The sequence below is a fragment of the Schistocerca serialis genome, chromosome 9, assembly GCF_023864345.2.
Source record: "Schistocerca serialis cubense isolate TAMUIC-IGC-003099 chromosome 9, iqSchSeri2.2, whole genome shotgun sequence".
NCBI lineage: Eukaryota > Metazoa > Arthropoda > Insecta > Orthoptera > Acrididae > Schistocerca > Schistocerca serialis.
The window spans coordinates 114,147,869-114,436,226 of NC_064646.1; the positions used below are offsets into that span (position 1 = coordinate 114,147,869).

Consider the following 288,358-nt stretch of genomic DNA (forward strand, 5'->3'; position numbering starts at 1 on the left):
CTGCATTTCCTGTCAAAAAAACAAAATAGGACGTCACACCTCCCCACCACTCGGCAACTTTGACATCCCTAAGGGACGTTTCCGCCATGTACATATCGACTTTATCGGTCCCCTGCCTCTGTCGGAGGGCCACAGGTATATTCTGTCCACAATAGACAGAATGTCTTGTTGGGTGGAAGTCGTCCCCATACCCAACATCACAGCGGAAACTGTGGCCAAAGGATTCAATTCTTCTTGGATCACTAGGTTCAGTTGTCCATATACCACCACAACCAACTTCGGTTGACAGTTCGAATCTGCACTTTTTGTGGTATTAAAAATATCCATATGACAGCCTACCACCCGCAAAGCGACGGGTTGGTGGAATGATGGGACCGCACTCTTAAAACTGCACTCAGGTGCCACGACTGTCTCTGGTCCAAGGCACTTCCTTGCATGTTGCTAGGCCTACATTCTACATTTAAACCAGATTTACATGGGACGACTTCCGAATTCGTTTTCGGGGAAAACACAGTTTTGCCTGGGGAATTAATTCTCCCCCAAGATCCCAGGGGTTCCCTCTCGTTCCCAGACTTTATCAGAAGGATGTGTGCACACTTTAGAAACACCCAGTTACACCCACCTTTGAGCCATTCCCTACTTGACACTTACGTGCCGACTGTACTCAGCTCTTGCTCACACGTCATGCTCAGGGACGACTCTGTCAGACAACCCATATAACCCCCTTACCTTGCCCCTTTTGAAGTACTCCGGAGGGGCGAGACGACGTTCGACATAATGATAAAAGATCGCCTGCAAACTGTTTCTCTACACAGGCTCGAGCCTGCCTTTGTAGACTCCGACACCCCTCTGCCATCCCAGTCGGACTGCCCGAGTACATGTTCTTTTGATGAACCCGCAAATGAGTCCATTCAACGTACAGTTGGGTTTTCTCCGTCCAACAGTTCACCACCACAGTTCGTGGGTTCCTCAGGCATGTCATCATCATCTCCATTTACAGGTTTTGAAGACATTTCAGCTACTAGAGACGCTGGCGCCCCGTCCTTTGTTTTGCACTGCAGTGTACCAACTGACCACATCAACTACGTGTCAATTATGGTGTTAGATAATCGTGTGCTTATACTGCTCACTGACAGCACAGACCCGACCCTCACTGAGGAACTCAATGTCTAGCTATCTTGACTTGCACAGCTTGTCCCTCCCACAAGAGTGCGACCCGTCATTTGTACAAGCTTTCATTTCTTCAGACGGCTCAGTCTGCATTCGGGGAAGGCATGCTCACACGCCGCTTCCTCTCCCATACCGTTACTCCCGTGTTGGCCGACGCACCATTCCCTCCCACTGGATTTCAGATTACGAGTTGGACGGGCGGCCGCCCTCTGCGCCTCTGCACGCCGACCCGATGGAGATGGAGCTTCCAGTTCTGCGCCTGCTGCCTCGCCCCACTCACGCCAATGCTGACATCCACACAAACCCCCCCTCAGGTCTCATAGACCCTACTGCGGGGAGGGGGTTCTGTGTGGCGTCGATAGGTCACATCGACCACACAAATTACAATCTTTGGAATATTAACTGCTCTGACGAACCGCCATGTTTAATTCAGTCTGCCTTATACTTCGGGTAGCATTCATTTCACGCTAGGTGAGGAGAGCATACGTCATAGTGACGTAGTTTCGCGTCATCGTGACGTTAGAACCTAAATCGACTACATGAGTACATATATCGATCTTTGCAATTGTACCGATAAAGGCCCGCCCACACGCAACGATCTGTCTGCGCACATCACATCTGTGCAGACAGATCGTTGCGTGTGGACAGAAGATTTGCACCAACCTGAGGTGTGTGCAGATCTGGAAGTTGGAGTTGGAGGTTTGAGCGAAACCTCTCAAATCTGTGGGTTCAAACCACAGCTGCGCAGACAAGTTGGAGCGTGTGGACAGGAGATCGCCGCAAATCTGGCGCGAAACAGCTGTTTGCTCAGTCTAGTCTTTGTATTTGTGCGCACAGGGCATTAAAATGGCTAATACCCGCCAGTGTTCTCGAGAGTTTGTAAGTGAATTCATTGAAATAAACAGAAACCACCCATGTTTGTGGAAGATTAAAAGTAAAGAATATAGTTACCGAGACAAAAAGACAGCAGCATACAATGTTCTAATTGAAAAATTGCGGGCAGTTGACGCCTCGGCAAACAGAGAAACAGTAATTTAAAAAATTCGTTGCGAACTGTTTACCGAAAAGAGTTATCTAAGGTTCAGAAATCTAGAAGATCTGATGTAGGAGTAGATCAAGTATACCAGCGACCGTTATGGTATTTTGATCTACTTGGCTTTCTTAGTGATCAAGAAACGCCAAGACCAAGCAGGAGTACAATTGAAGATGAAATTGGAATGTCAATGTGCGAGGAAATGGAACATGAGGTAATGAAAAACAATTTATTTCACATACATTTATCGAAAGTTTATTCAAAAGAATATATTTGTGTGCAAACATAATAGAAAATAAACTGCTGTTATAAAAAGAAACATGAATATACTTGTCCATGTTAGGTTCGCTCTGCAACTCTCGCAGTAAATTTACGTGAGAAAACTGCTTTCGCTTTAGCAGCCACTGTCTACACCATTTCGACCAGTTTCTCTGTTTCCTGTGGTTGGTCTGAATGTTTCTTGCAACAAAAGTTGCGAACACAGACCACAACAGATCTTCCTCCATTTCTATATTTCAAAATAACTTAATTAAATTTTTGGCGTTTACGGGGAGCGTAATCGCTTGCCACTGATATTTCTTTTCTACACCGACAGATGGCGGGCGAGTAGTAGATTGGGGTTTGTGTCGTGTAAACACACCACATTGCAGCAATCTTTTGCATGTACATATATTTCTGCGCCGATGTCTGCGCAGACAGATCGTTGCCTGTGGACCGGGCTTAACGTCAAAGGTAAATGTAAATACATGTGTGATGTGTACAATCGAAGTGACAGGTGTTGTGTGGTATGCTTATCCTAGTTGAATGAATGTCTGAACGAAGAAACCATAACGAAAGTATGAAAATCGTGTGTACAGAAACGTGTGTGTTTCATGAACATAACAAATGTCTCAAGGAAGGTACCATAACGTAAAAAAAACTTTTTTTTTATCCAATGAATCGTGTGGACAGAAACGTGAAATAATTAAATATTAAGCTGCAATCCAAAGAAACTGGAATTTTATTGTGTTTCATGAACACAATGAATATCTGAATGAAGGAATCATAACCATAACGAAAGTTCAGAAAATTGTCTAGTCTTTTTTTTAAAATCCGATTAATCGTGAGTAAATTATGTGGATAAAAACGTGAAATAGGGAGAAATTAAAATGTTTCGTATTTTTAGAAAAGCCAATGAATTGTACACAATTCATGTGGGCAGAAATGTTAAACTGAAAAATTGTGGTGGTTCCGATGTTGGTGGAAATATTATACCATCTAGTTCCAATTAATTTTGCCTTCATGTTGTAAATCAACCAAGAAAATTTTGCTCTCCAGAAATAAATGTTTGCTGCTGATCATAATGTACTGACCTTTTACAACATGCGTCATTATTTTCTTTATAAGCTGTATATTGTGAAAAACAACGACAAGTAAGTCACATTTACCAGTGTTTTAAGCATCTGAAAGCAGTGAATACTGTGCCATTTTTAGCTACTTTTTGTATGACTTTCACTCAGTTTGGAAATAGCTACAGTAATCATGTCATACACCCACAAAATGTATGCCATGTCTATTGAGAGAATAAACACAGTATGCCACCATCACATATGAAACATCACATAGTACAAGAATCATTCACAAGTACTCTTTGGTCACAAACTTTCTTTAAAAGGAACTTCATCCTTTGTGTATTGATAAACAAAACGTGCAGTTACTCATAAATTTTCCTATTAGGTGTATGGCTGACATTCATATGCTTCTAAGAAAATTCTTAATGCCTCGGAACATTATAACATTCGTCCATATTACAAACAATCGGAAGTTTTTTAATGGGAAAAGTGTGACTGAAGCTGAGAAGGTTCAAGGAAACTTTGGGTGTTGTGCCAGTTATTTGGTTAAAGATGCAGTGGGTACCTGGTGCTTAAAGGTGACAGACATCTCAGTATTTGGATCTAGCAAGCGGATCTATCCTCTAGGTGATTCTCAGGCAAATCAACAATGGTACTTTGATACTTTTGTTTTTGGCTTTCAGATACTGTGATAAAAATGGCATTTCAACAGAAACGTAACCTTATCTCTGACATCCTGAGGAAGTTTGTAATAAAATGATAATATATCTGCTTGCTCTTTTTACACCATGTGAATTGCTTTAAATTTTAGTCTGGATTTTGTACTTCAGGGAAACATACCGAAAACAATGGAAAATTTAACAGTGAGTAAGAAAAGTGTGAGTGGCACACTCATAAATGTTAATTCAGAGCCTCGCTTCCCAGAATGCTATCTCAATAAATTATATCCCATGATATACCTTTTCAAGATCACATACAGATCACCACTCATAAAACCTATCAAAATTAGGCACTAGAATACAGGGAAACGTGTTTGGCAAAATCTGTTATGTCAAACATACAAACTCTGACCTCAGCCAATTGGGAAATAAGACACCTAAGTGGAATTTTCATACTTTCGGCGTTATGATTGGCGCTCTCGCACCTTGTTTGTGTTTATGGGACAATATTTATACAGTAGACACCCAATATGATATAATGTGTAGGCCTATACAATTACGAAACACAAACTGTTTCACTGTTTCGAAACAGCTTTTGCAAACATTATATCGTACAGTCTCATTTGTTTCGAAACAGTTGTGTGTTTCAATTTGCCAATGTCTAACACAAACAAATAGCAATGCATATCGAAGAGGCACACAAAAGTCGATGTATACATCATACACACGACAGTCGATCGGATATCTCGTGAAAAATCATAACGCGTGGCTACGTCACTATGACGTAGGGCCCTCCTCACTTATCGTGAAATGAATGCTACCCTTATACTTCATGCAGTGTTCATGTTTATAAGCCTTTAAGGAAAAATATATGTGTGTATAGAAAACTTGGGAACTGTTTATTACGTATATTATGATGTGTATCCAGAATCCCATATACTCCCCGGTTGTGGAAATTCGTGAATATAATGAGATAAATTGTTGCAATAAAACAATTTTTCTATGAATATATGCAGCGAAACATTGTCACAAGCAATGTCTGCCATCTTATCAAACTTTCCGTCAATCAAAATTTCTGGCAAGCACACCAAACACGTTCTATGTTTGACAAACATGTCAAACAGCAGCATACACGATCAAATATTTGACGAGCATAGTTAAGTTTGGCAAAATATTTGATCGTTTGCAGGATGCTTTAAAGACACAAACATGTAATTGTTTATTTTATGCTATTAAAATTCACAAAAGTGTTAGGTAAATTTACACAAACGTCGATTTTGCAATTTGTAAGTGCTCGACTAAGCCAGTGGCTAAAATGGTCAGTCAGTCAAGACTAGTATAAGTCGAATGCGGGGAATAATTCGTGCAGTCGCAAATTTTTGTGCAGTGGTATGAGGAAGTACCATGAACGACATACTAGAAATCCTGTGTGATGGGGGCTGAGTGTGGGAGTGGTGGTGCTTCTGAAGGTCACTTTTGCACTTTTTTTTGTATAACTCGAAAATTCAGGCTTCTACCGTAAACATATGCCAGTACAAAACTTAATTACGTTAAATTTCCTACAAAAATTCCCCATTCATTTTTCCTGTAGGACTAAAGACTTGTGTGTAGCGAGCAGAATATAAGAAACTTCTCTTTCATGGTTTTCTAAGGCCAGATATAAAATTGTAGATTGCATAAATTGACATTAGTAGGGGCAGCTGAATCACCATGTCGGCCTGTAAACTGAAAAACTGCTATTTTTAATGGTGTTACTTCCTTATTTCCCAGGCAGTAAATGTAGCAGCAACTTTTCCAATAAGAATAGGTAAACGTAATTAGAGTAGCCTAATGTATTGTCTGCTATTAATGTCAACACATGAAGGGTTGGAGGAAAAGCCAGGCAAGTAAATTTTTATGAAACTCGAGAAAAAGTCGATTTCAATGTATGGACTGTGATTACATCAATACTTAAGTACATATAATAGGTTCTATTTCATAGATTAAACATCCTCGGTGCACTGAACGTGGGAGCAGCCTTCCTGGCATCCAGTGTGTTCCCAGAGTGAAGTTATTTCCCAAAATTCTGTCAAATGTCACGCTGTAAGAGGAAAGAAACAAGGAAGTCAAGTGAAAGAATGCAACAATTAATAGTTACGAATAAATGAATTTCTGACTGTGATAATACAGTAATAGTACTCACATCACGAATTTGTATATTTAGCTATGTGTGACTACCTGAAGAACTTTACAGCACCAAGATGACAAATTTCGTCAGCCTTTTCAAATATTTATACTGTATTTCAGCCTGGAAATTCGAAGGTAATCTAGAATAAAAACCGGAATTGTTCAAGTCTGATTACAGTGAACAAAAGATAACTGCAAAGCTATTGTATACTAGACAGGAAAGGAATTCTGAAGTTAAATATACTGTTGCACAGCAGAACAGTTCAGTTTGGGAAGACAGAAAAATTCTAAGTTCACCAGCTGAGTTTTGTGTCCACAGCGGGGCCAGTGTGCCAACAGCTACAGCAAGTGTTATAAGCGAGTACTCTTGGCAAACAGGCTGGCAGAAATAGCAACCTCAACAAAGCAGTGTGTGACTGCGAGCAATTCAGTAGGGAGTGTGCGACTGAGAGAGAGCAAGGCATGCCTCACTGCGCCTCCTTAACGTTATGTAAGAAGCTTGATTCACTTCACAAGTTCACTCATTTTGGGTTTACCAACATGGCTAAAGCGCCAAAATGAATTGTTAAGCAAATGTGCAGTGGGAGTGACTGTTGACAGCTAGGAATAAAAGAGGACACTTCAGTCATTACAAATGACATCTAATAGCAAAACCCCTCCCAAACCATAATAAATACGCCTCTTGACCGGCAAGTAGTCACTTGATCAGAAGGCTTGATGGCATTCACTTAGTTCTCTAATTACTGTTACATACTCGTAACAATTTGTACAAGATCAATTGTTAAGCAAAGGTGCGGTGGGGGTGACTTTTGATAGCGAGGAAGAAAAGAGGACACTTCAGTCATTAAAAATGACATCTAATAGCAAAACTCCTCCCCAACCATAATAAATACGCCTCCTTGCAAGCAAGTAGTCACTTGATCAGAAGGCTTGATGGCATTCACTTAGTTCTCTGATTACTGTTACGTAACAATTTGTACAAGATCATTTCAGTTCTCTGGTACATCTCAGCTACACTATTATGTGAGGATGACTGCATCTACATGAGCTGCCAGGAACCATCATTAGACCAGAGCGACGTCTACGGTTGATGAGCCACTCATGAGACACCAAGCTGTGCTAAGAGCTGCTCTAACATCATAGCCTCTGATCCACCACCGACTTGCTGAAGGCTGAGTCAGGACTGGAGGAAGGGAATGACAGCACAGTCATCTGGTGGGTAGTAGTGTTGACCATCATGGCAGCATGCAGTGCCTGGTAGGGCAATAGCAGTGTCAGGTATCATGGCACCTGACAACTCCACAATGCAGTGTGGGAAGATGAAGAGGAGATGCAAGAGGGACTGAGTACTCCTGCATCATCTGAGATGTCCAGTCAGAGGACCGCAGCAGCAGATAGAAGTGAGGGTCTGTCCCCATGACCTAACAGAGGGTGGAAGATGACATCGGGATTGTAAGATTACTGAATGAACATACCTTACAGTTGATTCTTCTCTTACTACTTTTGCTGCATGTCCACGAACCTACCAGGACCATCCCGAACACAATATGGGCACCAGCTGGGCGTGCTGGCCTCTACAGTTTGGCATAAGAAGTGCTGATATTGGCTGTCGACACCATTGAAGAGTCTCGTCTGTAGTAGTGCTCCACCAGCCAACACCTGCAGTAGTTTTTGGGTGAGAGGGCAATAAAAACTAGTACTAATTGGGGGTGTGTTGTTATACCATGTCCAGAATAAAGCTTAGGGACTGGAAAGTTCCGTTTGGGAACCAACTAAAGCAGTAGACCTATCTCAGTTTAGTGGAAAATGTTCTCATGATTATTTGGTACCAATTAGATGTGTGGTTTGTAATTTGACAGGTCACTCCTCTCCTTGTGATAAATTCGTACCTTCTACATGTACCACCTGCAGAAGATGTGGTTATGTAGCAGAAGACTGTTCAGAGTATCACTGGGCTGTGATCAGCCTGCCATAATTAAATTAGAGTCTATCTGTTAATTGATAACTGCTTGGGAAAAATACCAGAAACACAGAACACTGGAACTAGCTACACAGTGACTGTTCTTGACAGATGAAATGAATAAACTGATAGCAGAAAATGAGCAGCAGAAAGCAATTATGTCACTTATCGAGCAGTTGTTGCAGCAATTGAGGTCAAGGGTTGACAAAGTGAAATCTGAGGTAACTTCCTTCTGTTCCTCTGGATCCTTATGCCGTGAACATAAGAACTTCTTGCTGTGGTGAAACGTCAGAGGACGTGAATTTGTTTATAAGTGATGTCTGGCCAATAGCCAGATTTCATAATTGGTTGGAGAAGGTGTGTTTGCAGTCGACAAAGGTACACTCATGGGTGATGGGAAAATTTATGTTTTGTATCATATGGGTTTAAGCAAAGTGTCCACATTTTCAGGATTAGCTGGGGGGCTACAGCATTTTGGGAGACGAAATAGTGTTTAATTCTTTAGGGAGTAGTTGAAAAGGTTGGTGCAGAAAGCTAATGACGCAGTAGAGGAGTTTTCTGACAGAATTTGGAGCACAAACATATAGCCATACAAGTTAACTCAAAATCCTTAGGTGCATAGAGTGCTTCTTACAGAGGCAGTGAGTAGGGCTTTGGATGTATTTATGCAGGTAATTCCAACTGATTTTTCGCGACAGGTGCAAATGTAGAACCCTGTGGATCTATTCGCAGCACTGTGGGTTGTGACATACTTACAAGAAATATGCAGTGTGACTAGGACACGTGGGGCTCAGTAAATATTCATATCAGATAAGGAGTGTTACTGATGTGGGAAAGAGGGCCATCTAAACCCACAGTGTCGCCAGCCACAATGTTTTAACTGCAGGCATTTTGGACATAAGTTTCAGGAGTGTAGGGCCATAAGTCAGGAAAAATGGATAAACTGGAAGAAACTGTTAAATGGAAAAAGACATGTTCCTATTGTCAGGAGGCATTCCCAGTAATAATAGTGCTGAGGTAATGCATGCAGTGGCGGGATGTTGCTTGAGAGTCTGGTTGAAAAATAAGAAGTGCAGATTACTTGTAGACACTGGTGTGTATGTATCAGTTGCCAGTCTGAATGTATTGGACATGAGGGGACTGGAAACTCTGAGGTATAGATTGTGCACAATAGAGGACAACAGGTTTGATTCAGTAGGAACAACACAGCTCGAGTTTAAATAGAAAATGTATGGTTTCACGAGCAGATGGAAGTGTTGCCAACTGTGAGGCAAGGATTTTCTGCAATACTTGGGTTAGTCTTTCTGGATGAGCATCACGCTAAGAGTGACTTTCCACAACACACACTTTGACTCAATGGGAACTTGTTCATAATGGGTACAACAGTTGCAAATGTTTCTAAGACACAAGGCACACCCATTGCTAAGGTATTGCCAATTAAACTGCATATAAGTACGTTAAAGCTGATTTAATATGATAGAGTACTGGCGGGTACAGGAAAGCTGATCAGGGTACTGACATACCACAATGTGGTTTATGCTTAATAGAGCCATTGTGAAGTTATCAAATGTTAGATGAGAAGCATTGCTTTATGTGAAGAAGTACAACAAATATGAGGGATGCAAATGGGCAAGCTGTGATATTGATAAACTTAGACAACTTAGGGCAAGAGGAAATAGATCTCCCAGAAGGATTGGTATTTGCCATAGTAGAGGTCATGGATGAAGAGGACATCAATAATTCGAGGTTAGATTACAATGTCATACAAACCATCAGTGGGTGTGCATTGCAGGATAAGGAATTAGGTTGGTCATTTGAAAGGAGATGATTGAGTTAAGATGGAGACATTATTTTTGAAGCACAAATATTTGTTTGAAGTGGAAGGTCCTCTATGGACTACACATATAATGTGCCATCAGATTCCGAGATAGAACTATGTGTCAGTATACTGCTAGCCATACAGATTGGATCAACTAACAGATCAGTAGTTGGCAGATGGATTAATTGAGCACAGCAGTAGTCCATGGTCTGCCAGTACAGTGTTTGTTCTGAAGAACAATGATGCTGGTGGTCAATTCTCGCACTGGGTCTGCCTATGAGGACAGATTGGAGACAATGGCAGACTGTAGGAAAGTCCATTAAATAGCATATTACTTCACACATTGCTATTTCTTAAATATTTCACATAGATCGCACGTTTTTCCTAAATAGTTGTACATAAGTTCTGTAAATCATCCAAGTTATTAAAATTACAACAACGTGACTTCCAGGGCAATCGAAGGAGTACCATTTGTGTTGTGATTACAAGTACTGGAATGAAGGAACTGTAATAGATGCATACCCTATTCTGAATATATGGAAACGTTGGATGACTTGGGCAGTGTAGTTTTTTATCAACAATGGATCTGAAGAGTGGGTACCACAAGATCGAGGTACATCCAGAAGATAGATAGAAGACAGTACTTGCCACCCACTCTTGTCACTACAAGTATAGCAGAATGTCTTTTGGATTAAAAAACGGGCATGCTTCTTTACCAATTGTTATTGGATGAAGTTCTGCATTGTGTAAAATAAAAAAATGCGTAATGTTTATTTCGACGCTATTACAGGGTCTTTTAAAGATTTGGTCAGCACACTGAACGACTGGAAGAAGTGTTTAACATGTTAAGATCTGCATGTCTCACACTTAACATCGACAAGTTGAAAGCCTCCTACTACGTCTTTGTTGCCTTTCTATTAATTCAAGTATGCTTGGTTTGTGTAACTTAACGATCTTGTAGATCATTCCAAGACTGTGTAATAATCCTTTGTCTTCTCTCGCCAACTTCCTCAGTTCAGTACCAGGATAAAAAAGTAAGAGGTAGTCCAGAATAACTAATTATTTAACAAATAAGATTCATTTTAGCACAACAGATAATGCAAGTAAGGGCTCCGGTAACCAAGGAAGTTAGCCATCTAAACCTCTCACTCTGACATGATCCATACTTTCATCTCGTTAAATTTTTGTACTACTTGGATTATGCTCAATATAATGTTTACATTCATTGCAGGATGGTTAAAATGGTGTAGAGTGTGGTCCAAATCATCACATGTAATGTGGGAGGTTTTTCTCTTTGGTAACATTATTTTTTGTTACAGCTTTCATGCAAATGAGATTAAGAAAATTATTCATTAACAATATCCTTGCGCTCTTGGCATGTATTTCTTAGCTAACTGGTCTCTTAGGTACAACATGCATGTGGATATTGGTGGGCGCTATGTTGCTATACTGGGAGACAGTAAAATCTCTATAAAAAATTAATTTCAGTATGCAGTTCAAGCATGAATACTAGACCCCCCCCCCCCCCCCGCCCCCACTAACCTACAAGACTGGCCATGCAATGCTATTGAGAATGAAATTTATTGGGGCAGGAAATCAAAATTCTGTTCATGTAAACACCAAGTAATTTGGTCAGGAAAAGGGACAAGCAGACATGAACATTAAGAGTAACGCTGACACATTATACAGTAATATATCCTATTGAATGCTTCACATGCACACGTTATTTCTTACTCTGAATTTCAACAAGAGCGTTTAACATCTTGCGGTTATATGTGGCCATCGCCAGTTTCGTAGATGACAGTCATTCTTATCAACATTACTCACCATTTTAATGAGACATTCTTGGATTGTGGCAAAATCGTCTATCGCAAATGCCTCAACTGAAATACCTCAAGGATAATCCATTTCTTCCATGCTTGCCTCACCCTCAGTAATGATTCTTGGGTTATATTAAATATAAAATTTCACACGATTTACCTATTCTTACTAAAGTTATGATGCTGGCAGTCAATTTTCCCACTGGGTCTGTCGATGACCAACTGTAGAAAAGTCCATTAAATAAAAAATTACTTCACACACTAATATTTCTTAAATTATCACACGTTTTTCCTAAATACCTGTACATAAGTTCTGTGAATCATCTAAGTTATTCAAGTTACAATGAAATGGCTCCTTCCGACAAAGGAAAAGTCCCAGTTTACTGATAAAAATCTCAAATATTTATCAAAACTGCAGACATTAATCGTAAAAAGAAAGTAAATTGAAGATAGAGCTCATCTAAGATCAGTTGTGCTTAAGGAACAAAAAAATTGACTTCGTTCAAATGGATGGGGTGGGGGGGAGGGGCGGGACTCCATGCTTGCACCTGAAACCGAAAATCCTAATTGCTGAGTTTAATATTAAAAATTACTACAGATGGGTGCCTGTAAAGAAAATTCAATTATCAGTCGCCTGTAAGGGAATGGATCAGATATACAAATGATATATCTCAGCCCTATTGTTTTAAGATCTTCATATGGTGAAGACTATCACTGGCTCCATGTTCACATTCTGCAGTCCCGGAAATGAGTAACCAAAAGATGGCGACTATCTCCAAAAGTTGCTCTGGTTTTCCTGAAGGGGTGCGCCGACCGCTGTGGGCGAGCGGTTCTCGGCACTTCAGTCCGGAACCGCACTGCTACTACGGTCGCAGGTTCGAATCCTGCCTCAGGCATGGATGTGTGTGTTGTCCTTAGGTTAGTTAGGTTTAAGTAGTTCTAAGCATAGGGGACTGATGACCTCAGATGTTAAGTCCCATAGTGCATTGAGCCATTTGGACCTGAAGGGGTGAGGGAACCACTACCAGTCCCTGAAGCCTAGATGGAAACATGTGTATCTTTGACTCAAGTCACACAAGCATTTATGTTGGCACGAGAAACTAGAATCTCAACAGCTAATCTATCTTTGATACTCCATCACCCAGCAGACAAACTTTCCCTCGCGAAAACTCAACATTTAATAACACATACTAACATAGAGAGAGAAGGATAGGATGTAAATAATTTGTTTTAAAATATACACAGTGATAATGTCCCTTCTTCATCAGAGGTTCACAGAATAATATGAAATAAGAGAGAATGACAATTTATGTCATTGAGGCAATAAAACTACTAACAATAAGTCCACATGATAAGGCAACGAGATGGAATAATTGGTTCCATCTCAAAGTGTCGTTATACTCGAACACTGGTGAACTACCTGGGGCATATTATCTGCCAGGATACAATGAGGATACATCCCGACCTCACTTCTGCTATATGTGGCTTTGGACAGTTAAAGAATTGCAGTCATTTATTGGGTTGGCTAATTACTATCGAAAATTCGTCAGAATAAAGGTGTGGCTTTTCTTCGGACAGCAGAGTACAAGAAAGCGTTTAAGAATGTGAAGGAAGCATTGCCATCCAATCCTGCGTTAATTTTTCTGGATTTTACAAAGGAGCTAATATTATCATTGATGCAAGCAGCAGTGCTCTGGGAGTTGTTTCGAGTCAGGAGGCAGATGGGAATGAACATCTGGCAGCATTTGCATCTCGTAAGCTCAATAAAGCTGAGAGAAATTATTCGAGAACTGAGAAGGAATTACTAGCTACCATATATGTTTTTGTTGCTTCGTCTAAGTGTGTCAGTTCAAGGCAGTTTCGGATCAAGCATCCTGTAAGTGGTTACTGGGGTAAAAGGCACATTCATATTGGCTTGCGAGATGGGGTTTAAAAAAGAGCGAATTCAGAAGTGAAGTATGCAAATGTTAATTATGGAAGTCAGGCTATTACAGGTGTTGGGACTAAGTCAAGATGACTGGAAGCAGGCACAAGCAGCTGAAGAGGAATACCAGCTGTATGGCAAGCAGCAACAGTTTGTAAGACAGGATGGGTTCCTCTGCAGCTCGACAAAGCGCTGTCTGTGCACCGTCGTTCCTGGTGCACTTCCAACTAAAGTTTTGTGCCAAGCACATGATCATGCACTCCTGCGTCATGGAGGCAGGGGAGCAACAGACAGTCGAGTTGCAGAAAAATTTTGGTGGAGAGCATGACAACAAGATGTGGACCAATAAGTCCAGAACTGTGTTCTATGTGCACAAAGGGCAAACTTGAGTCATCAAAAAATTCAGCTTCAGTGGTTATCTGAATCAGACAAACAGTTTCCAATGGCAGAGGTTGAAGTCTTAGGACACTTTAACAGAAATTTGATGGGAAAGAAATATGTGTTGACGATGATCGATCATTTTTCGAGATATTTGGTAGTTGTGGCAATACTGGATAATAAGCAAGTACAGTGGCACAAGCTATGGTCAATAACTGGTAGCTCAAATTTGGAATGCCAGAGACTATAATCACAGATCAAGGAACAAATTTTATGTCTGATCTGATGAAGCAATTATGTCAATTGTTAAGAGTCAAGAAATTTCGTACCAATTCGTTTCATCCTTACACAAATCAGCGTACAGACGAGTCCATCGTATGATATGGAAGAAGTTGAATTACTATGTAAACAGCAAACACTTGGAATGTGACTTGTATTTAAGTTAAGTCACATGTGCCTATAATTCTAAAGTCCACACAGTGACAGGACTGTTACTGTATGAGCTGGTGCATGATCATAAAATGCTGTCACCTTTTGATGTGTTACCGCCAAAGTTAAGTGCTGAATGCGAGCATGTGAAACAATTCTACATCTACATCTATATACTGAAAACCACCATCAGGTGCATGGCAGAGGCTACGTCCCATTGTACCACTTGTTAGGGTCTCTTCCTGTTCCATTCACATAAGGAGCGTGGGAAGAATGATTGTTTGATTGCTTCTGTGCGTGCAGTAATTATTCTGACCTTATCCTCAAGATCCCTGTATGAGCAATAGATGGGGGGTTGTAGTGTATCCCTAGTGTAATCGTTTAAAGACGTTTCTTGAAACTTTCTTAATAGGCTTTCTCAGGATAGTTTACATCTGTCTTCAAGAGTCTGTCATTCCAGTTCCTTCAGTATCTCTGTGACACTCTCCCATGGATTAAACAAACCTGTGGCTATTCGTGCTGCCCTTCTCTGTTAGTCGAATCTGGTACGGGTCCACACACTTGAGCAAAATTCGAAGATGGGTCACACAAATGATCTGTAAGCAATCTCTTTATTAGACTGATTGAACTTACCCAGTATTCTACCAATTAACCGAAGTCTACCACCAGCTTTACCCATGACTGAACCTATGTGATCATTCATTTCATACCCCTACGAAGTGTTACACCCAGGTATTAGTACAAGTTGGCTGATTCAGACAGTGACTCATTGATATTATAGCACTGGATTCATGAGAACATTTAAGGAAGTTGGTCGGTAGGCGAAACATGTAAATACAAAAGCATCAGACAGTCAGAAGCATTTAGCGTTATCAAGGTGCAAGCTACTTCAGTATAGCGTAGGACAATGGGTTGTGCTAGCGAAACCATATACTCACAGAAGGGTAAGACTAAGAAATGCCTAACTAAGTTTCATGGACCATACCAAGTGGTAGAAAAGACGTTTCCAGTGAATGTCAAGTTGCAATTGCCTACTTGTAAAACTTCTGTGCTCTATAGCAGTTGCGAAAAACTTTTTCAGGGTGTTACTGATGCATTTACACAAGCATCTTCTTTTATGCAACGGGAGAAGGGAGCTGCCACATAAAGCCAGAGCAACGTGTAATGTGCCAAATAATCTTAGGTCTAACAATGAATAGGATAGATGTATGTATAACAGATTCTCTTGGCTAGTGTGATGTTACTTTCCTTTGTTGTTCAGAGAGGAGGAGGGGGCTTCATTGGCAATTCCTTTCTCCTAGGTGGTGCTACTAATGATGCTCAGTGTGGTTACCATGAGAATCGTCCTCTTACAAGAATATAGGGCTAGTGGAATCAGAGTCTACTGCTGGAAACCAGTGTCTTGTTCATGATGCAACTGAATGTAACCCTCACAAGCCTTAAGTGGTCGCTGAGGCCTACACTCAACATATGGGAGGTAAGAAATCAAGTACGTTGGCTGCAAGATGTGTTTTTAAATTTGATAACTGAAATGACAGAGAATCAGATGTTCACAGATTTATGGGGAAATACCAACAGCTGGAATTTTCTTATAAGGGGATAAGATCTGAGTTGCAGCAACTCATGGGAGTCATTCCAAAGAGAGTCATTCCAAAGGGTGAAGAGAGGTTGGTTGAATGCACGGGGTTAACTGCTCTAGACTGTGTTTGAATCAGCTGACAACGATTATGTCGCAAATTTTAATAACACCATAGGGAAGGTACAGGAAATGACGAGTAACACAGAAAAATTAGTTGATTTGCATTTTTTTTTTTTGAGTCAACAGTCTTCTGATTGGTTTGCTGTGGCCTGCCACGAATTCCTTTGCTGTGCCAACCTCTTCATCTCAGAGTACCAACTGAAACCTACATCCTCAATTACTTGCTGGATGTATTGGAAATTTGTGGTAAGTTCATATAGGACCAAACTGCTGAGGTCATCGGTCCCTAGGCTTACACACTACTTAATGTAACTTAACTAACTTACAGTAAGGACAACACACACACCTATGCCTGGGGGAGGACTCGAACCTTTGATGTGGGGAGCCGCGCGAAACGTGGCAAGGCGCCCCAGACCACGCGGCTTCCCAGTGCGGCTGCTGGATGTATTCCAATCTCTACTTCCTCTGCCCTTTTTACCATGTATAGCTCCCTCTAGTACTTTGAAAGTTATTCCCTGATGTATCAACAGATGTTCCATCATCCAGTCCCTTCTTCTTGTCAATATTTAACCATCTATACCTACATTTATACTCCGCAAGCCACCCAACGGTGTGTGGCAGAGGGCACTTTACGTGCCACTGTCATTACCTCCCTTTTCTGTTCCAGTCGCGTATGGTTCGCGGGAAGAACGACTGTCTGAAAGCCCCCGTGCGCGCTCGAATCTCTCTAATTTTACATTCGTGATCTCCTCGGGAGGTATAAGTAGGGGGAAGTAATATATTCGATACCTCATCCAGAAACGCATCCTCTCGAAATCTGGCGAGCAAGCTACACCGCGATGCAGAGCGCCTCTCTTGCAGTCTGCCACTTGAGTTTGCTAAACAACTCCGTAACGCTATCACGGTTACCAAATAACCCTGTGACGAAACGCGCCGCTCTTCTTTGGATCTTCTCTATCTCCTCCGTCAACCTGATCTGGTACGGATCCCACACTGATGAGCAATACTCAAGTATAAGTCGAACGAATGTTTTGTAAGCCACCTCCTCTGTTGATGGACTACATTTTCTAAGGACTCTCCCAATGAATCTCACCCTGGTACCCGCCTTATCAACAATTAATTTTATATGATCATTCCACTTCAAATCGTTCCGCACGCATACTCCCAGATATTTTACAGAAGTAACTGCTACCAGTGTTTGTTCCGTCATCATATAATCATACAATAAAGGATCCTTCTTTCTATGTATTCGCAATACATTACATTTGTCTGTGTTAAGGGTCAGTTGTCACTCCCTGCACCAAGTGCCTATCCGCTGCAGATCTTCCTGCACTTCGCTACAATTTTCTAATGCTGCAACTTCTCTGTATACTACAGCATCATCCGCGAAATGCCGCATGGAACTTCCGACACTATCTACTAGGTCATTTATATATATTATGGAAAGCAATGGTCCCAATAACACTCCCCTGTGGCACGCCAGAGGCTACTTTAACGTCTGTAGACGTCTCTCGATTGATAACAACATGCTGTGTTCTGTTTGCTAAAAACTCTTCAATCCAGCCTCACAGCTGGTCTGATATTCGGTAGGCTCTTACTTTGTTTATCAGGCGACAGTGCGGAACTGTATCGAACGCCTTCCGGAAGTCAAGGAAAATGGCATCTACCTGGGAGCCTGTATCCAAACTTTTCTGGGTCTCATGAACAAATAAAGCGAGTTGGGTCTCACACGATCGCTGTTTCCGGAATCCATGTTGATTCCTACAGAGTAGACTCTGGGTTTCCAGAAATGACATGATACGCGAGCAAAAAACATGTTCTAAAATTTTACAACAGATCGACGTCAGAGATATAGGTCTATAGTTTTGCGCATCTGCTCGACGACCCTTCTTGAAGACTGGGACTACCTGTGCTCTTTTCCAATCATTTGGAACCTTCTGTTCATCTAGAGACTTGCGGTACACGGCTGTTAGAAGGGGGGCAAGTTCTTTCGCGTACTCTGTGTAGAATCGAATTGGTATCCCGTCAAGTCCAGTGGACTTCCCTCTGTTGAGTGATTCCAGTTGCTTTTCTATTCCTTGGACACTTATTTCGATGTCAGCCATTTTTTCGTTTGTGCGAGGATTTAGAGAAGGAACTGCAGTGCGGTCTTCCTCTGTGAAACAGCTTTGGAGAAAGGTGTTTAGTATTTCAGCTTTACGCGTGTCATCCGCTGTTTCAATGCCATCATCATCCCGGAGTGTCTGGATATGCTGTTTCGAGCCACTTACTGATTTAACGTAAGACCAGAACTTCCTAGGATTTTCTGTCAAGTCGGTACATAGGATTTTACTTTCGAATTCACTGAACGCTTCACGCATAGCCCTCCTTACGCTAACTTTGACATCGTTTAGCTTCTGTTTGTCTGAGAAGTTTTGGCTGCGTTTAAAGTTGCAGTGAAGCTCTCTTTGCTTTCGCAGTGGTTTCCTAACTTTGTTGTTGAACCACGGTGGGTTTTTCCCGTACCTCACAGTTTTACTCGGCACATACCTGTCTAAAACGCATTTTACGATTGCCTTAAACTTCTTCCATAAACACTCAACATTGTCAGTGTCGGAACAGAAATTTTCGTTTTGATCTGTTAGGTAGTCTGAAATCTGCCTCGTATTACTCTTGCTAAACAGATAAACCTTCCTCCCTTTTTTTTATATTCCTATTAACTTCCATATCCAGGGATGCTGCAACGGCCTTATGATCACTGATTCCCTGTTCTGCACTTACAGAGTCGAAGAGTTCGGGTCTGTTTGTTATCAGTAGGTCCAAGATGTTATCTCCACGAGTCGGTTGTCTGTTTAATTTTCGGATAGTGCACTCAGTATAATATCACTCGATGCTCTGTCCCTACCACCCGTCCTAAACATCTGAGTGTTGGATTGGGGTTGGGTTGTTTGGGGAAGGAGACCAGACATCGAGGTCATCGGTCTCATCGGATTAGGGAAGGACGGGGAAGGAAGTCGGCCGTGCCCTTTGAAAGGAACCATCCCGGCATTTGCCTGGAGCGATTTAGGGAAATCACGGAAAACCTAAATCAGGATGGCCGGACGCGGGATTGAACCGTCGTCCTCCCGAATGCGAGTCCAGTGTCTAACCACTGCGCCACCTCGCTCGGTAAACATCTGAGTGTCCCAGTCTGTATCTGGTAAATTGAAATCATCACCTAAGACTATAACATGCTGAGAAAATTTATGTGAAATGTATTCCAAATTTTCTCAGTTGTTCTGCCACTAATGCTGCTGAGTCGGGAGGTCGGTAAAAGGAGCCAATTATTAATGTTTCTTTCTTCGCCGATTCTGTGGAGAACCTCTTCATTTCTTATTTTATCAGTCCACCTAATTTTCGACATTCTTCTGTAGCACCACATCTCAAATGCTTCATTTGTCTTCTGTTCGAGTTTTCCAGCAATCCATATCTCAATACTGTACAATGCTGTATTCCAAACATACATTCACAGAAATGTCTTCTTCAGATTAATACCTATGTTTGATACTAGCAGATTTTTCTTAGTCAGAAATCCCCTTTTTGCCAGTGCTAGTCTGCTTTTGACGTCCTCCTTTCTCTGTCCATCATTAGTTATTTTGATGCCCAGTTAACAGAATTCCTTAATTTCATCTACCTCGTGATCCCCAAATCTAATTTTAAGTTCTTGCTGTTCTCATTTCCGCTACTTCTCATTACTTCCATCTTTATTCCATTTACTCTCAATCCATATTCTGTACTCATCAGACTGTTCATTCCATTAAACACTTCCTGTAATTCTTCTTCGCTTTCACTGAGGATGTCATCAGCAAATCTTATCATTATTGTATTTGCACCCTTAATTTTAATTGTATTCTTGAATCTTTCTTTTATTTCCTTCACTGCTTCTTCGATATATATAGTGAACAGTGGGGTGAAAGAGTTCATCCCGACCTTACATCCTTCTTAATCCAGGAACTTTATTCTTGGTCTTCCACTTTTATTGTTCCCTCTTGGTCCTTGTACATATTGTATATTAATCCGCTTTCCATATAGATTACTGCTATTTTTCTCAGAATTTCTAACATCTTTCACCATGTTACACTGTGAAACATTCTTTCCAGTTCGATAAATCCAATTAAAGTGCCTCGATTGTTCTTTATTCTTACTTCCGTTGTCAACCACAATGTCAGAACAGCCTCCTTCGCGCCTTTATCTTTCCTGAAGCCAAACTGATCGTCATATAACACATCCTCAATTTTCTTTTTCATTCTTTGGTATGTTATTCTTGTCAACAACTTGGGTGCATGAGCTGTTAACCTGATTGTGCCATAATTCTCGCAATTGTCAGTTCTTGACATCGAAATTGTGTGGATGTTGTTTCTACAGGAGTCTAATGGTATATCTATGTTCTCGTACATTCGACACGCCGACTTGAATAGCCGTTTGGTTGCCACTTACCCCAATAATCCTGGCAGTATCTATAGCCTCAGAAAACTTCGAACAGCTCTCTTCATTCCTTAGTACTTCCTTATCCCACTTCTTCGCACACTGATTCCTCCTGAGTAGTCTCTTAAATTTCAACCTAGTCTTCATCATTACTAATTGTAATCCAGGTCTATATCTGCCCCTGGGTATGCATTAGAAACCAATAACTGATTTCGGAATTTCTGCATAATTATGACATAATCTACCTGAAATCTTCCCATATTTCCCACCCTTCCCCAAGTATACCCCCTCCTCTTGTGATTCTTGAAAAGAGTAATCGCTATTTCTAACCGATATTTGTTGTAGAACACCATTAGTCTCTATCCTCTCTCTTTCGTACTACCAAGCATTTATTATCCCATAACCCTTTCTTCTACTCCCTCCACTACAACTGCATTCCAATTCCCCAGACTTTCAGATTTTCGTCGCCCTTTACACACTGAATCACCCATTTAGTATCCTCATACACTATGTGATCAAAAGTAGCTGAACACCTGGCTGAAAATGACTTACAAGTTCGCGGTGCCCACCATCGGTAATGCTGGTGTTCAATAAGGTGTTGGCCCACCCTTAGCCTTGATGACAGCTACCACTCTCCGAGGCATACGTTCTGTCAGGTGCTGGAAGGTTTCTTGGGGAATGGCAGCCCACACTTCACGAAGTGCTGCACTGAGGAGAGGTATCGATGTCGGTCGGTGAGCCCTGACACCAAGATGGCGTTCCAAAACATCCCTAAGGTGTTCTATAGGACTCAGGTCAGGACTCTGTGCAGGCCAGTCCATTACAGAGATGTTATTGTCGTGTAACCACTCCGCCACAGACAGTGCATTATGAACAGGTGCTTGATCGTGTTGAAAGATGCAATTGTCATCCCCGAATTGCTCTTCAACAGTGGGAAGCAAGAATGTGCTTAAAACATCAATGTAGGCCTGTGCTGTGATAGTGCCACGCAAAAAAACAAGGGGTGCAAGCCCCCTCCATGAAAAACACGACCACACCATAACACCACCGCCTCCGAATTTACTGTTGGCACTGCACACGCTGGCAGATGACGTTCACTGGGAATTTGTCATACCCTCACCCTGCCATCGGATCGCCGCATTGTGTACCGTGATACTGTTCAGTCGTCCAATGTTTACGCTCCTTACACCAAGCGAGGCGTTGTTTGGCATTTACCGGCGTCATGTGTGGCTTAGGAGCAGATGCTCGACCATGAACTCCAAGTTTTATCAACTCCCGCCTAACTGCCATAGTACTTGCAGTGGATCCTGATGCAGTTTGGAACTCCTGTGTGATGGTTTGGATAGATGTCTACCTATTACACATTATGGCCATCTTCAAATGTTGGCCTGTACGCTTTTGTGCTGTGCGTGTCCCTTCATGTTTCCACTTCCCTATTATTTCGGAAACAGTTGACCTAGGGATGTTTAAGAGTGTGGAAATCTCGCGCTCAGATGTATGACACAAGTGATACCCAATCACCTGACCACGTTCAAAGTCTGTGAGTTCTGTGAGCGCCCCATTCTGCTCAAATGTTCAAATGTGTGTGAAATCCTATGGGACTTAACTGCTAAGGTCATCAGTCCCTAAGGTTACACACTACTTACCCTAAATTATCCTAAGGACAAACACACACACCCATGCCCGAAGGAGGACTCGAACCTCCGCCATTGTGCTCTCTCACGATGTCTAATGACTATTGAGGTCGTTGATATGGATTACCCGACAGCAGGTGGCAGCAAAATGCACCTAATATGAAAAACTATGTTTTTGGGGGTGTCCGGGTACTTTTGATCACATAGTGTATAATTTCTCTATCTCATCATTCTCTGCTTGTGACATTGGCATGTGTACCTGAACTATTTTTGTAGTTGTTGGGTTTCTGTTGTTTCTTATGAGAACAACCCTATTACTGAACTGTTCAGAGTAACTCACTATCTGCCACACCCTTCTATTCATAACGAATCCTACTCCCATTACACTATTTTCTGCTGCTGTGATATTACGCTATACTTGTCTGACCAGAAGCTCTTGTTTTCTTTCCATTCCACTTCACTGACCCCTACTACATCTCGGTTGAGCCTTAGCATTACCCTTTTCAAATTTTCTAGCTTCCCTACCACTTTCAAGCACGCCCCTACTCCTATAGCGTTACTTTTTTGTTGGCTATTAAGTCACTACGGTGCCATTATAAGAAGGTATGGGAAGTTCAAACAGCCCATCCATTGGTTGACAGTGTTGTGGTGTCCTTATAATCCCAGATCCCTTTTCTCTGTAATAAGTTGTTTGATATTTCAGCATAAGGCATGAGCTGCACTCAGATGATATTATCTTAATATGCTGAGTTTTTAAAGGGAATTTTGTCTTGTAGGTTGAGTCCAATACTGCTTTTCATTCTAACACCTTTTCTTGATTAACACTGACCACAGTGAAAGGGGATGCCTTACATCTGGATGCTTCAATCATTTCCTTTAAATCCTCAGGTGTTTTCATGAGTATCTCTGTTTTCCATAATCGAACACTTTTTTGCACTCTTAAGTAGGAATGGCCATTCACAGCGACTGTAATTTTCATCTTCCTCAGGCCATTAGTTTAAGATTTACATAAAGATTGAAGTGGAGGATGGTGAAGTTTTTAGTTTGACCACCAGCAAAAAAAATGTTCAAATGTGTGTGAATTCCTAAGGCACCAAACTGCTGAGGTCATCGGTCCCTTGACTAACACACTACTTAAATTAACTTATGCTACGGACAACACACACACACCCATGCACGAAGGAGGACTCGAACCTCCAGCGGGAGGGGTGGCACAGTTCGTGAGATAGTGCCTCAAACTACGCGGCCACTCCGCGTGGCTAACCACCAGCAGAATCACAAAATATATAGAGCTGCTCTTCAGTGTCCTCATCCAAGGCATGAGTGATGAACCGGAAAAGAATGACGTCATTTCATTTGCGCCCTTTCCAACGTATTCAGAATAACCATAAAAAAAAGGGTTCGCCTGTTGGAAGGCCATAGACACTGAAAGAGTGCATCGAAAGTTGCCGCTTAAAGTAAATGTCATTGGTTAGTACATTTGGTAGGAATACATTTTTTTGCAAAATCGACGCAAATTCCCACATTTTTCCCCTGTCTCCAATTTGAGGCTCCTTTTGAAATAGTAAAACTATGGAGCCTCTTTCTTATGAAAAATGTTCATTGTCGTAGCTCATCAATCTGCGTCTTATATTTCTCTATTGTTAAAAATTTTCATTTTTTCTGTGCATGCACTGCACTTATCACTAGTGACTACAACCAACCGAAATATTGAATTTTGTGTTGAAAATCATTTGGTATGTTTCATAATACACAGACATGACAGGAAGAATTTCATTAAAAAGACTGCACGTTTTTATATTTAAATATTCAGGAAAGTAGGTTTTCTTCGAGTCTCTGAGGCTGTAGTGGCTCTGGCGACCCCTGAAACTTACATGATTCTCAACTGTAGTGACAGTGGTATTGCTGAGTTGGCTGTGTTTTGTAGTACGCATACTCCTTTTATCCAAAGCACACATTCACTTGTTTTCAGACTATTCTACTGATAATAAAACTTGTTTTTGGTCATTCGAAGCATTGTACGAAATACTTTTGCACAAACATCAAGTCTTAAGCCCCCCACACACGCTACTGCATGCTTGACAAGCGTGCTTGCTCAAGCGCGCACAAATTCCTCGCGACTCCACACGACTCAAGCACGCAGGTACAAGCATCAGTTTGTTTACATTGGAAAATGTCGAGAACAGACGACGATGCGCTTGCTGTTGCAGCCTTTTTGCTTGTTTTACGGATAAAACAAAAGAGGAAACGTAATATGTAGAGTAAAGAGTGGCTATCATACAATTTTACTGAGGGAATCTTTTGTCCCTGTGTTTTCACTACAGGCACTAAGTGTCATAGTGCCTGAAACCTGCCATGCTGTCTATGAGGTGTTCAAAAGTTTATTTATTTATTTAGCAGCTTATGATGTACATCTATAGAGTAAGACCAAGTACATATTTGCTTTGTCAGTTTTCCAATAAAATACATCACTTTTACTGATTCTAACTATTGTTTTGCTGAGATAAATTTTAGCCACAACATTTCTGGAAATCAACATCATAGTTACAAAATTTTAGATACTGTAAACTGAAAGGATTTAATGAGGCATACATAATCTATGTACCTAAATTACAGAACATTTACTTGCAAAAATTCTATGCTATGGGTCCATCATTTTATATATACGGTATAATACAGTCACTTAGCACATACATATTCTAGATCCCATTTTGTTTACATTTATAAAAAAATTATCAGCAATAAAACTGTAGAAAAACAAAATCTTTAGATAAAACAATGCTGTTAAGAAGTTAACACACTTTACTTTTTCTTTTTCTCTATACCTGTGTACATTTTTCTTTTAGTGTACCATGTCTGTTTGCTTCAGTTACTTTCGTTTGAAAGAAATTCTCTGATTGAATATAAAAGGGGTTTCTAATAGAAGTTGTTTGATTGACTGTTTCAACTTATCCTTTGTTTTGGCATTAGTGATATGTTGTGGTAAAGAGTTGTACAACTTTACTGCCATGTAACCGGTGCTTTTCTCATATTGAGTTGTGTTATGCTGCGGAATTCTTAATTTCTTGGTGTTTCTGGTGTGGTGGTGGTGTACATCTTCATTCTAGTTAGATTTATCTTTATGATCCCAAGGAAGGAGCAGAATTTTATATATATACAAGCTGTAGACGGTTAGAATCTAATATTTTTTGAAAAGAGGTTTGCAACTATGTGTTTTTCTTTTGTTGCCTATTATTCTAATTGCTCTCTTTTGTAATTTGAATATTTTAATTGCCTCAGTCGAGTGGCCCCAGATTTCTATACCATAGCTCATTATAACATTGAAGTATGAAAAATACACCATGTGCACATCATCTTCAGTTATTAGTGGCTTAATTTGTCTCAGAGCAAAAACAGCACTGCTAAGTTTATTGCTTATATTGGAAATATGATCTGATATTGGAAATATGACGTGATTAATTTCTTAAAGGTAAGTGAAACACTGTTTTCTCATTATGAAGTTTTGCTCTGGCCACTGAATGTATTTTTGGTTATAAATATTGTAATACTTATTCACGCCAAACTACTGTACATTTTTTGGACTTGAAATGAAAACATTTCATATGCTGGCAAAGTATTTTTCATCAGGACATGCATGGCAACATTTTATCAGTCAGCTATCTGTGTTCATCTTGCTTTTGTTTCAAATGGTTGTTGCCGTACCATACAGCGTGATTTTATTTTACGGGCATTTGATCACAGCTGTCTGTGTACCTTTTGCTTTAGTTTGAAATGGTTGTTGTAGTAACCAACAGCATTACTTTATTTGGTAGGCCTCTGATGACAGTGAATTCAACTGGAAAGCTGCAGGTCATTCATTGCAAATATCTTGACATTTCAAAGCGAATCTTGAATACTGAACGAATACTGTAGTCTTTACTTATTATAACACTCGTTTTTCTTTTGGCGCTGCCTGCAGTTGCCCAAATCATTACGTATACGAAAAATAATGTTTTAAGACTAGGTTAAAGTTAATCATAAAGATAATGTAACTTTCTAAAATTGTTAAAAATTAAATTTTAGTCTAACAGCAAAAACGAACTTGTGTTCAATGAAAAATGGTATTTCATTTTAATTTTTTAATTAAAAAATTAATAACTTTACATATTAATTACGTATTAATTGCTACTGGTATTACTGACAAATGATGCAAGTGACTCTGAACTGCTTCTGCCCACTGTTGCACAGTAATTGCTGTACAGCAGAGTGGAGACTGCACTCACATCGTAAATTGTGTGGGTGGGTTTCAACTGGCCCATTTCAGCCATGTTTAGCGTGTCATTTATAATTTTTTCTGCCGCCAGTCTTTGTTTGTGGTCCGGTATGTCTCTCAATTTTGCAGCACCTGATTTCCCAAAAACTTCATGGTAGTCCTCATCTTTCTTTTGTTTTGTCTTCGGAAATGTTCGCTAATAACTCCCAGAAGAGAGTCCATTTCAGTACCCCTTCTTTTACTATTTGGCCTATTCTGTTTATCACTAGTAGATGGGACAGTGTAAATTTCATATTGCTGTGAATGGGGTAGAAGCACTACTTCCACCTCCAACTCTTCCTCCATATGCTGTGATATGGGGAGTGGCACTGTGATAATTTCATTCTGCAAATAATATTGAACACTCATGAATACTGAACAATGAAAATGCAAAAAATAGCTATATTACACAAAACAATCTTTTTTATAAAACAGTAAATAGCAATGCATGCAGTGTTGGAAATCAAATGAGATTATAATTACAATGTAAGTATAGTAATAGGGACAAATATTACCTTCATGTAGATAAACATGTTTTATGCGGGGGAGGGTGCGTGTGTGGGGAGAGGTCACGTAGATGTGTTTGTAGTCTCAAAAAATTTAATAGATTTAAGAATTCTATAAAGTTCTTTTTATAATAATATATTTTTAAGCTAACATGTTTAAAATTGTGGTTTTTCATTTTTCAGGTTCCTGAAACAGTGGATGAATGGGCCAGCATTGCAAAGGATTTTGAAAGTAGGTGGAATTTTCTACACTGTCTTGGAAGTATAGTTGGGAAGCATGTAGAGATTGTACCTCAAGCTGGAAGTGGATAATTTTATTTCAGTTACAAACATACACAAATGGCAGAATATCTGATGGCGGTGTTCTTCGCAATATTGGATTTTTTAGGAGACTACAAAGTAACACCCTCAACATTCCAAAAGAGAAAAAAGTAGCTAACAGTTCACGAAAACTACCATATGTATTTATAGGAGATGATACATTTCCTTTGAGGACTGATATGCCGAAACCATTCCAACAGAGTGACTTGAACTCCATGGAAAAGAAAGTTTACAACTACAGATTATGCAGAGCTTGGCGCATTGTTGTGAATGTATTTGGTATCTTGGCAGCACGCTTGAGGATTTTCCACACAGCTGTTAATTTGGAAGTAGGCCGTATCGATAATGTGGTAAAAGCAACAGTTGCTTTACATAATTATTTAATGTCTACTGTGAATCAAATTTATGCCTCCACGTGATTCTCTTGGTTTGGAGGACATAGAACATGGCTTGTTCCATAATGACTTAACAACAGAAGAAGATTCTAATATGCTACCATTGCAAAGATCTACTGCAGGAAACATTCCACTTGAGGCCAAACATGTGAGACAAGAATTTATGAACTACTTTGTGAATGAAGGACAAGTTCCTTACTTACTTACTTACTGATCATACCGGACTCGAGAGTCCATTACCGCAGCAACGTATTTTCGCCATCTGTCTCTGTCTTGGGCTATTTCCTTCCATTCACCTTCAATACCTAGGATCCTCAAATCAGCCTTCACATTGTCCTCCCATCTACGCCCCAGTCTCCCCACAGGACGTTTTCCTTTTAGGTGCCCTACCAGTACTCTGCACGCTGCCCTGCCCTCATCCATTCGTTCTACGTGACCCGCCCATTGCAACCTATGGGATTTAATAATACTGATTATGTCAGGGCTTAAATAGAGTTCGTGAACCTCTTCGTTATGCAGTTTTCGCCACTCTCCGCTAATGTCATCCCATTTGCTCCGAAAATTTTCCTCAAAATTTTGTTTTCAAATACTAGAAACGGCTCTTCATTTTGCACAGTTAGAGGCCAAGTCTCACACCCATACAGCGTAACTGGTAGAATAATAGTTTTGTATATTTTAATCTTTAAAGTCCTAGACAATATCCATGATAAAAGTAATCTATTCAGTGAGAAGTAGCACGCATTTCCCGCCCGTAATCTCTTCTTCAGTCCAGATTCAATATCATTTCTCGAAGTGATGTCCACGCCTAGATACTTAAATGTGTTCACTTTTTCAAACTGCATGTCTCCAACTCTTAACATTCCCTGATCTGCTGCTGTTGGCATTCTAGTAGTAACCAGGTATTTAGTTTATCTTCACTTATCCTTAGACCTACATCTTCACTAGCCTTGATTAACGCATTTGCATTTGCTGTTACAGATTCTTTCCTATCGCTAATGATGTTTAGATCATCTGCATACCCTAATATCTGAATATTTCCATTTAACTCCACACCCTCTGAATTATCTGCTGCCATTCGTAAAATATATTCTAAGAATAAATGAAAAAGTGGTGGAGACAGGGCATCTACCTGCTTAAGTCCGTTCTTTATTACAAATTCTTCTGACTCCAATTTCCCCACGTGTACTCTAACTTTTGTGTTTTTCAAACTCGCTTCTATAAGTCTAACATACTTCTTTGGTATTCCAAGTTGCAAATGAATTCTGTACAATTTTGATTGAATACTGAATCATATGCTTTTGTAAAATCTATGAAACGATTATGAACTGGTTTATTGTATTCCCATTTCTTTTCCAAAATTTGATGCAGGGTGAATATTTGGTCTATAGTTCATGTATTCCTCCGAAAGCCAGCTTGGTAATCCTCCAGAATTTCATCTGCATGAGGTGTAAGCCTGCTTAGCAGAATGTTCGAGAAAATTTTGGAACATACTGGTAATAGTGATATCCTTCTATAATTACTACGATCCATTTCGTCGCCTTTCTTAAAAACTGGGATCAGAATCGATTCCTTCCACTCTTCAGGTATCATCTCTGAGTTCCATACTTTAGTTATCACTTTGTGAACTACATCCACCAATTTCTGTCCCCCATTTTTTACTAATTCTGCAGTTATGCAAGCTGATCCTGGTGCTTTATGGTTTTTCAATTTCTTGATTGCATCTCTTTCTTCCTTTAACGCTGGCTCAGGTATCTGGGGTTCTACTGTATGTATTTCGTACTCCTACTCATTCCCTGATTCCTGGTGTACATTTAATAGATGCTCAAAATACGCCCTCCATTTACTTAATATTGCACTGGGGACTGTCAGTACTCTCCCAGCATCCCCTTGAAGTGCATTTGTCCTAGCCTTGAACCCCTTCCTATACCCATTTATGTCTAGATAAAGTTCCCTAATGTTTATTTTTTTTACTGTTTGTTTCCATTTTTTTAAAATTTGATTGTTCAAATAATGCCTCTTCTTTGTCCATAGTCTATGACCAACATCCCTTCTCATGTTCAAGAACTCCTCTCGTTTTCTGTCTCTCATTCTGTCCCAATCTAATCGCGCTTTTCTCCTTTCCTCTACCAATTTCTTTCATTCCTCATCAAACCACGGTTTCCTCCTGTACCTATTGTGAACTTCGCTGCCTCTTTGATATTATTTCTCACAGTGATCCATTGTTTATTTGCATCCTCATCTTGATCTTCGTGTGTCCTGAGAGCATCAAAACTATTTGAAATTTCTATCATGTATCTTCTTCTAAAGTTTTTATTATTTAGCTTGTCAGTGTCGAACCTAACAAGTTCTGCATTGTGACACCTTGATGTTGCTATAGATAGCCGTTGGTGAACTTTGACAACTACAAGAAAATGATAAGAATTGCAGTCTGCTCTCCTGAAAGTCCTAACATTTTCTATACTAGTGTGCCATCTCCGATCTTCGAGAATATGATCAATTTGGTTTTGGGTGTGTCCATCCAGAGAGACCAAAGTTGCTTTATGAATGTCCTTCCTTTTGAAATATGTGCTCTCAACAACCATGTCTTTTGAAACAGCAAAATTAACCACCCTTCGAAATGTTATGCAAACTTTATTTCCCAGTTGTAGGCCAGAATGCTTCCTCCTTCCCTATCTTTGCATTAAAATCACCTATGATTAATTTTGTATCGTACGAGGAGAACTCATCCCACAGTTGATCTAGTTCTTCATAAAAGCCGTCTTTAACAACCTCTTCAGTGTCCTCAGTTGGTGCATGTACATTAATTACTACTAGTCTATTCCACCTGCCGGACAACACTATAACTGATAGTCGGTCACTAATGAACTGACTGCATGAAGCACTTTTCTCTGTACTGCGAAACCTGTTCCAAAACTGTAAGCTTCCGCACCTCCATAGGAAAATGTATAGTTACTCCTCTTTATGCTACCCTCCCCCTACCTCCGAGTTTCTTGAATAGCTGTAATGTCTACATTATATCTATCTAATTCGTCTAATAACGTCTGGAACGTTCCTGGCCTGTTCAAACTTTTAATGTTCCATGTTCCCAACCTGAAAGTTCCTTTCAGCCTGAATCTCTTCGAAGTAGGTTCCGCCCGGAGATCGGAATGGGAACCTAGCTTACCTCCAGAATATTTTACTTCAAAAGGACCCATGCCCATTAATGTTGCTGATCCTTGATGAATGGATTTGATAGTAAGAGAAGAAGAAACAGGGATGGTTCATCACGCCATCGCCTGCTCCCCACTGGCTGTCCATGACTGCTTATTTTTTGTATTCGCAGCTACCCTTCATATCTGAAGGCCGAATCCCCTATCTGCAACCTGGGACATGCTGTCCCGTGGTGGTAGGGGCCCACAAGACAGGACAGGTTCCTTGGCAACATAATTTTGTGCATTAGCAGTAAAGAAAACAGTAAAAGAAAACAATGTGTATTGTAGTATAGTATAAACAAATAAAAGCATAGGCATCTATCTTAATTGTAACAGTCCTGCTGTAACTAAATACCAGTACCAACCTATCTCACTTACCTCTATTCCTTGTAAATTACTCGAAGAGCATTTTGGTGTCTCCTGTTCATTTAAAAAGCTGAAAAGATGAAAGTACTATAGAACAGGTCTGTAAACTTTGTCTACTGCAGCAGCCCCTGATTTGTAAGTGCTGTCACGTTTCATTTTTTCTCGTCTGTAATTCGTTCGTAATGTATTAATGTTCGTAATAACAGTATCTTTAATTGCTGATGGCTCTATTTCTTAGTACTTTGTGAGAAGCACCTCATATGCCACGTCTCTTTTCATTTTATCATGATATTCTTTCCTTTTAATATTCCATAAACATGGGTGTCTTTCGTAGCACCTAATAAATTCCTCCAACACTTCCCGGTCCGACACCAGAACAAAGAAGGAAACGACACAAAATCTAAATAAACGCGTGCTCTTCACAGTCTGTGTCTGAGTGACAAATGTGTGCTTGATCAAGCCTCCCTACTCTAGGCACATACGAGCAAGCATGGACACGCCTGTTGAAGGCTTGCACAAGTACGCATTATCAAAATTTGGTCAAGTGTCAAGCTGCTTGTGCAAGCCTGATGCTTGCACTAATTTACCCTACATACGGTCAAGCAAGCTTGCACAAGCACTCTTGCGCAAGCGTGATTGTCAAGCATGCAGTAGCGTGTGTGGGGGCCTTTACACTACCTCTGCTATTCGACCAATCTAAACTCTGTAAGTGTGACATTTGCTTCCTTCCATGGCCTTCTATTTACCAGAGGCAAAGAAATAATAAGCCCTGACAAATATGAAATCTTTTCGTCATGTGATTTTAGGTCGTTAAACTGGTGTAATATATCTTTGCTGTCACACTGAGTAGTGATGTTGTAGCAGTCAGATCACTTATACCATTGCAAGGGAGGCCAAAAAGTTTAGTTTCATCTTAACCTCTGACATCTACCCAGTCTTCTTCCGTTTTCTGCTTCATTGTGAACATTAACACAAACATTTCCATATGAAGCCATAATTTCACTTGTGGCACACAACTTACAATACAACAAAAACACGGAAACGGACACAAACAACACGTTAATACTGCATTATTGCTCTGCTGTCTTGTAGCCAAATGTGTCACCACTTGTAATCTCCCCACGGAAAATTACCCTCTACCACGCAATAATTAATAATGGTCAACCAAATCATCCACATGTATTTACGTTTGAAAGTATCTGATCAGATTTTCTTGTAATATATGCGCCGACGGCTCGTCGACGCCAAGGTATTTTTCTAGTACGTTTATTCTTTGGAACAACAGAGGTACAGAAATGTATGCTCCATGGTTATTATAGAGAGAGAGAGGAACAGCTTCGGAAGTATCGGTTGGAAGATTGTCGGATTGCTAAAGGAGATTTATTTACTCTTCTTCGCGCTAAAGCGAGCTAGGAAAGTTTGTGCCGCTAGCGTGATAGATAAAGAGAAAGAAAAACCTGTAAAAGAAAATTACATGAGACTTGGACCAACAGAAAACGGAACATGTACGGAAATGGATTCAATATACAATTTTCCTCAGAAATAAGGTTTGTGACCATTTTATTCTAGAATGAATGACGAATGAGTTCTCTGTCTGAACCATTGATGATTGTCTGGGCCCTGTAATTAATTGGGAAGTTTCAGCTGTGACGAAGAGAGCCTGCAATCTCTGAGTTTTTTTGAAATCGTCCAAAAAGGCTTCGTCCACATCTGAAATTTTAGATCTGTCGTAAACTGAACGAATTGTTCAAACGATCGATTTTCCCAACTGAATGCAGCGCTTAATAATAATAACAAATGTAAAGATCTTTTCTAGCAAGCCAGCCGCTGAATATTAAGACGAAGGGCTCCACCAGAGATTCTACTAGGCTGATTTCACGTAAATAATATATTTAAACTGTACACAGATAAAGGACAGAGAGAGAGAGAGAGAGAGAGAGAGAGAGAGAGAGAGAGAGAGATCCTCCATTAGCATAATTGTTTCTCTGTCTTTTCACGGATCAGCCTAACTAGAAAACACGAAGCCCTGACTTTATTGTACCGATTTATGTGTGAGAGGGAAAGAGCGATAAAGGCGACAGATACACTTCTGAACAGACAAAACATTACACCAAGTTAGCGGCAAGCTGCATTCACATAGACTTTCATCATTTACGAAAGCAGAGTAGAATTCATTATACACTGACTTGCCCACTTTTTTCCTTAGCGTGAATAATAGTAGCGAACGAAGGAAACAGGTAAGGAATCTCCCATGCTTCAACAAACGATCATCTTCTAGAGCGTCATCAACTTCTCATTTATACTCATCATTCGCTACACCAGTCCACCCTTCACTTTTTTTTATAAAAAAAGCCTGGTGTCCCAGCCATATTGAGGTACTGGTGGTTGATACAACAGCCCGCCTTGGTGACGAAAGCCTGCAGTTGCTACGTCGTGATGTCCCTTTTTGTTGCCGGGTTGAATGAGTGTCTCTTCCACTTAACGCTGTCGGCCTGTCGCAGTCGGTAGGTGTGCCTACCTGTTCACGTCATACTGCTCCCACCTTGTACTTGTAACATGGTTTGAATCGTTCAGTATTTCTTGCTTCCCATTTACGTATAATGTAATGGCTGCTTATCTTTGTTAAAGTTTTGTAAGAAGTCAAATAAGGCGGTTTTAGCGGGGTCGCATGGTGTCATCAAGAAGCCAGACGAAGGGGCATGTTTGTAAGTCTTTATGTAGAAAACCTTTCCATCCCCCTGTCTGACTGGTGGCACTGCCTGTAAATGTCGCATGTCATTGGTTGAGCTGCGTAACAACTTCTACTGACGGTTTTTGTGCAGCTGAAAGCGTCGTTGGCGTTATTAGTTCTCGAAGAACTCGCAATCCTCCATACACAAGTTATGCTGGTGAAGTTAGTATATCTTCCTTCCCTGCTGTCTACAGCCCAGTAAATGCGGTGTAGCCAGCCGGTGTAGCCGAGCGGTACTATGCGCTTCAGTCTGGAACCGCACGAACGTCTCGGTCGCAGATTCAAATCCTGCCTCGGGCATGGATGTGTGTGATGTCCTTAGGTTAGTTAGGTTTAAGTAGTTCTAAGTTCTAGGGGACTGATGACCTCAGATGTTTAGTCCCATAGTTGCTCAGAGCCATTTGAACCATTTGAAATGCGATGTAACGCCTTGGTCCATGTCGACTTGTAGCACATTGGCACTGTCTTTGACGTCTGGTGAATCGTTTCCACCACCCCATTACTTACTGGATGGTAAATGGTTGTACATAGATGGTTGCAGTCACAGATATTTATTACTTCCGTGAACAGTTGTGATTCGGATTAACGACCTCTATCCGTTGTGTTCGAATGTGGAATTCCGAAACATGCGAACCACTGTTGTACTAATACCTTCACCACAGTTTCTGCTGAGACGCCTGCTACTGGTGTTGCTTCTGGGCACCTTGTGAAAAGATCCACTACTGTCACTATGTACCGTTGTTTATTAGAAGAGGATAGCGGCCGTACTACTTCCACATGGGTGTGTGCGAATCTTCTAGTCAGTTTTGGAAGCTGTGAAGTTGGTGGAACAGAGTGTTGGCTGATTATAATATGTTGGCATTCTAAGTATGGTTGTGTCCAGTTTCTGCAATCTTTTTGAATGTCTTGCAGTACACCTTTGTTTGGCAATAGCTTTGAAGTTGCTCTAATACCTGCTCTAATCCATGCAAGTTCTTAAAAATACTCCATCTAAACCTTGTCAGAATACTTCCCAGTATTGACCTCTTGACATATCACACCAAATTCTGATATCGCCGAAAGGCCCCAGTGACCACCGTAGCGACAACGCCATGTTTTTACTTCTTCACAGGTCTTGCAGTTCCCTATTCTCTTTTTGTTTATCCACTATTTCTTACCACAGAATTCTACTTAAGGTGGCACTGTTTTGTGATATACAATCTGCCCATTTTTCTGTGCCCCTGAGATATTATGTATGTCGGCCATAAATTGATTAAAGACTTCCGCCTGTCTGGAGTGTCTTAGAGACTTGTGGTCTGTTATGCAATGCTGGCCTTGTGGCCGAGCGGTTCTAGGCACTTCAGTCTGGAACCGCGCTGCTGCTACGGTCGCAGATTCGAATCCTGCCTCGGGCATGGATGTGTGTGATGTCGTTAGGTTTAAGTAGTTCTAAGTCTAGGGGACTGATGACCTCAGATGTTAAGTCCCACAGTGCTTAGAGCCATTTGAAGAATTTGTTATGCATTGAAAAACACATGTCTGATACTGCGCGGTGCAGAATTTGAACTCGAGCCAGACGGCATGGAAGTCGAAGACCCCTAGAGGTGTCTGCACCATAGCGCCGTAAGCTGTGGTGGCGGGCACCTCCTGGCCCACATTTAGTGTGAGGGTACCACAGTGGAACACATGGTCCCATCAGCCAATAGCGGCGCCCCCAATCATTTATTTAAGTGCCTGCCTCTCGCTCAGCCCAGTCCCCCATGCAAATCCTCTATGGCTTAATTCCTTTCCCGCATCTGCTCCTATTCCTGTAACATATCCGCATACTCTACACCTCCCGCCACCTTGATCCCCCTCACCCCCTGGTTGCTCCTCTCCTCTCCCATCCCCACCCCTGCCACATCTTCACTGTTGTTTCCCCCCTACCCTCCATCTCTACACCCTTCATCTCCTTTCCCAAGGTGGCTACCATCAACTCCCCCTCCCAGATGATGCCCTCTCTCCATCCATTTATCCCTCCTATCAGCTGTGATCCTCACCTCCCCTCCTTTCCTCCGTCCTTTTCCTGGGCTCCCTCTCCCCCCCTTCCATCCCCTTTTTTCCCCGCCTACCCTCTCTCTGCCCCCTTTCTCTCCCCCTAGTCCTTTTGCATTTCCATCCTCTGCCTTTTCCCATTCCCTCTCGCGTCTACCCTGCCCCTCCCCCCCTTATGAGTCTTCTACCTCCTTCGTTCCCCCCCCCCCCCTTTCGTTTTTCCTCTCCTTGTTTTCCCCCTCATCTGTCCAGTGTTCGATGTTGTGTGTCTTTTCTGAAGTGTTGCGAACGGACATCATACTGTCGCTGGGTGTGATTTTTATATCTCTTGCGAACAGAAACCAGACTGTCGCCATGTTTTTTTAATTGTCTGTCTACTATTTTACCTGTCTACTTGCTGTGGCTTTTATTAGCATTGCCAACCCTTTGTTTTATGTTTTAACTTCCCACAATTTTCCGCCGTTTTACAATTTAAGTCACCGTTTTATCGCCTTTTGTTATTGTTTCTTATCTTCTTCTTACGTTTTAAAAAGTCTGCAGGCTGCAGAGCAGCGTACTAAGCTGCTGCCAGCAAATTCAATAAAGGAAAAAAAAGAAAGGTCAGCCCGTCAGTCTAATCATGAGTGCGGCTCTTGACATATCGCCTCATCTTAGATAGCGTATTTACTTTCTTGTTCTGTGTACGAGTAGATGTGGTTGTCTAGTTAGGTTTCCTTGTCACTCGGTTGTTTCGACCTTGTTGTTGTTCTTAAAAAAAATGGTTCAAATGGCTCTGAGCATATGGGACTTAACATATGAGGTCATCAGACCCCTAGAAGTTAGAACTACTTAAACCTAGCTAACCTAAGGGCATCACACACATCCATGCCCGAGGCAGGATTCGAACCTGCGACTGTAGCGGTCGCGCGGTTCCAGACTGTAGCGCCTAGAACCGCTCGGCCACACCAGCTGGCTGTTGTGCTTAGGGTCTTTTGTTATCATGTCCGTCGTCTACTGTTGTGTTGTTGTTCGCGGGCCACTCGTTGGGTCCCACCATGCTTTCCATCACGTCAACCCCACCACCATTCTAGTCGCAGTTAAAACAACATGTAAGTGGCTTATGTTCAGGGAAAATTATGAAATGTCTGCCTTGCACTGTTGGACAGAAATATTTAAATGTCGCAAAAATTGCCCATAGTTCACGATCGGTTTGTGCTCTATTTTCTTTGTTGTCATGAGAGATTTTGCGAACAAAAAATGCCAACAGTGCCATTGTACGTCTACACTTTGTTGCAGCACTGTGCCATTTGCTTTCTGGTTCGCATCTACAATGAGAACTATTTGAGCCTCGCTGCAAGGCTGGCCAGCCGTTGTGCCCGAGCAGTTCTTAGCGCTTCAGTCCAGAACCACGCGTCTGCTAGGGTCGCAGATTCGAATCCTGCCTCGGATGGATGTGTGTGTTGTCCTTAGGTTAGTTATGTTTAAGTAGTTCTAAGTCTAGGGGACTGATGACATCAGATGTTAAGTCCCATAGTGCTTAGAGCCATCTGAACCTACAAGGGTGTTCTAGATTTGTGCCCTGTGCTAAACACAACTTGATCAAGTTAAAGGCATTTTCGCCTGATGGCGTCCGCGGAATTTAACGGTTCTCTGAGGACTGTTTGCCAGAGAGTAATGCATTAAGCGGTTCTTGTTGTGCCAGATGTTGAAGATGACATCATTAGTAATTGTCCAAACCAAGGAATCTGTGTAATCCTTTGAAACTTGCTGGTATCTGCATAATTCATATTGCCTCTGCTCGGTTCGGAAGTGGCGTCAACCCTTCCTCAGATACCATGTATCCTAGGAACTGCACTTCACACCTACCTAGTATGCATTTGGCGACACTGACCACTGCTCCATACTGCTGCAGCCATTGAAAGCGTAGACATAAATGTGTCCTATCTTTTTCCTTCGACTCCGAGAAAGCGGGTAAGTCATCCATGTGTTGTTGTGGTCTTCAGTCCTGACTCTGGTTTGATGCAGCTCTGCATGCTACTTTATCCTGTGCAAGCTTCTTCATCTCCCAGTACCTACTGCAACCTACATCCTTCTGAATCTGCTTAGTGTATTCATCTCTTGGTCTCCCTCTACGATTTTTACCCTCCACGCTGCCATCCAATACTAAATTGGTGATTCCTCGATGTCTCAGAACATGTCCTACCAACCGATTCCTTCTTCTAGTCAAGTTGTGCCACAAACTCCTCTTCTCCCCAATTCTATTCAATACCTCCTCATTAGTTACGTGATCTACCCATCTAATCTTCAGCATTCTTCTGTAGCACCACATTTCGAAGGCTTCTATTCTCTTCTCGTCTAAACTATTTATCGTCCACGTTTCACTTCCATACATGGCTACACTCCATACAAATACTTTCAGAAACGACTTCCTGGCATTTAAATCTATACTCGATGTTAACAAATTTCTCTTCTTCAGAAACGCTTTCCTTGCCATTGCCAGTATACATTTTATATCTTCTCTATTTCGACCAGCATCAGTTATTTTGCTCCCCAAATAGCAAAACTCCTTTACTACTTTAAGTGTCTCATTTCCTAATCTAATTCCCTCTGCTTAATTCGACTACATTCCACTATCCTCGTTTTGCTTTTGTTGATGTTCATTTTATATCCTCCTTTCAAGACACTGTCCATTCCGTTCAGCTGCTCTTCCAAGTCCTTTGCTGTCTCTGACAGAATTACAATGTCATCGGCGAACCTCAACGTTTTTATTTCTTCTCCATGGACTTTAATACCTATTCCGAATTTTTCTTTCGTTTCTTTTATTTATTTATTTATTTATCCATATAAATCTTTTTTTAAGTACATATATTGTACACAGGATATTGGACAGAAAACATTTTTTGGCTATTGGATTTTCAAATATCAAACATAAATTTTATAAATTTTTATGACAAATTGGATCTATACAGTTAATAATTACAAATTTTTGAAATACTGTATATTTATAACTTATTTCTACAATTAAAGATACAAATTACATTTTTTCTTGCATAAGATACTGTGAGACTGAATAGTAGCAGTTTTTCAGAAGTTACTGCTTGCTCAATACACAGATTGAATAGCATCGGGGAGAGGCTACAGCCCTGTCTCACTCCATTCCCAACCTCTGCTTCCCTTTCATGTCCCTCGACTCTTATAACTGCCATCTGATTTCTGTACAAATTGTAAATAGCCTTTCGCTCCCTGTATTTTACCCCTGCCACCTTCAGAATTTGATAGAGAGTATTCCAGTCAACATTGTCAAAAGCTTTCTCTAAGTCTACAAATGCTAGAAACTTTGGTTTGCCTTTCCTTAATCTTTCTTCTAAGATAAGTCGTAGGGTCAGTATTGTCTCACGAGTTCCAACATTTCTGCGGAATCAAAACTGATCTTCCCCAAGATCAGCTTCTATCAGTTTTTCCATTCGTCTGTAAAGAATTCGCGTTAGTATTTTGCAGCTGTGACTTATTAAACTGATAGTTTGGTAATTTTCACATCTGTCAACACCTGTTTTCTTTGGGATTGGAATTATTATATTCTTCTTGAAGTCTGAGGGTATTTCGCCTGTCTCATACATCTCGCTCGTCAGATGGTAGAGTTTTGTCAGGACTGGCTCTCCCAAGGCCTAGTTCTAATGGAATGTTGTTTAGTCCGGGGGCCTTGTTTAGAAAACCCACGCAATACCTCATGCACGAATCTGTGCCTCGTTTGTGTTGCATTTCTTAACCCAAACAGCACGAAATTATAGTGGAACAAGCCAAAGCGTGTAATTTCTGCGGTTTTCTGTATGCCCTCTTTGGCTACTGGTATCTGTAAACATGCTTTTGCAAAATCTATTACGCTAAATACTTTTGCCTGTGCAATAGCGCAATTAAAGTCTGTGGCATTAGGTGTGGGGTATCTGTCAGGAGTCGCATGTATGTTAAGTGTCCTGTAGTAACCACATAACTGCCAAGACGTGTCTTTGTTACATACCATATGTAATGGTGAAGCCTAAGAACTATTGGAACAATTATGATGTCTTTTATGGTTACTTTTCAAACCTGGCTTGTGCCACTCCTAGTTTGTCCGGTGGCCTTCTCCTCAGTCTGGCTGCTACTGCTCGCATGAGTGCTCTGTTCGTGCGGTGCACCGTCGAGTTGCTGCATCTTCTTTCTGCTCTAAAGGGCTGTGTGATCTCTGAGTATTCGTGCCAGAGATCATAGAATGCTTTGTCGTTTTAATTTGTGTATTCATTTGCTAAACCTTTCGCACTGTCCCCTTGATGGTTGTATTGCCCTGCTCAGAGGTCGCACCAATTGCGAACAATTTTCTATTGCCCAGGTCTGGTGTCAACCAAAAATGCGATAAAAAATTGGCCCCAATTAATAGATCTGTGACATTAGTGATGGTGAAGTTCCACTTCAGTTCATGCCAAAGTACAAGATCTATAATCAATTACTGCTCTCTGAATGTGGCCACTCTTCATTCATTTGCTGCAGTCAGAACGTGTTGTGTTGGCGCGATCGGATTGTTCGTCATACTTTTAGAGCACTCGCTCACTTCTGACCTTCAGTAAATCACGAAATTCTTACTTGAGTAGTGGTCATACACAAAAAGTCTGAATGCTTTGTGTATCACTCATAGCGTCATGTTAGAATATGCTTTTATTTCTTTCTTCTTTGAGCATACTCAGAGTTGTTCACGTTAGTCATTGTTCTTTAACGCCCACTGGTAGCATTTTGGACTGGCAATGTAGCATGCATCATCACATGCCAGCTCCGCATCTTTGGTGACATCATCACCATTGTTCTTCATTTTCTCCTCAGGACCAATTCCTGCCTCTCAGAATGCGCTCCTCTTTTCGTCTGTATCCCTTCTGTGACGGTGAAAACTCCAACTTCATTCATGCTACTTGTTGTTCCAGCTGCTCTGTCCTTTGGTCCTCTTTGTGTGTTACTCACCACTGTAGTCCACCTAATGAGCTACCTTTGTGATCTCTGAGTTCTCTAACAATGCGCAAACTGATGTTCCTGCCACACTGCTAGCCACTTTTTCAGTCTTATCTGACAACTCATGAAGTGTCAAGTCTCGATATGCAGCAACCGCTGCATGAATGTTTGCTGGTAATTTTCGTAGCCATAATAGCTGTAGAGACTGCCCTGGTATAAGGCTAGATTCTCCTAAACCACGCAGGGACTGCATCAGTTGCTACAATGATCTATCGCCCAATGGTTCATAATCGAAAACTTTCTGAAGCCAAAGTATTGGTCATGAAAGATGTAACACCCTGGTGGTATTTTCTTGGTCTTTGCAAGAATTTGTCAGATCTGCAAAATGCATATCTTACATGACAAAACATGAAGGAAAAACTAATAGAAGGGAACCATGTGCCGCTCACATCTTACTGTTTGGTAGAAGACAATGTATTGTACTAATGGAAACAGCCACTGAAAAACTAATCTGGCACAAATAACGGATGGCATGTTAAAGTGTGCAAACAAAGTCAATGAAAATTGCTATTTTCCCAGCACGCAATGCAGAACTCAACAGATGACCAAGACTTGCTTGATTTGGCAGAAAAGAGTAGTTCCCAACTTCTGCCACAAGAAAACATTGTGCAGTATTGTTCCAAACAAACCAATACAACTTGTCACCATAGATATCTATTGACCTCGCCCACAAATGAATAATGGTGTCTGCTATGTGGTAGAATTGTATGATGTGTTTAAGTATTTACGGCTGTATGGTCAGGAATGCTACAAGTACACTGCTCATTAGACCCATACAAGCTGATTATTTTCTGAGAGTTAACAAGCCTGAGGCACTTCTCTCAAACAATGGCACGCAATTTACAAGTGACAAATGGAGGTATTTTCTTTGGAAAAATGGGATAAGACAAATATTTATCACAAGATACTATCCTGAAGGGAATCCCATGGGACTGTCTCAGTTGATGTGCATGTATGTAGTATGGGACCATCAACAGACTAAATGGTTAGAATATTTTGAACCATTTGAAATAATAGTAAATGATTTACCAAGTACAACAACTAGTTACACATAATGTGAGTTGCTGCCTGACTACCCAGAGTTATGAATGGCGCAAATTCATTCAAAAATTACTATAAGATAGACAGTCTCATGCCGATAAAGTTCTTTGAGTGTAACACCAATCAGCTGCAGCTGTGGTCTGTTTCAAAATGGTTTACTATGTTGTTCTTTTCAGATGTGATTCTGCCCCGTCTTTCTTCTTATTAATAAACTTAATCAAAGGTAATCCTATTTTGATAAGAAAGTCATTCAGACCTGTGACTTTAAAGTCAGTGGCTTAGACCTGGTTCACAGTTCTCATAAGTCTTCCCTATTAGCTAAGGAACCATAGAAATGGGAATTTCCATGGACTGAAATATTTGAGATATACATATCCAACATACAGTATTGCCTTTACTCAGCTTTCCCAGTTCAGGGTAAATAAAAGGTTTGTATCTGTGTGAGAATATGAACCTGTATCATAAATAAAGAAGGGCGTTCTGACATGAATTGATATTGTGATTTATTGTTTAGCATAACCTTATTTTTCATGGCTGTGTTTGCAGGTAAGATTTCCTTTTACTATTTTGTCCTGATCGGACGAGATTGTGCCCCATCTTTCTTCTTGCAATTTCGAGGATAAACTCTGTGAAGAGTTTGTCTCAGAAGGACTGATAGCCTTATCAATACAAAAATTACGATTGTCTTTGTCAACTTGTAGCAGTGTGACAAAATATTAAAGTGAATTTTCCGACTGACAAAGAACTCTATGTACCAAGAGGTGCGACTTTATAGGAAGTTTGGTTTTGTTCGAATTAACCATTCCAGTTCAATCTGATTTGCTATGATACAGTTAGGCAGATTGGCATGTAACTCATTATGATTTTCGCTACAGACGAAACGTTTCTACTAACAAGGATGTGTAGGGGGCTATGATGTTTACATTACAAGTGTCATTGTGTCCCAAGTTGTACTGCTGTGCTTGTGTTTATTTTGCTGCCAATACCGAGTTCTTGAAGCTTAACTTATTTAGGATGACCTGGTTCGCCATGTGAGGTTTGTAGATTGAAGACTCACTGGAAGTGCATGGTTGGTAATGAACTCGTGAACGTTCTCAAATGCAACGTAACGAATCACTTGCCACATAACTTGCACACACGTCCCTTCCAGGCTGCAGAGATGGTTAAGTTCCAAAAATCTGTCTGGAAATACTGTGTATGTGTTGACTGTTTTGATGGAGTGGTCGTGTTGTGTTTATTCAGCTGCTTTCAAAGTTTAGGAGAAAATAAGTGCGAGAAGCGAGCTGTAAATTCACATCTCAGTGATGAACAAATAGATGACGTGGAAATACGCTGAACTGTCTGTCTTTCTCGCAGCAATCAATTTTACCTACAGTTTCAATGATTGGAAAGCAATATACAAACAAATCTGTTTGATAAACTGTACACACCTTATCGAGATGTTTCCATTCTCTACCAACGTTTAGTAGTATAAATTGCACCTTTGCGTTATTTATGTTGATTGCGTTTGTTTTTTATTTTGTTTTGCCAACTCTTGTGCCTGTTTTATGTAAAATGTGGTAGATGATAAGTATATGCCTCTGTAAGGTCATTGAGACCAGTATATTACCTCTTTAAACTAATGGTTGTTGTATTATTTGATTCATGTACACTAGAGTGATATGCAAAACTTGAAATCCAACCTACACTTAAAAAAATCTTTATTGGTTTAATATCTTATGGTAACCATGTATACTGTACTTAAGTATGTTCGAAGTGGTACAATAATATTTTCATATATTGTCTTTCCTTTTTAAAAAATTAATCATGAAAGTGTCTCACTGTACCCATGAATTTTTAATGGTGGGTACTGTGAGACAGTGCATCAAATTCTAACGAACATCATAAGAAGCAAAGTTGATCTCAAATGAAACAGCAGATTGTTGTCTTTTTGTCTTGCTATGTGTTGTAGTAGGGTTAGGCAATAACATTTTTATGCATTTTGTGTCAATGAACGAAATATCTGGAACTACAGGCATCACAAATTTGTTCCCTGGTTTCAAACTTTTCCTAAGAAATGTAACTTCGCATTCAGATGACTCTCCGACAATTGAAAGAATTTTTTCTATATAATATATTTTCTTTTTTGCGTCAAACTCTACTAAACCACAGCGCTGTAAGTTATCAAATCAGGTGTGTCTGATCAAAGGTCTCATCATCTGAAGAACCTTGCAAAATTAGTTCACTTTCGTCAGCATCAGTTTCATCAACTAGGAATAAAGCTCACTTTGCTTTAGGTCGCTTAATGTCTTTTCGTTTCCTTTTCATTTGTAGTTCATTCCTTTCTGGTGTGTTCTTCCTTTAGGCCGTCGGCGACTGCAACTTTTTCTTGGTTCTGCCTTTGGGAAACCTTGTATGTCGTCTGGAGAGAGATAACAAATTGGTGCAGAATTTCCATGTGATTGTGAAGGACTGGATGCTATAGACTGTGCTTCACTTTCATCATGTGATGGATGTCACACATCAGTTTCAGGTTTAAGGTCTTTTTCGGGTGATATGTGTGTTTCCAGGATTTCATTTAGAGGTCTGTCAGTAACAGAGGATTAAAGAAAATGATCCTCATTGAACACATCGCGATCTAAAGGAAATATTTCTGTCTTCTTAAATCCGGCAATGATATTGACAGGCGTCATTCCTCAGGGATATGCTATCCCCACATAGTGAGTAACATTGTAAATTGAAAATGTTTCACCTGGATGAGACATAATACATGTATCTACAGCAGCATCATAAAATGTATGGAAAGGTTTCATGACACTGACATCAAGAGCCTGCAGTTTATTGGTGCAATGAGGTGGAATTGTCAGAATCGTTATCCCATTCACTTTCCACAGATCTATTGCCTTTATTGAGAGGTGGCTCTCATGATTATCCATCAGTAACGAAGATAGATTTGCTTTTGAGCTGGCAGAGAACTTGATGAAGTGATGAATGACCTTTACAAAACATTCTGAGTTCATCCAGCCTCCTTTAATGGCAAGCCCTAATGTGCCATCTTTAAAATTCATATGTGGAAATATCATGACAGGGGGTAGGCTGTTACCGAGACCATTTATAATACATGCCGTAACCAGTGTTCCATGGTCTGCACTGGTTGCCTTATTAACTTGTTTTATACCCTTTAAGGCCAAAATCTTAAGTGACTTTTCCACTGTTGTTCCAGTTTCATCAAGACTGAAAATACACGATCCATCAGCAAAATTTTGATGACATTTGATTACTTCTTCCAGTTGACACATTAAATTTATTGTAGCCTGTAGCTCTAGATAAATAAGCTGTATCCTTCCAGGGTTCAAAGAGACAGTTGAGGGAATCTCTGTCAAAAACCTTTCATCCAGTCGATAGATGCTTTCTCACTTTCAGTCCAGGTTTTGGGCAAAACAATGTTATTTTTAATAACTAATTCATAAGCTAAGGTACAGCAGTCGTTCATAGTAAGTCCATAAAATATTTTAGAACACACAACTGGATATTCACACAAACTAAGCTCCAATTCTGGTGGAAGAACATGGTTCACTGAATAGTTGGGACACATGTTTGAAGAGTTATCCTCACGATATTTCATAATGTATCGACTAAGTGTTTGAAAGGATAACCCTTTCAGCTTAGATTAGATTAGATTAATACTTGTTCCATAGATCATGAATACGATACTTCCTAATGATGTGGAACGTGTCACGTTAATAAAAGATGTCTGTACAAGATATTACATTACACAAAATATTGCATGACACTAATGTTTAAGTTTTTTTCACTTAATTTATATCTAAAAATTCAGCCAATGAGTAGAAGGAGTTGTCATCTAGAAATTTTTTTAATTTATTTTTAAATGTTAGTTGGCCATCTATCAGGCTTTTGATGCTGTTTGGTAGGTGACCAAAGACTTTTGTGGCAGCATAATTTACCCCTTTCTGTGCCAAAGTCAGATTTAACCCTGCATAGTGAAGGTCATCCTTTCTCCTGGTGTTATAGCTATACACACTGCTATTACTTTTGAACTGGGTTGGATTATTAACAACAAATTTCATAAGTGAATATATATACTGTGAGGTTACTGTGAGGATCCCTAGATCCTTAAATAGATGTCTGCAGGATGACCGTGGGTGGGCTCCAGCAATTATTCTGATTACACGTTTTTGAGCAATGAATACTTTTCTACTCAATGATGAATTACGCCAGAATATGATGCCATACGAAAGCAGTGAATTAAAGTAGGCATAGTAAGCTAATTTACTGAGATTCTTATCACCAAAATTTGCAATAACCCTAATAGCATACGTAGCTGAACTCAGCAGACCATCAATGTGTTGCTTCCAGTTTAACCTCTCATCAATGGACACACCTAAAAATTTTGAAAAATCTACCTTAGCTACAGACTTCTGTTCAAAGTCTATATTTATTACTGGAGTTGTGCCATTTACTGTACAGAACTGTATATACTGTGTTTTATCAAAATTTAAAGAGAGTCTGTTTGCTGAGAACGACTTAATAATTTTGTGAAAAACATCATTTACAATTACTTCACTTAGTTCTTGGTTTTTGGATGTTATTACTATACTTGTATCATCAGCAAAAAGAACTAACTTTGCATCTTCATCAATGTGGAATGGTAAGTCATTAATGTACACTCCTGGAAACTGAAATAAGAACACCGTGAATTCATTGTCCCAGGAAGGGGAAACTTTATTGACACATTCCTGGGGTCAGATACATCACATGATCACACTGACAGAACCACAGGCACATAGACACAGGCAACAGATCATGCACAATGTCGGCACTAGTACAGTGTATATCCACCTTTCGCAGCAATGCAGGCTGCTATTCTCCCATGGAGACGATCGTAGAGATGCTGGATGTAGTCCTGTGGAACGGCTTGCCATGCCATTTCCACCTGGCGCCTCAGTTGGACCAGCGTTCGTGCTGGACGTGCAGACCGCGTGAGACGACACTTCATCCAGTCCCAAACATGCTCAATGGGGGACAGATCCGGAGATCTTGCTGGCCAGGGTAGTTGACTTACACCTTCTAGAGCACGTTGGGTGGCACGGGATACATGCGGACGTGCATTGTCCTGTTGGAACAGCAAGTTCCCTTGCCGGTCTAGGAATGGTAGAACGATGGGTTCGATGACGGTTTGGATGTACCGTGCACTATTCAGTGTCCCCTCGACGATCACCAGTGGTGTACGGCCAGTGTAGGAGATCGCTCCCCACACCATGATGCCGGGTGTTGGCCCTGTGTGCCTCGGTCGTATGCAGTCCTGATTGTGGCGCTCACCTGCACGGCGCCAAACACGCATACGACCATCATTGGCACCAAGGCAGAAGCGACTCTCATCGCTGAAGACGACACGTCTCCATTCGTTCCTCCATTCACGCCTGTCGCGACACCACTGGAGGCGGGCTGCACGATGTTGGGGCGTGAGCGGAAGACGGCCTAACGGTGTGCGGGACCGTAGCCCAGCTTCATGGAGACGGTTGCGAATGGTCCTCGCCGATACCCCAGGAGCAACAGTGTCCCTAATTTGCTGGGAAGTGGCGGTGCGGTTCCCTACGGCACTGCGTAGGATCCTACGGTCTTGGCGTGCATCCATGCGTCGCTGCGGTCCGGTCCCAGGTCGACGGGCACGTGCACCTTCCGCCGACCACTGGCGACAACATCGATGTACTGTGGAGACCTCACGCCCCACGTGTTGAGCAATTCGGCGGTACGTCCACCCGGCCTCCCGCATGCCCACTATACGCCCTCGCTCAAAGTCCGTCAGCTGCACATACGGTTCACGTCCACGCTGTCGCGGCATGCTACCAGTGTTAAAGACTGCGATGGAGCTCCGTATGCCACGGCAAACTGGCTGACACTGACGGCGGCGGTGCACAAATGCTGCGCAGCTAGCGCCATTCGACGGCCAACACCGCGGTTCCTGGTGTGTCCACTGTGCCGTGCGTGTGATCATTGCTTGTACAGCCCTCTCGCAGTGTCCGGAGCAAGTGTGGTGGGTCTGACACACCGGTGTCAATGTGTTCTTTTTTCCATTTCCAGGAGTGTATATCAAGAACAGTAAAGGACCTAAGACCGAACCCTATGGGACCCCGTACTTGATATCCCCCCCCCCCCCAGTTTGGGGAATCAGCTGTTGTTTTAACATTACATGAACCACTTATTTCAACTTTCTGCATTCTTCCAGTTAAATATGAATTGAACCATTTGTGCATTGCCCCACTCAAACCATAATGATTTAGCTTATCTAAAAGAATTCCATGATTTACACAATCAAAGGCCTTTGAGAGATCACAAAAAATACCAATGGGTGATGTCCAGTTATTCAGAGCATTTAATATTTGATCAGTGAAAGCGGATATAGCATTTTCTGTTGAAAAGCCTTTCTGAAAACCAAACTGACATTTTGTTAGTGCTTTATTTTTACAAATATGGGAGGCTACTCTTGAATACATTACCTTCTCAAAAATTTTTGATAGAGCTGTCAGAAGAGAGATTGCGCGGTAGTTGTTGGCATCCGACGTATCCCCCTTTTTATGCAATGGTTTTACAATGGCATATTTCAGTCTATTGGGGAAAACAGCCTGCTCCAAAGAGCTGTTACATACATGGCTGAGAATCCTACTTATCTGTGGGGAACAAGCTTTAAGTACCTTGCTGGAAATGCCATCAATTCCGTAAGAGCTTTTACTTTTCAGTAAGTTTATTATTTTACTGATTTCGGAGGGAGACGTTGGTGGAATTACAGTTGTTTCAAACTTCACAGGTTGGCCTCTTCTATTAGTAGCCTTGCCTCTTCTAGTGAAGATCTAGGTCCTATTTTCTCCACAACATTTACAAAATGATTATTGAAAATATTTGCAATTTATGATTGTTTGTTAGTACACTTGTCATTCAGTTTTATGGCACTAAAGTCTTCCTGTGCTCTTGGATGCCCTGTTTCCCTTTCAATAATATTCCAAATTGCTTTAATTTTATTAACAGACTTACTGATCTCAGACATGATACACATGCTTCTGGAATTTTTAATAACTTTTCTTAGTACCGCACAATAGTTTTTATAATATTGAACAATTTCGGGGTCAGTACTCCATCTTGCTGTTAGATACAGTTCTCTTTTACGGTTGCAAGATATTCTTATTCCTTTAGTTAGCCAAGGTTTTTTATATGTTTTCTTGGAATTATGTTTAACTATTTTCTTGGGAAATGCACTCTCGATGCTCATTTTATTTTCGAGCACCAGCATGACAGCTTCTGTCACTGAAGACTCTGAAAACCTTCCTATTTCCTTATCAGTCTTCTTTCTCCTGGGCATTTTATAACCTTGCACAATAAAATCTACAGAAATCACTGTTTTATACAGCAAGCACGCATTGTCAGACACTATGAACAAGCACTGGGAACAGTGAGACATGTCTCACTGTACCGTCAATATTCATGTCTTACTGTTCCAAGTTGCAAACTTTTTTCAAAATGGTTCAAAACACATTCAGCTTAAAGCAACATTTCAATGAAGGGGATTTATACATCTTGGAAAAACCATACTTTTGAGTGACTCATGAAATGATTTGAAAATACCAAAGGTCTGCTCAGAAACTAGCTACGTAAATTTAGTAAAAAGATACTTTTCTTACCTCTGAACACAAATATACCAACAACGAAATCACAACAAGAATGTCAAGTACGAAACATGGAAATCTATAAACTAAATAATGATGGTTACCACATTCTCAGTAGGTACCAACAACTGAAACCAAAATTCCAGAGATTAAACTTATGTCTCACTGTTTCTACTGTCTTACTGTTCCCACTCTTCCTGTATACTACCCAAAAGCAGACCCACCTTCCTGATGACACCGCATCCTGTCACACCATTTTGGTGTTATCATGACATCCTACCTGACTGCTCTCAAAGCTGTACGAAGACAGTGTAACCTGATGAAACAGTTGTACCAGATGCCGCTCTGCTGTTGGTTTTTCTGATGGTTTTCCACCGGGTAGAAGAAGGAGCTGTCATCCATAAGCAAATCGACCTTACTAAAACCTGGCATGAATAAAAACAAAATTGTAATATTGTTAAAATATTGTACAAAAGAATACTCTTATAAAAACTTGTAACCGCAATATCTGAAACAGATGTAACAGAATGTTAGTGAAAACCAAGAACCAGTATGCCATCTAGGGCCAACAGGCCCTGTGTATAATACGTATCTTCCTGTGTATTTACGTATCCTGTCCATTGCCCTGTATGTTATTTTTGAATAACCCATTTCCAAACAAGCTATACGCTGCACAAGCAATATTCTTATAATAGTGTATGCAGTGAAGTGCATAGAGAAACATTCTCATTTGTGTATTAATTGCAGTTACGACGTCCATTTTCAACAAGAGAAAACGCCAGCAAACATTTTTTATAATGTTTCTTCACATATTTCTAGAAATTTGTGTACATTAACTTTGATCGTGCAAACTCTTTCACATTAGTAATACGTAGCTTTGCAAGACCATTCAAAGTAAACCGAATCCTGTCGGTACCTAACTACGGGAACTAGATGATCGTTCGATTTCGTTATGAATGTTGCAATTTCTGTCGGACTAAACATAGCAGAAACACGATTATCGGGATAGAACTCATGAAGTATATTTTATCTACTCTTTGACTACATATTTTACAGTTCATTGAGGTATTTGTGTTCACTCCGCTTTGTTCGCATACCGCAAATTAGGAAGGTTCTTTGGCGGAAGTGTGAAAGGAATGTTTCATTTTCATAGAGTCACAGGCAGTGGGTGAGTGCGGGTATTAAGGTGGTTGTTTCCTGTGAATACCATATCTATTGTGGAATTCTGCCAGTTTGGTTTACGCTGCGACTTTCAGCATACCACGGTGCATCTTCACATTGTGTCTGAAGAACGTAAGCAGTCTTTCTTTTCTTTCTTCGAAGAACATTGGACGAGTCATGGACGATGTTAGCTTTGCGGTTTCTTTATGTTGAATGGAAGACGTAACTGCAGCTACAATCCAGTTTCTCTGTATAATATAAAAGTGATAATTTTACTGCAGCCACGAGAATAAGTGAATTGTGGAGTATTTCTTTTTAAACACTGCAAACAGCTTATTCCTAGAAAACGATCATGTTTGATGTATTCGGCTCCGTGAAAGGGCTTCTAAAGCTCGATTCTATTTGTATTGACAATAACCTTTTCCGCTTGCATTATAAAGCCACGGTTATCATTCTAATTGCATTTTCTTTGCTGGTAACTTCACGCCAATATATTGGCGACCCGATTGACTGTATTGTAGACGAAATTCCACTTCATGTAATGGACACCTATTGCTGGATTTATTCAACATTTACCATTCCTAATCGTTTGAATGGAAAGATAGGCAAGGAAGTAGCACACCCAGGAGTGAGCTCACACGTGAGTGGCCAAGATGAAGTGAAATATCATAAATACTATCAGTGGGTGTGCTTTGTGCTGTTTTTTCAAGCAATTTTGTTCTATATCCCAAGATACTTGTGGAAGACGTGGGAAGGTGGGCGTCTGAAGATGCTTGCCTTCGAACTGCATAGTCCAGTTGTATCTGAGCAGCATAAAAACGAACAAAAGAAGCTGTTGGTGGAATATTTTTCTACCACTTTGCATACCCACAATTTCTATGCCTACCGGTATTTTCTGTGTGAAGGCTTGAACTTTATCAATGTTCTTGGGCAGATTTATTTTATGGACTTTTTTCTGGATGGCGAATTTACAACATATGGTGCAGATGTTGTCAAGTTCACAGAGATGGAGCCTGAACATAGGACAGATGCAATGAGTAGAGTATTTCCTAAGGTAACCAAATGTACGTTCCACAAGTATGGTCCTTCTGGATCTGTCCAGACCTTTGATGGGCTCTGTGTCTTGCCTTTAAATATTGTCAATGAGAAAATATATGTGTTTTTGTGGTTCTGGTTCATAATATTGTCTGTTCTGTCTGGCATTGGTGTTGCTTATAGATTTGCTGTTATGTTTGGCTCTCGTATGCGTATGTATCTTCTTCGTGCCCGTTCTCGCCTTGCCCTGCAAAGCCAAATAGAAATAATAGCTAAGAATTGTGAAATTGGTGACTGGCTGCTTTTATACCAACTTGGGAAAAATATAGAACCTCTTTGTTATAAAGAATTCATTGCGGAACTTGCTGGAAAGTTGAGTACCATGAAGCAACCTGCTTGAGACTAAAGCTCCCATTTTACACTTGTGCCTCGGCTTTTATCAGAGCAAAAATTTTTTTAAAGGTTTAGAATCTGAAAGCGTGTTAAATTTTTGAATCTTGTTAAATTAGGTTGAAAATGCTGAGATGTGAACATACAATTTTCTTTAGTACATTACAATACAGAAAACTTTGAAAGCTCAGCATTATGGCAAATGTGCAAAAGACCTGCTTAAGTTCTTAATTTTGCTTTTTTGAGAACCATTCAGTTCAAATTTATTGTTTTACAGTTTTAGATGTCTCAATCCAAAATTCTTTTTCTAGTCACCGTGAATATTGCTGACTTAAATGTGTGCACAGATGGAATGTGAAAGTGTAAATCATTTTAAGTGGTCGCTTGGTTATATGCAGTTGGAATTTCCTACTTACCTGTTTTGTTTTATTCTTGTGGGCCACTGGTGTGTATGGTGAAGGAAAATTAGTGCTGTGATGAACTAAAGACTGTTGTATGCAATTTATTAATTTTTGCATAGATGTTGAAGTCATTATTGACACAAGGATCTGATGTCCTGGAATATTTTTTTCTTTTATTTTTATGTTTTTTTCTGAGTCACTTTTCATTTTTCCCTAATGCAGGGATATCATTAGAATATTAATCAGAATTTTAGCGCTTAATCTTGCTTCTATTGTATGTTCTTGCCAAAGTGTTAAGGGGCATATAATTGCTATTGGTCTACTATTGTTTTAGTTTAAATTTGTTAAAACTTTGATTCCTTACAATTACTTATCATTGCATAAAGAACATTAACACATTCCTGCTTTTTAAGAAGTGGACTTACATGTCATTGTAATTATTTTGCTTATAGCTTTTATCCGTTTGTGGTATACATGTAATACAAGGAATGAACTGTGCCGAATATGGTAAGACTGTTTTACGTGAAGCGTTTTACAAGGCAGTTGTTGATGCATTTTACAAGGCAGCTGTGTAATTCCAAAGTAGATTCAGTGGACTGTGTAACATTCTTAAGAATTTATTTTTGTAGATCTTGCCACTGATTTGGTTGTTGGTATTTCATTTTTGAAAATGACTGTGTATTTTTGCCAAGATAAAAATTTTGTTGAGTAACCAATCATGAAAGTTTTATGTTGGTGATGAAATGTTTTTGAAGATCTGCTCATGTTTGTGTTCATCTGTTCCTGATTAAAGATGTACATGTAATCAGTATGTTTACATCTTAATGTCTTCCAAGCAATATCTTTACTTGTTAATCCATGTTTTACATGTAGGAAGAAAATTTTCTATAAATTTATTGAGGCAGTATTTACTTTTTGTACTTTTATATAATAAATTGTGTAGAAATAAATTTAATTGCTCATTTAAGGTGTTTACATTACTGCCCTTCCCATTTAACAGGTTAGTGCAGATATGAGTACACTTGAAATATTCTGCTCATTGCAGACTCCAAAAAGGAGTACTATTGCAAGATTAATGAGATTAAACAGTTGGTCCTATATGTTTGATATATGTATTCTTGCAATACACGTGAAATGAAATGTTTGTGAAGATAATTATTTGGGTAAGACAGTTATTTCTGAAATGTTACTTCTGTGTTGCACTGATTATGTCTGTGATAACTTCTTACAAAGTGGAATGTTAGTTTGTCCACAAACGAGTTTATTCTCTTTGCATACGTATGTATGCTATAATGAAACTGACAAATTAAAGATGCGTGTGGGGCAGTTAGACAAACCTAGATTCTTGCTCTTCTAGGAACTGAGTTGTCAAAATGTGCTCTTTGGCTTGATGCTTGATGCAAAATTTCAGTCTAATGGCTGTCTTGTACTTTATAAATTCCACGTGGTATTGTACAGCCCTTGCTGCACGAGAATACTGTGAAAAAGTATACAGTAGAAAATGGTGTAACCACAGGGTAGGCATTATTTTCCAAATGAGGTATTCAGACTGAGGAGCTATGGTGCATGTGCAGTTGCTAATAGTGTTGAAGTTCAGGATTTTAATTCCAGAAAATCGTTTTGTTAAACAAAACTGCAGTAGGGTCGGTGCCCCCAACAGCTGACAGTGCAGTTGACAGCTGTCATCTTTAAAGCACAAACTGCTGTATGTGAAACATTACAGAGTTCTGGCAACACTAGGGGTGTTGTCACATACACGTTTACAAAATCATGTAATGTGGTCGGTGGAGGTCCGCACAAAGCTCACTGCAATTATCAGGTGTTTTCTATGCCAAGTTGATTATAGCTGTAAGTCATAAATCACTTTTGCTGTCCATTATGTCTCTAATTTTGTGGTTGGATTTTAGAAAATCCTAAGAGTACTCAATCGTTTCGCAGGTGCCAGGACTAAGGGTGTTGATAAGTTATCAGTATTAATGGAACTGTTTTAAAAAGTAATTGCTGATTTTCATTGTGATCATTTCATTTGGAAGGAAATATATATCAAATATTGTCCTTTATCATGTTTTCTCACTTTGAGTGATTGTGGATTTTTTCGTGATTTAACAGGCTGTTGACTTCATTTTTATCAACATTTTTAAAACCATTCTTGACACTCTGAAGACGACAATGCCATTCATTAAAATACTGTGTGCATCCTTGTGCACAATTATGTTGTAATTGATACGCTAAGTAGAAAACCCTTCTAAAAGATCATTTAGTGTCACACATTCAATGAAAATCTGACACTGTTATTTTCAAAAGCCAGAGAAATTTGAGCGGTAAGTGTAAACCTATGCAATTTCAAAAATTTGGAACATTTTATTAGACACTTTTCTGCAACTCGAACTGTATGCAAAATAGCATACCATTCATGTTGTTTCCATTGTAGTAGGACTTGGTGGTGACCTACATATGAGTTTACATGTGGTGTCTGTGATGCATTTTGTATATGCTATAGTGTGCAAAGTATTTAAGAAAATTGCATATCTGTGGAATGTATTTTGATACAAGAGTGAAGCACAAAAACCTCATAAATGCACAATGTTTAAAAAATGAGACTGAGTAGTAGTAGTAGTAGTAGTAGTAGTAGTAGGGGGGGGGTCATGTGGAAATTAGGGGACAATGTAGGGTGGATACCATTTTCCATTTCATTCTGTACATTTATCTCATATCCACAAGGTAACAATCTTGGATATATAGTGGATGCAGATAATGCGGTGCATAAAGTTCTGCTGCCGATTGGGCTAAACACATTGCAAGTAGCACAAAGACTGACTCTTAAATGAGGATATGGACTGGAAGCTTGAGGTCTCTTTAGATTCCTGTGATTTCATCTCTGATGGGACTGAGTGACTGTACTTACTGATGTCCAAGTAGTGTTTGTCCCCCAGAGTAATATAATAAACTAGAAAAGGATACAGTAAAACAGTGACTGCCAGTTTCTTTCTAAATTCAACTATCTTTTTGTGAAATAGATGTGAGCCCATTAATAAATGGTTTACCTGACCGTGATGGTCAGTGGCAGTAAAAAAGCATACGCATAAATCAGATTTAGCTAAGAAGGGCAAAGTAAAGTTTCACAGAACTTTTAATATTAACTTTACTACGTTATTCAAACAGAATTTACAGGATGAACAATAGGAAGTAGTTTACCAAAGATGCACAGTAGATGAGAAATTTAAATCTGAAAAAAAAATATTCTTGCATCATGAAACATAGTTTTCTTTTATAATGGGTCAGGGACATTAACAGAAACTGAGAGAAAGGGTAGATCACATTTTGCACCATGAAGCTAGGATTCTATTTTACACTGAGGACTTATGACCACTAGAAGCACTGTTCAAATCATTTGCCAATGAAGTCGGTGAATTCTTAATAACAGTAGCTGCAAACACAAGAACAAAAGTGGGCCATCAAAACAGATCTGCTAGACTTATTTGTGTAAGCATTGCACACTCCACCACCAGACTTCAGTTTTGCCAACTGAATTGTTAGAGATTGCAAAAATCTTTAGTTCACTAAAAAGCACTTCTGGCAGTACCAGTATTTCAATCACATTACTAAAATTTTGTGATTGTTTTGTAATGCTCTCCACCTCATGCTTCCTTCTTAACCATACAATAATTTACCAGGTGTATCTCCTGAAAGACTGCAGTGCGCAACACTAACACAAATATACAAAAATTGAGATAAGCAGCTGACCTGAAATTATAGACTGAATTCCAACCTTCCTATGTTCTCAAAATATATTGTGAAAGTATCTTAAAACAAATACTGAATCACTTTTCTGACAATGTCTTAACAGCAGCTCCGTTTGGATTCGGTAAAGACATTTCAATTGAGAAAGTGATATAGATGATGTCGTGAACTCAGTTGTGGTAGAAGTAACCAGAAAAATTACCCTGCTTGCCGTATGAAGGTCTTCGGCTGTGTAAATTATAAGTGTCTCCTGCAAACCTAAATTTTTGGACACTAAATACATCCCGCCTTTCATAGATGGAGTTACATATGAACAGTAGAAAACAAAAGGCCAAATTAATTAATGCTGCAGTGGGAATAAGGATTCGTTTAGAATGGGGAATCATTAAATAAAATGCCCTGCAAGTTTTGGTTATTGGGGCAAACCTGTTGTTGACCTACATAAATGATTTCCTCTGAACACTGGAGTCCTTATCAAAAACTGCCGTGTTTGCTGATGACACAGGTATATTATTCATAAAGGGACAAAACACATCCATAACAGACAAAATGGGATACTAATGGAACAGTCTTACAACTGGCTCACAGTAAGCTGATTAAACTCTAATTTTATATTCATACTACACAATTACAAAAAATTACGATGCAACAGTAGAAATTAATGACATACATTGGATAAGGCCTGCACTTACGAATCTCTCTTACTGTATTAACCCACATGTGGGATCACTATGACCCTTTGTGCACTTTTACACAATGTTCTATTGCATTTAATAAATGCAATAAATGTAAAAAAGAAAAAAAAAACATTTATTCCACAGAAGTGTGCAGTAGGTACTTTGTGTTGAGTTGATTACCAGTCATCTTGTGGGAATAGCTTTAGAAAGAAGAGATTCGGACACTTACGTGACAGGTATTTCCTAAAATTATTTGTGGTTAAAAACACAGATGCATTCATGGCAACACTATTTTACAGAGGTAGCCTGCAGTGGATTCTGCTGCCAGTTGACTCACTCCAAATACTTTGTGATGGAATCTGAGTAATACAAAGTGTCAATAAATGAACTAGAAGTACTCTGGTCTGGGTTGATACTGCTGAGAGAATAGCTCTGACAAGGTGTAGTACTGGTTGGATCAAGATAAATGTTTAAGGGTCATCGGCTTTGGCCAGTAACATAATCTTAAAGGCTGTTGTCACATCATCTTTTTGTGCATATATTCACAGTTTTGTTCTTAGTTGGCAAAGCCAATGAATTTGAAAACATAAAAGACTGGTTGTGGTGACAAATTGATGTATAGCTTGGCCCGAGATATAGGTTAGGTTGGAAGGTGACAGTTCAGCTGTGAACTGGTGAAGGCAATAAATGTGATACTAAAAAAATATCTGGTTGTGGTGTCAGACACATCCGTTGCTTAACCCATTTGAAAAAATTTCCAGCAACATCACATTAGTCACCATATTGTATATGGTGTTTGTCGCATGTTTCCTATGTCACTGATCAGAAGCCGATGGCTTGTATCAAACATTCCTCTATATCCAACTGATCAATAGCCTTGCAAAACTCTTCATGCTCTGGTAGACTAGTATATTGCAGGTAGGATTCTTTGAGCCCTACTACCATGTGTGAGTTCTTGGTATGTTAGTATTCATCCTCAAAACAGAACAGAAATAGTACTGAAAGGGAACTCGGGCAATACTATTTTTTTTAATTTAGGTATCAAAAAGTATAACTTTCATGAGCCAAAGAGAGGCAAGTGGAGTTGAAGAAATGCAATCACATCAAATGGAAATATTGTAGAACAGAATTGTGGTGAAATAAGAGGTACCAAGTATAATTAGAATCGGGACATGCTTTATTGTAGATGGCTAAAGTGAGGCTTTATCGAGTGCAAGAAAATTAAGAACATTACAAATATTGATGGAATAGTAGACAGAATGGGAAGGTTTATTTTAAAAATAAGATATTCCATGAGAATCATTGAAGTCTACGCCTCAAGACATACTAATGAGGAGGTAGCAAACTGCTACAAAGGGTTACATTAACTGTTAAATGGAGAGAAAAAAAAACAAAAAAAAAAACACACTGCAAGATAATAGTGGTGAACTTTAATGTGAGCGTAAGATGAAAATAACCAGTGAGGAACTTTCGATGTGATGTTGGAAATGACAAAAGTCACTGGGGAGAGAAATTTTCTGAGTGTGTCACTTTTGTCCTCCTCTTCCTAAAAGAAAACAGGCAGTAAATTGAATTTCCAATGACCAAATGTAACAAAAAATAAGCTAACAGTAAACTGTCAAACAGTAAGAAAACAGTAGATGATGTGATGGCCTTAAAGAAATTGAGAACTTTGAATGATCATACAGAAGCAAAATAACTGATGGAAGTAGGGAGGATATAAATGCAGACTGCCAAAAGCAAGTAAAGTGTTTCTGGAAAAGAGAGAGATCTGTTAACCTAAAACATAAATTTAAGTGTTACAAACACATTTCTGATAGTATTTGTAGGAAGCGCAGTTTCGTATGGAAGTGAAGTGTAGATGATAAGCAGATCGGACAAGAAGAGAATAGTAACTTCTGAGGTATGATGCTATGGAAGAAAGCTGAAGATTAGGTAACTAAATCAAATAACTAATGAGGAGGCACTTGACAGAACAGGGGAAAAAATTGTGGCACAGCTTGACTAAAGGACACATCAAAGTACTTTCAATTTGATAATGGATGGAAGTGTGTGGAGTAAAGATTATAGAGGTAGACCAAGGGTGGAACACTGGTATCCTGGCCTGATGACTTTGAAAGCTCATTGGAGAACACAGATTTACCGTGCCAGGCATAGCACTCCATCACTGATGACAATCTCTAATGAATGTTCTTCCTTTCTTGGGCCTCCCTGGAGATGATTTCCTCACATGTGAATTTGGCACCCCTCTGAAATTCCGTTGCCCTCACATTTGCGAATGTGCACATTACTTTCAAATTATTATTCACACAGATTGCATATTGTTGTATTATGACTCAAATTTCATCAGTAATGCAAAAAACGTAGCCATTTGTATTGCTTCTAGGTGATTGATTTACGGGGTTAAGCTGCTAATGTGATTTCATTTGTGCAGGCTAAACATGCAAAACTTTATAGGCAGACCCCTTAACCCTTTAAGTGGGCATAACGGGTATGTCAGCCATTGCCTGCCTGTTTTCAGTCAAATCAATGGATATGTTCGTTCACAGCATTCTGTGGCTTGTTGCTAGGTTGGCAGGTGTTGTAGCACTATTAGTTAATGCTTTCTCTACTAGATTATTCCCCTCATTAGTCAAGGTAATGCACTCTTGGCCAGATATGATGTTTTTCATTGTTTATACTGGTAACTCACTGTTTGTTCAGTAAGGCTTATTGTATTTATGACGATGCCTGGGGCACTATCCAGATTTGATTGCCAAACACACCATTGTTGTCAACACAGCGTAACAAAACAGGAGTAGTTCCTCGACGTCTCAAAAAAATGAAAAACCGAAGAGGTAGAATAAGTTACAATGTGCAGAAACAAACATATGCTGGTGCAATGGAAGGAAGAGAGATGTGTGATGGTCAGCATGTTCCACAACGATACATTTATAGAAGTAACTTCAAAGGATGGTATTGTGTGAAGGCCTAGCGTCGTCGTGGATTAAAACAAGAATTGGTAGACGTGGACAGGAGCAGTTCCTTGTTACAAAGCTACCAAATGGACAGGAGCAAAATAGTAAAATTTATCAGAAGGTTTTTCACAATTTACTAGACTTTTAGGTTTGAATGTTCCATATAAAAGCATTACAACAAATAATGAATGAACAGTTGCCTGTATCCTATCCGCAACAAAAACCATCAGCTAGATGACCATCTTGAACACCAAAAGCAACTTGTCTTATAGCCACAAATTTTCCAGAATTTTAGCCAAGCACAATGAAGAAAAGAACAACTAGGAGGTGTAGAGTATGCATGAGTAGACATCAAAAAGAGACATCTCATTAATGTTAAGAATGTGAAGTTCCTCTATGCATCACTGTTTTTTAAAATATTTCACACAGAAATGTTGTAATGAGTGAATGGGGCACACACTGTGACTACACCAGCCAATGCTAGGGGGAATTGCCTACTGAGGCAGAGAAGTGTGCATGAAAAGTACCCACTTAGGGGGTTAATTAGAGAGATATTGGTCTATTTGGCTCCTAAACCAGACGTACGCATGTCAGCCCTCAAACTAGGCAGCCCATCATTGGAAAATATTTTGACTATCGCGCACACTTTCAAAATCATACAGGCAGCAAACAAGTGCCACATTGTCTGACCACGAGTAGTATCAAGGATCTATGAACAGCTGGTCGTGCTCCACATCACGCCACAGGAACCGAAGTATCCGTGTCCCACTTCCAAGATGGTGGTGTCATGTTTCATCAGTATCAGCTGTGTCAGTGACCTCTGAGTAGCTGGTCGTATGCCTGCCTCTCTCTCTCTCTCTCTCTCTCTCTCTCTCTCTCTCTCTCTCTCTCTAGCTCTAGCGTTTTGAATTTTCACTTAAGAAGTTCCATGTTCACCTCTTCCAGACAAAGTTCTCTTTAATCAAGGACCCCAAACTGCTGGTAACACTATTAAGGCCATATTCATCTCTCTAAATGATTAACATAGTGCTCCAACTTTTGGTATTTTTCCCAAAATCTCGCAATTATACAATTAAATACAGCACAAAACGCAAATGCAGACAATCTACCTTACATTCCTGTGGGTCCAGACCCAGACTTTCACCAGCAGGAAATCTTATGTTTTCACACAGCGGAATGGAGACAGACCTTGGAAAGATTTTCCTTAATAGCTTTATGAATCACTCCAGACACGCATTGCAGCCCAATATAACAAGTAGCGCAGTATGTGCTACATGGGTGGCCCACATAAATTTCAAAAATCAAGAGCACCAGACCTGCTCTAATACCTACAGGCATCTGTCAGTCATCAAAGATGTCCTCATAATAGATGCTGAAGCAGATACATGCATTGTTGTCATCCTAGCCACCCTATGGCCAAAGGTTTTTGAACTTCTTCATTGAGGTCACTGGATGACAGCCCTAGCAAAGCAACATGCTTACTGTCCAGACTTAAACAGGCCATTCAGCTTGTTCATGGCATGAGGCAACACCACTCCAATCTTTCACCCCCCCCCCCTCTCCCCCCCTCTACTGGCAACCTTGACTGCATTCATTTGGTCCCTGTGTATCCGTTGTTTCTGGGTTCCATGTGGCTAATAGTCATGGATGCCTACTTCAAATATCCATATGTGATAAGCATGGTGCATCCATCACTTCAGAAGCCACAATAAACATGTTAGCCCAGATTCTAGCCACTGAAGAGCTTCCCAGTTCACAGCATTGGCTTTCAAACAACTCTGCACATGAAATGGTGTAAAACATCTTTTTAGTCCACCATTTCCCCCATCCACCAGTGGGTGTGCAGAGCATATGGTGGAGACATTTAAGAAGCAAATGCTGAAAGCTGTCGGAATCATCATCACAATAGCAGTGCTTACACTGTTCCTGAGCGTGTACAGAACCGGTGCCATTCAAGGTCATAGTCCAGCGGAGCTTCCTTAGGAGACAACTGCAAACACTCCTCCGCCCCATAGCTCCAGAAAACCCAGACCCAGCTTTCAGGCTGATACAGTAGAGTGGGTATGCACGTATCGAGTGAATGACAAGTGAACATCAGCAACAGTGGTTAACACCCATGGAAGGTGCATTACGTCAGTTGACATACCAAAATGTTTGGAGAGCTGTCATATAAACCAACCCTTTCCAGACCTGCCAACTGCTCCACCACCAGTGACACACTCTGAACTAGAAAGTGCGCCATTACCAGTCCCACAACCTCACAGACATAACTCCGACCCAAGAAAACCAGGGCCTGTCCATGTACAGCCAAAAATGCTTACATCACCACATCCCAGAATAACGCCATATGTTCTCAGTTTCTCACACTAGCTGGTGGGCTTGAGTGCTGTGACACCAATCATACCACCATTTCACATTCGGACCATATGTACATTTCATGGGGGAGGGATATGATATTCTGTCTGTAGACATCGAAAGTTCACCAGAGAGTGTGGAACTGGATCTGGCTGTTGCAGCTGCAAGCAGTAGCATCATTTTGCTGCAGCATGACACAGCATTCCACCAGCCAGTTCGAGCTCCTGGCTAACCAGTAGGTCCACACGCACAGTGAAATGTGACTCAATGGCTTCTTGTTGTAACACATCATCGATTCTTGCCCTCCACTTCCACTTAATCTCAGGTTTTCCCTCTCAGGATTACTCACTGGACTTGTTTATCTGTAACGCCATCTCCACTTGTCCATTTACTTATTGTTTGTCTTTCTGTTCACACTTGGTGATCCGCCGTTAGTGGCCCCAGACCAGTTGGTCCAGCTTTCATCTGTTTTCTTTTGAGTCCTTCCCAACATTTGGTAGAATTTTGATCACAATAAATAAAGTGCACAGGTATAAATAGGAGTAGATTGCATTCATTCATTCATTCATGTGTGTTTTGAGTATCCTGTCAGGAAGAACAACCTGTATGGATGTGGACCAGGTCAAGGTATTCATTAACATAAAACAAAGACATCTTAGAAACTTAATATTTATATTGCATTATCAGTTCACTATAAGTATTCTACTTAATGCTGTTCACACTTATGCCATCTAAATTTAAATGAGTAAATTAGTAAAGAAGTAGCTACTTTAAAAAGAAAGTTGCTACCGCCTCAGTTTTACTATACAGCTGCTGTTTAACTGATGTTGGCAACTTAATATTTACTAAATTGGAATGGTATTTTTGCAAAGCTATATAACAAACATCACTACTTGTTTTGTTGCTTGCACAACTTTTCAATCCCTGAATCTAGATATTCAGATAATTTACAGAAAGAGTGGTTAAAGAGGTATTTTTATTTTCTTTTCAATTGGTAGGGATTCTCAGTTTCTAGCTTGATGTTAGATGGAAGCTTGTTGAATATCTTACTGTCAGAGTGCATAGCTCCATCCGGAACCTTGTACAAAGAGGCAAAGTCTACATAAAAATTATTTTTTGTGTGTTGTTTGTGACTGTGAATGTCACAGCTCAGTTGAAGCTGATTTTTTCGTCAGGTACAAAAATCACTAAGGGGTAAATGTATTGGGAAGTGAATATAAGGATCCCAAGATCATTAAGATGGCTTCTGTGAGATATACAGTTCTTTACTTTACATAACATTCTCACTGCTCTCTTCAGCTGATCAAACAATTTATTGACTTTACTTGCACTGTCCCAGAAGATAATTTCGTAAGACAAAAGGAAGTGAAAAGCAAAATAAGCCAATGCTCTTGTCTTTAGATTGATAAAATGGGAGATGCTTCCAAGGACATAGCTTCTCAATTAGTTTATCCATGTGTTGGCTCCTTTTTAACGTGATATTCAGCTGGACCCAAGGAATTTACACATTGTGCTTCATTCTATGTATGATCACTAATGCCTACTTTTGATGCTGAAATACCATTATTGCATATTTGAAAATGCGTAACATGAGTCTTTGTGGGATTAAGATGTAAACTGTTAGCTGTGAACCATTTGTAAGCCTGTTCAGGTACCACCTGAACTGTGTGTGCTAGGATTGAGTTTCGAACCATGATGAAAATGCTTTATTTATTTATTTCATCTTTGAATATTTTGCATGTTATTGATACTAGTAGCTTGTACAAATTGAATAATAAATAATGGTACATACAATAATAAAGAAAACAGTTAAATCATATAGATTAGCATACAAATATACAATGAGTATAAGCTAAAATTTTAAATCTTCCTTTGCACAGTCAAAAAATACCTCTGTGACACAGAAAGCCTTCTTTTCAAGCCAATTTTGTAGAATAATTTGAAAGATTTTTTAATGATGTAGTGTGTACTTCTGGTGGCACTGCACTACACAGTTTTACTCGAAGGTATGTGCGGCTGTTGTGAGTCTCGCTTATTCTTGTAAATATATGAAGGTGCTATCTGTTCTTTCGGGCATGTCTGAAAGAACAGATACCATCGGTGTTTTCAAAAAGCTTGTTCACAGACACTCTGTAATAATCATCTGCCCTCTGTCAAAGTTGTTTATCTCAACGGATTTCCCCATTTTCTGCTCATATTTTTGCTAGGATGATAAATTTCGCTAATCAGTGTAAATAATAACGGGACTATCATGACACACAGTCAATTTTAAAGTGACCTAAAAGATATATTATTTACTGAAAATACCCACTGAACATCTGATAGCCTTTTCCTGCTACATAAACTTGTTTTCCCCAGTGGAGCTCCCACAAAGCAGTATGCAGTATGTTAAGTGGCTATGAAAAAATGCCTAATAGGAGCTGACCACTCACACATGCTCTAAGTTTATGTAAAAGATATATGACTCTTGATAATTTAGTACATACAGAATCTGTGTGGAGGTTCCAAGTTAATTTGGAGTCCAAGTGTACACCAAGAAGTTTACTAACATAAATCATTGTTGGTATAGCATAAACTAAAAATTACACTTTTGGTTTTATTTTGATTTGCAGTTAATTCATTGTCCTTAAACCAGTTACTAGATATTCGTACATTGGCTCTGCTTTGTTCATTTAGATCCTCTATACCATTTCCAGTTGCAGTGAAAGTGCTTTCATCAGCATACAGAACAGATTTACACGGCATAATATTGGATAGGTCATTAGTATAGATCACAAACTTAATGAGTCCCAGTGCAGGACTTTGAGGCACACCTCTTGCAATATCTAGGAATCTAGAACTCATGCCATTAAAAGTGTGCCATCTGCTTCCTATTCTATAAAGATGAGTTCTGTATCTCGAATTCCATGCCATCTCAGTTTGTCTATTAGATTCCAATGAGTCACAAAGTCAAATACCTTGCTTAGATCAATCAGTAGGGCATCAACAGTTGATTTTGCTTGTGTCATCAGTAAACATTGCAGTTTCTGTTTGCTCTTTACAGTGATTGGAAGATCATTTATGTAAATCAGAATGGGCCCAATACCAATCCCTGTGGTATTCCACAAGTTACATTCCCCCATTATGAGGTTATTACCTTGCCTGAGGTATAGTCTGTCAATGAGACCACTTGCTTTCTGTTTTGGAGGTAAGATTCCATCCATGCAAGAGGAATGCCATAATACTTTACTTTGCTAAGTAGAATTTTGTGAGCCACACAAAGTTTTCACAAGTTTACAGAATTTACCAACAGTATTATTTTTGTTGTTTAGCTCTGGTGGCACTTCATTTGTGAGATCTTGTATTATCCTTGAAGAAAGCCAAACTGAGAGGCATTAACAAGTTCTGATCAGTTAAATGAGTCAGTATTCTGTCATATGCCACTTTCTCAAACACTTTTAAATGACCAGTGTGATCTAGGTCCGTAATTAGAGATGGTTTGCTCGCCTCCAGTTTTGTAGATGAATATTATTACATTATATTTACATTGTCAGGAAATATGTCCAAGAGTCATTGATAGATTACAAATATAGCTTAAGAGTAATCCTATCAAGTCAGCACAAGATCGCAATATTCTGCTAGGAACACCATTTTAGACCGTAGAGCTACTGCTTTTTAGTGCGTTATAATCTCCTTAGGTGTTTTATTTTTGAAACTAATGTCTGTTGGTGGTGCATCCAATCTGCATAAATAAGCTGTATTTGTTTTATTTTTAATGAGTGAAATGTTTGCAGCCTCTATGAAGATGTAATCATTGAATTTGGTGGCCAATTATTTGAAAGTATCATTAGCTGTGGAGAGATGATGAGGCTTACACAGAATAGACTAGCATCGAGCGCTGCATCAAACCGATCTTCAGGTTGAAGACCTCAGCAACAAGAACAGAACAGTAGGACATAGAACAAAAATATACCAAAAGCTAAAAATACATAAAAGAATTATTTAGGAACAAAGGAGACCACTCACCAAAAGATAGAAGTGCTGTGTCATTGATAGGTACACAAACAGAAGTTTCTGTACCTATCAACAACACAAAGCTTCTGCCTTTCGATGAGTCATCTCCTTTATTTATAAATAATTCATAATTCTCAACTAGAACTTTCCTACATTATTGTAAATGAATAAAAGAGGCAAAAATACAGAAATTGATTGCATGTTTATGCTCAGCGATGGATAAAAATAAATAAATAAATAAAATATAGATCCTGAGAATTTAAAATGGGAAATGTACCAGATTAAATTGACATGTTCAGCATCTTAGAAAGTGAAGATTATACCAACATATCCGAGAGGTGCAATTATTTAACCATAGTATAAGTCAACAGGAAAATATGTTGCCAGTGCAAAGGGGAGGAAAAGCAAATCTCAAATGGAGGAAATGTCTTTGAGACAATGTGAAAAAGTATAGTGGAAATTTAGTGGAGAAAAAGAATAAAATAAAAAGATAGTTTAGAAAACAGACTACGAACTTACGTTGGGTAGACACCGCATTTCGTCTATGAAAATGACCCAATCACTAACAACTTGTACAGAAATAGTTCAAGAAATGGTTCAGGTACACAGATATTTAACAGTGGCAATAATGTGATTCCAGAAGATATGCCAGATTAGCTGTTTAAAAGTCATTTAAGGTATAAGAAAGAAAAGGCATCTGGAGATTATCATGTTTCATTGGAAATGATTATAACTTGAGGAAATTAGTACAAAACAACCCTGCAAAATTATCTATTGGTTGTATGCAGAGGAAGACTATTTCTGAGTAACCAACAACAGTAGTGTAATTGTTCTGTTTTGCAGGACAGGACACACACACAATAAGAAAACTCTAGACTTATCACCTCCAATCTGTAATGAACAAGGTATTTGTTAAAATCATTACCAAGAGCATATAAAAACATTGGATTTTAATTAAGCAAAGGAACAACCACACTATAGAAGTGAACATAGTGTCTGATGTTATTAGCGTGAATTTCTCTTTGCCTGGAATTCATAAATTTTGTTGAAGCTTTCTATGTAGTTTCAACATTACAATATGTATTAACAACACATGAGGAACAAGGCTTTGTATTAGTGCACTGAAGATAATATACATCAATGCTACATACACTGATGAGAGGAAACATTATGGCCACGTGTTTAAAAGTTGGCCCACGTTTGGAATGTGGTATGGTAGTGATTCTGTGCAGTACGGACTGAACAAGTCCTTAGGTTTCCAGAGGTATGTGGCAGCAGATGTCTAGGCACAGGTCACACAACTCCTGTAAATTACCAGCCAGTGGTTTGTGTGCATGGAGCTGGTACCTGATAAGTGTCCTAGATGCGTTCCATCAGGTTCAAATCAGGCAAATGTGATGGGCAAGACATCAGCATCAGTTCACTATCATTCTTCTCAAACCACTGCAGTACAGTTCTGGTCTTGTGTCACTGACAGTTATCAGCATAAGGATGCAATCGCCATATCACTATCAGGGAAGACATCAAGCACAAAGAGATGCAGATAGTCCACAATAACACAGCTGTCATGGCACCTTCAGTTACTACTAAAGATCCTATGGAAGCCTATGTTCCCAATAGCATGGTACTGGCTCCACAAGCTTGTGTCCATGTTATGGTGCATGTTTAAAGCAATTTTTCGCCTAGATGACAGTGTATCTTGAAACAACCATCGACCAGGTGTAACAAGAAATGTGATTCATCTGATCAGGCAACGTGTTTCCATTGATCAACAATCCAATCTCAATGATCTTGTGCCCACTGCAACTGTAATTGATGATGTCATTGGGTCAGCTTGGGAACAAGTAGCAGTCATCTGCTGCAGAGCCCCATGTTCAATAATTTTTACTGAACAGTGTGCTCCAATACACTTGTGCCTGCACCGACATTGTACTCTGTCATAAATCTGCTACAGATTGTTGTTTGCCCTGCTGTACAGAGGGGGCAAGCCTTTGACCTCGTCATTCTGTAATGAGGTGTGGACTATCTCACAGCTTGTGGGACACCTTGTCACCTACTTATGGTTTCACTGTCCTTCAGGCATTTTTTTTAATTTTTTTTATTTATAGTAGCTCATGACAGTAGATTGCAAACAGCCGACCAGCTTTGCCATTTCTGAGATGTTCATTCCAAGAGCTGAGCTGTAAAAGTGTGCCCTATGTTAGATTTGCTTATGTCAGTGGATTTCCTCATTTACACCCTGTATCATCACTAGAATGATTCTCCATTTATCTCTCTTCACTTACATGCATACTTTGTTTACCACATCGCGTGTCTGCAATGCTCCTAGGCAGCATTCAGTCTCGTGGTGGGCTGTGGTAAAAATGTTTTGGTTCAGCAGCTTATAAACATATGATTTCAAGATGTTAATCCATTCTAGTCAGATTTTCTGGCTGTGGGACCAAGTCATAATATGGTAGCTTTATGATATTGTGACATGGCCGACACTTAGAAGAACCTTATTGAAATTAGTGCTACGACTTCATGAAGGTAGTAGGAAATTCAGAACTGAAAGAGGGGTTGGTAAAATAGCAAAACAGTTCTCAGAGGCCTTATAAAAAGTTTTCAGAATCCTAAACTGGGAAAACAGAGAAGGGATGTGTGTTAATGGTGTATTGCTGAACCTTGCATTTTGCTGATGATACTGTGTTGTTCACTTCTAATGCAGATAGAAATCAAAAATGTTGATCTGAACAACAATAATAATAATAATAGTAGTAATAATAATAATAATAATAATAATAATAATAATATGAAAATAATGCATAATCAGCACATGAGAAGAAAGTCCATAAATATTTATTGCAAATATGTTATTATAGTATAGATGAATATCTCAAAACATAAAAATTTATTTCCATGGTCAAATACAATGTATGGAAGCTGAACCTCCAGTTGTGATAATATTAAACCTAAATCAATGTAAATATTCTTGTATGATTTAAAAACATGTATTGTAAATCACAATGACTTATCCAATATCATATTGTACACCTTGTACAACAAATGATCAAAAGGACCAATGAAAATGTAATGTAATGTAATGAACAGAACCAGCTGCACAGTTTTTGAGGAAGCTGAAGATGGTTGGATGAATGGGCAGCAAAAGAAATCAACAGGAGAGTAGAAACAGTATAAAGTGATTTTGGTACACTAAATAGCTTCCCCGGGCCCACCTGGATATCTGACTATGTTAAAGCACCCACTTCTGGGCCCAGGGAGATGCACCGGCCTGGATCAAAGCGGCCTTGTGGATTAACAATGGAGGCTGGCGTGCTCGCTAGGATGGATATTGTTTATGTGCTATTTTTTACATCCACTTAGGTGGTTACCGGGCTGGTTTCCAGATATGCCTCAGTTGCGTATTGTGCAAACATTTTGAAAAAAAAAAAAAAAAAAAAAAAAAAAAACACATTTGAGCAAGCAGTTTCACCGGATGCAGACAGGAGGGGTGCACTGTTTCCTCCCCGCATTAAAACGCCTTTGGCAATAGCATCATAATAATAGCTTATACAGAAGTATTGCTTTCTGCAAGTATCGTACTAGTCCTGATCCAGCATTGGCTGGAAATGGGGCACCAGAATAAATGGGTGGAAATAGTTTCCCTTAAATGGAATATTCATCATCCCTGTGTGAATACACATGAAGTGAGACATAGACTTTTAATGTCAAAACCATTCAGAACTAAGGGTACTCGCTGAGCAGTGGAGAGATGGATGTTGGGTCTTCTAGGAGAAACATGAGAACAAAGAAATGGATTTGGAAACCAAGTGACATAAGTGATTATGACTGTAGGTTGGTGGAGCATGTAATCAACTGAATACATGATAGATGGACTGAAGAAGTATGTCGCTGAATTTTAAGAGAAAAGAAAAGACCACGGTATCTCATGAACAGTGGATATATGATGTTAGAAAATACTGTACGCAGTAGCAACATGGGTGTATATGGTGTGCAACATAATGCTTGGAGAAGTCACAAACTGAAAATGACATACTTGGATCTTTAATTTGTTGGCTTCATCACAGAATAATTCATTTATGCAGCAAAGCAGGAGGTTGCTGAGAGAAGGTGAGAACATACAAGAGACCATTAGGATGCAAAATGCACAACAGATGTGCATCCCAGCAGAAGATGGTAGTGATTTCAGTGGTGCTTTATCTTGGTAAAAACAGTGATCTACATTGTATTTCCAAGATTTGCAGCTAAAGGATTCTCTGTTTGTGTCCTTTCGATAATAATGCGAACTGAATGTGGCAAAATGTGCACAAATTCCAGGTTACAATACACACATGGACAGGTCAAATTGTTGACTGTGACTTATTCTCATGAAGTTTCCGATTATGAAACAACAAAACTTTGCTAGTTTAATTTGAATCTGTCCAATAATAATATGTCAAATGATCTCTGTTAAAGATAATGTAGCTGACATATCCAATTTTGTTTTTCAAATGGTTGATATTACCATTATTTGAAACAAGAAATGACGATCTAAATATAGTATTGCTCCATCAGTGCATTTTTTTGTTCCCCTTCCCAACCCCTCACCTCAAACAGGTGCACGAACTGTGCTTCTCATCTATAATGTCAAAGAAGTCTTAAGAATATCTGCTACATTTGTAATAATATGACTTGTATCTTTTTTAAAATATAAATATCGTCATCTTCAGTGCTTCTTTCTCTTTTGTCACTATTCAATAAATATTTTACTTCATAACTAAATCTGTTAGTATAATATGTGATCCAGATACTAAAGAAGTATGATTGACAAGGCATTTAGAGTGCAGAGAGAATGAATCTCTCAGATTTAATATATTATCAGGAAAATAACTGAATGCATACATTTATAAGCAAAAAGTAATAATAAAATAAAATAATTTTAATAAGAAGATAATAAATCTGTTACCCTGATCATTTCATCTCGTCTCCATTGACACGTGAGGTACCGAAATAACATCTAACAGAAATACTTGCACCAGATGGCAGAACAAACTCCAATGGGGTCTTCCAGCCAATAATGTCATATTATCATTTCATTTTAATAAGTTCATATGCACACTGTCAAATTTCAGATGTAGAGTAAGCAAAAGTAACACAGAATTAAGAGGAAGGCAGACTTGAATTTGTATTAAAATTAAACAAGGCTCTAGAACCCAATGGAATCCCTTTCAGATTCTATACAAAATGTGCAACTGAATTAGCTTCCATTTTAACTATCGAAATATATTGTAGATCCATGGAACAAAAAATTGTGCCCAGTGATTGAAGGAAAACACGTATCTCAATCACTAAGAAGAAGGGTTGCAAATGTGATCCACAGAACAATCGTCCAATCTAATAGATGCCCATCTGCTGTAGAATCTTTGAACATAATAATAACTCAAACATAATGTGTTATCTCAGTCTGAATGTTCTCCTCCATGCCAACCTGTATGGATTCTGGGAATATCAATCATACACAGATCTTGACGGCCGAACTTCCTCGAATAGGGGCCTCCCAGCCAACGATGCCATACGCTCATTTCATTTTATTTCATACACAGATATCCCAAAAGCCATGTATTAAGGCAATCAGCTGAATGCAGCATTTCATGACTTACAAAAAGCATTTTACTCGGTATCACATAAATGTTTATTTTTGAGATGAGCACACACATGTGGTGTTAAATCAAATTTTTGAATGGATTTTAGGATTCATTTGTAGGGTGATGCAGCGTGTTATCATGGATGGAGAGCCATTAACAGAAGTAGAAGTAACTTCTGATGTGCTCCAGGGAAGTGTATTGGGATACTTTCTGTTCATGTGCAGTCCGTTCCACAAGAAAGTGTACTGTTTCTATTCAGTACAATAATTCCTGGAAATGAAAAATTATAAAGTTCCTTTGTAAAATACTGTGATTAGAGTAAAACATTCTGTAGGCAAAATAATAACCTAAATTCTACTATACACAACTATGTTTCAGTTTCACTTCCCAAAATTTTTTAACTCGCTTTTTGAATGTACAAGTACACATTCTATTAGTATTAAAACTTAATTGTCTGTGAAATCTCAATGTTAATTTCATGTTTAATGTAGTTTTTAAATGACATTGTCCTTCTGTTGTGTTTCCAGTTGGCATTTTCACTATTCTGTAATCTCAGTGATTATTTGTGTAAATTTAAAGTAACGCTACATTGCCTACATGTTTCTTAGTTCCCCATGTAAATTGTTTGTATTCTCTGTATGTGAAGTTACTATATTCATCAATGAACAATTTTGTGTACATTTTTTAAATGGCAGTCCATTGCCTATTTTTTTTTTTTTTTTTTTTTTTTTTTTTTCCAAACTACATATTTGTTAAGAAAAATGACTTGTCCTATATCATGTGTACTTTGTACAATATGTGATCCACAGGATAAATAAATAAATACAAATACAAATACAAAGTAACCTGTATGAAATAAAAGACACTATTATAAATATATGTTTACATGAAAAACACATGTTATTAATAATTGCACAATTACCAAATAGTTAATCCACTCGTCACCATTATCAATGATAGCTTGCCACCTTAACTCTTTCTCCAGTAAATCATCCACATTTTCAACCTCTAAATAGTCCTATAATTTGACCACTTCACAATGAATGTCTTTGACTTTCTAGGAATTTTAGCAGCAGTTTCTTATGAAAGATTTGGTCCCTTTGGATGATTTACAAGGAACACTGCCTCGTGACACTTCAGATGTTTTGAACTCAGCTTAAACTACAATCAACAAAATCAAACATTCAACTCTCACACTGTTTATCTGTACACTGTGCAAAAGCACATGGATTACAGATTTGAGACCACTACCAAAGGTGTTTTTTGTGGACATTCCATTTAAAATTATTGTGTACACTTTTTTGTGGAACTGACTGTAGTATATTAAGGACGTGGCAGACAATATTCATAGTAATGTCAGTCTTTTTGCAGATGATAAAGTTATTTGTAATGAAGCACTATCTGAAAGAACACTGCACAAATATTCTCTCAAATCCCAATAAGATTTCAAAGTGATAAATAGATTGGCAACTTGCTTTAAATGCCTTTGTCAAGAATAGACAACATACACACACTCCTCCATCCAACTATGATTACCCTCACTGTCCCCAAATGAACCTCTGTTAACTTTCCATAATTTCTTAACCTTGAACCTTGTCTCACCACCCTTCCTCAAATCTCTCAACATGCAAACTAACATTACATCCACAAAAAGATCCACAATCCACCACCTAAAAGCTGATCCCGACCTTATAATCCAACCTGCTGACAAAGGCTCCACCACTTGTTCTGAACCGCAAGGATTACCTGGCAGAAGGAATCCACCATCGGTCCGATTCATCCACCTACAAACCCTACCACAGTGACTCTATTCCAGAAATCCAGCAGGATCTCCAGTCTCTCCTCAAATCCTTAGGTGCATCCCAGAACCTCTCCCCAAAGTCCACCTTCAGCCTATTACTCTCAAAGTACATTCTTATATAAAACATACCAACCATTTCCTCCGCCAGCTCACCACCGTTCCTGTTCCTTTACCACAATGCCCTGCTCATCACCATTGATGCCACCTCCCTTTACACTAACATCCCCATGGCCTTACCACTATTGAACACTACTTTTTCCAGCACCCAATGGATTCCAAACCAACCACCTCCTTCCTAGTCGCCATGACCAACTATATCCTGACCCACAATTACTTCTCCTTTGAAGGCATTACCTACAAACAAATCTGGAGTACGGCTATGGGCACCCGCATGGCACCATCCTGTGCCAACATATTCGTTGGCCATCTAGAGGAATCCTTTCTAAACACCCAGAATCCCAAACACCTCATCTGGTTCAGATTCACTGATGACACCTTCATGATCTGGATCAAGGGTGAGGACACTATCCACATTCCTTCAGAATGTCAACCCATTCACTTCACCTGTCCTCCTCAAGCCGTCTTCCTCAATGTTGACCTCTACCTCAAAGATGGCTATATCAGTATCTCTGTCCACACAAATCCTACCAACAACCAGCAATACCTCCACTTCAACAGCTGCCATCACTCCATACCAGGAAGTCCATTCTACAGAGCCTAGCCACCCATGGCCATCACATCCATACTGACAAGCACTGCAGGGCTACCTGTGAAACCAGTCATGAGATCTACAAGCTAAGTTGCAACCACTGTGCTGCATTCTACATGGGCATGGCATTCAACAAGCTGGTCCCCGACAAACTGTGGCCAAGAAACAACTGGGCCGCTCTGTTGCTGAGCACACAGCTGAAAACAATGTTCATCATTTAAATGACTGCTTCACAGCCTCTGCCAATTGGATTCTTCCCATCAATATCAGCTTTTCTGAATTGTGCTGGTGGGAACTCTCCCTGCAATACATCCTAAGTTCCCATAACCCTCCTGCCCTCAACCTTCATTACTCATTGTCCTTACCCATCTATCCCCTTCCCTGTTCCCATTCCAGCACTACACAGCCCTCTATTCCGCCAACACACCCAGTCTTTTTACCTCTCTCCTTTTCTGCTACTCCCTTCTCTCCCCTGCCCTCTGTCTAACCTCGCGACTACACCTAGCTGCCCTACTCTCCAACTCATCCCTGCATGCTCCCAGCAGCACTTGACCATCCCCCACCTTACATCCCTCTCCCTCCCTGCCCCCCGGTTGCCTCTCCCATAATGTGCTGCTACTCACGGTCTGGCTCTGGCTGCCAGAGACTGTGGTCACGTGTGTATAAGTTGCATTTGTATGTGTGTGTGTGTGTGTGTGTGTGTGTGTGTGTGTGTGTGTGTGTTTTGTCTATTTTTGGAGTTGGCCAAAAGGTGATGTTCCAACAGTCTTTTTGTTGTACCTTTCTGCAACTCAGCATCTCCGCTGTACAGTGAGCAGCAACTATGCTTTCCATTATATTGTAACATTCCATCCTGGATTTTCCATTGTTTGATTTTGGCAAAAATGTAAAATTGTGCACTTCACAGAAAGGAAAAAGAAGAAGAAACAAAAGTATCCTCTGCCTACTGTATCAGTGAGTCACAAATGAAATCATTCAATTCATACAAATATAATGGTCTGGCAATTTGTATCATGTAGGTAAAGCAGTTGGGAGACTTCCCACCAGTTGTGCAAAGTGTGTATACAGATGTAGATAATATGGCGATGAGCCTCTATGCAAAGAGGCATTGGGTGTGGGAACAAAATGAGATATGTATCTAAAGGAGGTTTTATTTATAATTTAGAAGTAATATAACAACTCACTGGATAGTGGAGGCATTGAGTTGCGAGCAGGCACAAAAACAAGACAGGAAACTTTATTATGAAAAGGATAGAGTGTTACTCATCATATAGTGAAGATGCTGAGTCGCTGACAGGCACAAGAAAAAGGCTGCTAAACAAGTAAACTTTTGGCCAAAAGGCCTTCTTTTGAATTGGACAACATGCACACAATACATATTCATGCAAAAGCAACTCCCACATACATGACCATATCTCTGGCTGCCGGAGCCAGACCACGAGCAACAGCGCATGGTGGGAGAAGCAATTTGGGTAGGGGGCGTAAGGAGGCTGGGGCAGGGAGGGCAATGGGGGAGGGGGGAAGGAGAGAAGTTGAAAGACTGTGTTGGTGGGATAAAAGGCTGTGCAGAGCTGGAGTGGGAACAGGGAAAGGGATAGGTTGATGAAGGACAGTGACTAATGAAGATTGAGGCCAGGAGGATTACGGGAACATAGGATGTATCCTATTTTGCTCTAACCCTCCTGGCCTCAACCTTCACTACCAGTAGTCACTGTCCTTCACCCACCTGTCTCCTTCCCTGTTCCCAATGTAGCACTACACACCCTTCTATTCCACCAACACTTCCACAGTCTTTTTAATTCTCTCTCTTTCTGCTCCCCCTCCCTCCATCTAACCTCCTGACTGCACCTAGCTGTCCTACCCTCTCCCTACCTCATCCCATTATGTTCCCACAAGCAGCATTATGGCATAATTTTTTGGGGAAACTCAGGAAATGTTACACGAATTTTAAAGTTGCAAAAAAGAATCATTCACAACATGTGCTCTGCACAGCCGAGAGCATCATGTTGACCATTATTTAAAGACCTAAAAATGTTAACTGTCCGCTCTTTATACATCTTTGAGGTGGTTTTTTTCCGACACAGCAGATCTGATCTATTCAAAAAAATCATTTTGAACACTCTTATGACACAAGATCTAAAGAGAACTTTATGCTCACCCCTCATCACTTAAAACTGTGTGCTCAGACTCCTCAGTATATAGCCATGAAAATTCACAACACAATAAAAGGGTGTGACATAATGAATATGAAGATAAATATTTTAAAAAGCAAGTTACATTATTTTCTAATAGAATGATGCTACTACTCTGTGGAAGATTTCATGAAGGACGAAGTGATACTTTGAGCTGGATACCTAAAATGGAATAAAAGTTTATGATAGTTATAGCTGATGTAAATACTGTAAATTTGACAAATTTCAAGTAAGTAAACTCTCCACAAAGTATTACTGTAAGTGTGACAAAATTATAAATAAGCAAATTGTAACCTTGATATGTCTCCTGTACATCAGACATATGTTCTGAAACTGTGGATGTTATGAAATTAATAAAACACATTTCACATTTACCACCCCTCATCCCTAACCTGCTATCCCTCTTCTTCCATGCTCCAACCTCCCCTCCTTATCTCCACCACCAGATTGCTTCTTCCATAATGCGCTGTAGCTTGCAGACTTGCTTTGGCAGCCAGAGACAGTGGTCACGTGTGTGAGTTGCATTTGCATGAATATGTTTGTGTAAGTTGCCTAACTTAAAAGAAGGCCTTTTGGCCAAAAGCTTTCTTTGTAACAGTATTTTCATTTTGCCTGTCTATGACTCAGCATCTCCTCTATATGGTGAGAAACAATCTATCCTTTTCATAATATTGTCATTGTTTCACACTGGAATTGTTCAATTTAGACAGAAAACTTAGCTAGCTTTTGGACAAATCCTTTTTCAAGCTAGAGTAAACACACACACCAGTAATGTTACATTGTGCTGAATACAGTGTGCTAGGACTGCAGTTCTGCAACTTGACTGGGGTAATAGATTGGGTGCAGGGTTGTTACAATTTAATGTGACCAAAAAATATGAGTATTATTAAACAATATTTAATTATGAAAATTTAATTAATATATAAAATGTTACATAGTTAGCATTACAAAAATTAAGAAGAGCTACCCTACTTATTGAAGACAACTATTTACAGTCAAAGGAATTTATTTTATTAATATTGTGTTTTAACTTTTCTTGCCATGTAAGAAACATAATTAAATAACATTTAATTTCCAGAAAAGACTGTAACTTGATGTAGAATCATGATGGCTGTAAAGTACAGTTTAGTCCTTTTTGGAAGCAGGTAGAAATTTATAGACTTTTTCTAATTCCTCAGGCCTTTTCTCTCCTAAATTATTCTTTAATTTTGACCAAATGAGCCCATAGATGGAGAATATTCCCTCAATAGATGCAGCACTGGAAGGGGAGGAAATGAGGTTTTTCACAAAATTAATAAATTCTGTAGGCAAGTTTCCTTTTTTTTCCAGGTCCATTGTCTTGCACCTTTTGTTTGGCTAGAACTGTGCTATGACTGGATCAGAATACATTGTGGCAGGAAAAATATCTGAATCAGCAATCCTAAAGACATAACACTTGCAATCCACTCTGGCTGCATCTCTACGAGTCAGTTTTCTGCGCTTCCTTCTTGTTCAGGGATTTTTCTAGAGTATAATGAATACTATCCGATGATATCTGGTCTAACAACAACCACATGATTTTGTTACCTGAGCCTTATACATGAAGCAGAATTGATAAATTACTTTTGTGAAAATTTAAATCTGTGTTAATATGTTATAGAAGACAAAAAATTAATTGTGATGTGGAACTAGAAGTCAGTAGTAGGAAAAGAAGTAACAATAGCTGGAGAACATGGACTGGGGGAAGGAAATGAAAGGGAGAGCCAGATGCTGGATTTTTGTACGGAGCACAACTTGTGAAAGAAGGTTTTGTGCATAGAAGAGACCTGGGGTTTCTGGAGGATTTCAGATTGGTTGTACAGTGGTAAGGCAGGGAGTTAGAAAACAGATTGTTAACTGCAAAACATTTTTGGGAGCAGGTGTTAACTTGATCATAATTTATTAATTATGAAATACAGATTAAAGCTGAAGAAATTCTAGAAAGGTAGGAAATCAAGGACAGGAGTTGAAACAACCTGAGATTGCTGAAAGTTTCAAAGGGAGCATTAGGCAGTGACTTGATGGAAGCACAAAAAAGAAATACAATAGAAGATGAATGGATAGCTTTGAGAGATGAAATTGTGAAGAGAGCAGAACAACACCTAGATGAAAAGACATGGTCCACCGGAAAGGAGATAACACAAAAATGCATCAAATTAAGCATAACTAAAAAAATGAGATTGACAGAAAGAGCAAAGTGGAAATGGCTAGAGAATAAATGTAATGCTGTAGATGCATGCATGACAATGGGAAATATAAGAGTAGCGATCAAAAAGTAATACAAAACTTTTTTTTTTCTGAAAGCAGGTTGGTTTTTTTCAGGATTCCATTACACCATATACTAGGTCTACAACTTTGCTTCCAACGTTTTTTTCTCAAAGTTCAGGGCTTTATTGTGAAAAACTTACAAAAAAAATTATGATTCATAGTATTGCCTATCACTGGCCACTACATTCCCCCATCTTTTGGATAGCATACTAATCCTGTGGCGGAAGAACTGGGCGTCTTTTGTGGGACTCCAGGAATCAATTCAATTTTGCACTTGTTCATACGATTGGAAGTGCTGGTCAGCCAGACCGTATGCCACTGATTGAAAAAGGTGGTATTCAGAGAGAGAGCAACGTATGGAGAATACAGCGGGAGGGATAGGACTTCTCATTTCAATGTTTACACGTATATTTTGACGGGTTTTGCGACATGGGGTCGAGCACTGACCTGCTACAAAATTACCTGTACGTGTCTATCGCTGTATTGTGACCGTTTGTGTTTCAGTGCTGGGCTCGAACACATCAATTGCTTTCGATAATGATGTCCTGTGATCGTCTTCATATGTTACAGTAGCTACGAAAATGTTCTGCCTTCCACCACCATGCCGGTCTTTGACATCAAAATCACTGTTCATAAGGCATTGAAAACATTCTCTGCACGTTCTTCCACTAATAGTTTCCTCACCATAGATCTTACCCAGCATTTTAAGAGCCACAGCTGCAGATTTCTTCATGTTAAAGCAGAAAATTAAAACTTCCCACAAATGGTGAGAAATGGGTACGTAAGTTGACGTATTTAATCAAGAATAACCTTATGATGCAATCACAAATCGACTAATATTTTTATGGCATTATGTTTACAGATGCGTAAGCTTATTGTATTACACCTATGTCCAACCACCAGAACCCCACTTACCGTTACTGCCGTCTATTACAAAACAGCAGAAGCAAAGTTGTAGACCTAATATTATTCCTCACTCTTTTGGCCACAAAACACTATTCAATATAAACTCCATTCAATGTGATGGCCTTACACCACCTTATTGGGAGGGCCTTTTTGCCTCCATGGTACCACTCTACTGGTCAACATGAGATCTTGCTGCATCAATAACCTCCCCATCACCCACATACTGCTTTCTTTGGGGTGCATTCATCATTGAGCCAAACACATGCTTCGTTGCTAATTGTAGTCTTCTGTTAGCAGTGAGGAACCCGGCAGGCGCACACTTTTGAGTGCCCCAACTGTTGAATGAGTGCAGCAGCACTATAAACTGAGGTGTCCAGTTATTCAGTGAGGAGGCTGATTGTGATTCCTTGATAACCTCAAATGAGATGAGATGTCCGCATGTTCCAACATTGCAAGAGTCACAGTTGTGTCGGCTGGCCAGCACAAGGAAGATCAGACAGGTTTGCGTCACCTTGTTGCGATGATGCTTTCCTCAGTGACTCATCCATGCTTTTGTTTAGTGTCGGGTCTCTGCAGACATTCTACAAGCACTTATGAATATCTGTGATGCCCTGGTTGTCCAGCAAAATAAACTCAATATCTCTCTGCTTGCACCTGTGTTGCAGAGGCCATTTTGAAAGCTAAGTATAGTGCAGCCACCTGTCTGAACTTCAAGAAACCATAGAGGCTGAAGTGGGGATATTCCAGAATGCCCCACAACAAATACTGCATTTTTTCAATTGAAATTGGTTGAGAAAAAAAGTGTTGCATTACTCGCTGAATACCCTTCATAGACACCATATAAATGAAAACTAAAGAAATCTTTGAGAAAAGAGAAGCAACTATTGAATATTCAAATTTCTACTGGATGACCAAGGCACAACTATGGTAAGCATATTTTAGTGGATGTAGGTTGCAGCTGTTATTCACAGATAGACTAATGTATGCAGCTGCATCAAACCAGTCTTCATGTTCTTCAGTGTCCATCCCTCACTGCCTAGCATCTCCTTCAACATGACTGTTAAAGTGGATTTTATGAAGGCATCTCTTCTATTACTTTCCCCAAATTAGGATAACACACATGACAAGCACAAGGTCTGATGACATCTCAATCATGAGATATGCTGAACTATTCCATGCACCATGGTAACAAGGGTGCTCACTCCAACAAAGCACCTACGTCTTTTTCAACTGCTCATGACTGTAGCTCCACATGTTTTATCCAGTGATGCTCGTAGTTACACAGATTTACGCATGCAAACATCTTCCTGAGCACAGCAGATATCTTTGTAATCTCTGTTTTCATTGTTAATGGTTCAAAGAAACTTCACTTTTGTTTCAATGCCCTCCAACAGCTGCACTAATTCAGAGTAAAATGTTCTACAACTGTGTTGATTGGTTGGCAGAATTGGGGTGGGGGATATCAAACAACGAGGTCATCGGTCCCATTTGGGAAGGATGGGGAAGGAAGTCAGATATGTCCTTTCAAAGGAACCATTCCTGCATTTGCCTGAAGTGATTTAGGGAAACCACAGAAAACATACATCAGGATGGTCAGACGTGGGTTTTAACTGTCGTCCTCTCGATTGTGAGTCCAGTGTGCTAACCACTACAATCAGTGTGATATAGGCAGCAGATGCATGTGATGGAAATGTGGAAAGAAGAGGAAGTTGTTGCATGGCACAAGAATGTGTAGCTTTCTTCCTCTCTCCTACTCCACTTGACACAAGCAGGGTTGAGAACAGTTATTTAAAAATACCTCTGTGGTTTAAATTGGTTTTTAGGGGACTTTTTCAGGTAGACAAGTAGTTTAACTTAAGTTCTAGTGATTAATTTATTCATAACATAAACCCAATCTAGCAATTACCCAGAAATTGTAACAGAGTATTCTGAAGAAGTCCTTAGTAGCATTAGCAAAATCTTGGACAATGTCATAATTTATAAAGATACCATTCATGTTCTCTGACAACCATCAGAGATTTGTAGAGTCCTGTGAATGCGTGGTGTCTGTTCTTTTGGACATGTCTTAAAGAACATAAACCATATGGAATCTGCAGCTGTGATACTTTATATGTACACCCAGTATCTTCTGCTTACTAGGCAGTTGCGTTAACACTCTGCGCCAATCGGACACAGTGTTTATCGCAAGTATGTGGACTGTCTTGGAATGGCTCTCGGCCAACCCACACGACCACCTAGCATGCCGAGACAGTCTGCGCAGTTGTGATAAACACTGTATTCAGGTGACACAGTGGTTAATGCAACTGCCTAGTATGCAGGAAATCCCGAATTCGAATCCCAGTCCAGCACACGGTTTCACTTGTTGCTGCTGTTTCTGTGTAAACTCCCGATGCACCTGACATCAGTAGCCCCTTCCCTTTCATTTCCTTTCTCCTCCATCCACATTCAATTTACACATAGACAAAGTTTACAGTATGGTGCCTAGTGTAAGTTGTATTTTTATAGCCCCCAGTGTTTTAGCTAATCAAAACGAGAAAAAGTGTTCAACATGTGGAAATCTCAATGTTTATAATGTAAGAACATGAATAGCGTGTGATGTAGTCTCAAATTTTAGTGAATTAAGGGATAAGAAACTCAACAAATGCAAAAACAGTACACCCTGTGAAGCATCAACATTATTTCACAAGATAATGGAATAAATGATGATTACAAAACAGTGCTACTGCAAAAAATGTCCTACTAAAGGTGTAATGTTCACAACATGTAAAACAGTTGTGTGATTGTGAAGCCTGGATTTGCTCTGTATGCTTAAACTTCACAACATAGAAGTAAATCAGAAATTACATCGGTGTTAATTCAAGAGAGTCATGCTTTACAGCATAGATGTGGGTTGTTATTGCAACAGAACTAACAAAACATAGCTGAAGTACAAGATGAGTGCATCAATTAGCAAAATGCATTAGTTAATCAACGCAAACAAATCACAGAACTACTCATGAAAAAAAGGTAAATATCAGAAGCAAAATAACAATGTTGGCGAACAGCCATGTTGTTGTGGACTAGCGGAAATTTTCAATAAGTCAGTTTAGCTAAAAGCAACAAGTGTTAATACACCAAACACCTCATTCTCAAAAGTAGGGAAGTTAGTGCAATCTGCTGATTGTACCAGTCTTAATCAAAATGATTTTGTTGTATTATTAGGAGGATCGAACAATGGGCATAAAAATGAAACTCAAAAGGCCATACAAAATTTGAAAAGATGCTTAAGCCACCTTACTCATATAAACATACCACATAGATATGACTTACCACAATGGTCGTGTGTGAACAAAGAAACTGAAATGGCAGATAAACATCAGAAATTTGCAGATTATAGACATTAACAGTATTGGGCAAATATTTCATACTTTGCATGGCCTACATCTTAACGATTATGGGAAACAGATGATAGCCAAACGAATAGCCAATATTGTGTCAGAAAGGCAGAACAAATCCTGTGATAAAAAGCTGACACTCTGTTGTTGCAATTCAGGTACACAGCAACATTTAGCAATCGCTAAACCACAACTACAAAATCATTCTCCACTGGAGAAAACAAAAGAACCAGAACAGAATACAGAAGTGCAAACTGATCAAATACCTCCAAAGAAGTGAACCTGGCATCAGAAACATCAACTAACCTTCTGCACAACAGAAAGAAGACAACAGTAAAATCACCATCTAATGAAGACAAGCAGAAGCAGAGAAAGACACAGTTTCAGCACAGAGAGTGAAGATACAGCCTCACCAGAAGTGAAGTTCTCAACATAAAAAGAAGAGTAACTCCAGTTCACTTAAGAGATTTCTTCTGATGGGAGCTATAAAAATGACAAAAAGTTAAGTACAGGAGAAGTAAATACGTCACTTAATCAGATAATAACTACACATCAAAACATAAAGTCCATTAAAAATAAGCTTGTAAACTTCCAATTAGCTATAGAAAGCAGTGATATAGAATTAAGATTAAATTAGATTAGATTAGTACTTGTTCCATATATCATGAATAGGACACTTCGTAATGATGTGGAACATGTCAGGTTAATAAAAGGTGCTTATACAAGATATTACATTAGACAAAATATTAAATGACACCCCTGTTTTTTTTTTTTTTTTTTTTTTTTTTTTTTTTTTTTTTTTTGAAGTTGGGAAATTATCGACTTACTATATCCAAAAATTCATCTAATGAGTAGAAGGAGTTGCCATTAAGAAATTCTTTTAATATTTCCTTTTAAATGCTTTTGATGCTATTAGGTAAATGACCAAAGACTTTTGTGGCAGTATAATTTACCCCCTTCTGAGCGAAAGTTAGATTTAACCTTGAGTAGTGAAGGTCATCCTTTCTCCTAGTGTTGTAGCCATGTACACTGCTATTACTTTTGAATTCATTTGGATTGTTAATAAGAAATTTTATAAGTGTGTGTGTGTGTGTGTGTGTGTGTGTGTGTGTGTGTGTGTGTGTGTATATATATATATATATATATATATATATATATTTTGTGAGGCTACAGTGAAGATTTCTAGCTCTTTAAATAAGTGTCTGCAGGATGATCTTGGATGAGCTCCAGCTATTATTCTGATTACACACTTTTGTGCAATGAACACTCTTTTACTCAATGATGAGTTACCCCAGAATATGATGCAATACGAAAGCAGAGAATGAAAATAGGCGTGGTAAGCTAATTTACTCAGATGTATATCACCAAAATTTGCAATGACCCTAATAGCATAAGTAGCTGAACTCAAACACTTCAGCAGATCCTCAGTGTGTTTTTTCCAGTTCAACCCCTCATCAATGCATACACCTAGAAATTTTGAATATTCTGCCTTAGCTACCGATTTCTGATCGAAGTCTATATTTATTAGTGGGGTCTTACTGTGTGGAACTGTATATACTGTGTTTTGTCAAAGTTTAATGAGAGACCATTTGCAGAGAACCACTTAATGATTTTCTGAAAAACATCGTTTGCAATTTCACCAGTTAATTCTTGTCTGTCGGATGTGATAGCTATACTTGCATCATCGGCAAAAAGTACCAGCTTTGCATCTTCATGAATATATATTAATATATATTAAGAACAGCAGAGGACCCAAGACCGAACCTTGCGGCACCCCATTCTTGATTGTTCCACAGTTTGAGAAATCACCAGTTTTTTGCATATTATGTGAACTGTTTTTTTCAACTTTCTGCACTCTTCCAGTTAGGTATCATTTAAACCATTTGAGCACTGTCCCATTCATACCACAATACTTGAGCTTATCTAGAAGTATTCCATGATTTACACATCAAATGCCTTTGATAGATCACAAAAAATCCCAACGGGTGACTCCCGGTTACTCAGAGCATTTAATATTTCATTAGTGAAAGTATATATAGCATTTTCCGTTGAAAAACCCTTCTGGAAACCAAACTGACATTTTCTTAAAACTTTATTTTTACAAAAGTGTGAAGCTGCTCTACAATGCATTACTTTTTCAAGAATTTTGGATAAGGCAGTCAGAAGAGAGATTGGGCGGTAGTTGTTGACATCAGACGTATCCCCTTTTTTATGCAGTGGTATAACAATGGCATACTTCAGTCTATCTGGGAAAATACCCTGCTTCAGAGAGCTATTACATATGTGGCTAAGAATCTCACTTATTTCTTGGGAACAAGCTTTTATTTTCATGCTGGAAATGCCATCAATCCAATGTGAGTTTTTATTCTTGAGAGAGTTTATTATCCTCCTAATTTCAGATGGAGAGGTGGGTGGAATTCCAATTGTATCAAATGGTGTGGCTAAGGCCTCTTCCATGAACTGCCTTGCTTCTTCTAATGAACATTTAGATCCTATTTTCTCTACAACATTTAAAAAATGATTATTCAAAATGTTTTCGACTTCTGGCTTGTCGTTTATCAAGTTTCCAAATTGTGCTGTTGCTTGTGTAACTGAGCACTGGCTCAAAGATAATGAAGTAATTTGTACACTGAAGCACCAAAGAAGTGCTGTCACAGGTTTATCCTATCCCATCAGGGGCTGGACCACCTGTGAAGGGAGCCATGTAATTTACCAGCTCTGCTGCAATCATTGCACAGCTTATTATATTGATGTGACTACCAACAGTTGCCCACTAGGATGCATGGCCACCACCAAACTACGGCCAAGAGCAAAGTAAACCCTCCTGTGGCTCAACATGCAGCTGAACGTAACATGTTGGATTTAAATGGCCACTTCACTACCCGAGCCATGTGGATCATCCCCTCTACCGCCAGATTTTCTGAACTGCTTAGATGGTAGTTATCCTTACAACATATTTTCCACTTGTGTAATTATCCCATCCTAAACCTATAGTAATATACTGTCCCCACACCTTCCAACCAACAGTTTCCATCCCCCTCTGTTCTATCCCCTCTTTCCCATTCTTATCTCCCATCTTCTTTGTTTGCTGCCCTCCACAAGTGCACTCGCCCAACTTCTCCCGCTCCTCTCCTTTTTCACTCCGTTTTCACCACCTCCCTGCCCTACAATCTATTGACACTGCACGTGTTACCATTCTAGTCCCTGCACACTCCACCAAACACTGCTCCTCTCTCCCCCCACCTGTACACTGCTATCCCTTCCCCTTCACCACCCCCTTTAGATTGCTGCTTCCATCCCATGTGATAGTTGCTGTCCGAGTTGGTTGTCATGTGTGCGCAAGGTGTGCTTGCTTGTGTGAATGAAAATCATATGGTTCTCTCTTTCTGACAAAGGCTGCAGCTGAAAACTTATGTGTGTCTTTTAATTGTGCTGCCTGCCTGCAAATTAATGTGTCATCTTTATGGTAAGTAGTAATCTATGTTTTTCTACGTTGTTGACATTCCTACCTGGAGTTTCCATTGTTCAAACCTGCAATTTGAGTCAGTAAAAGCAATGTTTTTAACGTAAAACTGACAAAGCAAATATGTACTTAGACATTCTCCATAGATGTATATCGTAAGCTGTTTAGTAAATAAATAAATAAAAGTGCAGCGATTTTTGCATTGATAATGAGTTCAAAAGTACAATGCTCAATTTCATATTTCCACTGTTTCTTTTTTTGTTGTGGGTATGTATAGATTCCCCAAAGAAAATTTCTGAAATCACTTGACAGGTTTTTTGACTCAGTTAATGTCAGGTCATAAATGTGTAAATCTCATCATACTCAGACAAATGAACATTGACACTTCAAGTGAGTGTCACAAAGCAAATACTTTACAGATCATATCCTATCTTCTGGGGACAAGGATCTACATGGACTGATACACATTAGAATAGTGATCACACGGTAGTTCAATAACTTATGTTACAACAAATTATGACTAGATCGTCTCAGCAGAAATTACAAATGCTCATCTCTAAGATCACTAGGTCAGACTTTAGTGCTATAATGTAATACCAAACTGAAACCAACAAAATGTACGAGCACAAGTGTGTAATATCTGCAGGCAACATTGGTATAGTAAGATACAGTCAAAATCAGGAATCTTTGGAATGAGTAATTACTACCATTGTGGATCAATAATAAATTAAACATGTTCTTAAAGTACTAGCTGGGCACATAAGCATTAAAAAAAGTGAATATAAAAAAATCCACCTTTAAAATGAAAATCTATACCCTTTGATTTAAAACAAGAAATCAAACATGGATAGCTTGCACAGACAAACTGCAAGTTATATAAAGAACTCTGTGAGCATTGCAAATATCAGCTCTGCAAAGAAATCAAGAAATTAAAAGCAGGAAGAATTAACCAGCAGAGACGAAGCTCAGATAACATTTCAAAGTCTTGCTGGTCAGTAGTAAATAAAATCTGAAATGATGCAAGAGAGAATAAAATTAATAAAGGAACATGACCTGTGAATAATTAAGACATTTCTGAACGTCTAACAATTAGAATATTTTTAATGATTACTTTACATAGACTGCTAAAAGTGATGTCTGCATGAACAGAATGCACAGCAATCATATGAGACAATTAAAAAATTGAACTGCAGTACACTATCTGTAGTATACACTGACAACATCCTGCAGCTTATCAATAGCCTCAGAAGCAAAAAATCAGCAGGATTAAATAAAATTTCTCTGTTTCTACTGAAGAAATGTCAACATGAGTTAGAGAAACCATTAGTAAATATAAGAAACTGTATTTTTGAAGACAATGTGTTACCTGACTGGTTAAAAGTTGTTTTAGTCAGTGTCTTCATAAAAAAGGGTAAAAAGCATGTTCAGTACTTCATTAGGTTTGAAAATCTATGGTTCATCATTCAAAATTTTCAAATCTACTAAAAGCCTACAGAAAATGCAACCTGCTGAATAATGGATTATGCAAATGTTAGTTAAATGCAATAATTTTTTTGGTGAGTGTTTGTTGAATGAATGTCGCAGTTCCCTTTGACGAGTCCTTGTTACTAGCCACAAATGCTGTGAGAGTGCATTTTCAAGGTGCAGAGGTATCTGGAGGAAATACCCGGTTGAGTGTGTACAGCATGCGTCACTAAATAAAGGAATATTCTTCAAAGAATCCCAGGTATGACACTATTAAGAAAGTGACCAGCACTGTAGAAAGATCCTTCTCAGCCTACAAAAATGTACTGAGAGAAAGCACAAGAAGTTTCACTTTACAAAACTTCTTGTTGTTGTTGTGGTCTTCAGTCCAGAGACTGGTTTGATGCAGCTCTCCATGCTACTCTATCCTGTGCAAGCTTCATCTCCCAGTACCTACCACAACCTACATTCTTCTGAATCTGTTTAGTGTATTCATCTCTTGGTCTCCCTCTACAATTTTTACCCTCCACACTGCCCTCCAATACTAAATTGGTGATTCCTTGATGCCTCAGAACATGTCCTACCAACCAATCCCTTCTTCTACTCAAGTTGTGCTACAAATTTCTCTTCTCTCCAATTCTATTCAATACCTCCTCATTAGTTATATGATCTACTCATCTAATCTTCAGCATTCTTCTGTAGCACTATTCTCTACTTGTCTAAACTATTTATCGTCCAAGTTTCACTTCCATACATGGCTACACTTGATACAAATACTTTCAGAAACGACTTCCTGACACTTAAATTTGTACTCGATGTTAACAAATTTCTCTTCTTCAGAAACGCTTTCTTTGCCATTGCCAGTCTACATTTTATATCCCTCTACTTTGATGATCATCAGTTATTTTGCTCCCCAAATAGCAGAACTCATTTACTACTTTAAGCGTCTCATTTCCTAATCTAATTGTGGCTGCATCACCCAACTTAATTCAGCTACATTCTATTATCCTCGTTTTGCTTTTGTTGATGTTCATCTTATACCCTCCTTTCATGACACTGTCCATTCCATTCAGCCGCTCTTTCAGGTCCTTTGCTGTCTCTGACAGAATTAAAATGGAATTACAATGTCTTCGGCAAACCTCAACATTTTTATTTCTTCTCCATGGATTTTAATACCTACTCCAAATTTTTCTTTGGTTTCCTTTACTGCTTGCTCGATATACAGATCGAATAACATCGGGGATAAGCTACAACCCTGTCTCACTCCCTTCCCAACCACTGCTTCCCTTTCATGCCCCTCGACTCTTATAACGGCCATCTGCTTTCTGTACAAATTGTAAATAGCCTTTTGCTCCCTGTATTTTACCCCTGCCACCTTCAGAATTTGAAAGAGAGTATTCCACTCAACATTGTCAAAAGCTTTCTCTAAGTCTACAAATGCTAGAAACGTAGGTTTGCCTTTCCTTAATCTATTCCAACATTTCTACGGAATCCAAACTGATCTTCCCCGAGGTCGGCTTCTACCAGTTTTTCCATTTGTCTGTAAAGATTTGCATTAGTATTTTGCAGCTGTGGCTTATTGAACTGATAGTTCGGTAATTTTCGCATCTGTCAACACCTGCTTTCTTTGGGATTGGAATTCTTTTTGAAGTCTGAGGGTATTTCACCTGTCTCATACATCTTGCTCAACAGATGGTAGAGTTTTGTCAGGACTGGCTCTCCCAAGGCTGTCAGTAGTTCTAATGGAATGTTGTCTACTCCCGGGGCCATGTTTCGACTCAGGTCTTTCAGTGCTCTGTCAAACTCTTCACGCAGTATCATAACTCCCATTTCACCTCATCTACATCCTCTTCAATTTCCATAATATTGTCCTCAAGTACATTGCCCTTGTATAGACCCTCTATATACTCCTACCACCTTTCTGCTTTCCCTTCTTTGCTTAGTACTGGGTTTCCATCTGAGCTCTTGATATTCATGCAAGTCATTCTCTTTTCTTCAAAGGTATCTTTAATTTTCCTGTAGGCAGTATCTATCTTACCCGTAGTGATATGCTCCTCTACATCCTTACATTGGCCTCTAGCCATCCCTGCTTAGCCATTTTGCACTTCCTGTCGATCTCATTTTTGAGATGTTTGTATTCCTTTTTGCCTGCTTTATTTACTGCATTTTTGTGTTTTCTCCTTTCATCAATTAAATTCAATATCTCTTCTGTTATCCAAGGATTTCTATTAGCTCTCATCTTTTTACCTACTTGATCGTCTGCTATCTTCGCTATTTCATCTCTCTAAGCTACCCATCCTTCTTCTACTGTATTTCATTCCCCTATTCTTGTCAATCGTTCCCTAATGCTCTCCCTGAAGCTCTCTACAACCTCTGGTTCTTTCAGTTTATCCAGGTACCATCTCCTCAATTTCCCACCTTTTTGCAGTTTCTTCAGTTTTAATCTACAGTTCATAACCAATAGATTGTGGTCAGAGTCCACATCTACCCCTGGAAATGTCTTATAATTTAAAACCTGGTTCCTGAATCTGTGTCTTACCATTATATAATCTATCTGAGACCTTCTAGTATATCCAGGGTTCTTCCATGTATACAACCTTTTTTCGTGATTCTTGAACCAAGTGTTAGCTATGATTAAGTTATGCTCTGTGCAAAATTCTACCAGGCGGCTTCCTCTTTCATTCCTTACTCCCATTCCATATTCACCTACTACGTTTCCCTCTCTTCCTTTTCCTACTGTCGAGTTCCAGTCACCCATGACTATTAAATTTTCGTCTTCCTTCACTATCTGAATAATTTCTTTTATCTCATCATACATTTCATCAATCTCTTCCTCATCTGCAGAGCTAGTTGGCATATAAACTTATACTACTGTGGTAGGCGTGGGCTTCGTATCTATCTTGGCCACAATATTGCGTTCACTATGCTGTTTGTAGTAGCTTACCCGCATTCCTATTTTCCTATTCATTATTAAACCTACTCCTGCATTACCCCTATTTGATTTTGTATTTATAACCCTGTATTCACCTGACCAAAAGTCTTGTTCCTCCTACCACCGAACTTCACTAATTCCCACTATATCTAACTTAAACCTATCCATTTCCCGTTTTAAATTTTCTAACCTACCTGCCCGATTAAGGGAGCTGACATTCCACACTCCGATCCGTAGAATGCCAGTTTTCTTTCCCCTGATAACAGCGTCCTCCTGAGCAGCCGCCCGGAGATCCGAATGGGGGCTATTCTACCTCCGGAGTATTTTACCCAAGAGGACACCATCATCATTATCCATACAGTAAAGCTGCATGCCCTCAGGAAAAATTACGGCTGTAGTTTCCCCTTGCTTTCAGCCGTTCACATTACCAGCACAGAAAGGCCATTTTGGTTAGTGTTACAAGGCCAGATCAGTCAGTCATCCAGACTGTTACCCCCGCAACTACTGAAAAGGCTGCTGCCCCTTATAAATGTGATTATGTACTGCAACACCAAAATGTAATATAAAATTCCATGGAGCATGGAGAGATGCACCAAACCTGTCTTCGGACTGAAGACAACAACAACAATATGAAATTCCTTCTTAAGTGTAGCATTAGGCCATTAATTGTGGTCATATATAGGTACACATATGAAGTGTGTGTTTTTATGTGAGTGACACATGAAAAGAATTTTTCAGTAAAAGAGTTTTCATTAAAATATTATTTAAAAAGAAAATAACTGTAAACTAGATAAACATCCCAATTATTTATGCTTTTTTTTAGTTCCAGTATAAGGAATTGTTAATTGTTTATTTTTCACAAAGGCCTGGAATAAATGTGTCAAAATCATACATTTTTCTATGCTAATCTTAGTGTTCATTATATTTTTCATTAAAGGACCCCAGAAAGGTTAAAATAATTTGTTTGAATCTAAAAAGGTCTATTCCAAGAAAATAAAGGGGCTAAAATCCATTTTATAAAAACCTAAAAATCCGAGCACTAGTTATCAGCTATTATGTACTTTGCACATCTTTACATTTTTTTTAAGTATCAGCTTTACTGTCTATGTATTAAAATGCTGGCTGAAAGTATATACGCCTACCACCAATAAACAAATCAAAATATATAAAAAAATCCTCTCTCATACATTGCTGTGTTCAAAACATTGGAAAATACAGGAAGTGAGAACAGGTTGTGGTTGTTTACATTATCCCTTTCACATTTTTTATTAATCTAATCTATTAATGAGGATTTTAATCTATATGGAAACTAACTGAAATGGAAAGATGCTTTCCACAGGTTACTAAGAACAAAGGTGCTAATGTATGGGGCAGAGATCCTTCATCAGCATACTGAATGTTTCATCACATCAATATTGAGTTTTGACTTTTCAGTGGTTTAAGGGATTAAATTTGCTTCTTGCTGCCAGCAGGTGACATAATTATCTTGGGACATCAGCTTTTAAGGGTGTTGCATATTTTCTTGTATCAATAAAATTTTGCTTTAATTTGTCAACCAATGACAGGAAATGGCTGTTCAATATTTTGCACAACTCTGATCAATCGCTGACAGTACTTGCATAGAACAGATGTATTATCTTTAAATGGCCACCATTTTCCCTTACACTTCTTCCACAACTAACCATATTATTTTAGTATTGTTTGGGTAGCTCTCTATTCTCTTAGTAAGACTAATGATTTCTTTAAGTCTGTCACATCATGTTCTTCAGCATTTCTCATTATTGTCTAGTAAATTCTCTGCTTAGTTTGTCTCTGGCCTTCAGACTATGATGCAGCTCCCATTCTCCCTACATGTCATTATTATATCCAAACTGATTGCTGATTAGTGTTACATACTTGCTGCATTTCTCAAATAGAAACAAGTTGTCATAGAAATTGACGAAGATTTTAGAAATGCACTATATTGTCATTTAAGCTGTCTGAGTTACAGACTTCTTTCAAGTGTACCCTTTGGACTTTTAAGAGGTCTTCATCACAAGTGAACCTCAACATCTGTAGCTGGTGCCAAGATTTTTTCTGCCTCTTAGACAGAGCTTCACTTAAGATGAACCAGGTTGTTTTATGTTTTATAAAATGCAGAATTGTATTTGATGAGGGCATGACTATATAACTGATATAAATAATTGTTAATTCAAAAATTACTGACAATATTTCTGGCACAGACAGCTACTACTGATAATACTATTATAAATGTGCTAAACTAAATCCAGGGCAGTTTATCAAGAAAGATAATTGTCATGAACAATACTGGCATTACTGTTGTAAGTAACAGTGTCTGCATACAAGATAAGTCTGTAATATACTGTATATTTAAAACAACATGATAGAAATAGAATGAAAACACCTCCATCAATGACATAAGATTTTATTTACTCTTCCTTAATAAATTCATTTTTAATAACAAAATATTATACAAATATACTGAGCAATGACAATGAAATTCTAATCTTACACTGTAAAAGATTTCATTGTTTACAATAAAGCTTTACGGTGACAAAATCTGTGTTTATGAGATTTTAAGCTTTGATATCAACTGGAAAACTGTCTTTATTTAAGTATTCTAAATATACATTTTAGCTTTTTTGTAGTTTGAAGACAAAACTACTGCAGAGCTTGAATTAGTAACGTCCTCTCCGAAGTAAGAAATCTGATGATCAGTGGTTCCAGTGGCTCAATGCTTCTGGCTGCTTGTCGCCTCATTGCTTGCTTAAAGTCTTCTTTCACACCCTTATCCGCTCCTCGTGTAGAGATGCGCCGCTGACTGTAGAGAGAATATAATTGCATCATTTTGATGAATTTGATATTTTATGAGAAATATGAACTACCTCAGGAGTATTTGTTATTGTGTCTGGCTCACTAATTACCTAGAGCACGACACTGCAATAAAGACTGTGGCGTGATGAGCAGCCTCTACGTTCTTTTTACAAGTCTTTCTTGAGTGATGTTATTTGGCATTATTGCTGCATTTTTCCAACCACAATCTCATTATTGCAAGTTCTCCACCCTATATTACAAAAAATACCAACACAATTAGATCCGAACAATCTAGCTCTGATATTTTTCTTCTCAAGTTTTATTCTTCCAGGTCATTGGAGCATAATAGGAACTGCTCCACATATTATAAAGTCTATTGAGGTGGTTAAGAAGGCCAAGCTTGTACAATGCATGGTAAACTTACTTCTCTTTTTGTTCTCTCTCTCTCTCTCTCTCTCTCTCTCTCTCTCTCAAAACATCTAATGTGGAACAATCCCCTTAACAATTTCTTGATGTTGTATTATCTAACAGCTTGTTGGTATTCCATTAGTTCAGTTTCTACATATTACACCATTCTTACCTTGTTTAGAAAGTTTTAATAGAAGTCAGGAGTACTGAAGAACTATGCATTGGCCATGGTAAATGACACCCCAAAAAGCTTGTTTCTTCGGTGTTCAGTTCTCATAAGGAACTGAATATAGTTAAAAACAATGAGACAACAGAATTAAATTTCAAGAAGAGTGTAAATCATCCCTTAAAAATGTGTGCAAAATATTACTCCAGTTTCTGTTCAGATATGTTGGCAAAAATTGCAATTAGTCTTGACCCCAGCCCAACTGGAACCAACCCTGATCTTAACTAGAAATAGTGGATTAACACTTTAACACGTGTGATAAAGAACTGAATTTATAGCTTCACACTAATGCTGTAACAGTGACTTCCATGAAGTTACAACGTGCTCACAAATAATTAAAATATTAAGAACTTCTGTTCTGTGTCTGTCTGAAAAAAGAAAGAAAAATCAGCCAACATACATAACCAACTTATGATGGTATCATATGCAGCCTGAATTTTCCCAGTGGAAATAATATTTATAACAAAACATTTTTTTTATTTTTACAAAGTTTTATAAATGAATATTACTTGTTATTGTAATTGTGGTGGTGGGTCTTCAATCCAAAAACTGGTTTGATGCGGCTCACCACCCTAGTCTATACTTTGCAAGCCTCTTCTGCATAACAGCTGAAAAGTACAACATCCATTTGATCCTGGTTACTTTATTGAAGCTCTGGTCTCATTCTACAAGTTTTATCCTCCAAGCTTCCCACCATTACTAAACTGACAATTTCTCGATGCCACAGCTTGTGTCCTTTCAACTGGTCCCTTCTTTTTGTCAAATTGTGCCAGAAATTTAAACCTCCTCATTAGCATTGTGACTTACCTTTCTAATCTTCAGCATTCTTCTGTACCACCACACTTCAGAAGCTACTATTCTTTTCTAGTCTGAACTACTTGTGTGTTACAGTGCCCTGCAAGGTGTCACTTTAGACAAATAGTTTCAGAAAAGATTTCCTAGTACTCAAATTTATTTTGGATTAAATAGTTTTGCATATTGGGGCATGACACTGTAAACTACTAAAACAACTAAAAACTACTTAAACAACTAAATTGGCGACATTTCGACTGACTTGCTGTGGTCTGGATGACTGACTAATCTGGCCTTGTAACACTAACCAAAACGGCCTAGCTGTGCTGGTACTGCGAACGGCTGAAAGCAAGGGGAAACTACAGCCGTAATTTTTCCTGAGGGCATGCAGCTTCACTGTATGGTTGAATGATGATGGCGTCCTCTTGGGTAAAATATTCCGGAGGTAAAATAGTCCCCCATTCGGATCTCCGGGCGGGGACTACTCAAGAGGACGTCGTTATCAGGAGAAAGAAAACTGGTGTTCTACAGAACGGAGCGTGGAATGTCAGATCCCTTAATCGGGCAGGTAGGTTAGAAAATTTAAAACGGGAAATGGATAGGTTTAAGTTAGATATAGTGGGAATTAGTGAAGTTCGGTGGCAGGAGGAACAAGACTTTTGGTCAGGTGAATACAGGGTTATAAATACAAAAATCAAATAGGGGTAATGCAGGAGTAGGTTTAATAATGAATAAAAAAATAGGAGTGCAGGTAAGCTACTACAAACAGCATACTGAACGCATTATTGTGGCCAAGATAGACACGAAGCCCATGCCTACTACAGTAGTACAAGTTTATATGCCAACTGGGTCTGCAGATGATGAAGAAATTGATGAAATGTATGACGAGATAAAAGAAATTATTCAGGTAGTGAAGGGAGACGAAAATTTAATAGTCATGGGTGACTATAATTCGAGAGTAGGAAAAGAGAAGGAAACATAGTGGGTGATTATGGATTGGGGGAGAGAAATGAAAGAGGAAGCCGTCTGGTAGAATTTTGCACAGAGCATAACTTAACCATAGCTAACACTTGGTTCATGAATCATAAAAGAAGGTTGTATGCACGGAGGAATCCTGGATGTACTAGAAGGTATCACATAGATTATATAATGGTAGGACAGAGATTTAGGAACCAGGTTTTAAATTGTAAGACATTTCCAGGGGCAGATGTGGACTCTGACCACAATCTATTGGTTATGAACTGTAGATTAAAACTGAAGAAACTGCAAAAAGGTGGGAATTAAGGGAGATGGGACTTGGATAAACTGAAAGAACCAGAGGTTGTACAAAGTTTCAGGGAGAGGATAAGGGAACAATTCACAGGAATGGGGGAAATAAATACAGTAGAAGAAGAATGGGTAGCTCTGAGGGATGAAGTAGTGAAGGCAGCAGAGGATCAAGTAGGTAAAAAGACGAGGACTAGTAGAAATCTTTGGGTAACAGAAGAAATTTTGAATTTAATTGACGAAAGGAGAAAATATAAAAACGCAGTAAATGAAGCAGGCGAAAAGGAATACAAACGTCTCAAAACGAGATTGACAGGAAGTGCAAAATGGCTAAGCAGGGATGGCTAGAGGACAAATGTAAGGATGTAGAGGCTTATCTCACTAGGGGTAAGATAGATACTGCCTACAGGAAAATTAAAGAGACCTTTGGAGAAAAGAGAGCCACTTGTACGAATATCAAGAGCTCAGATGGAAACCCAGTTCTAAGCAAAGAAGGGAAAGCAGAAAGGTGGAAGGGGTATATAGAGGGTCTATACAAGGGCGATGTACTTGAGGACAATATTATGGAAATGCAAGAGGATATAGATGAAGATGAAATGGGAGATACGATACTGCGTGAAGAGTTTCACAGAGCACTGAAAGACCTGAGTCGAAACAGGGCCCCGGGAGTAAACAACATTCCATTGGAACTACTGACGGCCTTGGGAGAGCCAGTCCTGACAAAATTCTACCATCTGGTGAGCAAGATTTATGAGACAGATGAAAATCCCTCAGACTTCCAGAAGAATACAATAATTCCAATCCCAAAGAAAGCAGGTGTTGACAGATGTGAAAATTACCGAACTATCAGTTTAATAAGTCACAGCTGCATTGCGGGGGTAAAATACAGGGAGTGAAAGGCTATTTACAATTTGCACAGAAACCAGATGGCATGAAAGGGAAGCAGCAGTTGGGAAGGGAGTTAGACAGGGTTGTAGCCTGTCCCCGATGTTATTCAATCTGTATATTGAGCAAGCAGTAAAGGAAACAAATGAAAAATTCGGAGCAGGTATTAAAATCCATGGAGAAGAAATAAAAATGTTGAGGTTCGCCACTGACATTGTAATTCTGTCAGAGACAGCAAAGGACTTGGAAGAGCAGTTGAACAGAATGGACAGTGTCTTGAAAGGAGGATATAAGATGAACATCAACAAAAGCAAAACAAGGATAATGGAATGTAGTCTAATTAAGTCGGGTGATGCTGAGGGAATTAGATTAGGAAATGAGACACTTAAATTAGTAAAGGAGTTTTGCTATTTGGGGAGCAAAATAACTGATGATGGTCAAATTAGAGAAGATATAAAATGTAGACTGGGAATGGCAAGGAAAGAGTTTCTGAAGAAGAGAAATTTGTTAACATAGAGTATAGATTTAAGTGTCAGGAAGTCATTTCTGAAAGTATTTGTATGGAGTGTAGCCATGTATGGAAGTGAAACATGGACGATAAATAGTTTGGAGAACAAGAGAATAGAGGCTTTTGAAATGTGGTGCTACAGAAGAATGCGGAAGATTAGATGGGTAGATCACATAACTAATGAGGAGGAATTGAATAGAATTGGGGAGAAGAGGAGTTTGTGGCACAACTTGACAAGAAGAAGGGATCGGTTGGTAGGACATGTTCTGAGGCATCAAGGGATCACAAATTTAGCATTGGAGGGCAGTGTGGAGGGTAAAAATCGTAGAGGGAGACCAAGAGATTAATACACTAAGCAGATTCAGAAGGATGTGGGTTGCAGTAAGTACTGGGAGATGAAGAAGCTTGCACAGGATAGAGTAGCATGGAGAGCTGCATCAAACCAGTCTCAGGACCGAAGACAACAACAACAACAACAACAACAACAACAACAACATGCTGTGGTCCTCTTTAGGGCTATTCACTGTTGTGTGCTGCTGAATGCCTTTCTTTATATATTGATGAAATTTCTTTATATACTGTCATTTTTGGTTATCTGCTGGATACCAATGTCACATATTTAAAATGTCACTGGACAATTTGAAGAGGTTGTTATGGAGGGGTGACTGTACAGTACACTGTTGCTTCTGCTACCCTCGTGGCTGACTGGAAGGAGGCAGTGTATCAGTTGTTTGTTGCCTGTAACACTATGATAAGAGATCGGTGGGCAAACTCTTGTTGACGATGTGAAGGCAATAAAAAATCAGCAGCTTGCATCTGGTGGTAGCATTTTCTTGTGGCGAGGCGTTAAAACCGCACAGTATTTCTCTCACAGCCGCTTTTTATATTATTAAACTGGGTCAAATGGTGCTGCTGGCTGGAAAACACACACTGTCCACTGGCCTGGAATTGCTGGCAGCCAGGCCATAGGTAACTTCTAGCCATTCTCTCTGTTAATTCTGTTAGGGGGTTTAATTATTTCCATAGCCTCTCTTATTTTCTGTTTCTGCGTCCATAGCTGGGGAGCAAGCACACAAGGTTCTTGAAAATTTGTAGGACAGCTATATTCCTGATAGTGTTCTGCTACAGCTGACTTGTTATTCTGTCCCAGTTGTACATAATGTTCATGCTCTGAAACTAAGGATCCAGTGAATGCTCGCCACACTGCAAGTGTCTACAAGCTTCAGTGTGAATGCAGTGAAGTCTATGTTGGTGAAAGGGAGAGACCTATTAGCACTTACATTTAGAACATGAACTTTACATATGACTGGTACAGAACAACATGTCAGCTGTAGCAGGACACCACCAGGAATATGGCTGGCCTATCAATTTTCAAGAAACTCGCGTGCTTGCTTATCAGCTGTGGATGTAGCAATGGAAAATAGGAGAGGCTATTGAAACAATTAAAGGCCCTCATAACATGAACAGGGAGGATGGCTACAAGTTACCTACGACCTGCCTGCCAGCAATTCCAGCTGGCAGACTGCGTGTGTTCGCCAGCCTTCAGCACCACTTGACCTGGGTTTAATAGTATAAACAGTGGCCGCAAGAGAATTGCTGTGCAGCCTTAATGCTTTGCTGCAGGAAAACACTACCCCCTGGATACAAGCTGCTGATTAGCTATTGCTTTCCAGTCACCAATGGGAGTTTGCCTACCAATCAGTTACCATAATGGCAAAGACAACAGACAGCCAATATCCTACCTTTTGCCAATCATCTACTAGAGTTGCCTTAAAATCAGCCACCGGGGTAGCACAGGCAACAGCATACCATACAGCTACCCTGTAATAACAACCTATTCTAATGACAACTCAGATATGTGAAGTTGGTAGCCAGCAGACAAATAACATGACAGTACATAAAGAAAGACACGGTCCTGAACTGCTCCGGAGAGGACCACAGCAAGTTGGTCAAAATGTCAGCATTTTAGTTGGTTTAGTAGTTAACAATGACACACCCCAATAACCAAAATTATTTTATCCAAAATGACACTGGCTGTGGAAACCTATGTACTCAAATTTATATACAATGTCAACAAATTTCTCTTTTTCAGAAACACTTTTCTTGATATTGCCAATCTGCATTTTATCTCCTCTCTATTTTGGCAGTGGTCAGTTACTTTACTGCCCATATAACAAAACTCATGAACTTCTTTTAGTGTCTCATTTCCTAATATAATTTCCCCAGCATTGTCTAACTGAACTGCACTGCTTTGTTTTAGCTTTTGTTGGTGTTTATCTTGTAACCTCTTTTCAAGAAACTATTCATTCCATTCAGCTGTTCCTGCAAGTCCATTGCTCTCTCTGACAGAATTACAATGTTACTGGCAAACCTAAAGTTTTTACTTTTTTCCTTGCACTTAATTCCCTTTACTAGTTTCTTCTGTGTTTTCTTTACTGCTTGCTCAATAAATAGATTCAACAACACTGGGGATAGATTACAATCCTGTCCCACTTCCTTCTTGACTGCTAGTTCCCTTTCACATTCTTCAACTCTTATAACTGCAGTCTGGTTTCTGCACGAGCTGTAAATAAACTATACCTCCCTGTATTTTATCTCTGCTATCTTCAGAATTTTAATGTTGGTATTCCAGCCAACACTGTCAAAAGCTTTCTCTAAAACTATAAATGCTTTAAACGTATGTGTACCTTTCTTCAGCCTGTCTTCTAACATAAGTCATAATGTCAGTGTGCCTCACATTTAACTACATTTCTCTGGGACCCAAACTGATCTTCCCTGAGGTCGGCTTCCACTTGTGTTTCCATTCTTCTGTAAATAATTCATGCTGTTATTTTGCAATCAAGACTTATTAAACTAACAGTTTGGTAATATTATTAAATGTCAGCACTTGCCTTCTTTGGAATTGAAATTATTTAATTATACTTGAAGTCTGCAGGTATTTTGCCAGATTCATATACCTTGCACACTGGGTGGAATGGTTTCATTATGTCATGTTTTCTCTAGATTTTCAATAATTCTAAGGGAATGTTATCTACTACTGGAGGCTTTTTTCAACTCAGGTCTTTCATTGCTCTGTCAAATTCTTATTGTAATATCAAATCTCCCAGCCCATATTCATCTACTTCCTCTCTCTTTCTATAATATTGCCTTAAAGTTAATTTCCCTTGCATAACTTTTATACATATTCTTTCCACCATCCTGCTCCCCTTTTTTTTGCATAGTACTGGCTTGCCATATAAGCATGGCTGGTTGGCTGATTTGCGGGAGGGAACCAAATAGTGAGATCATCAGTCCCATGATCTGGGATGGCAGAAGTGAAGGGAGGAACAACACAAACAGCACAGTCCAGTCAAGGGGAACGGAGAAAGTGCAAAGAGGGAAAAGGAATGTTAGGGAAGCAGGAAGAGGGCAGAACAAGAGGAGGTGGGTGTGAACGGGGAAAGCTGGGATGTTCCGAAATGCCACACGCAGTGGAGCACCAGCACTGCCACTGACCCATCCCAACACCAACACCATACCGTACCTTTATCACGATACAAAGAGGCAACATGAGGGGAAGAACACAAAAGAAAAGAGGAAACAAAACAGCACGTCAGATCAGACAAAACATAGGGAAAAGGTGGGGAGAACCTGTCCAGTATAGAGGCAAAGCCAAAGACTCTATGACCACCATCTACACTACTGAGAAACTCAAATGCTAGAGGAAAAGTCAAGGACTTATATCTGCAAGTACAAACCACTTTTGTGAAGAAAGCCAAGGCCGGACATAACCACACAAGGATCGTCCCCTAACACACGAGACAAGGAAGATGGGAGGACATATTCAGTACGCTGGGCTGAAAAGCAGCATAGTCCAGCAAAATATGGATAATTGTGAGTGGGGGGGTGGTAGGGTGGCTCACTCATTGCAGAGTAAAACACAACGGGTGAACCTAGTACGGCCAATATGATGATGACAGAGGACGGTAGATTCCTGCCGGGAGAGGCAGAGGGAAGAACAGCACATGGTGGAAATATCTTTGGTGGTACGAAGTTCATTAGACAGAGGGTAGCTTCCCAAGAGTCACCCCATGATTGAGCGAAAAGAGAACTGACGTAAAGCAGCAAATCTGCTCCTGGAGGGGTCACAGAGAATGGGGGTAGTTGGCTGTGGTCACCCTCCAGTCAGATTATCAGCAAGTTCATTACCCAGGATATCCGGCAGTTACCAGTGGCTAAATGGATACCATGATGGTGAACTGAGTCCAAGAACAGCAATGTGGAAGGAGCAGCCAATCTATAAACTTGACAACCACAGTCTGGGTACAACAGAACTAATGCCCAGTAAAGACAGAGAAGAGTCAAATGATTTGTGCCCCATGAGGTGGTGTGGGCAATAAAGTGAAGAACATTGAGTTTACAAAAACTGCCAACCTTCAGATGACGAATCTGAGGGAACCAAGTAAGCTGTTCTCAAAAAGAAGACCCAAGAAATGGAACTGGGGGACCACGGTCAGGTGTTGGGCATTGAGATAAGAGCCCTGGATAGGATGGACCTTAGTCTGGTGGCAGAAATGCACCAACCTCAACTTAAGGCAAGAGAATTGGAAAATCATGAGTGTGTCCACAGGGAAGCGCACTGGATGTCACCCTGGAGCTGTCGTTCCACAGAGGCCACTGAGCAGGAGCTAGCACAAATATAGAAATCATCCATATACAGAGCAGAGTTGACCGCTGGTCCAGCAGAGGCCCCAAGTCCATTAATGGCTATTAGAAAAAGAAGGACACTTCATATTGATTCCCATGGGGTGCCATTTTCCTGAATCTGCAGAGAGCTGAGAACAGTGCCAACCCAGACTCTGAACAACTGGTGGGACAGGAACTGGTGAATAAAAATCGGGACGGCGGCCCGAAGACCTCACTCATGAAGCATATGGAGGATGTGACAGTACCAAGCTGTGTCATAGGCCTTACAGAAATCAAAGAAAACTGCGACAAGATGTGTTGCTGAGAAAAGGCCTGCCAAACTGTGGATTCCACTCAAAGCAGATGATCGATCGGAGACTGTCTCTTTCGAAAGCCGCACTGGTAGGAGATAAAAGGTCCTGAGCCACCCTCTGTTCTAGTAACTTGCAGGGGACATTTGTCGGGCTGATGGGCCAGTAACCACAAAGAGATGACGGGTTCTTGCCAGGCTTGCGGACAGGAACCATGATACTGTCTCTGCATTGAGAGGGGAAAATATCTTGGAGCCAAATACAGTTAAACACCTGGAGGAGATACTGACATTTTGGAGGGCTGACGTGTTGAAGCAATCGGTTGTGGATGGAGTCAGGACCAGGGTCTGAACTGTGAGAAGAAGAGGGGGCCAAAAGCAGCTCACTTTCAGTAAAAGCTTCATTGTAGGATTCCACCTGACAAGCAGTAAAACAAAAGCGGGAAGCTTCAGGCAACTATTTCAGATGGAGGAAGGCAGCCGGAAAGGAGGCTGTCGCCAATGTCATTGCAAAATGGGTCAGAAAGTGTTCCGCAAGAATGGATGGATCTGTACAAAGGCCACTTGGAAGGGCAAGGCCCAGAATGTAAGACTGCCACTGACAATCTTGGAGGGTGCAGACTGTAGCTTACACCCATGACAAAGGGACAAATGAACCGAGACAGGAGACAAAGCATTCACAACACACTAGTTTGCTCTATTTGATCAAGTAACGGACTTTGGCATGAAGCCAAGTAAAGGTAATAAAACCGGCTGAGGATGGGTGCCACGTAAGATGTTGCAAGGTGCAACAACAATCACGGACAGCAGTGGCAATAGCCATGCTTCACTGTGGAACTGGCTAACAGTGAATGGGGCCTGTCACGCGGAGAAAGGCAATGCCAGCAGCAAGGATTATCTTATCAGACAGATCACAGACAACTTCATCAATACAACCTGACGAAGAAGGCAGATACATGACCTGGGAGGCATATGGAGGCCAGTCAGCACATTGGAAAGCTCGGCAGAGAAACCTGGTCATTGGGGGGAGGGATGGGGGGGGGGACGAGAGAATCAATGGGGAGTGATCACTATCACAGAGTTTATCGTATGGTGATCAGTGTAAGGTAGGGAGAAGGGGAGAGGAAGAGAGTGAAAGCTCAAAGGCAAAGAAAGTGCCATATGCAGCACTAAAATTAGTACGGGAACCATCATTAAGAAGGCACAGGTTTTGGTCAATGAGGAGCCTCCCCCCAACTAGATGAAGAAGCAGTGCCCCAGAAAGGCTGATGGGCACTAAAATCCCCAAGGAGGAGGAGGGGAGGGGCAGTTAGGGTAGCATACGCAGGTGGCCTGTCAGGAGGGAGATAGAGATTGCAAAGATTTCAAACTGTGATGGCAAAGTCCAAGTGGACCAGATCAGCAACTGTTTCTAACATGGTACAAAGTGGGATCACTGTACTAACAATATCCATATGGACCAATGTCCAGGCGCCACCGGAAGTTCTCACAGGGCCAACCTGGTACCATTAGAAAGTACAGTACCCACAAAGGGTCGGCTAGAGACCATCAGTAGAATGAGATTCCTGGAGAATGACACTGACAGTAGTATCCGTTAAAGTTTCATTGAATAATCACAACAGCTGGGTACCTCTCAATGCCTGTGTGCCTGAGTGATCTGCCCTTCCTTCTTCTTAAACTTCCCTGACCTACCTCCCTCCTTCCTTGAGGGAGGAATTAAGAGCTCTGAGAGCTAGGATACTGCCTATCGTCAATACTAAATATTATGCTTATTGAAGGTAAGTACTTGCCAGTATTTATGTCTTTTAAATTTCATAGTTTTCTTAAGTGATATAACATAATTAATTATTTCAAAAACAAACTGGCAGTGAGGAAAAAAGCTGTATCCATCATCATGACCACGATTACATTCCTAGATGCCATTGAAATATTAATTATTTAGCATTTTTTGCTGTGACAATAAACAGAACAATCATGAGAAGCATCAGAATTCACATATGAAAGAAGAACAGAAATTTTGAGGGAGCTATGACCGCCACAGAACGCTGCAGAAGCAGAATGCTGGCTCGGAGTACAAATGTTTCAAGTTCCCATTTTTTGGATAATTCCCATGCTACTATACACCAGCAGTGCACTTACTCACAAGCAACACCCATACATATTTAAAATTTTCTACATATTCTATGTTCTTTTTCAGTTTCACTATCTGGCTACCCTGATTGGGGTTTTTGTAGTGTTTTTACATCATTACAGACAAATGCTGGGATGGTTCCAAAATTCACCAAAACTGGCCAACTGCTTTCTCTATCCTCCATCAGCTAGTTTTCACCTCTAATGATCTTGTCATCAATGGGAAACTTAATTGTAACATATCTTTCTTCTAGCCACACATGTGAAACTGAGGAAAGGCCATCTTGTGAGCCATACATGTAACCTGTCTTGGAAGACTCATTCAGCACAATATTTACATGATCATTACTTCGCTATGAGAGTGAACTGCCACACTAGTTATTTTGCTGCAGAGTTTTGCCTTTTTCCTCTTTTACATAATTCATAATATTCTGTGGATCCTATCAAAATGGATAAGCTTCAGGGGTCTGGTGTGAGTCTAATGCACATTAAGAAAGAGAAGTAACTGTAACAAATTGCATTAATAGTTAACTACCGTTAAAATACTTTATTTGTGTTTACTCAGGCTAAATTCAGCATAATACAGTCAGCAGAAAAACTGCCATTTTGGGAGCAAAAAGAAAAGAAAGGAAGAAAAAATGCTCCTACTGTTCTATTGTTAGCTTAATATCTACATAGTCTCATTGCTATTTATCATAAAACCACATTTAGCTATTTGCCGCAAGAAGAGAGGCTTGTTTACCATGAGTATTGCTGCTAGTCACCTATCTAACAAAAATAACAAATCCTTAATTAAATTCTTTGTAGATTTACAAGTAGGCTATGTTTTTAATCATTTAGTCGAACAATAGAAACTCCAGATAGGAATATGAGCAATGTAGGAAAAGACAGATTGCTATTTACCGTAAAAAAGACACGTTGAGCTGCAGGCAAGCACAATTAAGACTCACATAAAGCTTTCAGCCACGGCCTTTGTCAGTACAAGACGCGGGCGCATACGCGCGCGCGCGCCCACACACACACACACACACACACACACACACACACACACACACACACACACACACACACACACACCACAAAAAGGAAGCACACCTTACACACACAAGCACCAACTCCAGCATCTTGGGCCAGAATGCAGCGTCACGTGGGATGCAAGCAGAAATCTGGAGGGGGCTGGCGAGGAGAAGAGATAAGAGATATTAGTGTATGAGTGGAGAGGGAGAAAGAGAGAGAGACACTTCCTGGTGGAGAGTACAGGGACTAAATTGCCAACAGGCACAGTGTCAGGAGGTTGTGGGACAAGCAGGTGGGGAAAAAAAGAAGCAATCAAGGAGAGGAGTGGGGAAGAACAGGCAGATGCATTGGCAGAGGGCCACAAATAAACAGGGTGGGAGATGAATAGGGAGGAGATGATAGGACATCCCGATGCTGCACCCGTTGGCAATCTAGTCCCTGCACACTCCACAAGACAGCATTCCTCTTTCTCCCCACCCGTACACTACCATCCCATCCCCTTCCCTGCCCCGACCAGATTGCTGCTTGCATCCCACGTGATGTTGCCTTTGGCCCAAGATGCTGGAGTTGGCGGTCGTGTGTGCATGAGGTATGTTTGTTTGTTTGTTTGTGTGTGTGTGTGTGTGTGTGTGTGTGTGTGTGTGTGTGTGTGTGTGTGTGTGTGTGTGTGTTTACTGACGAAGGCTGTAGCCGAAAGCTTTATTAGAGTGTATTTTGATTGTGACTGTGTGCAACTTGACGTGTCTTCTTTAGAGTAAGAAAAAAATCTTTTTTCTTACATTGTTGTTTTTAATTATTTATATATGTGGACTGAGGTGACAAATGAAAATTCGTACCAAGGCTGGGATTCAAACTGAGGTCTACTGCCCATTAGGCAGATGTGCTTACCACTACATCAACCCGGCACAGTGGCTTCGCACAACTGCATGGACTACCCTAGCGTGTCTCCCTCCTCAATACAAATTCCCATTCATACTTCAGTCTGATTCTTACACAGTTGGAGAACCTTTGCAATACTGCTCTAGTTAAGGGAGAATACTCAGTGGACTGAAGTGTGAATGGGAATTTGGACTGAGAAGGGAGGCATGCTAGGGTGGTCCGTGCAGCTGTGCAAAGCCTCTGTGCCAGGGTGGCGTAGCGGGTAGCACATCTGATTAGTGAGCAGGAGGCCCGGGTTCTAATCCTGGCCTCAGTACAAATTTTCATTTGTTGCTTCAGTCTGCGTGTATACATCACAGATGTTTGAGACTTTAAAAATTCTCTGGAACCATATAGTTCCACTTGGTTTTTAATTATTGTTTAATTTCTAAGGCTTCCCATTTTCCTGTTGTATGACTGGATAAATAAGAAAACAGCAAGGGCACTACAGCACTTGCTTTCTGCTGTCCACATCATTGCTAAGCTTTCAACATAATGTTCTTTTAAACCTGAATACTGGAAGTTTCTTTCTGGCATACCATTCACAGATTCAAAAAAACTTTTTAGATGTGCTTTTTGGGTGGGGTCCGCCTTTAGCAAAACACAATTTTGTTTTCTGTCCCAGACATGTTTCACTGTAGTTGCAGTATTGTCAGGTTTTTTAAATTATTATTATTATTATTATTATTATTATTATTATTACAGATTCTTACCACATGGTGTGGTTTTCCTGCTGTATTACGTTTTTACAGTGTCTGTTTTTCTTTACAGTTTGTCATCTGCAAGCTTTCTTTTTATGTCATCTTCTTCACTGTCAACTTCTGTGTATTGAGAAGTTCTGTGTATTGGTAAGAAGCCATAATAATAATAAAAAAAAACATTGATGAAGCTGCAACTGCAGTGAAACATGTCTGGGACAAAAAACAAAATTGTGTTTTGCTAAAGGCGGACCCCACCCAAAAAATCTGTTACTGTTAAAGCAAACACAGACAAAAGAGCTTCATCCTCAAGATGATTTTTAGATGTGTGTGTTTATAAGTCAGTTATTCTTGTTTCACAGGCTTCTAAATAAATAGTCGCATTTTAGTACATGATATCTAAAAAGAGGTTAAACACCACTTTCCATGAGAATATTTAGATTTATTACCTTGATGGTTGTGTGCTGGGCACAATTTCAAGTGGAATAGCTCCACCTTGTTCAGTAGTGAGGTACACAAATTCTTCAAGGAGATCAATGGAAATAACATAGTGCTGGAATGGAGAGTAAGTAAAGCTGCCCTTGTGATGAATCCGTTGCACCAGTTGATCCATAAGCTCTTCTTCCAGAGGCCAGTCTAACTGAACAAGAACTGTCATGTGCCCAATTATTAAATCCGTGTCACAGTCAGGTCTTTGGAGACATTTCTGTAAACAAATAAGCTGTCACAGTTAAAAGGGAAAAAAGTGTGAATTAGAAAAATCAACGATCAGTTATAATCTTACAACATATTTCACTTAGCATACCTGCCCACTTGTGTTACAGTTCCCTCATTATCAATCTTAGACCCACAAAGTAAAAAGTAAATTATTATTTCATGAAAACCACTTTGGGACTCCCATTTCCAACATCAGAAAAGTAAGATAATGCATATGTTGTGTGTCTTTTTCATGTGATTCATCTTATGTAAGAAAAAATGTGCAAATCATCACTGGCAATATGATAGTTGAAACTATTACTGAAAAGGATCATATAGTCCTAAAACTTCAATTCTATACCTAAAAACAAAGATAATGTGACTTACCAAACAAAAGCGCTGGCATGTCGATAGACACACAAATATACACACAAAATTCTAGCTTTCACAACCAACGGTTGCTTTGTCAGGAAAGAGGGAAGGAGAGGGAAAGACGAAAGGATGTGGGTTTTAAAGGAGAGGGTAAGGAGTCATTCCAATCCCGAGAGTGGAAAGACTTATCTTAGGGGGAAAAAAGGACGGGTATACACTCGCACACGCACACATATCCATCCACACATATACAGACACAAGCAGACATATTAAAAGGCAAAGAGTTTGGACAGAGATGTCAGTCGAGGCGGAAGTGCAGCGGCAAAGATGTTGTTGAATGACAGGTGAGGTATGAGTGGCGGCAACTTGAAATTAGCGGAGATTGAGGCCTGGTGGATAACGGGAAGAGAGGATATATTGAAGAGCAAGTTCCCATCTCCGGAGTTCAGAAGGGTTGGTGTTAGTGGGAAGTATCCAGATAACCCGGACGGTGTAACACTGTGCTGGCCGTGCACCAAGGCATGTTTAGCCACAGGGTGATCCTCATTGCCAACAAACACTGTCTGCCTGTGTCCATTCATGCGAATGGACAGTTTGTTGCTGGTCATTCCCACATAGAATGCGTCACAGTGTAGGCAGGTCAGTTGGTAAATCACATGGGTGCTTTCACACGTGGCTCTGCCTTTGATCGTGTACACCTTCCGGGTTACAGGACTGGGGTAGGTGGTGGTGGGAGAGTGCATGGGACAGGTTTTACACCGGGGGCGGTTACAAGGGCAGGAGCCAGAGGGTAGGGAAGAAGGTTTGGGGATTTCATAGGGATGAACTAAGAGGTTACGAAGGTTAGATGGACGGCGGAAAGACACTCTTGGTGGAGTGGGGAGGATTTCATGAAGGATGGATCTCATTTCAGGGCAGGATTTGAGGAAGTCGTATCCCTGCTGGAGAGCCACATTCAGAGTCTGATCCAGTCCCGGAAAGTATCCTGTCACAAGTGGGGCACTTTTGTGGCTCTTCTGTGGGAGTTTCTGGGTTTGAGAGGATGAGGAAGTGGCTCTGGTTATTTGCTTCTGTACCAGGTCGGGAGGGTAGTTGCGGGATGCGAAAGCTGTTGTCAGGTTGTTGGTGTAATGGTTCAGGGATTCCGGACTGGAGCAGATTCGTTTGCCACGAAGAGCTAGGCTGTAGGGAAGGGACCGTTTGATGTGGAATGGGTGGCAGCTGTCATAATGGAGGTACTGGTGCTTCTTGGTGGGTTTGATGTGGACGGACGTGTGAAGCTGGCCATTGGACAGGTGGAGGTCAACGTCAAGGAAAGTGGCATGGGATTTGGAGTAGGACCAGATGAATCTGATGGAACCAAAGGAGTTGAGGTTGGAGAGGAAATTTTGGAGTTCTTCTTCACTATGAGTCCATATCATGAAGATGTCATCAATAAATCTGTACCAAACTTTAGGTTGGCAGGCCTGGGTAACCAAGAAGGCTTCCTCTAAGCGACCCATGAATAGGTTGGCGTACGAGGGGGCCATTCTGGTACCCATGGCTGTTCCCTTTAATTGTTGGTATGTCTGGCCTTCAAAAGTGAAGAAGTTGTGGGTCAGGATGAAGTTGGCTAAGGTAATGAGGAAAGAGGTTTTAGGTAGGGTGGCAGGTGATCGGCGTGAAAGGAAGTGCTCCATCGCAGCGAGGCCCTGGACGTGCGGGATATTTGTGCATAAGGAAGTGGCATCAATGGTTACAAGGATGGTTTCCGGGGGTAACAGATTGGGTAAGGATTCCAGGCCTTCGAGAAAGTGGTTGGTGTCTTTGATGAAGGATGGGAGACTGCATGTAATGGGTTGAAGGTGTTGATCTACGTAGGCAGAGATACGTTCTGTGGGGGCTTGGTAACCAGCTACAATGGGGCGGCCGGGATGATTGGGTTTGTGAATTTTAGGAAGAAGGTAGGGGTGCGGGGTGTCGGTGGGGTCAGGAGGTTGATGGAGTCAGGTGAAAGGTTTTGTAGGGGGCCTAAGGTTCTGAGGATTCCTTGAAGCTCCGCCTGGACATCAGGAATGGGATTACCTTGGCAAACTTTGTATGTGGTGTTGTCTGAAAGCTGACGCAGTCCCTCAGCCACATACTCCCGACGATCTAGTACCACGGTCGTGGAACCCTTGTCCGCCGGAAGAATGACGATGGATCGGTCAGCCTTCAGATCACGGATAGCATGGGCTTCAGCAGTGGTGATGTTGGAAGTAGGATTAAGGTTTTTTAAGAAGGATTGAGAGGCAAGGCTGGAAGTCAGAAATTCCTGGAAGGTTTGGAGAGGGTGATTTTGAGGAAGAGGAGGTGGGTCCCGCTGTGACGGTGGACGGAACTGTTCCAGGCAGGGTTCAATTTGGATAGTGTCTTGGGGAGTTGGATCATTAGGAGTAGGATTAGGATCATTTTTCTTTGTGGCAAAGTGATATTTCCAGCAGAGAGTACGAGTGTAGAACAGTAAATCTTTGACCAGCCCTCCATTATGACAGCTGCCACCCATTCCACATCAAACGGCCCCTTCCCTACAGCCTAGGTCTTCGTGGCAAACGAATCTGCTCCAGTCCGGAATCCCTGAACCATTACACCAACAACCTGACAACAGCTTTCGCATCCCGCAACTACCCTCCCGACCTGCTACAGAAGCAAATAACCAGAGCCACTTCCTCATCCTCTCAAACCCAGAAACTCCCACAGAAGAACCACAAAAGTGCCCCACTTGTGACAGGATACTTTCCGGGACTGGATCAGACTCTGAATGTGGCTCTCCAGCAGGGATACGACTTCCTCAAATCCTGCCCTGAAATGAGATCCATCCTTCATGAAATCCTCCCCACTCCACCAAGAGTGTCTTTCCGCCGTCCATCTAACCTTCGTAACCTCTTAGTTCATCCCTATGAAATCCCCAAACCTTCTTCCCTACCCTCTGGCTCCTACCCTTGTAACTGCCCCCGGTGTAAAACCTGTCCCATGCACCCTCCCACCACCACCTACTCCAGTCCTGTAACCCAGAAGGTGTACACGATCAAAGGCAGAGCCACGTGTGAAAGTACCCACGTGATTTACCAACTGACCTGCCTACACTGTGACGTATTCTATGTGGGAATGATCAGCAACAAACTGTCCATTCGCATGAATGGACACAGGCAGACAGTGTTTGTTGGCAATGAGGATCACCCTGTGGCTAAACATGCCTTGGTGCACGGCCAGCACAGTGTTACACCGTCCGGGTTATCTGGATACTTCCCACTAACACCAACCCTTCTGAACTCCGGAGACGGGAACTTGCTCTTCAATATATCCTCTCTTCCCGTTATCCACCAGGCCTCAATCTCCGCTAATTTCAAGTTGCTGCCACTCATACCTTACCTGTCATTCAACAACATCTTTGCCTCTGCACTTCCGCCTCGACTGACATCTCTGCCCAAACTCTTTGCCTTTTAATATGTCTGCTTGTGTCTGTATATATATGTGTGTGTGTGTGTGTGTGTGTGTGTGTGTGTGTGTGTGTGTGTATACCCGTCCTTTTTTCCCCCTAAGGTAAGTCTTTCCGCTCCCGGGATTGGAATGACTCCTTACCCTCTCCTTTAAAACCCACTTCCTTTCGTCTTTCCCTCTCCTTCCCTCTTTCCTGACGAAGCAACCGTTGGTTGCGAAAGCTAGAATTTTGTGTGTATATTTGTGTTTGTTTGTGTGTCTATCGACGTGCCAGCATTTTCATTTGGCAAGTCACATCATCTTTGTTTTTAGATATATTTTTCCCATGTGGAATGTTTCCCTCTATTATAAAACTTCAATTCTGTTAGATAGTAGCACAGGAAGAATGAGAACATGTTTCCAACAATAATGTTAGTGACTGATGACATAACAGTGCAAAAGGGGGTGGGGGGAGGGGGAGGGAGGAGTAAATCAATGTTAGACCTTAAAATACAATGACTACAAAGAAAGTTCTTTTACTCCACTTTCATCTAGGAATTCAGAAATAAACCAGCTACTGGATACCACACAACATGTAATTTTAAGAAAAGTACCGAGTGATGTCAGCAGTGTACAACTTCTCTAAGGAAATAATTTAATAATGAAGACTTGCTATCATTATTTGAGCAGAAGTCAATGTGGCCTGGTACCTCAATTATTCAATGAGGACAAACATCGTTAGTCAAGGTCATTTCACATTCCAGATTACATGGCATCATTTGTTTTGTATGTAGCTTACCAAAGTCTAAAATATACAGAAAAGGGATATATTGCTACTCACCATAAGGATTACATGCTGCATAGCAGACACAAAAAAGCACATGTCATGCATGCATGAGTGCCATCTCCGGCAGCTCAGAGTGGAATGCAATTTCACTAGAATGAAAGCAGCAATCTGGAGTTGGCAGGAAAGGGAAAGGGATAGCAGGGTACAGGTGAAGGGAGAGGAGAGCCCCATCTGGCAGAGCGTGCAGGGACTAGATGGGAGGCACAACGAGACTGCCACCAGGTGCAGTATGCAGAGGCAGTGGGGGAGGGAGGTGGGGAGGAAACAGGGAATGGAGAAGGAGAAGAGCAGGGAAGAGGAAAGACGGGTGCACTGGCAGAGGGTGGCACACAATGAGGGTGAGTTGATGTGAACAGGGAGGAGATGCTAGGACAGACGGGATGGAAACTGTTGGGTGGAGGGTACAGGGATAGTAGATTACTGTAGGTTGAGGTCAGGATGATTTTGGGGGCGGAGAATGTGATGTCAGGATAACACCCATCTGCACAATTAAGAAAAGCTGCTGGTGGAGGGGATGGTCAAGATGGTCCAGGTTGTGAAGCAGCCACTGAAAACAAGTACATTATATTCACTGCATATTATGCCACACGGTGGTCTACTTTGCTCTGGCTCACAGTTTTGTGGTACTTGTTCATCCTGGTGGACAGCTCGTTGGTTGCTGTTGTAGTGGTCTTCAGTCCTGAGACTGGTTTGATGCAGCTTTCCATGCTACTCTATCCTGTGCAAGCTTCATCATCTCCCAGTACCTACTGCAACCTACATCCTTCTGAATCTGCTTAGTGTATTCATCTCTTGGTCTCCCTCTACGATTTTTACCCTCCACGCTGCCCTCCAATACTAAATTGGTGATTCCTCGATGTCTCAGAACATGTACTACCAACCGATCCCTTCGTCTAGTCAAGTTGTGCCACAAGCTCCTCTTCTCCCCAATTCTATTCAATACCTCCTCATTAGTTATGTGATCTACCCATCTAATCTTCAGCATTCTTCTGTAGCACCACATTTCAAAAAGCTTCTATTCTCTTCTTGTCTAAACTATTTATCGTCCATGTTTCACTTCCATACATGACTACACTCCATACAAATACTTTCAGAAACGACTTCCCGACATTTAAATCTATACTCAATGTTAACAAATTTTTCTTCTTCAGAAATGCTTTCCTTGCCATTGGCAGTCTACACTTTATATCCTCTCTACTTCGACCATCATCAGTTACTTTGCTCCCCAAATAGCAAAACTCCTTTACTAATTTAAGTGTCTCATTTCCTAATCTAATTCCCTCAGCATCACCCGACTTAATTCGACTACATTCAATTATCGTTGTTTTGCTTTTGTTGATGTTCATCTTATACCCTCTTTTCAAGACACTGTCCATTCCGTTCAATTGCTCTTCCAAGTCTCTTGCTGTCTTTGACAGAATTACAATGTCATCAGTGAACCTCAAAGTATTTATTTCTTCTCCATGGATTTTAATATCTACTCCAAACTTTTCTTTTGTTTCCTTTATTGCTTGCTCAATATACAGATTGAATAACATCAGGGATAGGCTACAACCCTGTCTCACTCCCTTCCCAACCACTGCTTGTAAATAGCCTTTCGCTCGCTTCCTGTATTTTCCCCTGCCACCTTCAGAATTTGAAAGAGAGTATTCCAATCAACATTGTCAAAAGCTTTCTCCAAGTCTACAAATGCTAGAAATGTAGGTTTGCCTTTCCTTAATTTTCTTCTAATATAAGTCATAGGGTCAGTATAGCCTCACGTGTTCCAGCATTTCTACGGAATCCAAACTGATCTTCCCCGAGGTTGGCTTCTACCAATTTTTCCATTCGTCTGTTAGTATTTTGCAGCTGTGACTTATTAAACTGATAGTTTGGTAAATTTCACATCTGTCAACACCTGCTTTCTTTGGGATTGGAATTATTATATTCTTCTTGAAGTCTGAGGGTATTTCGCCTGTCTCATACATCTTGCTCACCAGACGGTAGAGTTTTGTCAGGACTGGCTCTCCCAAGGCTGTCAGTAGTTCTAATGGAATGTTGTCTACTCCGGGGGCCTTATTTCGACTCAGGTCTTTCAGTGCTCTGTCAAACTCTTCACGCAGTATCATAACTTTCATTTCATCTTCATCTACATCCTCTTCAATTTCCATAATATTGTCCTCAAGTAAATCACCCTTGTATAGACCCTCTATATACTCCTTCCACCTTTCTGCTTTCCCTTCTTTGCTTAGAACTGGGTTTCCATCTGAACTCTTGATATTTATACAAGTGGTTCTCTTCTCTCCAAAGGTCTCTTTAATTTTCCTGTAGGCAGTATCTATCTTACCCCTAGTGAAATAAGCTTCTACATCCTTACATTTGTCCTCTAGCCATCCCTGCTTAGCCATTTTGCACTTCCTGTCGATATTATTTTTGAGACGTTTGTATTCCTTTTTGCCTGCTTCATTTATTGAATTTTTATATTTTCTCCTTTTATCAATTAAATTCAATATTTATTCTGTTACTCAAGGGCTTCTACTAGCCCTAGACTTTTTACCTATTTGATCCTCTGCTGCGTTCACTATTTCATCCCTCAAAACTTCCCATTCTTCTTCTACTGTATTTCTTTCCCCCATTCCTGTGAAAATTGTTCCCTTATGGTCTCCCTGAAACTCTTCTTGTCAATCGTTCCCTAATGCTCTCCATGAAGCTCTCTACAACCTCTGGTTCTCTCAGTTTATCCAGGTACCATCTCCTCAATTTGCAGTTTCTTCAGTTTTAATCTACAGTTCATATCCAATAGATTGTGGTCAGAGTCCACATTTACCCCTGGAAATGTCTTACAATTTAAAACCTGGTTCCTGAATCTCTGTCTTACCATTATATAATCTATCTGAGACCTTCTAGTATCTCCAGGCTTCTTCCATGTATACAACCTTCTTTCATGATTCTTGAACCCAGTATTAGCTATGATTAAGATATGTTCTGTGCAAAATTCCACCAGGTGGCTTCCTCTTTCATTCCTTACTCCCATTCCATATTCACCTACTACGTTTCCCTCTCTTCCTTTTCCTACTGTCGAGTTCCAGTCACCCATGACTATTAAATTTTCGTCTCCCTTCACTACCTGAATAATTTATTTTAGCTCATCATACATTTCATCAATTTCTTCATCATCTGCAGAGCTAGTTGGCATATAAACTTGTACTACTGTAGTACATGTGGGCTTCCTGTCTACCTTGGCCACAATATTGCGTTCACTATGCTGTTTGTAGTAGCTTACCCATACTCCTATTTTTTTATTCATTATTAAACCTACTCTTGCGTTTGATTTTGTATTTATAACCCTGTATTCACCTGACCAAAAGTCTTGTTCCTCCTGACACCGAACTTCACTAATTCCCACTATATCTAACTTTAACCTATCCATTTCCCTTTTTAAATTTTCTAACCTACCTGCCCGATTAAGGGATCTGACATTCCACGCTCCGATCCGTAGAACGCCTGTTTTCTTTCTCCTGATAACGACGTCCTCTTGAGTAGTCCCTGCCTGGAGATCCGAATGGGGGACTATTTTACCTCCGGAATATTTTACCCAAAAGGACGCCATCATTATTTAATCGTACAGTAAAGCTGCATGCCCTCGGGAAAAATTACGGCTGTAGTTTCCCCTTGCTTTCAGCCATTCACAGTTACCAGAACAGCAAGGTCATTTTGGTTAGTGTTACAAGGCAAGATCAGTCAATCATCCAGACTGTTGCCCCTGCAACTACTGAAAAGGCTGCTGCCCCTCTTCAGGAACCACATGTTTGTCTGGCCTGTCAACAGATACCCCTCCGTTGTGGTTGCACCTATGGTACAGCTATCTGTATCGTTGAGGCACGCAAGCCTCCCCACCAACGGCAAGGTCCATGGTTCTTGGGGGAAAGAGCTCATTGGTAGTCCATCGGAGCCCGGGCCACATGTGAAAGCAGCCTTGTGATATACCAGCTCTGTTGCAATCATCTAGCTCTGTTGCAACCATTGCACAGCTTTTTATATTGGTATAGCTAGTTGGTAGTCATACCAGTATTAAAAGCTGTGCAATGATTGCAACAGAGCTGGTATATCACATGGCTGCTTTCATATGTGGCCCGGACTCCGATGAAGTAGGGTAAGCTCGTGACAGGACTATAGTAGGAAGTGCTCAGAGGTGGATTGGGCAGATCTTGCAATGGGCTCTTCTACAGGGAGTGGCTGGGGGTTGGGACTGGGAGTGGCATAGGGACAGACTAGGATTCTATGGAGACTGGTCACTTTAGGAGGGCTGGGAAGGACCTCGGTTATCCCTCATTTCAGGGCATGATATGCAGTTAATCAAAGCCCTGATGAAGGGTCTGGGACAGTATCGGGTGAAGAAGAGGGCACTCTTTAGTAGCTGTTTCTTGTGGATGGTGGGAGGATTGGGAGTATGTGGGGAAATGACATGGGAGAGCTGTTGACTAGGTCTGAGGGGTAGTGCCTGTCTGTGAAAAGGTGTTGGTGAAACCTTCAGCATACTGGGCAAAGGAGTACTTATCAGTGCAGATATGCCTCACCCAGGTGGCCAGGCTGGTGTAAAAGGGGTAACAGCTGTTGAAATGCAGGTACAGCTGGGAGGTTGATGGGTTTAATGTGAATAGAGGTGTGGATGGAGCCAGCAGAGGAGGAGGCCAACATGCAGGAAGGTGGCACATTGAGTTGAGGAGGATCGGGTGAAGTGGATAGGAGAGTCTACATCTGAAGAACACGGTTTTAATAATTACTTGCATCTTAATTCGTTAGATATAAGGCTTGTAGGTACCTAAATTATGGAAAGCGTTCAGTGTTTTCTTAGCACTAATTTCTAGTATTTCCACACTGCTAAGCGTATAGTACTGTCAGCAGATTTATTTATTTAACCTGGTCTCATTAGGTCCTGCTACTGAGGACTTACGTCAGACCATGGTTTCTCACACAAAGTACTTCTTTTTATTCACTTTGGGAATAACAATTTTAATATGACAAATAGCATTAAAATGATTTGAATGTTTACAGAGACACTGTCAGTAAATAGTGCTGACTATGAACTAATAAAGTTAATACTGGTAGTACGTGTACTACTACTGAAGCTGCTGCCACTAATGGTGGTAATAGTAACAGTTATAATGACTACAATAACAATAGCGATAGTAGCAGATATAAAAAGAATTTAAAGGTGTACAAAATAGACGTTTTCTGATATAGCGTGTTCTGAGGAAAGGAAATTTAAGGAGACTGCACCACCTAAGAATATTGGGAAATGAGGAGGATATGATTGGAAAGAAGGGTGTACATGGCCAATGACAATCATTACTGGTGCTTCAGCAGATATGTCATTAACTGTCTTCTGATGCTGGAGATGTTATTCAGTTCTCTAATATACTGCGGGAGGTTATTCCAGAATCAGGTTCCTGCTACTGAGGACTTTGAGAAAGTGGCTAACAACAGAGTGGGACACAGACGATTTTACTCTGATGGGAAGGGGTTTTTCTGCCAGAGCATTAAGATCAAGGAGAGATATGGGAGATCTCTGCATATTTGAGGTCTTTTAAACAAGACCACAACAGAACTCATCATCAATAAAATATGACAAGATAAATAAAATATTTCCAGTATTATTGTCTTTGCAGTTACCTGGAAATTGAAGCATTCAACACAAGGGATTCAAGATATTTCCATATGATTATACAGGTGTCTCATGAAAGACAACCGGGAGGAGTCTGCAGGTCTTGCAGCATGTTTGCCGGCTGCTGATGCTGCATCTGCCAGTTGTCGCTATGCATAGTTCTCGGACACCAATACTTTGCGCATGCTCCCTACACTGCCCGTCTGGTATACTGGTGTTTTCTTTTGAGTTCTTTTGTTGTCAATTTTAATCTCTTCAAATATTGTTGCTAGATGTAATTATTATAACTACGCCAAATCTGTGGTGCTCGCATGCCGCTGGGCCCAGCCCTCAGACAGATACCTTGTGCGCGTCTTCTACACTGAGTGTTAAGGTATTTTGTTTTGGGTTTCCTGTCGAGTTTCCATTCGGTACGGTATACATGAAGGATCAATGAGCATTTCTTGTGTTGAACTATGCAAAAACAGAATTGTATGTGGAATGTCAGCTTGAATTCATACAAAAATTTCCCAGTGTACATGTTCCCAATGATTCGATGATATGCAGATTAATGAAGAAATTTCATGAGACTGGACCTGAGTTACACAAACAAAAGGCCTATAGAACCTAATCTTTTAACCAAAAACAAATTAGATAAGATACTGGAGGCCTTGAAAAAAACCAAGTAGATCTCTGCACCATTTGGCACTTCAGACTGGTGTGTCACGAGCATCTGCTCACAGAGCTGTGCACAAACTGAAATTGAAACTATACAAAATAACGATAGTGCATTAATCGAGGAAATCAGATACTGTTGCGTGACATCGTTATTGCAACTGGCTGTTACTGTCTGTGCACAATGGGGAAGTTGATCCTGAGAAGCTTTTTTTTTTTTTCCGATCAAGCGTGGTTGCATTTGTCACGGTATATAAATTCTCAAAACAATCTATGTTGGAGTTCCAAAAATCCTTACGAATTACATCAACAGCCTGTGCATGATGCGAAAACAGGAGTGTGGTGTGCAGTTTATTTCATGCACGACAACGCAAGACCACACATCACCAATGCTTCTATGACAGCAATACAAAGTTTGTTGATGATAGGACAATTGACTGGCGTCCTCATTCTCCAGATCTAAATTGGTGTGATTTTTATCCTTGGGGAATGTTAAAAGAGAAGGTGTATGCAACCAATCCCACCACTTTTGAAGAGTTGGAAGGCAGGGTTTGGCTAGTTATTTCCCATATTTTGGCAGCTGAAATTCGTTGAGTGTTTGCTAAAGTGTTCAGGAGATGTCAGGCTGCTTTTACCACATAGGGACATGATTTTGAGCACCTACTGTATATAAATGTAAGCTTAAGTTAATCAGATGGCAACATTGTTTATGCTTAAATCAGGAGAAGTGTGCATGCAGCTGACTACTGGCAGATTAGTGCCAAAGAGTTGGGCACAGTGGCAGCCGGAGGATGTGGTGGTGGTGGCTGTGGCCTTGCGACGAAACCTGTAGACCTCTCCTAGGCGTCTTCCGTGACACACCCTTAAGAACTAGTACAAGGAAGGAGGAAGTTCTGAGAGCAAAACAAGGCATCTAAATTTTTGATACATGGGGAATTAGCTGGAAAGAACATTAGTAAAACACCATGACAGCAAATTACATGAAGGGACTCTATTGCTTTTTTTACGACATACATTACTGATCATTGGCACCTGGAGTGACTGATGTCTATTTTGAGTTATTCACTCCAATATTTCCATGCAAGAGTATCTTGACACAGCCACATTCCATTTACCCTTGTTTAGTCACAATGGTCAAACATTAACAGTAAAATACCCGTTCACTTTGGTGCAATGCACAACAAAAACAACATAACATAACAGAATAATTAATGGTCCTAACTAATTAACTAAATAAAATGTGTTGTACATATTTCATGAAAAAAACCCACTGAGGATGCCACAGTTGTGGTGAAACATGTTTGGGTTTTACGGAAAAACATTAACTCTGTACTTGCAAAAGGGTGGACCCATCTTTAATTCATTATTATTTTTCTGCAAGCATGGAAACAGAGTTAAAAATCACAGTACGATAGTTTCCATGCCATTCCAGACATTTTTCTCGAAGCTCTACAACAAATACAGCAATGCAGTTCCAGCAAACCAAAATAAGCATAAGGTTTAACAAAGTATGTTTATCTAAAAATGTTAAATCTATGCCAAAGTTAATGTAAACACGTCATATGCAGAAAAAAAGAAAGAAGAACAGAATTTGCATGGCTAGAAAAGGAGATCCAAGAACTGTAATTGAAGAAAAACTTCTTAAAACCACACTACACAAAAACATTTAGAATTAATCAGTCACATCAAACAATCTTCAGTACTTAATGACATTACTGAACAGGTGAAATCTCACATAGAGACAACAATGTAAAAGAAGCTAGAGAAACAAGATCAGAAAACACACAATAGGAATAATGCACACCAACACACATTCTATGAACAAGTTGGCAATTTAACAGAAATAAAGTTCTCAACACAGGAAGAAGAACTGCCTCAAAAGAGATTTAAATACAATCTAAAAACACAAATCACACAAAGAAAAATAGAAAACATTATTATAGAAAATAAATATACAATAAAACAGGAAGAAAGAAAAAGTATCGGAAAATTCAATGTAGAGCTCACCAGAGAACTGGCAGCAGAAGAAACCAGACATTGTTAGGAAGAACAAAAATACTATCAATGGTTCAAGTTAACCACAGAGGGGAAAACTGCCAAAGACATGCACAAAAAACTGAAAAAAACAATGCAATGCTCACAAGGGCAGACAAGGACAGAAGAATGGAAGAATGGTTGTCATATATGAAAGGGACTACACTAAGGAAACACTGATGTTCATAACAGAAAGCAAAATAACAAAATTTAAAAAGTGAATTCATCCAAGGATTCCAAAGAGACATGCAAACATCACATCCACCCTGTCACAAAGCCAAATAAAAAGAACAATACAAAATAACCCCAAAGCACTCACACTCAATGGTATACAGAAAATTCACAAGCCCAATGTTCCGATCAGACCTATGTTAGATTTCAGAACTGTACCAGCGTATCATTTAGCCAGACAAATGCACACTTTTCTGTGAAGTCACTACACATATACAAACAACAGAAGCTTAGAAAACACCAATGATACCAAGTGGTTGTTGTGGTCTTCAGTCCTGAGACTGGTTTGATGCAGCTCTCCATGCTACTCTATCCTGTGCAAGCTTCATCATCTCCCAGTACCTACTGCAACCTACATCCTTCTGAATCTGCTTAGTGTATTCATCTCTTGGTCTCCCTCTACGATTTTTACCCTCCATGCTGCCCTCCAATACTAAAATTGGTGATCCCTTGATGCCTCAGAACATGTCCTACCAACCGATCCCTTCTTCTGGTCAAGTTGTGCCACAAACTTCTCTTCTCCCCAATCCTATTCAATACTTCCTCATCAGTTACGTGATCTACCCATCTAATCTTCAGCATTCATCTGTAGCACCACATTTCGAAAGCTTCTATTCTCTTCTTGTCCAAACTATTTATCGTCCATGTTTCACGTCCATACATGGCTACACTCCATACAAATACTTTCAGAAATGACTTCCTGACACTTAAATCTATACTCGATGTTAACAAATTTCTCTTCTTCAGAAACGCTTTCCTTGCCATTGCCAGTCTACATTTTATATCCTCTCTACTTCAACCATCATCAGTTATTTTGCTCCCCAAATAGCAAAACTCCTTTACTACTTTAAGTGTCTCATTTCCTAATCTAATTCCCTCAGCATCACCCGACTTAATTAGACTACATTCCATTATCCTTGTTTTGCTTTTGTTGATGTTCATCTTATATCCTCCTTTCAAGACACTGTTCATTCCATTCAACTGCTCTTCCAAGTCCTTTGCTGTCTCTGACAGAATTACAATGTCATCGGCGAACCTCAAAGTTTTCTCCATGAATTTTAATACCTACTCCGAATTTTTCTTTTGTTTCCTTTACTGCTTGCTCAATATACAGGTTGAACAACATCGGGGATAGGCTAAAACCCTGTCATACTCCCTTCCCAACCACTGCTTCTCTTTCATGTCCCTCGACTCTTATAACTGCCATCTGGTTTCTGTACAAATTGTAAATAGCCTTTCGCTCCCTGTATTTTACCCCTGCCACCTTTAGAATTTGAAATAGAGTATTCCAGTCAACATTGTCAAAAGCTTTCTCTAAGTCTACAAATCTAGAAGCGTAGGTTTGCCTTTCCTTAATCTTTCTTCTAAGATAAGTCGTAAGGTCAGTACTGCCTCACGTGTTCCAGTGTTTCTACGGAATCCAAACTGATCTTCCCCGAGGTTGGCTTCTACTAGTTTTTCCATTCGTCTGTAAAGAATTCGTGTTAGTATTTTGCAGCTGTGACTTATTAAACCGATAGTTCGGTAATTTTCACATGTCAACACCTGCTTTCTTTGGGATTGGAATTATTATATTCTTCTTGAAGTCTGAGGGTATTACGCCTGTCTCATACATCTTGCTCACCAGATGGTAGAGTTTTGTCAGGACTGGCTCTCCCAAGACCGTCAGTAGTTCCAATGGAATGTTGTCTACTCCGGGGGCCTTGTTTCGACTCAGGTCTTTCAGTGCTCTGTGAAACTCTTCACACAGTATCGTATCTCCCATTTCATCTTCATCTACATCCTCTTCCATTTCCATAATATTGTCCTCAAGTAAATCACCCTTGTATAGACCCTCTATATACTCCTTCCACCTTTCTGCTTTCCCTTCTTTGCTTAGAACTGGGTTTCCATCTGAGCTCTTGATATTCATACAAGTGGTTCTCTTTTCTCCAAAGGTCTCTTTAATTTTCCTGTAGGCAGTATCTATCTTACCCCTAGTGAGATAGGCCTCTACATCCTTACATTTGTCCTCTAGCCATCCCTGCTTAGCCATTTTGCACTTCCTGTCGATATTATTTTTGAGACGTTTATATTCCTTTTTGCCTGCTTCATTTACTGCATTTTTATATTTTCTCCTTTCATCAATTAAATTCAATATTTCTTCTGTTACCCAAGGATTTCTACTAGCCCTCGTCTTTTTACCTATTTGATACTCTGCTGCATTTGCTACTTCATCCCTCAAAGCTACCCATTCTTCTTCTACTGTATTTCTTTCCCCCATTCCTGTGAATTGTTCCCTTATGGTCTCCTTGAAACTCTGTACAACCTCTGGTTCTTTCAATTTATCCAGGTCCCATCTCCTTAAATTCCCACCTTTTTGCAGTTTCTTCAGTTTTAATCTACAGGTCATAACCAATAGATTGTGGTCAGAGTCCACATCTGCCCCTGGAAATGTCTTAAAATTTAAAACCTGGTTCCTAAATCTCTGTCTTACCATTATATAATCTATCTGATACCTTTTAGTATCTCCAGGGTTCTTCCATGTATACAACCTTCTTTCATGATTCTTAAACCAAGTGTTAGCTATGATTATGTTGTGCTCTGTGCAAAATTCTACCAGGCGGCTTCCTCTTTCATTTCTTAGCCCCAATCCATATTCACCTACTATGTTTCCTTCTCTCCCTTTTCCTACACTCGAATTCCAGTCACCCATATATATATATATTACAATCAAAATAATTGACGCACGATTAAGACAGATAAACATTATCCCGGGGGGGGGGGGGGGGGGGGGGGGGGGGGGGGGGAATAAAATAAAATCTTGACCATTTTGAAAGTAATCACAGGACAAAATTATTTCATATCCCAGAAACAAAGACACATGAAATCCTGACCATTTTGAAAGTAATCACAGGACACCATTATTTCATATTTAAAGATGAGTTGTTCATCCAACAGGAGCGACTAGCTATAGGGATCACCCATAAGTGGCTTGCTCGCCATCATCTTCCATAATAAACGTGAAAACAAAATCTTTGAAGTAATAATAAAAGCAAAAACAATAAAAAAAGTATTCTGGTACTGGTACCAATATGCTGATGACATAATTTGCTTGGTAGAGGAAACACATGATCAGATACTACAGTTACACAGACACATCAATACTGTAAAAATCCATTTCACCCTTGAAACCAAAACAGACAAAAAAAATAACTTTCCTAGACATCACAATAGAAAAAAAAAATCATCCACTGATTCTCAATACATGGAAAAATCTACATCCACCTGTACGATTATTCACAAACTACACAGACTGAACAGAATTCCAATGGAAAGAGAGATACACAGAATAACAAAACATAATTTAAGAGGTTGACAAAGAAAATTGTTACAAAACAAACATTGTAGATACTCTGAAACACAACATAAGAACACAACTAACATGGAACACACACAACATATTACAGCACAACACACCAGTAACAACCACATAGAAGAGAACACACACAGAATACAAGATGAAAAAACCACCATCAACAAGAATACAAAGCATGCACCATGATCTGATAACAAAATAACACAGAATTGGAAACATTAAAAGAAATATGGTATAAATGTGACAAATAGAACAAACAATACTCTGCAGAAAAAATTAAAAATACCCAACATCACCATAGATAAATATAACACAGTAGGTATATACTAATTAACCTGCAAAGACGATGCTTCAGTATACATCAGACAGATAAGTAGAAATTTCAGGGCAAGACACACAGAACATTTAAGAACACTTTCTTAATTTTTTTCTGTAGAATACTGATTGTTCTATATGTCACATTTATACCTTGTTTTCTCATAATGTTTCTGGTACTGCATTATCTTGTTGTCAAACCACCTCATTAAAATAGCCACTTCTCCAGTGGTATAGAAACAGACATACAGATTCTAAAACAGCAATCATTTGTACCATTTTTTTTTACAATAGAATGAAATTATGACATCCACAGAGCTATCACACAGGGTTCAACACTCTAAATGAACTACGTCCCCCTAATCCCCCCCAGCCCCCCCACACACAATACACAAAGAAAACAAATGAAACAAATCAAATTTTGCAGCTTTCAATCGAAAACAAAAGAGTGAACCACAGGCCGTCAAAAGCATATCAAAAAACTGTGCAGAAAAATTTGTGCACAAGCCCAGTAATACAACAAGACACAGAACACAACAATGAACAAGACAAAACATGAGTAAACTTTGTTAAAAATGAAAAATAATCCATGAATAACAATCATATCAAACAGTTCTCCATACCAACAGCTCTCAAAATTTTTTTACCAATGTCCAGAGGTAATTCTAAACACACAAACAACAACAAGAACATGTTTGGCGTGCAAATAAAAACCAGTCACAGAGCAGGAAAGCCAAACACAGCAATTGTAAAGCTAAAAAAAAGCGAACAATCTATGTTTTTACTGGAACATATATTTTAGATGTGTTTCTAAATAAAGATTTTGTGCAATCAATGCCCTAACATCCTTTATGTTTGCAGGTGATGCAGTGTATTACTTTAAACCTGTGGCTGACTTTGGTTTGCAGCTACAGGAGACACACAATGTAAATCAAAGGTAACGTGCATAATAAGATTTAAATAACAACAAAATCCAGTGTAACATATTTCTTACCCTAAATAAAATCTGTATGTATCTCAGGAAAAAATAAAAGAAAAAACACACTGAGGATGTCACAATTGTGGAAAAACATGTTTGGATATTAAAGAAAAACACTAGTGGACCCTCTGTAATTCATGATTAACTAACTAAAGCTAATGAAGTACCTTAAGTGTGGCTAATACTAGCTTCACACAGTAGTAAAGCAGATGAGACCTCCCTATGGGAAGGAAGTGCAGGTGACGACCAGAGCGGGATACTTGCTGTAAACTTCCGGGTACGAAAGGAGAGGAAGCAGGCACTGCTGACAAAATAGTGACCACTTGCATCACCTGTTCCACTGCTGCCTGGAACAGAAATGGGGAACACATTCTGTCAATGCATACCATAGAGAAAATACATGCCTGACAACAAGCTGTGTTGATTAAATGAAATATTCTGCAACATTTCAATAAATGCACAATTAACAGAGATATATTAGTTCTTAATTGGTTCACAGTTAACCAAAGTTTATTCTTCCACATAAAAACATTGAAGTTGATACAAGTAAACGGTAAGAACAAAATCTGAGAGCAACTGCCTGCTGCACTGTACTTATATGGAGGAGGGCTCCAATAGATGGAGTGGTGAAAGTCAAGCCATGCACGAGACATGTGGACCACTGCAGACAGCCTCTGGTGGCTGGTCCACACAGTTTCCATTGGTGGACTATTGGTGGTTTAGTGCACCGGAGGCCTAGTTTTATGGTGCGTATCCAGGTATCATGCACAGATATATAACATCCACCCATCTTTGGGGAAAGGGCACTCCTACAATAAGGGCATCAGGGCGACTGTGGAAACAGGCACAGCCTCTGTAGCGGGTGATGACGATGGCAGAGGCGGCATGAGATTCCTGGTCAGAACTGGTGAACAGGAGTGGACATTGCGTGTCCAAGGACATGTGACGTGGCCAGTCCCCCTTGAAGACATGTAACAAAGGGAGTAGTAGTATCCTGAGGTCCAGGTCCTTTATGTGGTGGAACTGCACTGACAGAGAAGGTGTCAGCCACTTTGGTGGGGCTGCCAGGGATGCCAGAGTTGGAGGACTTGACAGCACCAGTCCTGCCATTGGTGGAATAGCAGGACGGGCTGGCAACAGGTACATGAGGGCCAGACTCATAAGGAGAGACAGGAGGTGGTGACATCCACAAGGAGGGCAGGTCTGCCCCCACAGCAGGGATGCCTCGTGAGGCCTGGATAGGTGCTGAGGGAGAATGTGATGGTGGCAAAAGACGATCCGCAGCCCTCGCGATGGTGCGAGGATGCAACTGGCCATGGTGGCATGCCACCAGCCCCTCACTGTTGCACACCATACAGAGTGACACCTGTGGCAGCTCTGGACTTTGACCAGAATCCACTTGGATTGGTGGCCAAACCTTTTAAACCCAGACTGTGGAGCCAAGAGCGAACCATGACAAGGGATATGCCAACAGTTGGTGAAGCGGTATCAGCAGATGCAGGAGGGCGTGTGGCTGATAAGTGTGGAGCATCTCGACTGGACTCAGATCACTCACTGGCGTAGACCTGTAGGTGCTCAAGAAATGAGGCACGGCATCATCTGTGGAGGAGTCTGTGACATACTTCTTCATGGATGAGACATTCTGTCTTGCCATTATATTGGGGGCATAAGAGAGGAGCAGTCACATGGCGAATGCATTGATGGGTGCAAAATTGTTGAAGGTCTGAACACAGACTGTGGGCCATTATCTGTCATAAGCATATAAGGCAATCCTTCCAAAAAAAAAAAAAAAAAAAAAAAAAAAAAAAAAATATATATATATATATATATATATATATATATATAATAATAATTTCTGAGATGGCCTGAATAGTAGCTGCAGCTGACATTGAAGGACAGCAGATAACGTATGGAAATTTAGAGAAAGCATTGACAACCAAAACCCAGTAAGAATTTAGGAAGGGTTCCACGAAATCAACATGGATGCATGCCCATGGCTCTGTCTATTGGGTAACACATTGAGGGGAAGCCATGACAAGAGCAAAATGTTGCTGTCAATGACGGGTCAAAACACTTGCCAACAAGCCAATGATTTGGTATGTGACACTCTCTAATGTCCCTGATGTAGGAATTCCCCAGGGCAGTCAGAATCATAGCCCTGGGTGACAGGCTGTCCATAACTAAGAGAACACTATCAAATACCGAAAGGCAGTGACAAAGTGCAAAATAGTTACGCAAAGGATCAGAGGGCCTGGCCAACCATTCTGATTGAGGCAGACAACGTGACACAAAACCGGATAAGATGCAATCTGGGAACCTGTAATAGGAAACCCTTGCACTGTACATTGTGCCACATCTAAGTGGAAACAAAGGAGTTCAATCTGGTCAAAAGTTGGATCCAGTCCCATCAGAAGCTGGGACAGTGCATTGGAATAGGCATGTTGTACGCAAGGTTGGAAATGTATTTTACAGTTGTAGCGAGGCAGAAACAAGACCCAATACTAGAGGCTATGTGCCACTGTGTTGGGCAAAGAAGCAGAAGGATTAAACAATGAAACTAAGAGCTTGTGGTCAGTAATGATGTGAAATTCAGATCCATACAGGAACACATGAAACTTTGTTAGGACATAGACAATAGAAAGCATATCCTTTTCCACTTTGAAGTGATGTTGCTGAGTGAAGTTGAGTGTTTCTGATATGTAATGTATTGGACATTTGGAACCATCCTCACAGCGATGTGCTAGAGTGGCCTTGAGGCATAAATAGCCAAAACCAGCCATCAGTCAGGATGCAAAATAGCCAAACAAGACGCAGAATGTAAGTTAGGTTTCAAAAGTGTGAACCTGTGCTCACAGGCTGGCAGCTGTCAAAAAGGAATGTTCTTGTGGAGCACCTCACTGAGAATATTGGGCAATGTGGCTGCACCCAGAACAAAGTTATGATAGTATGCAATTTTGCCTAAAAATTGTTGGAGTTATTCGATATTGATAGGGTGAGGCAGAGCTGTGACATGGGCAACATGATGATATAAAGGCTTAATGTCTCAAACTTCAAGTACACAATGGATGGCTGAAAAAATTTGACTGGCCAAGTAGCATTTCAGACCTGCAGTATGGATGACTGCGAACAAGATGCATAAATTATGTAAATGCTTCTCCATGGATGCACCCATAACAGCAGTATCATCCAGATAGTTGTTGCACCCTGGAATGGTTATCATCACTTGTTCCAAAAAACGCTGAAAAATCACCGGGGCACTAGCTGTACGAAACAGGAGGTGCTGCCATTGGCACAACCCGAATGGTGTGTTAAATGCAAGGTTTAGTATCCTCATCCAACGGAACCTGTAAATAGGCTCCAGATACATCAATTTTGAAAAAAATTTGCCCCCCAGTGAATCTGGCCAATAACTTGTCCTCACAAGGCAAAGAGCAGGTGCCAATTGAGTATGAACTGAAACTTTAAAGCTGCCACAGAGGTGAAGCAGACTAGATGCTTTTTTAACAATCACAAGAGGGGGTAGACCAATTACTCAACATAATAGGCTGTACAACCTCCAATGGCATCAATCTGTCCAATTCTGATTTCACTTTATTGCACAAAATCAATAGAATACAGCACGCATGGAAAAAGTGCAGCTGCACCAGAGGTTTCAGGTAATGTGGGCTACAAAATTAGTGGACCATATTAACCCACCCAAAAAAGAGATGAGAACTCCGAACACAGGGAACCTAATTACTGGTAAGGGACCTAGTCAGAAACAAGGTGCATCATATCTGAAATGGAAAAACCAAAGGCACAGAAAGCATCCAGGCTGAACAAACTGTTGGCTAGTGGATGGAACTGGTGCTGACAGTTTGTCAAGGAACGAACCACAGTTTCATAGATAGTGGGAACTATAAATTGTCCCAAAATGGAAATATTTTAGTCATAAGCACTAGAAACACATAATTGACACTGATGTCATGTCTACAGGAAGGGGCCAGGAATAACACACTGACACGTAGTAGTAGTAGTAGTAGTAGTAGTAGTAGTAGTAGTAAGTGGTGGTGTTTGGCATGTTGCTGTCCAGTGCAGCACAAAGGGCATGTTTGTATGGTTGTCACATTGCCTTCCCCCAGAGAGTTAACTGACGTCTGACAACTACGAACAGAATCCACTGCAGTGATGTCACACCAAGCCTCAATCTGATTCACATGCAGCACGAGATACCTCAAATGACTGAGCAATATTTAACACTTCAGCTTAAATATGGATTCTCGCACAGTAGTGTGCACTGATGTGTGTCCTCGTCAAGAGCCAACCGAATGATGGCTCTTCACAGACCATAGAATCAACATCGGAGCCAGGATGAGCAATGGTAACAAAATGACATATGGTACTGCGGCCATGGAGTTTGGACACCCAAGCCCTGTAGGACTGGAGGGGCTGTTTATGACAACAGTTCAACTCTGCACAAGCTGCAATGACATGCATGGGTTTATGTTCATAATTTGACAACAACTTACACATTTTGTTGAACAAAATCGATGTAGATTCCTGGAGTGGAGGTAACTGGTACACCTGAAGAAAAATTCAGAAAGGAACAAAGCCTAATACATGTTCGCATCACTGACACAAAAAGTGAGGAAGTGTTGCAAAAGTCACTTCTCATAAACCTCCCACTCTTCAGCCACAACATCGTAAGGGAGACAAGGCGGCAGTAAAAAATGCCGAGAGCCTAGAAGGCTGCATTGTGGCTGACAAGTTTGTGATAGCAGCCATAAGAGCCTCCACTGATGGAACAACCAAATAGACTGAGCGCATGAAAGTGAACACCATTCTCGTCATCAGTTGCACTGTAATGCAATATACAAACAACAGTGCAGCTGCAATTAACCAAAGTTTATTCTTCTACATTCAAATGAACAGTAAACTTAGAAGCTGATGCAAATAAACAGTAAGAACACAATCTGAGAATGAGTGCCGGCTGCACATTGCTTATACAGAGGAGGGCTCTCGTAGACAATGCAAAGGATGTCTTGAGGTTGAGGTTGTTGTCGAGGAGGAGACCAGACTGCGAGGTCATCACATCAGTCTCATCGGATTAGGGAAGGACGGGGAAGGAAGTCGGCCGTGCCCTTTCAAAGGAACCATCCCGGCATTTGCCTGGAGCGATTTAAGGAAATCACAGAAAACCTAAATCAGAATGGCCGGACGCGGGATTGAACCATCGTCCTCCCAAATGCAAGTCCAGTGTGCTAACCACTGCGCCACCTTGCTCGGTAAGGATGTCTTGCCGTATGCACTAGTTATGTGGCCTCTGCTGGCTGGCCCATGCAGATGCCGCTGGTGGATTGTTTGGAGTGTAGTGCACCAATGGACTGGTGCTGGGGCAAGTATCCAGGCATTATGCACTGGCTTATAGCAAAAAATTAAAATTATTATTGAAAGTTAATTACTACAGCAGTCTATGTTGTCAATATGCAGTGTCATACAAAACACTCTTTGGAACACATCAATATGAAGCTGAACACTCAATTTAGAATCTGAATCATTAAGCACCAATGTCCCAGCAGCCATACTGGAAAATCCTGTGTCCTCGAATACACTCTTCCATCAATGAACTAGACAGACTTTCCTTTCTTTGTCTGTTCAGTTTTACATCTCTTCCCTTCATCCTCTTATCATTTTACCCTAAAATGTTACTCCCTATTTCACTATCTTTTTATTTTTGCATATTTATAAATTCAGTACTTACCTACATTGCCTATCTTTGCATATTCATATTCTACAGCCCTAATATCAGTCCCTCCCAATCTGCTTCTCTGCACAAGTAATGTGTGTGTTTTCCACATACCACGTCTTGCTGCTAGGCCTTCACTGAATGCTCTCATTATTGAGTTGAGTGTTCCTCAAACTTTACTCTTGAGTGTCTTTTCCATATAATATTTGTGTAGTTTTATTTCTTTTCATTCTTTTGTCATGCGGAAAAAAATCCATAATTCAGAAATCTGGTGATTTTTCAGCTCTTTTACTTGTCTATATCTTATTCAGTATGCAACAGAAGTTCTTTTTTACTTATTTATATCAGTTTTGTAATTTGATATGCTAAAGCAGGAGTGCTCAATCTTTGTATGCTTTAGATCTACTACACACAATTTAGTCCTAGAGATCTACTGACTTAAAATATCATAAGGGTTTAAGCAAAAAAGAAACCCCATAGCCACAATTAACACATAAACCACATGAAAACATATAAAAGGTAATTTTCTCTCTGTAACAAGTTGCAGGCCTACTACTAAATTTTCAAGATATTACACATTTACATCATCATAAATGTTGAAAAAGTTTAGTGAAATACTTGGCATTGCATATCACTGTTTATTATAATCTGGTAAATAATTTGTTAGAGACAACCTTACTCAGTCAGTTTATTTCACTATGTTCATCACTATTTCACAATGTTCATCGTTGAAAACACTGTTTCACATAGATAAGTTGATCCGAAAAATGATAAAACATATGATGCCTCTTTTGCAATGCTAGGGTGAGTCTTTACACACACTAATTTATAAAAATTTATCTTCATTTTATTCTGACTTTAAGGAAAAGTCATTTTGAAATTGTATTATTTTCTCTTCAAGTTCAGTCTCACTGCAAGAGAAAAGAGTACTCATTTTTCCTGAAATATCTTCCACATCCACTTTTTGGAAAGGTTGATTTATGAAAGCTAGAACTGGTTCCACTGCCCTGAAATCTGAAACTCAGTTTTAAAACTCTGTCTTTAGTGTTAACAGGTTGGCCATACACTTCTTTGCAGCTTCGTGATCCAGCGATGCTCATTTATCCAACAGTTTTGACTGTATCTGAAGAAAGTGTTCCACATTTAATTTCTGTATCTGCACAATCCAAAGGTCAAGTTTTGTAAGAAACACTTTACAGAAGACCTCAGAGTTATGACAATTATGTTTTTCCCTTTAAGTTCTTTGTTTAGCTCATTTAATTCAACTGACATATCTGTTACAAATGCTAGATCCAACAACTAGCTCAACTAAAGCAGTTGTGAGTAGTTTTCCTCTATTTCAAACACAAAAGAGTTTATAACTGGCAGAAGTTCTCTAAATCTGTTTACAAGCACACCTCTACTCGACCATCAAACTTTGGCTTGCAGATAGCAAGCCTCCAAGCTGGTTATCCAGTTCTTTTAATAGCACTCTGAACTTTCTTCGCTGTAGTGACTGTGAGTGAACTGAATTCATAATTTTTGTGACAGTACTCATATGTGCCAATTTCAAAATAGGTCCACAAAGCACTTTCTGACACACGATACAATTATGCTTAAAGAAAGACAGGAAAGATCGTCATTCACACAGAAGGTAATAAACCCTTTGTGTTTGTCTACCATGCAAGGCACTCCATCAGTAGTAACATGTGCAAGTTTCTGAATTGGCAAATCATCTTCAGAAATGATTTGAATGCAGTGCAAAACTTTTTCTTGTGTAGAGTGTTTCAAGGTCAAAATTGGAAACAAGTCTTCTTTTACATGGACATCTGAAAACATCAATCTTACAAAAATCATAGCTTGAGGTGAATCAACTTCATCTATGGACTTGTCGAACCACAATGAGAGACACATGCAGGATTCCAAACCTAATATCAGCAGACCTTTCATAATTACTGCCATTAAAGGCACTTTTCTTATTATAGTTGACATGAAAGACGGATGTCTTTGATGGTTGATACTCTGACTTGTTTTTGCACGTGGAAAGAAGGACTCACTAGCTGCTAGAAAGCACTCTTTAACAACTGAGCTATCATCAATTGGTTCATGTTTCATCAGTACTTCTGATACACAGAATAACGCTATGTTTGATGAGAGACTTCTTCCTTGAAAAATTAAGCTTATTTTTGTTTCGTTGTTGATGGCATTTACTTAAACTTATGGACCGATGTTTTTCGGGTTCATAAACATTTATTTTTATCTGTTATTACTTTTATGTTGTAATTTCATGTAATGACACGTTCCATGACCTTGGAGATTTGCTCCTCAATTTGGTCCTACGGAACATGATGGGTAAATAATAAAATAAATTCATTCAGGCCTAATAAAAAAACGATTGCTGTGATTGTAATATACTTTTAAGATTAGAGAGTTTCTTCTTTTTCAACTCACTACTAATAGCTGCTTCTGATTCTTTGTGACTTGTTCTAAACTGGCATACAGTATTTCTCTTTTTAGGTATGGCTAAAGTAGCATTACATATCAAACATATACAGCTATCTTTACACAGAGTAACAAAAACCTATTCTCCCCACTCACAACGGAAGTGGTATGTTTTCCAGTGTTTAGCTGCACTCATTTTTCACAAACATGTTACTGTGGGAGAACTATAACATGGCGTGTGGATTCCCTAGTTCTGATCAATAGCACTTGGTGGCAATCAGGAGACTTCACGCTGTAGCGGTTAGGATATGTTCACTGCCAAATGTACAGCATACTATTCACCGTATTTGACTGCAATGTTGCTGTTGCTGTGGTATGTACTATTGCACTATTTTGTTCGCTATTGCTTCAAAAATGAGTGATGAGGCGATTACCTGACATGTCAATACAAACAACAATCTCAGTTTTTATAACACAAAGTTTTTAACTGATCATTACTTCTGTTGTGCGCATTGTTGTTTCATGGAAGCTCAAAAACAGCAATTTGTGTTGCCTACTGGAAGCAGTTTTTGTGTGTGTGTGTGTGTGTGTGTGTGTGTGTGTGTGTGTGTGTATTCCTAAGGGACCAAACTGCTGAGATCATCGGTCCTTAGAAGTATTGTTGTCACATTTACCTCCTACAAATACAGTGCAAAATGCTCATTGTCAACAAATTGGTGTTTTACCAAAACAGCTCAGTTAAACAGAGTGAAATATCGCCTTCCCCCCATGAACCATGGACCTTGCCATTGGTGGGGAGGCGTGTGTGCCTCAGCGATACAGATAGCCGTACCGTAGGTGCAACCACAATGGAGGGGTATCTGTTGATAGGCCAGACAAACGCGTGGTTCCTGAAGAGGGGCAGCAGCCTTTTCAGTAGTTGCAGGGGCAACAGTCTGGATGATTGACTGATCTGGCCTTGTAACACTAACCAAAACGGCCTTGCTGTGCTGGTACTGTGAATGGTTGAAAGCAAGGGGAAACTACAGCCGTAATTTTTCCCGAGGGCATGCAGCTTTACTGTATGGTTAATGATGATGGTATCCTCTTGGGTAAAATATTCCGGAGGTAAAATAGTCCCCCATTCGGATCTCCAAGTGGGGACTACTCAAAAGGACGTCATTATCGAGAGAAAGAAAACTGGCATTCTACGGATCGGAGCGTGGAATGTCAGATCTCTTAATCGGGCAGGAAGGTTAGAAAATTTAAAAAGGGAAATGGATAGGTTTAAGTTAGATATAGTGGGAATTAGTGAAGTTCAGTGGCAGGAGGAACAAGACTTTTGGTCAGGCAAATACAGGGATATAAATACAAAGTCAAATAACGGTAATGCAGGAGTAGGTTTAATAATGAATAAAAAAATAGAGGAGTACGGGTAAGCTACTTCAAACAGCATAGTGAATGCATTATTGTGGCCAAAATAGACACAAAGCCCATGCCTACTACAGTAGTACAAGTTTATATGCCAACTAGCTCTGCAGGTGATGAAGAAATTGAAGAAATGTATGATGAAATAAAAGAAATTATTCAGACTGTGAAGGGAGACGAAAATTTAATAGTCGTGGGTGACTGGAATTCGGTAGTAGGAAAAGGGAGAAAAGGAAACGTAGTAGGTGAATATGGAGTGGGGGTAAGAAATGAAAGAGGAAGCTGGCTGGTAGAATTTTGTGCAGAGCATAACTTAATCATAGCTGACACTTGGTTCAAGAATCATGAAAGAAGGTTGTACACATGGAAGAACCCTGGATATACTAATAGGTATCAGATATGTTATATAATGGTAAGACAGAGATTTAGGAACCAGGTTTTAAATTTTAAGACATTTCCAGGGGCAGATGTGGACTCTGACCACAATCTATTGGTTATGAACTGTAGATTAAAACTGAAGAAACTGCAAAAAGGTGGGAATTTAATGAGATGGGACCTGGATAAACTGAAAGAACCAGAGGTTGTACAGAGTTTCAGGGAGACCATAAGGGAACAATTCACAGGAATGGGGGAAAGAAATACAGTAGAAAAAGAATGGGTAGCTTTGAGGGATGAAGTAGCGAAGGCAGCAGAGAATCAAATAGGTAAAAAGACAAGGGCTAGTAGAAACCCTTGGGTAACAGAAGAAATATTGAATTTAATTGATGAAAGGAGATAATATAAAAATGCAGTAAATGAAGCAGGCAAAAAGGAATACAAACTTCTCAAAAATGATATCGACAGGAAGTGCAAAATGGCTAAGCAGGGATGGCTAGAGGATAAATGTAAGGATGTAGAGGCTTGTCTCACTAGGGGTAAGATAGATACTGCCTACAGGAAAATTAAAGAGACCTTTGGAGTATAGAGAACTACTTGTATGAATATCAAGAGCTCAGATGGAAATCCAGTTCTAAGCAAAGAAGAGAAAGCAGAAAGGTGGAAGGAGTATATAGAGGGTCTATACAAGGGCGATGTACTTGAGGACAATATTATGGAAATGGAAGAGGATGTAGATGAAGATGAAATGGGAGCTATGATACTGCGTGAAGAGTTCGACAAAGCACTGAAAGACCTGAGTCGAAACAAGGCCACGGGAGTAGACAACATTCCATTAGAACTACTGATGGCCTTGGGAGAGCCAGTCCTGACAAAACTCTACCATCTGGTGAGCAAGATGTATGAAACAGGCGTAATACCCTCAGACTTCAAGAAGAATATAATAATTCCAATCCCAAAGAAATCAGGTGTTGACAGATGTGAAAATTACCAAACTATCAGTTTAATAAGCCACAGCTGCAAAATACTAACACGAATTCTTTACAGACGAATGGAAAAACTAGTAGAAGCCGACCTTGGGGAAGATCAGTTTGGATTCCGTAGAAATATTGGAACACGTGAGGCAATACTCATCTTACGGCTTATCTTAGAAGCTAGATTAAGGAAAGGCAAACCTACGTGTCTAGCATTTTTTGACTTAGAGGAAGCTTTTGACAATGTTGACTGGAAAACTCTCTTTCAAATTCTGAAGGTGGCAGGGGTGAAATATAGGGAGCGAAAGGCTATTTACAATTTGTATAGAAACCATCTGGCGGTTATAAGAGTTGAGGGGCATGAAAGGGAAGCAGTGGTTGGGAAGGGAGTGAGACAGGGTTGTAGCCTCTCCCCGATGTTATTCAATCTCTATATTGAGCAAGCAGTGAAGGAAACAAAAGAAAAATTCAGAGTGGGTACTAAAATTCATGGAGAAGAAATAAAAACTTTGAGGTTCGCCAATGACATTGTAATTCTGTCAGAGACAGCACAGGACTTGGAAGAGCAGTTGAATGGAATGGATGGTGTCTTGAAGGGAGGATATAAGATGAACATCAACAAAAGCAAAAGGAGGATAATGGAATGTAGTTGAATTACGTCGGGTGATGTTGAGAGTATTAGATTAGAAAATGAGACACTTAGAGTAGTAAAGGAGTTTTACTATTTGGGGAGCAAAATAACTGATGATGATCGAAGTAGAGAGGATATAAAATGTAGACTGGCAATGGCAAGGAAAGCGTTTCTGAAGAAGAGAAATTTGTTAACATCGAGTATTGATTTAAGTGTTAGGAAGTCGTTTCTGAAAGTATTTGTATGGAGTGTAGCCATGTATGGAAGTGAAACATGGACGATAAATAGTTTAGACAAGAAGAGAATAGAAGCTTTCGAAATGTGGTGCTACAGAAGAATGCTGAAGAGTAGATGGGTAGATCACATAACTAATGACGAGGTGTTGAATAGGATTGGGTAGAAGAGAAGTTTGTGGCACAACTTGACTAGAAGAAGGGATTGGTATGTAGGACATGTTCTGAGGCATCAAGGGATCACCAATTTTAGTATTGGAGGGCAGCGTGGAGGGTAGAAATCATAGAGGGAGACCAAGAGATGAATACACCAATCAGATTCAGAAGGATGCAGGTTGCAGTAGGTACTGGGAGATGAAGAAGCTTGCACAGGTTAAAGTAGCATGGAGAGCTGCATCAAACCAGTCTCAGGACTGAAGACCACAACAACAACAGCAACAACAAAGCATGGTGAACAACCGGCTGATCATGATTGATGGCTTGAGAGTCCCTGTACTAAAGACACACACGGATTTTGAAAATGGGAGTAAAAGTAAATGTTACAGGTAAGAAATTTTAATAGCATCAACTGGAGATTATGACTGTGTCCTTTAGAAAGAAATAATATGTTGCACACTATAAAGCTGGAAAATCTTTGTATTCACAAAAAAAAACTAGGCACAAATTCGTTGAGGCTTTCATGGGCACTTGTTCACAAATTGCCTGTTGGCTACTGACTCAGGATCTGCTGTTGATGTTTGTTTAAAAATTAGTTTCAGCAAAACATCAACAAAATTATGAATCAAATGGCTGAAAATCTGGAGACAGAAGTCAAAGGCAACATTTTACTTATTACTATTAGATTCAGTCATCCTTACCTGATACTGGCCAAGACAATAGCAGATACTCGCAAGTCGAAGATGACGACGTAAGGCAGCAAGTGATGTAGGAGGGGGTTCTGGTTGACTTCGAACAAGAGACAGTGCACTTTCAAAATTTCCACTGTAGAGAGCAGCATCCATGAGAAAGCCTTGCAACCACACATCTAATTTCAGGTGTTGTGCTAAACGTGAAAACTCTGTTCAAATGTAAATAGTTCTGTTAGTGATGAAATATTCCATTCAGGGAACACTACTACTAATTCAATCATGAAAGAAAGACATGTCTAACTGATGACAACAAAATAGGTTACAAGAACAAGGAGTCATTAATTGCATAAAATTGTATCATTGTCTTTGAAGGTGCTGTTCCACAGATTCTAAGTAATGGAAAAAAGAATACATGACTGCTGAGATGCTGAAATATGAATGTTATGTTAGTTAACTTGTTCTCTGTTGGGCCCACACCTTGCGTAAGATCACAATATGACATTTTCTTTATACTTTTACAAAATTAGCTGCAAATATTTTTATTGTTGTTTTTACATAGGTACATTACAAGCCTGTTTTGGCAGTTGCATCATTTTCAAGTGTTCCTGATGACATTACATTTACAAAACATTTTATTCTTCATCTATGTAAACTATTATGAGACTTTTCTCTTATACGCGGGTGGTTTGAAAAGTTCCCAGAATCACCACAAGAGGGCTGCCCTAGCACAACAAGTTGTTCACGTGATATTCATTGGACTGTCGCCTGTAAACACGTGGCACGTCACTGCTCTTGGAAGACAGCTGGGGCGGTGACATGGCTCTGCTGTTGTTCCAGCATACTGATTTGCGAAAATGGAAAAAAATCAAGATTCAGGCAGTGATTGAGTACTTCGTAAAGAAAGGTGTGAAAGCAAAGGACATTCACGCTGATTTCCAGAATACACTGGGGGACTCTGCTTCTTCATATTCAACTGTTGCCAAGTGGACAAATGAATTTAAATTTGGTCAGGAGAGCTTGGATGTTAATCCGTGCAGTTATTGGCCAAGATGTGTCACTACTCCAGAAATCATTGTAAAAGTGAAGAAAAGGCTCATGGAGGACTGCCGATTGAAAGTGCGTGAAATTGCTCACACTTGCCAGATGTCATCTGAAAGGGTATATCACATTTTAAATTAAGAATTAGAGATGACAAATTATCCGCAAGATGGGTGCCGCGGCTCTTGATGCTGGATCAAAAATGCATGAGAATGGACATATTGGAACAACGTTTGGCCCATTTTAGAAGAAACAAACAAGATTTTTTGCCCCGTTTTGTGACCACAGATGGAACTTGGTTGCACTACTATACACCACAGAGAAAACAAGAGTCAAAGCAGTGGAAACATGCTGATTCTCTGCCACCAAAGAAAGCAAAGACAATTGGTTCGGCAGGAAAAGTTATGGTACTAGTGTTCTGGGATGTGAAAGGAATTCTGTTAGTAGATTATCTCTCCACTGAGCAAACAATTACTGGAGAACACTATGCTAACCTCCTGGACAAATTGCAACAAAAGATATGCGAAAAAAAAAGTCAGGTTCAAAAAGGAAGAAAGTCAGGTTCAGAAAGGAAGAAAGTCATGTTCCATCAAGACAATGCGCACCCATACACATTGTGCCATTGCCATGACAAAATTACAAGAACTAAGGTATGAATTGTTCCACACCCACCTTATTCACCTGATATAGCTTCGTCAGGCATGCATCTCTTCCCAAAACTGAAAATTTTTCTTGGTGGATGAAGATTCACTTCAAACGGAGAATTGATAGCCAGAGTTGACAACTATTTTGCACACCTGGAGGAAACTCATTTTTGAGATAGGATCAAGGCACTGGAACATTGTTGGACCAAGTGCATTAATCTACAAGGAGATTTCATTCAAAAATAAAAAATGTTTCAGTGATGTAAGTACTTTTTTTCTATTCTGTTCCGAGAACTTTTCAAAGCACCCTCATATTATTCTTATATCTAGATGGAGTGATGTCCATAAGACATCTTGGAACATAATTTCTTTTATTTACAGTGTTGTTAAGATAAGTCATGTCTTCATCCTCTATAGAAATTTCGTGTTACTTTTTGACAGTTGGCAAATGACAAATTGTTCCATTGGTGCATAGTGTTTATAAGCAAATTATATCAAACACTGGAAATTCTAGTCAGGAATATAAATACTGTAAGAAAAGATAGAGTGCTATTTATGGTAAAGATGACATTTTAAGTTGCAGGCAGGCACAATTAAAAGGTGCTAACACATAAGCTTTTGACCACAGCTTTTGTCAGAAAAAGAGAAACATACACCACTGATTCACACAAGCAAGCACACCTCACGGACACAACACTGCCAACTTCGACAGCTCCGAACAGCTGGAGTTGTTGGTCATGTGTATGTGAGGTGTGCTTGCTTGCGTGAATGAATGGTGTGTGTTTGTCTTGTCTTTTTCTGACAAAGGCTTTGGCCAAAGTGTAAGTGTAAGTGTCTTTTAATTGTGCCCGTCTGCAACTTAATGTGCCATCTTTACAGTAAGTAGCAGTCTACCTTTCTCTACATTGTTGGAAGTAAATTATATCCTAGGTAGTCAGAGATTTTTTGCCAGAGATAATTTTGCATATGTATTTATTGTGTTGTGTTCACCTCTTTTTCTATATTGTTAATAAAGTCTTCTAGATAATTTTTATGTTTGATGTCAATTTGTTCGTTTAGGATGTCACTCAGATATCTGTTTGCATGTGTATAAATTTCTAGTTCTTCGAGAATGTTTATGGTTTGACCTTCTGGTAGCCTTTGCAGAATTTTCAAAGTGTTCACTTTATGATTTCTTAAGAGTAGATAAAAACTTGAATGTATCTAAAAACAAAGATGATGCGACCCACCAAATGAAAGCGCTGGCAGGCCGATAGACACACAAACACACACACAAAATTCAAGCTTTCGCAACAAACGGCCGCCCCACCAGGAAAGAGGGAAGGAGAGGGAAAGAGGAAAGGATGTGTGTTCCAAGGGACAGGGCAAGGAGTCACCCCAGTCCTGGGAGCGAGTGTATACCTGTCCTTTTTCCCCCCTAGGGTGGGTCTTTCCACTCCCGGGACTGGGGTGACTCCTTGCCCTCTCCCTTGGAACCCACATCCTTTCGTCTTTCCCTCTCCTTCCCTCTTTCCTGGTGGGGCGGCCATTTGTTGTGAAAGATTGAATTTTGTGTGTGTGTGTATACCTGTCCTTTTTTCCTCCTAGGGTGGGTCTTTCCGCTCCCGGGATTGGAGTGACTCCTTGCCCTCTCCCTTGGAACCCACATCCTTTCATCTTTCCCTCTCCTTCCCTCTTTCCTGGTGGGGCGGCCGTTTGTTGCGAAAGCTTGAATTTTGTGTGTGTGTTTGTGTTTGTTTGTGTGTCTATTGGCCTGCCAGTGCTTTCGTTTGGTGGGTCGCATCATCTTTGTTTTTAGATGTATTTTTCCCACGTGGAATGTTTCCTTCTATTATATTCATAAAATAAAAACTTGAATGATTTGATAAGAAAATATACAACTGGAAGATGGAGTAGCAATGGGATATTGTATAGTAGGTTCTATCACAGACATATTTCTCAATGCATAGAAGAAAAAATTTTCCCCTTCAATTCTCTATCCCTTAACAAAACTATCTAACTATCTACTACTACCAGTATATAGATGATACATCACTACTAATAAATGGAGACAATAAGGATATACACACTATTCGGCAGCAATAAAGCAATCTGCATCCAAAAATTAAATTTACAATGGAAACAGAAAACAACAAATCCACCAGTTTCTTACACCTAATAATAAGCAATGGTAGTAACCAACAAAAATTTGAAATTTACATGAAACCTACAACAGACACCATAATCAATAATAATTTATGCCACCTGATTGGATACATATGCATACTTTACATCAGTGATCAACAGAATTATAAATTCACCAATGGAAGAACAAACAATAAAAAATGAAACCACAACACTACAAAAAGTAGCACAGAAAAATAATTTTGACCCAGATACAGTACTCAAAAACTATCAAGATCATACTAAACCTAAAACAGACAACATACATACAGAAATAACAAAAACAAGAGATAACAAAACCAACACCAAATTGACATATACAGGGTGATTATAATTAAAGCTAGACTTTCAAAACGTTGTAGAAATAACACCACTGGTCAGAATGACGTCAAATTGCAATGGAATATTATTGGAGACGAGAGAAAACGTATGGCAGAAGAAAAAAAAATAGTGTGATAATTGAACAATAGATGGCGCTGTTATGTGTCAGAATAAGTAAATGAAAACACCTGCCATGTGTATGACCCACTGAAGTTGGTATAAACACGTCGGGTGCACAGTTTTTCCTCCTTTCGTGTTTGCGACATTCGCCATGACTGTCTCAATGCAGGATCGCACTCTGTGTGTAAAGCTGTATTACAAGAATGATGACTGTGCACATGTCGCTCTGCAGAAATTCCGGACACTGAAGGGTTTGAAAAAAGATGTTGGTCCGATGACTGCCATGGGTCTGGAGAAAATGATTCGGAAATTCGAAAAGACAGGTTCTTTTAGTGTGCAACCTGGTAGAAGGAGGAAACGAATTGATTCAACGTCAGTGGATGCAGAGACCACAGAAATGCAGGAGATGAGTTGTGTTGTGCAAATGTGTAGAGCATGGAGAATTGCCCAAACATACCTGTGAGCACAGTGCATAAAATCATACAAAACATCCTTTTATGCTATCCATTCAAAATTACCCATGTGAATGAGTTGCTTCCTGTTGAACTGCCATCAAGAGAGACCTTTGCTTTAGAATTTCTTGCTCACAAGGAAGTGGACAGTGATTGGCCGTGGAAGATTTTGTGGACAGACGAAGCCCACTTCCATCTGACAGGATATATCAATACACAGAATTGTCGAACATGGGCAATGGAAAATCCACATGCAAGTCATCCTAAAAAGGTCACTGTGTGGTGTGGGTTTATGGCATCATTTATCACAGGGCCATATTTTTTCAAAGAGACAGGTGCTTCCAGTCCTGTTACCTGTACTGTCACTGGTAAGTGCTATGAGTGTCTTTTGTGCAAAAATGTCATTCCAGCTCTCCAACAGCATGGATGTGTGGATGGGATCATTTTTGTGCAAGATGGCACACCTCCGCACATTGCAAATCTGGTTAAGCAGCTGCTGCAGCGCCATTTCATAAATTCTAGAATTATCAGATGCCATTTCACTAAAACCTGGCCATCCCGATCACCTGATCTTAATCTGTGTGACTTCTGGCTTTGGGGCTATCTGAAAGACGTTGTGTTCAGTTTTCCAACTGCAAACTTAGCTGCATTGAAGGCACACATTGCACAACACATTCTGAACGTGACCCCAGAAACACCTTGATCTGTTGTGGAACATTCTGTTTCTCAATTTCAAATTGTTGCAGAAAACAGTGGACAGCATACTGAACATGTTTTGCACCAGTCACACGCAAATTAATAATCCGATTTTATTTTGATTGACATTTTTTTATGAGGTTTTTGACGTCAGGACAGTTAAAAACTGATTTTTCCCATCTGATGTGATATGACCTTGCTGTGGTGGATGGGCTTATGTAACTAACAGTATCACACCAGTACACCCACACACACTGAGTAGCACAGTTTGTTTAATGTCAAACATACACCTTAGGCTTTTTGTATGATTCATTTGTCATTTGTAGTAGACCACTATTAAATTATGATGCTTACAGTGCCACCTATTAGTACATTGTGTAACTCTTTATTTTTCCTATGCCGTACATTTTCCTCCTTTTCTGATAATATTCCGTTGCAATCTGATGTCATGCTGGCCTGTGGTGTTATTTCTACAGTGGTTTGAAAGTTTAACTTTAATTATAATCACCCTGTATATAGCAACAACATATATAGGCAACATATCACACAAAATGAACAAATTGTTAAAGAATACAAAAATACAATTAGCATTTTGGACTAACGATAACTTACAAACAAAGCTGAGATCAGAAAAAAGAAATGACTCTATCTTTTCTAATCCAGGTGCATACAAAATTTCCTGTGGTGACTGCAATAGTTTTTACATTGGACAAACAGGATGAAGCTCTAGTATAAGATCTAAAGAACACACGAGAGACTGTGAAAGAGACCAATCAAGTTTTTACCAACACTTAAGAAACAAAAACCAAAGAGTGAACACCATCAAAAACACTTTGAAAATTCAACATAGGACAGAAAAGGTCAGATCATGAACATTTTGAAAGAACTAGAAATTTACACTCACACATAAACTGATATCCGATTGACATCCTAAATGAACAAACTGATCTTATAAACATAAAAATTATCTGGAAAACTTTATTAACATAATAGAAAAAGGGATGAACACAATACAATACACAAAAAAGAATTAACAACATTAAGATCACACAGTTGCATAATGCAAAATTCTCTCTGACTACCTGATATGATTTACTTATACACATAATGCATCAATGGAATGCTCTGTCATTTGACAACTGTCAAAAAGTAACATGAAATTTCTATAGAATGTAGGTATGTGACCTATATTGACAATACAGTAAATAAAAGAAATTATATTCCAAGATGTTTTATGGATGTCACTTCATTTGGACATAAGTATGACGTCACTTCATTTGGACATAGGTATAAGATAAAAATATCATAATACTGTTACACAAATGTAGAATAAAATGCTCTATAAATGTAAAATCAACAGGAATATTTGAAAACGGTACAAATGCCAAAATAAGCATGTCATGTACCTGTGTGAGAAAAACAATAAAAATATTTGCAGCTAATTTTGTGAAACTGTAAAGAAGAATGTTGCGTATTCAATGACTACTTCCAATACCATAATCATCTTCTGGTTGGCATTATCACTCGTACTAATTTTCTAAGCTGAGCCACAGTCATCATACACCATGAAACATTCAATGTTTACAGATGCTTACAACTTTTAATGCTGTGTGGTATATGACGACAATAGTTCACCCTATCAAACCAGTCAGAGCACATCAACCACAAGATAATAGCTCTATTGAAACCAATCACTGAATAAAGGCATACTGCAGCTTCTCAACAGTCACATTTTCCCCTTTTTATCTCATGCTCTGGCAAAGACATTATGAAGATCTATATTTGTTAAAATATTTATTACAGCATTGAAATCTGCTCAGATGATCAACATACTGAAATTTTAATTCAACCTCTCATCTACAGCAGACTGATGCGTGGAGTACAGCAACACATAACAGAAAATAGCATTTACGCTACCTTTTTAAGCACTAGCTCTTATTCTAGCAAAAGTACGCATTCACATAGACAGCAACATAGACACCCAAACATGCAGAACCTTGACCATGATAAAACTAATTACAGGTACTTCATTACTGAAAGTAATTGCCTGAGCTGATGAAAGTGGAGAGGGAGTAGGGTAGGATGCGGGAGAGGGGGGGGGGGGGTTACAGGAAAGAGGCAGGTCTTTGAATAGATGGCTCTGTGGCTGTGCAATAAGATGAAAATACAAGAGAATACTGTATTTACTCGAATCTAAGCCACACCTGAAAAATGAGACTCGAAATCAAGGAAAAAAATTTTTCCTGAATCTAAGCTGCACCTGAAATTTGAGACTTGAAATTCAAAGGGGGAGAAAAGTTTTAGACCGCACCTCCAAATCGAAACAAAGTTGGTCCATTGTAACATGAGACACAATTTAGGTAGAATGGATAAAGATACAGCTACAGTAGTTTGGTTTGAGTCGTAAGCTTAACAGTTAAGCTTTACCAAGTAGCCATTGTTATGTGTCAGGCGCTCCGTCCGTATTTATAAGGATATCCTTCCTTTTTAACGTGCTTTGTCTGGTTTGAATTGATTGCTTATTTTGCTTTGATCTGATAAGTGCCTCTTCGTTATAGGTGTTTGTGTCACTCTAAGCTGAAAATGCATTATTGTACTGTGTCATGCATTGTTTGTCGCATTCTGATAATGAGTGTTTATGACCTGCCGCTGCTCGCGGCAAGGCTTGCTTTTGTACGCGCTACAGCGGCTTACAATAAAACAAAACAGAGGAACTGTCTCGTAAGCGAAACAATGGCAATAGACTGCTATTTGTTGCTACTTACACTGCTACTTTCTTTGATAATGATCAACAAGAACCAAATAATAAACTGTGTATGATAGAAGATGTTCTGAACGAGAGATTAGTGAAAATTTTTCTCCATTTGAAAATCTCTGCAGACGCCTCTTTAGTACATTACATTCTGCACAGAAATAAGTGTCATCTTAGATTTAAAAATCTAGTCAGTTGCCGTGCTTCATTTCTGACTATCACTATTCAGCATAAGAATAATACGAATATAAACATGACATGATATGTATATTCTTCTGCGTTTGCTGTTGTCTCACTCTAGTTTCGTAGTTTGTTAGGCATATAGGTTTTAAATGACATAGCAGCAAACACGAAAGAATACATGGCATAATGTTCACATTATTCTACCTTTTCTTTTAATTTATTTACTGACGCAGAGGTTTTGGCGCCAGTATTTATCTTCGTGCCTGCAAAGCATGCCTGTGTAGTGCTACATATATTTGATCGCAGAAGTTAGTTGTGGCGACTCCTACCAACATTTTCCAGAACTTCCGCTTACTTTGCAGTTTGCACTCGATTCTAAGCCGCAGGTGGTTTTTTGGATTACAAAAACCGGAAAAAAAGTGCGACTTAGATTCGAGAGGGGAGGGGAGGGGAGGGGAGGGGACCATCTGTTATATCTTCATGAAGCGTGTTACACATGTTGTGTGTTGTATATTGAACCCATTGATTTGCATTGTATTACCTTGACAAATAATGTACCATTGTGAGATGATACTTTGGATGAATAAAGACATGTAAAACTATTAATTTATATTTTCTTGACAGTGCTAATAACATGCTTGCTAAATGAGCTAATTCAATTGTAACACATCAAAGACATGATAACAACACAAGAACCTGTACATCTCTGCTCTCAACACAAAACAGACTAGCAAAAACTAATAACAACTGTGTGTATATGGCAATCAAAATGTGTAGCAAACTGTCTAGTCATGGCCCCAGTATGCCAATGAAATTATTTAACAAGAAACTGCACTGGTTTGTGGCAGATGACCAATTTTATTCCTTATAAGAATTTTTAAAACTGTCAAATATTAGCACAACAATGTAAATACATATTTTGGTAAAATTAATATGTTCCATGCACTGACAATGTCTATTACATGTAATGATGCTGAATGATTAACAAAGAATCTGAGAATACACCAGTAAACACCCAATTCTTTCAAGAATTTAACTTCAATTTATAAAACAGCTTCAAACATCTGATTGCTTTAAAAATAAGTTAAAGTGTCACAAATATTTGGTTTCTTCCCCCCCCCCCCCCCCCCCCCAAGTATATCCATTGTGGATGATGAACTGTGACTCTGATTTAAATTGGCAATTTATCTGGTAATAAATATGCAACCAGTCACTTTTTAGTTTTTTGATACGATTTATTCAACCATAAACATGTTTTCAATCCACTGCAGGCTCAACCTTATGCTGTGGACCAAGTGTAGCACTGCATCTAGCTACTTTATGGGTTCCTCTTCGTAATGATATATGTATGATGTCAGTACAATGTTTGGTTCTTGTTTCTTGTGCAATAAATAACTGAAAGTGTTCCCGGACTTTATGTACACCCTGTATAAGTAGTATGAGTAGATTATGACAGCATTTTAAATTTTTAAATTTGGCCAAAAATTATGTGAAATACTGAAAATCAAATTTTTGTTGCACCTGGAAGCCATTTGGCAATTTGCAGCTGGGCCTGTTAACCATGAACCATGAACTGGGATAGCCGTGTAGTAATATACACCACCCAGTCACATTAATGTGACCATCGCCTATGTTTGACATCAACATGTAATAAGCACTCATGGATGGCAGGTGGAAAAACGTGCAGTGGAAAGTTTATAAAGCATGTCGGGGGCACACAGTAATTAGTGCAGTTGTTGCCTTAATGCAGAAACGGACCAATTTATCTGACGTCCAAAAGGGTATGATCATTGATTTTTGGGCCAAGGGTGGGAGCATTTTCAAAACGGCTAATTTTGTAAACTGTTTGCACGCCGCAATTGTTAAAATATACTGTGCATGGTAAAATGGTGTTATCCAAAATCGTGCCCACACAATTGTGGCGCAAAATGGGCCATAGGTGAAAATGGTGAAAAATGACTTTGGAGATGTGTATGGGCGAAAAGACATGCAACTGTTGAGCAACTGACTGCCCAGATGAACCAAGAGTCTACCAAAAGTATTTCCCCAATGACCGTTCAGCGAACATTGCTGCATATGGGCTACCACAGCAGGTGCCTGGTTAGTGCAACCATGCCGACTGCTGTTCATCGGTGACAAATGTTGGAATTTGCATGCCAATACTGCAACTGGATGTCCACTGAGTAGTGACAGGTGGCCTTTTCATGTTGATCATGTTTTATGCTCCATTGGACAGATGGCCATTGGTGTACACAACATGACACACCCAAAAGCAAACACTCTGCAACAATTGTCGGAAGGGTCCAGGTCAGAGGATGGAGCATTATGGTCCAGGGAATGTTTTCATGGCATGGAAGACACAATGGATCAACACAAGTATGCATCTATCATTGGGGACCTACATGCCATTTGCTTTTCCTCCGAGTGACAGCATCTACCAGCAGGACAACACAACATGTCAAACAGTTCACAGTGTAAGTGTGTGGTTCAAAGAGCACCAGGATGAGTTACCAAACTCCCTGCATTTAAAACCAATCAAGAATCTGTGGGATTGCCTCAATCGAGCTGTTCGCACCATGGATCCCCCCCCTGTGAGAAACCTAAGTGCAGCTGGCCACAGCACTGGAGTTGGTATGGCTCTATATCTGCGTCAGTACCTGCTAGAACCTCACTGACTCTCTTCCTGCACATCTCACAGTTGTCTGTGCTGCAAAATGCAGTTATTAAGGCTTTTGACAGAGTGTCACACTAATGTTGCAGGACTGTTTAGTTTGCAGTAGCCATATGACAACACTAGAAGTTGAAATCAGGAATGAAATCAGGTAGTAACATACTTCAGAGTAATAATTTATAATTTAGCACAAACTTTTAAAGTTTAAAATAAACTTACAGGGATAACTGAAGCAATTTTCATTATGTACAACTATCAACCTCGTCTTAAAAGAAAGATAAATATTTTACATTTGATATAGAGAATGCATATGAATATATAAAGTCACAGTTGCGATCAGAAAGTGAAAAGTACACATTAATTCATCTTCGACATTTTCTTTTCTCCAATCAGATTGTGCACTACTAACATGCAACCAAAGTTGCATGCATTGTGAAAGTGGTGTGTAAAATTGACAAAAGCATTATAAATAAAGATACAACTGCAAACCAGAGCACTTTATACAACAAAAAGCACAAACTCACCCCTCTCCAGGCTTTCTGTACTGTAAAGTAATTCCCAGCATCGCACAGCCATAAGGAAACTATGCACAACGGGCGATGATGTCAGTCCTGCACCTACAGTAGTTGCTGTCGAATTCCCGACAGCACGTGGTGGGCCTGTCAGTATAGGTGCTGCGGCCTCATCAGAAGCTTCCAGCTTCCGACGCTTTGCTTTAGTTTCTCCACTGTCATCACTGGATGACGATGCTGTAAGTGGTGTGAAAGCCTCCAACAACACTAATGACTGTTCTCCACCACCTGTTGAGTAATATAATTCATTGTATTAAAGGATGACTTGGCCAGGTTATTACATGAAAGGTAATACCTCTGTTGTGTCATGTAATACCAATTATTTTTAACAAAGCTATATGAAGAATGTACATCAGGTATGAACAAGGAATGTATTATTTTCTAATATGCTGGACTTAAAATTAACACGATGTACTGGTGTTTCTGTGTTATCTTCACCTGTTGGATTTTATATTAAGCTTCTGTTCTGCACATATGTACAGCAGACGTACCCTCTCTTCCATCACCTGCTTAGTGTAGGTTGCCAGAACTGTAGTGTCTACTATGTAATTATAGGGAGCACAAATTGTGGCACTGTGATTAAAAACTGAAGAGCTACATACCTAAGTTAATAAGATCAGTTTGTTCCAGAGCTCTGAAATCCCCTTTTTATTTATACATACCTAAAGTTAATATGACCAGTTGACTCTGAAATCCAGTTTTTTATTGATATAATGGTCGTACTGGAGGCTAAGCAGCTTCTCTGAAGAAACTAGCACAGTTTTTGGAAATGACAGTAACGAGGAACCCAGAATGCTTTCTTATTTCACAAGATCCTGAAGGCTACAAATATTACACAGATCAACTAGAGCAGCAGAATTCAGTTTAACTTCTAATTTTTCTTTCTTGTCCCTGTGAGGTTTTGGTTTCTGTAGCACCACATTTCGAAAGCTTCTATTCTCTTCTTGTCCAAAATAGTTATCGTCCATGTTTCACTTCCATACATGGCTACACTCCATACATATACTTTCAGAAACGACTTGCTGACACTTAAATCTATACTCGATGATAACAAATTTCTCTTCTTCAGAAACGCTTTCCTTCCCATTGCCAGTCTACATTTTATATCCTCTCTACTTCGACCATCATCAGTTATTTTGCTCCCCAAATAGCAAAACTCCTTTACTACTTTAAGTGTGTCATTTTCTAATCTAATTCCCTCAGCATCACCTGACTTAATTTGACTACATTCCATTATCCTTGTTTTGCTTTTGTTGATGATCATCTTACATCCTCCTTTCAAGACACTGTCCATTCCGTTCAACTGCTCTTCCAAGTCCTTTGCTGTCTCTGACAGAATTACAATCTCATCGGCGAACCTCAAAGTTTTTATTTCTTCTCCATGGATTTTAATACCTACTCTGAATTTTTCTTTTGTTTCCTTTACTGCATGCTCAATATACAGATTGAACAACATCGGGGAGAAGCTACAACCCTGTCTCACTCCCTTCCCAACCACTGCTTCCCTTTCATGTCCCTCGAATCTTATAATTGCCATCTGGTTTCTGTACAAATTGTAAATAGCCTTTCGCTCCCTGTATTTTATCCCGGCCACCTTCAGAATTTGAAAGAGAGTATTCCAGCCAACATTGTCAAAAGCTTTCTCTAAGTCTACAAATGCTAGAAACGTAGGTATGCCTTTTCTTAATCTAGCTTCTGAAATAAGTCGTAGGGTCAGTATTGCCTCACGTGTTCCCATATTTCTACGGAATCCAAACTGATCTTCCCCAAGGTCGGCTTCTACCAGTTTTTCCATTCGTCTGTAAAGAATTCGTGTTAGTATTTTGCAGCCGTGACTTATTAAACTGATAGTTCGGTAATTTTCACATCTGTCAACGCCTGCTTTCTTTGGGATTGGAATTATTATATTCTTCTTGAAGTCTGAGGGTATTTTGCCTGTCTCATACACTTTGCTCACCAGATGGTAGAGTTTTGTCAGGACTGGCTCTCCTGAGGCTGTCAGTTGTTCTGATGGAATGTTGTCTACTCTCGGGGCCTTGTTTCGACTTAGGTCTTTCAGTGCTCTATCAAACTCTTCACGCAGTATCATATCTCCCATTTCATCTTCATCTACATCCTCTTCCATTTCTATAACATTGCCCTCATGTACATCGCCCTTGTAAAAACCCTCTATAAAATCCTTCCACCTTTCTAATTTCCCTTCTTTGCTTAGAACTGGGTTCCCATCTGAGCTCTTGATATTCATACAAGTAGTTCTCTATTCTCCAAAGGTCTCTTTAATTTTCCTGTAGGCAGTATCTATCTTACCCCTAGTGACATAAGCCTCTACATCCTTACATTTGTCCTCTAGCCATGCCTGCTTAGCCATTATGCACTTCCTGTCGATATTATTTTTGAGACGTTTGTATTCCTTTCTGCCTACTTCATTTACTGCATTTTTATATTTTATCCTTTCGTCAATTAAATTCAATATTTCTTCTGTCACCCAAGGATTTCTACTAGCCCTCGTCTTTTTATCTATTTGATCCTCTGCTGCCTTCACTACTTCATCCCTCAAAGCAACCCATTCTTCTTCTACTGTATTTCTTTCCCCCATTCTTGTCAATTGTTCCCTTATGGTCTCCCTGAAACTCTGTACAACCTCTGGTTTAGTCAGTTTATCCAGGTCCCATCTCCTTAAATTCCCACCTTTTTGCAGTTTCTTCAGTTTTAATCTACAGTTCATAACCAATAGATTGTGGTCAGAGTCCACATCTGCCCCTGGAAATGTCTTACAATTTAAAACCTGGTTCCTAAATCTCTGTCTTACCATTATATAATCTATCTGATACCTTTTAGTATCTCCAGGGTTCTTCCATGTATACAACCTTGTTTCACGATTCTTGATCCAAGTGTTAGTTACGATTAAGTTGTTCTCTGTGCAAAATTCCACCAGGCGGCTTCCTCTTTCATTTCTTACCCCCAATCCATATTCACCTACTACGTTTCCTTCTCTCCCTTTTCCTACTACCGAATTCCAGTCACCCATGACTATTAAATTTTCGTCTCCCTTCACTATCTGAATAATTTCTTTTATTTCATCATACATTTTTTCAATTTCTTCATCATCTGCAGAGCTAGTTGGCATATAGATTTGTACTACTGTCATAGGCGTGGGCTTCGTGTCTATCTTGGCCACAACAATGCGTTCGCTGTGCTGTCTGTAGTAGCTTACCTGCATTCCTATTGTTTTATTCATTATTAAACCTACTCCTGCATTACCCCTATTTGATTTTGTATTTATAACCCTGTATTCACCTGACCAAAAGTCTTGTTCCTCCTGCCACCGAACTTCACTAATTCCTACTATATCTAACTTAAACCTATCCATTTCCCTTTTGAAATTTTCTAACCTACCTGCCCGATTAAGGGATCTGACATTCCACGGTCCGATCCATAGAACGCCAGTTTTCTTTCTCCTGATAACGACGTCCTCCTGAGTAGTCCCCGCCCGGAGATCCGAATGGGCGACTATTTTACCTCTGGAATATTTTACTCAAGAGGACGCCATCATCATTTATCCATACAGTAAAGCTGCATGCCTTCGGGGAAAATTACGGGCGTAGTTCCCCCTTCCTTTCAGCCGTTTGCAGTACCAGCACAGCAAGGCCGTTTTGGTTAGTGTTACAAGGCCAGATCAGTCAATCATCCAGACTGTTGCCCCTGCAACTACTGAAAAGGCTGCTGCCCCTCTTCAGGAACCATAAATTTGTCTGGCCTCTCAACAGATACCCCTCCGTTGTGGTTGCACCTACGGTACGGCTATCTGTATCGCTGAGGCACGCAAGCCTCCCCACCAACGGCAAGGTCTATGGTTCATGGGGGGAGGAAGACAACTCATAAGAGGAGAAAAACGGGTTTGACATCACACCTATAAACCGTGATCTTAATTTCTTAGGTAAAACATTCCCACTGAAGGCTAGAATGAAACCTCCAGTGTTCACCCTATCATACTAAGGTTCATCTGAATATGATGAACAAAATGCGCTCCACACGATTCTAAGTTAGTGTGCAGTTCTTCATCTGTTTATAGCATTAAGTCTCAATAGAAGATGACACCTTGAATCCGGTTGAGTTTGTTATGAGGAGAGATAGTAACTGGAGCACCCTCGAGCTTGTCACAGGCCTGAAGTGCCTGCAATTGGTTGGTATTCAGAGTTTGCATCAGCAACGAACCATTTCTCATTTTCTCTACTGCAGCAACTTCTCCAAACTTATGGTCAATATTTTTCAGCAAGAAACAATTGGCTTCACTGTTGCAAGAGTATCTCTGTCTCTTGTGGAACATACCAAGAACAGGGTGAGCAATCCACTTTCCTTTCTCCTTGTCATCCCTTAGTGTAGCCAAAGACAGAAATGCCACGGGGTTGTAAGCCGCTGCATATAAAATCTTGTTTTCTACCTGCTGAGATGGTCACGTTTGACACAGTCACTAGTATGGGTGAGTTTAATCTGTTTCAATGCGGATCATTTGTCCTGATGCCACACTCTCTGATCGGAAGCTCCCCCCGTGGGCACCAACCAACCCACCACGGCAAAGACTACCTGGCTTAGTAGCTATTGCCTGGAGTTCCAATGCTCTGGATTGGACAGGCACCTACTTCTCAGCATACATATGGAGATTAAAAATCAGACATCAGTAATGCAACCCTCTCATTGTCAGAGAATACAACCATGAGGGTGGATGACGACCCTCCACAATGGACTGGCTACCACACTTGATTTTGGATACAAACATAAATCCATTCAAATAATAGATGCAGAAGAGCACTGTGCATTGTGGATGGATGATGCATCATGCAAAACATCTTTCCCAAAGAGGTCCACACATCTGTAAAATTTAGAGAAGTGAGGACAAAGCCTCAAAGGGAACCATGAGTAAGCAATCCAATAAGACTGAGGGAAAGGTTGTAAAATGAGCTAAAATTGATTGGTGGTCTAATAATAGCAAGTTGTCAATGTAAAAGCTTCATTATGTATAAGACTCCTATGAGAGGCACGGAATTATCATGGGTCTCTTCTACTCCTGACACTGCAGGTGAAATTGTGAGAGGGCATCCCGAACATGGCTGGTCAGGGAGCTCAGTTTTTGCACCTCCTGTTTCTCTTTGCCCATGGCCCAACATCAACTGCATCATTACAATACACTGCACACTAACTTTTAGGGAAGTTCATCATAGTTTCTTTTTCCAAAACCAAGAACAATTACAGCAGATTCCTTGTAACACGTGCCTTGTGTAGATGCCATTTTGACGGTTCGCTGCAGCTCTGCCATCTGTCGGCATTGTTTGAAAATTTGCACACACACAAAAAGTATCATTAAATACAGAGTACCTAAAATGAAGTTTTCCTATACATATTAACAGCTGTAAAACATTATTTACCGAATGACCCTCATAAAAACAGATTAGTGAGTAATGTAGCCAACTTTCTAAGAGATTCTTCAAAGGTAATGTTGTTAATTATTGCTCATCGTGTATTCAGCCAAACTCTTGACCCTATCCAAGGCTTCAATCTGCTAGTATCTTACTGCCAATTCAAGCTTTGAAACCAGTTATGAGTTACACTTGAATATTGTGAGTTGTTAAGGGCATTTCTCATGAGAACAAGGGTTTGCATTCAAGTGTCAGTGCAGGAAACAGATGCAATCAGTCAGAAACAGTTTGTTTGCCCTGCTGCTGAGAGCATCACAAAGGGCCTTTCAGTAAAAATACATTCACATCTGTATTACAGGATATGTACTTAACCCTTTCTGGCCCAGTGGTTTCAGTCTGAAACCATATTTTTATTTCACTTCCTTATCTGCCCCAGCCAGCCAGCACCGCACCTGGTGTCACGTTGCATCAGCACAGACAACTAGCTGCAGTAGCAAAATGATTGCTGAAAGTGGACCGTCTTTTCAGTGTAGTGTTGCACTGAGTACAGGGGTATGCACCACAGTCTTAATTACATACTTAATTTGTAACATCTCTAAAACAGATGTTTGGAATTTCAGGTAGTGCTTTGATCTTATACTTCACATAGCAAGATATTTTTATTGATAATTATAATAACTGGTTTCTTTTCTTACAAAGATGCTGGTGGTTTGATTCTGAAACACTGGGAGGTAATGACCTTCATGTAAACACTGGGAGGTAATGACCTTCATGTGCAGCCATTAAGATCATCATAACATCCCAGTGGCTTCAATTTGAAACCACCAACAATATTTCATTACGATGTTCAAGTTTTTATTGATATTCAATCAAATTACTGGTTTTTGTGACAATAAAGCCAGATTTGGTTCCAGGGAGAATTCCAGTTTTGATGTAGCAGCCATGATACCACAACAGTGGTTTGGCAAGATTGCACACTATTACAGTTTGATTCAGATTTCCGCAATATTTAAAACAGTAGAACAGCATCTCAGAAATGTACAGATGGTTATCATGTAGAAACTTCATTCCCAGATATCGCAAAGGATTTCAATGCCTATATGTTCAAATCAATCTACAAGCTTCATAGGAAAAGCAAAAAGTGGTGGCACAGAATTTTCTGGCACTTTCTTGATGTCACTGCTGTAAATGCCTTCATCATTTATAATGAATATTGCAATCATGAGCAAATATGCTTGAAGTAATTCAGACTGTCTATAACTAGTGGTCTAGTTGGAGCATCTTCATCAACTCCTACTCACACAAGAGGTCTCAAGATTCAACAGTACAGATTCAAGCCATTCGCTGCAACAGAAAAGCGCTTTCACAATGCATCCCATACGCTGGAAAGAGGACCATCTCAAATATGTGTGCACTGCAGTACTGTTAAAGGGCCACATCAAACAAGATCTGTGTAAAATATGCAACATGGGTACGTGTATAACAAAAACAAAGAATTGTTTCAACAAAAAAATATTACCATTAAACTCATCATAACAGCCCAGTGGTTTCACTTTGAAACCAAAATATTTTATTATGAAATTAAAATTTCACTGTTATTATATTGCATTATTGCTTTCTGTGACAATAAAGCTAGAATTTGAAAGCAATTGTTTAATTTTTCTTCTTATGTTAATTCACAGATCATAAAGGATTAAAACAAAGAGTATGTATTAGTTCTAAATGTAAAAAATAAGATGAATGTAGACTCAGTAGGCTGTAATAGCCTTCATTTATACTTTATGAGTGGAAGAACACCACTGTTACATTTAGCAATGACCAGTTATCCTACTTTTATGTACTTAGATGAATCATACCTGGATCCAACATCCCAACATACTCATGTAAGCAGTACAAGAAAAATGTTGTGGTGCAGTACAGCATCTGCTTATGGTTGGCATAATCGTCAGGAGTTAGGGGGTGGTCTGCACGAAACTGAACTATCTTCTGCCAGTAAATCTCTTTATTCCTGCATACACAGTAAGACAAATGCAGGCTGCAGAATTTGAAATGAGACACTGGCTGCTGAGTTAAATGATAAATATTCACATTACTTACCAGAATACAGTACTTAATTCCCAGTTCAGTTTCTTGCCAGTCATCTCTTGTATGGCAAATAAGTTTTTCCATGGATCTTCAATTTTGCTCTCCAGTTCAGGCAAGTCCTGAAAATTATAGCACTGTAACATTGCTTACAGACACAAATACAACAAAAATGATACTGTTTTACATAATGTTTGATATATATAAACTCTTTGTATAGGTTGCTTGGACAATCATTGTTTAAAAACTTGATTTAAAAAGGAATATTACAACAATAGGAATGCCAGAATGGGAAAAGTAGGATAGATAATTGTTCATCTGCAGCTGTTTGATACTTTGTGCACAGAATTAAGTGACAGCATAAAACTTTTGATATATTTTTTTTCCAGTTTTAGATTGATTGATTGGTTGGTTAGTTAGTTAATCCCCCCACCCCACCCATCCTCTCCCGCTCTCTCTCTCTCTCTCTCTCTCTCTCTCTCTCTCTCTCTCTCTCTCTCTTTCTCTCTCTCTCTCTCTCTCTCTCTGTGTGTGTGTGTGTGTGTGTGTGTGTGTGTGTGTGTGTGTGTGTGTGTGAACTGGAAATAGAGTGGTAACTTGAAAACACAAAATTTGCTATCCTGTTACTCATACGTATGCATCAAGGATCATTTATTTGCAAGCGAGTAGCTGCCTACTTTAGAAATTCGACGAACGAATTATAAGTTAAAAAGTTTTTGTGCCAAATTTGTAAATGTAAAGCTCATAGATATTGATACTTACGAAAGAAACTGTTTTACACGCCATGGAATGCATCACAACGAACATGGTAGGGAAAGATTAGCTGCGAATATTAACGATGTACTTGAACTTATATCTCATGATAACGAAAACAGACCTGTTATTGCAATGGAAGCTCCTTCACAGGGAAACTAATACGGCGGACCAATTCCTATGGAATTAGGTCCGAAAGAACTAACAAACTGAGGGTCCATAAATTTGCAGTACAAACTCACATCGGTGTAAACTTTGCCAACAGTTTAATAGATACTGTAAATTCTTTAGTCAGTAAAAATAGCTTCATAATGCACTTAAACATAGGTGGTGTGTCGGGAGAAATGATGAACAAACTATATGACTTAGAAATACTCTTAGGGCAAATTAACTCTGTAAAAGTCATATGTTTGAATGAACATTGGCTTAAATGGGACAATGTCAAGCTACTAAATTCACTCTCAGGATACAAGTTAGCATCGAGTTTTGCAGGAAAAAGGGGTATGGGGGATCATGTACATTAGTTGAACAGACACACAACTTCGAAGCCAAAACGACATTCGATTGTTTAAATGAGATATTCGAAAGCTGGTGCATTGAGCTGTCTGAATACGGTTTACTAATCATAAGCATATATCATGTCCCGGAATATTGGGCTACTAGGGCATTTCTAGAGAAATTTGAAACTCTGCTAAGTAGGTTGCCGGTAGGGAAACCATATAAACAGATTGTAATTTGTTCTGATTTTAATATAGATATAAGAGACGAAAACAGATTTGTTACCACCCTGAAGGATTTGTTGGTTACAAACGGCTTAACATTAAATTTTACTGAGTACACCAGGGTAACAGCCACTTCTGCCACAAGCATTGATAATATAGTGAGCAGCAAAAATTATGGGAATACACAAAAACATGTATTAGACTTAGGAATATCTGATCACTCAGCACTTTTTATGTCATTGCCATACATAGACAAAACATATAGGCCCACAGTGAACTTGGTCAGAAATTTCAGCCAGCCAAATATAAACACATTTATCTTGAAATTAAAGGAAACCCATTGGATCTTCAGCAACCATTGTTCAGTAAACAATAATTACAACACTTTCATATCTGAATTCAAGAACATTTTCAATGAATGCTTTCCCCTCATATCAACAAATTATAAATACAATAAAAGTAAGACATGGATTACGGAAGGTATCAGGATCTCTAGCATTAGAAAGAGGGAAATGCATAAGGAAGCGAAAACCAACCGTGATGCTGAATTTATTAGGTAAAAAATCAAATACAAAAAAATATTTGATTGAGTAGTTAAACAAGCAAAACAATTGGCAAACAGTAAATATATAGCTAATGCCTCAAATAAATCAAAAGCAGTATGGCAGGTTGTCAAGAAAGAAACAGGTACTGAAGAAACAAAACATTTTAATTACAAACTAGAAATTGGTGGGAATACTGTTACTAACACTTGGCACATCTGTGAAGAATTTAATAAGTACTTCATAACTACAAACAAAATTCATAACTTCTTACTTCCACAAATAAGACCTGATGCAGTACTGCAGGTATCAAGAGAGTTTAAATTTACTGCAGTATCATGTCATGAAGTAGCTAACATCACACAATCCCTAAAAAATCTTAAATCTGTGGGCTGGGATGAAATTCCAACAAATATCATAAAGGCAGGAAGTGACAGCATTGCACCTCAACTCTGTAAAATAATAAACCAATCATTTGATGAGGGCTGCTTTCCAGACAGACTGAAATATGCTGAAGTCTGTCCAGTCTACAAAAAGGGAAAACAAGATGATTTAGTAAATTTCCGCCCAGTGTCTATACTCCCAGTTTTCTCTAAAATAGTTGAATGAATAGTATGTAATCAATTAGAAAAGTATAATAAGGAAGGTAATATTATTCTCAATAACCAATATGGGTTTAGGAAGGCACGAAACACTTTACAAGCTGTAAATGAACTAATCTCCAAAGTAAGTAAATGCCTTGACAACAAACAAAGTGTATCTGGTATTTTTTGTGACCTCTCAAAGGTGTTTGACACAGTAAACCATAAGCTACTGCTCCAAAAATTGGGTACCTATGGGTTCCGTGGAAAATCTATAAGATGGTTTTCATCTTATCTCAAAAACAGATACCAAAGGGTGGTGATACATCAAAAGGGAGAGAAAACTTGCTCTAGCTGGAAAGAAATCCAAGCAGGCGTGCCTCAGGGCTCGATATTAGGACCACTTCTGTTCTTATATTACATAAATGACATGCCTAGCAAATTAAATACAGATACAATACTTTACGCAGATGATTCAACTGCTGTAGTCTGCTGCAAAAACACTGACGAATTAGTAAGGACCACGAAACAAACTCTACAAGAACTTTAACAATGGATAAAAGATAATGCTATGAAATTAAATCTTGAAAAAAACCCATATCATACACTTCAGGACCAAACAAACTACTGAATGTATATCACAAATAGAATATTCAGGTAAAGAACTGACCACAGTTGATTCTGTAAAATTTCTTGGGATAACTTTAAATAAAAACTTGCAATGGACTGACCATGTGGACAGTTTACTGAAGAGATTAAATAGTTTAGTTTATGCAATGAGGGTACTACACAAAGTAACGGATTTAACAGTGAAGAAAACTGTATACCATGCGTATTTCATGACACTTATAAGATATGGAATAATATTTTGGGGTGCTGAAAAGACAAACCTCCTTCGAATCTTCAAACTACAAAAAAAAAAAAATAATCAGAGCAATGACAGGAACCAATAGTAGACATTCATGCAAACCACTATTCAAAAGCCTGGACTTCATGACAATCCCTTCCATCTTCATATATGAAATACTTCTCTTTTAACAGAAAAACTCACATCTGTTTGAAGGAAATACATTCACACATGCCTATGAAACTAGACATAAATTGAAATACATGCTTCCTTGTCACTGACTCACAGTATATGAAAATACTCCATATTACATGGCTCTGAAGATCAGAAATAAGATAAGGTCAATATTTGGTGAATCCACATTGGGAACCATTGGCACATACCTAAAAAGTAAATGTTATTAGAGTCTAGAAGAATTTCTAAATGAATATAAAGCAATATTACAGTTCAGAAGAATTTATAAATAGGAATAGGGAGTAAAGATGCAAGTACAAATGGTATACTTTCGAAGCCATATAGATATAAAGTATACATGTTCACTTTATATTCATGTTTATATATAAATATAATAGAGGGAAACATTCCATGTGGGAAAAATATATATCTAAAAACAAAGATGATGAGACTTACCAAACAAAAGCGCTGGCTGGTCGATAGACACACAAACATACACACAAAATTCAAGCTTTCGCAACAAACGGTTGCTTCGTCAGGAAAGAGGGAAGGAGAGGGAAAGATGAAAGGATGTGGGTTTTAAGGGAGAGGGTAAGGAGTCATTCCAATCCCGGGAGCGGAAAGACTTACCTTAGGGGGAAAAAAGGACAGGTATACACTCACACACACACACATATCCATCCGCATATACACAGACAGAAGCAGACAAATGTCTGCTTGTGTCTGTTTATATATAGAATTATATGGCGGTTTGTATCCCGTTCAGTACATCCATACTTCATATAGGTGTGTGAAGGCTATAGTAATGATTCGATGAGTTACGAAAAGATTTAAAATATAATGTTGTATTTTTATTATAATAAGCAATGTATGTATGACGTATTTCCTGTAGTATATAAAATACTGTAACAACTTAAGTTAAAGACTGACGAGTCACCAATGTTCTCAATCGAATGATTGTATAAAAACATGTTATGTGACAATAAAGTATCTTATCTTATTTTTTGCTATGATGTAGAAGAAAGGTTGCAAAAGTTCAAGAGACAAGATGAAAGCAATCGAGAAGATTATAGGAAACACAGCAAAACTTTATAGCCCTCTCCCCTTTGCATTATGGCTACAATGAAGGATGAAACAAGTTTTACAATCATGTATATAAGTAATTCATTTCACATCATTCTTCTCTCAGTATAAACACATTTTCCATTACATCATGTAGCTCCTTCCACAAATGGATACACAATAAATGCGGTGGTGGTTTCTGGGTTGGGGCACTCCACAATGAGATTCTCAGTGTCCATACGAAAATTATGAGAAATGAATGTGTTTATGATAAAAGAAAGAAAAAGCAATCTGACATAAAATTACACTCACTCTTTCCTAGTCTCACCCAAGATCATCTGCACAGTCACACATCATGTAAGACAATGTTAAAAATGGTCAGATGTTCTAAAACTTTCAAGTAAAGCACATGTAAGGTAAGAGAAAAACTAAAGTAGATTCACTGGAATATGTGGCTGGCTGATCACTTCTGCTGTCCTCTTGTCTGAATACAAAATACAGTCTACTTTTTCTTCACCCTTCTTCCTTCCCCTTCAATCCTTCTGCCTGAAGAACGAGCCACTGGCTCCGACAGCTTGCCAATCACAACAGTCTTTCATGTGTGTGTTCTGCCGCCGCTTGGTGAGTAAAGCTTTTTAACGATTCAATTAAATAATTTTATCAATAATTGATTGTTTTCATTGTTAGTCTACTGATATGTGGCGCACTGTGATCTGCACGCCACATGCACCACACATAGGAGGGTTCTCTCACCAGAGCATGAAGCCATGCACAGAGGGCTGTGTTCTATGTGAACATGAGTGAGGAGGCCCTCTTCCTGTCTGTGTGCTTGAAAGGAGGTTCACCATGGCCACACTGTAGACTTTACTGGACACAATTTGCATAATAAATCAACCTTTTTTTTTTTATAAACAATACATATTTATATACAAAATTTCCATCCTGTTCAACAAAATGGTTCCTTTTACTGTACTCACAGTTTGACGAACATGCACAGGCATTTGCCTTACTCAAGTTCTGACTGTGCACATAACGGAAGCAAAAATCTTGTCAGTTTTAAACAGCGTATCACTGGCTTCATTTACAAGCAATTTTTTTTTTTTTTTGTGATCTATAATACTGTACACAGTTTCTTTCCCAAGGTATTTGCTGTTGCTGAGCACTTACTTGTTACACACAAATAAATTTCAATAAATTTACTCAAATGCTGATTACCGGTATTGATTTATTTGGTAGCATGAGGTAAGCCAGATAGAACTCAATAGACTTCTGCAGCATTCGGAAAAGATGTTTTGGAGGCAAATCAACTTGGCTGGTCCCAAGCAACGGCAGCAGATCATAAACTGAAAAGCAAATACCAGATTTAATACATTATAACTGCACAAAAATTTACAAATAAAGAAACAACAAACAAGAAACAGCACATGTAATTACAGTTTACAATATATGACACATACAAATTGTTTCATGAGATGGCATGTCCTTACTCTCTAGAATAATGTATGCTTCAACACATGGTATGTTAAATCTTTGTGCTAATCTTTTCCAGTCACCCACCACCTGCACATTCCCACTATCCAACCACAAAGGAGCAGACCTCTCAGCACTGGAACAACCGAGTCACATTCTCTGTTAGGGTTTAGACTACCTCTCGTCAAGCCCTGAAACATAAAACATCCTACCCACTATCCCTCCCACAGTAGTATTCCACTGCCCACTGAACCTATGCAGTATCCTTGTCCATCCTTAAACCACCCCTGCTCCCAACCCCTTGCGTCATGGGTCATATCTCTGCAATAGAACTAGATGCAAGAAGTCTTCCACACATCCTTCCACCATCACCACCTACTCCATTCTGGTCACGGGCACAACCTATCCTATCAAAGGCAGGGCTACCAGGGAAAGCAATTGTGTGATCTACAAACAAAGCTGCAACCACTGTGTTGCTTCCTATGTGGGCTGTCTGTCTGCACGAATGGCCACTCAAAAACTGTGGTCACAAGACAGCTGGATCACCAATTTGCTGAACATGCTGCCCAACAAAATATGATTCGCTTCATTTACTGCTTCGCAGGTCGAGCCATCTGGATCCTTCTTACCAACACCAGCGGTACACTGTCTTCTATTCTACCAATGCACACGCTTGTCTTTTCCCCCTCCTCTACTTCTCATCTTTTCCACCTCCTGTCTCCCAAATAAAACATTCTGACTGCACTTAGCAGCCCTACCGTGTCCCCACGACATCCCTGCATGCTCCCACAAGCAGCAGTACATCCCCAAACCTACCCTGCTATCCCTTCTCCTCACCACCATAGCATCCTCCTTACCCTCACTACAAACACAGACTGCTTCATCCATTCACATATCAAGCACATTTGTTGTACACAGTATTGTGTCAGTGACCAAAGACAGTCATCTCATGTGTGTGTGTGTGTGTGTGTGTGTGTGTGTGTGTGTGTGTGTGTGTGTGTGTGTGTGGGAGGGCGGGGGGGGGGGGGGGGGTGCATGCGCACGCATGCATGCAGTTGCGCATGTGCTTTGTGCTGGGGTGATTGTGTGTGTGTTTCCTACTTTAGAAGAAGGTCTTTTGGTTGAAAACTCAGAATATATAGCAGTCTCTTTGCTTTGCCTGTCTACGGCTCAACATCTCCTCTGTATGGAGAGCAGCAACCTAGTTTTTTCAAAATACTACCATTACAGTGGTGCATATGTTAATTATCGTTTTATGTTTTGTTGATATTAAACTATCACCTAGCCCAGGACATCCCCCCCTCCCCCATATTTTATTTATTCCTGTTGACCTATCATTTCCGTGATCTTTCACACGATATTTTCCCTTCAAACAATGGAAAATCCAGGATGGAATAAAATAATATTATGAAAAGGAAAGCTGCTATTCACCATATAGCGGAGATGCTGAGTCACAGATAGACACAACAGAAAGACCGTTCCAAATAAAGCTTTCAGCCGTTAAGGCCTTCACCAACAGTAGACAGTCATATGTGCACAAACCCGTGCACCCACACACACACACACACACACACACACACACACACACACACACACACACACACATGACTGCAGTCTCAGGCAACTGAAACCACACTGCGAGCAGCAGCACCAGTGCATGATAGTGAAGTACTGCAGGTCAGACGGTGAGCAGGGGAGAGGTGGGAGGGAGGGGGGGATTAGTGGAAAAGAAGAGAAATAAAAAGACTGGTTGTGATGGTGGAATGACGGCTGCGTAGTGCTGGAATGAGAACAGGGAAGGGGCTAGATGGATGACAGTGACCGACGAAGATTGAGGCCAGGTGGGTTACAGGAATGTAGGATGTATTGCAGGAAAAGTTCCCACCTGCACAATTCAGATAAGCTGATGTTGGGTAGGATCCATATCACACAGGCTGTAAAGCAGTCATTGAAATGAAGGATATCATGTTTGGCAGTGTGTCCCATACATCCACAGCTGCAACCACTGTGCTGCGTTCTATGTAATCATGACAACCAACAAGCTGCAAGTCCGCATGAATGGCCACCGACAATCTGTGCCCAAGAAGCAAGTGGATCACCCTGTTGCTGAACATGCTGCCAAACATGATATTCTTCATTTCAGTGACTGCTTCACAGCTGGTGCCATATGGATCCTACCCACCAACACCAGCTTTTCTGAATTGCGCAGGTGGAAACTTTCCCTGCAATACATCCTACGATCCTGTAACCCTCCTGGCTCAATCTTTGTTAGTCACTGTGCTCACCCACCCAGACCCTTCCCTGTTTCCATTTCAGCACTACACAGTCGTCATTACACCACCACACCCAGTCTTTTTATTTCTCTCCTTTTCCACTTCTCCCCCCCCCCCCCCTCCACCTCCACCTCTCCCCTGCTCACTGTCTGGCCTGCAGCACTTCACTGTCTGCCACCCCCAGAATATTATTGTTCCCCCTCCCTGCTCAAGACTTCTCCTTACCTCCACCCAGTCACCACTCCCATCATGCATTCGTGCTGCTGCTCACAGTGTGGTTTCAGTTGCCTGAGACTGCAGTTGTGTGTGTGTGTGTGTGTGTGTGTGTGTGTGTGTGTGTGTGTGTGTGTGCGCGGGTGTGTGTGTGTGTGTGTGTGTGTGTGTGTGTGTGTGTGTGTGTGTGTGTGTGTGTGTGTGTGTGTGTGTGTGTGCGTACGTGCGTGCGCGCGTGCGTGCGTGTGCGCGCGTGTGCACACGTCTATGAGTGTCTAGTGTTGACTAAGGCCATAATGGCTGGAAGTTTTAATTGTGAGAGTCTTTTTGTTGTGCCTATCTGAAACTCAGCATCTCCACTATATGGTGAATATCAACCTTCCTTGTCATAATATTATTAATGTTAATCTCCTGTGTTGTATGGCTGTTCAATGTGGGAAATAACAGTCATAAAGTGTAAACACTGTTGGCACTTTCTTTAAATGGTCATATGGTCCTTTTAAATGTCCTAGGATCCATGTTAACAAAGAAACACAATATGTGATTGTTTCAGAGCAATTGTAAAGCAATACTCTATCACATAAAGTTCCTGCACTTTTCTTGATAGAAATTCTCTTAAGTGATGTTACAGAGTGAGACAAACATAAATTACCTTTGAATGACTTTAAAGGGCAGTTAAAAAACTGTAATGTTTGCTGATGACACAATCACTTAAATTATGGGCTCAAATTTTACCATAGTAGATGCAGTTCAGATGACAGCTCAACACACCTACAAGTTGCTTAACGCTAACAGTTTTAGTCTTAATTTCACAAACACTCATATTAAATAACAGAAAGTCCAAGAAGGAATAATCTTAGCACATAAAGATATTGCCCAAGTGTTAGTCAGTTACTTTCATGCTCCATGGATCATTTGTATGATAAATAATAATGACACAGGACAAGTCATTTTGTTTATAAGTTGTTCCTGTGTGAATGTCAGTGAGTTTTTGCTTCTGCATAAGAACTTTGTGCACAAGCTGAAATATTTCTAGCATTCTTTTTCATTGTGCCTGTCTGCAACTAATACCTATACTATTCAATGAGTAGCAAGGGCACGTTATGCAGTTTCACATAAGTATTAATGGTCTCTCAACACCACAAGCAGATAATAATGGTCATACACTGAATGAAATACAGCGTGTAAAATTTCTTGGTGACTAGCTGTATAACAAGATCAGTACTGCATGTTATGCCATTAGAAGCATATATCATTGTGTTGACATAAAGACAGGAGTGTTAGATTATTTGCGATATTTTCATTCGCTGCTGTGCTATGGAATCATATTATGGGGCAGTGTACCTAAAATAAATAAAATGTTTCTTCACTAAAAGTGAGCAATGAGAGTTTTGTGTAACATAGGTAACCATACATCTTGCAGAAGCTTTTATTAAGGATATTGGAATTCTTACATTTATTTCCCAATTTATTTGCTCCTTAATGGTTTCTGTTGTTTACAATAAAAAATACATTTCAGTTGAACTGTGATTTACACAATCACAATGAGGACGCAAACATAATTTTCATACAGACTTAAGCTCCTCTTCTGGGGTGCAGAATGGAGTTGTATACTCTTATGGAAAGATAATTAATAAGCTTCCACCCAACATACAGCAAGAAATTGGGGATTCCTAAAACTTCAAAGGAAGATTAAAAAGATGTGTTATTATGCAATTATATCAATATCTACATTCAAGAACTGGAAAGGTCTGTTAGCTACATGGGGAGTAGTGGTATACATTGAAAATCTGCATAAGAATTAGCAATGTATTGTAAATAATAACACTGACTTTGAAAAATTCCATTGCAACAAAGTAATATGAAGTTACCAATAGCAGGTAAACAGCAGCTATGTAGTATAATTGTGGAGGCAGCACATTATTTAAGTAACAGCTTTCTTTCTAATTTACTCGAAACAAAATTTGGCTGTCATAGGCATGAACAGCATTAAGCAGTATAGTGACAGTTTGCTGTTGATAGAGTATACACATCAAGGTCCTATGATTTTCTTATCTTTTGTTAACATATACCTTGACTCATCCCACATCCCTGAAGGTTATCCTTCTAGTTGGGATCTATGGAGAACAATGAACAAATGAATGAATGAATGAATGAATGAATGCAAACACAACACAAGACATACAAAAGAACAAGCAGATCAAGGACAGTATTTAATGTACAGTTACACTGAACAAGTGGATCAAGGACGGTATTTAATGTACAGTTTCACTGAATCTAGTAATTACTTTAGCACTGAATTACAAGAGAAAATTGTAAGTCATACCAAGGAGCTTCCTGTAACAGTTCACAGCATTCTGGTAATGACAATGCTTCTCTGCGGTCATCAATGTCTCCACAAGTTTAGGCTAAGGGGGAAAAAAACAAAAAATTCTGCTCTTTAACATGTTCTTGTCAAAGCAAATGTTACTGAACCTCTCAGGTTAAAGTGTCAGATGTGTTCATGAAACACATCATCGCTGTTTTTGCCTGAAGATCATAAACAAGCACTCTACTGAAACAGTGAAATGTTTCTGTGACACCATCTGACATTACACCCAAGAGCCTCACCAATAGAGTGGTACAAATTAAACAACTGTAAAGATGCGCTTCTAATAACTGTGTGGACATATTAATCAGGAAGCCAAGTAGGAAGTCAAATGATGGACCTATTATTGCAATGGGTGTTTACATTAACACATCAATATGGTGCACAAAGTAAAAAATAAGCTTTCAAAAGACATTTCCACTTATCTGACAAACATCCCCCCCCCCAAAATCTCTCTCTCTCTCTCTCTCTCTCTCTCTCACACACACACACACACACACACACACAAACACACACAAACACAAACACACACCTACTGTATGGGCAGTAACCTTCTGTTTATGTGCTTATCCACAACTCTATTTTTCTTTTATATAGTAAGTGGTTGTCTATGCTCCTTGAACTTATTACCCATCCACCTCTCCCTCTTTTGTGAAAATATTCTAAACCATCTTAGAAAAAAAACTGATTTCAACACGGGAAAACATTACACACTGTCAATAATGCAGGTTATTTTAATTAACAGTGTACAAATTTCACAAAAACTTTAACACTTACATAAGAATTTCAAAGGAGTAACTGCCTTGATAAATAAACTGCCTGTTGGCTTCTGTCTCGGGTTCTTTGGCCAACATTTGATTCAAGATTTTTCTGACGTTTCACCAGCACGAGTGGCTGGCATTGTCAAAGCTTCACCTTCTGTTGCTGGTGTCGGACTGGAGTCAAGCTTGTAGCTGCAGGTTATATGCAGCTGGCACGCCATGTCCAAGGGCTTTTCCAAGGACATTTCCAGTGTGGTTCTCTCCTGACTATCTGCAGTGGTCATTCGCTGCAGCACGGGAAGCCAGGAACCGTTCACCTTGAGGCTTTCTTCTTTAAGCTGTTCTCATATTTTTATAGTTTTTCTGAACAAGCAAATGTGAAGCTCTTCTGTACAGAGCAAGAACTTCCATGTCAGTGAATTCTACTGTGGTCCATCTCACACAGCGCATGTTCCACCATGGCCAGTTCCTCCACCTGCCACAACCTGCAATGCTGCTTATGTTGGAGATTCTGGTACTGATTGATCATCCAGTCATTCCAATATAGATTTTTCCGCATGTACACGGTATGTGGTATATTCCTGATATTGCAAGTGGGTCCCTTTTTTCCTTTGCTGATCTGAGATGCTTTTTGATCTTCTTTGCCAGTTTATAAACGGTCTTTACACCGTATTTGTGCAATATGAGGCCAATTCTGTCCATTTGTCTGGGAATGTAACACAGGAAGGCTGTACACAATATTTCTTTTTCTGGTGTATCACTTCACCAAGTTTTTTTTTATTCTGTGACACTTCTTGCGTAACTAGTATAATATCTATTGCTCATCAGAATGCTTTCCAGTTGCTGCATTTTGTGTCTGAGGTGCTATGGCTCACAGTTGTTGTTGTTGTTGTTGTTGTTGTTGTTGTGGTCTTCAGTCCTGAGACTGGTTTGATACAGCTCTCCATGCTACTCTATCCTGTGCAAGCTTCTTCATCTCCTGGTACCTACTGCAACCTACATCCTTCTGAATCTGCTTAGTGTATTCATCTCTTGGTCTCCCCCTACGATTTTTACCCTCCACGCTGCCCTCCAATACTAAATTGGTGATCCCTTGATGCCTCAGAACATGTCCTACCAACTGATCCCTTCTTCTGGTCAAGTTGTGCCACAAACTCCTCTTCTCCCCAATCCTATTCAGTACCTCCTCATTAGTTATGTGATCTACCCATCTAATCTTCAGCATTCTTCTGTTGCACCACATTTTGAAAGTTTCTATTCTCTTCTTGTCCAAACTATTTACCGTCCATGTTTCACTTCCATACATGGCAATACTCCATACAAATACTTTCAGAAATGACTTCCTGACACTTAAATCTATACTCGATGTTAACAAATTTCTCTTCTTCAGAAACGTTTTCCTTGCCATTGCCAGTCTACATTTTATATCCTCTCTACTTCGACAATCAGCAGTTATTTTGCTCCCCAAATAGCAAAACTCCTTTACTACTTTAAGTGTCTCATTTCCTAATCTAATACCCTCTACATCACCCGACTTAATTCGACTACATTCCATTATCCTCATTTTGCTTTTGTTGATGTTCATCTTATATCCTCCCTTCAAGACACCATCCATTCTGTTCAACTGCTCTTCCAAGTCCTTTGCAGTCTCTGACAGAATTACAATGTCATCGGCGAACCTTAAAGTTTTTATTTCTTCTCCATGGATTTTAATACCTACTCCGAATTTTTCTTTTGTTTCCTTTACTGCTTGCTCAATATACAGATTCAATAACATCGGGGAGAGGCTACAACCCTCTCTTACTCCCTTCCCAACCACTGCTTCCCTTTCATGTCCCTCGACTCTTATAACTGCCATCTGGTTTCTGTACAAATTGTAAATAGCCTTTCCCTCCCTGTATTTTACCCTTGCCACCTTTAGAATGTGAAAGAGAGTATTCCAGTCAACATTGTCAAAAGCTTTCTCTAAGTCTACAAATGCTAGAAACGTAGGTTTGCCTTTCCTTAAATTAGCTTATAAGATAAGTCGTAGGGTCAGTATTGCCTCACGTGTTCCAGTATTTCTAAGGAATCCAAACTGATCTTCCCCGAGGTCGGCTTCTACTAGTTTTTCCATTCGTCTGTAAAGAATTCGTGTTAGTATTTTGCAGCTGTGGCTTATTAAACTGATTCTTCGGTAATTTTCACATCTGTCAACACCTGCTTTCTTTGGGATTGGAATTATTATATTCTTCTTGAAGTCTGAGGGTATTTCGCCTGTTTCATACATCTTGCTCACCAGATGGTAGAGTTTTGTCAGGACTGGCTCTCCCAAGGCCATCAGTAGTTCCAATGGAATGTTGTCTACTCTGGGGGCCTTGTTTCGACTCGGGTCTTTCAGTGCTCTGTCAAACTCTTGACCCAGTATCGTATCTCCCATTTCATATTCATCTACATCCTCTTCCATTTCCATAATATTGTCCTCAAGTACATCGCCGTTGTATAGACCCTCTATATATTCCTTCCACCTTTCTGCTTTCCCTTCTTTGCTTAGAACTGGGTTTCCATCTGAGCTCTTGACGTTCATACAAGTGGTTCTCTTATCTCCAAAGGTCTCTTTAACTTTCCTGTAGGCAGTATCTATCTTACCCCTAGTGAGATAAGCCTCTACATCCTTACATTTGTCCTCTAGCCATCCCTGCTTAGCCATTTTGCACTTCCTGTCGATCTCATTTTTGAGACGTTTGTATTCCTTTTTGCCTGCTTCATTTACTGCATTTTTATATTTTATCCTTTCATCAATTAAATTCAATATTTCTTCTGTTACCCAAGGATTTCTATTAGCCCTCGTCTTTTTACCTACTTGATCCTCTGCTGCCTTCACTACTTCATTCCTCAAAGCTACCCATTCTTCTTCTACTGTATTTCTTTCCCTCATTCCTGTGAATTGTTACCTTATGCTCTCCCTGAAACTCTGTACAACCTCTGGTTCTTTCAGTTTATCCAGGTCCCATCTCCTTAAATTCCCTCCTTTTTGCAGTTTCTTCAGTTTTAATCTACAGGTCATAACCAATAGATTGTGGTCAGAGTCCACATTTGCCCCTGGAAATGTCTTACAATTTAAAACCTGGTTCCTAAATCTCTGTCTTACCATTATATAATCTATCTGATACCTTTTAGTATCTCCAGGGTTCTTCCATGTATACAACCTTCTATCATGATTCTTAAACCAAGTGTTAGCTATGATTAAGTTGTGTTCTGTGCAAAATTCCACCAGGCGGCTTCCTCTTTCATTTCTTACCCCCAATCCATATTCACCTACTACGTTTCCTTCTCTCCCTTTTCCTACACTCGAATTCCAGTCACCAATGACTATTAAATTTTCGTCTCCCTTCACTATCTGAATAATTTCTTTTATTTCATCATACATGTTTTCAATTTCTTCGTCATCTGCAGAGCTAGTTGGCATATAAACTTGTACTACTGTAGTAGGTGTGGGCTTCGTATCTATCTTGGCCACAATAATGCATTCACTATGCTGTTTGTAGTAGCTTACCTGCATTCCTAATTTCCTATTCATTATTAAACCCACTCCTGCATTACCCCTATTTGACTTTGTGTTTATAACCCTGTAGTCACCTGACCAGAAGTCTTGTTCCTCCTGCCACTGAACTTCACTAATTCCACTATATCTAACTTTAACATATCCATTTCCCTTTTCAAATTTTCTAACCTACCTGCGCGATTAAGGGATCTGACATTCCAGGCTCCGATCCGTAGAACGCCAGTTTCCTTTCTCCTAATAACGACATCTTCTTGAGTAGTCCCCGCCCGGAGATCCGAATGGGGGACTATTTTACCTCCGGAATATTTTACCCAAGAGGACGCCATCATCATTTAATCATACAGTAAAGCTGCATGCCCTCGGGAAAAATTACGGCCGTAGTTTCCCCTTGCTTTCAGTTAACAAATTGAAATAACATCACTATAGCCATCATCAAAACATTGTTGAGTTTTACTCTTTAGCAGAATCATGTATTTTACAACATATGTGAGCTGCAGCACCTCAGATGCGAGACGTAACAACTGGAAAGCATTCTGATGAGAAATGGATACTCCACCTGTTACATAAAAAGTGTCACAAAATCAAAAACTCGGCAAAGCAACAAATCAGAAAAAAAAGATCACTTAAGGCCTTTCTGCCATACGTTCCCTGAGTGACAAACAAAATTGGCTGCATACTGTGCAAACGAGGAGTAAAGACTATTTACAAAATGACACATAAGACTAAAGAGTGTCTCAGTTCCGTAAAGGTAAATACGGACCTACTTGCAATGTCGGGAATATACCACATACCATGTACATGCAGAAAAGTCTATTTTGGAATGACTGGACAATCAATCAATACCAGAATCACCGAACACAAGTGGCATTGCAGGTTGGGGAAGGTGGAAAAATTAGCCGTGGTGGAACATGTGCTGTGTGAGACAGACCACATAGTAAAATTCACTGGCATGGAAGTTCTTGCTGTAGAGAACTCCTATCAGACACTCTTGTTCAGAGAAGCTATAGAAATACACAAATATGAGAACAGCTTCCACAGGAAAGAAGAAAGCCTGAATGTGAATGGTCCCTGGATTTCCATGTTGCAGCGATTGACTGCTGCAGGTAGTAAGAGGGGAGCCACCCTGGACTTGTCCACAAAAAACCTCTTGGACGTTTGAGTGCCAGGTACATATAAACTGCAGCTGCGAGCTTGACTCCAGTACACTACCAGCACTGGAGAGTGAAGTTTTGACAATGCCAAGCACTTGTGTCAGTGAAATGTTACAAGAATCATCAAACAAAGATCAGTCAAAGAACTCAAGATAGAAGCCAACAAGCAGTTTGTTAACAAGTAGCCATGAAAGTCTTGGCAATTTTGTGCCTTAAATAAAATTCAACATCCATAAACATTTAACAAACTGGGATAACATTATATATCCCTCATTAAAACTCTGTTCAGTTTTACTCTTTAGCAGAAACATGCAATTTGTTAAATAGACAGTTAACTAATGAAAGATAAATTATTTCTGAAGTGAAAGACAAATCAAAACATTAAGGCTAAAAGAAATATTAAAATGAACAGGAAAAAATAATTTAAGGTGAGGGTTTGATTAATAATTGTATAGAAACTAGTAACCTCATTCTGAGACAGTGAAGCAGTGAAGAAAATATTGGAATGTCCAACATGTTATGTAAGACATGATGCAGATTCAAGCAGTTGTTCAAAGATTATAATTAACAATTCACTCTTTACCCAGTTTATTGACCAGAATTTCTTTAAATTTCCAAAAATATCAGTGAAGTACTCAAAACAGTCTTCTTTGTAAAAGCAATTGGTGTTTTCTTTCTTGAAATGTGATTAATTCAACTTCACTCCCCTTGTTACTAAAGAACCTAGTACTGACACACTAAAAGTTACGACATATTCTAACCAAATTAAGCTTACGCGTCCTCCTACTCTACTACAGGCCATTAACTGATCTCACAAGTAATTTGATTTAAAACATAGTCCATGACATGTAAAATGTTTAGTAGTGACAATCAAAGTAATCTACAGGAGCAAAGAGAAACTTTCTCAGCTTCATAATAAAAGATAATGATTTTTAGTTATCAAATACACTCATTTTTTACTGTAAGCTCCTTTCAGATCAATGCACTTTGTGCAAAATCTCTCAGGCAAGTAGAGTCCATCACTGGAGGAAGATTCTGACAGGGCTGCCAAAAACCCATATATAAGGTGATCCACAATTGTGGACTTCAAGGTTTACCAGTGGAATCTACACTAAAACGTAAACTAAAAGCTTCTCTACAACTTATTGCCAGGAATGCTTAGTAACAGAACAAGACTGTCGCGTATATACTGTGAATAAATTCTTCTCAGCTAACAATTCATATCATTTCAAATGAAGAATTTGTTTTATCTGAAATTAAGTTGCTTGTGAACCGAAAAGAGGTTTTTTTTTTTTTTTTTTTTTTTTTTTTTTTTTTTTTTTTTTCCCCCCCCCCCCCTTCAGGAATGCTGCCGCCACAAAAGACTCCAAGGATGTGGAGGTACATTATTCATCATACTGAGAGATTAAATGTGACACTGACAGGATGCTAAATTTTCTACAGCAGATATCAAAAGTGTCCACCATTGCATTCAGAAAACAGCTCTGTTCTTTTAAATCATAACTGACAGACATGTTACAAAATCTTTGGCATATCCTGGATTGTATTTGCAACAGCTTCTATTACATTTCACCGATTTTCTCTTATATTACATCACTGGGAGGACACTAGGTCTTTCATGTGGCCCCATATCCAGAAGTCACAGAGTGTGAGATCAGGAGAACATGATGGTCATATAACAGGTTACATTCAATCCACCTTTCGAGATAATGATCACTCAAATATCGAGCCACGGCAGGCTGATTATGTACATAGGCTCCATAATGTAGCAACCACATGTTCTGTCATGTTGCAGCCAGTGCAACATCCTCCAATACACCCAAAAGAAATGTCTGAAGATACTGCAAGTAGTAGACACCTCATGGTCATCCAGGCAGTTCAAACTTTCCAAACAGCTATCACCAATGATTAGTGCCTGAACACTGATGAACAGCTGATGCTGGGAATTTACCTCCAAGATAGCGTGTGGATTTTTGTCAGTGCAAACATGGTAACTGTGTTGACTGAAAATGCCATTTCTGGTGAATGTTGCTGCATCCACTGCCAGTACTCTACTGAGGAATTATTGATCTATGGTGTGTTGGTTCAGCAGCAAATCAAAATGTTGTACGGCATTGAAAATCAGGATTCGGATTCATTGCACATGGAAGGGATACAGTAATTGTTCATTTACTGTTCTCTACACAGACTGCTGTGACAATTGAGGTATGCATCTAATCTCGAAGTACTGGTAATCAGTCAGAGTTCCACAAAATGCAGAGATTCTCCCTCAACTGCAACTGTCCTGTGACACTGCAGCCTAGCAGCATTGACTATTACAGGTGCACAGTGACCTAGGCCTCTCTCAAACACAAATGTTCTTGGAGTGGGATGTCGTCTGCCAGGTAAATGGGCAGCATACACACATACTGACATACATGCAACAGCAGCAGAATTCTGATGTTCCTAACTGTAAATCAAAGCGACATCAGTCAATTCAACATTTCCATATCCATCATCTTCTGTCGACCACAGCAACTAACTGAATGTTAACAGTACATGCCAGTGTACTGCAGCTGTGTGTTGCATTAACGTACATAGTACCAATGACAAGGCCATACATTAAAACACGGTGTTTCCAGCAATAAATTATAATGACACTTTCAGATCATTTTCAGTGTAGATCTCACTCTTAATCTTTGTAGGCAATAACAACAGATCACTCTGTATAGTAGTCATAATGTCTTTATTGGTCAAATTACTTATGCTTTCCAACTACAAATTTCTCTGGGTGTAGAAATAGGTGCAAGACAGAATGTACCAAAAATGGTGAACAAAGTGGATATTCCAACAATCTGTACATCAAATACCCTGAGTTTGCCGAAACACCCTTGTCAGGATGTGAATTGTCCGGTCTGTTATCACAATGTTTTTCCTCTAGTTGATCCAGAAGACTTGCATAGCATATGCCAGCTAATTTGTTAATAATTCTATGTTTATAAAAACAAAGAACAGATTTTTCATACCAGAAAATGCTGGTTATAGAGATTGGAAATTTTCCTGTGAATGTATAATTTCATTTATTCTCAAGTGTTCTGTTTAATTAAATTTTTGGTAATGGGGCTTGCGTCATCTTCAGACTGCTAAGGAATTATGGGCTGGTCCACTGGTGTGGACTTCTACACAATTATTGTTTCCCCTGGGGCAGTGCTATGGAGAATTAATTGCTACCATATGCTTTCACTAGAGTCATATCCTCGTTTGTGTTGTGCCCTCAGTATTCCGAGGTCTCCGTCATTAGCGGAAGCTGATAAACAATGACAGTAGATTATGTTGCAATGAGGTACGAGATCGAGTGTTTGGCTTACTGATAGTCCAGAGAGAAGTCAAATGTGAACTGAGTGAAGTCACAGCAACAACAAATCTTCAGAGTAGGGACCCATTCCCTCATCACAAGGCACCTGCCACCTGTGTGCTGACAGAATATCCTTTCAGGACATGAGACTAACTTCACCTTTGTTGCAGGACCGTAAGCTTCAACCCATTGCTTTGACTGCTGTTTCACATATGATGTGAAGTAATGGACTCATGTTTCATATGCAGCAATACATTGGTGCACAAAACCAATTGGGTTCTTTTTAAAATGGTACAATTTTTCCTGAGAAACTCATTTTTCATTTGCTCACTGTCAGCAATAATTAACAATGCATTCACTTTGCACAAAGATTCCTCATAGTTCACATAAAATAGACCATACTATTTCTTCTGATATCTCTACAGTGTCATGCATTTCATATACCTTTAATTGCCTTTTCTCCCCTACCATATAAAGCACTTTCTTGGTGTTTTGATCAGTGGTTGCCATTTTGGGACACTGTTTGTATGAATCAACTACAAGATTAGTATAACATACAATGTCTGCCAAAAAAAACAAAAACCCAGAAGACAAGGTTAGATGTTAATGTAACTTTGTACACATACACACCATTGGTGCATATGTAAATGATTGAGAGTTTCAACTGTAACAGGTAGAATGGTCACCAGAATGCATTAGTTTTGTTCATGTTTAGTATTGTTGACAGCCAGGTAGATTATATAAGAGGCGTGAACAGTGTCAGAAGTTGTGTGAGCACTGTAGACATCAAGATGCTGCATACTCGTATGAGACAGCATTATGAGCACCCGACAGAGATTGAAAGATGTATCACTGAAGGTCCCCCTTTTGGATGTGACAGCAGCATTAAGTTGGACTGCACGAAAACATGAGGGCAGGCATACTCTTCATCAAGGTCCTGGTAGATTTTGTCGGAGCGACACAGGGAAGGATCGCTGTACCGTGCACCTAGCACATTGTAATCACTTCACATCTGTGCCTGGCATCTGAGTACAAGTAACGGGCTCCCTGAAACATTCTGTGTCATCCCACATCATTGACTGCAGTTAGCAGCAGCTGGACTAGGGAATCACCATTCTATGCGGAGGCTGCCATTAACACTTTTCAGAAGCATATACTGTACAAGGGGATGTCACACCAGCTATCCTGCCCAGTAGCAATCACAAAGACAAAGAATGAAGTGTAAGTAATTCTGTAACTTCAATTACATAAATGCATGCTTACTAAATTCTGAGTTGACTGATACTATGTGCACACATGTCAGATAATTAATTTAAAAGCTTTCAAATTAAATTAATGATTTTATACACAAAGATTAATTTTCTCCAGCCAAGAGACCCCACCAATACCTTGCCTGCTTAGAGGACTATAGCTTTGATAGGACACAGTACTTTTCTCATTCTTCAATTAGTTAATCTAATACATGCAAAAATGCTCAGAATTTGTAGGCTCTGCATTCAAAATTAAGCAACTGCCATGCCAACATTTAGGAACACCAACTGTTTGCATTTTTGGATAAATGGCATCAAATCATGCCTCCCAACTTGAACTTCAAACAGACGGACCATTCCACTGACCTGGGGCACAGCAACTGGTACCTCCCTCACCCACGGTTATGTTTGCTACAGTAATCTTTTTACTACCCATGGAAGCACACTACAGAGTGGCACCACAGTTTGCATAAGCATGGAGAGGTGGCCTCTGGCCCCCATGCGAGTGCAATCAGTTGCAGAATTTGGATGTATATCATTGTAGATGGCAGAATAGCAGAAATTACTGTCATCTTCAAATGCCTTTGTTGTTTTCCATTCTTTGGAACTACCTCATGTGAAGACTGGCTGTTATTGTACAATGTGGCAGGAAACTAGCAGCAACTACACTGGGTGCTACTGTGCGTCATACCAACTGGACCAAATGCATTCGGTATAGCAACTGCACTGGAGTAATCTGATAAGCTTCTATGTGCCACCCCTGCTGCTGCATTCATTTCAGAATCTATGGCTTGCAGCTCTTCGTGGTCCATCTCCTATAATCTGTTCTCACTCTGTTTTGGGAAAGGGCTAAATTATTGTGCCTTTTCCCCACACATTTGACTTTTTTTTAATAATCTGTCCTACAGCAGGTCAGTAGCTTGCCAAGTCACTCAGAATTGTGGGTGGGCTATTTGATTTTCAACTTCTCCAGTTGCTACAGAATATGGCGAACATGATAGGACTCGAATCAGTTTCACATGACAAAATCCACTAGGCAGTCTTTGCCAGGTGTCTTTTTCTCATGGCTATGGGAAATGGAATTCCCATTATAGATGGCTAGAGCAATGTTTTTCTTAGTCCAGAAAAATTAAGAAGAGAGATCTTTGTTTTTCCTTCATTGCTCATTGCAACCTTTTCTGGCACAAGGTAAAGATTATAGAGCAGCACAGACATCTCAGCTGAAAAAGACAGGGACTGGTCAGATGCTCCATGAGGGTCACTGTCTTACACAATGCCTTTCGCCGAAGCCAATGTTATTATCGAGGCCATTCCTGCTACCTGTGGCAGTGTAACAGCCAATGCTGAAGCACATATGGGCACTGTCAATACCCGGAGCTCAATGGCTCACTTTCTATTGACATCCTGTCTAGTAACAGCATGCCGACCAGCTGTGTGTTCAGCACTGATGTTGCAACCGCTGCTGGAGGTGTCTACTTTGCCACCAATGCAGACTCCTGTGCAGCTATTGTTGCTGATACTGACACCAACACGTCGCAGCAAGCAGACAGTAAGGGGACTGTTGCATGGCCGTCAACACCACCACCACGTGCAGAAACAACCATTACCAAGGCAAGTACTGCTTTGCAACCAGCTGTTGCTGCTGATGTGATGCAGGCTATGTCGGGTCAGCTGTTGGCAGCTATGGGCGTACTGATCGTGAAGTTAGACGAAATGTTAAATGCTCAAAGTAGAGAATTACACACATCTCTGGAAGAAAAATTAGGGAAACAGTGTGACAAGCTAAGCTCAGAATTAGACATAAAATTTGAATAGCAGTTGTGAGTACCTGGAGCAATGAAAACCCGATTTTAGGATGCTCACCATGATGAATTTACGAGGCACCTAGACAATCAAACTCAGGGTCTTCAAAACAGGGAGAGCTTTTGGATCAGGTGCTTGTGGCAAATAAGGAGGCACAGGTGTAAGTCTGATCGAGATTGATGGATGTGAGGATAAATTTCAGGGGACTGACGCAACATTGTGACAGCTGCTTTCCAAATAGAGGAGCAAAAAGCTACACTCGAGACACTTCGTGAACGAGTTGGAGAAACTGGTATGACTATTTCAGGGCACACAGAACCCCTTTCATAATAGAAATAACGGTTGAATTAACAGAGGGAATGATGGAGAAATTCTGTTTAGGAGCTGCAAAAAAGATGAAAGATGATGTTGCAGTATGCTGAGCGACAAGTACGATTAGTTGATAACATCAGCCATATGATACACAGCACAACAACTGACTGGCGAGTCTCTGAACATGGTGCGGACAGGCCTATCTATAGGACGTCAGGTAATGCCTCCTACAAAGCTGCTACTAACAACACAGAGAAAGGCAATGGATTGGCAATAAGGGCACTGCTGATAACCCCTGTGTCTGATACCAGCAAGTGTACAGGTCAGCTCTGAACCACACTCACCAAGACACCGTTAAACTTACTCTCTACAGTAGTAGCTGCCCCCTGAGTGGGAGGAAAGAACCAAGCAGGTTAGTTTACAAGAACAGAAAGAGCAGCAACTGTTCCTGCAGGAAACTATTCGTGAAGTGTAATCAGAGAAGAACAATTTCATGGCCAAGTTATGAACAGGTCACAGTTTTGGCACTCCAGCATACAGTTCACTTCTCCTAACTGGGAACATTTTAGTGGCCTATAATAAAAAATATGCCCTGTTGACTTCTTACAGAACTACTAGACCTGGTGCAACACTCTTAATATCAGCTACTGTCAGTTGACGCATGCCTTCAGACAGTATGTTGTTTCCAAGGTGAGTCTGTGGTGGCATATAATGGGGTCATTACTGTGCAGACTTTGCACAACTGAACAGGGAATTCTTAGGCCAGTTCTGGAATGGGGCATGTCAGTAGAGAGTTTGATGCTCTTTAATGACTGGTCCAGCATACAGTCCTAGTAGCGGAACTCTCCTCAGTTCTTCCGGTGCAACATGTCTAAAATGTGACACCTGGAATGACCCATAGGCCCCAGAGAGACTATTCCTTTAATATGTGGGCAACGGACAACTACTCATTGTTCCAACAGTTAACACTAAGCAATCCCTAAAAAATTTGTCAAAATTGGATGATTTCTAAGAGAAGAGAAATTGTGAGCTAACAAACAATGAAGGATTAAATCACAGCAAATAAGGGCCAGAATACAGACAGGTTGGCTCTCGCTGTTCTACTTTGTATGCAATCCTATTTAATGTGTTAAGGTCTATATAAAATTTTCACTAAGTTTTTCTTTCAAAATTCCGATGTTACAGTTCTTGCACTGAATACATGGTGTGGAAATTATCAAAATTCTAGAAACAAATTCCCTTGCAAAACTTTATTATTCAGTTGGTTATTCAGATTGTAATGAATTAAAAAGTTTCATTAAAAATGATGGTGACCAAAAGTAATCACAGTTACAAAATTTTATGCAGCTAGTCATAGGCAAAATCTTATGCACTTACACATAGATTCAAAATGAGGCACCACTTTTAAATTAAAGAGCTATTTTTCCTCTTTTCAGTAACATATTTACATTAGCCCAAACTTAATGGTCAAAGGATGATGTTAATTAATGATATCACATGGTCTGGACTTTCAGTGCCAATTATACTATTGTAAATTTCTGGGATGTGTTGATAAACTTTTGATCACCTCATTTTTATGAATCCAGTGACACCCATATAGATGAGCAAGAGTCTCTGATGAAAAACTACAAAATTTTAACACACAAGATGAACCCCACGTTCATAAACCCAAGATTACACAGCATGGGCATAAATTAGTACTGTATATTTTAATAGATGTTGCTCATGTCAAATAACGTACAAACAAAACACAATGACAGGCTTAATAGCCAATAAAAGGCGAACTTTCTAACCTGCAGAATTTATAAACTATTATAAATTAACATAGTTCATTAATACCATGGAGTGAATCTTTATAAGGTCAACACTCATGCCACTTCAGTCAGTCTGCTCTTAGAGTTTGTTTAGTTCTGCTTTAATCTTCTTCAGTCTAGCATCACTATTAGCTTGGCATCTGTTACGCACAGTCCAACCGTGGGACCTGTTTGTGCTCCTTCTACATTTGGTTTAATTAAGGCTGAATGGACATATTTCATTGATATGAGCAGTATCCATTACAATGTGCAGGTTTGGTTCAGCTGCAAAACATTGGTAATTATAAAACCTGTTTCATGGCATATGTACTTCATTAAGAGTGATGCAGCCTCACAGTGTTTCATATGTAAAGTGCTCACTTCTATTTCTGAAAGAAACAGTGACTATTAAGCTCCAAATATGTCCATACTAACTACCTGTGTGTAAACATTGTTAGACTGCGTGAGACGTGGGCTTTACTGGCAGGATCTCAGTGAATTATCATTTCGAACTTCCAAAGGAGACTTTTGACTTATTTTCAGTGTAGAGCCTGTAATATTTAATTTCAGATGCTGATTCAGTGAAAGAATGTGGCTACCAAAGGTTTGTACCACAAAATGTAGGTCTAGTAATGTGACAAGGTAAAGTAAATGACCAGTCTGGATGGAATCAATGCAGTAATTACCTTCAAACCAATAAAAATGGTAGGAACTTCATCACTGTACAATTTACAAACACCAAATATACTGTTCAATGAGACAGATGAAACAGGGTCAAATTTATCCCACAGTTTCAAGACATCATATATAATAATTTATACATGACTCCACTGGTTGTACCCTGGCAAAAACAATTTTGGGAAGGTCTGTAGTCATGCAATTACAGACGAGATACCCCATACACAAGAAGAAGATGTTCAAACAAAGCCAGCAGTTGCTCTAAGAAGGCTAAGGCACAAAGAAGCATTAGGAAGGTCTGGCACGACACAACTACATAGAAACCTGCCATCAAGGAAGGGGATTTTGGTACTGGTGACCAACCAACATTGATCTGATTTAACTGAAAGTAAAATTGCAAAATTCTGTTATATGAGGGACACTATCAAGTAGAAAAGGTTGTGGTGGACACTACCGCTTAGTTGTCAATCCAGAAATTGATCAGAAAAGGGCAATCAGAACACTGGGAGCATCAAGCTGTTTATCAACTTAGACAGCCATCCCATTAGATTTATGTTTCATTTATTGCTTTCGAGCATTGTGATTGTTATACAGTTGCATTGCCCAGCAGATTTTCCTATCATGTTTAGAAGAGTGAATGTTATTCTGTGTATTTTGTGTTTGTGACCACATATGGTATCATGTTCATTTCTTGCTGTTGTTACTGTCAATAAAAAAAAGTGGAACTGTTTAGCACTAATAGTTCTAACATGGGAATGGAAAGATGGATAAAGTGAAGCCTTTGTCTGTGACAGGCTTTTGAAGCACCTGAGAAGTGACCGAGTTCGCTGAGGAGTAGGGAAAGTGTAAGTAAGGAAGCGTGTCGCGGCATGGGCTGGCTAAATAGCAAGAGTAGTAAGACTGGGGCCTGAACCCTTTGAGGCAGGTGTACCTGGGAAGTTACTGCCTGGCACCTTGAAACTACTGCCTGGCACCTTGAAACTCTCCCCTCTCCTCCTCCTTATGCACACACGCAGTTACTTGCCAGAGGCAGACTGGACCTGGGGGTCTACTACACAAACACAAACACACACACACACACACACACACACACACACACACACACACACACACACACACACAAAGACATGAACTGAAGCCAACCAATTAGAATGAGGGAGATTTAAAACGGAAAACCTTAACATACTCGAAAATAAGAACAGAGGATGGCATATCCAAAATATTAGAGAAAGATTGAGCACCACAACATAAATGGCTGTGTTTAGAGTGGTCCCATGACTGAAAAGCATGGAATGCTGATGAAAGGCATCAGACTGTGTTTGACGATGAGTCGTAGTTCTGTGTGACTCCAAATGACCATCATCGGAGAGAATGGTGGTGACCTGGGGAGTGGTCCATTTCTTCCAATGTTTTGGAGACATACTGTGATATTAGTCCTGGTGTCATGGTGTGTGGAACCATTGGGTGTGGCTTCAGGTGACAGCTGGTAGAGATACTATGCAATCCACAGTACGGCATGTGGTGGAGGTACGTTGTATCACTAATACTTATTTCCTTTCCTGTTCCACTCACAAATAGAGTGAGAGAAAATCAACCATCTATATGTCTCTGTATGGCCTCTAATTTCTCTTATCTGGTCTTTGTGGTGCTTATGAAAAATGTACATTGGCAGTAGTAGAATCTTTCTGAAGTCACCCTCAAATGCCAATCTCTAAACTTTCTCAATAGCATCTCACAAAAAGAATGTCATCTTCCCTCCAGGGATTCCAATTTGAGTTCACAAAGCATTTTCATAACATTCGTGTGTCAATCAAACCTACCAGTAACAAATCTATCTGCATGCCTCTGAATTGCTTCAATTTCTTCCTTTAATCTGACCTGGTGGGGATCCCAAATGTTAGAGCAGTACTCAAGAGTGGGTTGCACTTGTGTTCTATATATGGCCTCCTTTATTGATGAGGTACACTTCCCTAAAATTCTCCCAATACACCTTCCCTACTCCTGTCCTTACATGCTTATTCCATTTCATATTGCTCTGTACTGTTTGGCCTACATATTTAATCAATGTGACTGTCAAGCAGCACATTACTTTTAGTGTATTTGAACATTATGGAATAATTTTTTCTACTCATCTGCACAGAGAAAGCAAACCATTCATCACACCACCTAGAAATTTTGTCCAAGTCATCTTATATCCTCCCACAGTCACTCAGTGATGACACCTTCGCGTACACCACAGTGTCATCACCAAAGAGCCACAGACTGCCGCTTACCCTGTCCGTCAGATCACTTATGCATATAGAGAAGAAGAACAGTCTATCAACTTCCCTGTGGCACTCCTGATGATACCCGTGTCACTGACAAAAACTCGCTATCGAGGATGACATGCTGCGTTCTACCGCTTATGAAGTCTTCAAGCCACTTACATAACTGGGAACCTAATTCATATCCTCAGACCTTCATTAACAGTCTACAGTGGGGCACTGTGTCACACACTTTCTAGAAATCTCGGAATACAACACTTGTCTGTTGCCCTTCATCTGAGGTTTGCAGGATATCATGAGAAAAAGGCGAGCTGAGTTTCATATGAGTGATGCTTTCTAAATCCATGGTGATTGGTGGGCAGAAACTTTTCCATCTCAAGGAAATACATTATACTTCAACTCAGAATATGTTAAAGTATTCTGCAGCAAACGCATGTTAAGGAGATTGGTCTGTAATTTTGTGGACCCATTATTTTAACATATTTATACACATTAGTCACCCGTGCTTTTTTTCCATTTGCTTGGGACTTTGTACTGGACAAGAGATTCACAATAAATGCAAACTAAGTAAGGGACTAATGCCATAGTTACTCTGTGTCAAACTGAATTTGGGATTCCATTCAGAGCTGGTGATGTATTTGTTTTCAACTCTTTCAGTTCTTTCTCGAGCCAAGTATACCTATTACTATGTCCTCCACATGGGAATCAGTGCTACGGTCAAACAGCACTATGTTAGGACGGTTGTTCTGCATGAATGATTTCTTCTAAAGAGAAATTTAGAACTTCAGATTTCCTTTTGCTTCTTTTCTTCATATGTTACCTCTCATGCAACAATACTGTAGTGCCATTTTTCAACAGGACAATACTCATCCACACATGGCATTTGTTTCTATGAACTGTCTGTGTTATGGTACTTCCATGGCCAGCAAGAACCAAAGATCTAACCTTGACAGAACATATATGGGACCAACTTACATGTCAACTTCATTCCAGTGTCAGTATCAAGGAAATAAAGGATCAGTTACAACAGCTGTGGGTCAGCTCACCTCAGGAGAGGACACAACGGCTTTAAGACACCTTTCCGAAGGAAATCAATGCATGCATCGAGGCCAGAGGGGTGTAACATCATACTGATAAGTGAGCTCATACTATCAAATTCTTCGTAAATTTGACTTGATTTGTGATCACTGAAATAACATCACATACCAACTGAACCTGTGCAGTTTCATTTTGTTCCTTCCTCCCCTTCTGGGTGCTTCACTTTTTTTGTCAGGCGGTGTACTTGAATTCAGATAGCCAAACTGGAAAATGAGGGAACATACTTCTTATAACATTTACCAAACTTAAGATGGATTTCCATTGATAATAAACCATGCATTAAAGTATTTGATACTTGATTTACGCTGTGCAACACAAACCAACATATAGTACAACCCCATTTTATGTTTTGCTTTATGCTTTTCTGCTTTTTACGTTCATTTTCTTGGTCCCAACAGAAGTCCTATTCTCTCAGTACAATCCTTTCCCATCATTAATGACTCCTTGTTACAATATTTCAGGTTTTTAAGTTTTCTTTGATACTACCACGACCTTTAACACTGATTTTCATACACATTTCTGCAAAAGTGCTTCATATTCCTGCTCAATGTCAGCCTTGCAACAAATCAGAAAATGCAGACTATAAGCAAAGTCATTGATCATGTAATGTAGCATTAGTTAGCACAGTACAGTAAGCAAGATTATCTTTGTCAGCATGTTGGGTCACAGCCACCTGTATTACAGGTTCACAGTGTTAGGAAGGGTGGGAAACTAGCAACCTTCCTTCTGCTCACTGCATTGTATTACCACAGCTGTAATTTAATTTTTACAAAAGACATTGCTTCTGAAGATGGCCATCTCTATAATGGGCTTTCACGAATTTTTGTTACTTATGTATGAAATACGCTGCTCTGTACTAGACGCACATTCTTAGGTTGGTTCAACCTAATGTCAGATGTAAACATTCCTCCTCAAGATACTCCATAACATGACAACAATTTCCACCATCTTTCTCAAACAGGACATACCCTGAACCATATTACCTCCTAGTCAGCGACAAGCTGTAGAATTAGTGCCTGCTGTTCTATGTTTACAAAGATTGCCACCTTTTGTGTTTTGACCAATTTTGTGCTACAAGTTTTATTTACTGTAATCTTATAACGGTTATCGATAATAAGTTTCACATTTCATGAGAGACTTTTGCTTCTGTGGTTTATTTACACCACTGGACATGATTGGAACGAACTTTATGTGTCAGCACTCAGCTATTGCCTTTGTGACTGATGCTTTGTATATTGTGGAGAGACAAATACAGCTAACTGCTGTTAGAAAGAAACAAAAATAATTAATTATTTTAGATATTTTTCGATATGCAAAATTTAATTCATTCTTACTTGTTGTGTTACAAGTGTTTTACACTTTCCTGCATTTTACATTGTTCTGGGTCAATTGGTTGAAAAGCATAAAAAGAGGGTTTTATAATATCATCATCATCATTATCATCACTTCATCATCATCACCATTTTCCTGTTCCAATGAGCCTGATGTATTTGTAGATCAGCTCCTTTAACTTTTCTTCCCCTTACAATGCTTTCGTTCATAATATGATGCCAGCTGGCAACTCACATTTTCAGGCCTGTGAGACTTTATTTCTCCCAGGCGTCACAAAGTCTTCCTCTTGGTCTCTCCCCAGGGACATTTTGATCAAAGCAAGCCCAGAGTGTCATAAGGGGAGCCTCTCTCCTGCTCTCAGCTGATACAAGTCTACAGGACAGAAAGTTAAGTGTTCATCTTTTTCTGTGTTTGCCACATAGTATATTTATTAAATTTCAGGCGTGTTTCTGTGTTTAAGGGGGGGGGGGGGGCGGGGGGGGGGGGCGGGATCTCACGTTTTTGTAAGTGTAAATTCATTCAGTCTGTAGCACAGTAGTAGATCATTTGATTTGCTTTGAAACAATCATCCATTCGTTTAGTAAGCCTGTCAGTAAGGCTGCTGCTCTCAGCTGAAACATATTGACAGAGCAGCAAGTTCAGTGTTTATCTTTTTCTATGTTTGCCACATAGTATATTTATTAAATTTCATGTGTGTTTCTCTTTTTAAGAGGTTTAATCCTGTGTTTTTGTAGGTGTAAATTCATTCGGTCTGTAGTGAAGTAGTTGCTAATTTGATTTGTTTCAAAAGCAACTGTCCTTTCATTTAGTAAGCCAGTCAGTAAGGCTCCAGTTCTCAGCTGATACACATCTACAGAATGGCAAGTTAAGTGTTAATCTTTTTCTGTGTTTGCCACAAAGTACATTTATTAAACTTTGTGCAGGTTTCTCTGTCTAGCAAGTTTAATCTCACATTTTTGTAAGTGTAAATTCATTCAGTCTGTAGCGCAATAGTTGCTCACTGAACAGCCAGCTATGTAGCTCATTAATGCATAAGTGTCTATTGGTGACACATCAGGAGGATAGCAAGCTGCATATCTAGGATTGTCTGCTTTTACAGTTCACTTCTTCAGTTAGTCTTGATAGGATGGCTAGGATGTGTGCATGCTGTGTGCAGCCACAGGAAGAGCTGGCCGCAGTTCGCGAACAGCTGAATTTGCTCTTGGATTTGGTCAGTAACCTTCAGGCTGTTACCTCGGGGTGTAGCGTTGGTGAAAACTCATGCACGTTGCATGGAACGCCTCAAGTGTCGCTTGTTTTTCTCACAGAATCTGCTTCCAAGGCACCTCCTAGTGCATCCGACGCGGTGTATCCACTCTCACAGCAGGGTTAGAGGCAGGGGGTGACACGTTCGCATCACTCTAAGCGGAGGGCCAATGTGAAGATTGGTCGCCTGGCCTTGCCCATTCAACACCTTTAGTGTGGACAGGTGGCGAAGACTGCTGGCCTTGGGTGGACAGTGCAAGCAGAACTCACAATTTGTAGCATCGTTACCAGAGTTGATCAGGGCCTTTGGTCTGGAGCTGAGTGGAGGGTCTCAACTAAAGGCTTCATCAACTCTGTGACAGTCTCGGTTGCACATTTCTATACATGCATTATCGTGTAGGAATTTGTAGGACTTCCCTTGATAGGTCCGAGGTGCACTACACAGAGGAAGCAGCTACTCAGATACTTGTACTTGTACTTGTACTTGTACTTGTGGAGTGCACATGAGGGTTTTTTAGGCTAGGCAGTAGTTTCAGATGCCCTGATGAACACTCGCCAGTCAATATGCATCAAGTGAACTCAAATGGTATGCAGAAGAAAAAGACTTTAACTGTCACAATTTTATCAGTAAATTGTGCAAGTATCTGTAGTTAAGTTCCTGAATTTACTGCCCTCCAGGAAAGTTCTCGTGCTCAAATTGTTCTTGGGACCAAGAGCTGGCTGAAATCCTAAGTGGAAAACTCCAAGATATTTAGCAAGTTGTTGAACGTATATCAGAAAGAAAGATTAGAGGCCATAGGGGGGCAATTGTTCATTGCAGCTGACAAAAATATTGTCTATATTGAGGTCAAAGTTGAGTGTGGCAGTGAAGTCATCTGGTCACTTATAACAGGTGTAAGTGAAACCAAGTGAATTGCTGGATGTTTTTACTGGCCACCCAATTCTACTGTGACAGTTCTAGAGTCATTCAAAGAACATCTACAGTCAACAGTGCGTAAATAACCAGATCATGCAATACTTGCTGGAGGCAACTTTAAAATGCTAAGTATAGAGTAGGAAGTCTATGGATTCATTGCGAGGCTACAGATACACAGTCATGTGAAATACTTTTGAACACGTTTTCTGAAAAATGTCTTGAGCAGCTAGCTCAGCAGCCCACACGCAATGGAAATATCTTAGACCTTGTAGCTACAAATAGGCCGGACCTAATCGACTGTGTCAGTGTAGAAATGGGGATTAGCGATCATGATGTCATTATAGCAACTACGATTATGAAAGTAAATAAATCAATCAGGAAGGCTAGGAGAGTGTTTCTGCTAGATACAGCAGATAAGAAGTTATACATATCTCACTTAGAAGTCAACTGCCACCATTTAGTTCCAGTAAGATGGATGTAGAGGAATTATGGGTAAAGTTCAAGCAGACTGTAAATCATGGTCTAGAGTGGATAAAGGTTGGAAAAGACCCATCCTGGTTTAATAAAGAAATTCAGTTGATGCTGAGGAGGCAGAGGCTGTTGCACTATCAGTTCAAAAGTGAACTCATAAATAATGACAAGCAAAGGTTAGCAGAGATTCACGAGTCTGCGAAAAGACCTATGCGTGAAGCATACAACAACTACCACTGTCACACCTTGGCTAAAGATCTGGCAGAAAACCCAAGAAAATTCTGGTCTTATGTAGAATCGCTAAGTGGGTCTAGCGCTTCCATTCAGTCCCTTGTTGACCAAACTGGTATGGCAGTTGAAGATAGCAAAATGAAAGCCAAAGTTCTAAATTTCACATTCAAGAAATTGTTCACACAGCAGAATTTTACAAACATACCATCATTTGACCATCAGACAGACTCCTGTATGAATGACACATTAAAAAGCATACATGGTGTGGAGAAAAACTGACAGATTTGAATGCAAATGGATTAACAGGTACAGATGGAATCCCAGTTTGATTTTACAAAGAGTACTCTATGGCACTGACCCCCTTACCTAGCTTGCATTTATCGTGAGTCTCTCGCCCAGTACCAAGTCCTACGCAATTGGAAAAAAGTGCCGGCGACTCCAGTATATAAGAAATGTAAAAAAGTGGACCTGCAAAATTACAGACCAATATCCCTGACTTCTGTTTGCTGCAGAATCCTTGAACATATTATCAGCTGGAATAGAATAAACTTTCTTGAGATCGAGAAGCTTGTGCACACGAATCAGCATGGCTGTACAAAGCATTTGCTCATGCAAAACTCAGCTTCGTCTTTTTTCACATGATATACTGAAAACTATGGATGAAGGGCAACAGGCAGATTCCATACTTCTAGATTTCCGGAAAGCATCTGACATGGTGCCGCACTGAAGGCTGTTAACGAAGATACGAGCATATGGAATAAGTTCACATATGTGTGAGTGGTAAAAGACTTCTTGAGTAACGGAAGCCAGTACGTTGTCTTCGATGGTGAGTGTTCATGAGAGACAAGGTTATCATCAGCAGCGCACCAGGGAAGTGTGAAAGGACTGCTGTTGTTCTCTATCTACATAAATGATTTGGCAGACAGAGTGGGCAGCAATCTGTGATTGTTTACTGATGATGTTATGGTGTACAGTAAGGTGTCAAAGTTGATTGACTATAAGGAGACACAAGATGACTTAGACAAAATTTCTAGTTGGTGTGATGAATGGCAGCCATCCCTAAATATGGAAAAATCTAAGTTAATGCGGATGAGTAGAAAGATCAAATCTGTATCATTCGGATACAACATTACTAATGTCCTGCTTCAAAGAGTCAAGTCATTTAAATATCTGGACATAACACTGCAAAGTGATATGAGGTGGAACAACATATGAGAACTGTGGCAAGGAAGGCGAATGGTCAACTTCGGTTTATTGGGAGAATTTAGGTTGAATGGTTGGTTGATTTAGGGTATAAAGGGACCAAACTACAGGGTCATCAATCTCTTTTTACTGGTGCACGCAAGGCTCAAGGTACAAAAACACTCAACACCACACCTAAAAAGAAAACGAATCAAACAAACAAAAAACGAGGAAAACATGCACCACAAGGAAAAGTAGAAGAAGGTAATAAAACCATAGAGCATATGGTCTGGGCTGGCTGATCACAATAATAAAAGAGGATGAGCCAGCTACACTGCAACTCATTAAAATGTCCACCCAAAAAAGAAAATGTGAGATGAATACATGTATGGAAAAGACGACCACCAAGACAAACAAATGCAAAGAAAGTGTGACAGATTTAAATGGAGGGAGGGTGGCGACCTCAGAGAGAAGGCTAAATGCCCACCCTTAGATGGTACGATAAAAAAAAACCTCATGAATAAAATGTAAAACTAAATCTGCTGTTGAGGCATTGTCGCCCAACATGAAGCTAGGGTGCTGGGAAGGTTAAAAGTCCAACGCAGAGCAGCTAAAAGTGGGCAGTCCAGCAGGATGTGGACGACAGTCATATGTGAGCCACAGTGACACCAAGGTGGGTCCTTGCGACGGAGGAGGTAGCCATGTATGGCTAATGCGGAGCTGGCAGAGAACTACAGAGTCTCTGCAAGATGTCCGCATGGAGGTCTTCCACACATTCATAGTTTCCTTAAGGGCACGCAGTTTGTTGTGCGTACTGAGATGATGCCATTCTGTCTCCCAAAGCTGAAAAACCTTGTGGCGTAATAATGATCGCAGGTCAGTTACAGAGATGCCGATCTCCAGAAGCGGTTTCCATGAAGCCTGTTTGGCCAGCCTGTTGGCAAGTTCATTTCCTGTGATTCCAACGTGGGCCGGGGTCCCCACAAACACCACGGAACGACTGGACCATTCCAGGGCTTAGATGGACTCCTGGACGGTCACTACCATAGGATGGCGGGGGTAGCACTGGTCGATAGCTTGTAGGCTGCTCAAGGAGTCAGTACAGAAAAGAAACGACTCACCATGACATGAGTGGATGCACTCAAGAGCACGAGAAATGGCCGCCATCTCTGCAGTGCAAACACTGCAGCCATCGGGCAAGGAGTGCTGTTCAATATGTTCTCCATGAACATACGTGAAGCCAATGTGACCATCAGCCATCGAGGTGTCAGTGTAAACCACTTCATGGTCCCGGTACATGTCAAGAATCGAGAGGAAGTGACAGCAGGGAGCTGAGGGGTTAACTGAGTCCTTAGGATCATGTGAAAGGTCCAGGCGAAGCTTTGGCCTATGTGTACACCTTGAAGGTGTACGTGAATGGACCTCGAATATAAGTGGTAAAGGCAGACTCCACTTCAGACAGAAGAGATCGGACGCGAATAGCAATCTTAAGCACTGACCTGGGATCTGATGCAGGAGATGAACCGCTGGGGATGGGAAAAGGAGACGGTAATTCAGATGCTCAGGAGAACTATGAATGTGTGCAACGTAACTGGCAAGCAGTTGTGCATGCCTAATCTGCAATGGAGGGGCTCTGGCCTCCACCAGGACACTGGTCACCAGACTCGTCCTAAAAACTCCTGTTGCAAGTCGAATGCCACAGTGGTGCACTGGGTCGAGTACACGCAATGCAGAGGGTGCCACCAAACCATAAACCAGACTCCCACAGTCAAGATGGGTTTGAACAAGTGCTCTGTAGAGCTGCAGCATAGAGTGATCTGCACCCCAGTTGGTGATGCTCCGGCAGAAGAGGGCACTGAGGTGCTGCTGGCACTTCCACTTCAGCTTACGCAGATGAGGAAGCCACGTCAATCGGGTGTCAAAAACCAGTCCTAAGAATCAATGTGTCTCCACTACAGTGAGTGGATCATCATTAAGGTAAAGTTCTGGTTCCGGATGAATGGAACGATGCCAACAGAAGTGCACGACACACGACTTCACGGCTGAAAATTGGAAGCCGTGGGCTGAAGCCCATGACTGCGCCTTGTGGAAGGCTCCCTGTCAGTGCCACCCGGCAACACCAGTAATGGACAAGCAGTACGAAATGCAGAAGTCGTTTGCATACAGAGAAGGTCAGACCGAAGGCCTGACAGCTGCTGCTAGACTGTTAATGGCCACTAGAAATAGAGATACACTCAATACAGAGCCCTGCAGGACCCCATTCTCCTGGATATGGGGGGAACTGTGGGAGGCACCAACTTGGACACAGAAAGTATGAAGCAATAGGAAATTTTGGATTAAAATTGGGAGCGGGCCCCAGAGACTCACATAATGTGGCAAGAATATGATGTCGCCAGGTCATGTCGTAAACTTTTGGTAAATCAAAAAAGATGGCAACCAGGTGTTGGCAACTGGAAAAGGCTGTTCGGATGGCAGACTCGAGGGAAACTAGATTATCAATGGTAGAGCAACCCTGGCAGAAACTGCCCTGGCATAGAGCCAGTAGGCCACGAGACACCAGTACCCAACACAACCGCCGACTTACCATACATTCTAACAGCTTACAAAGAACGTTGGTGAGGCTGATGAGCCGATAGCTATCCACATCAAGCGGCTTTTTACCGGGTTTGAGACTGGAATGATGGTGCTCTCCAGCCATTGTGATGGAAAGACGCCATCACACCAAATCCAGTTGAAGTTGACGCGGAGATGTCACTTGTAATCGGACGACAGGTGTCTTATCACCTGACTGTGGGTCTGATCTGGCCCAGGAGCTGTGTTGCGGCAATGTGCAAGGATGCTGAGGAGTTCCCACTCTGTAAATGGAGCATTATAGGGTTCACTGTGACGTTCAGTGAACGAAAGGGCTTTCCTTTCCATCCGCCATTCGAGGGTGTGAAATGCTGTGGGGTTATTCTGTGATGCACAGGCTCGAGCATAGTGCTCAGCAAAGTGCTCAGCAACTGCGTTTGCGTTGGTAGATAACACACCATTGATGTAAATGCCAGTAACACCTGTCGGGGTCTGGTACTCACAAGCACATCTGATCGTCCAGACTTGGGAAGGTCATGTATGGCACCCAATGGTCGAGACGTACCTCTCCCAACATGCCTGTTTCTGTCTTTTTATAAGCTGGCGAATGCGGGCATGGAGCTGTTTAAAAGCTATTAGGTGCTCTAGGGAAGGGCGCCACTTATGTCGCTGTAGAGCTCACCAATGCTCGTTAATGGCCTCAGTGATTTCCGGTGAACACCAAGGTACTGACTTTCGCCAGGGCCACCCTAATGAAGAAGGGATCGTGTTTTCCACTGCAAAAATGATCGTTCTAGTGACCTGCTCAACTACCACATCAATGGTACCATGTGGGGGAGATTAAATGGTGACACAAGAGGTAAAAGCTTCCCAGTCTGCCTTGCTGAAAGCCCATCTTGGTAGACATCTAGGGGAATGGAGCTGGGGGAGTGACAGGAACATGGGAAAGTGGTCACTACCACACAAGTCATCATGGGCTCTCCAGTGGACAGATGGGAGAAGTCCTGGGCTGCAGAGGGTTAAATCAATGGCTGAGTAAGTGCCATGAGCCACACTAAAAGATGGAGGCCCTAGCATTTAAGAGGCAGAGATCGAGTTGACAAAGGAAAGTTTTGACATCTCTACCTCGGCCAGGGGATGAAGGGTTATGGGCGTTAAAATCTCCCAAAAGTAGGAAAGGTTTAGGGAGCTGATGAATCAGTGCAGCCAATGCATTCAAGGGTACTGCACCATCTGGAGGAAGATATACATTGCAGATAGTTATTTCCTGCGCCATCCTTATCCTAACAGCCACAGCTTCAAGGGGGATTTGAAGGGGCACAGGTTCACTGCATACTGAGTTCAGGACACAGACACAAACTCCACCTGACACTCTATTATAGTTGCTATGGTTCTTGTAATATCCCTATAGCCGCAAAGGGCAGGGGTCCACATTGCCAGGAACCAGGTTTTCTGGAGGGCAATGCAGAAAGCAGGTGTAAAGCTTACCAGTTGCCGTAGCTCAGCCAGGTGGTGGAAAAAACCAGAGCAATTCCACTGGAGGATGATGTTATCGTGAGGCTGGGAAGGCATGAAGCATGCTAGGAGGCAGGTTATGCCTCAGGGTCACCTACTGCCACCGACTGTGTATTTGTATCCATCCCTATTGTGTATGAGGCATTAGTGACATCCAGGTCTTCAGGGAATGCTGAGATCTCCACCTCATCCGCAGGTGCAGCATTGATAGGGAGTGGCAGTGGTGGGGCCACCAGAAGGTCCTTTTTCTTAGCAGACGCCTTTGTTTGCTTGCCCTCTCACTTCTCTTTAGGGGCTTGCTGGGCAGACTTCTCTGAAGTAGCTTCAGGCACAGAGGAGGACCGTGAAGCTCTTCGTCCAGCATCTTTTGGCTCCTTTAGACACCGGCGAGTGTCCGCTGTAGCATTAGTGGAGACCTTGGGAGAGAGGACGAGGAGCCGCAGGAGGCTGCTGCTTCTCCGGCTGGGGGGGGGGGGGGGGGGAGGGGGGGGGGAGGGGACCGATGCCCCTGCGTTTGAGGGGGGGGGGGGGGGTCTTCCTCCCAAAGTAGGTACTTTGGAAGCAACGGAAGGAGATTTTCCCCCTACCAACAAGGGGGCAGATGTATTCTGGAGTCCAGGAGGGCCCAAAGTTCGTGGCACAGAGTGTAGTACGACTGGTACTTGTGATGGTGATGGTAATGTAGCTGCAGCATATGTGGATGTCAACCGAAAGAGGCGTAATCGTTCAAATTTACGTTTAGCCTCTTGGTAAGTCAACCGGTCCAGGGCCTTATACTCAATGATTTTCTGCTCCTTTTGAAGTACTGTGCAGTCTGGCGAGCAGGAGGAGTGCTGCTCTCTGCAGTTGATACAAGTGGGAGGAGGCACACAGGGAGTATCTGGATACAGTGGATGTCTGCAATCTTGACACGTGGCGTTGGAAGGGCAGCGGGAAGACGTGCCCGAATTTCCAGCAGTTAAAGCACTGCATAGGGGGAGGCACATCTGGTTTAATGTCACAATGGTAAACCATCACCTTGACCTTTTCAGGCAATGAATCGCCCTCAATGGCCAAGATGAAGGCACTGGTAGCAACCCTGTTGTCTTTGGGTTCCCTGTAAACGCACCACATGAAATGAATACCCTGCCGTTCTAGATTGGCGCAGCGCTAGTTGTCGGACTGCAAGAGGAGTATGCGGAGTGACAGAAACAGGAGTATTGCTCAGCCCGTCACAAGTGAGTAACGTCCGGGATTAGGCTGGGGATGCTGTATGAATCAAGACTGCACCGCTTCTCATCTTGGACAGCGCTGTCACTTTCCCAAACTTATTCTCAAGATGTTCACCAAAAAATTGATGCTATATAGGTAGAAAGGAGTCGCCATCCATACTGTTACAAACTAAATACCAAAGCAAATATGGCTCTCTTCTTTCTGTGGCCCTATGTTCCTCCCATGCTGTAGTGAGGAAGGGAAACGATTTAGGGGCATATCTGTCAGCATTGTACTCGATCTTGCCCTTCTCAGAGACTGTTGGTGCCATACTGTCACCAGCAAGAGATGACTTAGTCCGCTTCATTGTGGGTCATCTGCCTTGATGCCGCCCAGTCCCATTAGGGCCTCTCCCTACGGGCACCATGCAACCACAGGAAAGGCCACCTGGCAGGATGGCTGTTGCCGGGAGTCCTGATGCCCCAGGAAGACAAGCATCTACTCCTTGGCATAGGCGGGGAGTTTACAGATCAGGCATCAGCAGTGAGATCCCTGTGTTGTCAGGGGGCTACCACCAAATGGGTGCATGACAGCCCAAACACAACGGACTGGCTACCGTGGTGGGTATTGGGCGCAAAGAAATCCATTACTGTCATGGGGGAGAAACAGCACAGGAGACAATGGAGGAAGATTACAAAAGTGTCCTCACCAAAATAGTTGAATTGCAGGTGGAGATGCAAAGCCATGACAAGAGGTTCAACAGATCGAATCTAAGGGCACTATGGATAACTCATGCACCACATAAGGCATCCTTTCCCATATGGCCTGCACTTCTGTAGAATTTGGAAAGTGGCAGGTCACATCATAAAATGGGACTTGAACTTATAGGACTGAAAAGTATGAGACTCCTTTTAGTTCACCTCTTACGACAGGCAGGGATACCTTGGGTCTATTGTAACCCCAGACCAGCAGTGGGAGAGAATTTTGGAAAGTGTGGTCCATCAGTAAAGGAGACTACATATAGGCTGTAGATGCAACCTATTCTTGAGTACTGCTAGAATGTTTGGGATCCGTACCAGGTCAGATTGAAAAAAGACATCGAAGAAATTCAGAGGCCAGCAGCTAGATTTGTTACCAGTAGGTTTGAACAACACTTAAATGTTACAGAGATGCTTCGGGAACTCAAATAGGAAACCCTGGAGGGAAGGTGACATTCTTTTTGAGAAACACTATTGAGGAAGTTTACAGAACTGGCATTTGAAGCTGACTGCCGAACGATTCTACTGCTGCCAACATACATTGCACGTAAGGACCATGAAGATAAGATACAAGAAATTAGGGCTCATACAGAGGCATAAAGACAGTTGTTTCTCCCACACTCTATTTGGATGTGGAACAGGAAAGGAAATAACAAGTAGCGCTGTATGGTGACTTGTGGAGTATCTATGTATATGTAGATGCAGGTATGCCACCAGTGCTGCAATTTCTTCAATTCAAGGGTCTTCAGCAGGCTATTTCTAATCCTAACTGTTGTCCGATTTCCTCATTTCTGTGAATTTTATCCATAGTGGATGCTGTTAAGTTCTTACTTTATTACTTTATCCCCTTTTTTGTATTCAACAGAGAAGAAAAGAAAAACTTTATTTCTGTTGCCTGTTTATTGTTTTAATTCAGTCCTATTACTGCTGCTTTTTTAGTTCATGAATTAGTACAGGTAAAAGGTATGTTTTGCATATGCTGATCTTAGAAGCTTGTACAAATGTTTAATCCTAAAGTATCTGAAAAACTGCATCATAGAATTTGGAAGCTTTTCATACTCTCGTATGGAATCTCTTGGTATGTGATGTTATCTGACAAAACAGCACTAAGTACTGGAACTTGTCTACCATGTTTATTCCTTATCTCAAAGGTTTAGATGACTGCTATAGAGTTCCTACTCAGCACCAAACCAAGTCTTGTCCTGATTACTTTAAGATCCATTTTCATTAATTCTTCCCCCAGTACTTAAGTTTAATTTGTATCTCCACTTCTGTCTCATCCCACATTGTTATATAACAATATTTCACTGATTTCTGTATGATTCTGTGTGGCAGTATGAGAAATTTTCACTTTGCTTCTTATACAAATTAGTGTTAAAGTAAAAGGACAAAACAGAGGGGAGAGTTATTAACAGTTTCATTCACATTCAGTCTATTTTTTGCTCTGAAATATCTTATTTGATACAGACCCCATGCTGCGGAATTGTAGCTGGGAACTGGCGCAAGAGAAGCAATAGTAGTCGGCAATGTTCCATTGTATCTTCACTGCGACTTGCAGTCTGTAACAGCAACTCATGCTGCACGTCTGGAAGTTACAAAGAAAATTTAGGACTGATAAAGATGATGTTTTAAATGGCCAGTATTTAACCTATGATGTATTAAATGATAAGACTCACACTGTTGCACTATAATCACAAAGAAATTTGACGTAATTTTAAAATCCCTAGCATAGGTGAATTGTGATTTACTCATCTCATAACATACATAAACTAATCATTTGATGGGAGTACAGGAGACACATCAAAATATGGTTACTACAGTTTCTCTGATATAAAGTTAATAAGATGTAGCAGTGTTTAATTATTAATGTAACTTCTTTTGTGAGAAGCTAGATTTACATATTCACATAAAAAGATAACTGATAAACTATACCCTTCTCAAATATTCAGTTCATTGTTCATGAAATCTTCAGCTGTGTAATAGCATCACTGAATCAGAGTACCATATAACTTACTTTTTGGTGAATCTAGGTTCAAGCTTAGAATGTTCTTGGCTTTTAGCTTGTTGTAAATTTTCATTCCCATGTACTGGAGAGTCTGAGCATATAACTTTAAACGATGAGCAGGGAGCATAAAATTTTCTTTATTTCTTATATTGTAAGTGTGATCAAACAAGTTCTCCTCGCATAATTCTAAACTGCTACACAAAAAAATTAGAATGTCATAAATATATAGTGAGGCTATTGTTAATAATTTCACTTTTTTAAATAATGGGCGACATGATTTCTTGGATGCACAGCACACGTTTCTAATAATTCTTTCCTGTAACTTCAGTATGCGCATTAAGTTGCTCGAATACAATACCATATCTTATAACTAACTGGAAGCAGCAATGGTAGGTAATTATCCTTGTGTCCATGACAGTGGTATTAGCTAATATTTGCATTGCAAATGCAAAACTACATAGTTTGTTTACTAGATATTTCACATATTCGTTCCAATTTAAATTCTTGTCTTGGTTTAATCCTAAAAATTTCATGGAATCCACTTCTTCTAGATTTTGATTTTGTGGTTTATTTTGATTTCCTGGGATGTTTATTGTTTTGTTCTGATCTGGATCACATGAGTTCTTGGGATGTTCAGAGTTAATCCACTGAGATGAAACCATGTTTCTAAATGATCTATTGTATTCATGATGTAGGTAGGGATAGTTTCTAGCTCATGCTCCTCAATTAATACAGATATGTCATCTGCAAATAAAACAGATGGGGCATTTATATTGATTGATAAATAATTAATGTAGAATAGAAACAAAACAGGTCCAAGGGTAGAACCTTGGGAGACGCCTTGAGCTATTGCCTTCCGTTTGGAAGAATAATTTGCTACATTTCTAAAGACAACCACTCTCTGTTTCCTGTTGTACGTGTATGAAGTAAGCCAGTGTAGAACACTACCTCTAATTTGATACCTGTGATGTTTATGGATATTTATTTTATTTAGCGTATGGCATTTAGGTACATTTCAGTATTGGATCACATTATTCTACATTACATAACATTACATATATTCACAGACGAATATCTAGTCCTTGTATATATTCAATCGATTTTTGGGATGCCATGAGGATTTCTTCAAAGTCCCCACTAAACGCTGTGGCACTGCATTCATCTCTGATGTGTTGGATGGTCTGCTTAGGCATGCCGCAGTCACATGCTGGCGAAGACAGCAGTCCTTATTTGAAGAGTGGGTCAGCATATCTTCCATGCCCAGTACTTAGGCAGTTCAGAGTTAACCAGATCTTGCAGGGCTGTTCAAACTCAGGAACTGCTTCAGTAATACAGGCATTAGGTGGCAAGTTGTTGGGGCATCTTGGAGCCATTCTCTTCTCCAAGAGTTGATGTCAGCCCCAGTGAGGCTGTCAAGAGCAAGAGGAGGATGTCTTGAACGAAACCTCTTGATACTCAGATCAGGTATATCGATGTGTACCGGCAGTTCAGGGTTTGCTTCAATCTTGTTGTATTTCCTGACCAAGGTTCCTTCTCATCATATTTTTGGGGGAGGTATATGACTCAGGACAGGTAGCCATATGTTACGTGTAGACCTAACGGTTTCTGAAATAATGCACACGGTGTTGTTAAGTTCGACATTGATTTTGTTCACATGACTACTCTTTAGCCATGCTGGTGCACAGTACTCCCCTGCAGAGTCTACCAGGCTCAGCGCAGACATCCTCGAAGTTGTTGCCGTTGATCCCCAGGTGGTTCCGCAGAGTTTATGGATGAGGTTGTTTCTTGTTCTCACCTTATCAGCTGCTTTTGTAAGGCGTGATTTAAAGGACAAGGTTCTGTCTAACGTGACCCCTAGGTACCTCGGCTCCCTGTTGTTGTTGAGGCATGTGTTGTCAAGGTATACTTCCAGAGCTTTGTCAGCTTCTCTGTTATTGAGGTGGGAGCAAGTTACTTCTGTCTTTGTGGCATTAGGCCTAAGCCTCCATTTATGGAAGTATGCTGCCAGGGCAGACAGACCGGAAGTCAGGGTTTCTTCCATTGTACCAAAATCGGTGTGCCTTGTTGCAAAGGCCCAGTCATCAGCATAGCCAAATTTCCTACAAGCTGTTTCTGGCATTTTAGCAATGTATAGGCTGAAAAGCAGTAGGGCTAATACTGAGCCTTGAGGTAAGCCATTTTGAAGGAATTTCTGGCTACTGACTTTGTTTCCCATGACTACCTGGAATCCTTTGTTACCAATCATGTTACCAATAAGCTTTGTCACTTTTTGACAGGGAATTATTTTCATCAGTTTATAGAGTAGGCCTTGTCTCCAGACGGTATCATAGGCTGCTGACAAGTCAATGAAGGCCACAGATGTTTTTAATTTCTTTTGGGATCCCACTTCAATGTGTGTTGTAAGCGCCAGGACGTGGTCTGCACAGCTTTGGTTGGGACGAAATCTGGCTTGTTCTACTGGGATGGCTGTGAGTATTGCCTGACCGAGCCTGTTAAGTAGTACTAATTACAGGAGTTTGTACACCCTGCTGAGCAGCGCTTTGCTAACCTATATTGACAAAGTTCTTCAAATCACTACTGCAGACAGGAAACATACCCCAAGAATGTAAATGTGCCAAGATAATTGCCCTCCTAAAGCCAGGTAAACCAGGAAATCTTCCGCAAAACTACCGGCCCTTACCACTGCTTAGCATGGTGTACAAACATGTTTATGGATAAGAATTGCACAATTTACTGAATCAAGGCATTTGTAAGGTCACAAAAGATCCCTTAAACTTTATATTTTTGCTGTCTAATGATGTGCTAATTCAGTCAACAAACTCGCTAATTGCATCTATAATGCTCAAAGCCAAATTAATTTTTCAAAATAATCTCGTATTTTTCAATAAAATTTTGAATCTGCATGGCAGCCACTTTTTCCAATACTTCTGACAGGTCTAGAAGAAGAGAGATGGGATGATAATTTCCCGTATCCTCTCTTGATCATTTTCTGAACAGCAGTTTTAGTTCTGCATACTTCAGCACCTCTGGGAAACATCCATGTTCAAAAGATTTTGTTTTAGTATTATAGATAGTGGATGTCCTATTATTTTACACATAAATTTGAGAACTTCTGTCGGTATCAATCTGCAGAATCTTTGTTTCTCAGTATTAGTATAATATGTTCGAACTCTACTGATGACACTGTTTTAAATTTTGTGAGGCATTCAGACATCTGATCTAGTATGAAGGGACATACTTGGTTGTCGTAATCTCCAACATTGACATCTGATTTGGGTACATTAATGAAGAATTCATTGAAGCATTCCGAAACATGAACTGGATTTACAAGCCTACCTTCAAGCTTGATTTTACAGATTTCATGACTAGATACTTTAATACCTAATTCAGATATCACAACTGACTACATGCCTTAGATTTATTCTCATGTCTTAAAATTAAACAGTTATTTGCCATTTGCTTTTGCTGCCTTGACAACTTTCTTAAATGTACGTTTATATCATCTCACATATTCAACTAAGTCAGTATTTTTATTATATCTTAGCTCATTATGTAGCTGTCTTTCCTCAACACTAGAGATTTTCATACCTTTAGTGATCTGTTTCAACTTATTTCTTCTTTATTAAAACAAGTTCTAGGTGGAAACATTTCCTTGAAAATATTCAAAAAACCACTTAAGAATGGTTCAAAGTTTCCACTGACTGAAATATTTTGCTATTCTGTCTCATTCAGCTTGTCATAAAATGAAATCATGTTTTCCTGATTAAAATTTCTTTTTATGAAGAATTTTTTACACAGAACTTGCTTACTTTATCTGGGTGGCTCAATTAATAATGCTAGGTGATCAGAAATTCTTAAATCCAAACAAAATTTATGTGCATCTTCAAAAACATAATTTGTTAAAATATTGTCAATGCATGTAGCTGACACCATTTTCTTTCACTGTTTCCAAAAAAATTAATCTGAAACCTATTTTCTTATTAAATCAATGAATTTTGATGCTTCACTGCTTTCACTCAACACATTGATGATAAAATGAGCAGCAATTAATTTTTTTTCTTTTTCGCTTTACTGATGTGTTCTATCAAACACACAAATTTATGTAGGAAATGCTCAATTGTGACTTTTCCTGGGATTCTATAAATTGATATAACAACAACAATTAGGTTCCTTAATATGACATAGGAACCCTCAAGATTTCAATTTTGTTTAAGATTTTTACTATAACTTCACTAAGCCAGTGTCCATTTAAATAAATAAATTTAATACTTTTCAACTCAGACAAAAAATTTGAAGCTCATCTATTTTAGAGCTTTTGTCATCCAAGTATTCAGTATTTAATCCATTTACATATATGTACTCTCAGTTCTAGTTATAATTTTAGGTTTAGTATTGATTGGAAGTTATTTTGGTTCTTTGACATCTCCATCAGCACTCATTAGTTTCTCTTATTTCATGTGGTATGACAAGTATCAGTGAAAATTTTACTGTGTTTTGCAATCCAGTGTATTAAGGTGTAAACCATCTTTCCCTAGACATTTGTTACTTAAAATTTATTAAGGTCTACAAATATCGTTCATAATCTGTTGCAATGCTCCTTGATACCAAAGTTTATTCTAGCTATATAGTGATCTTCTGTATATTACGCTGCTCATTAAAATCCTAGAATCATTGCAGAGATGTCTTGCCATTTGAATTATGTTTCTTGTCCTGCTGATGATTTCTTCCTCACCGCTGATTTGAAGAAAATTTGTCCCCGTATGTAGGTATAAAACTTTGTAGTTCCAGCTGGATTCATCTCTTGAAGTTTCTTCTGAACATAAGATTTTATTCAGATGTTATCTCATTTGCTGAGACTTGATCCCTGGGTGTATAGCAATTTTTGCATTTGACATTTCAGCATATTGTCACCAGCAACAAGAAACTTGACTTTGACAGTATTTGCTTCACTACTACATTGTTCATTATTCTTTTGATGTATGTCACTTTTGTCTATTCAGTGATTTAAAGTCCAGTTCTTTTTTCAAAACTGCTACATATTCTTTTTAGGAATGTGGAATCGTGTCATTCGGTCGATTTTTGCGTCTTTGTTAAGAGAAAATATATTGGACGATTCAACCAAAACTTTATTAATACGATGCAGACAAAAAAAGAAAGATTGTTCTTACGTTTCTTCCCACAACCCAGCACAACATTCTGAAGAGTTCAGCTCAATGTGACTGAAAAATCAGTTACTCCCTGAGAATTGATACTGCCATGATAGCAATTATTTTCCCTGTAATATTTATTACAATTCATAACAAGCCATCATGGAATAACTAAGTCAAGAATTGGAATAATTCACCAATTGTTTGTCTGCCTGTTGTAAAGCTGGTTTGAGACAAAGTAACTATTTCCACAGCATCATCAATTCTGTGTCAGATATAATGAATCCTTTCACTGACTAGATCACACTGACTTGTCTTTTGATCTGCTGGCCAACAGGAGTATGGATGTGGCAGAACACATATGTAGATGACTGTGTGATGTGACCATCTCGGCAATTCATTAGAAAGAAAGAGAATCACTGACAGTTTTCTAGAATTATGGTTACAATTTGAAGATTTAGCATAACCTTAGATCAATTTGATGAGGACAAGAGAAGCCTTATCAATAGGATCTATCCATTACACATGAAAAACACTGACAACATACAGAAGAATGAACAGAAACACAATCTTCAGTTTATTGGGTAACCATCTATTAAGAACGCAGCACTTTTAGACGCTGCAATGAAGAACTTAAGATGCTAAAAGCTAATTGTGACAAAAATTATGTGGAGCAAACACATTGAAATGTTGAAGAAAGTTTCACAGAATGCATACATTGCAAAGCTTGTAGAAACCAGAAAGAGTCAACTGTGGTAGAGCCGGACACAGTTTATTCATACAGTACTTGTAATACATGCTAGGGTTCCCACAGCTGCTCTGCCCTGTTTTTGAGGGGAATATTAACTGTGCAGTTTTGAATTAAAAAGACTGATATTGTTTAGGATTATGTGTGCATGATTGCGCCATTCTTTTAAAACACTGGCAATAAAACATCATCGACACATAATGGCATTTTTTAATGTTTGAAGAATACACCTGCCATAATTCTATTTTATTAAACCATACTTTACATATTACAATTTGAAACATGAATTTTATTAACAAGTTCCACTCCACTCTGGTCTGCCGTGAATTATTACAAACTTGTGGCATGATATTTTTGACACATACTGTTTTCTCAATATTGTTAACAAAATTCACCAAAAATTCATTTCATGGTATTATTGCATCAAATGAGATAGACCACTATGTGGAGCAGAATACTCTGAAAGCGGTTCATCTGAATTACAGTCAGAGATAATACAGCACCATTAGTACTGTTTTTATCTTGTTTTATGTTTCTTTCACTAATATTGCATTCAGTCACAGTCTGTCTTCACAGTATGTTTGTCTATGACATTTCACTGCACTTGTGTAAAGTTCTAAATAATTTTTTAGTGTTTAATCTATTCAGATAGTCCATTGTGTTCATTCTTTCTTGCCAAATGCCTCAGTGTTAGGTTTCCAGCTTCCACCACTAAGCACATCTTAGACTAGGCTTCCTCAACTGGCATGTCACAATGTTTTACTGTGTGGTAAACTTCTTGGTTTTATCCACAATAATAAACTTTACAAGTTCTAAAATAAATCATTTCATTCTTTATGGGAGTTTTAACAATTTCTCATCAATTTCAAGACAGTCAATAAAAGTCAGCACTCGCTTGTCTATAATTCAACTGATTGTAAAAAGTAGAACACCAGCTACCTCACTCCTCCAATTCAGTGTGATTTCAAGATAAGAGAGCTTCCTGGTCGCAACATCTTAAGTAGGCAGTGATCAAAAATATTTATTTCAGTTTTACGATGGGGAGGCTTGTTATCTGTAAAAGGCAAGGCGAGTAACTTTTTGGACTTGACAGTGCCAGATCATCCACACACGAAAGAAGAATCCAGTTCTCTTCAGCATTTACAAGAACATGTCATAAATATACTTTATTTTATTTTATGAATATAATAGAGGGAGACATTCCACGTGGGAAAAAATATATATAAAAAACAAAGATGCTGTGACTTACCAAACGAGAAAGCGCTGGTAGACAGACACAATTAAAAACACACACACACAAATTTCAAGCTTTCACAACCCAAGATTGCTTCATCAGGAAAGAGGGAAGGAGAGGGAAAGGTGAAAGGATATCCATCCGCACATATACAGACACAGTCTGCCATGTCCGCCTGTGTCTGTATATGTGTGGATGGATATGTGTGTGTGTGCGCGAGTGTATACCTGTCCTTTTTTCCCCCTGAGGTAAGTCTTTCCACTCCCGGGAATGGAATTACTCCTTACCCTCTCCCTTAAAACCCACGTCCTTTCGTCTTTCCCTCTCCTTCCCTCTTTCCTGATGAAGCAACCTTGGGTTGCGAAAGCTTGAAAAATGTGTGTGTGTGTGTGTGTGTGTGTGTGTTTTATTGTGTCTATCTACCAGTGTTTCATTTTATTTTATGTGACATAAAAAGTAGTGTAAGTGTGAAACCCAAATCTGGAGTAAAAGATGGCCTGAAGGCCCATATCTGATAAGATTGAATAAAAAAGAATAAAATACAAATATTTCCCAGTCAAAATGGGTGCTGCTTTGCTGAAGATATCCCTTTCAGAACTTTACCACCTCTGCTTCCAATCCGCTGTCAATACATTTACCTGATTATGTAACATGTTTGCTACATACAGATGATGCAGGGAGATTGCAATGTCACTGGTTTCCAAGGAGTGGGTTTATGAAACAGTATTATCTTAACAAAATACCAAACTTCAGTGCTAATAACTGACAAGGGAATGGTCTGATCCAACATGTTAGATATCTGCCCTGAAATTTTTTATACAGGAAGTACACACCAAAAGAAACTAATGTCAAAAATTTAGCTGCCAAGACACATTGAAAGTATTTCTTTTTATTATTTCTGAAAACTGCCAAATTCAAAGCTCACCAAGCGGTTGGAGAAATGTACACCCCCAACTGCAGCTGTAACATGCAGCAGGCACATATCCCTGGTTGTCAGCACATCAGTAAGCAGATAATACAGCATGGCGCGACCATAATTTGTAAAGCAAATTTCAGTTTTCATCGACAGTTTCAGTGTCACAATTTTTAGCAGTTACAGTCTCCAGAATCCACAACTCATTTAATATCCATATTAGCAGCTCCCTTTGCCGTATCACTAAATGTTAACGATGGAGATAAAACTGAATTAATTTTCTTCACGTTTTTTTTGTATATGCTTGCTAATAGCGTCTGTCTTTGTGCAGGTTCCAGAGTCTCACAGTAATGATGTTTTAAACATTTTAAAGATGAAATGTGAAGAACATGGTATGCAATCAAAATCACCTATTTCTCCTAAAGACCTACATATGTACTATATATTAATTAATTTCTTAGAAATTCATTTGAATATTGACATTTCATTAGAAAGTGTGTTAACATTTGAAGGAGCAGGAAATAACTGACAGTTCTAGACAAAGAAAAGACTGAAAATCTTTTGGTCAGACAAAGCAGAGACAAAGCACTTACAGTTATGCAGTGTTTTGTTTCATAAAATCTGAATGTAAATTGTATAAACAGAAGAAAGATTTACATTAAGTACAAAATATGAGCCAGAATGAAACTCGCAGAAATGTGAAAGAGAAAATGTTCAAAAGTTTTAGAACTGCTTATGATAGTCAATGCATCATTACCAAGAGAGATCTAAAAGACTGTGCCCTCGGGTTACACAAAGCTAGGAAATTATATGGAAAAGAAAGTTGCAAAATTATTACATTTACTTAAAAGTAAAAGTGTCATTAACAGGTAATGCTATAGAGAAATTCACAGCTGATGTGAAGAAGAAGCTTCTTGTTATCCCTTAAAATGCTGTGTATATATGCAATCAGTCAAGTTTTGTGCAATATCTATATGCAAACCACACTTTCTTATTAAAAAAAGACAGTCTCCACATCTGTATACAAGAATATATGTATCAGTGTACTAATGTTTAAGCAGCTTTATATCTATCTTTGCAAACCTCAAGGCAAATTAAGACCAAAAATTAACAAAAAGAACTGTTTAGTTGCAAAAATCTTGTAATCACTGTAACAAAATCTGGAAAAATGGGAGAGAATAATTTTCAATATTATAACCGAAACGTTTCCTTACCAATTGTAGAAATTAATTCACTGCTTTTGTTGGACTCTTGGCCTGGACATAATGACACCTCTGTCTTTAAGAGGATGACAAAAAGACTCTTAATGTAATTCAGATTCCACTCTGAACTAATAGTGTAATTCAGCCTCTTGATGAAGAAAGGTCTACATGATTTAAAGCATTTCTTTTTTTAACTGTCAGACAAATACAATTTCTGACAGTATTCTTAAACATCAGTCATTTTAATCAAGTATGCCTGGTACACAGTACAGTATGCAGAACAACATGACCATTTCTTACTCCATCCAGTTGCATCCAAACAAAACTAATAATTACAGTGAAGTGCCTGAATTAATTAATTTTCCTTTTATCAGATGTGTGGTGACTGCAGGAAACAAACAAGGAACTGCTTCATTGTTAGTAAAACACTCAATATTCACAAATTATTATAGGAACTGCGCTACAGGAATTGTTATCAAATATCTAATGTGAACAAATTAAAGTTCCAACTGATGGGAGTTGTCTGCAATGTAACGTCTTGATTTTCTAGTCACTTGGGTAACAATTACATCCACAACAGCTTAGCTGTTGAATCAAATTGAAAGTTATTCAAAATATTAAAAATATGAGACATCTTTGGTGCGGTTTAACTGGTTAATATGCACTTTGGACTTCACACTATGTTCTCTTGTTGTGCCTTCTTATTTGCCAACTCACAAGCTTGGCAGGAAGGACTGTACAAACTGCTGTTACAAGTGGTCCTTCGTGCAGCAAAAACTTCAACATTATTATTATTATGATTTTTCAGATATCTGCAGTGCGCCTTAGCCGCTGAAACTTTGGTAGTACATTTGTTTAAGTGTATTCTACCTGTGGAACAAATTTCAGTGTAGGCTTCAACATGACGGTTTGGACCATTCCCTTGTTAGTTTTTGATTTATTGCAATTTTTTGTTTTGTTCTTCCCTAGTTTATGAAAACCAGCATATAATATTTTCACCAGGAAAATACAACTTCTCTTTTGTTAACACGTCTAGCAACAATAAGTGTATAAGAATATCCCGTGCTTTTTCAATCTTTCAGAGCAGTGGCCTTCACGGAAATGTAAATAAATAAAGAGAATACCAAAATCAAATCAACTCCATTCAGAAAGCATTCTGACAGTTCATCTACAGTTTCCTTGTTCTGATGTTTATTTCAAAACAGCACTTCTTTTTCATTTACAAGCCTCATACCTGTAGGAATATGGCTGAACATATCTCGCAGAAAAACCATATTTGGATCACCACTGTCACTTCGCAATGCCGATGTAATTGCTTCAACTTCGAGCCATAGTTCAGATTCATCTTGAAACTTCTGAAAACTGAAAGAACAGCTCATTTAGGCTAATGCCAACATGTGTTTCATAATTGTAAGACTGCAATAATGACACTCACATCTGGCTTATGCATTTTGCTGCTTCTTTTACACTCCTTGCTGACTTTTCGATCTGGTACGCTTCAAACTGCAGACATAAAAAAAGAAAATTAATTTTAATCAAAGTCAAATGTTAATATTAACAGTAAAAATGAAAAAAAAAAAAATTACTTCTAATGCCGCACAACAGAGAACAATAGATACATGATAGATCAGCAGACTCCTTCTAAGGATTCCAGCAACATCAATTCATGAATTGTCCATGTTGTTTCTTCCCATATTTTGGTGAGGTATCAGTGTGTTATGATTCACCACCTTACACAGGAATTGGTGAAGTTTGAAGCACCTCCACCTAAGACTGTGCAAAAATGTATTTTCAGTTGGTGTTTGGGGAATAATGGTAAAATGGTTACTCCTTTCATTCCAATTCCATGGCGAATGTTCATTGTGATTAAAAATATCTTCAAATGGCACTTCTTAGCACAAAGCTGTCAATCATGTGTAGAAACATAAATAGATAATGTCACAACAAATGTGCCAAGCCATGCATGTAGTATATCTAGCAGCCAAGTAAGTCACTAAAGCAATAGCCAAACTAGAGCACAATATACACTTAACTATCTCAATATTTAAGATCAATATTAGAAAAGGATGGATTGCTGCTCACTATAAATCGGACACTATGAGCTGCTGACTGGCATGATGAAAAGACCCTCATATAAATTTTTGGCCAAAGCCTTCTTCACAGAAGAGGAACATACACACATTCGCATATCTCAAACACACATGACCACTAGCTCCGGCCACCCCAGCTAGTATTATCGTATTAACATTAAGATAAAGACCATACCAAATATGAGGGGTGAATGAAGAGTAATGCCTCCACCTTCATTAATTGGGTTTGGATGTGAATATTTTAATAAATCAAATGCAGAAATAATCCTTAGAATGTTATCTTTAATTACCAATATTCATGAATGCATGTTGCTTAAATCATATTGACTGACTGTCTGCACAGGGTTCCATGCTTTACACTGTAACAACACAACCATTCATTCCTGCCAACTGGAGCTGTAAGGAAGAGGTTACGGAACAAGCCAGTACCTGATGCATTTCAATGCTGCCAACTGTTGAAGAGTTACAAAGGTGGAGGCATTACTTTTCAGTCAACCCTCGTAAATGTTAGAAATTATATTAGGCATATATGTTCCCTTGAAAAAGGAATTTTGCGGGTCACATATTTACAGAAAAATATATCATTTGTAATTTCATCAGAGAAAGAAGACAACAAAGCCAAATGAATTGATGTCAATGAATGTCTGCAGAACTTTCAAGACTTTTTTAAAAAAGAAGGGGGAAAAAATGTGGTTGTGTTCAATCAAAGATAGCTACACGAAATTTCAGTACAGTATTTGTATTTCATAAGCCAAAAACCTGCAGTTATGAAAATGTTGAAATATGTTACTTAACATTAAAAGACATTGGGCCATCCAATCAACTTTTTACTAAGACGTAGTTGGAGCACTGATGTACCTGATGCTTGACTCAGCATCAACAGAATACATGGTGAGAGTAAAACTAGTATTCTGGAACACAGCAGGTACATGTGAGCCAGGTATAATCTATTATCCTGACTTGTGCAGCGGCATATTCGATTGTTACAATGATGCAGACTTTAAAAGGTGCAACGAAACTGGTCAGACAACATCTGGTGTCCTTGTTACTCATGCAGGCAGATCTCTCTCTTGAGTCAGCCAATGACAGGCAAAGGTTGCCATATCTGCAGGTGTAGCAGGCAGTACCCGCAACAGGAGCTGCTAAGGAAACAATTTATCTGTATAGAGTTTTTAGAGGTACGAGAAAGCTTGCGGAATTTTCAGTCACCAAGGATGATAACATGGCAACAGTGAGAATCACACAGAATCCTGAATTTGAGAATCACACAAAAAATTTAAAAATAAGGAACTTTTTATGGAAGAAAAAGTAATAGGACAGTTGGACAGGGTCAACAGAAGTCTGTGTTACCACCCACCAATTTTGGCCCATGAGGTAACTGTCCTGTGTTATGTGATGTCATTGTGGTGTGGCATCTTTGAAATGGATCGTGTCTGCAGGATTGTTGGAGTAGGTGGTAGCACACACTAGTGTCAGATTGTTGTTGTTGTGGTCTTCAGTCCTGAGACTGGTTTGATGCAGCTCTCCATGCTACTCTATTCTGTGCAAGCTTCATCTCCCAGTACTTACTGCAACCTACATCCTTCTGAATTGTTTAGTGTATTCATCTCTTGGTCTCCCTCTACGATTTTTACCATCCACGCTGCCCTCCAATACTAAATTGGTAATCCACTGATGCCTCAGAATATGCCCTACCAACAAATCCCTTCTTCTAGTCAAGTTGTGGCACAAATTTCTCTTCTCTCCAATTCTATTCAATACCTCCTCATTAGTTATGTGATCTACCCATCCAGTCTTCAGCATTCTTCTGTAGCACCACATTTCAAAAGCTTCTATTCTCTTCTTGTCTAAACTATTTACCGTCCACGTTTCACTTCCATGCAAGGCCTCACTCTATACTAATACTTTCAGAAATGACTTCCTACACTTAAATCTATACTCGATGTTAACAACTTTCTCTTCTTCAGAAACACTTTCCTTGCCATTGCCAGTCTACATTTTATATCCTCTCTACTTCTACCTCAGTTATTTTGCTCCCCAAACAGCAAAACTCATGTACTACTTTAAGCATCTCATTTCCTAATCTATATCCTGCAGCATCACCCAATTTAATTTGACTACATTCCATTATCCTTGTTTTGCTTTTGTTGATGTCCATCTTATATCCTCCTTTCAAGACACTGTCCATTCCATTCAGCTGTTCTTCCAGGTCCTTTGCTGTCTCTGACACAATTACAATGTCATCGGCGAACCTCAAAGTTTTTATTTCTTCTCCATGGACTTTAATTCCTACTCCAAATTTTTCTTTTGTTTCCTTTACTGCTTGCTCAATATATGGATCGAATAACATCAGGGATAGGCTACAACCCTGTCTCACTCACTTCCCAACCACTGTTTCCCTTTGATGTCCCTCAACTCATAACTGCCATCTGGTTTCTGTATAAATTGTAAATAGCCTTTCGCTCCCTGTATTTTACCCCTGACATCTTCAGGATTTGAAAGAGAGTATTCCAGTCAACCTTCTCAAAAGCTTTCTCTAAGTCTACAAATGCTAGAAACGTAGGTTTGCCTTTTCTTAATCTATTTTCTAAGATAAGTCATAGGGTCAGTATTGCCTTACATGTTCCAACATTTCTACGGGATCCACACTGATCTTCCCTGAGGTCGGCTTCTACCAGTTTTCCCATTCGTCTGTAAATAATTCGTCAGTTGCTTATGTTTCTAAATTGTTTGCGTGTGGTGTTTTTAATACAGCACTGGACTTGGTGTATGTGTTACTTTGTGTTTCAGGAGTTCAGTTTTTTGCCTTGTCAGTGACATGTTTTCAGCTTTGAAAGCGTTAGTTTATTGTGTTGTTAACGGTTCAAAAAAATTTTTTTTAAGCTTTCATTTGGTACCAGGTACAGAGTTTATGACAAAATTTACTAGTCAATTGTTAGATGCTGCTATGGGTGACGATATGATTGCTGCAACTAAATTTCTCCAGTTATATGGCCTTGTGGCAGAATGTGTGAAGTGTCAGCAGTGTGGGAATATATGAAATTGACCAAAGCCACTGCTTTTCAAACCAGTGACAAATACATGTGGTTGTGTTTTAATTAACAGTTATTTTGATTTTTTAGAGAGAGAGAGAGAGAGAGAGAGAGAGAGAGAGAGTAGGAGTATCTACATCTATATCCTGAAACCACTGTGGAGAGCATGGCAGGGAGTATGTCCCAGTGTACTAATTATTATCGCTTTCTATCATTCCATTCCCACATGGAACATGGAAAGAATGATTGCTTAAATGCCTCTGAGCATGCTGTACTTAGACTAAATCTTGTCCTTGTAATCCCTATAGGAGTAATATGTAGGGGGTTGTAACATATTCCTAAATTCACCACTTAAAGTTGCTTCTTGAAACTTTCTAAGCAGGTTTCCATGGGATAGTTTGCATTTATCTTCCAGTGTCTACCAGTTCAGTTCTTCTAGCATCTTTGTGACGCTCTCCCATGGGTCTAATAGACCTGCGACCATTTATGCTTCCGTTCTTTCTATCCATTCAAAAACTCCTGTTAATCCTATTTGGTATGCGTTCCACACAACTGAGTAATATTCTAGTACAAGTTGCACACGTGTTTTGTACGGTCTCCTTTGTAGATTGACTGCATTTCCCTACTATTATAGAAATGAATTGAGAAGATCAGCCTTGTGCGTGGAGTTTCAATGAAGCTCAGAATTTGCAGCATTGTCCCCAGAACTGATTGTGGCCCTTTGGTTCTGTGTTGAGTGAAAGGGCTAAACCAGATATTTCAAAGGTTCTCTGACAAGCTTGGCTGCCACTTCCTGAACTTGTGCCATTTGGTTGAGAACTGTAGGGTCACCCTAAATAGGTCAAGTAAGCACTACACATCAGAAGCTGCTACACAGATAGCTGACTGTATGTGAGGTGCACACAAGGGCTTTTTAGATTAGGCAACTCTCCATCCAATCCAGATAATGATAGCTGTAGAAACCCATAAGGATCAGTGTATGATTGAAAGAAATGCCTCCCACAGGTGAGAGTATTTAAATCGTAATGGTAAATTGCTGACGCATTCACAACATAGTGAAAGAGTTTGGAGCACGCATGAAAAGCAGTGAAGCTTAGCTGATACTAGGTACAGATAGCTGGTTGAAACCTGAAATTGACAGCAGTGAGACTTTTGGGGAAAATTTATGTGTATATACACACATACACCAAAAAAAGTTTTGCATTGCCTCGTTTCCAAGAGTTCCGGAAACTGTACAGAAAATTGGAATAGATATCAATATAAACATCATTTCTGCCCTTTTTATTGTTCATGAAAGCAACACATTGCATGTTGTACCACAATATAGTGAGACCTTCAGAGGTGGTGGCCCAGATTGCTGTACACACTAGTACCCCTAATACCCAGTAGCATGTCCTCTTGCAATTGATGCATGCCTGTAATCGTCGTGGCATGCTATCCACAAGTTCATCAAGGCGCTGTTGGTAAAGATTGTCCCACTCCTCGATAGTGACCACCTGTTCTAGGGATAGAAGGCATTTTGTAATGTTTCAAAGGATGTCTTCTCTCACCCAACACTAACAAAGCTGTAATTATCCCATTTGTTCGTTGGACAACTTAAGTCTCTTCTGATAATTACAGTATAACTGGGGAACTTGCATACTAGTAAACTTAGGTTTTCTTGAAACTTTTCGGTTGTATCAAAAGGTGAGCCTGGCAGTCAATAGAAGGATCGAATTACAATTTTATACCCAATCATGATACTAAGTCTTGTCCAAAAAATTTCGCATGTTGTGTCAAATTCTATCTCAATACATTTGAGTTTCTTATCTACTAAGACAAATACACCTCCTTCGTTACTCATTAATCTCTACGCTATCTTCATGAAGTCACGGGTAAAAGCCGAAGTATGGAACCACCACTAACTTCGGTATTCCCATCAGCCAATCAGCATATTTAAAATTAAGATCAGCTAGTCTGTGCACTGACGAAGTCACGGAAAACCCAAGATTGTCACTTTGCTGTCATAAAATGTGTGTTTCATGTTGAAATGAGTTGTTTCTTTTTTTTTCTAAGATCTCTTATTTAGTAGCGAGCAAGAATGGGTAGCACTTCGTGCTAAGAATAGCATCTACATATATAAGTACAATGGTTTCTCCTACAACGTTTGACTGTGAAGAAATGTTAAGCGCAAATGAATTAAACTGCAAACTATTAAATTTAACAGTTACCTGAACACCAAAATTGTCTGGGAATAATGTTTTTGCCGTTATCATCCATGACTTCGCTTCATATCGATTAAAACTCAACGATTCTTTGGCTCTCTCAACCAGATATTCTTCATCCGAAAGCTTTTCTGGCACTAATAACGTTGTCGGCATGTTTGTTTTTGTACGAATAAACACACGCACATGTGTTTTCTATTTACAAACTCACTCACATAATATCTATGACGTATGACAAAACTTTCAGAGATAACTGATGCCACATCTGAAATTAAAGATCGATGCCACATTGTGATCGATGCATACTTGACAAGACTGTGGTATGGAACCACAGTCTAGAGTGTGATAGAACTTAAAAACAGTCAGCAATATTTACACACCGCTCACAAATATTTATTCTCCATCTTGAATTCTTCAAGTATGAATGATTGATCTTAATACAATAATACTGCACACTTATTTTGAAAACGCTGTTAAAGAAATTGAAAGGCTCCATATCACTCATTGCTAATACACATAATTCATTCCAAGGTTTCCTTTCTGAATTACGAAACTTTATTCCAAACATAGAAGCTTCTATTACAATTTCTCGCAATATAGGTACATTTTCTGAGTTGTGAAAAATATAATCTGGTGATAAACGATAACGTGAAAGAATATAACGGATTTTTTCATTTCTAAAATGTAAAATAATATCGTCTTTCAACAGATCCGGAATATTTAAGTCAATTGTATGGAGAACATTGTCCAGGTGTCCTATTATTACAAATACGCTCAATTTGTACAAAGTAGAAAGCATTTCGTAGTGTACTTACGAAAAATTCACTAAGTGCAGCTTCGGCGAGGTCAGAGGTAGACGCAGTGTTCTGTAAGTTGTCAGAAGACATGGTTACTAAAACCCTAACATACCCCTTGCATGGTGCAAATGGCTGTGACCGATTACGCGCTATTTCTTTCTGTCGCCAACCTTTTGCTGGCGTTGGTGCTTGCCCAGATAGCCGGCTTGAAAAGCCAACTATCTCAGCACTACTGCCACAGGCGCCATGGCGACCTTGGAACCAGGGGACCACGGGGGGGGGGGGGGGGGGGGGGAGATCGAGTGTATGGTCAACGAATCGACGCACATGTGCGGCCGCACGTGCGTCATGGTTCATGTTGATCATACACTCGATCTCCCCCCCCCCCCCTGGGCCCCCTGGTCCCAAGGTCGCCATGGCGCCTGTGGCAGTGGTGCTGAGATAGTTGGCTTTTCAAGCCGGCTATCTGGACAAGCACCCACGCCAGCAAAAGGTTGGCGACAGAAAGAAATCGCACGTAATCGGTCACAGCCATTTGCGCTATGCAGTGACAGATGTTGCTGTCAGCAGGCTGTCAACGGATTGCGATGGAGCGAAATGGGACGGCAACATCAAAGTTACACAGAAATGAAATTTTGCTGTTGATGTTAATCAGTGGACGTTGGTGTCGCCAACTAACATTTACTTATTTATTTATTTATTTATTTATTCGTGTTCCATAGATCCGGTATACAAAAGAATTGTATGGATCTGGAACGAGTCACAATATAAATTAGCACAGTAGCCTACTTGTATATGCTAACAAATGTAAATTGCAATTGGTGTATAAGAAACAAAATATGTTAACAGTTACAGGCTTAAGCATTTTCTATGGTTAAAACAGAGGTAGAAAACTATAAAATAATAAATAATAATTTTTCCATGTTACAAACTATACATTAGCAGAAATTTGATAGTACCAATTGCCTGAACACGAATTCCCATACTAGTGTAAGATGTATTAAGTTACAAAGTGGCAATAGCAAATATTACAAGTAAAGTATTACATCTAAGTTACAATGTTGCATTAAAGAATTGATAAAGAGAGTAAAACGCTTTTCCCAGAAAATATTCCTTCAATTTACTCTTAAATTTTGGCATTTCACTGGTAAGATTTGTTATGTCAGATGGGAGTGCATTAAACACCTTTATGCTTGAGTAGTATATTCCCTTTTCTATCAGACTCAAGTTTTTTTCTGTCAACATGAAAGTCATATTTTGATCTTGTGTCATATTCATGATAATAAGTATTGATTTTGTACATGTGTAGGTTCTTAGCTGAAAAACACATAAGGGATAAGATATATTGCAAGGTCATTGTTGTATTTGTGTGTTTTAAAAATATTTCTGCATGAATGATTCCTGTTAACTCCACTTATAATTCGAATTGCTCTTTTCTGAGTTACAAATACTTTATTTGGCATTGGTTGGTTACCCCAGAATATTAAGCCATACGATAACAACGAATGGAAATAGCCAAAATAAGCAGCATTAACAGCATCACTATTAGCAGTTGTTGCTATAATACATAGAACATAAGTTGCTGAACTAAGTCTTTTTCTCAAGTCCAAAATATGGCAAGACCAATTTAATTTATTGTCATTGTGGAGGCCTAAAAATTTTGTTGAAAAAACTTGATGTATATCTTGATCATTACAGCTTAGACTTATGTCATCCTGAGCTTTGCGAGACCCATGGAAATGTATAATTTTTTTTTTTAGACTTAAAGTTAGGCCATTCCATCTGAACCACTTATGGAGGTCATGGAACACCAAGTTGGCAGATGATGCGATATCATTTTCAGGTGCTTTTTCAATTACAAGGGATGTATCATCTGCGAAAAGAGTAAATTTGATGGTAGCCTTAGAACAGTGAGGAAGGTCATTAATAAAAATAAGAAAGAGCAAAGGGCCAAACATCGAACCTTGCGGCACTACACTAACTGTTCCCCAGCCAGATGAAGCTATTGAGCCACTTTCATGATTCAGCAATACCCTCTGCTTTCTTTCAGTCAGGTATGATCTGAGCCACATTCCCACTGTGTCTGTTAAATCACAATAGAATGCTTTTGAAAGGAGGGTTTCATGGCTCACAGAGTCAAAGGCTTTGGTTAAGTCGCAAAAAATACCAACTGAAGCCAATTTATTGTTCAGTGCTTCTAGAATATTATTAGTAAAGGAGAGTATGGCATCATCAGTTGACAGGCCTGACTGGAAATCAAATTGGCATTGACTAAGAGCCTTGTGTAAATTCAGGTGTTCTACAATTCTCCTATGCATCAGTTTCTCTAGAACTTTGGAGAAGCATGTTAAAAGGGATATAGGGCGGTAGTTAGAAGCATCAGTTTTTCCCCCTTCTTGAACAATGGTTCACATCGGCATACTTCATTCTATCACGGACAATACCCTGTTGAAGGGATTCATTAAATATATGGCAAAGTATTACACAAATGGCATTTTGACAATGTTTAAGTACCTTAGTGGAGATATTATCAAAGCCAGATGACATTTTGGTTCGCATTTTAGTGATGACCCTTTTCACTTCACTGACTGTAACTGGGGTTATGAGCATTTGATTAATTTTGCACCGACCAGATCTTTTCAGAAGGTCCCTAGCCTCGTTCACAGAACCCCTACAACCAGTTTCCTCAGAAGCTATTAGAAAGTGCTCATTTAAGACTGTTACAACTGCATTCGTTTCTTTAATTAAATTACCACACTGTCTTATTTCTACGCTGGATACACTCTCCACTTTTTATCCCAGCTCTCTTTTGATGACATCCCAGATGGTTTTTATTTTGTCGATTTCATTTTTAATATGTAAGGTTAGGATTTTACAATATAATCTGTAGTGTTCTTTTATTGCAGGATCCTCAGAACATCTTTGTAACATATATATCCATTTCTGTATTACATGAAATTTTTATCCCTTTTTTAACCCAGGGTTTGATTTTGCAATTCTGGGGGTTAATTTTAAGTTTTCTTGTGAAATACTGCTTCAAAGAGGGATATGAATTCATCTGTGAATAGGTTGAATTTAATATTAACATTTGTTTCTTTGTATATTGGGCTCCAGTCAATCTGCTGCAAGAGCTAATTGAAATTTTCTAAAGTGTCCACATTGATTGTTCTGAAGGACCTAAAAACTGGTTTATATTTTTTAAAGCCAGAACATAAGTCATTAAGAGTAAGCAACTGCCCATCATGGTCTGACAGACCATTAAGAATTTGACATACAGTACTAAGACTACTACTAAACTTAACAATAAAGATGTTGTCAATAAGGCTTACACTGGTATCTGTCACTTGGGTAGGAAATCGAACTATTGGAGTTAAATTAAAGGTTTCCAATAAATGTTCCAATTCTCTTCTACTGGAGTTGTCTGTAAGGAAGTTTACATTAAAGTCACCCATAATGACTAACTGCTTAGCCTTTGAATATATTTTTACCAAAACTGATTCAAGCAGTTTTAACAAAATACAGATTTTCCCTGCAGGAGCCCTATAAATTGTTACAGGAGCAGACTTATTATCAGCAAAAATTTCAGATCCACATGCTTCAAAATTAAAATCTTCACAATACATACTTAAGTGAAGTGATTTGTGAGGTATACCCTCTTTGACATAAATTACAGATCCACATTTCTCTCTGTTTAATCTACAGTAACTATTAGCTGAAATATAACCTTCCAGATGGGTCATCAGCATGGCAGACCTTACATGGTGTTCTGTAAAGCACAATATGTGAGGTTGGTTTTCATTTAACATGAGACCCAAAAGCTCCAATTTTCCTCTAAGGCTCATTTTGGTGGAATATACAGAATTTATCTTTCAATACAGATGTAAAGTTACAGTTTATGGGTGTTAAATTAGAATCTCTCAATACATCAGGATTGATACTTGATTTACTGACTGATTCCCTGTTAAGGGGCCTACTTGTGCACACATTACTTACGATTTGACTTGTGCTTTCCTCTATTTCTTGATGCGGCACTAATCCCATAAAAAATTGTCTTTGTGAACAGCAGGTCTTCTACTTCTATGGCTTTTTCTAGGATAGGTGAAAGCAGACATTTCAGTGGACGGTAGAAGCTTTGAAAAAAGTGTCTCGTTGTTCATCTCTTCTTTTTCTGCTCCTTCAGGTGATGCTGGAGATGGGACCTTGGAGACTATGGTTGTGGCCTGTTGAGATGTTGATGGTGGGGCACAGGAGTCTTCTATTAGTGCTGCTATTGCTATAGTTTCTTCTTCTACCAAAGTTGTGGAGGCTGATGCTTCTGACATCGGTGATGCTGGCCATAACAACTGACTCTGGTAATAGTAGTTGTAATGTTTATTGGGGTGACAATAAAGCTTCCTCTGTAATTGCTGTTGTTTCTAGAGAAGGAGTTGGTGACATCTGTGTTTTATCAGTAGATAGTGTCGGTTTTGCTGCTGCAGTTGGTAAGGTTTGATGAGCTATTGTATGTGGCTGGCAAGCTAAACGTGGTTCTCCTGCTATCAGCACATTATTAATATTATTTCTGTGAGCTGCAACCAACAATTCCATAATTTTATAACTGAGAAGTTTCTTGCCCTTACCGTTAAGGTGCAGTCCATGTCTGGTAAAGCATTTTCTCTCCAGGTAGTTAAGAGGCGAGAACTGTATGTTTTGATGCATTTTACAGAGCTTCTCAAACTGTATGTTGGCTTCATTGATTTCTTTATTAACACACGAGTCATTTATAAGGTCATGTCTGTGAGGTATTCTAATGATGATGAGCTTGCTTTTTGTATTAGATTCCAACACTAACTTTAAGTTTAGAAAAACACAAGATAATTCATTCTTGTAGACATCATTGGCACCACCCATTTTTACTGTAAACTCATTTGCATTTCGTGAATTTCCAGCTTTTATATTATTTGTGACTTCGCAAATAGTTGCTCCAGGTTTAACATAGCTACAAGAGTTAACATCATAATCCCAACGCAGAACTTTCGCGAGTACGCGTCCGTGACTATCTGAGTGAATATTTACATTAAAAGATTGCTTTCCTATCATTCTTGACACTTCTGTTGACTCTATTGTGTTTGCAGTTTCATTTGCACACTTATCTTCTGCACTTTTGATAGTCTCTAAATCATTGCGAATGTTTATTGGTGTATCGGTAATTTGAAACACTGTTTCACTTTGAAATGGGCGAGTGAACTTTTTAGGCATAAAATGATCGTCATAATAACTCTCGCTTGGTACCGGTAAAGCTTGCAAAATATTTGCAGAGTTTTAAGATTCCAAATAAATCAATTTCTTTTGCAGCTTAATTATGTCATCACACAGAGTGTTGATTATTTTTTCTTTTGCAGCTATTTCACAACGGATTTCTTCAATATTTCGCTGCAAGGACGCAAGTATTGCAAGTGGATATGAGTTCCTCGTACTTACATGTGGTTTATCCAGTAATTCATCTTGACTTCCAGTGTTTTTTATTAAAATATGGCATGGCACACACAGATTATCATCAACACAGGGAACACTTAAATACGCGTTTTTTTTTTTCGTTAAAAGAGGAGGTGACGAATTGTACATCTTTAGAAGTTAACCTAGTGTCATAGCATTCACTCTTTGCTATAAAAATGAATTTCATGTATTTGTGTCTTCATAGTCCTACTTTTTATTATTTGTTTTCCTTTCGCCACAGTCTGAAAGAATTTAATGAGGACGGATATAATTCCTATAAGAGATCGCGAAGACAACATTAGACTCTAGGCCAATTCGCAATGGCTGCCACCGCACGTCAAATCATTTCACAACTCATTTCAAATGACGTAGTTCACATAGGTCGTTAAGAAACCGTCACGTCACGTAACATCACGTCACGTCAAGCTTCTCGGGAAATTATTTTTGACGGTGAAGTCATCTGGTAACATTGAAAGTCAACCTACTTTCGCCGAGATCATTCATTTTATAGTGGGGTCTTTATGCTTTTGTCTCTCCTTAAGGCCCCAATTCATACTTGTCACGGCTCCGCCACGTCACAGTACCCACACGGCGGAGTCTTTACAAATTGCCTGCAGTGAGCTCAACACAATTAATATTGAGGTTAGTGGCTGTCTTTCACATCATGTCACGTCAAGTCAATTGAAATCACGTGATATCAACTGGCATTCCTGTTCCTCACTGTATTTTTGCGGGAATTATTGGCTTGCAAGGTGATTTTTAATTGTTTTTACGTGCGAAGTGCACATACAGGTGGCGTGGTTCATATGCGTGGTCACTGGAGTCAACATATATAAGAAAATGACATTTATCTGACTCAAACTGTTTGCAGCTTGCAGGGATATTAGAGAAGAAAGACCACAATGAGAATCAACACTAAAAAGAGTATGAATCCGAAAAAGTCACCAGGAAAGGAATTTCACACATTCTAGACGCTAAAGAAAGAGGAATTTGCATTTTACAAATATTTTAGAAAGTTAAAGCACCAATTTTTGCATTTGTTACACATATTTGCATCAGAAATTACTAATAGGGACACAGTGTTGCGAGCTGCCATCAGCCCTAATGAAAAGTTGGTTTGTTTAAGGTTAAGTGTAATTGCCAGTCCAGTCTAAATTTTTGTGCAATAGGCGTAGCTCCCTCAATACCTTTCCCTTCAAGATTTTAAGGTTTCCTTTGTATCTTGTATCTGGCTTTCTATAGTGCCTTATTTGCACTGAGATTAGCTAGTGAAACCACATCAATATTGTGCTTGCAAAACAGTTTGACACGCAATCGAGAAAGCTGCTTAACAATAAATAAGTCTGCCATGAACACATATTTAAACATGTAGCTTTATATTACTTCATATACACTTAAAAAATAAAGGCAATTTTTTCAAAAAAAGACATAATGGCTGAAGGAATACCACAAACACTGGTTATATACTGTTACTTATGTGAATAAACAATGTTACGTGAATAAACATTTTTGCAATCAAGACGGATTATAAGTAACATTGTAAAAGCAATTTTGACACTGTTGTAGTGTCTGAATATTTCAAGGTCAGGTAATACAGACTGCCTCATAATGTCACATCAGGTTATAGCAAAACATTTTGCAGTGCATTTCAAATGTCAGCATCCACATCTCATATCAAGTCACATCATGTCATGTCATGGCATTGTCAGGGTTTCTCAAGAAGAAAGTTTTGACAGCTGACATCATCATCTGCTGTTGATCATGTGACCACAAAGGTCTTTTCCTCCCAATACACAGCTGTGTGCTCATCCTACACACTTCGTTCCATCTAGCTTTTTATCGATGATATCAGTTTTCATTCTGTCTTTGTTATTCGTTATTTTTGTTATTTGTCGTTAATTGTTTGTTTTCGTTATCTCTTTTACTAAAATTTATACTTTTACAATATATAACCCACCCTCTCCCCCCCCCCCCTTGAACCATTGTCATTGCTGTTGGTGGGGAGGCTTGGGTGCCTCAGTTATACCGATAGAATATTGCAGGTGCAACCACATTGGAGGGGTATCTGTTGAGAGGCTAGGCAAATGTGTGGTTCCTGAAGAGGGGCAGCAGCCAATTCAGTAGTTGCAGGGGCAACACTCTGGATGATTGACTGATCTGGCCTTAACCAAAACTGCTTTGCTGTGCTGGTTCTGTGAACGGCAATAAACAAGGGGAAACTACAGCTGTAATTTTCCCTGAGTGCATGCAGCTCTACTGTATGGTTAAATGATGATGGCGTCCTCTGGGTGTAAAACATTTCAGAGGTAAAATAGGCCCACATTCGGATCTCCAGGCAGTGACTACTCAGGAGGGTGTCATTATCAGGAGAAAGGGAAGTGGCATTCTACTGATTGGAGCGTGGAATATCAGATCCCTTAATTAGGCAGGTAGGTTAGAAAATTTAAAAAGGGAAATGGATAGGTTAAAGTTAGATATAGTGGGAATTAGTTAAGTTCGGTGGAAGGAGGAAAAGTTTTTTGGATAGGTCAATACAGGGTTATAAATACAAAGTCAATGCAGGGGTAGGTTTAATAACGAATAAAAAACAGGAACATGGACAAGCTACTATGAACAGCATAATGAACACATTATTGTAGCCAACATAGAAAATGGTTCAAATGGCTCGAGGCACTATGGGACTTAACATCTGAGGTCATCAGTAGCCTAGACTTAAAACTACTTAAACCTAACTAACATAAGGACATCAAACACATCCATGCCCAAGGCAGGATTCAAACTTTCAATCATATCACCAGCATGTTTCCAGATTCAAGCACCTAGAACCGCTCGGCCACAGCAGCCGGCAGCCAACATAGACATGAAGCACAAGAATACTACAGTAGTACAAGTATATATGCCAACCAGCTCTGCAGATGATGAAGAGATTGAAGAAATGTATGATGTGATAAAAGAAATTATTCACATAATTAAGGGAGACGAAAAATGAATAGTCATCTGGGACTGAAATTCGATAGTAGGAAAGGGAAGAGAAGGAAAAGCTGTAGGTGAATATGGACTGGGGGTAAGGAATGAAAGAGGAAGCAGAGTGGTAGAATTTTGTACAGAGTGTAACTTAATCACAGTTAACACTTGGTTCAAGAATCATGAAAGAAGGTTGTATAAGTGGAAGAGACCTGGATACATTGGAAGGTCTCAGATACATTATATAATGGTAAGACAGAGATTTAGGAACCAGGTTTTAAATTGTAAGACCTTTCCGGGAGCGGATGTGGACTCTGACTACAATTCATTGGTTATGAACTGCAGATTAAAACTGAGGAAACAGCAAAAAGGTAGGAATTTAAGGAGATGGGATCTGGGTAAAATTAAAGAGCCAGAGGTGGTACAGAGTTTCAGAGAGAGCATTAGGGAATGATTGACAAGAACAGGGAAAGAAATACATTAAAAGAAGAATGAGAAGTTTTGAGAGATGAAGTAGTGAAAGCAGCAGAAGATCAAGTAGGTAAAAAGACGAGGGCTAGTATAAATCCGTGGCTAATACAAGAGATATTGAATTTAACTGATGAAAGGAAAAATATAAAATGCAGTAAATAAAGAATGCAAAATTGGAAATTTGGAAATTTCTGGTAAGGTCTTATGGGACCAAACTGCTGAGGTCATCGGCCCCTAAGCTTACTGACTATTTAATCCAACTTAAACTAACTTACGCTAAGGACCTCACACACATACATGTCTGACAGGGGACTCTAACCTCCAATGGGAGGAGCCGCACAGACTGTGGCAAGGCGCCTCAGACTGCATGGCTACCCCACATGGCTAAAGCAAGTGAAAAGAAATACAAACGTCACAAAAATGTGATCGACAGGAAGTGCAAAATGGTTAAACAGGGATGACTACAGGACAGATGTAAGGATTTAGCACATATCACTTGGGGTTAGATAGATACTGCCTACAGGAAAATTAAAGAGGCCTTTGAAGGAAAGATCACCACTTGTATGAATATCAAGAGCTCAGATGGAAAACCAGTCCTAAGCAAAGAAGGGAAACTAGAAAGGTGGGAGGAGTGAATGCATAGTGGGTCTTTACTAGGGCGATGTACTTGAGGGCAATATTATTTATATGGAAGAGGATGTAGATGAAGATGAAATGGGATATGATCCTGTGTGAAGAATTTGACAGGCCACTGAATGACATATGTCAAAACAAGGCCCCTTGAGTAGACAACATTCCATTAGAACTACTGATAGCCTTGGGAGGGCCAGCAATGACAAAACTCTACTATCTGGTGAGCAAGATGTATGAGAGTGTAGAAATAGCGCCAGACTTCAAGAAGGGTATAAAATTTCCGGTCCCAAAGAAAGCAGGGGTTAACAGGTGTGGAAATTACCGAACTATCAGTTAATGAGTCATGGTAGCACAATACTAACACGAATTCCTTACAAACAAATGGGAAAAGTGGTAGAAGCCTAGCTTAGGGAAGATCACTTTGGATTCTGTAGAAATGTTGGAACACGTGAGGTAATACTGACCCTGCGACTTATCTTAGAAGATAGATTAAGGAAAGGAAAACCTACGTTTCTAGGATTTGTAGACTTAGAGAAAGCTTTTCACAATGTTGTCTGAAATACTCTCTTTCAAATTCTGAAAGTGGCAGGTGTAACATACAGGGAGCAAAAGGCTATTTACAATTTGTACAGAAAGCAGATGGCAGTTATAAGAGTCAAAGGGCATGGAAGGGAGGCAGTGGTTGAGAAGGGAGTGAGACAGGGTCATAGCCTATCCACGACGTTACTCAGTCTGTATATTGAGCAAGCAGTAAAGGAAACAAAAGAAAAATTTGCAGTAAGAATTAAAATAGATGGAGATGAAATAAAAGGTTTACGAACGACATTGTAATTCTGTCAGAGACAGTAAAGGACCTGGTAGTGCAGCTCAACAGAACGGACGGTGTCTTGAAAGGAGAATATAAAACGAACATCAACAAAAGCAAAATGGGAATAATGGGATGTATTCTAATTGAATCAGGTGATGCTGAGGGAATTAGATAAGGAAATGAGACGCTTAAACCAGTAAATGAGTTTTGGTATTTGGGTAGCAAAGTAACTAATGATGATCGAAGTAGAGAGGATATAAAATGTAGATTGGCTATGGCAAGCAAAGCGTTACTGAAGACGAGAAATTTATTAACATCGATTATAGATTTAAGTGTTAGGAAATCTTTTCTGAAAATATTTGTATGGATTGTAGCCATATATCGAAGTGAAACACAGAAGATAAACAGTATGGACAAGAAGAGAATAGAAGATTTCGACATATGTTGCTATAGAAGAATGCTGAATATTAGATGGGTAGATCACGTAACTAATGAGGAGGTACTGAATAGAATTGGGGAGAAGAGGAGTTTGTGGCACAACTTGACTAGAAGAAGGAATCGGTTAGTAGGACACGTTTTGAGGCATTAAGGTATCACCAATTTAGAATTGAAGGGAAGTGTGGAGTGTAAAAATCGGAGAGGGAGACAAAGAGATGAGTACACTACGCACATTCAGAAGGATGTATGTTGCAGCAGTTATTCAGAGATGAAAAGGCTTGCACAGGATAGAGTTGCATGGGAAGCTGCATCAATCTAATCTCTGGACTAAAGACCACAACAGCAACAAAATATATGGTGAAGCAGTGAGGCAGCAACGTGACTTACATGACATGAGTGGTAGGAGGTACTCAAACTTTGCAAGGAAAGAAGCATTGTGGAACAAATAAATAATGTGTGAGGTTTGATTCATAAATATCTTAACCTTCTCACATTTGTATTGTAGTTAATATGTGCCAGAAATGGCTTTTGAATAGTAGATATAAAATATATGCCTTCTACTACATTCACAAAGTGGGTTTCTATACATATCGGTATTTAATATTTAATAATGAAAAAGGTTGCAATGTGCCTGCAATTTGAAGTGAAAGTGTTTTGGGTAGAATCAGGTTGATTAGTAAGTGAAAGTTATTTGTGTGTTGTCAAGTATTTGTAAAGTTTGATAAAGAAATGGACTAAAATTGTCAGACACTACAATAGTGGTAAAATGCTTTTTTCTGAAGTATATATCGAACAATATATTAGAATTGTTTGTTTAAATACATATTTGTGGCATGCTAATTTTTATTAAGTAACTCTGCAGACCGCATGTGAGACTGGTCTGCAAGTATTGATGGTCAATATTCATGTAGTTTCACCAGATAACACAAATGCAATTATGGAACTTCATCTATTAAAAGCTGAATACATGATGTAAATAAAACCTACAGCTGTTGAAGGGAAAGTTATTGAGGGAGATATGCATGTTGCATAAACCTTTAACAAACCAATCTTTCATAAGGTTGATGACAGCTCATAACACTGTGTTCCTTTTAGTTATGTCTGATGCAAATTGATGTAGCAAATGCGAAAAATTGGTGCTTTGACTTTCTAAAATATTTAAATGCAGATTTCTCTTCCTGAAGTACATCATAGTATGTGTGAAATTAATCGTCTGTACGCCTTAAAGATATTTTTCAGGCAGATGCTCTCTTTTTTATGTTGTTTCACACTTCAGTCTTCCTTCTCCAATATAAAAATTATCCATGCTAGCTGAAAACTATATGAGTCTGATAAATGTCCTTTTCTTACAAATCTAGACTCCAACATCCAAATGTACATAAGCTACCGTATTGTGCACATGCACTTCCAGCCCAAAAACAGTTGAGAACCACCTAGTGAAGATCGCAATTCGCACGAGAAAGTAATTAAGGACACCTGCTAGTTGAGATCATGGGATTTGAATTGACTTTATGTGATGGACAGAAGGATAGAAATAGAGTAGTTTATGCTGTTATTAGATACATCTGGAAAAAAGTAATTATTAAAGTATGCAAGTTTCCTTATACGTATCTTTTTATGTATTCGAATGTATATATTTTCGCTTGCAAATAAATGAAATTTTTTGAAATGTTGTTTCACTTCTCAGCACTTTATGGCATAAAATTGATAAAGAACATATTCTATTATGTTTTCTTTGACATTAATAAACGTTATCGTTCTTATTTCCTCAATTCCGATACCATACTACAACTTTTTGTATCACATATGGTAACCCATAACCTAACTTTCACTATTCAGCACTGGGCTAAACGAATTGACGTGATGTGTTGTAATGAACAATATGTATATACCCTGAGGTGACGAAGACCTCACATGATGGTGTCACGATAGCCATTGTGGATAGACCTTTACAACAAAACCAGAGACATTTAAGTAGTCATTCTTCCCATGCTGCATACATGAATGGAACAGCAAGAAGTCATAACAACTGGTACAATGAGACATACCCACTGCCATGCACTTGTAGAGTATAGGTGTACAAGTAGATACAGAGGTCAGGTACCTAAAAGTGACAAAGGTTTTACTGTTGTTGTACAAACAAAAAATCTACACTGTACATTAATAAGAACTTGAATTGAGACAGTTTCCATTAAACAACCTTTCTTTTCATGTTGAAAAAGCTGATTCTATGAAAGGAGAAAAATGAAGTTCGTTTTGACATTATTTTGCACTTAGAGGAGACAGTGAAGAAGATAAAAAGGCTCTATATATTGCATTGTAAATATTGTTTGCTGTGTGTATATGTATATATTTTCGCCACAAAATAAATGCCAATATTCCGAAATCGTTGGAGGAATCTTTTACTAATATTTGGGTTCAACTTGACTAGATCAGGGGTTATTTGGTAGGCCACATCCTTAGACATCAAGGAACTACCAAAACGGGGGGGGGGGGGGGGGGAAGGTAAAAACTGTAGAGGGAGACCATGGCTTGATCACCATAAGCAGACTCAAATGCATGTAAAACGTAGGGTGCAGAAGCTATGCATAGATGAAGAAGCCTGCTCAGGATATGCTAGTGTTGAGTGCTGTACTTAGAACCGAAGATTATAAAAAAAAAAACACTTGTATGCAGACAAAATGCAATGTGTGGACCAAAAATCTGAGGATATATTATACCTGAACAGACACTGATGAGAATTGACAATAAAAGAAATGTCATCTTGTATATGAATCAGTACAAAAAACAACTATACAGCAGTTACAAACAGTGATACTGGCAATCGTCTTCCAAGTAAATTCAACTATAAATTAATCTAGCAACCAAGGTTATTGGTAATAAAAGTCGTGTTGCCTGCTGGCAAGCCTTTTATGTCTTCAGATTACATTCAATTCGTTCAATTCTCTATCCTTTTTTGTATTTGTGGTCAACTCTGCTGAAAATACAAGCATCATTCAAGGTCTCTCAGCACCCTCTTTCCCCTCAACATTCTAGGTCAGGGCATACGTTGCCTGTACATTAATTCAGCTCTGCTAATAGCACATATCACCATCTCTGTATGAAGAAAAATATAGTGAATGATTCAACTGTGATTCAGCAGTCTTTGAATGTACTCATGGTTTCTGTCCCAGCTGGGTGTTTCTAAATGTCAAAGAGTTATTGTGGTCTCTTGCCTGGTGAGAGAGATGAAAGGCAGAACAGGTTCATGTGGAATGCCAGTGTGGAAACGCTGAGTTTAGCTCAAGCTTGTCGAGTGCCAGATGTACTGCATAGCACATTATTACTCGCCATCTCAATAAAACCTTTTTTTGGATGAGAACTTTCCGGTCAAAACTGGCTTCTTGTAATGAGGGCATGTCACTTACAACATGTAATTGTAAAAGAGTAGATGTGAGTTCTATAATGGAGCATAAATTATATAATGTATTATTGCTGTATCAAGATCCGCTTGTCATGACTAATCGTTTTGCAATGTCTCATTTCTAGTTCACTGACACATTAACCTAGCTGCTTCTCAGTAAAGTTCTGTCTCACATATTTAGCTGCCATTTTAAAGAAATGTTGTTCAACATGCAATTACTGCAGCATAAGAACAACTGAAGACATATTTAGAATATTGTTAAGTACATGCTGATTAAGCCATAAATATAGTGCTTAGAGCAAAGAACAAGGCAAAAAAGATACTTTATTCCATTATTTATCTCCCTCAGTTTTATTTTCGCTGAAGACACTACTAAGCACCAGCAGAAATAAAATAATTCAGCGTTCTCATGTTCTTGGAAGAATGTTTTATTTTATTAAGTGTCACAATAAATTATTATTCATTCACACAAACCCTTGATTTAACCATCTTCTCCGAGTCGAGACAGTTTACACTGATGAGAACACATGCAAATAAGCATTAGCAGACAATTCACCATTTTTCACTACCCCATATGTAGGAACAAGTGTCTACAATGGAGGGATTGTAAGGAAAGATGACAGAATGAACTCTACAAATTCTGTATTGTTCGTTTGTCTTTGTATTGACAAACTAACATCACTTAACGACTTTAATTCAACATGAATCATGACGCACGTGCGGCCGCACATGTGCATCGATTCGTTGCCCATACACTAGATCTCCCCCCCCCCCCCCCCCCCCTCCCCAAGGGTCCCCTGGTCCCAAGGTCCCAAGATAGTTGGCTTTTCAAGCCGGCTATCTGGGCAAACACCCACTCCGTCAAAAGGTTGGCGACAGAAAGAAATTGCGCGTAATCTGTCACAGCCATTTGCGCCATGCAGTGACAGATGTTACTGTTACATGTATCAATGCAGAAATTAGTAACATCTATTTAGTCAGCACAATGTATTGGTTAAATGAGTATTTAAGCACAGGACAACCTGGTTCAATACAGTATGACGGAGGAACTTTATATACAGGACCGGTGGACGATATTGAAATGGTGGAATGGGGAAACGTTTTTAATGTTAATAGGAGTAATAGTATAAGAACAATGTTTCTCAAAGATGCTGCAGATGGAATTAGGTATGGAGAAAATCCAGCATACGATGATTTAGACGAAGAAGTTGTTGAATTTGAAATGGAGCCAAGGCCAACAGAAGACGTAAATACTGGATTGCGCCAGCATCGTCCATATCAGTACGGTGAAGAGGGTTATACAGCAATAATTTTTCTATAGTTCCACTACTCCTTCATTTCTGTCTTCATACATATTCTCTCCAAGTTGTTCATAATTTCCTATATATTCCGCCTAGAGAGTGTTCTAAATACAGTATTTTAGTCTTAAAAAAATTCTGTCGCATTATTCCCAATCTTTATGTAGCTTCTTCCTAGTTCCTTCATTATATCTGTAATCCATGTAATTGTTGACTTCGTTTTCCACAAATACAGGAATATTCGTTTTGTTAGCCTATTCCCATTCATTTGGTAGAGATGCCCAAAGAAGATTAATCTTTACTTTGCCGTAACTTCGTATGTTTACTGTATGGCAGACCTCCTCTACATGTCTCATTTTCCAACCATGTATAGTTTGTATTGCACATATGATTTTTGATAATCTTTCTCTCAAGTATCCCTATTCTGTCCATTATATAATTCCTAGTTAATTATTCACATGCATATAAACATTCTTTTCTTAAGTTTTGTACTAATTTCTTGTTATCGATATTTTTAGTTACACCACACACTTTTGTCATTTTATGAAAGTCGAGTTCACACATGATGTCACAACTTGTGACTTCCTGTAGTGGCACTATGAGGCACTGTTTACACAGAATGTTACAAATTCCACACAGTTTCACAGTTTTCGACATGGTGTCAACAGATATCATGTAGCTGGGTATTAATGTTGTAGTGCAGGCTATGGGATTAGAGCTGTGACAAGAGTTTAACACAAGGAGTACGAAACCCAAATGTTAGTTCTGAATATAGACTTCACACAGAAATATATTTTGTAAATTTATGGTAAAATATTATGGGACTAAACTGCTTAGGTCATCAGTCCCACACAGAGATAAATCAGGGACCACAAACACATTTACAAAAGAAATGACACTCGAAGACGAAAATGCTATCTGCTTCAGCAAACTAACCAACAGCTATCAGGTATTATTTGCAAACAAGCCACTCTTCTAAGGTTCTAGAATCTTATTGTATTCATTCATCTAGGCCTTTTAAATAGTTAATTACAGTACTTGTTCTCACAAATCACAATGGTAGACAATTCGATTTTTTGTTACATACTAAGTTTATTTATTTAGTCGTCCAACAATATTTCAAAATTTAGCTCTAGGTCTACGTCATTGGTTTGCAAATATTGTGCACAACCACACACACACACACACACACACACACACACACACACACACACACACACACACAAACATAAACATACACAAACACATTACTATAGAACATTAAATATAGGTCGTTCTTCTTGTAGTTCCAGATGCTGCAAAATTGTACCTGCAGACCACTGTTTTGACTTTTTTCTGTAATAAAATGAAAACACACTGAAGTTCTATGGACTACAGCAGCTATTACTGCAAGATAACTGTGATAGCATGCTTGCGTCATTTCAAAATACAGTCATCCAGGAGCAGTGGAGAGAAGAAAGAGGTGTAACAAAATATAACCAAGTCGAACTTGTCATGGTAAGTTGCATCTCTTAAGTTCAGTTCCCACTGAAAATTGGGAATTCACACATGCAACTGCAGTATTCAGCTAGCTGTGGTAACACTTTTATTGCATGTGTGAACCCATCGTGAAAGGGGAGTACAAAAGCTAGTGTGTGTATAAAATGTCGATTTTTGTTTTTTCATGGCAGATTGTTGTTTGGAGGTGTCTCTTTTACTTGTTGTATGTTTTGTTGATTTTGGATGACGATAAGCGTTTTTAATTTAGTTTGAAATAATTTACTGCACAAGTAATTTCTACAAAAAATGGTTCAAATGGCTCTGAGGACTATAGGACTTAACTTCTGAGGTCATCAGTCCCATAGGACTTAGAACTACTTAAACCTAACTAATCTAAGGACATCACACACATCCGTGCCCGAGGCAGGACTCGAACCTGTGACCGTAGCGGTCGCGCGGTTCTAGACTGTAGCGCCTAGAACCGCTCGTCCACCCCGGCCGGTAATAATTTCTACAGGTTCCATGAGCACTTGTTCAGTTACAACACGATATCTAAGGAATTGTTTGCTCTAGAAGCAGTATTTTTGTCGATTTGTAATAAACATCCTGATGATAGCTTGGCTACATTGTTTGCTGTGAGATCTATTCCTATTTGTGGTGTAATGCATGGTATCAGCCACATTTTGTAAGGTGCATTACACTTTTAGCACTTTTAGTTGTGCATACTCGTATTTTGACCTGTTGCTCATTGAGTGGTGTTCCTCTCCTTAACATGACTCCACCGAAGGGAATATTTAAGAAGAGAAGAAATAAGGAAAATAGATTCTACAGAACATATCCTGCTGGAAGCTTACATACAGAGAATGAATTTAGATTAAGCAATCCTGAATGAAGTCGTTCACCACCAAGTGCTCCCAAGAAGAAGCTTGTGAATGGAAATGAAAGGTACAGTAAAACCAGTGCCAGCAACATCAGTTTCATATTAGATTTAAATGTACTAAACGCAATGCTTACTCAAACTTCATGCTGTAATTTCTGTGACTGAGAGATACTAATTTCTGAAAATGTTTTCAAAAGATATGGCTTAGTTCTTAGTTTGGAAGTCTCTTCTTCGAGTTGTGAAAGTAAGAAAGAATTTTGGAGACCTGAAAAATTTAAAAAGAATAATATTACGAGGGCTACCGACTACAAATATTAACTCTGCTGTTTGATTCTCATTCTTCTGATCAATGTTTTTTGCTTCTGCTTCTGTTCACAGTCTTTCATATGATTGTTCACTTTGTTATTGTTTCAAGTGAATAAGAGTGTATTATGATTAATCAAGTATTGGTGATTTCTGGCTCCTTCACCACACTACTAAGGGGCAGAATTTGCCAAATCGGTGACCCTGGACTATTTTCGTTTCCACTCATTATTTCAGTGACCATTTACTGTGAAGTGCTGCACCTTGTAAACAATGAACCAACCATCATTCGCCTCATGACATCAGTATTCTCACACCACATTCAGACTGTGAAGCTCAAGTGTGCTACCCTCTACAAGCTGTTGTTAAAATGGAAGAAGAATGCTCACATATTTCTGTGACACAACTAAGCTCCCTAACCCCATCACGTTAACTATGATGCAAACCAAATGCATTTTCTTCCATGCTTTCCCCAGATCACACCGCCAGCTGCATTACGCAAGCTCCACAATCTGCTGCTCACATGTGTAATGGACCACGTCTCACTGCCCAGTGTGGGGTAGGTGAGTTTCATACTTTGCCGTCCACCTTCAGTGGCCACAAAACAGTGAACTGCTTTGTTCAACTTACTGCACAGTTCCACACAGCTTCCATTAATAATTTTCGCAGCCATGGCTGTTCCACCACGCGAGTCGACCACACTCCTGCACCTTCCACGTTGCAATTTATCACCCCACCTCCGAGACAGGGGTCTTGGGTGATGCATCACACAGTATGCTCACTCTGCTTGTACATACATCGCCGGCACACTGTGCAACATATGTCAACTCTGCTGCGCCAGTTAACCGCGTTTCTGCATCGTGTTCTACGTATGGTCACAACCTCGACTCCCCCACCTCCCACGACAACCTTGGGTTGCAAACCATGGGACACTTCACTGCTCTCAATGAGGATTTCACCACTCATTGCAGCTTCTCACATACCCTCCCTCCAGTTCTTTCGATGCACCTTTCACCCAGACAACAGGTGCTGAAAGGCAGGTTTCCTAAATTACCTCCCCTGTTGAAAGAAAACCATTGGACCTGGTTCATTCTGGCTGACGACAACTTCAGCCTTTATAGCATTACTGGTGGTGACTCGAACTTCATCTGTCTCAGTCAGCCATTCATACAAATATATGGACTTGAGCACTGATTTGATTCTGTGTCAACCCACCCATCACAAGTACTTTCTTGCAAAGGCCACCATCATCTGGCATTTGTCGCACCTGCCATCTGGAGTGTGTAACCTCCCCAAAAAAATAATAAAAGTCAATACTAGTGAAATTGTAACCTCCCAGCAAGAATATGAAAGTCAATGTTAAGTGAAATGTTATCTTCCCACAAAACTGCATAATAAAAATGAACCAAATGTAAACTCCCCACAAACATTAACTAATGAAGATTGCTCATTAATCCCACAATAAAATTAATTAAATAATGAAGCATAAACTATGTGTAACATCTGAACACAAATAATTAAACCTGACAAATTTTATAAGGGCAGCGGCGCTGACCTTTGGCCCTGTGAAACAATTAAACCTGAACACAGAAACCAAAATTCTCACCTCAGTAAAACTGCATCTATATCTGCTCTTATTTTCGGCACAGCTCCGTGCAATGCTGGCCCATACTTAATTTTGATTCTTGGAGGGAATTCATGGGAAATATTATTTAAGTTGAAATGAATCTTTTTGTTTAAAACAGTTACTTTAAAAGAAAACTATTATTGGGGCAGTTCTTGAACAAATTAATTACAATTAACATATGTTATTATCTGAGCGCAATGCTGGTTCATTACCTTTTAAAACAATATACCTCGACCAGAACCGTGACCAGAGACCCATGTCGACGCCCGCCGACTCCTCACACACAACTACTGGCTGAGTCCAACTCACAACTGAATACTCGCGCGGTCAAGCGCAGACTAGCAACGATAAATAACTCTCTGGTCAGAGATTCTGTCATGCCTCGCCATCGCTGGTAATGAATACATATAAAACGTAAGCGTTTCAAGTGTTACACCACACCATACACAAAGAGAATCTGGAATCATAGATTCAGCTCTGGTGACATCTACGTACACTGTTCAACGCTGATTTCACGCCAGACGTTGTGCTATGGAAATTATGGCGTGCCAAACTCCTATACTAGCTACAACTGCAATTACTGTCTCATGGATCACATCCTTCGGAGCCTAAGCTACACCTCACTGACCGAGCTTACAGCATTTTCTGGCACCAGCATCTATTCACCAACACAGGCACTCACTAGGAGGATAGTGATGGTGCCAATGACTACCTTCGCCCCCTCCCGCCCCCCTTCCCCCGGCTCCCATGCAGGTCGATGGAGGCCACTCAAGAATGCACACTGAATGAAGTTTCTTCCAAAGAGACAGCGAACACCACTCAGACACAAGCCAATGGTGCGCAACTAGCACAGAATACACCCACCCCATGGATCCTTTGTGCTAGGTTCACACTACATCTGGAGATGCAGCACGAAACTGCTGACCATGCTGTGCATTCCTGTACTCCTCTTGCAGAGCAGTTTGGGCACAGCTGCCTGTGCCACCTGCCCACCACACTTCATCAAGCAACAGTTAGCATATGCAATATCCATGCCACAGGGTTGCCTATACGTATTGGGCAGTACATAAAGCCTGAAATATCTCGCTGTCACTGCCACAGTGGCCAGTGCCATTCCTACTGCGTTGGCCCCTGCTCACACATCTCTGACCAAACTGACTTTATACGTTGTGAACGCCTACAGTATCAATGCCCAGGGTGCTAAACACATTCAAGCTCATCTCACGGGTGGCTTGAGTTTTACATGGACCTTACACATAGTGGATGTCGACAAACCTGTGTTAGGCATTGACTTCATTAAACATTTCGGAATTTCCCCTTACACAGAGGATGCAGCGTTACTACATCATGCTTCTGACTCCCTGGTCTCAGGCTCATCTGGTCTTTCTTCTCCCTTTCCCCACCTAAATAATCCCCTCCTTAGCTTACCTTCCCAGTGCTCTTTTCTGATGGCTAAAATCACCACTGCACTGGTAAAGCTTACATTCGAGCACTCTGTTTCTGACACTCTTTAAGTTCACAATGACACTCTTCCACAACAGATAGATACAGCATCTTCACAACTGACGCAGACTCACTTGATACTACATTAGTTGGCTGATGCAGATTCAGCACACCCAGATGACACTTCGACAGCCACCCCTCGTGGCGCTGCCTTCTACACAAGTGACTCAGGCCAGTGACATTGCCCCTCCCAGTACAACCTTCCTATGCAAACAGACAGTATCGTTCTTGTCGTAGACTCGAATGATGCCATGGTAGCATTACTAATGGTACTAGTCACAAGATTATCACTACAAAGGGTCCCCCCCCCCCCCATTTGTCACAAGGATATGCGCCTCAACCCAAAACAACTGCGCCATGCTAAGGCTATTGTTAGTCAACTGTTAACTGCAGTGCAGTTAGAAATTGGTATTCCCCCATCCACCTTGCTCAAAAGAAATATGGGTCGTTCTGCATCTCTGGGGATCACATACTCCTCAATGCCTGAGCTATCACTGACAATCATCCAATCCCTCATATTCAGGACATCGCTGAACTACTCAATGGTGCACAAGTGTTTAGCATACTTGATTGTAGCAAGGCCTACCACCAATTACCTATGTCCAAAGATAACATTGCTAAAACTGCTCTAATCACTCCTTTGGGACTGTTTGAATACTGTTTCATGCCATATGGCCTCAGAAATGCATCTTGGACGTCGCAATGCTCTATCGATTCTATACTTTTTAACCTTCCATTTGTATATACTTACCTCGACGAAATTCTAATGTTTCCCTCCGCTGTTGAGGAACATGAACTGCACCTGGCTCAAGTCATGGAAACACTTCATGACAATGGTGTCAAAATAAATCACGATAAATCCCATCTAAGTAGCGCCAGTGAGACCTTCCTTGGAAATACCTTAACAGTTGAAGGTATTCGACCAACATCCAACTGTATCGAATTTATTGATAACCTCCCTGTACCCACATACTACTGCAAGCTGTGCAGATTCCCTGGTATTATTAACTTCCCCATGCTACCGCCATGCAAGCCCTTCTCACCGATGCTCTGATAGGAAAAAACACCTCGGGTGCAAAGAAACTGCCATGGACAGAGGAGATGCTTCAAGCCTTTAACAACCTTAAGTCCACCTCCACTCTCACTGTAAATTAGCTCATTCGATACCCGACTGCTGCAGCTGAGTCACCACTTACACAGGCAATACGTCTATATCTGCAGTGCTGCAATAGCTCACCACTGAACCTCTTAGATTCTTTTCCAAAAACCTCTCACTCCCCCAGCATAAATGGTCAACGTTTGACCGAAAACTCCTCATGCTCTATGAGGCGGTCAGATTCTTCTGTGAGGATACTGAGGGGCATGAGTTCACCATTTTTACCGACCACCATCCGCTCGCTGACGCCATTCGCAGTTCCAGCACAGATTGGCCCCCTGAAACCTACACCAAATGAATCCAGTCTACCAGTATTCAACGGACGTTCTCTGTATACATGACTCTGAGAAAGTGGTTGCCGACTAGCTGTCCTGGGTGAGCATTATCATATTCCCTATTCACATGGATGAACTAATGTGTCTACAAATGACGACACCGAGTTGGTACACATGTTCAGAGACACTAACTGATCATTGAGTCCTCAGCCTCGCCTTCTGTCTTGTTCCCCCATGTCTATTGTGTGACATCTTAATGGGTAACCTTCGCCCAATATTACCCCCACCTCTTTGACAGACAGTGTTTGCATCACTATACCATCTAAATCACCCTGTCGTCGAAGCCACTACCAAATCGGTCACCAGTCTATTCATCTGGCAAGAGTCAAGAGTGACCACTGTGAAAGGGTGCACGCTTGCGGTCCTTGCCAGTGGAGCAAAGTCAGCAGACATACTCACCGTACTCTAGGGACATTTGGCATCCCAAATAGATAACTGTGCCACGTCCATATAGATATCGTCAGCCTGCTTCCTTCCTCTGATAGCTTCTGCTACATAGTCAGTCGATCTAGTTATGAGATGGGCCAAAGCCAACCCGCTGATCAATATCACAGCCAACACAGTTGCCAAGGCTTTTGTCAACTCTTGGATTGCTCACTTAAGCTGCCCCACTTCCACTATCTCTAACCAGGGCCATCAAACTGAGTTGTCACTGTTTGCCAAGCTATGCAAACTTTTTGGTTTTGACAGTTTCCACAACACTGGTTACATCTGCAGAGCAATGGCCTCGTTGAGCATTGACACCGCACTCCTAAGGTAGCTCTCATGTGTCACAATGGTTCCTGTCTGGAGGTGCTTCCATCTATTCTTCTCGGCGTATGCACCAGCCACAAAGAAGATTTACAGGATTTACTGGCTAACGTTCTCTATGGCGATCCCCTAATCCTTCCCACTACGTTTGATGAGCACGTTCCCCTCCCAAATGATAATGAACTCCCTGTTCTGATTGAGCAGGTACATGATCATATTTCCCATATTTGCATTGCTCCATCGAGGCCTCACACCATCCCATGAATCTTCGTCCACACAGACTTCACACACTGTGATTTTGTCATTCTGTGAAATGACTGTCTGTGACTCCATGCAGCCACATTTTTCAGGTCCTCACAAGGTCCCCAGTTGCGAGCAGAATACCTTGGACATTTCCTTCAATGACAAACGTCAAACAGTTTCTGTGAACACAGTGAAATTGGCCTGGTCGTTGGTCGACTCCCATCTTCCTCCCGATGGTACCTACAGAGACATCTGTCATGGTTGAGGAGACCTATGCCTCCAATGATACCACCACCTCCTCTCTACCAAATGCAACACCTGATATATTCGAGGATCTTGCAAACCTGTATGACATGTCTCTCTACAGGTTGTCTCCCCTTCATCCCATAGTGTTTACCACCTCAGTCTGGAGTACTTCTCCATCGAAGTTATAAAGTACAGTGTTCATTTTCTCCATCCTTTCATATACGCAATGAGATAACTCATGCATCAGGCACCTGTTGGGGTCTTTCAAGTTCTGTAAAGATGCTAACCACGACCTCTTCACAGATAAGGTTTTGGGTGATAACACCCTCTCAGTTACCACTCCTCCCCAGTCCCAGTTTTTGAAAACTACTCCAATCGACGAACACCCCATCCGTCAGTCACGTGTGAGTGGGAGGGAAACGGGTGCTCTGTCATGACTATCAGCCACAAACGTTAACTCAGCCATTTGACTTTAACTATTTTTGACCAATATTCTCTGTTTTTACTTCTGTTCACAGACTTCCACATGACATGCTTGTTCAGTGTGTTATTGCATCAAGTGAATAAAAGCCATTTATGATTAATCGTCATCACATGACTAAGAGACAGAATTTGCCACAACCTTTTCGTGACGAACGTTAGATATTTCTATAGGCTGAGATGCATCAGTAAAGGCCCTAGGGCTGGAAAAACGCTTTGTACTCTCATGAATCTGTCATGCTCCGGACTAATGTTCCAAGATACACAGATTCTTTAGGGGAAACAGTAAAAGTAATTGTAGAAGAATCAATGCACTCTGCAAGAGTGGAAGTAGCTGAAGAACATGATTATAACAATGACATTTGCACAGCATTTGATGAATCATTACAGTAAAAAGGAAATCAGTCCAAATATTCTTTTACAGCTGCCATAAGTGTTGATACTGGGAAGGTGCTTGATGTTGAAGTATTGCCAAAACATTGCCATGGATGTACAAAAGTGGGTACCAATAATGAGAAGAAACAACTGTATGAACACAACTGCCAGAAGCCATATGAGGAATCCAGTGGAGGAATGGAAAGTATCTCAACTCTGTAGATCTTTTAGTCTCTCAAGAACATTGTGGGTTCGCCATGCTAAATTCATTGTTGATGGTAATTCCAGTTCATCCAACTCAACAACTGACAGCAGGCCCTGTGATGGTCTAACACCCCAAAAGTTAGAATGTGTCTATCATCTTCATAAACAAATACCTGACTACATAAAATCAGTCAGAGCTTTTCTAGCAAAAAATTGAAGATGGCAAGACTACTAGAGAATGTTTGACTGACAGAACAGTCAGTAGCTAAGTGATTACCATGTCCAAACGTTCAGAAAGAATACAAACAGCTGGAAGGAATAAGAAAAGCGGCATGGGCAAAGTTTTCCACAAGACGTTAAATGGTTACTAATGGGTGAATAGTTATCTGGAAAGTGCTTTTCCAAGAGAAACTGGGAAAGTTAGACAATGTGGTACTCTGCATTGTACTGTAAGTTCTACGAGTCACAAATTTTTGCTAGTTTGCTACACAATTTAATTAAAACTGGGAAAATTTAATTACTGGACTGGAAAGCATTTCTAACATGTTAACATTAATTAAATATTCCATGTGAATAGATTTAATGAGCATGTTGAAACAATTTAAATACACAGATAAATCAAATAATTTAGAGCAAGCAGGAGCTTAAGCCTCAACAAAGAATAAGATAATCAGACAAAAATCTGGAAGTACAAGGTCTGTCTTTTGTACTTCAGAAATATCAGGTTCTATGTATTAAAATAATCTTACAGAATGGCAGGAACTCTTTTGAGAAACAGGCATCACAGTTTCACGTAGTTTACTGAAATGAAGTATCATATTAAAACTTCACAAAGTAATTTTAAACTATAGTGTGTAGTAGCCTGATACTTAATTATTTAATTCTCTTATTATTGTACTGAGTGCTGAGGTATGGTGCAATGATAAATAAAAGGTAAATCTTAGGTGTGCATGGGAAAGGTTCATACAAACATACAAGATTCACACACACAAAAATAGAATTATGCCCATCACAATACCTCAAAGGCTCAGAGGTTCATCCCTATTGCTATGATTGAATTATTGTGAGTACGGATACTATGAAACACTTCCTGACAAAGAAATTTATCTGCATGATCTTCCACGTGAAACTAAGGTTCGCTGGCGAGAAACACCTCCAAATGCAGTTAATATTCAACAAAACAAATTATTAAGATTCGGGTAGACTTCTAGGACACAAATTTAAACCATATAGACACAAATAGCAATATAATATCATATGGAATTAAGAACAAAACTTCAACGAGATGGTACTGAAATTACACATTGTGAAATTACTACCATATGGTATGAACAAAGCTACACAATCTTAAAATTGAAGCGAAATGAAAAGCAGAAGAAATAAAACACTCACACATCAGAAAAGTTCACACATACATTCCAATTAAAAGGAAAGTCAGACAATTGAATTTTAAACCTGTGCTGGAGTAACGACTTCTTACATCATGTGTTCTGGTAACACAAAGCAAGGACTGGAAAACTTACTGAACACAGAAAATTTACTGACGACTAAACGCTGAAAATAATAAGTAGTCGGATGCCAGACTTAAAACTGATCTAGCAAATCAAATGGACATAAAGGTACAATAGCAACACACCATCATACATTAACACACTTGCGAGCATCAAGTTGCTGTTAAGACTACCGTCTTCACTCACCAAAGGTTCGGTTCTGAATGCCGAAGCATGCCCTCATGGTAACGAGCTTCCCCCAGGTAGACAGAGGAGGCCAAAGGCTCCTTTCCATTAGCAACGTAACTACTGTACAATGACTACGGAAAAAGTACAATCTTTTTACCTTGACTGAGAAAGCTGCATAGGCTATTCTGTTACTACCACAGCAGACAGCTACATGCTTTACTGCCACCATATAAAAGACAGACTCAACGTGCACACTCACTCAGTCATTGAAACAGAGGATGAAGGGAGAACGGAATTTTGGAAGCACAAAATATACGTAATATGCATAAGAGTGGATGCTTACTGGAAAAATCAATACTGTAACTCGGTATCACTGAATGTGGACAAACACGAAGTACAAAACAAAATGACAAATGAATAAGCATGAACAGCATGAAATATAAGTTAAATAATATGAAACTAATCTCACAGAGATGTTTCAATATCAAGTGATAAGAGCCACTACACAACTTGTGTTCAATTGATTGGTGTAAACACCGAATATACCCAACCATCCCTGAGCAGTAATAAAGCCAGTGTATTGAAATCTAGCACATCCAGAAATGCCTCACAGGAAAAACTCAAAACGTAAATGAGTCTTTGAACAATCTTGTATGGACCAGTATCCACAAAAATGTATTGTGGGCTTGAAATACTGAATATTGGGGTCAATGGTGTTGCGGTCACGTTCAATTATAGAATAAAGATTCTAAAGCAATTTGTAATTAAATCTGGTCGTAATACAGGAGCAGTCCTATAAGAACTAGATAGATAGCAAGTCTCCAAGGCAGAAATTATGGTTAAAAATACACCAGAAGCAGTACGATCCTTCAGACAGAGAAAGAGACCGCATGTCGTTGATCCTCAAGAAGATAAAGATTACAAAGTTGGAGAGTTTTAGGTGTCTCTTCATTCTACAATACGATTTCCTTCACTTAAACGTCGTGAAAAAAATTTTTGCTAATGTTTCCCATTATCAGAAACTACTTACGTTAAAACTCTGAAGTTTTTACCTGTTACTGACAGTGATATTACGTTGACATGGATCTTCAGTGGTAGCAATAGCACTCATAGTTTGATCATAAAAATAATTTTTAGAAAATTGCAAATTTTCTTAAGACCTTCATTAAAAAATTCAAGTCTTGATTCCTGACAAAATTAGATACTTGATATTAAATCTGCCGATTTTATTAAACATAGCTCCATATCCTGGCAAATATTTGCTTTATTACATTAGGTAGTTCATGAGAAAGTGGGAAACAAATATATTGAATTTAAATTATTGGGATAGGACATTGATACTCTCATTAACTCTTATATCTACTATAAATTTTTCTTGTCCATAGTGTTGCATGATTTCTCCAAGATATTTAAATTTACTACCAATCTGTCGTTCGAAGAATTTTGCTACTTTTTCGATATAGATAACGAATTTTGTTTTTTCAAACAAACTCCATTGGCTATACTTTACAGAAGATTTATATCAGTAACTTCTTCTGTTAGGTTTTCTGAAGTTATTACAAAATCGTTTGAAAAAGATAGTTGAATTCCATTTGATTTTGTTCTCAGAATTATTGTGATTTATTTTTACCACTAAATTCCAGATACTTGCATTTTTTCTCATACACAGCTAAACAGGAATAACGATGATTTGCTGTCCCCTCATCAAATGACAGCGATATACTTACTATAACTTTCCTATTTCTTAGAATTTTATAAACTGTGTTTGATAATTTTGCTCTAACACCAAAAATCTCTTATGATTCTGTCTATTGTTTCTCTGGCTACAGAAACTAATGTAATTTTGTAATCAATAAATCATACTATTGTAGGTTTGCTGCTTGACATTCTGCAGAGAATTTTTTAGTTTCAGTTAAAAATCTTTTCTGAGCAATATCTTCTCTTTTCACCCAGCTTGTTCCAAGGTTCCTTCAGCTCCATTCAGAAGAACTTTTGGCAATATTTTTATGGTAATGGTAGAAGATTTTGTATCAACCAAATGACTTATTTTTGTAACTAAATCAGCTTATTTTACAATTATTGGCTTAAGATCATGAACACACATAAAGATGAAAAACAAAGAGTAAATTTATGCACATCTGTGAAAACCAAGAAATTTATCTTGAGACAATTGAAACTCAATGAAAATCTGTGGAACGTTTTTAGTAGAAGTGACACTTGATTTTGTTCATCTGCCTTTTATGTAAAGGGAGGATTGATGCTGTTTTCTACTCTTCTGGAAAGTTTTATGTTTTCCAAGTATTCTGAAAAAAATAAATTTTGATATATTATATTCTTTGGTTCTGACCATTCCAATAATCGCCTTGCAAATGAGCCTTCACCAATTGCTTTGATAGTTTAGGTTGTTTAGATTTCTTCATGAATTTCTAGCTATATTGGTGGGAAATCTTCCTCAAGATTTTTTCCTATTGCTGAAAATTCTAATTCAACTGTTGGAACTGGAAAGTTTAAAGCTCTGCGAAAATGTTGCCAATATTTAACAGTTTTCCATTTCACTAATTTAATTTTTAAACCAAGAACTTGGTGTTTGATACCCTAAAAGTATATGCCTGATAAGAAATTATAATAGTATTTTTCATGATAGTTTCTTTTGTTCCTATAAACCCATTTTTCGAAGGTTCTTTTTCATGTTTCTTTTCTCTCTTGTATGAATTTTCCTAGGTGATCTTTTTATGACCATATCCATTTTCTAAAGTTGTTTTCTTTTTATCTTGGCCAATCCTAATTTTTCTCTGCGACCTTAGAAAGTTATTATAGATCATGCCACTCACAGTTTTTACAATGGTGTGTTATTTGTTTAATGGTGTCAGAAAAGAAAAATATAGTTGCATTAGTTTGTATGCAAGCAGGAAAGGTGTTGAGGTAATCCACATATCACTGAATTGCGGCCTTATTCTTCCTCAGCGTTATCCCAAAACATGGTAAGTATGTTAGCTTTTGGTTTTGCCTTCGTATTGCAATGGAGAGTGAAATCTAAAGGTAGGACACTATTTACCAATGAGTAATATCATCTGATGAAAGTCTGGCATTAATGCACTGATTCTTAACTATCTGTCTCACATTTCAGTAGCTATTATCTCTTTTCTGTTCCCTGACATGTGCAGTAACATTTTTGGAACACTCAAGAGCTTTGTTAAAGTATACAGAATGAAAGTTGTTTCAATAAAATGAGATTAATGGAATGTAATATATACTTATGGACTGACAAAAAACTTCTACATCGTTCAGAAGTGAGATGTTATGATTAAGAGAAAAAATATTTTTATTTATTTGGTTTGTTGAAAGAAGTACATTTAGTATCAGTTTCTTTGATGCATAAAGATCCTCATATTTAGAGATGTACACTCATTTACTCTTTGCGTTTCATCATTATGAGTGTATTTAGTCTTAAGTTAACTGTTGTAATGGGCTTAAGCTTAGTCAAATATATAAATCATTTAGTCAGTACAAAAATGTTAATTCTCTCTGCAAATCTTTAAATATTTCATTAAGTTGTGGTCCTAGGCTAACTGAGAAAAATGCACAAGTTGTTTTACGAGTGTAGTGATAAGTTCCTCAGAAAAACTTTGTCAGCACCCATTAATAGGCGAAATTACATTATCTCAATCGTGATATCCTCAGACAAGTAATCTACATTGGCTGAAAGAGTCTCTATGAAAGATCTCGCGAAATCAAACAGGGATAATTGTCAAGTTTCATAATTACAGATGACTGCAGTTCTTAGTGCTTAAGAAGTTTTTGATGTTGTAATTGGAACATGAGTTCAACTGGCTAAAACTGATGATACAGTCTGAAATCGTGAATAAGAGCAAATTTCAAGGCTATGTCCCCAATTTCCTCAACAGTAGAAGAAAATCAAATGCAAAATCTGTTGTATTGTGAGGTAGCTCATAGAATGTGCAAAAGTTGAGATTCATACATGAGCAACGATCAGACATCAGTAAGTTAACTATAACACAATCTTTTCATGAATATCGGATGAACGTGAATGATTCAGTCGTTGCTCACCTAGCTTAACTTGAAACCCTGGCACCATAGCTTATAAATGTCGTAGAAAGTGTGTCGAGTGTAGTGTAGTGGCAAAAATTATTGTGTAACTGGCACCAAAATACAATTTTTGGCCATTTGGCTGAGAACTGGCCTGTCCGACCAGTTAGGCAGCTTAGTTGACGACAAATAACGCATAAACGTTATCTCCTTTGCGGGGATGACAAGAACTTTATTTCTTCGTAGGTCAAGTAACATGTAACATCTCTTAGATGCTGTGTATGCCAAGACAAGACTTGTGAGAAAACGAATAAGACTCTTGAGGACTGGTTACTATGAGCTATGAAGATGGCAGTCATGACAGAACTCAACTCAGTGTAAACATGAACATAATAAATTGCTATAACCTATGAGTAAACAGCATGGAGTTTATAGACAAAACACAGCACTCCCGGGGGCCAGTGTGAAACTAATTTGACAGTGTGAAAACGAACACTCGTGGCATGACAAATGTGTGAAACACTCATGCAATACACTGTAGAGAATTGCTGGCCAGGTCTCTACATCGCCCTCAGGGGAAGCAGAGCCCCGTCCAGGAAGCGCACTGAGAAGTTGTTGGCATCAACCAGATCTCATGGAAGTGATCGCATCAACCAGATCTTGAGGTGTGCTGGTCCCCCTGGAGCCAGCGTCCTGGTAGATGCTGGTGCCGGAGTTGCTGTTAATGGATGAGGCGTGTTCACTGTGTCTTGGGGAGGGGGGATGTCGTTGAAGACATATGTTAGCTTGACCCTGTTGATTATAACGCTTGCAAGTTTTCTGTTGATTCGAACATTCAGGGGGCAGTCTCCCCTACTGATAACTCTATGTGGCCTAATGTATTGTGATTCGGGGCCAGTTTGATACCATCAGTACGTAACAGAATATGTGGGCATGTACTGAGATCTCTGTGGACAAACGTGGAAACAGTTCTGTGTCTAGACGGTTGCAGAGGTCGGATTTTCTTTGCCTCATCGCTGAGACGTCCAACAAAGGTAGATGGGTTTGTACCAGGCTGTGGAGCTACATCTACAAATTCGCCAGGCGGTCGTAACAACACTCTGTGCACTAGTTCTGCGGAAGAACCGTCCAGATCAGGTTTGTACTCGTATGCTTTTTGTAATTCAAGCTGAACCATCGGTAGGGCTTCTGCCCACCAGGCATTGTTGTACATCAGGCTACTTTTAGAGCTCGGTGCCCACACTCTATCATTCCATTGCTGGCCAGGTGGCAGCTGGTTGTTTTGTGATGGCTCATTCCACAGAACGCTGTTAACTTGGTGCACAAATCCGACTAGAACTGTTTACCATGGTCTGTTGGTATGTGTAGAGGCCAGCCGAATCGTGACAGTTTAACAAGAAAACACACGCAAAGGTTTCCGCTGAAACGTTGTCGACAGGTGCAGCTTCTGGCTAATGTGTGAATCTGTGATCATAGTCAGTAGATAACGTTGACCATTTGAAGGTGGTAATGGTCCCACTACATCGACATGTACATGCTTTGGCGCGCCAGGGAAGTTTCTGATTGGAGCATGAACGTGCCAGTTAACCTTGCTCCGCTGGCAATGTATGCAGCGTCGTTTCCACTTATGGCAGTCTTTCTTCATAACTGGTCACTCACAGCGATCTAAGATTAGGCATATCGTAGGCCGCGAGCCCGCCTGGCACAGGTTGTGCAAAGATTCATCCGCATTTTTCCTGATTTTTACCAATAAAAACAGTGCGATTTTGCTGTAGACCTGTCGCAGTACAGCTTGCTGACAGTACTGGGAACGTTGACTAACTGCAGGTCCAATGGTGACTTGTCGTGCAACAGCTCTTGCAATTCCAGGTCTGTACATTTTGCTTGTGCAACATGCACATAGTGTATGGCAGAGACGCTGCTGTCGCGGAAAAGATTGTGTGCTGCTATATTCTTGATCCTGGATATGTGTTTAACGTTGGTGCTGAACTGTGCAATATCAAGTAGCTGGTTGTGCTGCCTCGTTGGACAGTTGATGTAGTACTGTCAAAAGGCATATATCACTGGTTTGTGATCTGTGAAGGCGGTAAACTCACAGGTTTCCAGCTGACGACTAAAGTTTTTGATTATTTCGTACATTGCTAAAGTTCTCGATTGTGTGCTCTCTACTTTTGTTGGGATGTCGACAGTTTCCGTGAAAAAAGGCTGGAGGCTGCCACACAACACAGCTGCGTTGTTGTAACACAGTGGCACTGCCATCTGGCTTGCTTCTGCCACGAGTGTTAACTGTGCACTAGGCTCAGGGTGCGCCAATAATACAGTGTCTGTTATTGCATGTATGACTTGTTTGAATGCAGCAGTTATGTGGTCTGTTCATATAATTGCTGCCTTCCCTTTGCGTTTTGGACCTACTAGCACAGTCATTAACGGCTCTTGAATTCCCGTTGTATTTCGTAGATGTTGGCGACAAAAATTCAACATCTCTATGAATCGCCACAGCTCCTTAAACGTGGACTGCTGGGCTATCTGCTGGATGTGCTCCACTTTGTCAGGTATGGTAGGCAGCCTGACAGAGAGATTTGGTGGTCAAGGAAATCGACTTACGGCTGTGTTCAGAACAACGCCATATTCGCCCAGCCGTTTGAAAACTTCTGCTGGTGACGTTCTTCTAGTGACGATGTGAACGTCAATATGCCATCAAGGTAACCAAAACACAATGATGAGTCTTGCATCACTGTATTGATAGATCTCTGCCATGTCCGTGCAGGGCTCCTGAGACTGAATATCATGATTTTGCTTTCAAACAGGCTGAATGATGTAATTATGGGCATCTTCAGGATGTCTTTATCAGCGACAGCTATCTGTGTGTATGCCTTGGCCCATACAAAACATTGTACAAGAGGGCGCTGCTCAATGTGTAGGTGTAATCCCGGACTAACAATTCTGGATAATGACCCAGTACTCTACAACCATTGAGCACTCTTAGTCTCTGCATGGACATCATGCATCATACATCTTCGGCAAGGGATACAATGGCGAAGACCAGATACTATCAAATATTTTTTTCTGTCTATCGTCTATAATGGTTAAACACCTGTTTCTATTTTCCCCAAATAGAGTCCAACAGATTATACTCATCTAGATAGACAAAATACAAGTGAATTTCATCTCTGGACTGTTACTCTCTTACAAAGCTTACAGAAAATTGTTAATCTCTTTTCTTTGCATAATTTTTAAGGTATCTTTTCTTTTATTCTTTCGTTGTCTGTGGCTCAAGATTAATAAAGGCCAAATTCTATTTTATTTCAAATAAAGAGTCAGTATATCTGTTTTAAAATTTCACTAAGCAAGGTTTTATTTCTTCTTTATTTTCTAACAGCAAGTTATCATCAGTCACAGGCGAGCAACAGCAAACCTAAAGTCCAAACAACAAAGATAATGAATCATAATAAAATACAAACAAAAAACCTATGCTCCACCACCAGCATGAGCCCTGATGGTAAATAATTATTCAGAATTCTGTGTTTTCAGATGTTGGCAAACGTGTCCCAATAACGTCTTATACATGAATTTTCACTTGAACAATAACTTACCAAGCGAAGGTAATTCTGCACAAAGCTCAATTAACGCCAGAATGAGTATTCACTCTGCAGCGCCGTGTGTGCTGATATGAAACTTCCTGGTGGTTTAAAACTTTTGAAAACATCCTGCAGGCGGTGGCTAAGCCATCTCTCTACAATATCCTTTCTTTCATTATTGCTAGTCAAACAAGTTTTGCAGGAAAACTTCTGTGAACTTTTGAAGGTAGGAGATGGGGTACAGGCGAATGTAAAGCTGTGGGGACAGATCATGTATAGCACTTGGGTCGCTCAGTCAAGCACTCGCCCATGAAAGGCAAAGGTCCTGAGTTTGGGTCTTGGTCCGACGCATTGCTTTGATCTGCCAGGAAGTATCACATTAATGGCTCCAATAGAGTACAACAATTGAATAATTCAGGAAAAAATGTTTGTGAATTTTTGGACAATGTACACTGTATGACTAAAGAGAAGTTCCATTTTAAAATTTCTAGTGCCTGTTAAACAACGTATCTTGCAGTTAAGTCTATACCTCGCTCAATGCAAATTGTGAAACCAAGCTCCCAAACAGATGAAGTAACAAGTCAATTTCCTTAGATGCAACCAAATTCCAGCATGAATACTGCATCCAGTCAATTACTACAGAGGGTGCTAAATTCAAACACAAATACATTAGAGGGTGCCAAACAGGACCACTAGCTGCAAGATACAGATAACCTTCACACTAAAAAAAAAAAAAAAACGATAATGCTTGCTTGGTCAAGATACAGATCTATCAATCAACCCAGTACTGCGATAATGTAACAGTTCATATATACCTGCTCTCTTTATACCGTTACTTCGCAAGATCTCCAATGCTAACAGTGCTAAGTAGTGGGATGATGGCAATACAGGTGCTTTTTTGATATCAAATTGGTATCAAATTAATTATGCAAATTAATTAAATTGAACAATTAATTACCCCTCAGCCCCACCCACAGATGAGTTCATGGGGTTTTCCCAGCCTGCACATGGGTCCCTGCCTCCTCCCCATCCTGCTCTACTGGCAGGAATTTCGAATTTTGGCGGGAATTCCGAATTTTCGCTGCGAAGTTCAATCGTCATTTCAGGGAACCTAATGTTAACAGAAACTGTTGATGGAGATTATTTATAATACGGAAATTTTTTGATCGAAATTGTTTATAGAATGGGGATAGGTTGTAGAATCGAAAAAATTCAGGGGACAGGAAATTGGGGAATTATGCACTACAGAGAATATAATTTGTATTTTGCATGACATGGATACACTTGTTTAACTTCTGATCACATCATATACTGTCGTTTCCCCACCATTAAGATACCCCACGATGCGGCATCAGGTGCTACACATAGCGCTCATAATCGCATATTTAACATGCAGCATGGCATAGCACGCCGTAATGCCTGTCAGATGAGGGCTGTCACCTGCACGCTTTTCTATGGCTGAACGAACAACCACGCGTGCCATACCATGCACACCACTTGGCACGCCCTCTGGTGGCTGGCAGCAGAACCATGGGACCCACCCTAGGTCAGGACGTAGATGCCTCGTGTGACATTGAGAGCTCACCACACAGGCACTGGGCCGCCTCCGCCTCCCCCGCCCCTCTTTTCTTCGCCGCACCTTTTGCCTCACACGGGACGTGAGCTGTCCCACCTCCTGCTGCCGCTCAGCGCTACACCACACGCCTTGCAGGGGTCACAGCTGTCTCACGCCCAGCCAGTGATCAAAGGTAATAGGCATACCACTGTAATTTGAGCCACTATCTGTGGAGCATGCGGCGGTGGGTGCCTGCCATACCCTCTATAACAAACAATAGATTTGTTTTCGAAAGTTAGTGTCTTCCTCACACAGCTGGGCCCTGACGAAAAACAACATGTATTTCAAGGGATGTAGCCAACACCGCAAGTGCCAGGCTATCTGTTTGTGTCTGAATGAACAAATGGTGTTATCAGCTGTGTGCTACTTTCTTACTACATGCAGTCGCTTGCCAGCAAACAAAGGTTGTTTTCGAAACTTCCCTCTATCTTTTTGTCCCAGAATTTTTTTGAAAGATAGCTCTCGACTCACAGCAATGTTCTGTTTTCGCAGCCACCTGCACCAAGTCTGCTCCAGCCTGCACGAACAGAAAGAAGGCATGTTCTAACTTGCTGGTCTGGCGTTCTGCATTCCTATTGGTGTTCTGAAAAGTAGAGGGTGGATCCTGAAGGTATATAAAGCCCATCCACCCTCCCACACAACCATCATCAGTGTGTCTTGCACAGTGCCTAGCTGTGCTCATGTGCATGTTGCAGCCATTAGCAGTGCCAGTGGTGATGGGAAATGTCCAATCTAGGACCAATTGCCATGTAAGTGTGCCAGCCAGAGTGACCCAGCAGTTCTAGGCACTACAGTCTGGAACCGTGCAACAGCTACAGTTGCAGGTTCGAATCTTGCCTCAGGCATGGATGTGTGTGATGTCCTTAGGTTAGTCAGGTTTAAGTAGTTCTAAGTTCTAGGGGATTGATGAGCTCAGAAGTTAAGTCCCATAGTGCTCAGAGCCATTTGAACCATTTTAACAATGTGTTTATAAAAATAATATGAGTTAGAATTGTGACAACTACAAAATTTTGCATCAAAGTATTCACATTTTTCAAGATTGTGATACATTTTCGTAAGAAGTGGTTATAATAGTTCTCCTTCTTGCTGTTACAGCATTCATTCCCGAAATGCTGACCAACATAGAGCGTCAGCTTGAAGCTGAGGATCAGCAGTGTAATCACATTGCAAGTTCTGTGTGTGACAGTTTACATCCTCAGAAAATATCTCTTAAAGTATTCAGATCGTAACAAAGGCTTACAACATTTCAATTGTCGTTCTAGAATTAGAGCAGCAGCTGGATGATGAAAGTCGGCAGCAGCAGCAACAAGCTCGAGAGGTTATGCTACCATCATCTAAGGCACATCTCAAAATTCTGTGTGTGTTTGATAGTTTACGTGTTCAGAAAACAGCTCATGATGTATTCAAATCGTAACAAGTGTTTACTGAAGTTTTGGTCTAGCTGTTGCAGCAGTAGAGTGGCAGCTGGCTGAACTTGAGCAGCTGCTGGAGGCCAAGAGGCAGTGGCACCAGGAACGTAAGTAAATTTGTAATATATTGCCGTTAGACTTTTGTTTTCATCGTACACAGTCCTGTGAGACATATAGCCTTCATTGTTGTAGCTATTGCAATGGAGAAAGGGGAGAACCTGGCAGGGGTATGCATAGACATAGAGGATTATCACCAGGAGTCATCACTTCCATCTGGTATCTACCTTTTTCTTCATAGTTATGTGTAATCAATATCTCATTGTAGACAGTTTCATTACCGATTTTTGTTGTTTTTTTCTTATAACCAGTATCGTGCTGTAGACGACTTCAGTCAGATGGATCAGTGGCTCCAAGGCAGTTCTGACGAGGGTGAAATACCGGAGTGGGTGCATGAGTGAGTTGGCGGCTAGTGAGGAAGATGGAAGGGAGGAGGAGGAAATACTGGACTGGGTGGGAGAACTAGCAGAAGACCTGACTGAACTGCTCAACCACAGAGCCAGAGTGTAAAAGGTGATTATAATTCAACTGTCATCGTTGCAGCATATAGTTATTATTATTCTGGGATGTTGATGTTCTTAACTGTTGTTATTTGTTTACAGTATAAATGAAAAAACCTTGAGTGTTATACTTAATTTCTTTTGTTATTTGTTTGTTACAGAGGCCTCACCAGCTCTGCCACCACAACAGCTCTCTGTACCACAAGTGCCTAGAGTGGTGGTTGTGGGGAGAGGTGTCAAACACACACCTGGTTGGTGTGCATCCAGTGTGGCCGTGCGGTTCTAGGTGCTTCAGACTGGAACCGCGTGACCGCTACGGTCGCAGGTTCGAATTCTGCCTTGGGCATGGAGGTGTGTGATGTCCTTAGGTTAGTTAAGTTTAAGTAGTTCTAAGTTCTAGGGGACTGATGACCACAGATGTTAAGTCCCATAGTGCTCAGAGCCATTTGAACCATTTTTTTGGTGTGCATCACCATATAAAGCAGCACTTATGGCTGGTGGAACCAGTTGTGACTGCTGTAGTTCTGATCCCTGCACAACCACATACCCTCTGGCGTTCGTGGTTGATTCAGTCAAAAGAAGAAGAACAACAATCTCCCACCCATCATGCTCGCAGTGGTGAAGGCTCCAGCATACAACAACATCAACAAGCGCCATCTTCACAGCCAGAGAACTCCCAAGTACCTCACTGCCGCCACCTCCTTCTACCCCATCTCAGGCTGATCGCCCTTGACTGGAATAAATGGTAAGTGTGCCTCGGCATATACCCCTCATCACATCGGACGCCTCCTCCCCAAAACACAGGTGGACACAGTCGTTGGATTACCCTAGACATAGTTTTGTCGGTAGTGTTAATGATAGTATTAATGATAATGAACCTGTGGCTGGTGGTAGTTTTCTCTCCCAGCCTGATAGTGAAGGACATCAGATAAGCGGCCTCATGACCCCTCTAGAATACTCAGCAGTTGCTAGGGCCTTTGAAGGCCGGATGTCATTCACTAGAATTGAGAATCCAGCCAGGAGGTGCCGCGACTCAGATGGGTTCCTAGAAGCATACCTCCAGTGCTGGAGACAGAGCTGGTTAGAGCCATAGACGATCTGAGATTTAAAGCCATTAAATGCAGTGCAGTGCTCTGCTGTAGAAGAGAAAAGCATGCACTACATCTGGGGAGATAATGGCATTATATCTTGGAGCATATCAGTTGCTGAGTAGTATCATGAATCCATGTTGGGAGCTATACTGGCCCAGCTTTCCGAGATGCAAATAAAAGGTTCAGCTAAGGCACTCAGCCAAATACCACACCTCGACATCCATATTCATGTCTATGATCCGTTAAAAGGAGGGGCCAGTTTTATCAAAATCTCCCTGAGGATATTACGAACAAGCATGTTTGTATTAACTTTGAAAATGAAAAGGATAATGCTTCTATTGCATGGTCAATCCCGGCTTGTGAAAGAAAAATTAAACAGAATCCAGAGTGCACATCTGGATACAGAATAGGCCCTAACATTTGTGAATGTTAGAACTTTGATGGTATCGAGTTCCCCATAAAGATTCAGGACAGACCAAAATTTGAGGCACAAAGTCCCAGAATATTGGATCACATTTATGGCCTGAAGAAGCAGAAAAGCAAGCCAGATGAACCTGATGATAATGATGATAATTAGCAACAGAAGCAGGACAAATATACTGTAGTTGGACCATTCCCTTTTTACAAATATGCAGGTCAGTGTAATCTATAAGTAAACATGCTGCTCTTGTCTGAAGGTCATAATCAGCATTTTGTCTGAATCAAAGACATGTCCCACATCCTTTACAGGCAGTTGTCGAAACACAAACATAAAAATCACGTTTGCTTCAGAAGAATAGTATTTAAAAAGGCAGGATTGTGAATACAAAGAAGTGGTACGTGTTGTTATGCCTTCAGAAAAAACAAGTTCATTAAACTCAAGAATGCTCACCACCAGGAACGATGTCTGTTTGTTGTCTACACTGCCTTTTAATGTCTGCTTGCCCCTGCATCTGCTGTGAAGGGAACACATTAGCCTCACATACCACCTTCATGCAAAAAACACGTACCGTATGCAGAAGCATACCAACTTGTATGCTCATATGATTCAAGACTTAACCACTAGTAATCTTATTTTAGTGATAATCCTGTGGTTTGTTTGCGCAGTGAGCTTGAAAAACTCTCAATGGATGTTAACAGGCTTTGTAACATGAATATCCCCATAATCGAATCAGCGGGGATAAAATTTTATACAACTATGCGCCCAGCTGTCATATTTCTGGGCTGCCGTTAGATAGAAAACCTGAAACTCCCTGTAGAGATCATTATCATCTTACGGGGAAGTTCTGCGGTGCAGCTCACAACACATGTAGTTTAAAGTATAAGTTATCACAACACATACCTGTCTTGTTCCATAATTTAAGTGGATATGATGCTCACTTTCTAGTTGAGCAGTTGGCTAATAGCGGTACAAAGAAAAATCAAGTCAGTGTCCTGTCTGAGACTGTAGAGAACTTGTTCAAAACGAATGACGCCAAAAATTACGCTCCACTTCCTTCCCTCGCTACAATTCATGTAGACTTCACTCCAGAAACTTCTTGACACTCTACTTCAGCAGGATATGCGCATTACCCGATCTGCATATCCCAATGAGGAGAAGTTTCAACTTGAGACTATGAAAGGAGTTTTCCCTTATGAATATAAGGCAAAACTCAACGAAACCAGGCTACCCAACATATCTGCATTTACCTGTATTCTCACTGGCGATGCCATAACTAATGCAGATTATGAGCATGTCGTGAATATCTACAGGAATTTAACAATCCCAGTATGGGTGAATATGCAAGACTATACATGGAAACTGACATGCACTTGCTCGAGATGTTTCTGAAAATTTGTAGAGTGTATGCATGACCACGTACTCTCTGGACCCTGCCTTTTAATACATGTCACCTGGGTCGTCCTGAGACACAATGATCAAGTAAACGAGATGCAGGTTCAAAATTTTGACTAATGCTGATATGCTTCTTTTCTTTGAGCTTGGGATCCATGGGGGACTTTGCCAGTGTGTCCATAGACATGCCAAGGCAAATAACCCATGTATGGATGTGAGGTTCAATGCATCCCTCAGTTCAAGTTATATTCTATAATTGGATGTGAATAACTTACACGATGAAGCAGCAGTGGGTTCCATGGGTGCCGAAAACGAATTACAGGGAATAGGAGGAAAAATAATGGGTCTGGCAGCTAATTCTGATGTAGAGTATGTGGTGGAGGCAGACCTCATATACCCTGTTAGTAGTGATGGGCTAAACTGCGATTTTCCGATATCAGTGATTTCTGTGAATGCTACTTTTCAGTATCTGTTATTCTTAACTGTGATTTGTCGCAGTTAAGAGTCGCAGTTAAGGAACCTAGGTCGCGTATCCCTCCGCCACTGCTATTTCTGCGATTTCTGCTACTTCCGCGATTTCTGCGACTTCTTCTACTTCTGTGACTTCTGCCACTTCTGCGATTTCTGTGACTTATGCCACTTCTGCGATTTGTGCGACTTACCACCGTATGAAAAAGCTACATCTGTCCACACAGAAAATTGCATCTCAACAAACCTGTCATTGGTAAGTATGTTTTACGTTTGTTCTTCCGTTGGCTTTAATTTTGTATTAAAGAAACAACTGTGAAAATATTAATAGTGTAATTAATATGTAAGTAGCCATACAGTACCGTAATAGTTCGTGTTTAGAAAATGAATTCTAACATATTGTTATGTTCTCAGGTACCCGAACTACATTTCAGTCACTCAGTTAAGTGATAACTCAAAATATCATTCTCAGCAGATCTGGAGAAATTGCCACTGCGTCTTTAGACCGTTTTCGTCAGACGAGAGGTTAGTTTCTAAGTGTTTCGATGGACTTAATTACTTAAGTGAGATCGTTCTTGCAAATGTGAAATATACCCCATCGAGTGGCTTTCATTACAGCAAATATTAGCAATCTACTCTGTCAATTATATTGCTTGTAATTAGTGACAGCAAAAATTGTTTAATAATCCTTGTGATTTTGCAGACACAGTTCTGGTTGTTGTACGTATCTATCCACATCAAGGCTTTGGGAGAGACTCGTGAAGATTCAAGAGAGCTCTTAGAGGATTTGCAGTTTAAAAGTGACATTATTGCGAAATAAGTGTGCAGATGAGTGATTAAACTGTGTTTTATTGAAGTTGTTGTGCGATTTTAAAGGAATAATAAATGTTAAATACAGTGAGTGAATAATGAAAATCTCATTTTCCACATGTTGAGCCGTCCTATACCCGTAATTTTCCGCCACATATTTATTGGTAAACACTTGTTGGAGAGTGACATGCCGCCCCCCCTCTTTCTCCACAATCTTGGTGTGGCACTGACCTGTAACATATCCCAAAGTCTACATTATGCATTTTGAGGCTGTTGATACGAATTTGGGAAGTACAGCTCTTACAGTTAAATCAGGAATAGCTTAAGTGCATTACTTGAAAGTAACACAGGAAAAGCTTACTTATGTAGGTGGTAGTAGTGTCGGCAAAAAGTTCTTGTGTGTGAAGTTGCCATGTAGAGCACCAGGTGTAAAACTTTTCTCCCGAGTCTTGAACTGTGTCGGAACAAAAGTGAGGCATTCATATGACACAATAATCCTGTTTTTATTTCACTACACTTATACAGGTGTCTGAGTTCTGCTGTGTTAACATCGTAAAGTCCTGTAGGCATGTGGAGTATTAACCAAAACTGTCATATTGGAAGCAGAATCAAACACATTTGTTACGTTACTTGATATTTTCAGGAGAAAAAGGCAATGTTGCTTCTTATTAATATAATACATTCAGAGTCACAGCTGTGTTTGACCAACCATAACTGATGCTGAATGTGCATGTCGTCATATAATATGAAGGGCTTATTTCAAGTGGTACAAGTCCATTACCTCCACTTTTCTGTCTATAATGCTTCTGAAATTAATGATCCAAACAAACATAAATAAAGGTTCATCTCTAGCAAGAAGCCATATGCTTGAATATTTCTGGTATCTCAACTGCAGATTTTTCAGCACTCATTTAACTTTACGACTCTGTATCTCAAAATGAACAAAAGTGGACTTGTACCACTATTGAAATAAGCCCTTCATATGCAGTATTATGCACACAGTCACACACAGCACGTCGATCTCATGAGGCACAAGGCTCTCGTAACGAAGTACATACGACGGTCAACAGATGGCACTAGGAAAAGAACGTTAACTGCGCTTTTTAGTTGCTACTTGCGACTCTTAGTTGCGATTTGTCACAGAAATCGCAGTTTGACTCGGTAGCGAATAGCGTAGTATGAACTTTGCTCAACAGATGGCACTGCTAACTGCGCTTTTTAGTTGCTACTTGCGACTCTTAGTTGCGACTTGTCACGGAAATCGCAGTTAGACTCGATAGCGTGTCGCAGAGATGAGCGTAGTACGAACTTTGGCCAACAGATGGCACTGTTAACTGCGCTTTTTAGTTGTTACTTGCGACTTCTAGCCGCGATTTGTCACTGAAATCGCAGAAAGCAGTACGGAATTCGGCGAACAGATGGCTCACGGCGTTGCATGTGAAATGCTACTTGCGACTGCTAACTGTGACTGAAATCGCAGTTAGATTTTGTAAAGTTGTTATTGTGATATCTGTGACTTCTCAATCACTGTGATTTCTAACAGATACGCGATTTCCTGCCCACCACTACCTTTTAGTATGCATGAAACGACGCACGATTTGCTGCTATGTCCAGAGCAACAAGTTCCACAAGAAATCACTATCCCTAAACTGATGGTCACTGTTGGGCACAAGCAGAAGTACATAACTCTTTATCATAATCTCTAGCAGTGTCTCAGGTTAGGGACGGAGCTAGATAGAATCAGCTGGAATATACCTGTATTTGTCAATCAGTCCCCATGGTTGAAGGAATATATTGAACTGAATAGAATGAAATGGTAATTAAATCTAAATCACTAAAATGAAATGATAATTAAATCGATTTAATTATCAATTCATTCTAGTGAAGCTGCACGGTCATCAATGGTATCTTTTCTTTCAGGAACAGATACCATTTTCATATAGTTAAAAGGCTACTCAGCCATTGATCTTCCTATGTGTGAATGCACACACTTTGCCTGAACGCTTACGGGACTTGTCAGCTTAGTCTGGCGCGAGTAATGAGTGAATGGGCAAATATTTATTAGGAACACTACGAATGTAGGTTATAGGCAGTTGGAAATGTGGGTCTCACGGGAAGCGTGCAAGAGATAAGTCCTTACAGTCGCACTATCCTCTGTGCCCTTGGTGGCTCAGACGGTTAGAGCATCTGCCATGTAAGCAGGAGGTTCGACTCCCAGTCGGGACACATATTTTCAGCTGTCCCCACTGATGTATATCACCAACACCTGTCGGCAGCTAAGGGTTTCGATTTAATTATCATTTGAAACTGATATTTCCATTAGCAAATACCGATGTTGATGATATAACAGATTTCATGTCATTCATATAATTTACAAAGTCCACTAAGGTGTTTGTCATGTCTAGAGGACTGGCAAATGTGTCTTCCACCCATCTTTCACCTGCTAGATGCACACACCACAATCGATGTTCTCTCAACTAAATAAAGGCGGGTAATGTGTAGAAGCAGTCAACAGGACAGGTTCTAAACTGACATTGACACGTTCTGACCCATTGCCTCTCACAAAAACTAGACATCGCATAGTGTAAATCATGTTGTTACTGCTGCTACCATAACATACCACACACACTGTATGATTTTAAATAAAAGACAGTTACAACATAAGGAAACTGGAAGATTATGGCGATGTTGTGGAGTGATTCCAAACTGCAGTCCGAAGGTGATTGACGACCTCTACATTTAAACTCATCTGTCAAAGTGAAAGAATAGCTGATGGCTCTGCATTCTGTTTCGGCTGATTCCTCATATTGCAGTCATGTACACGATCACTGTGTCAGTGCTACCCATCCGCAGAAGGTGTAGCCCCTCCACCAAAACTCTTTCTCCAACTCAAACAAGCGATGTCAGTCAATCATTATGTGGTAACTAACACCGTACCAGTGGACGGTTGGGATGGAAAAGACGCCCCGATGTACTGAAATAATAAGCATTACAGTTGATTGTGTGAACAATTTTACCAATTTTACAGACAGCGCTCTACATATTTCTAGCACTTCGAGCATAGTGCATAGTTTACAGTCTATCTCTATGTGGATGGGAATCACAGAGCATTCTCACAGTCTTAGCATAAAATTAGAGACTGAAAGACACCCTCACACTGTCTTTAAGCAATCGACCCTGCAGTATCGTTACCAATTTAATCTGCAGCTGGCCAGAAGTAGACCACTACATTTCGCTTCTCGTGAATGAATGGACCTTGCTGAGTCCTCGCTCATCCAAGTGCACAAGATTTCCGACAGTGTCGAGGAGGTTAGCACCCCTTATCAGTGTATAGTAACAGATTTGAAAGTGTTGTGATAGAATACGATTAAGAAGAACAAGTAACAGGTGGTTTTTATGCACGATGGAGCTCCAGACGGATGGAGTTTGAGGAATTTTATGAAAATCAACTACGCTATCAATTTTAAAGTATTGTTCTAGTGTCTGGGATCAGCACCAAGAGGGTATTGGTAAGAGAGAACATAAACACATGTACTCCTAAACCTACACGGTTCTGCACCCAAAGCGGGCTACGATGTTAGATCGCTTCAGTTTCCGACCTATCATACGCGTGGAATGCAGCCCTGTTAATATCCCACTGTAAGAAACTGTATTTCCAGTGCATGACATACATCCTTCATGCAGGTATCTTTACGATAAACTGTGGTAACAAACTGTAAAGTGAAAAAACTACTTCCTTAAAACAGCGGCTCTGTGTGATACGAGGGCGGTTCAGAAAGTAACCTCCGATTGGTCACAGTGTGGGTTGTGGGGGGGGAGTAGCGACGCCATCTGTGCGTTCACGCATTCAACAGGTCAGTCGGCATCAAGCAGTGGTGGAGTGAACGTCGTACCTGCCGTAGTTTAGTTTTTGTGGCAGTTTGAAATGTGTGCTGCAATAGAAAACCCCGGCCAAATGTGAAGTGCGTGCTGTCATAAGGTTTTTTTACAGCCAAAGGATATTCTGCAGCAGCTATTCATCGTGAGCTTTGTGCCGTGTACGGACCAAGAGTTATGAGTGAAGGAGTTGTCCGTGAATGGGTACGTTTATTTAAAAGTGGACGAGAAAACGTTCATGATGAAGAGAGGAGTGGTAGACCATCATTGGTGACTGACGAACTCGTTCAGACAGTTGATGCAAAAGTTCGTGAAAATCGACGTTTCTCAATGTCGGAGTTGTCTACTGGTTTTCCACAGATTTCTAAGACTCTCTTGTACGAGATAGTGACAGCAAGATTGGGCTACCGTAAGTTCTGTGCACGATGGGTGCCCAAAATTCTTACCGACCACCACAAAACTCAAAGAATGGCCTCTGCATTAGATTTTCTGTCACGTTATGAGGACGAAGGAGAACCATTGTTAAACAGAATCGTGACCGGTGACGAAACCTGGATTAAGTACGTGAACCCTGAGACAAAAGAACAATCAAAGATGTGGGCACATTCAAATTCGCCTACCAAACCAAGAAAAGCCTCGCAAGATTTTTCTGCCAGAAAACTGATGGCAACGGTGTTTTGGGATTCCAAAGGGGTGTTGTTGGTTGAATTCATGGAACGTGGTACGACCATTAATCAAGACGTGTACTGTGAAACAATAAAAAAGTTACGACGGGCTATACAGAACAAACGCCGTGGTATGCTGACTTCCGGTATCGTTTTTTTGCACGATAACGCCCGTCCTCACTCTGCTCGCAGAACAACGGCCCTTCTTGAGTCCTTCAAGTGGGACGTTATCAACCATCCACCTTACAGCCCAGACCTGGCGCCAAGTGATTATCACCTCTTCATGCATTTGAAGAAATGGCTCGGGTCACAGCGGTTTGATGACGACGAAGAGCTCAAAGATGCGGTCACAGGCTGGCTCCAGGCACAAGCGGGTGATTTTTATGCAGAAGGAATTTCAAAGCTTGTGAAGAGATACGATAAGTGCCTCAATCGCTATGGAGACTATGTAGAAAAATAGTGCAAAGATGTAGTTGTAAGATGTATATATTAAAATATTTTTATTTAACTTGGTGTATTTTTTTAAATCAACCGGAGGTTACTTTCTGAACGGCCCTCGTACATGCACAATATAGCTTTCCAGAGATGTATAGCGTCCACTGTTCACATCTGACCACGGTTCATCAGTCTTATATAAAATGATCGCTAGTAGTGGAGAATTACAAGCAAACAGACAAAACAAATAGCAGTGGCGTCAGGCATGTGAAATTACACGTCATGCCACCAATAACACTGTAAACAGGACATCTGTCAAGCAGATGTATACACGAGGATTGCAGTGTCTCACAAACACCTACCGCTAACTTAGAATCACCTTAGTTATGAAGTTGAAGTCTCGATTTTATAACCAAAACGACAGGGAAATGGAGTACATCGTATAAATCTTCGTTCGTTTAGCAGAATATGTCGAAATAGGTTGGTCACATTTCATCACAAATGAGACGGAAGTTCCCTGATGACAGAGAGATTTGCTGTTACCAATCGCATGTAGGCAGAGCTCTAAGTCACAAAAACGTGGTGTATACGAATCGAACGCAGGATATGTCACGCGACTGATGCATCCTGACAGAACAGCGGAAAAAATGGTCATATGACCTGCAGCATCATCTCCCTCTCTAGAATGCATCATCAGTCTGCCATTAAATCGTACCTCATTAAAGCTCCATCTCAATCAATCACCCCATCCACTCTCTGTTATCCTTTAACGCAGATTCAAATACGTTTAGAGGCAGATGGTTCTCTGTTTTCCTGAAAAGCGTCAAATACTGTAGTCAATTCGCGTGTATCACTGCTACCTCAATAGATGTAGGGTAGAATGCTGCCTCTATGGAAAAAAGGGACTGTTTCTCTGGTTCCCTTCGCTTCCATGCCGACGTTTCTCACATTCCTCTTGCTGTCACATACTTGTCTCCATGTACAAGAATTGTTCTGCGCCAATCAGAAGACACGCAATTACTTCCTCAATTTCGCCCCATTTCGGTATATTTTCCCTCAATTTATACGTATTTTCTGTCATTTTTCGCAATTCTATCGATTTTTTATGTCACTTCCACCCTTCTGATCATGACATACCTCTCGTTCCGTGTTATAAAGTTGCTTGTAAATATAGTACAGCTGCCAATACCTAGCGCAAATACAGTATTTTTCTGATGAGGAGGCATAGTATGGCACTGTACTCGATTGCATCTAGTCGCCTCCACCCACATATTCCACTTTTGCAGTGCTTTTGCTCTGTTTTCTGTATGTATGTATACGTTCATGTGCCGCAGATGGCTCCCAAGACCCGGTCCTCCTACTGGTGGACTCAATTTTGAACACAGAACACATCTTCGAACGCAACGCGTGGTTGGTCCACCTGTGAGCCCTATCCCAGATGTGGCGTGTGGTGGATCCGCCTCTGAACATCACTCTGGATATGTAGTGCACGGCAGTTCCACACTCGAATGCTAACTCGGATGTGGTATATTGTGGATCTGCAACTCTATCCCAGACATGGTGTACTGTGGATCCACATCACATCTCTTCAGATATAACGTGTGGCGGATCCACACTCGAACAGTAACTGGGGTCTATTGCGGATCCTGCAGGAAATGTGCAAAGGGAATGACTATGCCCAGTCTTAAGGAAGCTATGGAGTTGACGTGGAATACCGTGATAGCAAAGAGTAAAATATGTCAAGTCATAAGAATGGCACAGATATTTCTATTTCCAGAGCCACTTCACTCATTGTCAAATATCATACAATTCAGACCGCAATTGTACGAGGGCTATCCACAAAGTACAGTACGTTTTCGTTTGTGCCCGTTAGGGGCGGGGCTAGCGCGACCATCTTGGTGTCATGGCATTCCGCCGCTCAGTCGGCATCCTGCCGTGATAGTGAGAGGTTCGTGCTGTACTCCGTTGAGTTACTGTGACAGTTTGAAATGTCGGCGTTAATTGAAAATGCCGCGAAGTGTGAAGTGCGTGCTGTAATAAGGTTTCTGACTGCAAAAAACTGTACACCGATAGAAATCTATCGCCAGCTTTGTGAAGTGTATGGGGACAACATAATCACTGAAGGTGGAGTGCGTCAATGGGTCATAAAATTTAAAAATGGCCGATCTAACGTTCACGGCGAAGGGCGAAGTGGAAGACCCAGCATAGTGACAGCCGAACTTGTCGAAAAAGTCGATGCCGCGGTCCGTGAAAACCGTAATTTCACAATAACGGAACTCTCTATGAGTTATCCACAAATTTCACGAAGTTTGTTGCACGAAATCATTACCGAAAAGCTTGGTTACCACAAGTTTTGTGCAAGATGGATACCAAAAATCTTGACAGAGATTCACAAAAATCAGCGAATGGCTGCAGCGTTAACGTTTTTGGACGCTTACCAGAAAGATGGCGACTCATTACTCGATCGCATCGTTACTGGTGATGAAACAAGGGTTAAGCATGTGAACTGCGAGACAAAATTGCAGTCAATGCAGTGGGGGCACACAAATTCCCCCCAAAAACCCAAGAAATGCATGCAGATAATGTCGGCAAGGAAGGTGATGGCGACTGTCTTTTGGGACAGAAAAGATGTGATTTTTGTGGATTTCCTGGAAAAAGGCACTACAATAAACTCTCAAAGGTATTGCCAAACTCTGCACAACCTCAGAAGAGCAATACAAAACAAGCGCAGGGGAAAGTTGGGCTCAAAGATCTTGCCGATTCATGACAACGCCCGGGCCCACACGGCAAATGCCACTCGTGAAGTTCTCGAATCTTTTAAGTGGGGGTTGTTTCCTCATCCGCCGTACAGTCCCGACCTGGCACCGAGCGATTTCCACTTATTCCCAGCAATGAAGAAGTGGTTGGCTATGCAGCGTTTTGATGACGACGCACAGCTTCAAGAAGAGGTAACCACGTGGTTGAAGGCGCAAGCGGCCGAATTTTACGATAAAGGAATTTCCAAGCTCGTCCATCGCTACGATAAGTGCCTTAATTTAAATGGCAACTATGTAGAAAAGTAGTATTTATTTGTGGCCTTCATCTGTATATAATAAAAAAAATTTCCAATACTTTGTTTATTTTTAATTCCAAAACGTAATGTACTTTGTGGATAGCCCTCGTAATATGTAATTGTAAGTACAGTGATAAAATATATATGTGGCCAGTTTCCTAGGATGAGTCTGTCTGTGCCAGTGGGCTGTGGCGGGAATGATTCACGTTTCCAGCTAACAGTAGGAGCTGTCCGAATGGAGAGGCCTGTTGGGATGCAGGAATGTAACTGACTTAACCATGTCGTGCTCTAGACGGCCGAATAGCGAAACAATATTTAGCGCGGAGTGCAGCTGATCCCAGCGGAGGTTTGAGTCCTCCCTCCGGCGTGGGTGTGTGTGTTTGTCCTTGGATAATTTAGGTTAAGTAGTGTGTACGCTTAGGGACTGATGACCTTAGCAGTTAAGTCCCATAAGATTTCACACACATTTGAACATTTAGTGCGGAAATTTGAGAAGATTGAATATGGACGTGTGTTTGCGCTGGACCATTATTCCCTCCCATGTAAATTGTCTGGTTGACCGCTTCTACACATTTCGCGTCTTTATTTAGTTGAGAGAACATCGATTGTGATGTGTGCATGTAGCAGGTGAAAGACGGGTGGATGACACGTTTGCCGGTTCCTTAGACATGAGAAACACTTTAGGTAAGTTTTTAAATTATACGAATGATTTGGGATCTGTTATATCACCGACATCGGTATTCACGAGTGGAAATATCAGTTTCTTATATTTTTTTCGAGTTTTGACATAAAGGTTTTTGCAGACAGGATAAGTTTCTAATTACTCAGTGGTTTACAGCACCCTCTACCTCGTTAAAGTTTTGAGTTTCTAGAGAAATAATTTCGAGTCTACATCTTCGGAATTATGGTGCGTAAGCGATACTGCTATGCAAGCAATACTGTTATGTGCTTGATATCGAGAAGAGTGTCGAGTTGTTGTTGTTGTGGTCTTCAGACCTGAGACTGGTTTGATGCAGCTCTCCATGCTACTCTATCCTGTGCAAGCTTTTTCATCTCCCAGTACTTACTGCAACCTACATCCTTCTGAATCTGCTAAGCGTATTCATCTCTTGGTCTCCCTCTACGATTTTTACCCTCCACGCTGCCCTCCAATACTAAATTGGTGATCCCTTGATGCCTCAGAACATGTCCTACCAACCGATCCCTTCTTCTGGTCAAGTTGTGCCACAAACTTCTCTTCTCCCCAATCCTATTCAATACTTCCTCATTAGTTATGTGATCTATCCAACTAATCTTCAGCATTCTTCTGTAGCACCACATTTCAAAAGCTTCTATTCTCTTCTTGTCTAAACTATTTATCGTCCATGTTTCACTTCCATACATGGCTACACTCCATCGAGTATCGAGTAAATAGTATAATATTCTGGCAAACCATGTGAAAATACATGTAATCTTGCAGACCCAGAATCTGGAGATTGATGTAGAAAGGAAGCAAGATAGCAAATAAGTCGTGGCCAGAAAGAGTGACATCTTTGTTCGAGGCAAAACGACCTAGTCTTTGCTGAACATTCTTCACAGTATATGTATGAGTGTTTGGTGGTTGCTACTGTGTGCCCTATGATGAGGGAGGTATAGATTCAGCACATTGATAGCCGTAAGGAGAATGAAAGGATTTTTTTACGTGGAAAATTATGTGCGCCATAGATACTGAGATTCGTTCCAGAACCACAGTTGTAAAGAGGAGAAATATCCACTACATTGCTCGATGTCAGACTGCGGCAGAAATCTTGATAATTTATTGTAGTTACACTGATAAATATGTGTCTGGTTCCCAATATTCTTGTGAGTCTGGAGATGGCTGTAGAAAGCACAGTAGCAAGCAAGCAGGTCGTGGCCAGAAACAGCATCTCAGTGGACGCCTTTTGAGTAGTGAACTAATGCCTATTTGCGTTGAGTTCCCTTCGTGACCACGATTGTCATGTGTATACTCTGCGAGAATTTGAGAAGATTCAATACAATGAGTGTTTGCACTGGGAGTACTGATATCGTTCAAACTCCTACCACTTAGGTCCTCCTGGGCTGGGCGCTCGTCCATGGCTGGCTGTCCTCTCTCTGGCTGACATGCACTTCTGTGGCTGTGGTCATGGGCCGTGTTTGCAGTGGCAGTTTCCTCCATCGACGCTGCACTGCAGCATGGTGTGTACTTGGGATGTATTTGATGATCTGTTAGCGCAATATGGCGATCTGTACAAAATAGTTTTTCGCCACTGAATGCCTCATCCGCAGAAAAAAAGGCAGTTCTCTCACACTAGCAGCAGCAGCAGTTTGACAGGTAAATTCAGTAAGAGATGGGCTGTACCATTAGGATCATCAGGAAGAATGTATTGGGTGGTATTCTTTACTATTTTCGTGAATAGGTCTTGTTAGGGCCAGAATTTCTATGTAGACACGCTGAGACATCACGAAAGCCTGTACAAGAGCGACCATTAACTATTTCTGCAGCACTTTACTATTTCCAACAGGTAGACTTGATTCTTATTTACGTAGAAATGTGACGTCATTATAACATTGATAACATTTTAGCTGCACCTGCGAGGATGAGCCGCTATGCAAACATATCACTGAGGGTGATCCGCTATGCAAACATCTCTCTCAATGCTGGACCCACCAACAAAGGTACCTAGGTGAACATGTATTTCATCAGGTACTTCTTAGGTGTCACGTATCAAAGGGATGCCGCCGACTCATCTTTGCAGGACCCGAACTGACAATTGCAGGTGGTTCGGCAGCTAACGTCTGCGTCGTCACTTCGCAGGGGCCACCAGTGCATCTTGACTCCTGGAAGCATGTGCGAGAGCCCCCTCTGCGGTCCAGCAGACAGGGGATGGCAGGCGGTGTGTGCTTCGCAATCGAAAGGTTTCTAACTGTGTAATTACATGTGATGTGTGTTTCATGAGGGTATTCCTTGCGCAGTCGCAATAAAAAAGGAAATGCGATCAATGTAATTACTTCTCACAAGATCTGCATCTTCCCAAACAGCAGAGAATGATGAGAGAGAGAAATTGCCCTTCGTGAGATCATTCCTCTCCACCGCAGAGCCGCCAATTTCCAGGTGTAGGAGGGGTGGGTGTGAGGGGAGGGGGTGAGGGGGGGATGGGGATGGGGTGGCTGGGGTCGTGATCGATTTCCTGAAAAATTCTTTAAATATATAAATAAACTATATTCCATACACTGCCTTGAATACACTAAATTATTTAAATAAAGAATATTCCACACATTGTCTAAATTGTTTAAACAATATTCCATGCACAGCAATCGATTTTCTGACAAATGCTTTAACTAAATAAATAAACTACTGTGTATTCCGTACACTACCATAAATACTTAAACAATATTCCATGCACTGTCTAAATTGGTTAAACAGTATTCCATACACTGCAATCGAATTCCCTCCAAATGACCGATCAACTGAGTCTTTTTCCCACCAATTTCTGGGAGGGGGGAGGGGAGACGGTTTACCAGGGGGGAGGGGTAAATTAATCAATCAGTTTAATTAAGTAGTCAATCAAACTCATAAGAGTGAGAGGGGCTATTGCAATAACTCAGAGCTGAAAGTGTACCTGTAGCAGCGAGGGGGAGGGAATGGGTTGGTGGTTTCCCGAGGGTGGGGGGAGAGGGAGGGGGTGGAGGAACAATAGCTTAAGGACCTGTCAATCAAAAGGAAGGATCCTTTCAGCATAACAATAGTTGTAGGAACTGTCAATCAAAGGAGAACAATAGGTTAATGACATGTGAATCAAAGGAGAACAATAGGTTTGCCCCCAAGTGCATACCTGCCCCTGATGTAGGCAACCTGAACCAACAAAATGCGCTGATGGCGGCCTTGTCCTACTACTGAAAAGATGTGACGCCTTGCAGCGCAATTTTGGGGGCAATGGCAGACATTCCACCATGGATTAAAATCATTTTAGTTAAGGGAGGAGAAATGGATAAGAAAGTAGAGGCAGAGAGGCTGAAAACAGAGGAGTTGGAGAGAAGGTTGGTTGGTTGGTTTGGGGAAGGAGACCAGACAGCGAGGTCATCGGTCTCATCGGATGAGAGAAGGACGGGGGAGGAAGTCGGCCGTGCCCTTTTGAAAGGAAGCATCCCGGCATTTGCCTGGAGCGATTTAGGGAAATCACGGAAAACCTAAATCAGGATGGCCGGACGCGAGCCATCTTATCGACAAGTGCAGTAAACAAAGCCTGCATCATAACTTCCTAATAATCAGGCTCGTTCTCCTTGTATCCTTGCAGGAAATAAAGAATGTACGAGTAAATAAACAGCACAGCATGTGTAAGCTTGTACGCATGTTGTAAATAAGTGGGAAAACAGTAATGCTAGACAAAGTGGTAGACAAGTTTACTTCCTTATCTTCTTAAGATGGCTTCTCCAACCCCAGGTTTCCTACCTCAAATTGTTCAGTGGAGCATTCTCTATGTCCTGTCAAATTTTAGCACGCACAGAAACGCTTGTATATGATGTCTACTTTGGCTTGAGAGTGGAGACTTGTATTAGCAGTGCGCTTTACGTATGACAATGTTGTATGCCAATGGACACGCGGCCTCTTAGTTTCTGTAGGCTGTTTTTCATCCTACCAGGTACAGTGTTATCTGCATTTTTAACATGTTATTATTGACTATTTTGGATTAACCTGTGGCGTGGTGAAGTTCACGAAAGGGCGGCAGTTTCAGCTGAGGAATGTTTATTTTGTCTTACCTGAGCAACGTCAATGCTGAGACTGAGGTAAAAATGTCGTGTATCGTCTTCTTAAACTATTATTCTATTTGTATTTGTGATTTGGTGCTCCATTCATGTACCCTGTTGTCAAACCCTTTCATTTTCTTTGAGAAGTAGGTTATGTTTCTTTGGTTGGAGACACTCTGGTCTCTACCGGTCGTTTTGCTTTCAGAGTGGTACTGACTGCATGTGATTCTTGTGGGAGAGTTACTAAACACAGCCTTCCTAAATGCCTTCACAAAAGAAAACGAAGTTAATATTCCAGAATACGAATCGAGAACAGATGTCAACAAGAGTAAGTAGTAGGACAACCTTCGCGTCATGACACGTGCATTGTTGCCAAATTCACTCCAAGTGACAGCGATGACGTCATTCAAGATGGCGGCATATAGACTTGGCAACAGCGCATGACGTCATCCAAGATGGCGGCTTTTGGCGGGAAAATAGGCTTATTGTGCTACGTCCACTAACCTAAGACTCCAGAAGAAAAATTGGCTGGAAGTTTGAATTCCAACAGGATAATGCATGCAAAACCATACTTGTCTTTATTATTATTCATTATTATTGATTTTCATTTATTAACATTCATTATCATTTATTATAATCCATTATCATTTATTATCATTTATTATTATTTATTATTATTCGCCCGAATCCACTAGAAAATTCCCTCCAAATTCAAATTCCAACACGATAATGGCTGCAAAACCTTACTTTTGTTTATTATTATTCTTTATTATTTATTATCATTCATTGTCACTTATCTCAGCCACCCGAGGACGTCGCTGTGACGTCATTTAAGATGGCGGCAAGAAAGCCAATTGGCTCACGTCCACAAAGTTTGAATTTTCGCGGTCACTTATGCTTCCGCCGCTAAATTATTAAAATCGCGCCACTTGTACTAACCTAAGTCACCAGGTGGGGAAATGACTCTTTATTTCAGGCCTTATGGTCATGCAGGTGTGTCCCAACTGACTTCTAGATGGTCACACCACAAACTCCAGAGCCCAAATGGTTTAGTTCACGTCATCGCCAGCAGAAGTCGGTCGGCGGTAGCCCACGCGCGCCGCTGGTCCATCCAGCAAGCCGCCGCTGACGTCACAGGTGCCACTCGGGCGGCGTAAACATCGGCCGGTCGGTTCGCGATCCACCACGCGGCTTTGTGGGACAAGCAATGCCCTGCCACACGTTCATCGCCAAAGTTGCTTGCTCGAGAGGGGAATCTGCCCTGACGCCACACCCGTCGATAGGCCAATCGCAATCTGCTTTGCCGGACAGTCAAATCTGGCCACGTATTTCTAAATCAGCGCCCGGACATACATTATTAAAATCTCGTCACTTGTACCATGCTAAGTCACCAGGTGGGGAAATGACTCTTTATTTCAGGCATTACGGTCATGCTGGTGTGTCCCAACTGACTTGACCATACTCACACAGCGAACTCCAAAGCGCAGCTGACGTACTCCAAAGCGCAGCTGACGTACGCGCGACCGGCAGAGCCCGCTCCATCGGCAGCTCCATGGCCGGCTGACATCAAGCGACCAGCGGTGCCCGCACAGCCAGGTAGGCGGCGAGCAGCGCCTCAGGGTCCAGCCACAAACGGTCAGTCGCGCTCGCCTCAGAGTCTGGCTATGTAAACATCTTTCCGCGCCCGCGAGCACTTAACGCTGGACAGGATGGAACCTGTCGACCACGTGCTGGAAAAAGGACACGTTCCACCCCAAATTTATTTTTCTGAACAGGTTCGAACCTGCCGATACCTACCTCACACAACTGCCCGAGATGTTTGGAATGTTCTATCACGTGACACGCTAAAAGCTATATCGGTCATAAACTTCACAAATTCCCAGCACTGACGGACAGGAACCGACACGCTTGCTTTGTCCGAACCTCCCTCACGCCACATACCGTGCCACCAGCACGTGTGATGGAGCACAAAGGACGCCCTCATCCCCATAAACTTTGCAATTAAAGACCGATAGACAGGAACCGACACGCTCCAACTGGAATGTTTTTTCTACCGAGTTGGAAACTTCCTTCACGTCACAACGCGCGATCGACCACGTGGCTCTGTTGGACAAAGAACGCTCTCACTAAGTTAACTGATCGCCTGATTCTCATTATTCAGCCCACATGCTTCGATTATCTAATCCAGGATCTTGGCGAAAACACACGTCCGTACACATGAGCCATCGCGTGCACCTAGCTTAGTACCTCCGCAAGTGAATGTAACAATGTCCACATGACTATTTAATAAATCTCATCAATTAATTAACCTCTAAAGTCCCTACCAACCACCACGTCCTTTTACCGACCCATGTTCGTTGGCTAACATGTACTAATGCTTGCTTCCGTTTACTAACCTGCACTAACGTGTACTAACCTACATTAACTTATAGCACATTCTGTCTATACAAATAAGCCAAGCTTCAATTCTGATAGTCAGTTCGTGTTTCGCTACCAAACACAAGAAAATTGTGGCTAACGAAGCCACTAACCTAAGTCACCTGTGATGACTCAAAATCGTCTGCTTTGCCTCTCTCTCACACCACGAGCGCGAGACCGCCCACTTCACAGTCTGGACCTTTATACTCGCGTCGGACATACTCCTCTATAAATATTCTAGCTAAACTATGACCCTAATATTGTTGTTCAATCCACACGGTCTAGCACATGGCCAGAGCACACCCCTAGTACCGAAGCCGAGATCATTGCTCGCCCAATCTTTAGTTAACCGCTGAGAGACGGAGATATGCTGCTATCACATCCCTCGCGCTCTCGTAGCTACTCGCCTCAGCAATTCTATCTAACAAACCCTCCAAGTAGAAAAAATAACAACCAACTCGAACTCTCTCACATTCTATATCGTCCCACAAATACTTAACGTACATTTTATTTACGCATCGAGTATAGCTATCACTCTCATACAAAAAACACTCGCCCTGATATACCTGGTGTCATGTTGCACAGTCGGCAGACACGCAAACAGCTCCTAATTTCAGTGCACAATATCAAACTGCTCCTAAATAATGCAGTACACCTAACTGTAAACACCATCAGTACTCGTAATCTGTCCAAATAACGCATAGCAAAATAACTCAACAGACGCGCGCAATCAACCTGTCCCACACTAAGCACACGTCCGACAGCTCTCAGTTCGCTCAAAGGCCTCTGTTCGACCCCTCAAACATGACTTGATGACAGCCGCATTTACACCTAACACCTGAGAAATTCATATCACCTACACGCCGAACATGACTATCCAAGCCAGGCCACGCAAGTCGTCTGTCGACGTCCTAACTCAGTGCGGTCCAACACACATGTTAAGGCCGCATTCCATTGCTTGCCGGCCTATATGCGACACATCTCCACCTTCACGTCTGTTGTCAGAATAGCCGAGAGCGAGTTCACACACACACACACACACACCATCCGCACACATCCCAGCACTTCTCTCCGCTCCCAATCTAAAACGACCATTTGAAAATTTAAAAAAAGAAAGAGCCCTGTCAACCTCTCCGAAATTGTATAGTGCCCCCAAAAATAGTTAACGCTCGCTTTCATGTTTTCTCAGCTTATTTGTAAATTCAAATTCTTACCCTAAAAAAACTTGTTCATCAAAATAGTACTGAATGCGCTGCCCAACTCCTACCTTTCCAGCTCTCAACATACGCAAATGTTCTCAACCCTCCTATATCCCAGCACAACCGGTTAATCATTCTCATTCCTTCTTATCGAATTTACTGCCCTAATTTCCTAAGGACCCGTTATCGAAGTACCATCCTACTTTTACTTCTGAGGCTTCCTGTGCTTACTTTTACAGAGATCGCTAAATTACCTCCACAGCCACCTCTATCTACACACACGCACGATCATCCTCTCTACTCAAATGGCTCTGTGCACTATGCGACTTAACTTCTGAGGTCATCAGTCGCCTAGAACTTAGAACTAATTAAACCTAACTAACCTAAGGACATCACACACATCCATGCCCGAGGCAGGATTCGAACCTGCGACCGTAGCGGTCGCTCGGCTGCAGACTGTAGCGCCTAGAACCGCACGGTAACTCCGGCCGGCCATCCTCTCTACTCATCCCATGACATAATCAACAGTAACTTTACAATCCATTAAATACAAGCCCTACACAATGTAAGCCACATTAACTTTACAATACCCACTACATGCCCCAATTTTCTCCATTCCTAAGGAAGCACTGTGAAGTTGCTCTTTCTTTCTACACACGCCACACTCAGCGGTAATCAGCCCTTCTACATCAACGGACGGAAGTCCTCTTAGAACTGTTCCACAAATTCGGCGATCGCTTCCCCTCAACACAAATGCGTTACTCTTTCTTCTGACTTCCGCCAGGCGTGCATGTACACAGACATACAGAAAACAGAGCAAGCGCTCTCCAAATGTGGAGGTGACTGGATAGACGTGGGTTACATTTACAGGCAATTTTAGAATACAGAACGATAGCTTATGTCGCGGTGGCATGGATCGATCTGACATAAAATCGACAGAAATGCGAAAACTGATTAGCGCATACGTATAAACTGACCTAATATAGACCGAGATGCGGTGAAAGTGAGAATGTGCTTGCTTATCTTCGGGTTCGCATGGAGTAATTTGTACATGGAGTCCAGTATGCAGCAACAAGAGGAATGTAGGAAAAAGATGACATCGAAGCGAGGGGAATCAGGAAGGTAGTCAATTTTTTTCTCTTTGAGCTTTGTATTATAGTGTATGTCTACTGAGGTGCAGTGATACACACTAGTTGAATACTGTATTTGATGCTTTTCAGGACGGAGAATCATTCACGTCTAAACTTACTCACATCTGTGTTAAATGATAACAGAAAGTGTACGGGATGATCGATTGAGATAGAGCTGTAACTAAGAACGATGTAAACGTTGACTCATTTATTCTAGATAAGGACAAGTTGATGAAGGTCAATTTTTTTTCCAGTGTTCTGTCTGGATGCTTTAGTCACGTGATATAGCCTGCGGTCTAGCCATATGCAGCTACAGTGCTTTACACATAATAGATTGGATGATTTACGTAAATATGTGTCGAACTACGTTGTGTATAAATATCACGCCGTTCTTGTTCTTCGTAACTGTATGCTATTAAATCTGAGATCTGTTACTATAGATAGATATGGTGTGCTAAGCTCCAATACTTGGTTACATCTCGAGAAATGTGATGCACTTGGAGGGGTTAGGCCTAGGAAAGCTCTATTCAGACAAGAGAGGTGAAGTGTAGCTATATTCCTCTGTTCGGTTGAGGATTAATTGGGTAGCGACGTTGCGGGGTAGAGTGGTCAATCCCAAAGTGAGGATGGTCTTTTAACGTAAGAGGGCGAGATTGCTCTGTGACCACCATAGGCAGAGAGATTGATTGAGTACTATGCGTGAGGTCTTAGAAATATGTATATCATTGTCTGGTATACTTTGATCGTTTTTATGTGTTCGAGAATTAAGTGTGAATGGACATACTGAGCAGTCATCTATCAATGCTCGCAATGATACTTGCAAAGTAGAGGGGGTATGGTTTAGCTATGACATTGAAATTAGGAAAACATGCTGTCACACGATTGGCCAGTGTGCTTTATTACGAGGACAAGGTGCGCGTCGGAATATTGTTATCATTGGTTTGTGTTTAAGTATATAATATTAAATGCCCTATCCTCAGTGAGAGGGGTGTGTGTGTCGGTAAAAGTATTTGCTTATTTGACTACATGTATGCGTAATTTAGTACATTTAAGTGTTCACCGAATATGAGTGACTGTGGAAAAAGGAATTATTATGTTCTATTGAACTGTGTTGTATGTGGGGGCGTAAATGCTTGTTCAAAATTATTATAACAGGGTGGGTGGCATATAAGTAGAACAAGTTCTGTGAAAGCGTGTGCTGAAGGAGTGAGCGAGTGAATGACACGACTCGTCTACGACTGTATCATTAGGACATGTAAATAAATGTCGGATAATCTGAATTGAGGTCATTTTTTTTCTTTTTAATCGTATGTATGACTTCTGCTTGGAGTTATGTTTGTCTATTTGTTCTAAATGAATACTCATCTATGCTTAGAAAGTGTGTTTTGACAGGAGTGAATAGGCTTTTATATATGAGAGTATTTAAGATTTGAAAGTGGAAATTGTCGGCGCAGCGTGAATGACGACGGGTTCGCTGGCTGGGGGAGACACTGTTTACATGTCGAGTTGGAGATGCAGGGGGGATAGAGATCTGCGCTATTCAGGAATCCATCTGTGCAGTGTATGTCGTTAGACAATAGCTGGAGAGCAGGTATACAGAGAGAGCCCACTACGGCATGCTGGTCCTGGGGCTTAGTGGACGGTTGTTTAGATGGACAGATATGTGGCTTTGACATGCCGCCAGCGGCGCTTGCATTTCTGGCGAATGGTCAAGACAAGCTCCTGTTGCAGTAACTGAGGTCATTCTGCTTGTAGACAGGCTGCAGAAGGTAATTGATATGTCTTTCTCCGACTTAAATTGCGTATATCAGATGCGCAAAGATCTGGAAATGGGATCAGCTGAACGATGTGTAGGGTGTGACTAAAACCAAGTTGGAATTTTACTGTAGCATGCAGGTTCGGGAAAGGTGACACGTTTCGCACTGGGTGCAGCCGTCTTGCATAATGGTAATAGCGTAATAAACTGACGTGATGACAGAGCGCTCTGGTGGTTGTCATAGGAGCTAAACACAGTTGAACTTGGAGCCATTTTTGTTAGGTAACATGATACAAATAATAATAAATAATAAATCATAATAAATAATAAAAAATGATCATAAATGATAATAAATAACTGGAACAGCTGTCCGAATGCAGAGATCTGTTGGAGTGTAAGGATCTGTAAGAGCGAACTTTGATGTCCTCTAGACGACCAAATGGCGAAGTAATGGTATGTGTTGGGCGGCTTTGGTGATCAAGTCAGAATTTGAGAAGATGATTGATTTGGGTTGGAGTGTTATTAGATGGGATGTAGATTGTTCAGTTGACTACTTCTGCACATTTGCTTCCTTTATTTAGCTGAGTGAAGATCGATTGTGGTGTGTTGGATACATGCTTGTCTGTTCTCTAGACCTGGGACAGACCTTAGTTGACGTGTAAATTACAGCCAAGATCTCGAAAATATTACATTACTGATACCGGTATTCGAGAGTGGAAATATCATTTTGCATATGTTTGTTTCTAGTTAGTCAGTGGTTTACAGCATGCTGCACGTAGATACAGTTCGGCGTTTGTAGAGAATTAATTTCAAGTCTATATCTTGGGAATTATGATGAACTAGTGATCGGTAGGGTGTAGCCTAGTGCATGATATTGAGAAGTACAGCTAAAATGGTGTAATATTATGGAGAAAGTACCTGTGTTCTTGCAGTCTATGAGTCTGAGGATGTTTGCAGAAAAGCGACAGATAAACAGATAAGGAAGGAGACACAGTAAAGCATTTGTGCTGAGGGGGGGGGGGGGGGGCGGAAGATACCGAATTTGTAAAAAAGAGTTCTGAGGGTGACTTAGGTCCGCTGATGTAAAAGGGAAGATTAGCTCTGAGTGTCGGGTCTGTAGAACAGGTTGACGGTGCTTTCCTAGGATTGGAGAGCATTGCTGTATATAGACGCTGTAGGAATAGGATATTTTTTTCGCTTGCTGTAGAGATATACTGGATAAGTGCACTGTTTTGTGTCAAATGTGTATATACTGTATTGTGAAGTTAATGTGGTTTACATTGTGTAGCGATTGTATATACTTCACTTTAAAGTTAATATTGATTATGTTATGTGACGAGTAGAGAGGAAGTCGTAAGGAGGGCAGAGATATTTCCAGAGTAACAGCGGTCAAGAGAGGTTAGTTCCGATTCTTAGCTCACTGTGCAATCAAATGAGACCGCGATCGTAAGATTTAACTGTATAAGTATAATGAGATCAACGACTTCGGTATTTGAGAGTGTGAATATAATTTTTTTGTCTGTTTGTTTCTAGTTATTCAGGGGTTTAAAGGATGCTGTACTTAGAAAAAAAATGGTGTTTTCTTGTAGTCTATGAGTCTGGATAGGTTTGTAGAAAAAAAGCGAGCAGGCAAGGAAGAAGAAGAAAGAGTAACGCATTTGTGTTGAGGGGAAGCGATCGCCGAATTTGTGGAACAGTTCTGAGAGGACTTCCGTCCGTTGATGTAGAAGGGCTGATTACCGCTGAGTGTGGCGTGTGTAGAAAGAAAGAGCAACTTCACAGTGCTTCCTTAGGAATGGAGAGAATTGGGGCATGTAGTGGGTATTGTAAAGTTAATGTGCCTTACATTGTGTAGGGTTTGTATATAATGGATTGTAAAGTTACTGTTGATTATGTTATGGGATGAGTACAGAGGATGACCATGCGTGTGTGTAGATTGAGGTGGCTGTGGAGGTAATTTAGCGATCTCTGTAAAAGTAAGCACAGGAAGCCTCAGAAGGAAAAGCAGGATGGTACTTCGATAACGGGTCCTTAGGAAATTAGGGCAGTAAATTCGATAAGAAGGAATGAGAATGATTAATCGGTTGTGCTGGGATATAGGAGGGTTGAGAACATTTGCGTATGTTGAGAGCTGGAAAGGTAGGAGTTGGGCAGCGCATTCAGTACTATTTTGATGAACAAGTTTTTTTAGGGTAAGAATTTGAATTTACAAATAAGCTGAGAAAACATGAAAGCGAGCGTTAACTATTTTTGGGGGCACTATACAATTTCGGAGAGGTTGACAGGGCTCTTTCTTTTTTTAAATTTTCAAATGGTCGTTTTAGATTGGGAGCGGAGAGAAGAGCTGGGATGTGTGCGGATGGTGTGTGTGTGTGTGTGTGAACTCGCTCTCGGCTATTCTGACAACAGACGTGAAGGTGGAGATGTGTCGCATATAGGCCGGCAAGCAATGGAATGCGGCCTTAACATGTGTGTTGGACCGCACTGAGTTAGGACGGCGACAGACGACTTGCGTGGCCTGGCTTGGATAGTCATGTTCGGCGTGTAGGTGATATGAATTTCTCAGGTGTTAGGTGTAAATGCGGCTGTCATCAAGTCATGTTTGAGGGGTCGAACAGAGGCCTTTGAGCGAACTGAGAGCTGTCGGACGTGTGCTTAGTGTGGGACAGGTTGATTGCGCGCGTCTGTTGAGTTATTTTGCTATGCGTTATTTGGACAGATTACGAGTACTGATGGTGTTTACAGTTAGGTGTACTGCATTATTTAGGAGCAGTTTGATATTGTGCACTGAAATTAGGAGCTGTTTGCGTGTCTGCCGACTGTGCAACATGACACCAGGTATATCAGGGCGAGTGTTTTTTGTATGAGAGTGATAGCTATACTCGATGCGTAAATAAAATGTACGTTAAGTATTTGTGGGACGATATAGAATATGAGAGAGTTCGAGTTGGTTGTTATTTTTTCTACTTGGAGGGCTTGTTAGATCGAATTGCTGAGGCGAGTAGCTACGAGAGCGCGAGGGATGTGATAGCAGCATATCTCCGTCTCTCAGCGGTTAACTAAAGATGGGGCGAGCAATGATCTCGGCTTCGGTACTAGGGGTGTGCTCTGGCCATGTGCTAGACCGTGTGGATTGAACAACAATATTAGGGTCATAGTTTAGCTAGAATATTTATAGAGGAGTATGTCCGACGCGAGTATAAAGGTCCAGACTGTGAAGTGGGCGGTCTCGCGCTCGTGGTGTGAGAGAGAGGCAAAGCAGACGATTTTGAGTCATCACAGGTGACTTAGGTTAGTGGCTTCGTTAGCCACAATTTTCTTGTGTTTGGTAGCGATACACGAACTGACCATCAGAATTGAAGCTTGGCTTATTTGTATAGACAGAATGTGCTATAAGTTAATGTAGGTTAGTACACGTTAGTGCAGGTTAGTAAACGGAAGCAAGCATTAGTACATGTTAGCCAACGAACATGGGTCGGTAAAAGGACGTGGTGGTTGGTAGGGACTTTAACTATTTCATTTCAAGTCCAGGTGGGTGTGGAAGTGGCGAAAATTGATTCCAAGTCTAGGTGGACGTGGCAGTTTTCCGCATCAGAGAGGTTAATTAATTGATGAGATTTATTAAATAGTCATGTGGACATTGTTACATTCACTTGCGGAGGTACTAAGCTAGGTGCACGCGATGGCTCATGTGTACGGACGTGTGTTTTCGCCAAGATCCTGGATTAGATAATCGAAGCATGTGGGCTGAATAATGAGAATCAGGCGATCAGTTAACTTAGTGAGAGCGTTCTTTGTCCAACAGAGCCACGTGGTCGATCGCGCGTTGTGACGTGAAGGAAGTTTCCAACTCGGTAGAAAAAACATTCCAGTTGGAGCGTGTCGGTTCCTGTCTATCGGTCTTCAATTGCAGAGTTTATGGGGATGAGGGCGTCCTTTGTGCTCCATCACATGTGCTGGTGGCACGGTATGTGGCATGAGGATGGTTTGGACAAAGCAAGCGTGTCGGTTCCTGTCCGTCTGTGCTGGGAATTTGCGAACTTTAGGACCGTTATAGTTTTTTTCGTGTCACGTGATAAAACTTTCCAAACATCTCGGGCGGTTGTGTGAGGTAGGTATCGGCAGGTTCGAACCTGTTCAGAAAAATAAATTTGGGGTGGAACGTGTCCTTTTTCCAGCACGTGGTCGACAGGTTCCATCCCGTCCAGCGTTAAGTGCTCGCGGGCGCGGAAAGATGTTTACATAGCCAGACTCTGAGGCGAGCGCGACTGACTGTGGCTGGACCCTGAGGCGCCGCTCGCCACCTACCTGGCGCGCTGGCCGGAGGCTGTGCGGGCACCGCTGGTCGCTTGATGTCAGCCGGCCATGGAGCTGCAGATGGAGAGAGATCAGCCGGTCGCACATACGTCAGCTGCGATCTGGAGTTCGCTGTGTGAGCATGGAGAAGTCAGTTGGGACACACCTGCATGACCGTAATGCCTGAAATAAAGAGTCATTTCCCCACCTGGTGACTTAGCATGGTACAAGTGACGAGATTTTAATAATGTATGTCCGGGTGCTGATTTAGAAATACGTGGCCAGATTTGACTGTCCAGCAAAGCAGGTTGCGACTGGCCTATCGACGGGTGTGACGTCAGGGCAGATTCCCCTCTCGAGCAAGCAACTTTGGCGATGAACGTGTGGCAGGGCATTGCTTGTCCCACAAAGCCGCGTGGTGGATCGCGAACCGACCGGCCGATGTTTACGCCGGCCGAGTGGCACCTGTGACGTCAGCGGCGGCTTGCTGGATGGACCAGCGGCGCGCGTGGGCTACCGCCGACCGACCTCTGCTAGCGATGACGTGAACTAAACCATTTGGGATCTGGAGTTCGTGGTGTGACCATCTCGAAGACAATTGGGACACACCTGCATGACCGTAATGCCTAAAATAAAGAGTCATTTCCCCACCTGGTGACTTAGGTTAGTACACGTGGCGCGATTTTAGTAATTTAGCGGCGGAAGCATAAGTGACCGCGAAAATTCAAATTTGGTGGACGTGAGCCAATTGGCTTTCTTGCCGCCATCTTAAATGACGTCACGGCGACGTCCCCGGGTGACTGAGATACAAACTAACACATAGTTGGACTCCAGACCTCGGAGCGAGCACGGTGGATGCTGCTGCGATCTCGAAGATGTGATGTTGGAGAACTAGTGGTGACCGTACTGTTTGAAATAAACACCTCAGGCCATTTCCCGCGAATTCACAGGAGTTGACTTAGATTAGTGGAAGTGCAGTTTGATATTATTATTTGACGAGATTTTGATAGCTTATGAGTGAAACAATAAGTGATTGCGAGAAAATTCAAGTGTAGTACGATGAGGTGACCTATTTAGTATGTGTGACCGATTGTCGTGTTGGAATTTGAACTTGTGACCAATTTTTTGTTATGGTTGTAACGGAAATGACTTTCTTGCCGCCAAAATCAGGCATATTGAAAAAATAATAATAAATGGTTGAACTTGGCGCGTTTTTCTATGTTAGTGGAGGTAGGCCAATAATAATAATAAATAATAATAAATGATAATAAATGAACATAAATAATAATAAATGATAATGAATGATAATAAATAATAAAGAATAATAATGAACAAAAGTAAGGTTTTGCAGCCATTATCGTGTTGGAATCTGAATTTGGAGTGAATTTTCTAGTGGAGGCAGGTCAATAATAATAAATAATAATAAATGATAATGAATGATAATAAATGATTATGAATGTTAATAAATGATAATCAATAATAATGAATAATAATAAAGACAAGTACAGTTTTGCATGCATTATCCTGTTGGAATTCAAACTTCCAGCCATTTTTTCTTCTGGAGGCTTAGGTTAGTGGACGTAGCACAATTGGCCTATTTTCCCACCAAAAGCCGCCATCTTGGATGACGTCATGTGCTGTTGCCAAGTCTACATGCCGCCATCTTGGATGACGTCATCGCCGCCATCTTGATTATATTGGGCAACAAAGCAAGTGTCGTGACGCGAAGGTTGCCCTACTACTTGAGTAACGTAGAAGTAAATAGCTTTGGAGTACCGAAGCAACTTAAATCACTTAATAAAAGCAAGTCTCCTGGTCCAGACTGTATACCAATTAGGTTCCTTTCGGAGTATGCTGATGCATTAGCTCCATACTTAACTATCATTTACAATCGTTCGCTCGACGAAAGATCCGTACCCAAATACTGGAAAGTTGCACAGGTCACACCAATATTCAAGAAAGGTAGTAGGAGTAATCCACTAAATTACAGGCCCATATCGTTAACGTCGATATGCAGCAGGATTTTAGAACATATATTGTGTTCCAACATTGTGAATTACCTCGAAGAAAACGGTCTATTGACACACAGTCAACATGGGTTTAGAAAACATCGTTCTTGTGAAACACAACTAGCTCTTTATTCACGTGAAGTGCTTAGTACTATTGACAAGGGATTTCAAATCGATTCCGTATTTCTGGATTTACAGAAGGCTTTTGACGCTGTACCACACAAGTGGCTCGTAGTGAAATTGCGTGCTTATGGAATATCGTCTCAGTTATGTGGCTGGATCTGTGATTTCCTGTCAGAGAGGTCACAGTTCGTTGTAATTTACGGAAAATCATCGAGTAAAACAGAAGTGATTTCTGGCGTTCCCCAAGGTAGTGTTATAGGCCCTTAGCTGTTCCTTATCTATATAAACGATTTCGGAGACAATCTGTGCAGCCGTCTTCGGTTGTTTCCAGATGACGCTGTCGTTTATCGACTAATAAAGTCATCAGAAGATCAAAACAAACTGCAAAACGATTTAGAAGAAATATCGTAATGGTGCGAAAAGTGGCAGTTGACCTTAAATAACGAAAAGTGTGAAGTCATCCACATGAGTGCTAAAAGGAATGCGTTAAACTTCGGTTACACGATAAATCAGTCTAACCTAAATGCCGTAAATTCAACTAAATACCTAGGTATTACAACTACAAACAATTTTAATTGGATGGAACACACAGAAAATGTTGTGGGGAAGGCTAACCAAAGACTGCGTTTTATTGGCGGGACACTAGAAAATGTAACAGACCTACTAAGGAGACTGCCTACACTACGCTTGGCCGTCTTCTTTTAGAATACTGTTGCGCGCTGTGGGATCCTTACCAGATAAGACTGGCGGAGTACATCGAAAATGTTCAAAGAAAGGTGGCACGTTTTGTATTTTCGCGAAATATGGGAGAGAGTGTCACAGAAATGATACAGGATTTGGGATGGACATCATTAAAAGAAAGACTTTTTCGTTGCGACGGAATCTTCTCACGAAATTCCAATCACCAACTTTCTCCTCCGAATGCGAAAATATTTTGTTGACACCGACTTACAGAGGGAGAAGCGATCACCAAGATAAAATAATGGAAATCAGAGCTCGTACGGAAAGATATAGGTGTTCATTCTTGCCGCGTGCTATGCGAGATTGGAATAATAGAGAATTGTGAAGGTGGTTCGATGAACCCACTGCCAGGTACTTAAATGTGATTTGCAGAGTATCCATGTAGATGTAGATGTTTTAGTATTCAGGTGACTGAGGCGGTAAAAAACACATCAAAAAATGTTTTGCATCACCTCGGTTCCCAGAACTCCTGAAGATAGAGACGTTGACAGTGGGTGTTGTACCACAGACACAGTCCCTTTGACTGTTCAGTGATGTCACTCAACTCGCCCAAAGACGTAGACAACCATGCTTGAGCAGCGCCTATTAGACGGAGGGCGTTCGACAGCCGGTCAGTTCCAGTCATTCCACCAGGAAGAAGGTACACGGCTCGTGTTATCTGTAGTTCAACCATGCCTAGGCAGCGAATACCGCGGTTCGATCGCGTCCGCATTGTTACCTTGTGTCAGGAAGGGCTCTCAACAAGGGAATTGTCCAGGCCTCTAGGGGTGAACCAAAGCGATGTTGTCCGGACATGGAGGAGATAGAGAGAGATAGGAACTGACTCAAACTGTGCGCAGTAGGCTGTATGACGCGCAACTTCACACCCGCGTCGATGGCGAGGTCCACCTTTGCAACCACGACACCATGCAGCGCGGTACAGATGGGCCTCACAACATGCCGAATGGACCGTTTAGGATTGGCATTAAGTTCTCTTCACCGATGAGTGTCGCATATGCATTCAACCAGACAATCGTCGAAGACATGTTTGGAGACAATCCGATCAGGCTGAACGCCTTAGAAACACTGTCCAGCGAGTGCAGCAAGGTGGAGGTTCCATGCTGTTTTGGGGTGGCATTACGTGGGGCCGACGTACGCAACTGGAAGGCACCGTAACGGTTGTACGATACGTGAATGCCATCCTCCGACCGATAGTGCAACCATATCGGCAGCATACTGGAGAGGCATTCGTCTTCGTGGACGACAGTTGGCGCTCCCATCGTGCACACCTTGTGAATGACTTCCTTCAAGATAACGTCATTGCTTGACTAGAGTGGCCAGCGTGTTCTCCAGACATGAACCCTATCGAACATGCCTGGGATAGACTGAAAAGGGCTGTTTATGGACGACGTGACCCACCAACCACTCTGAGGGATCTACGCCGAATCACCATTGAGGACTGGGACAATCTGGACCAATAATGCCTTGATGAACTTGTAGATAGTATGCCACGACGAACACAGGCATGCATCAATGCAAGAGGACGTGCTTCTGAGTATTAGAGGTACCGGTGTGTACAGCAATCTGGACCACCACCTCTGAAGCTCTCGCTGTATGGTGGTACAACATGCAATGTGTGGTG

At 40.2% G+C, this 288,358-nt stretch overlaps 2 protein-coding genes across 3 annotated transcripts; one reads left to right on the forward strand and one right to left on the reverse strand.

Annotated features, from left to right (window-relative positions):
• The first annotated feature begins 50,992 nt into the window (after positions 1-50,992).
• On the forward strand, positions 50,993-53,942 carry LOC126419000 (innexin inx2-like). The gene has a single exon (XM_050086049.1). The coding sequence runs from the start codon at positions 51,502-51,504 to the stop codon at positions 52,582-52,584; it is 1,083 nt and encodes a 360-aa protein (XP_049942006.1). The 5' UTR covers positions 50,993-51,501; the 3' UTR covers positions 52,585-53,942.
• Positions 53,943-93,858: 39,916 nt separating this feature from the next.
• On the reverse strand, positions 93,859-217,571 carry LOC126419021 (integrator complex subunit 10). Of its 2 annotated transcripts, XR_007575927.1 has the most exons (14): positions 217,363-217,571; positions 211,466-211,533; positions 211,265-211,392; positions 200,251-200,366; positions 169,340-169,421; positions 164,273-164,400; positions 158,392-158,498; positions 158,151-158,302; positions 150,833-151,108; positions 139,278-139,477; positions 126,822-127,001; positions 108,536-108,792; positions 94,374-94,513; positions 94,136-94,270 (listed from the first exon to the last, which is right to left on the reverse strand). XR_007575927.1 is itself a non-coding variant. In XM_050086077.1 (13 exons), exons 1-13 carry the CDS (start codon positions 217,510-217,512, stop codon positions 94,111-94,113), a joined length of 2,004 nt encoding a protein of 667 aa, XP_049942034.1. In that variant the 5' UTR covers positions 217,513-217,571; the 3' UTR covers positions 93,859-94,110. The 2 variants fall into 2 exon arrangements, 1 of the variants encoding a protein (XP_049942034.1); XM_050086077.1 differs by lacking the exon at positions 94,374-94,513 and having other exon boundaries at positions 93,859-94,270.
• Between the last annotated feature and the right edge of the window lie 70,787 nt (positions 217,572-288,358).

Excerpts from the sequence above, each read along its gene's own strand:
- LOC126419000 (XM_050086049.1), top strand. The coding sequence starts at position 51,502 with ATGTTTGATGTATTCGGCTCCGTGAAAGGGCTTCTAAAGCTCGATTCT.
- LOC126419021 (XM_050086077.1), bottom strand. The coding sequence starts at position 217,512 with ATGCCGACAACGTTATTAGTGCCAGAAAAGCTTTCGGATGAAGAATAT. Across the intron at positions 211,393-211,465 it reads GCAAAATGCATAAGCCAGAT|TTTTCAGAAGTTTCAAGATG; the intron begins GTGAGTGTCATT and ends CTGTTCTTTCAG. Across the intron at positions 200,367-211,264 it reads GTTCAGCCATATTCCTACAG|ACGTGCAGCATGAGTTGCTG; the intron begins GTATGAGGCTTG and ends TGTAACTTCCAG.